General features: G+C 38.0%; 1 protein-coding gene and 2 long non-coding RNA genes across 9 annotated transcripts; 2 read left to right on the top strand and 1 right to left on the bottom strand.

Moving 5' to 3' along the window:
* The first annotated feature begins 4,219 nt into the window (after positions 1-4,219).
* GATAd lies at positions 4,220-148,591 on the top strand. 5 transcript variants are annotated; one of them, XR_011032019.1, is made up of 8 exons: positions 4,221-5,053; positions 63,814-63,957; positions 100,561-101,473; positions 113,613-113,740; positions 113,805-113,969; positions 114,073-114,262; positions 140,744-140,874; positions 147,998-148,584. XR_011032019.1 is itself a non-coding variant. In XM_068286839.1 (8 exons), exons 1-8 carry the CDS (start codon positions 4,376-4,378, stop codon positions 148,166-148,168), a joined length of 2,565 nt encoding a protein of 854 aa, XP_068142940.1. In that variant the 5' UTR covers positions 4,226-4,375; the 3' UTR covers positions 148,169-148,555. The 5 variants fall into 5 exon arrangements, 2 of the variants coding, with proteins under 2 accessions (XP_068142940.1, XP_068143016.1); XM_068286839.1 differs by having other exon boundaries at positions 4,226-5,053; positions 114,028-114,262; positions 147,998-148,555; XR_011032024.1 differs by lacking the exon at positions 140,744-140,874 and having other exon boundaries at positions 4,220-5,053; positions 114,028-114,262; positions 147,998-148,591.
* Positions 148,592-225,964: 77,373 nt separating this feature from the next.
* Positions 225,965-284,303, top strand: LOC137571905 (uncharacterized). Of its 2 annotated transcripts, none has more exons than XR_011031502.1 (3): positions 225,965-226,089; positions 230,844-230,974; positions 284,232-284,303. It is a non-coding gene; the product is annotated as an uncharacterized lncRNA (long non-coding RNA). The 2 variants fall into 2 exon arrangements; XR_011031501.1 differs by lacking the exon at positions 284,232-284,303 and adding an exon at positions 264,404-264,673.
* Positions 236,848-238,010, bottom strand: LOC137572050 (uncharacterized). Of its 2 annotated transcripts, none has more exons than XR_011031532.1 (3): positions 237,781-238,010; positions 237,087-237,255; positions 236,848-236,975 (listed from the first exon to the last, which is right to left on the bottom strand). It is a non-coding gene; the product is annotated as an uncharacterized lncRNA (long non-coding RNA). The 2 variants fall into 2 exon arrangements; XR_011031527.1 differs by having other exon boundaries at positions 237,831-238,004.
* Positions 284,304-288,358: the final 4,055 nt, after the last annotated feature.

Below are 288,358 nucleotides of genomic sequence, written 5' to 3' on the forward strand. Positions count from 1 at the left end.
GACCGACTCTACCATCGTGTTGGCTTGGCTCAATAAACCCCCGTGCAGTTTGTCCACCTTCGTGGCCAATCGGGTATCCAGGATCTCCGAAAGCACCAGTAGCCAAAGCTGGTCACATGTGCGCTCCGAGGACAACCCCGCTGATCTGGCGAGCCGTGGAGTCTCCGCGGCCGAGCTATCGGCCAGCAGCCTCTGGTGGCATGGGCCGGACTGGCTCCAGCGAGCCCCCGAGTATTGGCCAACTCCCCATAACGAACTCCCAGACACCCAGCTGGAGCAACGGGTCCAGTGCCACACCACCGCGACCACCCTACTCGAGGACGTCAGCGAACGTTTCTCGAATTATGGTAGGGCACTACGAGTCATCGCGTACATCCTACGCTTCGCCACCAGGAGGATTTCGACGCCTTCCACGGTTCTCCTCACCAATGACGAACTTCTTTCCGCCGAGCGCGGATTCGGACCTCTCAGCGGCGGGAATACCTCGCGGAGATACGGGCCCTGGGTGAAGGGCGACCCCTGCCATCATCCAGCACTCTACTCAATCTGAACCCATTTCTCGACCAGCATGGGTTACTCCGCTCCTGCGGACGACTCCGGGCCGCTGAGTCCCTCCGATATGATGAACGTCACCCTATTCTCCTCCCCTATAGTACTCATTTCACTCGCCTGCTTGTCGAATTCGCCCACCGCATCACGTTGCATGGCGGCAATCAACTGATGGTGCGGTAATTGCGCACCAAATTCTGGATCCAACGGATAAAGAACATGGTAAAGTCCCACATCAAGGGGTGCAAAGTCTGCATCGTTCATCGTCGACGACTACAGACCCAGATGATGGGTGATCTCCCTCGAGAACGCATCACGTACTCCAGGCCCTTCACCCACACGGGCATTGACTTCGCAGGGCCGTTCGAGATCAAAAATTACACCGGGCGTGCGTGTCTCATAACTAAGGGTTATGTCTGCGTCTTTGTGTGTTTCAGCACGAAGGCAATCCATCTCGAGGCTACCTCCGACCTCACCACTGAAAAATTTCTTGCAGCCTTCTCTCGGTTTGTCGCACGGAGACAATGCCCACAGCGCATTTACTCCGACAACGGCAAAACCTTCGTAGGGGCCTCAAAGGCGCTCGAAAAAGACTTCCTGAACGCCACCAAGCTTGAAATAATGAAGGCATTTCCCCAGCACATTTTATCCTGGCAGTTCATTCCGCCAAGCGCGCCCCATATGGGAGGACTGTGGGAAGCAGGGGTCAAAAGTTTTAAGACCCTGTTTTACAAGTCCTCGTCCACTGTCAAATACACCTTCGAGGAACTTTCCACTCTCCTGTGTAGGATCGAAGCGTGCCTAAACTCCAGGCCAATCTCTCCCATGAGCGAGGACCCAGAGGATCTGCTGGCCCTAAGCCCGGGACATTTCCTGATTGGAGGACCACTCTTATCCATTGCGGAACCGGAAATTCTGGTCGAGCCTATGTCGCTTATCAACCGATGGCAGCGACTAAAGGCAATCCAGCAGGCTTTCTGCCGCCGCTGAAAGAGTGAGTACCTCAAGGAGCTTCACAAACGGAACAAGTGGAAATCACCGACTCGCAGCATCCAGACCGGCGACCTCGTGATCGTGTCCGAAGATCATCTCCCCTCCAACGAGTGGCGCTTAGGGCGAATTGAGCGCACTCTGCCCGGGGCTGACGGTCTCGTCCGAGTGGCTGATGTCACCACCGCGCGTGGGTCTATCCGAAGACCCATAGCGAAGCTCATTCTGTTGCAAGACAGCAGGAGTCCTGAGTCTAAAACCTTATCGTGACTCCCAATCCCTCTATGTTTCCTCCGAATGTCCTCGTCTCCGTGCATGTTTCTCGTTCCCGTGCATAGACTAATCCACTCCCCCATACGTAATTTCTTTCGTTACAGTTCGTTCAGCTCGCACCTTCATAGCGACATGGCCCCCACGCGTCTGCCGCACCACCGCAGCAAACGAGCTCCACAGGGCACGAAGGTGTACCGATGCCGGGTCTGTCGGGGGGTTCATGCACTCCGGCAGTGTCAGCGCTTCCTGAACCTCCGAGGGGAAAAGCGGCTTCGGGCGGTGCTCATCAATAAGTATTGTCCCAATTGCTTGGCACACGAGCATTCATCCGACGCGTGTCGGACTCGCCATGCCGACGATGCGGGGAAAGGCACCATACCCTGCTCCACATGGCCGACCAACCGCCGAGACAACGTGCCTCCGCCGAGCGAAAACTTCGGTTAAATAAACTTATGCTTTATTAAATATTCACAGAGAGCCCGACACACACGAAAATGGTTCGGGTTGAAAAAATTGACAAATCGTAAAAGCAAAAGAACGGGTGTTCGGGTGAAAAGCTCGATTCAGAATAAATGGCGGTGCCCATTGGAAAAAACAAGTCACTCCTCCTGGTGTGACCGTAGATGCCGAGGATCAAAAAACCCTCCTCACCGCTCACTGCTCTTCGCCGCTCACTGCTGTTCACCCGGTGGCGTGAACATAGGTCACCTGTCAATTAATTGGACCTAAATAGTAGGTTTCGGCTTATTAGTTAATCAACACTATCCGACTTATATACGTATGTTCATAGGTACATGGTCATAGGACTACAAAAAAAAACAATGAGGTGTCACAGGACACCCGGGTAGAGCGAAGCTCTCTAGGAATTCGTCGAGTAAACGATGAACTACAGTCATATACAATAGCAGAAATGAATGAACATGAACAGCAAATGAAAGCAATAGTATTTTTCTGATAAAATATAATATATTTCAGCTCATCGCAGTATTACAAAGCTTTACAGTGGCTTTTTTGATTAACATATTTTTATTAAACTTGCACATGACCAAAACATGAAAGCAATAATATTTATCTTCGTTTAAATTTTGACTCGTTGGAGTATTCAATTTTTTTCTAACAGGGACAGTTTTTTACAAAGATATTTTCCCGAATATTTTTGTTGAACCTAATTGTTCCCATACTCTATCACGGAAATGATTGGTTTATGGGAAGTGAAATATGAAATGTATGTTTGTGATTGGATGTGGGTTAAAAAACGTGAAAAAACAGCATCTATGGTTGTGTTATATCTTGTTGTAGATTCTGCAGGATTACTGCTCATTGTTAAATTTAAAACAAAATTTTTCAAAATCATAATTTTTAAATTCTGAAAATTTCAATTTCCTGAAAACTTCGTTCACAATGTAGAAAAATTCAAAACTTTGCACTTCCAATAAAAGTGTTCCTTGTCAACTTTCCCACGTAAATCAATTAAAATTTGGAAGATTTGAATTTTTCCCAATTTTTCTTTTGAAAATTTTAAAAATTCCAAATTTTATATGAGAATCAATACAATTGAATTAGTGATTAGCGATTAGTGATTGTCAACTTACAGATTTTGAAAAATCAAAATTTTGAAAAATTCTAATTTTAAAATTCTGAAAGATCAAATTTTGCGCCCAGTCCAGTTTTTAAATTCCAATTTTAGTCTGATTTTGCAATTGAAATTTATCAAATCTGTCATTATCAGCTCTTATATTTTTTAAAATCCAAATTTGTCAACATCATAATTTTGAAATTTTGAAAATTTGAATTCCCGCCACTTCATTCTGGAAATTCACAAAAATTTAAAACTTTGCAATTGAATACGATGAAATCGGTCCTTATTCACTTTCAAATTAGAAAACACAGAAATTTTTAAAATCAGAAATTTGTTATTTTTGAAAATTTGAATTTACGAGAAGTGGAACCTATGAAAAAACAAACAGGAAAAGTTCTAATTCGGGAAATACATAATACAAAACTTATCGAATAACTTAAAAACGGGATCTTTCGTATTCGACTCAAGTTTTGTATAATTTATCGATAATCGATCAAGATATTGAACAATCGATTGACATCAGCTGAGAAAAGTGCAAGTAAATTATATATGTAAATAAGCTAAAGTAATGTTTAATTTTATGTTATTTTTATTTTTATGGTAAGCGTTTGTGTGGTCGGACAAATTTCAATATACTTACGTTATTCAACGACAATCTCAACTATTCTCCACAGATAGATTGTGCGGGAAACGGACCAACACCCAAAATAAATGGTCGTTAGTGAAAATCGGATATTACTCATAATTGACGATTTGTGGCATTTCCACCCCTAGCTGATAGTCATGATTGTGCGAGCTATTAGTTCCGATTCAGGGCATAGAAAAACTAATTTGTTTTGAGATGAACGTGGATTGTTGCAATGTAAAAGTGACAAATAGTGTTTACATTCTTTTTATAATTTATTTGAAAATTATTTTTTAGTCCCTTGCAATACTACAGTTTACGAGAATTTCGATTGCTGACGTAAAAATAACAATTTAATAATGTATTATGTACCACATAAGTTTCGTCAAGTTTGTCGATTGTGTCTGACATTGGTCAGTGAATGCGATATCGCAGAGCTACAGATATACGATTTTACACCAACACAGGCTGAGTCCAATGAAAATGAGATTGCCCCTACGACCACCAATGCAAATAACATTCAAGCTGAATGTTCCTGTAAAATTCTCAACTTGACGGAAGGCGAAGGACCATGTCGATGCGTTAACTCGTCCGTAGTAACAGCACCTCTAAAGGATATTAAAATGGGTGTGAGCAAGTCCACTTACAGGTCACCATGCACATCGAATGTCCCTTCTACTAGCACTACTACATCAACAGTTACTCAGTGCATTGATGAAATCAATAAAGAATCCTCGCAGCTTCAGTCATATCAAAATAAAGACACTTCGACGCTTTTAACGTCGGAGACAGCGGCATCCGTATTTAAATTGCATTCGCCTTTGCCTTTGCATCAAACAGTAGAAAGTGAAAAGGCTGTTATTCCAAAAGCAAGCGCAATTCCAATCTTACATCAGTCTATTATTGATGATAAACATTTAATTGGGGAAAAAAAAATTAGAGATAATGGTGCGCTTATAGGAAAGAGACTAAACCAATTGCAAGATGATTCATCGTCGCATATTATAATTCAGATATTCAACTGCCTCTCTATTAAGGTAAGCCCAAGTAGTATTCAATTCACACAAGTGTGATAGCAACATAGAACTAAATACAAATGTATGTACATATGTCTACTTCAATTACTGACATATGTATACATATGTAAGTATGTATGTAATTACATTTGTACAAATATATTCTTGCGTCAATGATTTGTGAATATATTTGTATGATGTACATATGTATGTAAGTATGAATGTATATCTGTGTTGTTACGCCATAAACAAAAATAGTCGGAAAAAATTTGACTTGTGGACTGGTATTTTCACAATCGAAATTTACAATCAATCATTACAGAATGCATAAATAGTGAAATAAATAGACTATTATGTTTCTATTGGCACATATGTAAGAATATCCATACGTACATATGTACATACATATCTAAATTTTAATGAATCTAAATTCATATTATTTACATACATACGGATAAAGATCCGTACATATACACATACACACATATGTATGTATGTACATACATATGTTTGCACAAACACTTTAAAGTACTGCTTCACAAAAGAATTCATACATATGTATGTATGTACATTACAAATGTATGTAAATATGTACATACAATCATATACAATGTTCTATGAAAATGAATTTATTAGAATATTTTAAAGTAAATACATACATAAATTAAAAACGAAATATTAGAGAGTTAAGTCTTCTCGCCGACTTTCATATACAAATATTTAATATTTATAATAAATACATACTACGTAGATAAGGTACGTTTCACATTTATAACGCCACCAATAAATTGTCATTGTTGGTCTAACGGTACAATTCTCGTAGTTGCAATATTCTATCGTACTTTTTTCTTTACGAGAATTCTATTTTACGCGCGTTTCATAATTATAACGCCACTTTCAATTAATGCGTTTTTTTACTATAAATGTTAGCAATTAGTGATAATTTTATTTCAAAATACTTTAAATTTGTTTGACATTTTTTTGCAATAACATTGAATATTCTGCGTGGCATACTTAATACTAAATTTTTAATTGTCTCTGGGTCGATTTCCAGTCAAGCCTCCTCTATCGCATTTTTCAGTTCTTGAACTGTGTTGAACTAGCGATTTTCCTTGTAGACCTTACGGAGTAAGATGCCCCACAAATTCTCAATTGGATTGAGGTCTGGTGATCTCCATGGACAGGACATAAGAGCGATTTCCTTTGAGGTAAACCACGACTTCGTCTCTTTGCTGACGTGGATTGCTGCATTGTCTTGTTGGAAAATCCATCCTCTATCCTCATTTTCATTCAAAAATAAGACGAGACTGTTTTCCAACACTTGGATGTAATCTCCACTCTTCATTCGTGAAGATACGAATTGGAGATTCAGGCATCCAACTGAGGAAAAAGCTCCCCAAACCATCACGCTTCCTCCTCCAAAATTTCGCTTAGGGAAAACTTGTTTCTCTTTTCTCAGGTCATGCCAATCAGAGAGCTACAACAAGCCACCGACACTTAAGGTGCACCGGGTAAATGTAGGGTGTTTTTGACACCCGTGTGTTTTTAACCACCGCACAAATGTGTACAATCGCTAGCCTCACGAAAATACTTGAGTGTTTGTGCACACAAGCTGCAAAAGTGAGTAGGTATTTTTTTCGCATATGTATGTGTGTACAGCATGTGCCGGCGCTTGAGCCTCGAAAAAAAAATGAGTCAAAAGACATATACAAAAATTGAGTCATAGAATGTGTAGAGTGATTTGGGTGTTGGGTTTTTTTCTTGCAAGCCTTCGCTTGATTTTTTCTTTTTTTTCGCAAATAAGAAAATTTAACACAAAATAATGTTTAACTTAAGAAATAATACTTCACTTATTAACTTATAAAAAAAAATTAAAACAAATTAAAATATAAAACTTAATGTTTTTGCTTAAGTGCATTGGTCATTTTTTCAACACAGAACTTTTTTATTTCTATAATATGCTCATGTTCAAAGATTGCTGCAGGTGGATATAAAAAAAGGCTGCTTTGTGCCAAGTACCTATATTTTCTTTCCAAATCGAATTCGTATTACTTAAAATTTTTTCTTGAAGAACCGATATTGAAGAAAAGTCTTCATAGTTTGGTTCGCATAGTTTCTTCACTTTGGCAATCGAGGGCAAAACATAACATAAAGAGGGAGAGCTGCACGTTTGTAATTCTTTAAAAATTCTCTCAAAATCTTCAAGAAGTACTAATATCACTTTTAAAGTCGATATGTTCACGACTATAAGTTTTTGACCCCTCTCAGTCTCACTTAATATTTGATTAACTGTTGTCCAGTTATCCACTATAGAATTAAGCATAGTATAATTGGAATTCCAACGAGTTGCGCATGAGTTTTTTAATGTTGTGGTTAGTCTATGCTGCAAACTTGCTTTTTTAAAATATTTAACAATTTTTTTACACGCTTGTAATATTTCTTGTAGCTCATTTGCTTCGTCAAAGGACTTTTCTAGTACATTTGAAAATAGATGACTGCTACAATTCAATCTAATATTCGTCTCCAATGCTTTCTTTATATTGGATCCCCGATCTGTCACAAATTTAATATTGGATATGTTTTCGACGTCAAATTGTTCAAAAATGGATTCAATTTTCTTTAAAATATTTTCACCTGTCGATTTTTCAATATCCATCGATTTTAAGCCTAAAATTATGTCGTTCATTTTAAAGTCTTTTAAATAATGGAGAGTGACACCTAAGAAATTTCTGTTGACGTATTGATCCGTCCACATATCAATGGTTGCGGATACTGCATCGTTAACCACCGCTTCTTTAATTTCGTTGGAGATTATCCCCTCTTCTCCTCAGCATCTTTTTCCGCATTTCGGCTCAATGTTGTTGCTTCAGGCAGTAAGTCGTCTATATCAACATTTGGTCCATATGTGGCACCAATTTTGACAAAAAACTCCACCAGGCTGCGAAATCCAGTCCCGTTCACTGCGGAAAACGGCCGACAATCCTGAACAACCCACTCACTGCACTTCCTTGTAGCTGCATTTTTGTCCAAGTTAGAAACTTTTTTTGCTTCCGTTGGCTGTCGTAGAGACACACAGCATTTGTGGCGTGACAAATTTGAAGTTTGGTTGCAAACAAATTTCAGCACTTTTCAATAAACCCAGCCTTCAAGAACAGTTTGGTCCTCTTGAAAAATGTCATACAATATTGTCAAAATTACACTTTTGCCTTTATGTTTTGCAGCTACGGTGTATATACCACGATCTATTTTATTTTTAATGTCTTCAGGTGTCATTGCTGCAAAGTTTACGCTAGCATAATTAAAGAAGCACTGAACTCGAACACTAAGACGCAATCTAATGAAGGAAAAAACGAACGACAATTACGCATACATATACACACAAGCACCATGGTGTGTGCAAAATACTCGGGTGATATACATGTATTTTGTCCACTTGCGTTATTGCATGTTGTCTTTTTCACACTTTGGTTTTTTTCGCTTTAAGTGTGAGTGCAACCGGCACGCGTTGCCGAAAAACACTTGGTTGCCATGCAAAAAGAAAACGGTGTATTGTTGTGAGCGACAGATGGTATATGTGGTAGATGTGGCACTCAAATCATTTTGTATAAGTGTGTGTTCATGATTTGCTGAGCCGGTGATGAGTGGCACCGGCACACAAATTTCATTGAGTGTGAGTGAGGTGGCAAAAATTGACACACTTGCAGTTCTCTGATGCCAATATCTCCGAAAACAATCAGGACCATCCAAATTCCACTTCTTTTCATTTGAAAAGATGACCTGCAATTTTTATCCTTGCAATAAAACCATTGGGTTATTATTTTGACTTACGGATGACCACTGTGACGCCCAAAATCCATCCGAGCAAGTTTGTGTTCAGCTTTTAAAGATGATCATCAGCTTCTTTTTTAAAAAGTTGGACCTACCTAGTGTCCGCCAAACGGTAGTACGACTAACATTTTTATCGACTTCTCCTTGCAAGTCGCGCAAACTCTTACACGTATTGCTAGCTTTATTGATAATTTTTCGCTCATCTCGGCTAGAAAGTATTTTCTTTCTTCCTGAGCGTTTTTTATATTAAGAGGCATCAGGATTTTGGATAAGTCGGCTCCTGCCCAGCCTGCGCGCTATTTCTCTGCCACTGCATCCTTCATCCTTATAAGCCAATATTTGACCCTTTTCACGGTCGGTAAAATTTTTTACACGCGGCATGTTAACTTACAATTTAAATATAATCACTTTCACAAAAAGAATACTAATCTTATCACTTGCACTCCTGAAACCTCATTAATTGAAAGTGGCGTTATAATTATGAAACGCGCCTAAATTAGAATTCTCGTAAACAAAAAAAAAAAACGTTTGGTCCCACTAATCCCAAAGTTCGTATATGTTATTGTTGTGTCCCAACAAGTATTTCGGTAAAACATTGCAACAACGAAAATTGTACCGTTATTATAATGTGAACCGTACCTTATGTACATATGTAAAGTTACATTACATCAACGCTCTCGAAGAAAATGGACGTGTTTTTTTTAAGCTCCCACGTTTTTAACTGATTTTATAATTTTTATACCCTTGCAAAAAGAGTATATTAATTTTGGTCAGAATTGTGCAACGCATAGAACGAAGCATCTCCGACCATACAAAGTATAAATATTCTTGATCAGCACGACGAGACGAGTTCAAAAGTCATGTCCGTCCGTCCGTCCGTTCGTCTGGATCAACGCAAACTCCTCCTAGACCGTAAGAGCTACAGAGCACGTAGGCTTGTATATACTGCAGGGGTTGTATATCTCCGATTCAGCCGGATAGGACCACTATATCATATAGCTCCCATACAAACCGCAAAGTCACGAACAGTGACTTTTCTCAATAACTTCGTTATTTTCTGTGCTATTATCGTGAAACTAATATTAGAGAGTTTATTACGCTTATAAACGACTGTGCCAAATTTGATTTCTGGACCCCAGAGTGAGTTATATATTTTAATACCAAAACCTTCGCAACCAATGCAAACTCCAATTCCGCAGACGATGTCTGTAGTGTCCGTTTTGTCTGGGCAAGAATCTTCACCCATGGATTTTGCCAACAGGGATTCTAGTAATATTAATGTCGGAGTGTTATTGCAACTGATGCTACAATTAATGCGGTAGCTGATGCAATACCTGCAATGCTGAATCCATTGGTGGGAATGCCACCTAAAAAACACATTTCACCATCTATTCCTCTTTCTTCTTCATCTATTCCCACTTTTTCCTTATCTATTCCTTCTTCTACTCTATGAAAAAACTAACAACTTCCTTCTCCGTGGGCTATCAGAATGTCAGAGGCCTTAATACTAAACTTACTAAACTCTTTGTAGATAGTCTGTCTCTTGATTTTGATCTAATTGTCTTTACTGAGACTTGGTTAAAACCTGACGTTTTTGACACCTCAGTTTTACCCTCCAAATTCAATATTTTTAGACGTGATCGTACTGGAGTTCTTATTGCTGTAGATTCCGCCCTATCATCGGGTCTGATAACAATACCTGTCTCAAGTAGTATCGAATTTATATGCGTTAAGGTATCTTTTATTAGTTTTTCCATTTTTGATACCTGTTATTACATTCCGCCCCAATCGGAATGGCCAACCTACTTGCTACACTTAGATTCTATTAAATTAAAACTTGAACTACTTTCTAACAGAGACTTATTAATTGTCCTTGGGGACTTTAACCTGCCCACTATGACTTGGTCAACACTTAATGGTAGCAAAACGTTGCTGCCCTCTGGGTGTCACGATTTTATTGATGGTCTGCTTGAGCTTTCGTTGGCCCAGCTGAATTCGATTTCTAATACGTCTGGCAGATTTCTGGATCTGATTTTTACTTCTGATCCTAGTTTTTGTGAAGTATCTAGAACTAGTCCAATGGTTTTACCAGAGGATAGTTATCATCCAACTTTAGAGTTATCTATTGAGTTTTCCAGCCGCGAGCCCATCTCCGAGTGTGATCCTACGGTACGCACCCGATGTTTTCGGAAGACTGACTTTGCCGCATTAAACAATGCCTTTCTTAATACCGATTGGACTAATTTATACACTTGTACGGATATGAATTCCGCCACTTCTTTATTTTATACCACTGTTGAGACAAGTTAACATTTCTGTTCCATCTAGAAGGACTCGCAATTTCACACCGCTTATACAACTAACTTTTCTTTGCATGAACGTTTTCCTATACTATCTAGTGACTACAACAGACTTTGGCACGTTATCGGTTCCGAAACATCGCTTCCGGGTATAAAAACTGCGATTTTGTCCTTCCTTGCTCGTAAATAGTTGTAATCATCTTTATTTTAACCTATCCTGTTTTCTTTTTATATGTAACCTATCATCTTATTACATTTATTTTATATTTCTTTAGTTTAATTTATGTTTATATATGTAATACGCCTATGCCCTTAGGTCGGAGTGGGTAGAGGTTGTGACATTACCTTTACTTAGGGTTATTCGTAACAGGCCCGGGCCTGGTGTCATATGGGCCACTTGTTCGTACTGAGCGTTGTACGACTACGTCTATATATAATGAAAGTTCTGTTTACATGCTGCTTTGAAAGCCGCGATCAGCCAAATCATCCTTTTTTAAAATTATATGAACAAGGGCGTCTTAAAACTTAAAATACCAAATTTGTGGGTTTTAGCTCTTATGGTCTCGGAGATCTAGCAGTGCAGTAGATGAATATCCATTTTTATACCCTTGCAAAAAGGGTATATTAATTTTGGTCAGAAGTGTGCAACGCATAGAACGAAGCATCTCCGACCATACATTAAAAACATCAAAGAAGCTGACATCACCTTTGCCGAAGTTTATATGCACTTGCAGTCCTTGGCAATAATATATTTACATTTTGAAATTTCTTTTCCTGCAACTCAATTCATTAATATATAAACAAAACAATTGTACTACAATTTGTTCTTCTTTTTCCTTCATTCCCTAAGCAAAGCAACGCACGCATACACATACAGTTCATGTAGCGTTGCGTATGTGTGTGTATGCATGTGCTCTGTTGATGACGTATGACGTCGTAGAGAGCAAGCAGCGCTGCCGGCAGAGCTGGAAGCGGAGCAGAGATTACGATATGATTATGGTATAGTAGTCCGATCCTAAAAATTCTCTTACTTGATCTCTCCATAATAAAAAGCACAGAAAAAAAATTTCAGCCCGATATCTCTTAAGGTGGCTGAGTAAAACGCATACACACGGACTCAGCTTCTCATGCTGATCAAGAATATATATACTTTATGGGGTCATAAACGTCTCCTTCTGTGCGTTACGAACATCTGACCAATTTTATAATACCCTCTGCAAGGGTATAATAATTAAAGGTTTGATGGAATTATTAATTTAGGTGACACTTTTAGTTTTTTTTAATAAATTGCGTAGTTTCCGGGTATTTTTGATATTTGATATTGTTGTCGGGTGTACATTTTAGGCATTAGGCATTTTAGCCCGCTATTTTAAATTTAATTTTGTTTTCTTAAAACAATAAAAATTTTGAATTTCTAAAAAATCTAATTTTTATGTCATTTTCTATGTCTCAAATAAAATACTTCATAAAAATAAGTACGAAGACAAAAAAATTTAGAAAAATAAAAACTCTTAGTAGCCCACAAATATGATTAAAAGAAACAATAACAAAAATTCATTTTTTAAGACCATAAAAATATCGGAAGAAAAAAAAATCTTTTTAGAAAAAAATGTGCATATGTATTTCGTTTTCGGCGAAATTCTAGCCGATTTCATCTAATCTAATTTTGTTTAGTACTTAATATTATGGCCTTTTACTTAAATAACCTTGTTTAGGCGACGGTGAATTGAGCCTACCAATTTCTCCAGAGTGGATTTGCTAATTTTTTCCCACTCAGAGACCACAGCTTACTTGAGGTTCGCTTTCCAATCAAATTGACGTCCATTTTTGTAAAACATAAACTTTATGTAAGAAATAAACTCTTTTGTAGAATTTGCCGTGTATGTTGGAGCATTGTCCTGTTGAATAATCATGTCATCGGAATACAAACTTTCCGAAAAATCAGTCAGCTCTATATCAAGAAGTTAAATATACATTTCCGGATTTGTTTTTGTCGGAATAAAGCATATTTGAGACTTTCCGGTATATCCAAAGGCAGTCCATACTATTGAAGACCCTCCTCCAAAGTTGCGTTTGTGGCGGATTTGTCGTGTCAGTCGTTTATCTCGCCAATTCATCCGTCTAGCCGTCAGCGCTACCACCAGCCTACTACCTCATTTCTCGAATCATCAGAGCATACGCATACACACACAGATGCAATCGTGGCATGCATGTAAAAAGGGAAGTTCTGGGGCACCCAGTTTTTTTTCGAAGCAATTTGAATTCCGGGCGGAATTCCGTCTCTTGTTCAGTTGCAAAAAAAGTAAATAAAAAGTTCACAAATCTGTCAGTATTAGGTTCAAATAATTAGATAATACTTATACCCCTGCAAAGGGCATTTTATAATTTGTCAGATGTTTGTAACGCAGAGGAGGCATTTCCGACGTAAAGTACATAAGTAATATAAATTCTAATTTATATTTGATTTATTACAAGACACAGTTTTGTGCGCTTGGAGTCGGAATTATAACTAACTAAACATTATTTAATAAACTACCCAAGAACCCTAAGCATTGGCCATTGGAATGCTGACACTGCGCCTCGTGCCGCTAGCAGCGGTCAACGTCTTGCGGGCCGGCTCATATTACCCAGACCGTGGGATCGCTGACCCAGCGATCGTGGCCACTGCCAAATGCAGTATTAGCTATATTCCTTTGTCCATGCTAACTCCTCCCTCGCTTAAGTGGAGGCCGTCCCCGGACTTCTGTAGGTCAAGAGACTTTTGAAGAGTTGTTACTAATCAGCAACTATGTTTCTGTTATTAAAATCTAAAATTATGTTATCCCGCTCTACCGGGTAAAGGCTGATTTTCTTACAGACAGATTCTGGGTGAGAATAAATTTTGAAAAACCTTAATACTACCTACATCTAATAAATCTGACACACTAATATTTGTGAGATTTTTGTTGGTCATTTCATTGACATCCAAGTCATCGAGGATTATTGGGTTCAACAAATTCGCTTTTGCCAAAGTGGTTGTTAGAATTAAATTTTCGAGGTCTGAAATGACCATTCTGTTCTTTGTTAGGATGGTTTCATAAAACTGTTCGTTATTGACATTTTCTGTTTTACTTATTTGGTTTATGGGGTTCGTTATTGCATTCAGTTTTTCCTGTAATTTGTTGTTGATCTTGACTTGCTTATTTTCTGACTCTATTAATTGCTCTTGTTTAAACTTGATCTGTTCCCAGTCGTCAAAATCAGTATAAAGTCCGTTTTGTAATTTCTGATATTATAAAATAGTCTTATTACTCTAGTAGTTGTAGAATGTGCAAACCCAATTTTAGAAAAACAATTTTTAGAGGTTCATTTAAAATTTTTTTTTTTAAATTGTCCTTATGGACCTCCCTCCCCTTTATAAGAACTTAAGTTCCTAGGTCAGTCTCTACAATTCCTTCCTTGTACAAAGGAGTAAGTTTGTTACCAAGCCGTTTGTTTGACTTTACCAAGACTTTGTCACCCCGTTGGTACTATTTGTCTATTCTAGTTCTGTTTTCCTGTTCCATTTGTTTGTTCTGAGCGTCTTTTATCTTTTTGGCAATTTGCAATCCCTCTTCTACCGTAGTTTCATGAACTGCTTCAATTGGATTTTTGTTCAACACTGAATGGATTGACCTGTTATATTTTACTGTTGCTAGTAGTATAACATATTTAGTGTCGCTAGCCTCATGTAACGTGCTGTGGAATCTTTTCACTTGGCCATTAGATGTACTGTGTAGGGGTGGGGCGTTGACGATTTGTATTTCAAACTCATTTAATAGGAGGGACCTTATTGTTTCAGAGTTTATCGACCTTTCATTATCGCAATATATTGTCTTAACATTAGCAAAGTAATTGACTAACTGTAGAATGGCTGGCTTTTCGTCAACTATGGCTCTCCATGCTATAGGTTGGACTATCGCAAATTTAGAAAATTTATCTATGCAAGTCAGAAAGAATCTTTTATCTGTGGAAAAAACGTCGATGTGTAAGAATTCTCCTGCGTAAGCTGGTACTGGTGTGGTACCCAACTTATGTTTTTTTTTGAGCAGAGCAGATCTTGCAATTGGCTGCAATTTCTGTGGTCAATTTTCCCATGTTCGGGAAAAAATTGTCTTGCAAAATTTGTTTTATGTTTTCCTGGGCTGCACGGTGCGCCCTGTTATGTTCGGTCACTACAATTTCTTTTTGTTCCGACTTGTCTGGTACATCTGTAAAGTTGTGTTTGCAGTACCAGAATTTTGTTGCCGGATACAGTTCAACCAATTTGTGCTGAATGAGAGCAAGAGTTGCCAGTTCGCAATGTATTGCGTTTACCACTTCAGCATTTATTACATCTTGCAGTGTCTGTAAGAGTGAATCAGGGTTTGATGTGCCTGGACTTACTCTGGAAGAGAACGAATTTCCTTACCGAAGAGAACTATGCTTCTTCAATCACGATCTGGTTTCGAAAACAATTTAATGGCTTTTCGGATACATCAATTGTGTAGGACAGAGACTCTTCAGGTTTCTGGATTCTGAATCTGGTGCTACGAAATTTTCCTTTCCTGGCTTATAAATTATTTTTGCGCCATGTCCATTAATGTATGCTTTCCAGCGTATGAGTTTCGCGTTCGAATTTTTGTCTGATACGGCGAAGGTTAATGGCTGATGGTCGGTAAATATTATTATTATTATTATATACGGTTTACTTATAATGTAAAATTAAAAGTAAACTTAGCTTAGTGGCTACATTTTATATAAAATGGTTATATTGAGGAAAAAAGGAAAATTACAAATAAGTATGTATATATTTAGAATGTGAGGTAATATGTACATATATGTATAGTTAAATATTTAGATGAGCTCGTAAATGTTAGATGATTTTAAAAATTGAACGACTTTGGATAGGTTTTCTAAGGTTGGGTTAAATATGGCTGAGAGTGGGTTAAAGGATGGGAAAAGGTATTTTCTAAGGTTTGAGATGTTCGGACAATCTAGCAGGATGTGGTTAACAAAAGAAACAGAGTTGCAATGTTGGCATAAGGCGGTGGTGGTGGGGTTGAGGAGGTAGGAATGGGTGAGGTTTGTGTGTCCAAGGCGAAGCCTAGTAATTCTAACGAGATCTCGCCGAGACAATTGGCTGTAGGTAGCGTAGTTGGTTATATTGGTTTTTGTTGTGTTATTGGATTTGTAAAAGTTGTTTGTTTTTGAAAATAGTTTTAGTTTAGTGAGATTATTTACTTTTTTAATTTGTTTCAATAAGTCTGAGACATTATAGTTTTCTGTAAATATAAGGGGGAGAGCGTTGGCGGTTTTGCCCGCCTCATCGGCTTTCTCATTTCCCAAAATCTGGCAGTGACCGGGGATCCAGATTATTTTTAGTTTATTTGGGTGGCTTAAAAGAGTCTGTCTAATTTGGAAGGGATAGAAAGATAGATTGTAGGGGTTAGGTATAGCTTGGATAGATGAAAGTGAATCAGTACAGATGGCAGTTTGATGTGACAGGACTTTGGCTAAGTTGGTTGCGAAGAAGATTGCTATAATTTCAGCGGAAAAAATACTGCTATGATTTTGTAAAAGGTATTGTTTTGTAGAGTGGTTGTTGACAACGCTGAACGATGTGTAGCTATCATTTTTGGAACCGTCAGTGTAAATGAATCTATAATTGGGACATTTCAGTTGGATTTCTTTAAATAATTTACGGTATGTTTCGGGAGTTGTGGAAGACTTGGGTAATGCATGAAGGGTGCAGTCTATGTACTGGTCGATATTTGCCCAGAGAGGAAACTTTTCCCGTACAGGTTGTAGAGGTGTAGTAGGGAAATGCAGAGATTTGTTTAAAATTATAGCTCTTTGTAGCGCTGAGCATATCCTTGGTGGAGGTTTTTTTGATTTATTAATTTTATTAATATGAGTGGCAAGTTGAGAGGAGTGAGATTGAAGGATGGGTTTGATAAGTTTGAAGTCACTAAAAGTTTTTCTGTTCTCAAAGGGACATACAGTGGCGAGCACATGTGGATACATGTTTTGATACTGTGACTTTGAGTGGCTGTAAAATTTGAAAATTTGGGATCGATTAATGCATTTATGTGGGTTTTACAGCCACTCAAAGTCACAGTATCAAAACATGTATCCACATGTGCTCGCCACTGTATGTTTGACTCAAATAAAAGGTTTTGCGTTGGAGTTGTTCTGAATGCTCCCAGGGCCATTCGAATGGCTGAGTGGTATAATGATTTTAATTTATTTGTGTCGGATTGGGGAGTATTACCGTATATTCAATAGTCTATTTTGGACATTATTATGAGGTTAATGACATTTAGAACGGAGAGGGGGCTGCAACGATATCTGCTATTGGACAGGCATTTAATAATGTTTAGCTTTTTTGAGAGGGAGGAAATTAGGTATGATATGTGGTCGGACCATTTGTATCTGTTGTTGAAGACTATTCCGAGAATCTTTAGGGATTGGACATTGGAGATGTTAGCGAGGGATGTGTGTAGAGAAGATTGGCAGATTGAATATTTTTGCATTTGGGTATGCTGAGTTTAGCTCCAGAGTAGTCACACCATTTGAGGATGTCGTTGAAAAGGGGGTCAAGAGAAAAGCTGCTTAGTTTGTTGAGTTTTTTAACTATCAGATAGTCGTCTACATAGGCACAGAAGTCCACTTTTTTATGAGCAAGAATTGTTCTGTTTAGTTTATTATAAGCGATGAGGAAAACGATAACTGAGAAAGGAGAGCCTTGGGGTATGCCATTGTGTTGGGGGCGGACTGAAGACGCAACGCTGTATGAACTGTGTGTGTAAGCGTGCCGTGCTTTGCTTAGGGAATGATGGAAGAAGAAGAAAAATTGCAGTAAAAAGAGTAATAATGTTTTGTTAGTGTATTGATGAATTGAGTTGCAGGGAAAGAAATTTCAAAAAGTAAAAATGTTATTGCCAAAGTTCAAATGTCATGAAAGTTCAAATGCTCAGTTCCGTCAAAACAGTATATGCACCTGGCCGTGACGGAATACCAGGCTGCGTATTGAGGTTTTGTGCAGAGGCAAATACTTAAGGGGTTATACATATACCTTCTTTGTCGAAGAAAAAGAGGAAAGTTTGGACTTTTTTTTTAGGTATGTTGCAATTATTTCATTAGACGAATGTTTTTTTTTTTTTTGATAGTACACTTTATTAACAATGTTTGTGCAAAATTTCGTGGAAAAATTTTGAATAGTCTTTAAGGCGTGGCTTGATCTCTAAGAAGCCTTTTTTTGGAAGAGCCTTGCGGTGATAATTCCACAGGTCGAACAAGTCAATTGAAACCATAAAAGTAAACAGATTTCATTAGTTTTGTGTATTTCCTTGTGATTGAACGATCGTTTTAAAAAAATTTTTTTGTTCATACGAGAATGTTTTATGCTAAAAATTAACTTTTCGGTCGCTATAAATTTCACTAAAAAATTAATTTCGACAACAAAATTTTGTGCGTGAAAAGCACAGAAAAATTTCATTACGAACATTTAAAATAAAATTTGAAGAAAATCGGTTCAGTAGTTTTCCGCCAATCCAACCACCGCAAAAAAAAAAAAATCAAGATATTTGCGTTTATAGTTTAAAGTTTCTAGGTTCTTTTTTTCTACTGCTCCAATCTCTATGGGAAAATGTTCTCAAGGAGTTGTTCTTTAAGATAAAGCAATAAAAAAATTTAGTTTTTCGAAAAAAAAAGTAATAGAAGAAAGGTTGTGCTAATTTAAAATAAAAAAAGTTAAATTTTATGGGTTGTACCTATTATTTTCATCATTATTATTTTTATACCCTTGCAAAAAGGGTATATTAATTTTGGTCAGAAGTGTGCATTGTTTTTCAATTCAATACATTTGGAAAAGTGGCTGTGACTTCCCAGCCAATTCATATTTTTTGAATGTCAAACTCTACACAAATCATGTGCAAAAAATACGAAGTTTGTTCGGGTTTTTTTATTCGCCTTGAATCGTATTTTACAAACGATGAATTCTGGTCAGCGTTCTTGCTACAACAATCAAGGTTGTCGGATCACTGCGGGGACACTGCTAGAATTAACTTCCAATCACTCTCCGGTGCTATTAATACTATTAACTAGACTACTAGCACTTCATCGCCTATGTAGGCTAACAAACAACAAAACAAATCTTGACCATGCTGAGAACATGTGTATCTGTGGGTCAATTCGGCAAGCTTCAGCAAGAGTATCTACCTTGCCTGCCTCTATCCGGGTCAACGAGCAGATATGCATACATTTACGCTTAACAGAGGAAGCTGCCCAGCTCTAATGCTAATCCGCATGCCGAAAACGTTTTTTATTTTAGCGTTCACTTTGCACAAGCACAATGAAGCAAAGATGTCACAACTAAAACTGAAAACGGAAACTATGTCTGGAGTATAAAGTGCTCCTATACAAATCCGTTCTGAAGCCCATCTGGACTTAAGGAGCCGTACTTTGGGGTAATGAGTAATGAAATCGCTCAACAAGGCAACAAGCCATAATGAAAAGGGCTGAGGGAGGCGAGCTTTCACCTCACAATGCTCTTTCGAACATGCCAACTGCTTTCATCACAGAAACAACTTACCACTTTACCTTCCAATCGGGTCTTAGTTTTCGCTCTTAGATTTAAGCTAGTTAGTTCGCCACTAAAGTGAAATAAAGAAGCGAAAAGCAATTTGATATTGTGCGCGCTCTTCATATTTCGTGAGAAATTTTGAAGGACGAAATTCTTTTAGCTGCTCCTAAGTTCAAGAAGGAAGTTCTGGTTAGATTACGACCAATCCAATCTTCCAAAAGACAACACACAAAAAGGTGAGCAGGTTGTCCGTATATATTTTTTGCCTTTGAAATAATCTTATTCTGGAAGATTGACCTCGAGCCGGCTAAATTTTAATATACACTAACGAAAGGCACGCCGTCACTTTGGAACTTTTTCTATATGGTACAGTATACCGTGAATAAAATAACAGGTCGTGAATTTAGTTTGTTAAGGGCGAGGCTCTTACACTAATTTGTCATAGCGCCTAAGGGTATGCACAAAATGTGGTCTGCGGTATTGTAGGTTTTGCCAACTTTTTCCGCTTCATTTAGTTGCAATTCCCAACTAGTTTTAGCGTTGAAAACTGTATTATTAGTAGGTGTTGATTGATTGAATGTCTTTTATTGTATCAATTTGGTTCTCTTAGCTAAAGGCTTGCTAGCTGTCGGCGCAGCGGCAGAGCAGCCGTTTTATATAAACATTATATATATATATAGAGTGTGAGTTATGCATATTGAAGCCATACGTCCCAATCAGTTTTATCAACCGATATGTAGGATCGTATGTATTCATTAAAAGTTCTATGACTTCTTTCTATTGTTCCAACCGTCTGGTGGTGGTGTGCTGTAGATGTAATATTTTAAATATCTAAATATTTGCACAAATTGTCTATAATTGAATTCTTGTATTTTGTTCCCATGTCCGTAATGAACGTCTTCATTGGACCGTACTTCAGGATAAAAGATTCAAATATTGCTTTAGCGACAGTATTAGCATTTTTATTCGGAACAGGTATGGCAACTAAATATTTGGTTAAATCACATATTAAAGTGACTGCATACTCGTTTCCATTTTCTGATTTTGGTAGTGGACCAATCGTGTCCACTATCACTCTTTCGAAAACATTTATGGGTGTTTCTGTTATTGTTAGTGGGGTCTTACTATGTTTCGTTATTTTAGCTTTCTGGCATTTTTGACATTTTCGTATGTACTCAGTGATATCACGAGTCATATTCTTCCAAAAATAATGTCTTTTGATTTTTGCTAAAGTTTCTGAAATGCCAGTATGACCTCCTTGTATGGGATCGTCATGGAAGTTAGACAAAATAGTTTCTTTATCTTTTTGTTTATCTATTAGGGTCACCGGGTTGAGTAGCGCTACTCTTAATGTTTTTATTATTTTATTGCCCATTAATTTGAAATTATCTATTGAAGTATTTTCAAAGATATTTTCCCACGGTACCACTTTTTGTTTGATTTTATTTATACCGGCAGTTCAAGCCTTTGGAAAAATGGACCTATGTCTAGGATTCCATTGGTATATAAATCGCTAACATCATATCTTGCAGTAATTTTTCTGCCATGTTTAAGTAAACATAACATATCTTTTACATGCAATGTCACTACTCTGCGTACTTCGTCATTGTTTATGACTTCATATACGCTGGGCTTAAAAGCTGTTTTTAAAGATTGCGTAGGCAATTCTTGTTCTTTATTTTCCGCGCGGATTTTCCTTCTATTCTGATATCTTGTAGTGACTTTATTGATATTGCCAGTTATATTTTGTAGGTCTTTGATGGTTATTCTTGATAACGAATCAGCTACATAGTTGTCTTTTCCCTTTACGTATTCAACTGTGAAATCATATTCTTCTAATTCGAGCCACATTCGTGTCAGTTTAGAACTGGGATCGATCATTGAGAAGAGGTATGTTAAAGGTCTATGGTCTGTTTTTATTAAGAAATGTTTTCCATATACAGTTGTGTTCAAAATAATAGCAGCGCATATAAGCTCTGACTTTAAGATTGAAAAAAAAACATCATATTGACTACAGACCAAAATTTTTTTTCAATTTAGTATTTATGTTTAATTTCAAACAAAATTAGTGTGTTTTTTTATCAAAAAACTTATTTCATTTATAATTTTAAGTAAAAAATGATAAAAATGCCGAAATTGTCCTGTTCAAAATAATAGCAGAAAAATCGAAAATGTTAAATGGGTCAACTAAATTTTGTTTATAACTTCAGATATTAAATTAACTATGTTACATATGAACTAATACTTAGTTGTGAACCCCTTATTAGCTATAACAGCTTCACATCTCCGCGGCATGGAGTCAATTGAGTCCTGGCAGCGCTTTAAAGGAATCTGAGCCCCTGCATTTTGAACAACTTGCCAAAGTTGCACTTTATTGGACGGTTTCGACTTGGCCACACTTCGTTTAACGTCCCCCCCACAAGTTTTCATTCGGGTTGAGATCTGGGGACTGTGCTGGCCATGGCATTACGTCAATCTTTTCCGTTGCAAACCACTGTTTGGCAAGTTTGCTGGAATGCTTTGGATCATTGTCCAAATTGTCCATCATTGTCCATTATCCATTTTAGTGGCATTTCCCAAGAGGAATAAGGAAGCATAACGTTTTGTAGTATATCCACGTATACTTTTGCATCCATAATCCCATTAATCATGTGGATAGGGCCTACTCCGCCATATGAAAAACAGGCCCATATTAATATTTTTAATCCACCATGTTTTACTGTCTTTAGAGTGTGGTTAGGCTGATATTGTTTGTTTGGGAGACAACGGACATATTGTCTGGATCCAGTTCCACCGAACAACACAATTTTACTCTCGTCGGTCCAGAGTATGTTGCGCCACTTTGTTAAGGGCCATTTTAGGTGCTCTTTAGCAAACTGTATTCGACCTTTGATATGTTTTGAACATAGCTCGCAAATGACAGTTGATCGTTTTTTCTCATATGCTCTGCTTCGTATCATAACCGAAAAGATTCTCCAGAAACGATCTCTCTCTGAGCGGCACTTTTTGTTTTGTTTTAAATTGTTTTTTGTCAAGCGCTTTGCATTGACTCATTCTTGTGACGCTCTCAAATGAGCGTCGCGTAAAGATTAATACGATTTTTGGTCACACAAAGAGTCTCAACAAAAGACAGTTTGACTAAAAAACTCAACAGAAATGATCTTTGCCTATCGTGTGCATGTAAATACATACATACATATACATAAATGTAAATAAGAACGCATCAATCGCGTGTGTTTACCCATACATACGCAAAAGACAATTTTCTTCATTTAACTCAAGCAATCGATCAGTGTTTGACTTGAGCGAAATGAAAACAGAAATGACTGTCTCGATCAGAGCGCGAGCGAGCTAAGTCAGTCGCGACAACAACAGTTTCTGTCTCAGTCTTTATTATTGTGTCAGTCAAAGACACTTATTTGCAGACAATGGAAAAGTGTCAACAGTTATTTGCGAGCTATGCTTTTAACAAATTAACAACTTTTAGTGGAATATTTTTAATATTGAAATGAAGCGTTGCTATTATTTTGAACAACACAATTTCTGTCAATTTACGCAAAAGTATCGATAAAAAGATAAAGAAAAGCAATTCTAACAGGATTTTTTCGTTGTTCTCTTTCCCACACCCTATTCTACAAAAAATATGCATCAGTGTTTGATCTTAATGAATGAATATTCCTAAAATATAGACATATTTGTAAGAAAACGCGCTGCTATTATTTTGAACACAGCTGTATATATGGTCTAAAGTGTAATATTGCCCAGTGTATTGCAGCTAATTCCTGCTCAGTAGTACACTTTCGCCTTTAGTGAAAGATCTAGATGCATAAGCAATGGGAAGTTGGAGTCCATCATGGTTTTGAGTTAAAACCGCTCCACATGCATGTTTGCTTGCATCCGTAATTATTTATTAAAATCGGGGTATTGTAACAATGTTGGTTCCATTAGTTTACTTTTTTAATATTGGAATGCGTCTTGGCATTCAACTGACCATTCAAAGGGAACATTCTTTTTACATAATCTTGTTGTGTGTCGGGAATATTCGGCGAAGTTTTTAATGAATCGTCTATAATAATTGCAAAAGGCTATAAAACGTCTAGCGCTATCCGCATTGTGCGGGACTGGGTAATTCATGATGACGTCATATTTCTTGTCATCAGGAAGTATTCCTTTATCTGTGCATCTATGACCAAGAAAAGTCACCTCATGCATAAAAAATGAACATTTTTCTGGATGTAGCTTTAGGTTGTATGCCCTGCATTTGTCAAAAACATGTGTTAAGTTTTTAAGCATGTATTTTTCGGAACAACCTATAAAAATTAAGTCATCCATGTAAAGGAATGCTTGTGAAGGTTCTAATCCAGAGAATGCAATGGTCATCATCCTCTGAAATGAGTTAGGCGCTATTTTTAATCCGAAAGGTAATCGCTTGAAACGAACACTTCGTGTTTGCGTGGATTACAGAAAGCTGAATAATATGGTATTGGTTGATTGTTTTCCTGTGCCGATTATAGAGGAGGTGTTGGAAAAGCTACAACCGGCGAAATGGTTTACCATAATGGATCTGGAAAATGGATTTTTTCATGTCCCTATTGAGGAGCAAAGCAAGCCGTATACAGCATTTGTCACAAAAGAGGGGTTGTTCGAGTTCAATCAAGCGCGTTTTGGTTTTAAAAACTCTCCAGCGGCGTTTATAAGGTTCGTTAATCATATTTTTCAAGAACTGATTAACTCTGGTGTAATGCAGCTCTACATGGACGACATAATTGTGTATGCCGAGACGCCCGACGTTTGTATGCAAAGGACAAAGATGGTACTCGAAACGGCAGCCCAATTTGGCTTAAAGATGAAATGGAAGAAGAGCAGTTTCATGCAGCCAAGTATAAGGCAAGGAGAAAACAGCAGCCGTCAGTCGATTTGCTACGCCGAAGGACGTAAAATCAGTTCAAGCTTTTCTGGGACTTACGGGTTTTTTTCGAAAATTTATCCCTGGGTACGCACAAGTCGCACGTCCACTGACGAACTTACTCCTTGAGTAGGAGGAAGCTGTTTTTAATATTGGAGAAGCAGAGCAGCAATCGCTGCAAACACTAAAGAATTTACTGGTAATGAAGCCGGTGTTGCACATCTACTCAAGGGAAGCGTTAACCGAACTCCATACGGATGCGTCCAAAGACGGATTTGGAGCAGTTTTGCTGCAGCATTTTGATGGCCATCTTCATCCAGTTTATTATTGGACCAGAAAAAGCACAGAAGCAGAGTCCAAACGTCATAGCTATTACCTGGAGGTCAAAGCAGCCTATCTCGCTCTCAAGAAGTTTCGACACTATCTCTTAGGTTTGAAATTTGATCTTGTCACTGACTGTGCAGCGTTTAAGCAGACAACTACTAAGAGCGATGTACCAAGAGAAGTCTCGCAATGGATTTTGTATATGGAAGACTTCACTTTTAAAGCAGTTCACCGGCCGGGTGATAAGATGAGACACGTGGACTTCCTCAGCCGTTTTCCGCTCAGAAGCATGGTCGTAACAACGGAATTGACTACTCGCATAAGAAAGGCCCAGCTAGAAGACAACTTCATCAAGGCAGTATTGGAAATTTTAAAACAACATCCATATCAAGATTTCAAGCTGAAAGGAGGTCTCCTTTATAAAGTCGTAAAGGGCAATGATTTGTTGGCTATTCCAAAACTGATGGAACGAGACGTCATCCAAGGTGGGGCATTTCTCGACAGCAAAGACGATGCACTCGATCCAACAGCAATATTGGATCCCACATCTTGAAAGGAAAGTAGCTAGAGTGATTGCTAATTGTATAAGCTGTATTATTTTCAGTAAAAAGTTGGGCAAACAAGAGGGCTATCTTCAGTGCATAGAGAAAGGGGATACGCCACTGCATACGCTTCACATAGATCATTTGGGTCCGATGGACGCGACGGCGAAGCAATACAAATATATTCTGACGGCTGTGGATGCTTTTTCTAAATTTGTATGGCTTTTCCCTACTAAGTCAACCGGCTATGAAGAAGTTATTAAAGAGATCACAGACTGGTCTGCTGTGTTCGGTTTCTCAAGGCGTATAATCAGCGACAGAGGAGTGGCGTTTACATCCAATGCCTTTGCTGAGTTTCTTAATGAAAACAAAGTGGACCACGTGTGGACAACAACAGGTGTAGCCAGAGGTAATGGCCAAGTCGAAAGAGTAAACCGTTCGATCTTGAGTATCAATGCAAAGCTGTCGGCTCATGATTCCGCAAAATGGTACAAGTTTGTGCACCAATTCCAGAAAGCTATTAATTCCCACGTGCATGCATCGTTGAAGTCATCACCGTTTGAAGTAATGTTTGGGACCAAAATGCACAACAACGCGGATGGAAGATTAAATGAAGAGCTCATTTCGCAGTTTAACATCGAGCGCGAAGAGTTGCGTCGTCGAACAAAAGAAAACATTGAAAACGCCCAACAAGCTTATAAAAAGAATTTTGATAAAAGACGTCGGCCTGAGCACGGCTATAGAGTGAGAGGTATGGTAGCGGTCACGAGGACACAGTTCGTCGCAGGACGTAAGCTGGCGAGCGAGTATCTAGGCCCCTATGAAGTCACCGAGGTAAAACGAAATTGCCGTATGACGTGAGAAAAGCGGCAAACGTCGAAGGACCAAATATCACATCAACAAGTTGTGATAATATGAACTTATGGCGTTTTGTTTCCGAAAATGACGAGATATTATCATCTGGGACAGATAAGGATGAACAGGAGGGCCGAATGTAAGAGATAGAGATACCAGATAGCTGGCAATGCACCATACTACACTGTTTGCTGGGTAGTCTGGCTCGGGAGCAAGTGTTGGTTGGGTAATCGGCTCACAGTTGGCAGTCTCTCTCGTTGGTCGTTAGCCGAAGTACGAAGTTGTCTCAAAGTTGTGTAAAAAGTCGACTTAAAACTATTAAATGCATCATATATATTGACTCTGTATTTACATGAACCTATTAAATAACCATTATAATAAACATTAAATTAATCCAAACCTTACATATATGTATTCTTAACACAAAGAAATATTGTTAATAAAATAAGTTTAAATAACGAAATCACATCCTTAAATAATATTGAAATAAATAACTAGAATATTACAATTCTACAAACAGGGGGCTCAACAGCGATTTCTGGCCCAAGACAATTAGTGAAAATTGTGTGTGTGTGTGTGTGTGTGTGTGTAAAGTTCGCAAATGAACAGAAAATTGTTAAAATTGCATGCATTAACGTGTAATACATATACAAAGTCAAGGTTGTTGGCGAACGAATTTCAAAAGACGCAAGTTCAAAAACTAGTGGAAGTTGGCGTGACTGTACGAGAGTGGACGGTGAGACGGTGAGCGGTCGGACGACGCAAGAAGAGCGTCACCCAGAATATTGGCGCCGTTTAGGCAAAAAGTCGGCGGCTGAAGTGGAAGCAGACAGACGGAGAGAGCAGACAGCGGACACGAAATTGATGATAATTAGTGTTCACTGTGGAAGCAGACAGACGGAGATAATTAGTGGTCACTGTGGAAGCAGACAGACGGAGAGAGGAGACAGCGGACACGAAGTTGATGATAACCAGTGTTCACTGTGGAAGCAGACAGACGGAGAGAGTAGACAGCGGACACGAAGTTGATGATAATTAGTGGTCATTGTGGAAGCAGACAGACGGAATGAGCAGACAGCGGACACGAAGTTGATGATAATTAGTGGTCACTGTGGAAGCAGACAGACGGAGAGAGCAGACAGCGGACACGAAGCTGATGGTAATTAGTGGTCACTGTGGAAGCAGACAGACGGAGAGAGCAGACAGAGGGCACGAAGTTGGTGATAACCACTGTTCACAGTGGAAGCAGACAGAAAGGTAATCGCTTGAAACGAAGCGAGCCGTTGTTCGTTGAAAATGACGTTATATCTCTTGAACTTTTTTCGAGTTCAATTTGGTGGAATCCTGACATAAGGTCAAGACACGAAAAATATTTTGCTCGCCCTAGTTGATCTAAAATGTCATCAATTCTAGGGAGTGGAAATTTATCGGACAATAATTTTTTGTTTATTTGACGATAGTCAATCACTAATCGCCATTTTTTTGAATCTGAAGTCGGAGATGATTTTTTGGGGACAAGTAATAATGGGCTATTATATTCAGATACAGAAGGTTCGACTATTCCGTCGGTTATCAATTTTCCGACTTGCTTCTGTATCTCGTTCACCTGACTGTGTGGGCTTCGATAATTTTCGACATATACTGGTTCATCATCCTTTAATCTCAGTTTCTGTTTGTAGAAATTATTTGTAGTGATTGGTTCTGTTTCCAATCCGAATATATCGCTGTATTTGGTGCATAAGCTTGAGAGCTGTGACTTAAATTGTGAAGGAAAGTTCTTTGATAGTTGAGATAATACACACTTTTCTCTAGTTTCATTATTAGTTTTGTCTACCTCGTAGTTCGTATGCCAAGTTATTTGTATTGACTACTTGATCTCTATTTGTAGTATTAAGTAGTCTTATGAATGCATTTTTTGTTGTTGCTATTGTACTAGCTATGTAAATACCATCATTAATTTCCTGGTTTAGAATCAATACACTGTCTTCTTGGGAATTTAATTGAATTTTTCTAATAACTTGGTATCTTGCTGGTAACAGTATTGAGTTGTTGCCAGAACTGTATGTTATTGGTACATAAATTTGATATTTAAGGTTATCGGGTCTGATTATAAACCAATCTTCAGACGGCTTGAAGTCTAATTGACAGTTGTATTTCTTTATGAAGTCGATTCCTAAAATGCCATCGCATGGAATAGCGAAATGTAAATCCACGATATGAAAGTCGTGTTGGATTATATATTTAGTTGTCTGTATCTCAATAGAGGTTAAACCTTTTGATTTTGTTACCTCCTGACTTATTCCTTTTATATCTATTATATAGTTAATGTTTATGTCATGATAGACATCAGAATTTTCTTTGACCTATGAAATGTCTGCACCTGTGTCTACTATAAAAACTAGTTCTTTTCCTGTGGTAGCAAAAGTGACAAATATATTCTGACTGAGATTAATTGCATGAACAATTACATTTTCTACTGTTGGGCACTTAAAGGGGCTTGAGAGTTTCCCGATGCATTTTGGGCTATTCTCACGTTGTTATTGTTATTGTGGCCTCGATTTGAGTTACCACGTCCTCGGTTATTTCCTCTGTATTGACCTCTTCCATTATTATTATAGTTGGTACCATTGTAGTTGTTGTGATTATTATTACGACCACGATAGTTACCCCTGGAATTTGCACGTCCGCGGTTTCCACCACGCTGAGGATAATTTCCATAATAAAGGACAGTATTTGGTTGTCCAGTTGCTTCCGTGCAACTGTTTACGAATTTGGATATGGCATCATTCATGGTGTTGAAGGTGCCAGCCTGCATGACAAGTTTTACCTTATCAATTGCGCAATTCTTCGTCATTGCCTTAACTGCAAACTGTGTAGAATAACTTCTGGCTAACGCAAGGGGTAGTCCGTCCGTTATGTACGCACTTTCTAGAGCTTTTGTCATCTGCTCAACCTCTGAAGTATATTGGTTAGCAGTTTTGTTGCGTTGCTGTAGATTCATCAGCATAGCTGATAATACTTCTACAGTTTCGCCTTTGACATTGCTTCTTAGTCCGGAGATGACTTCTGATATAGTTGTCTCATTTCCGACTAGGTTTCTGGCGACACCTTTTAGCTTTGTTTTTATTATTGAAATAGCTAATTGTTCGTGTTCGCCTTTTATTGATTCGATAATTTCCAATGCATCGAGAAAACTTGTTAAGTTTTCTGCTTTACCATCAAATACTGGTATAAGCTTTGATGCAGTGTTGATAAAATCAGTATTTGACTGGGCCATTGTAATCAATTTCTTTTAAACTACACTCGAGCTAGTGTCTGAATCTGTAGAATCGTACAAATCAGACATTAATATAGCGGGGATAGTGAGATTATCTATTTCTTCTTCTTACAAATCCTTTTGGTCGATATTAATAACTTCTTTTGATTCTGGTTCTTCACCAGTTTCAATTGTTACTGAGGTATTGAGAATATTAGGTATTGATATATCGAGGTCGAATTTTTCTCTAATAGTTGTCAAATTGGATCTTAGTCTGATCAAAAACTTTGATACGTGAGACCAATGATCTTGAGTAAGTTTATCTTTGTGTTCATAAATTAGTATCCGGGCATCATTGAAGCATTTAACTAATATTTCCACGTGTTTTCTAACTGTGGTTGAATAGGGATTCCGGAGGAGAAGAATAACCCAATCTTCATTCGTTGAATTCAAAATATGAACTGATTTTATTAACAAAAGTATGGAGTTTATATAGGGAATCTTAGGCTCTAGGAGATAACAATTGTTCTTAAAATATCTTATTCTAATGAGACTCAAATCCCACGTTATCGGGGGTTGAAAATTATTATTATCTTGGGCACGGCTTCGGCCACATGACCTCCTGCCGTTGTGATATTTTGGGTTAGTTTAGAACTACAAGTGTTTTTCCACAATGTGCGTGGCTGATTGTAATTCTAGTCATATGCTAGATTACTTGTTTGTGACAAAAGTACAGTTTTATTATAATTTCTTTAGTGCATCTGATTTGGTGAAGCCGCTTCAGATGAACACGATGTTTATTCTTAAACATTCTGCAAAGGGCCGCCAAATGTGACGTTTTATTTTTATTGAGTTGTCTTAAACAAATTATTATTATTAACATTATTATTAGTAAGATAATTGTTGGTAAAGAAGCATGACGAGCTACATGAGAGAAGTTAACCCTAGCAAATCAATGTTATCCTTCTTATAAACTGACTTCCTATTATTTTGTATGATTTTCCAAATTGGTTTACTAATATCGCCCGATGCCTAACAATTTTTGTTTCGGGATATCTACCCACTCCTGATGTGTATTACTGTGCTGACTTCTAGCCTTTTTATATGGTGGATACTTTAAAGACCAACTACTTTTACCTCTCGGCTTAAACCAATGTGGCCTTTGCTGGTATTTGAATTTTAAGTGGTTATTCGGATTAAATGTTGTCCCTTTTTGTAATAGAGCCTCGGACAATTTGTTACCTGATTTTATTTTGACACTATTTCTTAGATAATCATTATTTAATTTAACCATTGCCATCTGAGTGTTCTCATTTTGTACTGGCTCTGGGATATATACTTTTTCTTCCCCAGATTTTACTTTACCTCCGAACTGAGGTCCTGCCGGGGGCCATAAACTTATTTCTTTTACCTCAGCTTTTATCTTACCTCTAAGGTGACGTCCTGCCGGGGCCCGAAAGGTTATTTCTTGTTTTGTTTTGAGTTTGTTTGGACTTGTGTTGTATTTATTTTCACATTTACCTTTTTTCTTCTCCCAACGCTTTTTAAAACCTGTAACATCTATTGTTGGTGCCACTACAGATATATTCATTTTTGATTTGGTGCATCCTGAGACGATCCAACCAAATTTAGTATTTTGACCTAGTAGACCATTTATCTTTCTAACTCCCCCTTTTAAAATTTGGGTATATACGTCTACCCCTATTATCATGTCAACCCTACCAGGTTTATTAAAGGTAGGATCAGCAAGTACGTAGGAATGCCATTTTGACATATCCACGTTTGCTATTTTTAACGGAAGAGCTTTTATTAACTTTGGCAAAACAATTGCCTCAACCTTAAGAAGTTTATTCCGTGGATTCCGCGTCTTCACATCTATTTTTACTTTATATTTTGATTTTTTTGCTTTTACTAAGGACACGCCACTTATTTTTGTATATTGTTTAATTTTACGTAACTTTAATATTTGAGCGGCTTCTTCAGATAATATAGTACTCTGACAACCACTATCAATCAAAGCTCTTAATGTTTGAAACCCTCCATTTATTTTCTTAATTTGTATTAGGGCTGTGGCCAACAATTTTTGTTGTGCCGTTACACAGGTATTAACGCTCTCCTGATTTTCTTCATAATGGAGTAACGTATGGTGTCCTCTGCTGCAAAATGAGCAGACCATTTCATTATTGCATCTCTTGTTGCTTGAATGCTTCAAGCATCGTGTGCACAATTGTACTTTTTTTGCTATTTCCAGCCTTTCTATAGGTGTTAGCGCTTTAAACTTATAGCACTGAAGTGCGTTATGCCAGGGGCCTTTGCAGATCGGACAACTGTCTTTAAACCCCACAGCCGACGTTTTTTCTAATGGTTTTTTCTCTTCCTTTCTCACGGCACTTAGCGAGCAATATCTTTGCTCCAAGAATTCCATGACATCCGATAGCAATTGTATCTGCCTTGTTTTTCTAATCTGACTCTCGTACAACTGTAGAGTCTCTCTGTCAAATTTCCGAAGTACGTGTTGAGCGAGTATTACGTCAACTTCATCGGACAAATTTGCTTTGATTTTAATTAAGTGTATTGATTCATTTATTATGTCAATCACTTCTTTTACACTATTTGCGGATTCATTGTTGATCATCGGTAAATCAACGATCCGATTTAATTGTTCGGAAAATACCCTCCGATTATTTTCATACCGCTTGGTTAAAAGTTCCCAAGCGGCACTATAATTGTCAGCTGAACCTGACAATAGATGAGCTACCATGCTCCTTGCTTCGCCCTTTAACGCGGATTTTAAATAATTAAACTTGAGAGCAATACTTAAATCGTCTCTTTTTTCAATTAATTCTGTAAATAACTCCACAAACAGGTCCCATTCTCTAGCCTCTCCAGCAAATGTGGGTACCTGAATCTTGGGCAACACCGGTAATTCGCCCCTCACGGTAACATTCTCACTCTTACAATTTTCTTTATTGTTCAATTTCATTTCTAGCATTGACAATGAATTTCGGACATCAAATTGTAAATCATCCATAATATTCTTTAATTTTGCATCACTTGTTATTACTTGACATGCCTGTACTTTCTCCCACAAATAGTTAATTTTATTAATATATAATGTTACCGCCGTCATTACAAATTTAAATATTAACCGTCAACCCGAAAATACTGGGTTATGGCAGCCCTGAAAATACCAGAGTATGGCAGCCCTGAAAAACACGAGCGGGACCGACCAAGAGTTTGGCGTCAGTCTGTGATGGCACCAGGGGAAGAAAGCGACAAACTTTTTTTAAAGCGTTAAAAGATTTATTAAAAGCGTTAGAAAGCCTTCTTCGTTTAAAATGTCAAATTACATCACACATGTTGTAAAATCGCGCTAAATAAACTAAATGCTATATAAACTGTTACTTAAGTTTGTTTTAATACAAACCAAACCCCGTGCGTCACATTTCTTTAAAAAAGTTTATTGAGGTTAAAAAGTTTCCGCGTGCCCGAATTTCACCATATGTATCAAGTGCAAATACATAAAGACACACATACACATGTATATTAGAGCGTAACTACACATAAAGTGTTCAAAGCCATGCATGTGTAAAAAATCTTTAAGTAGTACATGCACAAATTGCAGGGGATAAATTCATAGCACAATATAATCGGAAACCAATAGACTAAAACAAATCCAAAGCATCATGAATAAAGATCAAGACATTTGTAGTGCCTGTAACAAGAGTCGCCTAAACAGTAGTACCCAACATTGGGTTCAATGCGACAATTGCCAGAAATGGTACCACTTTCAATGTGCTGGAGTCAATAGCTCAATAGCTGAGGCTGAATGGATTTGCAACAGCTGCCAACAAGCGTTGGACAACGTGGCATCGACAAGCACTGGTCGTGACCCGTCAACAGGATCGCCCAATATACCATATGCCAACAAAGCCACCGAACAGCAATGCCCCGAACCTCACGCGGCAAATGCGTCTTATCTCGGCAAAGTAAACTTAGTCGAGCAAACTCAATCGCCAAGCTCAAATTATTTGATGTTGGCAATGCTGGAGGAAAGGCGGGAAGCCGAGAAAAGATACATCGAGCAAAAATACAACTTGCTTGCACAGCAGCAAGGAACGCAGGTATCGTGTTTCCAATTAAATGGACCTACTGCTTCTCAGCTAGCCGCTAGGCAAGTTTTACCCGCAGATCTACCCATCTTTAACGGAAATCCAGAGGACTGGCCAATCTTTATTAGCATGTATGAGAACAGCTGCCGTATAGCGGGATTTTCAAACGCCGAGAACATGCTACGACTTCAGAAGAGCCTCAAAGGTAAAGCCTACGAACTAGTTCGTGATAAGCTACTGCTGCCAATACTGGTTCCTGATGTCATTAATACGCTCAAGACATTCTTTGGACGCCCGGAGCAAATACTCGATCGATTGATCGACAAAATAAGAAAAATAAACGTACACAAGGATAAATTAGAATCCATCGTTGATTTCGCAATGGCGGTGAGAAACGCATGTGCAACTATGGAAGCGTGCAATTTAACCTCACATTTAAATAACCCGATGCTTCTTCGAGAACTTATCGACAAACTACCAACCCAGCAAAAGTTAAACTGGGCTATGCATCCACGTAACGAATCCATCCCGGTTATAAAATCATTTAGCGATTGGTTGTACAAAATAGCTGAGGCCGCAGCCACTGTCATGCCTGGCCAAAACACTAAGGCCAATAATGTCAACACACACTCGCAAGCACATCAACAACCACAGGAAGGACCAAATAATCGAGAGAATGGGTGGCAACAAAACTGTAAGCCGAAGCTACAATGCGTGATGTGTGCTTCCACGGATCACCAGGTTGCTCTATGTCAAAGCTTCAAGCGACTGTCCGTTGACGATAGACAACGAATAATAAACGAAGCCAAGGTATGCTACAGGTGCCTCAAAAGTCACCGCCGTAAATGCTTCTCTAATCGTGACTGCGGAATTGATAATTGCAACTCAAAACATCACCCGCTTCTTCACAAAGGCACAGGCAGAACCGAAGTTGTTACTGCTCACCATAAAGACAATGTAGTGGAAGGACAATTTTTCCGCGTTGTACCCATCAAACTGTATGGAGCCAATGTAACTTTTAACACGTTCGCATTTTTAGATGAGGGCTCATCAGTCACTCTCATCGATGAAACCATTTTGGACAAGCTGAAGATCTCTTCAACGCCAGAGCCAATTTGCCTGCAATGGACCGGTGAAGAAACCAGAAACGAAGAGGACTCCGTTAAGACCCACCTACAAATCTCGGAAGCGGGAACTGACAAAAAGCTATGGCTCTACAACGTCCACTCAGTAAAGAAATTAGGATTGCCGAAACAAACCATCAATGTTGAAGAATTATCCAAGCAATATCCTTATTTGCGTGGCTTGCCGCTAAAGTCGTACCAAAACGGTACACCACTAATTTTAATCGGCAGCAACAATTGGAATCTAGCAATACCCCGCAAAATACGCGAGGGCAGACGAAACGAACCCATTGCTTCAAAGTGCACATTAGGATGGTGCATCCAAGGATCAACAAACTCAAGCAAACACGTAACAATGCATCATTGCGAGTGCAATTGGAGTGAAATAGATAAAGCCATAAAGGAAAGTTTCACAATGGAACCAATCGTATCTAGAGAAATGCAATCTAAAAACGACAAAAGGGCCAAAGGCATTCTCGAAGATACCTGCAAAATGATCAATGGTCGATACGAAGTCGGCCTACTCTGGAAAGACGACACAGTCATTTTACCCGAAAGCTATACCGCAGCGCTGAAACGCCTCGAATGCCTACGGGCCAAAATTAAAAGAATGCCGGAACTGTTTGATAAAATTCAATCACAAATTGACAATCTATTACAAAAAGGATATGCATTTGAGCTCAGACCAGAAGAAATATCCGATCGAAAGGAACGCGTCTGGTATCTCCCAATATTTATTGCTTTAAATCCGAATAAGCCAAACAAAATACGACTAGTTTGGGATGCCGCCGCCAAAAGTCATGGAAAATCACTGAACGATTTTATGCTTACTGGGCCTGATTATCTAAATCCATTGACTTCTGTCTTAATGGCTTTCAGAGTAGGACGGATCGCCGTGTGCGCAGATATAGCCGAGATGTTTCATCAAATAAACATTCAGGAAAGCGACATGCACGTCCAGCGGTTCTTATGGCTCAATAAAAACGAGAACACTCCAAGGATCTTCGTTATGCGCGCGATGACATTCGGAATTAATTGCGCCCCTTGTATTGCCCACTATGTACGCGATAAAAATGCAGAGAATTTCCAAATCAAAAATCCACGAGCGTACGAATCCATTACAAAGGCCCACTACGTGGACGACCTCATCGACAGTTTCAAAGATGAACTTGAAGCCATAACAGTTACATCATCAGTTAGAGACATACATGCCGATGGTGGATTCCAAATAAGAAATTGGTGCTCAAACTCTGCATCTGTTCTCCAAAATCTAGGAGAACAGCAAATAAATCAACACCCCAAAGAATTAGAAAACCCTGAAAAGGTCCTCGGTATGTATTGGGACCCAAATAATGACGTTTTTAAGTTTATCTTCAGATTTTCGAGATTAAAACGAGATGTCCTAACCCACGAAATAGCGCCAACGAAACGTGAGGTCCTACAAGTACTGATGTCTATATTTGATCCCCTCGGTCTATTATCGTGTTACACCGTAGGCCTTAAAATGCTACTTCAAAAGGTCTGGCGCACAGGAATAGGATGGGACGAAGATTTACCCAAACAACTCCTCGAACAGTGGCGACAATGGAAAGGTGTCCTACTACACGCCAGCAATTTAGAATTTCCACGTCACTACTCTGCTCTGCTGTTAAACGAAAGCCAGGTAGACCTTCATACCTTCGTAGACGCAAGCGAACATGCCTACGCTGCAGTAACCTATCTTCGCATTAAGCAAGGTCAAAACATAAGTACAGTGTTGGTAGCAGCCAAATGTAAAGTAGCTCCACTCAAACCTGTATCTATACCTCGAATGGAACTTTTGGCAGCCGTCATGGGCGTAGGCCTAACAATGCGTATACTCAGCACTCGAGGCCTAAGAATCGATTCCTGCACATATTGGTCCGATTCTAAAATGGTCCTTAACTGGTTAACCATGGACCCAAGGAGACTCCAGTCATTCGTCATGCATAGAGTGGGCGAGATAATCGACAAAACCAACCCAAACCAATGGCGCTGGGTCAGCACAAAGGATAACGTTGCAGACTTAGCCACAAAATTTTTTAAAGTACCAGATGCATCTCGTTGGATTAAAGGTCCCGATTTTCTAGGACTGTCTATCGACGAGTGGCCAGATCAAAGAGGAATATCTGAGAATGTCTCACAGGAAATCGAATTGCGTAAAAATGTATTCACCATAGTAAAGCTTAACCATTTCGATTTTGCAGTAGAATACTTTTCTGACTGGAAGCGTCTATATAGAGCAGTGGCCAACGTCATGCTGTACACCCGAAGGTTACGCGCTAAGTGTTCGGGAAAGCCTCTACCACAAACCCTAAGCCCCGAAAATATACACGCAGCAAAATCTCTTTTATGCAGACAGGCCCAATTAGCTACGTACTCAAATGAAATCAATTCGCTCAAAGACAAATCTGTAGTGGACAAGTCAAGCTCATTAATAGCTTTAAATGTTTACCTGGACTCAGAAGACATCATCCGCGTGAAGGGCAGGTCAGACAGCATAACTTCTGACGGTGACGCCATCGTAATCCCAAGACACAGCAGAATTGCCTTTTTAATCGCAAAGGATTATCACGAAAAATCTCACCATATATTTCATGAGAGTACTATTAACCTTATTAGAAGCGTATATTATATACCACGCCTAAGAGTCCTATATAAAATCGTCCGAAATGCATGCCAACACTGCAAAATATCCACAGCGAAGCCTCAAGTGCCACAAATGGCACCTATACCGATCGCCAGACTAGCTTGTTTTGAACGACCATTCACATATACAGGAGTCGACTATTTCGGCCCCATACTAGTCAACGTTGGAAGACACAAAGAAAAGCGCTGGGGAGTCCTATTTACGTGCCTAACACTAAGGGCAGTTCATCTAGAGGTCGCCTACAAACTCGATGTGAGCTCATGTATAATGTGCCTAAAAAACTTCATGGCACTACGTGGCACACCGAGAGAAATCTTCTCCGACAACGGAACCAATTTCAAAGCTACGGAAAAACTAGTTAAGGAGGAACTTGTGAAGATTGACTTCGATCAGATCGCCGTTCACTATGAAGCTATAAAATGGCGTTTTAACCCACCAGCCGCACCCCACATGGGAGGAGCGTGGGAACGTTTGGTCCGGACTGTAAAATCCGTCCTAAAGGCCATTTGCCCCTCTAGCAACTTTAATGACGAAACACTTCGAAGTGCCCTAATGGAAGCCGAATTTATAATTAATTCCAGGCCTCTAACGTTTGTTTCTTTAGATACAGGTGACGATGAAGCGCTTACACCCAACCACTTGCTTCTGGGATCAAAAGCGGGCTACAAACCAGTATCAGGAAATGTCGCCGACCTAAGGTTACGATGGCATCAAACGCAATCGTTTGCTGATCGCTTCTGGAAAAGATGGGTGAAGGAGTACACACCAACATTAACTCGACGCAGCAAATGGTTTACTAAGCGTCCACCAGTCGATATCGGAGATGTAGTTATTGTCGTGGACGATAATCTGCCGAGGAACCTGTGGCCAAAAGGCCGCATAACCAATGTCGTAACCGCCAAAGATGGCCAGGTTCGCAGAGCAACCATATGCACACCAAACGGCATCATGATACGCCCCGTTTCCAAAATTGCTGTTCTAGACGTCGGATTAAAGGAAAGTGAACATCCTGAGGTCGTTCACGGGGGGGGGAATGTTACCGCCGTCATTACAAATTTAAATATTAACCGTCAACCCGAAAATACTGGGTTATGGCAGCCCTGAAAATACCAGAGTATGGCAGCCCTGAAAAACACGAGCGGGACCGACCAAGAGTTTGGCGTCAGTCTGTGATGGCACCAGGGGAAGAAAGCGACAAACTTTTTTAAAGCGTTAAAAGATTTATTAAAAGCGTTAGAAAGCCTTCTTCGTTTAAAATGTCAAATTACATCACACATGTTGTAAAATCGCGCTAAATAAACTAAATGCTATATAAACTGTTACTTAAGTTTGTTTTAATACAAACCAAACCCCGTGCGTCACATATAATGTCCATGTCCCATTGCCTGTTGACTTCAACTCTACTACCTCCAAATATTCCTGGAGCTGTCGGACTCTATCCATACATATCTCCTGGTTAAGCTTAGGGTTTTCATTACTGGAGGTCGCATTCCCGCGCGACTCTCCTATGCTATCATCAACTATCTCTGACATGTTTGCCTCCGCTTCAACGCACACCGACTTACTAGTGCCTGGTTTTTCTGACTCTCCTATGGCTATAATTTTGGCAACTATCGTTAATGCTTCTTCATGTATTTTATTTCTGAAATAATCATGATCTAAATTTGGAGCAGTCTCAATCAATTTTTTGTTATTAGGTATCCATTGATTCCTTATCTCTTTTACTTCCTCTACAACTTTGCTAGTTATGCTTCTAGGATCTAGTGCTTCCAACTGCCTTAACCTGGTATGTAACCCTGCCTGCTTCTCTAACACTTTTGCAGCCTTATTAGTGAACATTTTTGTTTTATAGGATATCGATTTAATTTATAATGATAATATTAAAATATGTAGGTTGATGTAAGTACTTATGACTATTTTAATTTATATCTTATCTGATGATCCTGTTCGCTGCTGCTTGTCCGCCAATGGGTAGAGTTCGCCGTTTTATTTTTACTGTTTCGTCGCTCAGCTGCTGTTGTCCAGGGCCTATGGGCTCAGGCGGTACCGGTGCCGGATTTCGCACCAGATTTTCTTATACTGGCACTTTTCCAGCCTCTTCTTTGCAACTATCTTGTTGCTCTGCTGCTGTTGGTAGTTGCCGACTAGCAACTACATATAGTGTACATATGTATATAACTATACACTAGTTAACTTTTTTTTTTTTTCGATATTAGGGCTTCGAATACGCCACACACGAACTTTATATTGTTCTTTTTTTTTTACCGCCGCCGAAATTATTGCAGTTGCTCGACTAGCCAAACTGCCTTTATATACTCGGTCGCACGCACTTTTTATTTATTAAGCAATAATATTTTGCTTTTATTTTATACTCTGTCTCTTACCACTGGTGGGGGAAAACAAGAGTTATTTATTTTGCTACCTTTAGCTGGTCTAAGCATTTACACTTGCATTAGATCTCAAACTCTTAAGGAGCTGATTGAACCTCTGAGTCTCATACCACTGGTGGGGGAAAACTACAGAGTTCTTTCTTATTTTGCTACCTTTAGCTGGTCTTAGCATTTATACTTGCATAAGATCTCAAACTCTTAAGGAGCTGATTCATTCTCTGAGTCTCTTACCACTGGTGGGGGAAAACTACAGAGTTCCTTTTTCTCGAAGGACCAAAATGAATAGGGATTCCGGAGGAGAAGAATAACCCAATCTTCATTCGTTGAATTCAAAATATGAACTGATTTAATTAACAAAAGTATGGAGTTCATATAGGGAATCTTAGGCTCTAGGAGATAACAATTGTTCTTAAAATATCTTATTCTAATGAGACTCAAATCCCACGTTATCGGGGGTTGAAAATTATTATTATCTTGGGCACGGCTTCGGCCACATGACCTCCTGCCGTTGTGATATTTTGGGTTAGTTTAGAACTACAAGTGTTTTTCCACAATGTGCGTGGCTGATTGTAATTCTAGTCATATGCTAGATTACTTGTTTGTGACAAAAGTACAGTTTTATTATAATTTCTTTAGTGCATCTGATTTGGTGAAGCCGCTTCAGATGAACACGATGTTTATTCTTAAACAGTGGTCTTCGGTCTATTTTGTGTTAGTGACCTATGCGATTTGTCGAATTCTGCTTTAATGTTTGATAATTCCTTGGATAATTCATTCCATTCCATTATATTATGGATGTGAATTATTTCTTGGATACCATCATAACAATTACTCTACCTAAAATTGTATGTTCATCTATTCTTGATCTAACCTGCACACCCGGAATTGTTGTTAATACTATTGCTTTTTGGGTTCCAGTGCAGTGAAACAGTGGTGAGTGATAACAGTTAAATGTCTCTATATAAAGTATTTCTAACTCGTATACACTAACAGAGGTTGTAGATACTAACTGCTGAACTCTTCTACTGAAATATGGGTCCCTTTCATATGTTTTTATTGTCTGGACGTTGACGCGTACAATGCGAAGTACGTTCAAGTGGCCCATACGACACCAGGACATAGCCTGTTTCGCGCGAGCCCAAGCAGAGCGCTGTCCAACTCCCGCCCGACCGACCGTGGGGCGCAGCCGCATATCGGACGGCACGATCCCGTGGACAAATACAAATAAAACGGACAAACAATTAAAAATATGATTAACTACAGCTAATTACGAGCTAAATGTGCTAAAATAGAAGTTTTCACAAGGGAAAGAGAGGCTTCTGATCTGATTACGGGATACAGAAGATTGTAATCAGAACATAGGACTCGAAAAGGTTCATGCAAAGAATAGTTAGAACTACAGTGTTTTAAGGATAGAGGAATAAAATTTCTAGTAGGTCTACGGGGTACAGATAGGTTTAACTGGTTCAATAGCTCAGGAGAGTCTATTTCACCTATTAAAAGTTTATGAATAAAGATAGCACCAAGCATTACTCTACGATTAATTAAAGAAGGAAGATTGATTAAAAGAAGCCTACTGGAGTATGATGGCAAATTGACATTGCGATCCCAATTTAGACCGCGAAGAGCAAAAAGCAGAAATTGCTTTTGAACAGATTCAATTTTACTTTGGTGCATCTCATATTGAGGTGACCATATGCAAGATCCGTACTCTAAGATAGGACGGATTAAAGATGTATACAGAATTTTGGTTGTGTACGGATCGTCAAACTCTTTTGACCATCGTTTCACAAACCCAAGAACATTCATAGCTTTAAGTTAAGATAATAAGTTGCTAAGTATGGAGTGCATCTATAAAAAGACATAACTTTACATTTAGAGCCGTTAAGGTTTAATAGGTTTGTTTCACACCAACTCTGAAGATCATTAAGATCCGATTGAAGTAGGCTAGAAGATGATATGTCTTTAAAACTGAGGTAAAGCTTGACATCATCCGCGTACATAAGCACCCGAGAATGTGACACTACCAATGGAAGATCATTTATAAAAAGAGTGAATAGCAATGGACCCAAATGACTACCCTGAGGTACTGACTGACTTAAAGAGGACCTTTTGTGTACGCTTAGAAAGATATTGAAGAATCCAATCTAGCAAAAGGCTGGGGATGCCAAGTGCGTTTAATTTATATAGAAGCAGAGTATGATTAACGGAGTCAAAGGCCTTGCTGAAGTCAGTATAAATGACGTCAGTTTGCACGGCAGTCTTGAACCCTTTGATTGAGTGAGATGTAAATTCTAATAGGTTAGTAGTTGTCGATCTACGTTTTTTAAACCCATGTTGGGATGACGAAATGATTGAACTACAGAAATGCTGCAATTGAGATGTTATTATTTTCTCAAATGCTTTGGGTATGGCAGACAATTTAGAAATACCCCTATAATTGGAGGCTTCGGACTTCTTCCCCTTTTTATGAAGAGGAATAATATATGATTCCTTCCAGATAGGCGGGAAGGCGGAAGATGTGACGGACAGTGTAAACAACTTAAGTATTGGCTTACATAGGGCCTCCGCGCAAAACCTTAATACGCAGCCTGGTATTCCATCAGGGCCAGGTGCATATATTGGTTTGACGGAACTGAGCACGCTAAGAACCGAACTTTCATCAAACACAGGGTCTAAAATGCAATTAGACGATTGCAAGTGATGAGGATAAGGAGGATTTGCTTGATAAATCGAAGAGCAATAAGTTGTTTTGAAAAAATCAGCAAACATGTCGGCAATTGCCTGATCATTGTCAGCTTTATTGTTTTTGAAAGACAAGTAAGACGGGTGCACCGATGTCTTACGTTTAACATTTACAAATTTATAAAATTGCTTAGGATCGCGAGAAAACCTGAGTTTACATTGCTGAAGATAATCCTTATAGCACTGTGAATTCAGCACCATAAAATTTGATCGAGCAACTACATATAGGGAAAAATCCGATGCTTTACCGGATTTTTTAAATCTTTTATAACATCTCGATTTTACGTTCTTCAAGTTACATAACTTACGTGAGAACCAAGCAGGTCTATCAGACCATCCTATAGTCACACGCGGGACACAAACATCAAAGAACGACTCAAGAGTTTTATAGAAGACAGAAATGGCCGAGTCCATATCCGTGCAAGTATACAGATATGTCCAATCATTAGTTAACAAAAGTTTTTTAAGTTTAGTAAAGTTTGTCTTTCGAAAACATCGGGTTGGAGGCATCGAGTTATTATGTCGAGACATAACACCAAAAGGAAGGTCAATGGTTATATCCAGAGTTGGATGAAAGTTGTCTTCGGGGATAACTAAGGGATCAGTCCTGGAAATATCGCAGTTGGAAGAATCCAACACAAATACCAGATCTAGTGATCTGTTACGACTATTCCGGACAGGATTTATTTGAGTTAGGGACAACTCAAGCAGACCATCTATGAAACAATGTGACAAGGAGGGCAACAGTAATAAAGAATCAAATGAGAGGGTCCAGGCAATCTCAGGTAAATTAAAATCTCCCAGAACAACGAGCAAGTCTTTGTCAGAGAGATATGAGGATATAAGTTGAATAGCTTCCAAATGGTGAGTGTATACTGCCAAGTCGGACTGTGGTGGAATATACGAACAAGTAATATAGGCAGAAAAAGAATTAAACGAAATTTTAACACAAACAAATTCAATCTCCTGATTGGAGGACTGGACAATTTGAGACGAGAACGCCGAGTCAACAGCGATCAAAACGCCACCACCATTACGGATAGTCCGATCATGTCTATATATTAAATATTTTGAGGGGAAAATTGAAGCATCAGCAATATCAGGCTTCAGCCAAGTCTCAGTAAAGGCAAGAATATGAAAGTCAAAGGCTATACTATCTACATAGAGTCTAGACAGTTTAGACTTTAGTCCCCGTACATTCTGATAGGCCAGAGTTAGGGACGAAATTAGTTTTTTGACTCGCCAACAGGTGCAGACGAGCCGGAAGGAACGTTATTCACAGAGGCAGGTAGCAAACTAATCGGAGGCCGATTCTTCTTTTTTATTGTATACTCTTTTACAACAAGCTGTTCCGGCCAAAAATCTTTATGACATATTTGGCCAAAAAGATCTGGGGAGACACCTATTTTAAAGGACGAAATGTCCCGAGTATATGAGAAACGGAACTTTTCCACCGCAATGTTTGGTGCTTGAACTTTGCCCTGGATAAAGGCTATGACTTCTTCAGAAGTAGTATTGGGATCAAGCCTCGAAATAAAAATTTGCTTTTTGGGTGGAACTACAACAAGGGAAATAGGAATACTAGGCACAGATGTAGCGGCTACAGCAGACGCGGCAGCAGCTGAAGCAGCCAGCACTTTACTAGCTCCTCTTGTAACTACTTTATTGGCAATATTCCTGGAAACGGATGTTTGCCCGGACGGTTCGGAAACTACAACAGATATCGTGCTAGTAGGTGGGATACTGTCTCCAGGGGAAATGGGAAGAGAATCCACACCTGCTAAAGACGGACTCCTAAACGACATCAGCTGCTGTACATTTGGTGACATAGGGTCAATGTCGAAAGCCGGAACTGGTAGAGACGAAAGTGCCGACGGACTGAGGGACGCGCCCTGAAACCTGGCCCTCTTGCGCGTCGGAGATTCAATCAAAAGTTTAGAACTTCTGAATTGAACCTCCATCGCCAAAAGCTCCTCTTGGAGCTAATGAACGCCAGCTGACAGGGTTTTAAACGCTTCCCCAGTCCGTTTCATAAAACTTCGCATCTCGAGCTCCAAACCACGACACGAATCACAGCCCCATTTAAGGCCGCCACCCTGTGCAATACTGTCCCGCACCTTGACTGTGTAACCAGCACATTTAAAGTGCATTACATTGTCACACAGCCAACAGTAAAGAAAGTCTTCACTGGTCTTGCTGGGATTATTGCAATTATATTTGCAACAGACAGACATTATTAAATAATTGATTTATACAAAAACAAATTATAAATCAATATGTAAATAAAAAGAAAACTGTATATGTATGTATGTAAAGAGAGACGTATACAAACCAAGGCAAAAGCTAACTGCAATATGCAAATTAGAAAGAGAAAACAAAAAGAGAGAATATTTGTACTTATCTGTATTAAAACACACAACAACAAAAACTTGTCACAAGCGCGAAGATAACGGCCGCGAGCGCGATCAAAAGAGAAAACAAAAGAATAGAGAGCACCAACACCACACAAACAAAAGCAAACTATGAACTGTAAATTGAGAGCGCGGGTGGCAGCAAAAGATAGAACGAAATCAAAAACTAAGCAGCGCAACAACAAAATTATATTTGCGTTTGTTAAAGTTTTGATTATAAATTTATATAAATGTTTGTAAATTTAACGCAAACTTCGCGATGAGTATAGCGATTTATTAAGAATTAGTAAGGCAATGAATTTAAATTGAATATTATAAATTAGCTTCACGAAAGAATGAAAAACAAAAATTAAGCGAGAGCGCAAAAAAAAAAACACGACCGACTTCGATGAGTGACAATATGATATATGGCTCTTTGGGTATCCATACTTGATATGCATATATATATACTTATATTGTTTTACTTTTTTATACCCTTGCAAAAAGGGTATATTAATATTGGTCAGAAGTGTGCAACGCATAGAACGAAGCATCTCCGACCATACAAAGTATATATATTCTTGATCAGCACGACGAGACGAGTTCAAATAGCCATGTCCGTCCGCCCGTCCGTCCGTCCGTTCGTCCGTCTGGATCAACGCAAACTCCTCCTAGACCGTAAGAGCTACAGAGCACGTAGGCTTGTATATACTGCAGGGGTTGTATATCTCGGATTCAGTCGGATCGGACCACTATATCATATAGTTCCCATACAAACCCCAAAGTCACGAACAGTGAAACTTAATATTAGAGTTTATTACACCTATAAACTACTGTGCCAAATTTGATCAAGATCAGGTGACTATATCATATAGCTCCCATAGGAACAACTGGTCGAAAACAGTGACTTTTGTAAATAACTTCGTTACTTTTAACGCGATTGCTTTTAAATTAAACATTTCTTAATTTAATATATATGTTAATGACTGTGCCGAATTTGATAAAGATCGGGTGACTATATCATATAGCTCCCATAGGAACGATCGGTGGAAAAAAGTGACTTTGATCAATATCTTCGTTATTTCCTATGATTGTAGGCCTTTCTTTCTCAAGCTTAAGCCTTTTTAGATAAAACGTTCTTCCACATTGATGGCTAATAGGTAAGGATAGAGTTACCAAAAAAGTTGCAAGGGTATACAAACTTTGACGCGGTCGAAGTTAGCCCCGGCCCTCTGGTTTTTTCTTTTTTTATTTCATTTCCTCGTCGTTACTTATTTAATAACATTTAATTATGTTTTGTATCGTTTGTTGTTTGTGCGCTTTTTTTTTTTTAAAATCTTGTCCAAGTCGTTTGCTCGGCTCATATATTTTTTTCTCAAATATTTATTGTGCACTTTGTACAGTTTATAAAAGCAATTGGCACACATTATAATAACGATTATTAGAAGCATTATTCCAATATTCCAAGCAATTCCAAGCATATTCCAATTCAATGTTATTTGGTTCAACTTTATTTCTCACGTTAGCAGTGGAATCCACTGATTTAACGTCTAATAGACCCATTATGGTTTTGTTAAAATTATATTTAGAATTATGATTATTATCTATTTCCTCACTAAATTTACTTATCGAGTTACTTCTCATCTATTTTATGCCGCTTACTCTTTTTTTTTTACATATTTCCTACGAATAGTTTCGTATAGCTTTACGGGCTACACTTCTAAACGAGCGGAAAAGGTTCCACAGGCTTTTACAAAATTATTGTTTATATTTAATTAAAATATGTATGGATTATCCTCTGCGTCAGCTGGTCGTCGCCGGTTGGCTGCACTGACGCTGCTTCGCAGGCGAATGTGGCGGTTTGCCCCTCTCGCTGTTGATCTGCTGCTGTTGTCCTGGGCCTATGAGCTCAGCGGGGCCGGTGCCGGTCTTCGCACAGGTCTTCGGCTTCATGCATGCGGAATTGCATGCCGCAGAGTTGAGAGGTCCGGGGCAGTCGGTCGGGCAGACAGGAATATTCGGTTTTGTTAAGGTTTTTTGTTTTACTTGTGAGTTGTGACTTGTGGTACTCTATTTTGGAGGGTCTCTTTTAAAAATTCAAGCTCATTATAAAGTTTTTGCGCCGTCGTCCATGCGGGCGGTGTTGATTGAGCAAATAGCAGCCACTTTATGTGTGCTATTCTTTTGTTAATTTTGTTTTTCTGACCTCCACGTACCATCACGCACACTCTACTCACTCAGACGTTTTTTTGTATATCCTCTTAGTATAGTTGCCACAATCCTCCCGATACGCTGCTCCTTGTGACTCTAGTCACGGTCGCCATGTAATTTCAGTAGGTGTTGATTGATTGAATGCTTTTATTGTATCAATTTGGTTCTCTTAGCTAAAGGCTTGCTAGCTGTCGGCGCAGCGGCAGAGCAGCCGTTTTATATAAACATTATATATAAGTAAAGTAACAATATGTAAGACGGGCAGAGAGTGTGAGTTATGCATGCACATATGTATGTATATTAGTGGTCAGTATGGGAAACATGCTGACCTGGCTCTAAGCGATGAATGCAATGAGTGCATATCATATTACGTTTGCACTTGAAATGTGTGCAATAACTTGGCACGCTGTCGCTGAGTGACACAGACAATGCCCTATGCATATTCGGCTAGCAAAGTGTTGCCGCGCAATATTTATGTTGAGTAATAAGAACTCGTATGTGCATACACTATACTACAAAACATTGTATGGCTATTGCGATTCTGGAGTCCTTTGATAGAACTTGGTGGTTCTTGAAATAGCTATATAGACAACCAGCTCACCTTTTTGTGTGTTGCATTTAAAATAATCTTATTTTGAAAGATTTACCTCAAGCCGGCTAAATTGTAAGGTTTGAAAAAAAAAAAAAAAATGTTAAATTTTATACAAATTTATATTTATATATTCATCCAATCCATTCACACCTCTGCATGATTCCATAATAAAGTTAAGACAAATATATTTAAACATTCTCAGTTTCCGAACAAGAGGAGACACATTTACATACATGTATCCACACATATCCATATACACATTGTTGTTGAATTGGCCGTGGTTTTTATTATTTTTTATTTTTTAGAGAGCTTTATTGTTTTATTCTTTTAGGCACGTTTTTCTTCGCCATCGTTTTTATATCGAGTGTGACCATCTCCTTTCTCACAACAAAATGATAATTGACGTATATACTAGATTCAAGAACAGAAATGGTATTTTTCGGTAATATAGCTTAAATACAAATCAAATGGTATTTTCTGCGACATATTTCCGCCCCCTAGTGTTGAACCAAGTATTCAGCACGATCCTTTATGTCGCGGGATTCCAGTCCTAATCTGCATAGGTTTCTTACTGGTCGACGATAACTGTTTTTCGTTGTTTTTATGTCTGCTACTCTCTCTATCCCATATTTTTCTGGGTGTGTTTTGACTACTATTCCAATTGGCCATTCACTTCTTGGTGTCATGTATTTCACTACGACGAGTTCAACCTCTTTCAGGTTGTCGCAATTCTTTTCCCATTTCGATCTTTGAGCTAAACTTGGAATATATTCCTTAATGAATCGTCTCCAGAAGGCTTTCACTAACATTTGCGTGATCCTCCATGTCTTCTCACTGGATCCGTTAATTTTGCATGCATCCACTTTGTTGTATGATTATATCATTGGGGCATAATCCTAAGCCGTCATCTGGATTATCCGATTCGAGAATATATGGTCGACTATTTACCAAATGCTCCGCTTCACAAAAAAGAGTTTGCAGCACTTCGTCAGTGAGATTACTTTCGACGGATAGTACGGCCTCTAGTGTTCTTTTAAAGCTTCCAATTAGCCTTTCCCAGCAGACAACAAAATTTGCTGAGTTCGCTGGTATAAATTTCGATTCCCTTTTGTGTTAGGTCTCTGCGCGCCGCTTGCATATCTATTTACTCTAGAGCTTCTGTTAGTTCTCTTGAAGCGCCTCTAAGATTAGTACCATTATCGGACCATAGTGTTTTAATTTCACCTCGCCTTGCCATCATTCGACGTATTGCCAAATGCACGAGTCTGTGACTACAGACTGTGACTAGAGAGTGTGCGATTTCCACATGTATTGGTTTAGATATTAAGCATGTAAAGAGAACGCCATATCGCTTTCGCAGACATTTATTGTATCTGCCGCTGGAGCCCCGACCATCCTTCGTATGGAACGGGCCGAAATAATCCATGCCAACGGATGTAAAGGGTTTTTGTAATGTGGAGAACCTTTCCTTGGGTAATAGACCCATTTTCGCTTTAACCGGTTTGGCTTTGCGTCGTCTACACCATATAAATTCGTTGATAATTCTTTTGATCTTGGTATTCATCTTCGGCATCCAGTTCTGCGACGTTAATTTATTTACGACGACTTGTATTCCGGTATGCTGAACTTCGTTGTGAAAATGTTGTACCATCAACTTTGTGAATACTTGATCTCCTTGACTCCTTCTGCACGCATGATTCGTCATCTTCACTCATAGAAGGACAATATTTAGTGAGGCGTAAACCCCCTGTGATCTTGCCAGTTTTAGCATAGATTATGTCATTGTGAAAAAGTTCCTCTTGGACCATTTTGATAGATACCAATTATACTCCTGAACAACGATATCTCCCCGACGGAGTTCCATTATATAACGTTTTGTGAACTTCGAGATTCTATTTTCCAGAATTTTAAATGGGTGGTCTTATTGGTGAACCAGCATCATAAGCCCTGGTTCGGTTAGTGCCTTTAATTTTGGCTGTGGCCACATCTTTTTATCCAATCCAAGAAAGGCTGGACCTTGTTACCATCTGTCTGTGGCAACTTTAATGGGAGAATCTCTTTTTATGATATCAGCAATGTTTTCCATGGTTGGAACCCAATTCCATTCTGCCCTCTTGGACTTTTCGCATATTTCGCTTATTCTGTTGGCTACGAAAACTTGCAGCCTATCGTTACTGTTTATCCATGAAATCACTGTTTGGGAGTCTGTCCAGAAAAACCTTTCGTCAAATTTTAGATGCATTTAGTTTTCAATAGTTGCTAGTCTACATCCCATCACAGCTGCCAATGTTTCAAGTTTTGAAATCGTAACATGTTTCAAAGGTGAGACTCGAGCCCGAGATGCTTTAACAATGAACTCATATTTTGTTGCGGCTTCTGCACCCTTGTAACTTACTCGAATATATGCTGCTGCAGCGTATGCTTTGCTGCTAGCGTCGCAAAAAACGTGTAGTTCGACTTTCGTAGCAATAGATAAATGTTGGGAGTAACATCTTGGTATACTAACATCATGTAGTCTTTTCAGATCGTTTAACCACTTATGCCACTTTTTGACAGGGTCGCCTTTAATGACATCATCCCATCCAATGCCAATTTCCATATACTACGCATCAAGATCCGACCTTTTATTGTTACTGGAGTCACCAGTTTTGTAGGCATCCTTGTTGTCCTCGCTTATGCTGTGCATTGTAGTTGTTGAGAAAATAAACATGTTTCTTTGTGCGTCCCAAATCATGCCGAGAACCTTTTTCGCCCAATCGAATCCGTGTTTACGGACCACGTAGATCTTCGGGTATTCCCTGTAAGACATCATGATTATTACAAATAATTACTGCATGAATTATCTCAACAGCTTCGCGAACTGTTGCTTTTGTATCCAGATAGTCGTCGACGTAATGGTTTTCAATGATGGCTTGAGCTGCTTCTGGTGCCTCACTTTTATGTATCGCCGAATTGTGTTTTTTTACAAATTGTGCTATTAATTGTGAGGTGGTTGCTCCGAATATCATTGACGTCATCTGGTAGACTGTTAGTGGTATTTGGGTATACATATTTCTCCATAAAAAGCATTGTGAGACTGCATCTTCTTTGTCAATTTTTACCCAGGTAAACCAGTTGAAAATTTCTTTAATATCTGCAGCAAAGGGTATTGTGTTTAATGTAAATCTTATAAACACGTCTATGATTGATGAAAGCCAACCCGGACCAGTTCGTTCAAGGAAGTGCCATTACAACGGTTTCTTCGGATTAATTACTGCAAAATGTGACAGGAACCACAGTTTTGGGGATTTAACCAAATTGACATTAGTGACTATTTTGGAATAACCATTCTTCAATTTTGGTATGCTCGCGCTAGTTCACGGTTTCTGTTCAGCTTTCTTTCTAAACATTTTAGTCTTTGTTTTGCCATTTGGCGAATATCGGGGATTTCCACCATGTCGCTTTTGCAGGGTAAGTTTACCTGATATTGTCCATTTGCTCTTATAATAGATGAGGATATCTTGCTAATAGCCAATTTTTCTTCTGTCGATTTAGTTTTGTCCGTTGCTGGAGTACAGACACCAAATCCTTCTATGCTAAATTGTTTTTTAAGCATATCGCCCAAATGTTCATCCTCGATGTGGTAGCATACAAAGTCCGTTTCTCTTTTGCTTTAATCGGACCGTGTATGACCCATCCGAGTTTGGTTTTTGCCATAATCGGACCCTTTGGTTTGAGTTGTAGGGAGTGTTGCGTGTCGTTGTCCAATGAGGAGATGAGGCTGAAGATTCCGAATCGAGTTCAATTTTGCCATTTTTGTATATGGAAATTCTTTCTGTATAGCTTCGTAATCGATTCGTTGAGTTGGTAAATTCAAATCCTTGATAAGATGTACATTTTGAAGCTTCTGAATTTTGCTATCGCCAGGTATTAGCAATATCTGCGATTTCTGAAGTCCATCCAAAGAAATACGGTTCAATATCCAACATGTTGTGGTGCTCCCATCTTCGAGAAAAGTCGGAATTTCTTTTTCACCTGTTGCACCACGTAGTATAACTGGTAACATTTTAAGAATTGCTGCTTCTTGGACTGGACTTCTTGAATGCATCCGCTAATAGTAAGCGATGATGATATCGTTCACAGTTGTCGATCTTGCATTGCTCACGATTATTGCATAGTCCCTTATGAAATTTTAGACATGTGAATCAGGCGTTACTTGTGCTTGCGTAATCCCATCGTTTCTTCACTTCTGCCTTTCTTCTACATTTATCTAAGGAATGCTTCTCCTCATCACAAATAAAATACTTGCTGGTTGAGCGAGTTTGTGTACCCTTTTGTGATTGAATTTGTTATCCGAATTTCATTTGTGCTTCATTTTCTACGTTATTGATAGTAATTATCTTCTTATAGAAACATATATCATGATACTGCGTCCACTAAGTAAATATATCAAAATTACATTCTGCAGCTCTTAATTTTCGATTTTGGTTCGCGTTTTCGAAGAATATTTTCATTTAGCCGCTCAATTAGGGTTGCAAGCAACTTTTGTGTATGTTGTTGTCGCCGTTGGAGATCGATAGAGATTCATTTATCGGGTGGTCTCCATCAGACATTACAAATTTTTGTAAGGAGGTAGACGAACGAATTAGTGCTACACTAGTTTTCAAAGTATGTTTTTTGCTTACCAAAGCTTCCGCGCATGCATTCAGAACTTTAATCTCTAATGACAGCTGTTGTATTTTATATTCATGCTCTTCGATGACGTCTGGGCTTTGCTTAGCTGTCTTTACACCAAGCATCAGTATTTCCTTTTTTTGAGATTTCGTCTTGAAGTTCTACATCGATGGTTTCTATTCTCCTTAGTACTTCCAACTGGTTCATGTTTTCGAACTGGTTCTCGGACTGAGTTGATGCTTGTATGACGTTCCCGCTTGATTTGCCAGAAGTTTCGTACTAAATGGCGTCATAAATTTTTGATTGCATCTCGGTACAGTCTATCCCTTCTTGCAACGAAAGTTCTAGGAATTGGCCTACTCGCTGCAAAGCGTTTGCGCCCAGCTCTTTTAAAATGCAGTCGATGTGTTTCAACTTCTTTTTGTATTTTCGTAGTTCGCGCTTCACGAAATTATCTCTAACAAATTTTGTATACATGGCGAAATGAACGTCGCGCATTTCTTGCGACTTCAACGGCTCCAATTTCTTTTCTACAACTTTCGGCCAACTCCACATTGTTATTAAATTTTGTGGACTGTATAATGCGCGTTAATGATCCGGCTCGAAGGACCAATTTTATGTTGTGGAATTGGCCGTGGTTTTTATTATTTTTTATTTTTTTAGAGATATTTTCTTCGCCATCGTTTTTATACAGAGTCTGTCCATCTCTTTTTTTTACATCAAAAAATGATAATTGACTTATATACTAGATTCAAGAACAGAAATGATATTTTTCGGTAATATAGCTTAAATACAAATAAAATGGAATTTTCTGCGACAACCGTTATAGTTAGAGGCTTCGTTTTTTTCCAAATAGATGGAAAAGAGGAAGATTCGACAGATAATAAAAACAATTTTAAAATGGGTTTACATAATGCGTTTGCCCAGAAGTCCAGGTAGACAATCTGGCCACGGAGAATAAACAGGTTTAACTAGTTAAAGTTCGCTAAGAAGAGAACTTTCATCAATCACTGGATTGAAAATGCAATTGTCTAGGTTCTTTTTTTTCTACTGCTCCAATCTCTATGGGAAAATGTTCTCAAGGAGTTGTTCTTTAAGATAAAGCAATAAAAAAATTTCGTTTTTTTGTAAATAAAAAAGGTATGTGGCCAATTAAGTTGTTTACACTGTCCGCCACATCTTCGGATTTCCCGTCTATCTGAAAGGAATCATGTATTATTCCTTTTCGTAAAAAGGGGAAAAATTTGCCTTTGTACTCCAGTAGGCTTCTATTAATCAATCTTCTTTAATTAATCGTAGAGTATTGCTTGGTTAAATAGACTCTCCTGGCCTATTGAACCAGTTAAACCTATCTGTACCCTGTAGACCTGCTTTTTATTTTATTCCTCTTTAAAAGACTGTATTTCTAACTATTCCTTGGATGAACCTATGTTCTGATTAGAATCTTCTGTCTCCCGTAATCAGATCAGAAGTCTTACTTTCTTTTTTAAAAACCTCTATTCTGTCACACTTAGCTCGTAATTAGCTGTAGTTCATAATATTTTAACTGTTTGTCCGTTTTATTTGTAGTTCTCTGTGTTTTAGAATAAACATCGTATTCATCTGAAATGGCATCACCAAATCAGATGCACCAAAGAAATATACAAAAAAAAAAAAAAGTACAAGAAATAAAAGTCATAAAGATTCATATGACAATTATTGCTTACAACCAAACAAAACATGCACTCTGTGAAAAACACTTAAGATTATAACAACGGCGCGGTATCAAGTAACCGTCTAATAAAGCTTAACACTGGGAAGTTATCCAAAAAATATGGCAGCAGATCCCAGTTCGGCTTTGCTGGCTTCGTTGCGTCGCAGGAGCCATTTATGGTCTATTTAATATGATTTGACAACTTTGAAGTTAAAGTTTAAGGGCGCTGCTATTTTTGTGAACACAGCTGTACATAATTTTGCCATTTGAAAGGGAGCTGTGCGATATAGTGGTCCGATGTTGTGGACTGAAGTATGGATACGATGCTTGCCGGGAGGTCTAGAATGAGATGCGTTCATTTATGAGGCGGACTAGAGATAGTTTTGACACTTTGAGGGCTGGTTTTAATAAACTCCAAGCGGAGTTAACTGCAGTGGAGACTCAGTTCAGAAGCTTATCGTCTACGAATGAGTCTCCAAAACGTAAAAGGACCAGTCCTTGGGGTGTATCTCTACCGACCGATCTCATGCACCATCCACACCAACTCCACAACAATTGATATCGTTTAAGAGCCCGGTGGTTAATCCAGTCAGTGAGGTATTACCGGTATCAATAGTAATAATCTCTCAAAAACGGTACCAATCGAAGTGTAGTGAATTGTCTAGGCAATTACCCATTCCAATGGAAAATGACGAAAATTCCAATAGTATCGAGAGCCCAATGATCAAGTTAAGAAGCGATAATTAAATTTTCCGTATTTCGTTAAAACTCTATGTAGATAGTCTTTCTTTTGATCATAACATATTAACTTTTAGAGAGAATGGATAAAATCTGGCATTGCTGATGCATCTGTTTTTATTACAAAATTTTCTGTATTCACACATGTTCGAATTTATCAAAATTTGATTTTGCTAAGATGCCAACCCTTTGACAATTAATGAGTATTAATGAGATACCTCTAAATTTGTGCTTTTGTGAGACTGACTTTGCCAGCCTTAATGAAAACATTGTTACACTGAGATATGAACTCAGATATTCACTTCGTTTATGATACTCTTAATTCACTCATTGATATTTGTTTTCCTACCATGGTAGACAGGAACGGCTTAACAACCCTCTCTGGTTTTTTAAAGAGTTATATTATTTAAAAAATGTAAAGACTCAATATTAAAAAAAAAAATTTTTTAAATCGCAGTTCATAGATAGCTATAATATTACAATCTGTTTGTCTATTTTTTGAACCCTTGCAGAGGGTGTTATAAAATTGGTCAGTTGTTTGTAACGCAAAAAAGTTCTTGATCAGCATGAGAAGCTGAGTCGATATACCCATATCCGTTTGTCCGTTCGTCGGTGCGTATGCGTTTTACTCAGCCGTCTTAAAAGCTATCGGGTTGAATTTTTATACCCTTGCAAAAAGGGTATATTAATTTTGGTCAGAAGTGTGCAACGCATAGAACGAACCATCTCCGACCATACAAAGTATATATATTCTTGATCAGCACGACGAGACGAGTTCAAAAGTCATGTCCGTCCGTCCGTCCGTTCGTCTGGATCAACGCAAACTCCTCCTAGACCGTAACAGCTACAGAGCTGAAATTTTGCACGTAGGCTTGTATATACTGCATTCAGCCGGATCGGACCACTATATCATATAGCTCCCATACAAACCCCAAAGTCGCGAACAGTGACTTTTCTCAATAACTTCGTTATTTTCTGAGCTATTGTCGTGAAACTTAATATTAGAGAGTTTACTACGCCTATAAGCGACTATGCCAAATTTGATCAAGATCAGGTGACTATATCATATAGCTCCCATAGGAACAACTGGTCGAAAACAGTGACTTTTGTAAATAACTTCGTTACTTTAACGCGATTGTTTTCAAATTAAACATTTTTTAGTTTGATATATCTGTTAATGACTGTGCCAAATTTGATCAAGATCGGGCGACTATATCATATAGCTCCCATAGGAACGATCGGTGGAAAACAGTGACTATTATCAATATCTTCGTTATTTCCTATGATTGTAGGCCATTATTTCGCAAACATAAGCCTTTTTAGATAAAACGTTCTTCCACATTGATGGCTAATAGGTAAGGAAAGAGTTACCAAAAAAGTTGCAAGGGTATACAAACTTTGACGCGGTCGAAGTTAGCCCCGGCCCTCTGGTTTTCTGTGTTTTAAATTCCCTGCAGCAGATCAAGTATGAAAATCTAGGATCGGACCACTATATCATATAGTTCTATACGAAAAGGAGGTGAAGCAGTTGGATTATGAAATTTACAAATGTGATAGTATTGAATATAAAACATCAGATCCCAAAATTTGAATCTGATCGCATAAACAGAACACAAGTTACAGTCAATACATATGAATCGGCTCTGCTCCCAGTTCTGCTGCCTACTAAGTCATTCGTCATCAACAGTGCGCATGCATACACACACAGACGCAACGCTACATAAACTGTATGTGTATGCGTGACGTGCTTTGCTTAGAGACTGAGGGAAGAGGAAGAAAAATTGTAATGTTTTGTTTGTGTTTTGTTGAATTGAGTTGCCAAGGACTGCAAGGATATCCATACTTCGGCATAGCCCAATTTAGCTTCTTTGATATTAATAAATGATCTTCCATTGGTAGTGTCACATTCTCGTGTGCTTATGTGCGTGGATGCTTTATGCTTTACCTCTGTATTAAAAACATTAATATTATATTAATAAATGATCTTCCATTGGTAGTGTCACATTCTCGTGTGCTTATGTGCGTATCTGTATTAAAAACATATCGTCTTCTTCCCTGATTCAATCCGATCTTCTTGATCAGGATCAACAGCCGAGTCGATCTAGCTTTGTCCGTCTGTCCGTATGAACACCTAGATCTATAAGAGCTAGAGCCACAAAATTTGATATGTATACTCGTTAATTGTATAGAGTTAATTGGAAATTTGCCACGCCCTCTTACGACTCCAGAATTTAGATAAAGCTGTTTTCCTTAAAAAGTATAACAGCTAGAGATATTAAATTTGGTTTATATACTCGTATAGTTAGCACGCAGAAACAAATTGTTAAAACTTTTTGCCACGTTCCCGGAATTTACACAAAACTTATTTTTTTTTAAATGCTTCTTAATGACAGCTACCGACGTTAAATTTGGTATGTAAACTAGCTTAATAGACGCGCAGATATTAACCTTTTAAAAATTTTGACACGCCCACTTCCGCCCCCGAAAATGAAATAAAACTGTGAAAACTGTAGTTTTCTCGAAAACTAACAAAGCTAAAGTCACCAAATTTAAAATGTAGATTTTTTTAGTAAGCGCGCAGGATTTGTACACTTAAATGTTTTGCCACGCCCATTTCCGTCTCCTTAATTTAGAAAAAATCGATTGCCTGCTGCAATTTTTTGACTATCACAACCAAATTCGGCAGACCAATTAATCTTTTATATTATTATACCATAAATTAACTTTTAATCCTCATATTTCCACTACTGTAAAACTATGAATGTTCTTAGCTTTATAAAACGATGGTGAAAAGAGTTTGACGATCCGTACACAATCGAAAGCCTGTATACTTCATTAATCTGTCCTATCATAGAGGGCGGATCATGCATATGGTCACCCCAATATGAGACGCACGGAAGTAAAATTGAATCAGTTTCAAATCCATTTCTCTTCTAAAGCTGTGTATCCACACTCAAATTTGTATGACAAACGTGTTGTGTTTGAAGCAAATTTTGAACGTGGATAGTGTTGTTTCCAGTAATTTTCGTGTTTGAAGTGCGTGTTTAACGAAAATAGAACTGGTTTTATCTTCGACGTGTTTGACGTAACTGATTTGTTTGTCATACAAATTTGAGTGTGGATACACAGCTTTAGAAGAGAAATGGATTTAAAACTGATTCAATTTTACTTCCGTGCGTCAGCTTAAATTGGAATCGGAATGCCAATTTGCCATCGTACTCCAGTAGGCTTCTTTTAATCAATCTTCTTGCACCAATTAATCGTAGAGTAATGCTTGGTGCTATCATCATACACAAACTTATAATAGGTTAAATAACTTATTTAGACTAAACATCGTGTTCATCTGAAATGGAAAAAAAAAGTACAACAAATAAAAGTCATAAAGATTCATATGACAATTATTGCTTAAAACCAAACAAAACATGCACTCTGTGGAAAACACTTAAGATTATAACAACGGCGCGGTATCAAGTAACCGACGCTGAGCACAAAATATAAACAATTTTCAACCCCCGGAAAACGTGGGTCATTAGAATAAGTATTTTTAAGAACAATTGTCGCCTCCTAGAGTCTAAGAGTTCATTTATATACAAGATCCGGCCTGACATAAGTCATCGGCCTAAAGTCTGCATGGGCAGCAAACCTGTAACTATTTCTGCTTGCCATGCAATCGCTTCGCCGCTGACAACGCTCCACGCGCTGACGTCGTGACGTTTGAACTTGATCCATGCAGCATAATTGCTGACACAGCGATTATAGGTCAGGGCTAGCTTAGCATAGGAACATTTTGTACTTTTGGTCTTCCAGTCTTTTACGAACAATAAACAGAATCGGTCGATCCAAAATAATTATCATATACTTAGTGACATCGCACAAGTAAAGAACATTATTAACTTTCGCCCAACTTGTTCTAAAAAAAAATACTCAAACACCCTGAGCAAGAAATCAACATCGTCATTACGGCTTTTGAGTTTGCAAGGAAAAAACAAAAAAAAAAAATTTCAGCCCGATAAAACGCATACACACGGACGCACAGACGGACATGGCTATATCGACTCAGCTTCTGTGCGTTACAAACATCTGATCAATTTTATAATACCCTCTGCAAGGGTATAAAAAAAAATCAACAAGTTATAAAAAAATATCAAAGAAGTTAAATTCGGCTATGCCGAAGTTTATATACCCTTGCAGTCCTTGACAATAATAATTTCACATGTTCAAAATTTCTTTTCTGCAACTCAATTCATTAATATACAAACAAAACAATTTTACTCTTCATACTATGTACAATTTGTTCTTCTTCTTCCCTCATTCCCTAAGCAAAGCAACGCACGCATACACATACAGTTTATGTAGCGTTGCGTCTGTGTGTGTATGCATGTGCTCTGTTGATTTGATGATGACGTAGTAGGCAGCAAGCAGAGCTGCCGGCAGCGATTGAACCGATTTATATAGACTGTAACTTGTGTTCTATTTATCCGATCAGGGTCAAATTTTGGGATCTGAGATTTTATATCAAATTCTATTATATTGGTGAATTTCATGGGGATACTCCAATTTTTGCAAAAATTTTTGTTCCAGAGCTATATGATATAGTAGTCCGATCCCAAAGATTTTCATACTTTATCTCACCCGGGTAAAAAAAAGCTCCCAAAAAAAAATTTCATCCCGATAGCTCTTAAGATGGCTGAGTAAAACGCGTACGCACCGACGGACAGACGGACAGACGGACAGACGGACAGACGGACAGACGGACATGGCTATATCGACTTAGCTTCTCATGCTGATCAAGAATATATATACTTTATGGGGTCGGAAACGTCTCCTTCTGTGCGTTACAAACATCTGACCAATTTTATAATACCCTCTGCAAGGGTATAATAACTATTACAAAAAAATCAGAAACAAAAAATCAACAAGTTATAAAAATAAAAATAAATATATATAATAAAAATAAATTTTTAAAAAATCTACAACAAAAAACCAACGAGTTATAAAAAATACCTATGTAAAACGAAAGCAGCAACAAAAATCTGCAACACAAAATCAACAAGTTATATAAAATAACTAAAACAAAAATACAGAAAAATCATCAGCAAAAAAATCAAGAAGTTATAAAGAACAACTAAGCTAGAAGAGACTAGCAGAAGGGCGAGACGAAGAGAAGACAACACACAGCAGCGAATTATTCTATTTAAAATATTTTTACACATATTTAAAAGAAGACATGTACATAAGTAGAGTGCTTGTTTAAAAATAAAAATACAAATTCAAAGAAGTGAAAATTATTGAAAGTGCCTGTATCTTTGTAACACGAAATAAAAAAAAGAAGATTAAAAATATCTTATGAGCGAAAGTGACAGTAAAGAATACGATAGTGAGTTAGAAGATTTAGTAAAATATTTAAAAGACAAATTAGTACCAACAAAAGTAACAAACAAAATGCCTTTAAATGAGGAAAATATGAAAGCACTATTAGAGTTTGCAGTCAGCAGGTATTCGAAAAACAAATTCAGGATATTAGAAATGAATTCAAGAACCTAACAACGTCCGTACCAGTAGTAGAAGTCTTCAAGGATGCCGATGTAGTTCCGGGCACCGAGTGTAATGAGGCTTTAGATGTTGTGAAATCGATACCCGATTTCGAGGGAAAATTGAAACATATGTCTCGTGGCGGAAATCTGCGCATACAGCGTATAAAATTTTTGAGAGTCATGATGGAAGTTCAAAACATTATCAGGCACTGGGCATTCTGAGAAATAAAATTAAAGGCTCGGCTGATATGGTACTGTCTTCCTATGACACACCTTTGCTTCATCTTCTGGTTTAGGTGCTGTCACAAAAAAAAAAAACCAATTACGATGATATCAAGAATCTTAAAAGACAACGAATTGAATTTCGCGACAAATGAACGTGAGCTACTTGCGATAGTGTGGGCCTTAAAAACCCTTCGAAACTATCTGTACGGCGTAAAGAGTTTAAATATATTTACTGACCATCAGCCACTTACATTTGCCGTTTCCGATAAGAACACAAACGCGAAAATCAAAAGGTGGAAAGTGTACATTGATGAGCATAAAGCACAAATTTTTCTTAAACCGGGAAAAGAACACAACAGAGCTCACAGAGCGCCAGAATCAGAAATCTTTATTCTTAACAGGGTTTGGATACTATAACTTCTACTATTAGGACCAATGACAACCGGAAAGATAACAAACTACTCGAAGTCAGAATACATCCCAATACTGGACGGGAAAGCTATTATTTGGAAAGATTATGAAATCCTCAGACACTCAACTAATCTTTCAATATACTCGGAAATTACCGATGAGACAACGGCATTAATGGTTCACTTCCCTTTATCTCATATGAGATTACTTCTTGAGTCCGATGTACATCATATAAGAAACATTGGAAACAGTTAACATTCATCAAAGACAAACTAGGAGCATTAATATACTAGGAACAACTCTAAAGATAATAGCAGGAACACCAGACTTTAATGATTTCGAAGAACTTAAATTCCAGCAAAAAGTATTAGCTAATTCAATAAACAGGCAGGCTTCAATAAATTCAAAAGTCCAGGAGAAAATAAATAAATTAACAGTCAGTAAATGACATCATTAAATTTGCAAAAGAGAAACAGATTGAGACGGGCGAACTTTACCTAACTTTGCTCAATAGAAATAGAATTATGATTTCGGAACTTGAGACTCTAATGTTGTCAATTACACTTGCAAAGATACAAATAGTGAACTCGGTAATTTTTGATACAGACGATTTAACGAAAATTGTAAATGAGCATTCTGAAGGGCTAACTATAACTGATTTAATTAAAATATCTTATGTCAACGTAATATTAGATAATAATTTTTTACATACCCCAATCCTAGTTTAGTTTGTAAAAAAATAAGCATGTTTCCAGTTCAACGCAACGGATCAATATTACACTTCAAAGAAAATAATAACGCCGCAGATTGCGGTAATAAAACAATACCAATCATAAATTGCAACGATACGCTTACCTCCACATTTGCAAGCAACTAAATTCGACAACCTGTGCCCAGCAGCTACACTTAGGAGGCATAGCACACTGTCACACCCGTCCCAGTAACTTACAACCGCTGGAGATAATCGATGACGGGATTATCAACCATAAATGAGGACACGGCCGTAATCCAAACAGAGAACGGCACCAACACAACAATCCACTGAACTTACTTGTTGACGTTCGATGAGAATATACAAATAAATGGGTCTCTCTACAGAAACATTAAAAATATCGTCAAAAGACACCCAGTCTCAGCAACGTCAACCACACTAACTATTACTGTTCATAAGAAAATTCTGAGCATGCCATACCTTCAAAGATTGAACTTTGAAAACCTTCATCATATTGGCAGCATCGAGAGGAACATGAAATTATGGCATATAATAATGACCACCTTATTTGTCACCATCCTAGCCGCTATATTCGTCTGTTATAAAACCTTCCAAAAATGGAGAAACAAACGAAAGCATGGATCGCTACGTATTGTCATTGACACCCTGACGAAAACCGGGGACGGCTTTCGAACTAGCGAGGGAGGAGTTAACACATACTGACCGCCAGCGTATGGTGTTTAAAATATAGAATCATTGAAGTACAAGAGACCGTAAACACGAATATTAAAACAACATTTTTTGTACCCTTGCAAAAAGGGTGTATAATTTTTGGTCATAAGTGTTTAACTAATAAATGGAAGCATTTTAGATGATCAGTGACTTTTGTTAACAGCTTTGTTACTTTTAACGCGATTGCTTTCAAATTAAACATTCGCCAGTTTTTCATATCTGGTAATGACTGTGCTTAATCTAATCAAGATCGGAAAACTTTATCATATAGCTCCCATAGAAACGATCGGTGAAAACCATTGACTTTGACCAATCACTTTATTGCACAAAGGGTATATTAATTTTGGTCAGAAGTGTGCAACGCTTAGAAGCAAGCATCGCCGACCATTTAAAGTATATATATTCTTGATCAGCATAACTAGACGATTTCAAATAGCCATGTCCGCCTGTCCGTCCGTCTGGATCAACGCAATTTCCTCCTAGACCGTTCGATCTACAGAGCTGAAATTTTGCATGTAGGCTCGTATATACTGCACAGTCCGTCTGGATCAACGCTAATTTGGTCACAAGTGTGCAACGCTTAAAAGCAAGCATCGCCGAACATATAAATTAAACATATTCTTGATCAGCACGACGAGACGAGTTCAAATAGCCATGTCCGTCAGTCTGGATCACCGCAAACTCCTACGTAAGAGCTACAGAGCTGAAATTTTGCATGTAGGCTTGTATAAAGTGCACAGGTTGGATTCAGCCGGATCGGACCACTATATCATATAGCTCCCATACAAACGACAAAGTCACGAACAGTAACTTTTCTCAATAACTTCGTTATTTTCTGAGCTATTGTTGAAATTTTTCTGAGCTATTATTGAAATTGAAATTTAGTATTAGTGAGTTTAGTACATCTTTGAACGACTGTGCCGTATTTGATCAAGATCGGGAGACTATATCATATAGCTCACATAGGAACAATCAGACGAGAACAGTGACTTTGATCCGTAACTTCGTTATTTACTATGCTAATGTAGGCCGTTCTTTCACAAGCAATCTACATTTTATATAAAACTTTTTTTTTTCTCGTTGACAACTATAGGTAAGGAAAGAGTAACAAAAAACTTGCAAGGGTATACACACTTTGACGCGTGTCTCATATAGACTCTTAAAAAAGAAAACCGCGACCAATATCATTTAATTTATTAATTTTTATTTTTTACATTCTTTATAGTAAATTAATGTTTTATTTATTATATTTTTAGCCATTTCCTAGCGATGGATTTCCCAATGTTATTTGTACTGAATGCAGGACGAAACTTGAGTCGTTTTGGAAATTCCGGAACATGGCCCATAATTCACACAAGGCTTTGCAAGAATTTTTGGCTATGTCTCAATCTTCAAAACTGGTTAGTGAAACTAATTTATATTGTAGAACTACTAATTATGTACTATATAGTGTCATCACAGATTTGTCAAGTTTGACAAATTTTGAGACAAAACAGCAAAAAACTACATTCATTTTCCTATGGAGTTTCTTCAATTTTTGTTTTAAAAATTTGTTTTTTTTTTGAAGGGGTTCTCACAGAAAAAAGTAAAATGTAAATTTTATTTTATTTGTATACCCTTGCAGAGGGTATTATAAAATTGATCAGATGTTTGTAATGCACAGAAGGAGACGTTTCCGACCCCATAAAGTATATATATTCTTGATCAGCATGAGAAGCTGAGTCGATATAGCCATGTCCGTCTGTCCGTCCGTCTGTGCGTACGCGTTTTACTCAGCCGTCTTAAGAGCTATCGGGCTGAAACTTTTTTCGTGGGTTTTTATTACCCGGCAAAAATAAAGTATGAAAACCATAAGGATCGGACCACTATATCATATAGCTCTAGAAGAACTAGAAGAAACATTTGCATAAAAATCGAGTATGCTATGAAATTTACATATATGAGAGTAAAATTGTTTTGTTTGTATATTGATGAATTGAGTTGAAAAAAACAAATTTTGAACATGTAAAATTATTATTACCAAGGACTGCAAGGGTATACAAACTTCGGCATAGCCGATGTTAGCTTCTTTGATTTTTTTTTTTTGTAATTGATTAAGAATTCAATTTTTAAAAGCTTCTTAAAATCACAAGTCACTAGCTATCCTATATGTTTGTTAAAATCGAGTCCAACGGAAAGTTACGCAAAAACCTACAATTGAAGCGCGTTGAGGAATAAAAAACAAACATATTTGGCTTTTTGTTAGTATTTGTTTAAATTACGTGATTTAAGCAAAAAAATATGTTAATAAAAGCAGCGAGTAATTGTAAATTGTGTTAGGAGTCCAACATAGTATTGCTGATTATAACTGTGGTACAAGTTCAAATCTTCAAAAGCAGTTCAATATGAATTTTCCCTTTATTTATATAAAGCGAAATAGGTACTTTTGGGTAAAAAATATGTTTTTTTATACCCTTGCAGAGGGTATTATAAAATTGGTCAGATGTTTGTAACGCACAGAAGGAGACGTTTCCGACCCCATAAAGTATATACATATATTCTTGATCAGCATGAGAAGCTAAGTCGATATAGCCATGTCCGTCTGTCCGTCTGACCGTCTGTCCGTCTGTCCGTCGGTGCGTACGCGTTTTACTCAGCCATCTTAAGAGCTATCGGGATGAAATTATATCATATAACTCAGGAACAAAAATTTTTGCAAAAATTGGAGTATCCCCATGAAATTTACCAATATAATAGAATTTGATATAAAATCTCAGATCCCAAAATTTGACCCTGATCGGATAAATAGAACACAAGTTACAGTCTATATAAATCGGTTCAATCGCTGCCGGCAGCTCTGCTTGCTGCCTACTACGTCATCATCAAATCAACAGAGCACATGCATACACACACAGACGCAACGCTACATAAACTGTATGTGTATGCGTGCGTTGCTTTGCTTAGGGAATGAGGGAAGAAGAAGAACAAATTGTACATAGTATGAAGAGTAAAATTGTTTTGTTTGTATATTAATGAATTGAGTTGCAGAAAAGAAATTTTGAACATGTGAAATTATTATTGTCAAGGACTGCAAGGGTATATAAACTTCGGCATAGCCGAATTTAACTTCTTTGATATTTTTACTTGGAATATGCACTCAGTTTTAGATATATTATTTACTAATACAATTAAATACCACTCTTTATGGACCCCAATAAACGACAAATAAATTTCATATGTAATATGTGTTTAAATTTGTGTGAAAAGAAATTAGATTTCGTTTGCCAGGACTAGAACAAATATTTAAAGCCATTCATCCTGTGGTATTATACCCTTGCAGAAGGTATTATAAAATTGGTCAGATGTTTGTAACGCACAGAAAATAGCAGTGGCCTTAAGCTTTTACTTCGAAGTTGATAAATCATATTAAAAAGATCATAATTGCACCAATATTTTTTGAATTCATCTATAATTATATATAATAAAATTACTACCATTTTGGACCATGTAACGATCCTTTGTCGTCCCTTGGGATATTTCTAATATCTCATGGGCTAGGTTCGGCACAACAAAATTTATTTTGTGCCCTGGTAAAATTAAAACTCGTTTGTTGGGTTAATGGTTTTAAATCACGCGTTTATTTACAATATTTTTGGACTCGGCTGGGTATGACTAATTTCTCTGGGAAAGTCCCGACTTGGGCCGTGCTGATTGTGGTTTGGATCCTTTGCTGCTCGCTCCAGTCCTTCTCTTGTTCCTTGGGTCTCCGCTGGTTATTATTTCAGACTCGTGATATCGATAATTTGTCTTGTATTTCCTTGATCAGAATGTGTCTGGAACGTTGATTTGCCTTAGGATAGATCCTATGGCCTTTATTTCACGTTTCCTCACGTATCCTGATCTTCTAGGGATGTTATTTCCACCTCGATGCCTTCAGCTGTGTTTGTAAGATGGTCTTTGTGTGCTCGTTGCTTCTAGGACAAATCCCGTGGCCGCTTACTATGAAATAGGATCTTTTCCAGCAATTGGTATTCGTCAGGATGTATAGATCCTAAAATTTCGGCAGTAGGATATATCCTCGTGCCTTTCAATGTGCTGTAAATCGTCCCTGAGCCGTTTGACTTCTCTTCTTATATTGCTTGGGCACGGTGTTTTAGTCCTATTCTAAAGACTTGCTGGTTCTCTGATAACTTAAGAGGTTACTCGTAAGGCCTTCTCAGTTATTGTATTTCTCCTTGATCCTTTGTACAGGATTTGTTTAACTTGCTTGAGCCTTTAAGGTTATTCGTAAGGCCTTAAAACTCCCTTGTTGATCACGACTTGTTGACCTGATGCCCTCCTTGATGGGTGTTGCCTTTATATAGGCAGCTCCCATGGCCTCAGGAATTAATTGGCGTAGTACCGCTATACAGCTGGTACTTTTCCATCGGCCCTTTGCACCCACACATTTCTTGTTGCTATGCGTGGTGAAAGTCCCGCAAATCCCTGGCGCATATGTGTCCATTTTCTATGTGGCTGCGCGCCCACTCGTTTCCTTGTCCTTGTCTTTCTCCCTTGCCTGCATAACATTTCGTCGCTATGCTGACTTCTATCACTTTCTTGTATCGGCGTTGCTTTCCTATTGGCCGCCCATCTTTCGCTGCTTTCCTTTCTCTGGTGGCGCTACCGTCGCCCGTCGCTCCCCTTGATCCACTTGTCATACCCAACTTCGCCCAAATTCCCCCCACATTAGAACTAGATATAAATATATTTTCCATATTTAACTTAATTTATTATTTCATGCTAATTAGCCTGTTTATTTAATAACTATTGGTGGCTGATATTATTTGTATCGCAATCTAATGCGCGTATCTTATCCATTGGATAGAGGGCTTCCCCATTGCTCATCCCTCCCCCTTCGGCTTACATATTCTCCTTACAAATCCACAAGCCATTATCGTTTCTCGCATCTATGCTTTCCCCCCTACTCCCCGATTCACAAGCATACCCCTCACTTGGTTTCGCTTTGGCACCATGCGCTCCCCGCACCCGTCTCCCGGGCTTGCTTGGCCCTCACTTTTGCTCTCTTCCGTTCGCATGATTTCAGCTGCTCGCGATCTAACTGCTTTCAATCTTGCATGCGTGACGTAGGCAGAGAGTACCTGCATTGGCCACCGGTACCCTCTCTCGCGGCTGTACACACATAGTATACGTGTAGTGTGGGTGTATGCTCATCCAGCGTATTGTTCCCACCATCACACGCATGGCATTCTATTGCGTGTACTTCTCTTATCTATTGGCTTTTCTAAATAGGCCAATGCCCTCTTTCGATTGCAATTATGCCCTCAAGCCTCGTTTCATTTGCTCTTATACAGCCGAATCTCTCGTATTATGCTTCCCACGCATCTTCCCGCTTGTACGAAATCGCCAGCGGTTGCGCGTGATTTGATCGGCCATGTTTGATTTACTCTTATACAGCCGAACTTATTGTGTTATGTTTTCCACGCATCTTCCCGCTTGTACAAAATTGCCAGCGGTTGCGTGTGGTTCGATCGGCCATGTTTGATCGTATATCATTTTGCCTTGATTCGGTTCGATCGACCAAAAGCTAGGCTTGGTCGTATACCGTAAATTTGGTTTGTGTCTCGGCTGCGTTTTGTATCTGGCAGATCGTTGCAACGTTGGATTGTATTGCTGCTTGTTTGTTGTGTGGAACATTATTATTGTCTATAATGTTCCTCACAACCATTTTGCAATAAACAAAACGCCTTCACTTTCAGAAATGAGCAAAATAGTAAAGAAAAGGGCATTTTGAGCTGTTCATAAAAATAGCAGTGACAACTAAGAATTAAAATCTGTCGTTTCCAAATTATTTAAAACTTCAAATTCAGGTCACCTTTGTTTCTTAGAACTTAATACTTTGTTGTGAACCACTTATTGCCAATATTCGCTTGGCACTTGCGCCGCACCGAATCCTACAAAGCTGAACTGGTATCTGCTGCCATGTTTCTTGGATAACTTCACAGAGTTGAGTTGTATTGGGCGGTTTTTGTTTTGTGACACTTCTCTGAATGTTACCCCATAAATTTTCAATGGGTTACCAATCCTGCGCCTGAGCTGGCCCTGGTATTACATTATTCTGTCGAATTAAAAACAACTATTTCGAGATTGCTCCTATGTTTTGGGTCATAAGACCGGTGATATGTCCATATTATGGACATATTCCATATGATATAGGACAGCATAACCTTCTTCACGATGTTCATGTAGACATTTCGATCCGTACTCCCATCAATCTTAAGAATAGGACTAAGTCCAATATTTGAGAAACAAGTCCACATCATTCCCTATAGTCTAACCGCTGTTTGCGTGTGGTTTGGGTGGTATACTCTGTATATTCTGGGCGACGTACACTGTTTGGAACCTGCACCACCAAACAAGACTACTTTGCGGTCATCTGCCCGAGAATATTACCCACTTTGCAATTGGAAGATTCATATGGAGTTTTATCAAAATACAAATGTGCTTTAACTCAACAGTAGTGGGAGTTTCCTTGGACTTCGCCCGTTTATCTATTGTTCTATGAGTCTGCGCCGACAAGTGACGTCCATTACTGCCAAGATTAGATCATGTTTGACTAAATTAGAAGATGCAAACGGATTGAATCTGCAGTATCGAACAATGTGTCAGTCATCTAAAACCGTTTCGGCCCCTTTTTTACGTCTATCGGGATTTTTTGGACATCTAAGGCAACAGAGACTATCTATGCAGAACATCCAGCTAAACCTTGAATTTTCTTTGTAGGTTTTACCTTGTTTTTCAAGATTTTCGATCCAACACACCTTCTCGGTAGAGTAATACGTTCCTCTTCCGACTAACACAAAAATTTTACCATTAGTTGACGCAAATAATAGTACACTATAATTATCTAATTAATTACACTTACTACTAACAGATTTGGAAACTTATTATTTACTTTTTTCGCAACTAAACGAAACACTGCTATTTTTGTGAGCAGCCAAATTTGTGGGGATAAGCACAAAAATGTGACAAACGACCCAAAAATTAGTAAAATTAACGGAACTTTTTCGGTTTTCATTTGTCTACATACCATTAAACAAAACCAAAGTCAGACAACTTAATCTTTAAAAAGGAATATGTGAAAAATGTTTGAATCTTTGTTAGCATCTATTTTCGTGATCACAGCTGTATATTCTTGATCAGCATGAGAAGCTGAGTCGATATAGGCACGTCCGTCTGTGCAAATCAATCACGCCGCCATCTTAACAGCTATAAAGATGAAACTTGGTATTTGAGCTAATTATAGTTCCGAACAGATAAAGTATGAAAGTTGTCAGGATCGGACTACTATATCATATAGCTCTAGAAGAAACATTTTCCTGAAAATTGAAGTATCCCTATGAAATCTACTATGGTGATAGTATTGTATATAAAAACTCAGATTCCAAAATTTGAATCTGATCGGATAAATAGAATTCAAGTTGCAGTCAATATAAATCGGTTCAAACGCTGCCGGCAGCGCTGCTTGCTGCCTACTACGTTTAGGTCATCAACCGAGCACTTGCATACACACACAGACGCAACGCTGTATGAACTGTATGTGTATGCGTGCTGTGCTTTGCTTAAGAAATGATAAAAGAAGAAAAAATTGTAGTAAAAAGAGTAATAAGGTTTTGTTTGTGTATTGATGAATCGAGTTGCAGGGAAAGAAATTTCAAAATGTAAAAATATTCTTGCCAAGAACTGCAAGGGTATATAAACTTCGGCATAGCTGAAGTTAGCTACTTTGATTTTTTTTTTTGTTGTAATAATATGCATTTAAAAACTAATTTACAAATACCAGCAACCAGCAAATTTGGAATAGACTTTACCGCTTTTGGTAGTTTTCTGCTTCGTACCACTCTTTGTGGATGCATAAATGAGACATTAAAGTCGCGCAAAGGATTTTTGTGCTGTTATTGGACCTATTCTCTATTATTCGAAAGGTCGTTTGCATCTGCCATCAAAAAAACTGAACTTAAAAATATTCAAATTGGTCCTATATGTTTTGGTGCAATAAAAAAAAACAAAATTTTGTTCTATCCAATAGTCAAAATCTTAGACTGGACACTGGTAGGCATTTTTTTATAGCTCTACCTAAAGTTGAGATTTGAGTTTATTTTTGAGAGTTGCTCAGAATTTTAAGGCACACCCTAAATTTGTAATAAATTAAATAAACTTACACATAGTAAAAACCCGACTTTTTCCGTTTCATAAACAGTTTTATCAATAACGTTTTTCTTTCAAAAGTTATATACACTCAAAGTCAAGCAACAATTTGCAATAAACAGAAGGAAATTCATTCTGTGCCCAACACTGGTTTTCAACAACGTTTTTGTCGCCAGTGTTGAAAAAATTTGAAAAAGCAAGTATGCAAAAATGTGTATTGATGTTTTATCTATAAAGCGGCAAACATTTCGATTTCATTAACTTTTAAAAATTGTCTTATGTGCTCGAAAAAGGGCTCGGCGCCCCTATGTGCACTGTAACCTGTAACTACAGTATTCATGTTTCAGTCGCAATTGAGTTCAAAAACAATTTATTGACAGCAAGGTGTAGCTGTACCTCTGGCTATATGTATATATGGCTCCGTATATGAGCAACTAGATTTTGAAACCTATAACAGAGTCAACTAACATTTTTGTAAATTTTTCAAATTTTTTTTTTTGCATCAGCGTAATTATCTCTACCTTGAAGAAAAGAATCGTCCTCGCTGTCCTCGAGGTTGATGACCTCGGACATAGAAAAAAAGACAAATGCTCGACGACTTAGGTATACCATATACCAGTAAAACAAATATATCAAATTCATAATAACAAATGCGATTACGTATTTTTAAAAAATTCTGTTTACATGCTTTTTACAAGCATAGTATCTTGCTCACTACGAACACCCTTGCGACCCTATAGCTAACGGAAAAACCCCGGCCTTTTGGAACAATGTTTTTATGTACCTATGCATAACTATTTTTATACCATTGAAAAAAGGGTATATTAATTTTGGTCAGAAGTGTGCAACGCATAGAACGAACCATCTCCGACCATACAAAGTATATACAGTGGCGAGCACATGTGGATACATGTTTTGATACTGTGACTTTGAGTGGTTGTAAAACCCACATAAATGCATTAATTGATCCCAAATTTTCAACAAAAATTCTTTAATAATATATAAAACGAAAAACAAGAGCTTGGCACGTAGGCTTGTATATTCTGCAGGGGTTGTATATCTCGGATTCATACGGATCGGACCACTATATCATATAGCTCTCATACAAACCCCAAAGTCACGAACGGTGACTTTTCTCAATAACTTCGTTATTTTCTGTGCTATTTTCGTGAAATATAATATTAGAGAGTTTATTACGGCTATAAACTACTGTGCCAAATTTGATCAAGATCGGATGACTATATCATATATCTCCCATAGGAACGATCGGTCGAAAACAGTGACTTTTGTAAATAACTTCGTTACTTTTAACGCGATTGCTTTCAAATTAAACATTTGTTAGTTGTTTAATATATCTGTTAATGACTGTGCCAAATTTGATAGAGATCGGGTGACTATATCACATAGCTCCCATAGGAACAATCGGTGGAAAACAGTGACTTTGATCAATATCTTCGTTATTTCCTATGACTGTAGGCCATTTTTTGGCAAACATAAGCCTTTTTAGATAAAACGTTCTTCCACATTGATTGCTAATAGGTAAGGAAAGAGTTACCAAAAAAGTTGCAAGGGTATACAAACTTTGACTCGGTCGAAGTTAGCCCCGGCCCTCTGGTTATGGTTATTTTTAGTCCGATTTCGATCAAATTTCGTATTTTGCTGGATAATAGTATCAAATTCAAGTGTGCCAAATTTGATTGTACGAGGTAGAAAATTACCGGAAATAATCGAATTTTTTCAAATTACGGGGCGGAAAGGGGTGTGGCAAAATCTTTACACATACAAAATGTGCGCATTTACTAAACACTAAACAAATATTCATACCAAATATGTAGTCTCTAGCTATTATAGTCGTTAAGAATTTGTTTCAATAGCGGTGGCGGAGGGGGGTGTGTCACTATGCGCAGTACGTTCAAGTCGCCCCTACGACACCAGTACAAAGCCTGTTACGCGCGAGCCCACGCAGATAACTGGCCACCTCCCACTCGACCGACCGAGGGGTGCAGTCATATAACGCACGGCTCGAATCGCGTGGACAAATAAACACTAGAAAAAACAGACAAACAAATAATAGGCACTATAGCTATCTTTTAACTAAATAGGAAATAGAAGGTTATAATCAGAGCAGATGACTCTAAAAGGTTCATGCATGGCATAGTTAGAAGAACAACGACTAAGGGTTAAAGGTATAATAGGATGTCCACTCCGTCTACATGGTACCGACAGATTTACCTGAGCTAATAACTCAGGCGAGTCAATATTACCAATTAGGAGCTTGTGCATAAAAATGACACCAAGCATAATTCTACGGTTAGTTAGGGACGGAAGGTTAATCAAGAGAAGTCTACTAGAATACGAAGGCAAATTGACAGCTCAAGCCACGAAGAGCAATTAGCAAGAACTGCTTTTGAACGGATTCAAGTCTAATCTGGTGCGACTCAAATTGAGGTTACCAAATGCAATATCCTTACTCTAAAATAGGACGGACATACATATAGGGGTCATCAAATTCTTTTAACCATCTTTTAATGAAACCCAAAACACTCATGGCCTTTGCGACAGTGGTGGAAATATGGATGTTAAAATTTAACTTGTGGTCCATAAGTACGCCCAAATCATTCATATAATGTAGACGTTCTAAAGGATTATTGTTTAGAAAATAAGTGACCAGTTGAAGAGAGTTACGAAAATAAGTCAGTACCTTGCATTTGCTAGTGTTAAGATTTAATAAATTAAACTGGCACCAGGATTGAAAGTTTTTAAGTTCAGCTTGTAGCCGACTAAATGAATTTGTATCTTTATAAGTAAGACAAAGCTTGACATCGTCAGCATACAAAGGCACACGCGAATGAACAATGACTGATTGAAGATCGTTAATGAATAATGTGAACAGCAGAGGAATCAGATGACTACCTTGATGTACACCAGAGGTCACAGGAATGGAATTGGAAAAAGAAGACTTAAAAGGTACCTTCGGTTTTCTATTTGTTATATATTCTCAAACCCAAGAAAGAAAAGTAATAAAGTATGATTAACAGAATCAAATGCTTTACTGAAGTCAGTGTATATGACATCAGTTTGTTTAGCATTTTTGAACCCCTTGATAATTATAGAGGTTAATTCTAAAAGGTTAGTGGTTGAAGACCTACGTTTCACAAACCCATGTTGGGATGGCGAAATAATAGAGCTGCAAAAATGTTGCAATTGAGATGTTAAATTTTCTCAAAAGCTTTCGGAATAGCGGACAATTTTGAGATACCCCTGTAGCTTCGGACTTTTTGCCATTTTTATGCAGAGGAATGATATACGACATATACAGGAAGACCATCTGGCCCCGGAGAATAATTAGGTTTAACCAGTTTAAGTTCGCTAAGAAGAGAACTTTCATCAATCACTGGATTGAAAATGCAATTAGCCTTTTTTAAATGATAAGAATACGGACTTGCTTGATATTCCGTTGTTTTGAAAAATTCGCAAACATATCGGCAATTGCCTGATCAGTGCTCGCTTTTTTATTTTGAAAAGACAAAAAAGATGGGTGCACAGAGGTCTTACGTTTAGAATTAACAAAATTATAAAATTGTCGAGAGTCAGGAGAAAACTGATGCTTACAGGGCTGAAGATAATTCTTATACCGCGTGTTTTTTTACGCTTTTGGTTTTTAACGTTGGCAACACTGACATACCGCATGATGTTCATGACAGCTCTGAAAGTGAAAAATGCTCAGTTTAGTTTCATCATGGAAAGACTTACGCCCGAACAACGTTTACAAATCATTGAAATTTATTATCAAAATTCGTGTTCTGTGAAAAATGTGTTTCGCAAATTACGTCCATATTATGGTCGACACAACCGACCAACCGAGCAAGCCATAAAGGCAATTGTGGACAAATTTCGCACACATTTTACTTTATTGGACATTCAATCGTTTACGGAGAGTGCGCACAGAAGAGAATATTGCAGCTGTAGCGGCCAGTGTCAATGAAGATCGTGAATTGTCCATTCGTCGGCGAAATTCCCTTAGACATGCTGGAAAAAGTGGTGCAAAATTGGTCCTTCCGTGTTGATCACTTGAAACGCAGTCGCGGCCAACATTTACATGAATAATCTGCATAGGTTTCTTACTGGTCGACGATAACTGTTTTTCGTTGTTTTTATGTCTGCTACTCTCTCTATTCCATATTTTTCTGGGTGTGTTTTGACTACTATTCCAATTGGCCATTCACCTCTTGGTGTCATGTATTTCACTACGACGAGTTCAACCTCTTTCAGGTTGTCGCAATTCTTTTCCCATTTCGATCTTTGAGCTAAACTTGGAATATATTCCTTAATGAATCGTCTCCAGAAGGCTTTCACTAACATTTGCGTGATCCTCCATGTCTTCTTCTCACTGGATCCGTTAATTTTGCATGCATCCACTTTATTGTATGATTATATCATTGGGGCATAATCCTAAGCCGTCATCTGGATTATCCGATTCGAGAATATATGGTCGACTATTTACCAAATGCTCCGCTTCACAAAAAAGAGTTTGCAGCACTTCGTCAGTGAGATTACTTTCGACGGATAGTACGGCCTCTAGTGTTCTTTTAAAGCATCCAATTAGCCTTTCCCAGCAGCCCACAAAATTTGCTGAGTTCGCTGGTATAAATTTCGATTCCCTTTTGTGTTAGTTCTCCGCGCGCTGCTTGAATATCTATTTCCTCTAGAGCTTCTGTTAGTTCTCTTGAAGCGCCTCTAAGATTAGTACCATAATCGGACCATAGTGTTTTAATTTCGCTTCGCCTTGCCATCATTCGACGGATTGCCAAATGCACGAGTCTGTAACTACAGACTGTGATTAGAGAGTGTGCGATTTCCATATGTATTGGTTTAGATATTAAGCATGTAAAGAGAACGCCATATCGCTTTCGCAGGCATTTATTGTATCTGCCGCTGGAGCCCCGACCATCCTTCGTATGGAACGGGCCGAAATAATCCATGCCAACGGATGTAAAGGGTTTTTGTAATGTAGAGAACCTCTCCTTGGGTAATAGACCCATTTTCGCTTTAACCGGTTTGGCTTTGCGTCGTCTACACCATATAAATTCGTTGATAATTCTTTTGATCTTGGTATTCATCTTCGGCATCCAGTTCTGCGACGTTAATTTATTTACGACGACTTGTATTCCGGTATGCTGAACTTCGTTGTGAAAATGTTGTACCATCAACTTTGTGAATACTTGATCTCCTTGACTCCTTCTGCACGCATGATTCGTCATCTTCACTCATAGAAGGACAATATTTAGTGAGGCGTAAACCCCCTGTGATCTTGCCAGTTTTAGCATAGATTATGTCATTGTGAAAAAGTCCCTCTTGGACCATTTTGATAGATACCAATTATACTCCTGAACAACGATATCGCCCCGACGGAGTTCCATTTTATAACGTTTTGTGAACTTCGAGATTCTATTTCCCAGAATTTTAAATGGGTCTTATTGGTGAACCAGCATCATAAGCCCTGGTACGGTTGGTGCCTTTAATTTTGGCTGTGGCCACATCTTTTTATCCAATCCAAGAAAGGCTGGACCTTGTTACCATCTGTCTGTGGCAACTTTAATGGGAGAATCTCTTTTTATGATATCAGCAATGTTTTCCATGGTAGGAACCCAATTCCATTCTGCCCTCTTGGACTTTTCGCATATTTCGCTTATTCTGTTGGCTACGAAAACTTGCAGCCTATCGTTACTGTTTATCCATGAAATCACTGTTTGGGAGTCTGTCTACAAAAACCTGTCATCAAATTTTAGATGCATTTAGTTTTCAATAGTTGCCAGTCTACATCCCATCACAGCTGCCAATGTTTCAAGTTTTGAAATCGTAACATGTTTCAAAGGTGAGACTCGAGCCCGAGATGCTTTAACAATGAACTCATATTTTGTTGCGGCTTCTGCACCCTTGTAACTTACTCGAATATATGCTGCTGCAGCGTATGCTTTGCTGCTAGCGTCGCAAAAAACGTGTAGTTCGACTTTCGTAGCAATAGATAAATGTTGGGAGTAACATCTTGGTATACTAACATCATGTAGTCTTTTCAGATCGTTAAACCACTTATGCCACTTTTTGACAGGGTCGCCTTTAATGACATCATCCCATCCAATGCCAATTTCCATATACTACGCATCAAGATCCGACCTTTTATTGTTACTGGAGTCACCAGTTTTGTAGGCATCCTTGTTGTCCTCGCTTATGCTGTGCATTGTAGTTGTTGAGAAAATAAACATGTCTCTTTGTGCGTCCCAAATCATGCCGAGAACCTTTTTCGCCCAATCGAATCCGTGTTTACGGACCACGTAGATCTTCGGGTATTCCCTGTAAGACATCATGATTATTACAAATAATTACTGCATGAATTATCTCAACAGCTTCGCGAACTGTTGCTTTTGAATCCAGATAGTCGTCGACGTAATGGTTTTCAATGATGGCTTGAGCTGCTTCTGGTGCCTCACTTTTATGTATCGCCGAATTGTGTTTTTTTACAAATTGTGCTATTAATTGTGAGGTGGTTGCTCCGAATATCATTGACGTCATCTGGTAGACTGTTAGTGGTATTTGGGTATACATATTTCTCCATAAAAAGCATATCGCCCAAATGTTCATCCTCGATGTGGTAGCATACAAAGTCTGTTTCTCTTTTGCTTTAATCGGACCGTGTATGACCCTTCCGAGTTTGGTTTTTGCCATAATCGGACCCTTTGGTTTGAGTTGTAGGGAGTGTTGCGTGTCGTTGTTTAATGAGGAGATGAGGCTGAAGATTCCGAATCGAGTTCAATTTTGCCATTTTTGTATATGGAAATTCTTTCTGTATAGCTTCGTAATCGATTCGTTGAGTTGGTAAATTCAAATCCTTGATAAGATGTACATTTTGAAGCTTCTGAATTTTGCTATCGCCAGGTATTAGCAATATCTGCGATTTCTGAAGTCCATCCAAAGAAATACGGTTCAATATCCAACATGTTGTGGTGCTCCCATCGTCGAGAAAAGTCGGAATTTCTTTTTCACCTGTTGCACCACGTAGTATAACTGGTAACATTTTAAGAATTGCTGCTTCTTGGACTGGACTTCTTGAATGCATCCGCTAATAGTAAGCGATGATGATATCGTTCACAGTTGTCGATCTTGCATTGCTCACGATTATTGCATAGTCCCTTATGAAATTTTAGACATGTGAATCAGGCGTTACTTGTGCTTGCGTAATCCCATCGTTTCTTCACTTCTGCCTTTCTTCTACATTTATCTAAGGAATGCTTCTCCTCATCACAAATAAAATACTTGCTGGTTGAGCGAGTTTGTGTACCCTTTTGTGATTGAATTTGTTATCCGAATTTCATTTGTGCTTCATTTTCTACGTTATTGATAGTAATTATCTTCTTATAGAAACATATATCATGATACTGCGTCCACTAAGTAAATATATCAAAATTACATTCTGCAGCTCTTAATTTTCGATTTTGGTTCGCGTTTTCGAAGAATATTTTCATTTAGCCGCTCAATTAGGGTTGCAAGCAACTTTTGTGTATGTTGTTGTCGCCGTTGGAGATCGATAGAGATTCATTTATCGGGTGGTCTCCATCAGACATTACAAATTTTTGTAAGGAGGTAGACGAACGAATTAGTGCTACACTAGTTTTCAAAGTATGTTTTTTGCTTACCAAAGCTTCCGCGCATGCATTCAGAACTTTAATCTCTAATGACAGCTGTTGTATTTTATATTCATGCTCTTCGATGACGTCTGGGCTTTGCTTAGCTGTCTTTACACCAAGCATCAGTATTTCCTTTTTTGAGATTTCGTCTTGAAGTTCTACATCGATGGTTTCTATTCTCCTTAGTACTTCCAACTGGTTCATGTTTTCGAACTGGTTCTCGGACTGAGTTGATGCTTGTATGACGTTCCCGCTTGATTTGCCAGAAGTTTCGTACTAAATGGCGTCATAAATTTTTGATTGCATCTCGGTACAGTCTATCCCTTCTTGCAACGAAAGTTCTAGGAATTGGCCTACTCGCTGCAAAGCGTTTGCGCCCAGCTCTTTTAAAATGCAGTCGATGTGTTTCAACTTCTTTTTGTATTTTCGTAGTTCGCGCTTCACGAAATTATCTCTAACAAATTTTGTATACATGGCGAAATGAACGTCGCGCATTTCTTGCGACTTCAACGGCTCCAATTTCTTTTCTACAACTTTCGGCCAACTCCACATTGTTATTAAATTTTGTGGACTGTATAATGCGCGTTTTATTATTTTTTATTTTTTTAGAGATATTTTCTTCGCCATCGTTTTTATACAGAGTCTGTCCATCTCTTTTTTTTTACATCAAAAAATGATAATTGACTTATATACTAGATTCAAGAACAGAAATGATATTTTTCGGTAATATAGCTTAAATACAAATAAAATGGAATTTTCTGCGACAACCGTTATAGTTAGAGGCTTCGTTTTTTTCCAAATAGATGGAAAAGAGGAAGATTCGACAGATAATAAAAACAATTTTAAAATGGGTTTACATAATGCGTTTGCCCAGAAGTCCAGGTAGACAATCTGGCCACGGAGAATAAACAGGTTTAACTAGTTAAAGTTCGCTAAGAGAACTTTCATCAATCACTGGATTGAAAATGCAATTGTCTAGGTTCTTTTTTTTCTACTGCTCCAATCTCTATAGGAAAATGTTCTCAAGGAGTTGTTCTTTAAGATAAAGCAATAAAAAAATTTCGTTTTTTTGTAAATAAAAAAGGTATGTGACCAATTAAGTTGTTTACACTGTCCGCCACATCTTCGGATTTTCCGTCTATCTGAAAGGAATCATGTATTATTCCTTTTCGTAAAAAGGGGAAAAATTTGCCTTTGTACTCCAGTAGGCTTCTATTAATCAATCTTCTTTAATTAATCGTAGAGTATTGCTTGGTTAAATAGACTCTCCTGGCCTATTGAACCAGTTAAACCTATCTGTACCCTGTAGACCTGCTTTTTATTTTATTCCTCTTTAAAAGACTGTATTTCTAACTATTCCTTGGATGAACCTATGTTCTGATTAGAATCTTCTGCCTCCCGTAATCAGATCAGAAGTCTTACTTTCTTTTTTAAAAACCTCTATTCTGTCACACTTAGCTCGTAATTAGCTGTAGTTCATAATATTTTAACTGTTTGTCCGTTTTATTTGTAGTTCTCTGTGTTTTAGAATAAACATCGTATTCATCTGAAATGGCATCACCAAATCAGATGCACCAAAGAAATATACAAAAAAAAAAAAAAGTACAAGAAATAAAAGTCATAAAGATTCATATGACAATTATTGCTTACAACCAAACAAAACATGCACTCTGTGAAAAACACTTAAGATTATAACAACGGCGCGGTATCAAGTAACCGTCTAATAAAGCTTAACACTGGGAAGTTATCCAAAAAATATGGCAGCAGATCCCAGTTCGGCTTTGCTGGCTTCGTTGCGTCGCAGGAGCCATTTATGGTCTATTTAATATGATTTGACAACTTTGAAGTTAAAGTTTAAGGGCGCTGCTATTTTTGTGAACACAGCTGTACATAATTTTGCCATTTGAAAGGGAGCTGTGCGATATAGTGGTCCGATGTTGTGGACTGAAGTATGGATACGATGCTTGCCGGGAGGTCTAGAATGAGATGCGTTCATTTATGAGGCGGACTAGAGATAGTTTTGACACTTTGAGGGCTGGTTTTAATAAACTCCAAGCGGAGTTAACTGCAGTGGAGACTCAGTTCAGAAGCTTATCGTCTACGAATGAGTCTCCAAAACGTAAAAGGACCAGTCCTTGGGGTGTATCTCTACCGACCGATCTCATGCACCATCGACACCAACTCCACAACAATTGATATCGTTTAAGAGCCCGGTGGTTAATCCAGTCAGTGAGGTATTACCGGTATCAATAGTAATAATCTCTCAAAAACGGTACCAATCGAAGTGTAGTGAATTGTCTAGGCAATTACCCATTCCAATGGAAAATGACGAAAATTCCAATAGTATCGAGAGCCCAATGATCAAGTTAAGAAGCGATAATTAAATTTTCCGTATTTCGTTAAAACTCTATGTAGATAGTCTTTCTTTTGATCATAACATATTAACTTTTAGAGAGAATGGATAAAATCTGGCATTGCTGATGCATCTTTTTTTATTACAAAATTTTCTGTATTCAGACATGTTCGAATTTATCAAAATTTGATTTTGCTAAGATGCCAACCCTTTGACAATTAATGAGTATTAATGAGATACCTCTAAATTTGTGCTTTTGTGAGACTGACTTTGCCAGCCTTAATGAAAACATTGTTACACTGAGATATGAACTCAGATATTCACTTCGTTTATGATACTCTTAATTCACTCATTGATATTTGTTTTCCTACCATGGTAGACAGGAACGGCTTAACAACCCTCTCTGGTTTTTTAAAGAGTTATATTATTTAAAAAATGTAAAGACTCAATATTAAAAAAAAAAATTTTTTTAAATCGCAGTTCATAGATAGCTATAATATTACAATCTGTTTGTCTATTTTTTGAACCCTTGCAGAGGGTGTTATAAAATTGGTCAGATGTTTGTAACGCAAAAAAGTTCTTGATCAGCATGAGAAGCTGAGTCGATATACCCATATCCGTCTGTCCGTTCGTCGGTGCGTATGCGTTTTACTCAGCCGTCTTAAAAGCTATCGGGTTGAATTTTTATACCCTTGCAAAAAGGGTATATTAATTTTGGTCAGAAGTGTGCAACGCATAGAACGAACCATCTCCGACCATACAAAGTATATAAAATAAGTATTCTGTAAGTTACTCAATATGTAAATTCAGTTTTACTTTATTGAATTATCTTTTGAGGTTTACAATTATGTTTTCCCTCCTTAACGTGAGTTTCTAAACTAACTTAACCATTCCCCAAGTTCTGCATAGCAGGCCTTAGCCGTTGGCTCCACCTCTCGCGACGTTGGTGCTGGCTCAGCACATTACGCATCCGCTTGGTATCGCGTTACATTGGGGACCCTCATGATGAACGTTTTGTTAGCAGGGGCTCTCACTATTCTGATATTTTGCTGGTGCAACAACGCTGACCTTGCAACTAGTGCAATGAGAAAGGGTGCACTTGTCGATACCCTCTACTTTTGGACATTGTCTTGGGGATATGCTTGGTCGTGTGTTAACTGGCCCCCCTTTAAGTTGAGGGCCGTCCTCGGTCTTCTTGAAACTGCCCACGGCCAACCGAAGAATTCCCGGCTCCTTATTGCGGCGCAACCAGCCCAGGCAGATCAGCACTCCGCCAAACAACAGCGCTCCAACCCCTGCGGCAAACATGGCCAAAGGTTTTTTATTGATCGTTATGGCCACTTCGCTGATGTGAGCGGTGTTCTCGTCGTTCAGCCGGCGCAAGTAGGCTAGGCTGAGTACATCGTTGTGACCGGTGATATTTATTAGCGGAGCTGCGGCAACACCCGGAGAACGTTTGGGAATGCCATTTCGGTTGATCATTTTGGTGTCGTTGATCGATGCCGCTCTTTCGAATGTGATTAGGAACGTGCCGTTGATCTTTTGCGGGGCGGCCCCATCCACTATTACCTCGGCTGCTCTGTTGTTGACGATGACGAAACCCTCTTCTACCTCATCTATGGGGGGAAGGTGGCTTGGGCGTGTCTTACAATGGGCTATGCTCCCCTCATGCAGCTGGTGGGCGCAAGTACTAGCCCCGGCTTCCTTGCAGAAAGTGTGCGAAGTCGTTACTTGGCAGCTATCCATCGGAACTATACGGCCGCTGCAATCCGCGATGATATTGGTGCCCTCTAGATCCAGTACAACTCCTCTGTGTTCGACGGGGACTATGGTTATTTTCTTACAACTACTTTTAACTTCAGGATATGCTATGATAAAATGGATAATGCTAGTATTTAACGCAACTTTAATGGTGCCAATTTCAAGGATTTCCCTAACGCTGATGTTAGTGGCTCGACTGTTCAATATTTCATCCACATCGGAGGAATCTAAAATCACGGGGTTAATCAAATTTACCCTTGCCAAGGTTATCGAGAGTATGACGTTTTCAATTTCGAGGCCAACGATTCTATTTCTTGCCAACAGTGTTTCAAACAAATGCGCTGTATCAACCGCCTCCTTACGGACGTTCTCTATTAATTTATTTACTCGATCGGTCAGTTCATTTAGTTGGGCCGTGGTGCGATGGTTTATGGCCCTCTGCTGGTTGCTGGCATGGATCAATTCTGCTTCGATTAACCTTGATTGTTCCATGTCATCATGATCCGGCGTGCCGGATATTATTTTCAGCGCTGACCCCAAAAAGTTCAGGCTCCTGGCAGTTCTATGGTGGACATTTAACACGGACAGCAGGGTTTCCAGGTGACCCCAATCGGACTGCAACAGCATTCGCATGTGCGAAAGTGGGAAGAGCTCGGACAACTTTTTAGTTTCGTCAATGATTTCATAATATTTGGTTACGTTAATTGTATGTCTTAAATATTTGAAGCTGTCCCATATAATTACCTCACCCTCTACTATTGGAATATAGTCTGCGTGAGAGTAATCATTTATACGGGCCCTCGCAGCAGTAAACACTAACATTACCCCCCAGATGGGCCTGTAAAGAAAGGAAAAGATAAAAATAAACGAATGGGATCTTAACTATTTTTTGGCTTATCTAATGTTGTCCTTATGGACACTCCTCCCCCTTATTAAGACCGTCGTCCCGAGGTCCGCTTCAATAGTTTCCTCCGTGTATAGTGGCGTCAGTTTATTTCCTAGTCTTCGATTGTTCTTTACCCACACTTTCTCTCCTACATCGAAAACTCTATTGCGCCTACCAGGGTTAACGCGGTTGATTAAATTGTCCTGCGCATCTTGCACCTTGTGCGCAATTTCTAGGTGTAAGTCAGGGTCTAAGGGTAACGCGACGTCTACGGGCCTCTTTTTTGTTACCGAATGTACTGATCTGTCCCTTGTGGCGCGTAAAATAAGCTCGACCGTGTCGCTTATTTGATGTTCAATTTTCAGGCATCTGGCTATTTCCAGCAGCGTGCTATGAAAGCGTTCTACCTGCCCATTAGATGTGCTGTGAAGTGGGGGAGCATTTACTACGTTCACCCCGAAACTGTTCGCTAACAACGATGTAATTGTTTGGGAATTAAAGGCGGCCTCATTATCACAATAAACCGTTTTTGCTCGTTGGAAGATGTTCATTATTTGTAACAGGGGTGTTTTAACGTCCTCGATAGTTCGAGATGCGATTGGCTGCACTATTGCGAACTTTGACAACTTGTCAACGCAAGTGAGAAAATATTTTTTGTCGGTTGAAAAGATGTCTATATGTAAATCTTCGCCCACTTGTGCTGGAATTGGCGTCACACCCAGTTCTTGCCGTATGGGGTGTCGGACGTACTTGGCCCTGGTGCACGTTTTACAATTCGCGACAATTTCATTGGCGAGTTTTGTCATTTTGGGAAAAAAATAGTCTTGTAGAACTTGCCTAACGTTTTCCTGTGCTGCCCTGTGTGCGCGATTATGTTCTGCCGTCATTATTTCCCTTCTCTCATTCGTGTTAAAAATGTCTGTAACGAGATTCTTGCAATGCCAAAACTTCGTTGCCGGGAAATGTCTGACGAGATCGTTCTGAATTGCAGCCAAAGTGTGTAGGTCGCAATGTATTGCGTTAACTACGTCAGGATTTATTATTTGCTTTAATTCATGAAGCAACTCTGCTGCGTCAGCGAAACGTAGCTTGTGTCGACGCTTTTCGCCAAATAGGACAAAGGTTTGTTTGGTTGGGGACTCTGCTTCTTCCAGAATCAACTGGTTTCTAAAACAATTTAGGGGCTTGTCTGTCGTCTCGATCGTGTACGTGAGCGACAGTTCGCTATGGACCGTGGCGGCGTCCGACGGCTCTTCTGCTTCTATTGCATTTACGACTTGCCTGGACAACGCGTCCGCCACATGGTTTTCTTTCCCTGGCTTGTAAAATATCTTGGCATTGTGTTCGTCAATGAACGCTTTCCATCTTTTGATCTTTGCGTTAGGGTTTCTATCTGAAACTGCAAAGGTCAGAGGCTGGTGGTCGGTGTAGATGTTAATATCCTTAGTGCCATAAAGATATTGCCTTAGTTTTACTAATGCCCACTTTATTGCTAGGAGTTCTCGTTCGTTTGTGGCGTAATTCATCTCGGGGTCTTTTAATGCCCTAGAAATCATTGTGATAGGTTTACCACCTTGTGACAGGACCGCGCCGATGCCGTCCGCTGACGCATCGGTTGTCAAGTCGAACGGTTTTTTAAAGTCCGGGTATACTAGCATGACGTCTTCAGAGGCTAGGATTCTTCGTAATTTTTCAAAGGCGGCACGTTGCACAGTGTCGAATTTGACTTGTATCTTCTTCGACATGTGTTTGCTTACCGTGCCGTTTTCTCCTTTTAAGATGTTAGTCAGTGGCTTTGCTATGTCGGCAAAACCCCGAATAAAGCACCTGTAATAACTTGCGAGGCCCAAGAACGAGCGAAGCGAGAAGAGATTTTCAGGTTCTGGGAAATGTTCTATGGCCTTGACCTTTTCAGGATCAGTCTTAGTCCCGCCTCTTGACACGATGAAACCCAAGAATTCCACACTTTCTTTAAAAAAGTTAGTCTTTTCCTTGGCGATCTTCATATTAGCCTCGTTAAGTTTTTTTAAGACCCAGTCGATGTGTTTGACGTGGTCGACTTCGTTTTCTGAGAATATTATTACGTCGTCTACGTAGACATAACAGCACTTGCCGATTTGGTCTCGTAGGACGTCATCGATTGCTCTTTGGAAAATGCTGCCAGCATTTTTTAGACCAAAAGGCAATCGGCAAAACTCATACTTTCCGTTATTTACCGAAAAGGCAGTTTTCTCGCGGTCGTTCTCCGCTAGGTAAATTTGATGATAGCCTGACTTTAGGTCAAGAGTCGTAAAGTACTTGGCCTTTCCCAAATTAGCCAGGATCATGGGGATGCTGGGCATTGGGTATTTATCATCAATGGTCTTTTCATTCAGTTTCCTGAAATCAATGACCATTCGTTTTTTCTTGTTCCCCCCCTCGTCGTAACCTTTTTTGTCCACTATCCACGTGGGGCTGTTATACGGTGATTTCGAGGGTCTTATTATCCCATCTCTTAACAACTCTTTTATTTCGTTGTTTACAAAATCAGTCACCCCCATCGGGTGATTATACAATCTTGTGAAAATGGGTGTTTCGTCAGAGGTGCGTATGGTGGCAACCACTGAAGTATTAAAAGGCAAAGTTTCGCCGTTCGTGGAGAACGCTTTCGAGTTTTTGAGCATTATTTTCCTAAAATTCTCCTTCACTGCTTCGGGCACCACTATTTCACTCACGTTAGTGAAGTTGACGTCGCGGCACACATGTCTTTTGAGTTGTTCCACGTGTGGACCAACTTTTATCGTTCCTGCTGAGAAATCGATTTTCGCTTTGACTTCCTTTAGGAAGTCATGGCCCATGATGGCATCAAAGCTTTCTAATATAGGGAATAAGAAAAAGGTCCCTGGTTTACCGAAAATTTGCAACTGACATTTCCGATCTACTGTGCTAACTCCGTGCACGGAGCTAACTTGAAAGGGGGAGTCAGCCGCCACTATTCCAACTAGCTCCTTTAGGGGCTTAACATAGTTTTTGGCTGCTCCACAATCTATCAAGATTCTTATTGTTTTCCCCGCCAGCTGTCTCTCGATGAACAGCAGGTGGGACCGTTCCCTAAAAAATTGACTGAGTCTGCCTCACTTTCATTTTCGTACTCATCTTCTAATTCTTTAACCTCTGGGCCTGCCTTGTTCTCATACTGCTCTGCTGACGGCAATTCCTGCACTAGGTTATTGATTCTTTGCCGCTTTTGTCCAGAGACTCTGTCAGAGGCGTACCGGTTTTTCTGATTTGCTGCTGACGTTCCCGCCCGCACGCCGCCCGAATTGTTATGATAAGTGGGCTGTTTGTATCTGGACAACGAAGGGTCGACATCCATAGGCTCCGGTTGCTGAGACTGTGACCCGTTATGATTCCTGGGTTGCCCCTGCCAATTTTTGTTGTGTTTGGCTGAGCCCTGACTTTTGGTATAGTGTGGGTTGGCCACACTCGCATCGTGGCCGTCTTTATTTCGTGGCCTGTCATACTGTTTGTTTTGTGAAAGCTTTGGGCCATCAGCCCTTAGTGCCTTCTCTTCAACTGATCGAGCATAATTTGCGGCGAAAATGCTTCTTTCTATGCTTGACTCCGCCTCTCTGGCCAACGCCAAGGCTGAGGGCAAGTCTTTGGGCCTGGCTGGAAAGACAACCGCTTTCAAAGGCCTTCTTAGCCCATTTATGAACGTGTGGAGAGCATCGTCTCTAAATTGTTCATTAAGTACCGCGGCTGCTGCCGCGTCGTGCGTCATGATGGTTTTGTTTGTTATAAGAGTTAAACGCTTTTCGACTTCGTCGTAAAACTGCATCAAGGACATTTCGCCCTGCCTACAGATGCTTAGCTCTTGCTGCAACACACGGACCGGAGTTTTGTCAGCGTACGTGAAATCTAGGCGAGCTATAATAGCGTGAAAATTTAATACTGTGTTGTATGAGAACAAATGGCTTTTGGCGGTGCCCTTAATTTTATTTTTTATAATTGACACGGCTTGAAAATGTCGCGAGCTACCGTCGTATGGTGCGAATAGCTCATAGGCATCCGTAGCGGCTTGTCGCCATGCTACATATTCCCCTTGGGCACCTGTGAAATCCGGGAGGGATTTTACTATATCTAAGGGCTCGTCGCAGGTGACGTCTGGCATAATTTTGATTCTTTCAAAGGTTTTAATTTCGGGAGCCACCGCTTTGAGACTGTTTATTTCCCCCCATAAGTACGGAGATCTGTTCTTCAAATTTACCCGCTAACGCGTTCATCAACGCATGTACCTGGCCTTCGTCCATCGTGGGCGCTTCTATTTCTACCCTCTTTTCCGCACCTTCTACTACCTCGCGGATTTCTGCGTCCGAGTCACTTTCCTTCTCCTGTCTATATTTTGTCCAGCTCATTCGGCGTGCCGAACTTATGATATAGGGGCAGCTGAAATTAGCTCACTTGGCAAGAAAGAAGACAATACGAGAGTTGGGTTTGAATGTTCTTAAGGAGTAAATGGGCCGATTTATTTTGTGAATTGGGCAAGGGCGGTACTGTGATTGACCCGTGTTGGTTCTTTGGATTGTAAAAACATATAAAAAATTTTGATTGAACAGTCGACTCACCAGTACATTTTGCTAATTATGTAAATTTTCCTTGTGTTGATTACCGGTATCAATAGTAATAATCTCTCAAAAACGGTACCAATCGAAGTGTAGTGAATTGTCTAGGCAATTACCCATTCCAATGGAAAATGACGAAAATTCCAATAGTATCGAGAGCCCAATGATCAAGTTAAGAAGCGATAATTAAATTTTCCGTATTTCGTTAAAACTCTATGTAGATAGTCTTTCTTTTGATCATAACATATTAACTTTTAGAGAGAATGGATAAAATCTGGCATTGCTGATGCATCTTTTTTTATTACAAAATTTTCTGTATTCAGACATGTTCGAATTTATCAAAATTTGATTTTGCTAAGATGCCAACCCTTTGACAATTAATGAGTATTAATGAGATACCTCTAAATTTGTGCTTTTGTGAGACTGACTTTGCCAGCCTTAATGAAAACATTGTTACACTGAGATATGAACTCAGATATTCACTTCGTTTATGATACTCTTAATTCACTCATTGATATTTGTTTTCCTACCATGGTAGACAGGAACGGCTTAACAACCCTCTCTGGTTTTTTAAAGAGTTATATTATTTAAAAAATGTAAAGACTCAATATTAAAAAAAAATTTTTTTAAATCGCAGTTCATAGATAGCTATAATATTACAATCTGTTTGTCTATTTTTTGAACCCTTGCAGAGGGTGTTATAAAATTGGTCAGATGTTTGTAACGCAAAAAAGTTCTTGATCAGCATGAGAAGCTGAGTCGATATACCCATATCCGTCTGTCCGTTCGTCGGTGCGTATGCGTTTTACTCAGCCGTCTTAAAAGCTATCGGGTTGAATTTTTATACCCTTGCAAAAAGGGTATATTAATTTTGGTCAGAAGTGTGCAACGCATAGAACGAACCATCTCCGACCATACAAAGTATATAAAATAAGTATTCTGTAAGTTACTCAATATGTAAATTCAGTTTTACTTTATTGAATTATCTTTTGAGGTTTACAATTATGTTTTCCCTCCTTAACGTGAGTTTCTAAACTAACTTAACCATTCCCCAAGTTCTGCATAGCAGGCCTTAGCCGTTGGCTCCACCTCTCGCGACGTTGGTGCTGGCTCAGCACATTACGCATCCGCTTGGTATCGCGTTACATTGGGGACCCTCATGATGAACGTTTTGTTAGCAGGGGCTCTCACTATTCTGATATTTTGCTGGTGCAACAACGCTGACCTTGCAACTAGTGCAATGAGAAAGGGTGCACTTGTCGATACCCTCTACTTTTGGACATTGTCTTGGGGATATGCTTGGTCGTGTGTTAACTTATATATTCTTGATCAGCACGACGAGACGAGTTCAAAAGTCATGTCCGTCCGTCCGTCCGTTCGTCTGGATCAACGCAAACTCCTCCTAGACCGTAACAGCTACAGAGCTGAAATTTTGCACGTAGGCTTGTATATACTGCATTCAGCCGGATCGGACTTTTCTCAATAACTTCGTTATTTTCTGTGCTATTATAGTGAAACTTAATATTAGAGAGTTTATTACGCCTATAAACTACTGTGCCAAATTTGATCAAGATCGGATGACTATATCATATAGCTCCCATAGGAACGCTCGGTCGAAAACAGTGACTTTTGTAAATACCTGCGTTACTTTTAACGCGATTGCTTTCAAATTAAACATTTCTTAATTTAATATATCTGTTAATGACTGTGCCGAATTTGATAAAGATCGGGTGACTATATCATATAGCTCCCATAGAAACGATCGGTGGAAAACAGTGACTATTATCAATATCTTCGTTATTTCCTATGATTGTAGGCCATTATTTCGCAAACATAAGCCTTTTTAGATAAAACGTTCTTCCACATTGATGGTTGCAAGGGTATACAAACTTTGACGCGGTCGAAGTTAGCCCCGGCCCTCTGGTTTTCTGTGCTTTATATTCCCTGGAGCAGATCAAGTATGAAAATCTAGGATTGGACCACTATATCATATAGTTCTATACGAAAAGGAGGTGAAGCAGTTGGATTATGAAATTTACAAATGTGATAGTATTGAATATAAAACATCAGATCCCAAAATTTTAATCTGATCGCATAAACAGAACACAAGTTACAGTCAATATGAATCGGCTCTGCTCCCAGTTCTGCTGCCTACAAAGTCATTCGTCATCAACAGTGCGCATGCATACACACACAGACGCAACGCTACATAAACTGTATGTGTATGCGTGACGTGCTTTGCTTAGAGACTGAGGGAAGAGGAAGAAAAATTGTAATGTTTTGTTTGTGTTTTGTTGAATTGAGTTGCCAAGGACTGCAAGGATATCCATACTTCGGCATAGCCGAATTTAGCTTCTTTGTTATTAATAAATGATCTTTCATTGGTAGTGTCACATTCTCGTGTGCTTATGTGCGTGGATGCTTTATGCTTTACCTCTGTATTAAAAACATTAATATTATTGTTGCTCGTTCGACTAGTTAATCTAGCTCCGCCAGTGCCTTTGAAATAAATTTAATCCATTTAATCCTCAAGTTAGGTCAGCGTAAGCTTTTTAATTCTGCAAGTAATTTCAGGTTATTTTACAAATTTCTTATAACTAATAATTATACAATCTCATTCCACTTACTCTAGTCTTGGCCTCTTGGCTACGAAAAAACAACTGAACACGCGGTTCTTATGTATGTACTTAGATCAATGCAGCTGCGTATTTTCGCGCTTATGTGTCTACTTATGTATAATAAAGTACCGCAAGAGTAGAATGAGAGAGAGAGAGTTTTAAAGTTTTTAAAGAGCGTCATTCTGTTTGTTCGGACAGAGTTCCGTTTTGTGTTACAGTGGTACGAAGTTTATTCGCAGGCCCGAATTTCGGCAACATTCCCCTCCGAGCAAGCGAGCCACTGGAGCTTGCTTCATTTTTCCCGACATCGAGGACTGCTAACTTTACTGCTGGTCTGGAGAGGACACCTAGTTGTGTCTGTACCTTCGCCTGCCGGACTTGACCATCTTCTGCGGTGTTCACTTCGACCACTCGACATTTTGTCCAGGTATTACGACGCTGATTTTCGTCCACTATAAGTACAATATCGCCTACACCAATTCGCTTTACTTTTTTATGCCACTTGGACCTTCGTGTTATGTTTGGTAGCATCTCTTTGACCCAGCGTTTTCAAAATAGGTTGGCGAACATCTCACTCTGGCGGAGCGACCATTTATAGTCGATTTGTTCCGGATCGCAAATCGGTTTTTCTCCATTTGATGAGCCAAGCAACAGATGATTTGGCGTTAGAGCTTCTTGGTCTTCGTCGTCCAGGGACACGTATGTCAGGGGCCTGGAGTTGACCGTCATTTCCACCTCTGCCATTGCGGTAAGAAGACCTTCATCTGAGAATTTTTGATTTGGTGTTATACGGTATAACACGGTTTTAACGGAACGCACTAAGCGCTCCCAGGCTCCTCCCATGTGAGGAGCTGACGGTGGGTTGAAGTACCACGATATTTCCTGCTGCGACAATTCTCGGTGCATTTTTGCATCTTCCAGTTGAAGTTTGTCTCTAAGAAAGGCATCGGTCCCTCGAAAATTAGTCCCGTTATCGCTATATATTTCCTTTGGTATGCCTCGGCGCGATATATGGCGTCTTAAGCCCACTAGGCATGAGTTTGTGGTTAGACTATGCACGATCTCAATGCTTATTGCTCGCATTGTGAGGCAGGTTATCAGCATGCCCCACCTTTTCAATGACTTTCTTCCATCGATAACTGTTAGTGGCCCAAAATAATCAACTCCTACATACGTAAAAGTTGGCTTGAATGCACCCAGTCTAGCCCTCGGTAGGGGCGCCATTAAGGGTGCCATGGGTCGAGCACTACTCAGCTTACATTGTTGGCAATTTCGACGAATCCCTTTAAGGAGAGGTCTTAGTTTTGGAATAAAATATTTTTGCCTCACCTCATTTACTGTTGTCTCATGATTCATGTGATAATATTTTTCATGGTAGTGCCGGACTATCAGCTTTGTAACCCAGTGTTGGGTGGGTAGAGCGATTCGTCCTTCAGGGATGCCAGCGAAGCGACTGGCTCTATCGCGTACACACAATACCCCATGGTCATTTAGAAATAGTTGTAACCTCCATAGTGGACTGCTCCGGCAAACGTGGAGGCCGTTTTCGATGGCTGTGTACTCTTCGTTGTAACATTCTTGTTGTATGTTCCGGTAAAGAAACATTCTGGCTTCATTAATTTGGGATGCCGGTCGGTTTGTATTCTCATTTGATATACGTATTTTCTTGATCAATTTCCTCTTATAGGCAAGCCAACATGCAATTGCCCTTGTCAATCGATTCCATTTTGAAAAGTACTCGTAATTGATTCTTACTGATTCCCTTCGCATGTGAAGGAAACGAGGACGCAGTTCCTCAGTGGCTGTCCTTTCATTGGTAGTTTCCGTCGTAGGTTGTTGTGTCGCAAAGTGCAGCGAGTACCCGTTTGGAGTTCGAACACCACTTGCGCATATGGAAGCCCCCGCTTGCGTGGACTTCTCTAACTTCCTTCGCTAATGTAATGGCTTCTTCTTCTGAATGGCATGAATCGATGTAGTCGTCTACATAGTGACTTGACTGAATAGCTTTAGCTGCCGCAGGAAACTCGTCCGCGTGTTTCTTAGCGTTCAAGTCGCGCACATAGTGCGCTATACAGGGTGAGCACGTGGCTCCAAATGTCAACACATTTAATTGGAAAGTTTCTACGACTCCGGTTGTCTGATTTTGCCATAGGAATCGTTGTGCTTTAGCGTCTTCTTCTCGTACTGCTATTCGATGGAACATTTCGGCGATGTCACCGCTCACGCCGATTGCTCTCATCCTAAAGTTGTACATAATCTGCAGCAAGGGCACGAGCAAATCGGGCCCCTTTAGAAGAAAGTCATTTAGGGCTACTCCTGATGATTGAGCTGCCGCGTCCCACACCAATCTGACCCTGTCAGGTTTATGTGGATTTCGTACAGTAAAAATGGGTAAGTACCATGCGTTTTCGGGTTTCTCCCTGATTTCTTCCTCTGGCAACTTTCTGGCATAGCCTTTGGCTATCAAGTTTTGTATTTGATTATGTAGCTCATTCGCAAAAGGAGGGTGCTGCCATTTTCTCTTGCATGCATAAGAGTCGTCGTTTTGCTACCGGCAGGCTATTTGGAAATACACGGGGGCCATCTTTCCAATGCAATCCCGTGGTGTACGTCCGCGAGCTGTAACTAACAGTGTCCTCCAGAATCTGTAGAGATCGCTCTTCATCAGGGGACTTGGTAAATATCGGCGGTGATTTTTCCTCCGTTAGCAAATGTTTTTTAACCATCTCATGCAAATCCAGATCGCATTGACAGCGATGCAGGTTGAGTCCTCCCCCAGATCGTCCCGATCCGCCATATATAGTCCATCCTAGTCTCGTTTTTGCAGCTATTGGTTGCTGCCATTTTCCTTCGCGCACCTTTAGCGAAGCTATGAGATTCGGATTATTACTGCCGATTATCATTTGAGGCATTGCGTTAATGAAGCTCGGGATAGGCAGGTTTTTTAAATGCGGATATCTCTGTTTTATCCTATCTGCTATCATCGTCTCGGCTGAAAGACCAATGGAATTAACCGTACAGACTTCATTTACTTTAAACAATTTATTGCCCAGTCCTTGTTTTGAGATTTTCAAGTTCAGCTGCTTGGATTCCGGCTCCTGCCGACTAACATCGCCGGTCCATCTAATGCATAGTGGATTGGCGAAACCTTTCACTTCGAGCGCATCAGCCAATTTTTCTTCTACAAGTGTTAGAGTCGATCCGTCATCCACAAATGCGTAGATATCGACGGATTTCGAATTGGAGTGCAAAGTGACTGGAACGATTCGAACATAACATTCTGGCTGGTCGGTTAGTGACCCACGATGATTGTGCAGCACGCTTTCCGTAACATCCTTGTGAAGGAGACGGTGATGTTTTGCTTTGCAGCCATTTATGTCGCAAGCTACGCGACTCCAGCAGGGTCCCTTGTGGTTTTTGAGACACTGAGCACATAGGTGATGGTTATTTATCGCGTTCCATCTGGCTTCGACTGACATCCGCAACAACTTTTCGCAAGACACTGGTTTGTGGTGTCCTTTGCATATCGCACAGACTGTGTTTTTAGGGCTATCTGTAGGCGCTGCGGTATGTGTATGCATCACTCCTCTGTTGATTCTCTTCTTGTCGCTTTCTAGTAATATGTTGGGCGTAGATACGCGACTCGCCGCTTCCGCCAATTCAAACAACCAATCCGCTAGGTGCTGTATGTTCGGGTAGGGTATGGATTTTGAATGTAGAGCCCAGTTAAGCATCATATCAGGTCCCGTCTTCTCGATAAGCTCTTGTAATAACGTAGGGTTGTTCAGGTGCGCATCTAGCTTGCTTGCCCTAATGGTAGCGCACATATTTTTCACCGCAAATGCAAACTCGATCAGCGGTTCTAGCTTGCCCTTTGGAGGAGGCAAATTTCGCACATTCTCCATCAACAGTTTTATTATGTGTTCCGGGCGTCCAAAGTACATTCTCAAAGTACTTATAACGCTCGGCAGCATTTCTGGGAACAGTAGGCTGTCTCGCACGGCTTCAAGGGCCCTACCTTTCAGACATCTCTGCAGACGCATAGCGTTTTCCTCGTTGCTGTATCCACCGATCCGGGTGCTAGTTTCATAGGTGCTTATGAAAAGTGGCCATTCTCTTGGATCTCCTTTGAAAACTGGTAATTCACTCGGCATTGATTGTCGAGCAGCTACTTGTTGTGGTGTTATGCCGTTGGTTTTGCACGGCATGCTCTGCGCTCTGGTACTCGTCGCCTGTGGAGTATTGGTTGCACTATCATTCGTCATCATTATGTATCGATGTATTCCAGCAGCATGTTGTGGATGATCCTTCGCTTCTCCGTTTGACTGTACTCTCGGGTTGAGTAGGTCGTACTTACGGCGCAGATATTCCCTTTCGAGGCACATTTCGTCCTCTAATTGTTGCAAAAGTATTTGCTGATCTTCCGGCATTGCTTCATCTTCCACGTGTTGATCTTTGTTGCCTGGGTGGTTAACCTTGAAATGGGATTCAGTTTCGAGGTTATGTTCACCTTCATCACACACGTGGCGACATGTCTCGCACATCCAGGAACTCGAGGTGGCACTGCTCTTCGATCCGCAGCAGGTGCAGTGGAATTGAGATGCACACCTGGAGCATGTGAGCATTTCCTGGTTGGCCGGCTCCTGGCACAGACCACAGTTTCCAGTCGTTGCCATGTCTATATGTACCTAATTTTACGCGTGGTAAAATTAAAATTTGTTCTTTCCTTGGGATTTGTATTAGTCCCTCCTCTTTAGGTCTCCGTAGCTCTACTACACCTTAGGAATTAAAGAATTTGCTCAGAATTCTTTACGAAAGAGTGAATTTAATTTCACGTAGAAATTAAAAGAATTTCACCACTAAAAATTAAAAAGAATTGTTGCTCGTTAGACTAGTTAATCTAGCTCCGCCAGTGCCTTTGAAATAAATTTAATCCATTTAATCCTCAAGTTAGGTCAGCGTAAGCTTTTTAATTCTGCAAGTAATTTCAGGTTATTTTACAAATTTCTTATAACTAATAATTATACAATCTCATTCCACTTACTCTAGTCTTGGCCTCTTGGCTACGAAAAAACAACTGAACACGCGCTTCTTATGTATGTACTTAGATCAATGCAGCTGCGTATTTTCGCGCTTATGTGTCTACTTATGTATAATAAAGTACCGCAAGAGTAGAATGAGAGAGAGAGAGTTTTAAAGTTTTTAAAGAGCGTCATTCTGTTTGTTCGGACAGAGTTCTCGTGTGCTTATGTGCGTGGATGCTTTATGCTTTACCTCTGTATTAAAATTATATCTTCTTCTTCCCTGATTCAATCCGATCTTCTTGATCAGGATCAACAGCCGAGTCGATCTAGCTTTGTCCGTCTGTCCGTATGAACACCTAGATCTATAAGAGCTAGAGCCACAAAATTTGATATGTATACTCGTTAATTGTATAGAGTTAATTGGAAATTTGCCACGCCCTCTTACGACTCCAGAATTTAGATAAAGCTGTTTTCCTTAAAAAGTATAACAGCTAGAGATATTAAATTTGGTTTATATACTCGTATAGTTAGCACGCAGAAACAAATTGTTAAAACTTTTTGCCACGTTCCCGGAATTTACACAAAACTTATTTTTTTTTAAATGCTTCTTAATGACAGCTACCGACGTTAAATTTGGTATGTAAACTAGCTTAATAGACGCGCAGATATTAACCTTTTAAAAATTTTGACACGCCCACTTCCGCCCCCGAAAATGAAATAAAACTGTGAAAACTGTAGTTTTCTCGAAAACTAACAAAGCTAAAGTCACCAAATTTAAAATGTAGATTTTTTTAGTAAGCGCGCAGGATTTGTACACTTAAATATTTTGCCACGCCCATTTCCGTCTCCTTAATTTAGAAAAAATCGATTGCCTGCTGCAATTTTTTGACTATCACAACCAAATTCGGCAGACCAATTAATCTTTTATATTATTATACCATAAATTAACTTTTAATCCTCATATTTCCACTACTGTAAAACTATGAATGTTCTTAGCTTTATAAAACGATGGTGAAAAGAGTTTGACGATCCGTACACAATCGAAAGCCTGTATACTTCATTAATCCGTCCTATCATAGAGGGCGGATCATGCATATGGTCACCCCAATATGAGACGCACGGAAGTAAAATTGAATCAGTTTCAAATCCATTTCTCTTCTAAAGCTGTGTATCCACACTCAAATTTGTATGACAAACGTGTTGTGTTTGAATCAAATTTTGAACGTGGATAGTGTTGTTTCCAGTAATTTTCGTGTTTGAAGTGCGTGTTTAACGAAAATAGAACTGGTTTTATCTTCGACGTGTTTGACGTAACTGATTTGTTTGTCATACAAATTTGAGTGTGGATACACAGCTTTAGAAGAGAAATGGATTTAAAACTGATTCAATTTTACTTCCGTGCGTCAGCTTAAATTGGAATCGGAATGCCAATTTGCCATCGTACTCCAGTAGGCTTCTTTTAATCAATCTTCTTGCACCAATTAATCGTAGAGTAATGCTTGGTGCTATCATCATACACAAACTTATAATAGGTTAAATAACTTATTTAGACTAAACATCGTGTTCATCTGAAATGGAAAAAAAAGTACAACAAATAAAAGTCATAAAGATTCATATGACAATTATTGCTTAAAACCAAACAAAACATGCACTCTGTGGAAAACACTTAAGATTATAACAACGGCGCGGTATCAAGTAACCGACGTCATTAGAATAAGTATTTTTAAGAACAATTGTCGCCTCCTAGAGTCTAAGAGTTCATTTATATACAAGCTAACACATCCGGCCTGACATAAGTCATCGGCCTAAATTCTGCATGGGCAGCAAACCTGCAACTATATTTCTGCTTGCCATGCAATCGCTTCACCGCTGACAATGCTCCACGCGCGGACGTCGTGACGTTTGAACTTGATCCATGCAACATAATTGCTGACACAGCGATTATAGGTCAGGGCTAGCTTAGCGTAAGAACATTTTGTACTTTTGGTCTTCCAGTCTTTTACGAACAATAAACAGAATCGGTCGATCCAAAATAATTATCATATACTTAGTGACATCGCACAAGTAAAGAACATTATTAACTTTCGCCCAACTTGTTCTAAAAAAAAATACTCAAACACCCTGAGGAAGAAATCAACATCGTCATTACGGCTTTTGAGTTTGCAAGGAAAAAAAAAAAAAAAAATTTCAGCCCGATAAAACGCATACACACGGACGCACAGACGGACATGGCTATATCGACTCAGCTTCTGTGCGTTACAAACATCTGATCAATTTTATAATACCCTCTGCAAGGGTATAAAAAAAATCAACAAGTTATAAAAAATAACTATTACAAAAAAATCAGAAACAAAAAATCAACAAGTTATAAAAATAAAAATAAATATATATAATAAAAATAAATTTTAAAAAATCTACAACAAAAAACCAACGAGTTATAAAAAATACCTATGTAAAACGAAAGCAGCAACAAAAATCTGCAACACAAAATCAACAAGTTATATAAAATAACTAAAACAAAAATACAGAAAAATCATCAGCAAAAAAATCAAGAAGTTATAAAGAACAACTAAGCTAGAAGAGACTAGCAGAAGGGCGAGACGAAGAGAAGACAACACACAGCAGCGAATTATTCTATTTAAAATATTTTTACACATATTTAAAAGAAGACATGTACATAAGTAGAGTGCTTGTTTAAAAATAAAAATACAAATACGTTTTATCTAAAAAGGCTTATGTTTGCGAAAGAATGGCCTACAATCATAGGAAATAACGAAGACATTGACCAAAGTCACAGTTTTCCACCGATCGTTCCTATGGGAGCTATATGATATAGTCACCCGATCTTTATCAAATTCGGCACAGTCATTAACAGATATATTTAATTAAGAAATGTTTAACTTGAAAGCAATCGCGTTAAAAGAAACGAAGTTATTTACAAAAGTCACTGTTTTCGACCGATCGTTCCTATGGGAGCTATATGATATAGTCACCCGATCTTTATCAAATTCGGCACAGTCATTAACAGATATACTAAACTAACAAATGTTTAATTTGAAAGCAATCGCGGTAAAAGTAACGAAGTTATTTACAAAAGTCACTGTTTTCGACCGATCGTTCCTATGGGAGCTATATGATATAGTCATCCGATCTTGATCAAATTTGGCACAGTAGTTTATAGGCGTAATAAACTCTCTAATATTAAGTTTCACGATAATAACATAGAAAATAACGAAGTTATTGAGAAAAGTCACTGTTCGTGACTTTGGGGTTTGTATGGGAGCTATATGATATAGTGGTCCGATCCGGCTGAATCCGAGATATACAACGCCTGCAGTATATACAAGCCTAGGTGCAAAATTTCAGCTTTGTAGCTCTTACGGTCTAGGAGGAGTTTGCGTTGACCCAGACGGACGGATGGACGGACGGACATGGCTATTTGAACTCGTCTCGTCGTGCTGATCAAGAATATATACTTTGTATGGTCGGAGATGCTTCGTTCTATTCGTTGCACACTTCTGACCAAAATTAATATACCCTTTTTGCAAGGGTATAAAAATATTAACTTACACAACACTTTTGTAAATAAAATCAGTTTTGAATTCAACGAATAAATATTAGGTTATTTTCCTTCTCTCTGGAATCCCTGTTCACTCTGCTTGGGCTCGCGCGAAAAAGGCTGTCCTGGTGTCGTATGGGCCACTTGGACGTACTTCGAATTGTACGCTTTAACGTCCAGACAACGTGCCAATCAATTTAGAGTACGCAAACTGAGCTGCTCTGTGTACTTAATGGACTGTATAGTAAACATGCAGACAATGATAAGTCCTCTCAAGATTCCAGTGTTTGAGCAGTTAGAGGTTATTATGGAAAACTGCACACCAGATCTTAAAAGATTTTTCCGTCCCCACAGGATAAGAAATCTGGACGATCTGATGCAGTTAGCAGTAGAACACGAAATGCCGGCATGCCGGAAGGAATGTTGTTAGATATCGGGAAACGAGCGCGGTTTCAGCATCTGGGGCGCGAGCAAGGACCATCCAACAGGCTCCTCACCAGTCAGCAATTATTAAATCAGCAGGTACACAATTGAAGCCCACAATTTATTCGGGAACCTCGAGCAGCTTTATAAGCAGGCAGATGTTGGAAACCTTAAAGGGCAATGTAAAATGAAAAGACACTCAAAAGCAGGTGTACATGACAGACCGGAAGGCGCGAGAAATAACAGGACAATGGACAGGATACGTGAGACTCGGCAACAAGGGAAAAAATACACCATTTCTTGTCATGCCGGACGGAATGGATAATGGACACCAAATATTGAACGGACAGATTCCAATAGTCAAACGAATACAAAGCAGGCTAGTAGAAAGAATATTCATCATGTTGACCCAGAGAGACGAGCAGCAGGAAGTTATGGACCAGAAGTTGAAGGTATTGCGTCCACTGTACCGGGTTCTTGGCCGAGAATTGATGCCAAACGCATTTGCATACCAAGATGACACTGTGGTAGTGAGATAAACTGTTGTAAACCATATAAAACACTTGCGAGAAGTGTTCAGAAGGTTATTTGCTATGCTAAGATTGTAGGCCGTTTGGTCGCAAACATTCGACTTTTTAGATAATTACAGTAATATTAATTGATTGATCTTCTAATTCAAATTGTGCTTTATAGGAGGGTTTCTTTAAAATGGTTGGTACATCTCTTAAAAGGTCATAATTAATGGTTGAGTGAACAATAGGCGGATGAAAATACCATTCAAGAATGGACAATACCATTCTTATAAAAGCTAGAAGATCTGTCTGCAAAAGCAATAGAACTGCATGTTGCTTGATTATTATTGATATTGAGCATTTTGTATATACATTTTTTTTTTTTTTTTTGCAGGATACAAATTGTCTGGATAATAAACTTGATGCAATATTGAAATCCTCATCTGAAGCGATAGCAGCTCGGGCTTTAACTGAGTTAAGTAAATGCTCCAAATCCAAATATAAAGACACAATTCCCATAGAAGGATTTTTAAATTCTAATGTTGGGGACAAAAGGGCTAATAATATTTACGAAGTACGACCGTACTTATTTAATTCAAACTTAAAAGAGACTTCAACCTCCAACGTTACAGAAGAAGCTGAGTTTAAAAAAAATGCAATTATACCTGGATCACATTGTGAACTTATTAGACCTTGTGAATTAGCAAAAATGTCGAAGGTACAAGACGAATCGGAAGTTGAGCAATATAGAAATTTGCAGCAGCAACTAGAGACTGCCGCTGTACTTATGGATATAAGCAAAAAAATTGTAATTTCACCTCCATGCTCCAATCCCCAATCCCCATGTCTTACTACTGTTAAAGATTCAAGTATTAAGAGTTCTGTGATAAAAAAGAAACGTCCAAAAAATGATAATGAACTTCATGGCCTTGTCGAAATTGACCTCTCTATAAAAAAACACAAGGAATATTTTAAACAGCGGAATCCAATTCCAGTACTCAGACTTGGGCAAAATACAATAATCGATAATCAGATAAACAGTTTGAATCGGAGCCCCGATGTTAACAATTACAGTATTACCATAACCGACGTGTTACCAGCCAACTGCAAATTAAAATCAATGTCGAACAAATCAGAAAATGTTCTTTTTTGTCATACAGACTCGGGAGATAGTTATGATTCAAACAAATTGGAGATGGATATTGCACCTACTAAAAATGATAGGCAATCACCTGACAGCTTGAGTTCAGACCATGCGACCGATGCTGCTACTACTCAACTGTGGCAAGCACTTGCACGCTCGGCAGGTAATTAAAAATTATACAGGGGTGGTCAAAAGTATTTACACAATTAACTTTATTCTGAAACTTTTATTCACAAAGTTATTTTGTTGTTGTTGTAAGTAAATCACAACAAGACAACATTCTAATCTTTGCTCTCAGAGCGTATTTCAATATTCAACTCTCGTGTTTTTACCATTTTAATAGTTCGTTCTCAAATTATCAATCTTAATATTTTAATTGGAGCTTTTTTTAGTACCAAAGAAAGCAAAACTAACTTTTTTTAGAAACTGAAGTCACAGAATAAGAGTACATTTTCATTATACATTCTTTGTGTAAATACTTTTGACCACCCCTGTAAATTTGAACAGCTTGTAAATATAAAAGAAACACTTAAGTGTTTGTATTCGTCTAAAAATAAGTTTATTTACTTAGTAAAGATTAAAAAAAAAATATTCTCAAACAAGCAATAGTAGTAATTTAACTGCCGCCGTGTACAGACGTGTTTATTTTTAATTAGATTGATTAATTAGATTGCTCTAATAGCAATAAATACTAAGTTGCAACAACAAAGTGCGTAATTTTTACAAATGCCATGTAAAAAGTCGACGTGAGCGTCGACTCTCGGTCCAACGCAACAACGCGTACTTTTCGGTGGTGTCGCCGATCCCACTGAATGCTAACATAAGCAATAACACCGAAAGTGCCAGCCACTCAGCAATCAACAGCAACTTACCGTGGAGATAGCAGTGTGCTTCTCCAGCAATATCGATAACTGGGTCACCGATTGCATCGACCAGCACCGTCAGCTCGTTGACAGCAACTACTGCAACGTCTGCCGAAGTATTGACCTGCCTCAAGCCGTCAACGATAAGTCGCCCAAAGTCAGCCACAATAGTAAACTCAACGACTTCTGTCCAAACTGGAATGGATAGATATATTAAAATAACTAAGCGGAAGCTAAGCCCTCAAAAAGAAAAAAAAGTGGCAATACGCCGAAAATAACCAAACCAAATGAACGAGTAGCACTCCTTAGCGGGAATCGTTTTAAAATTCTTGCCGATCAGCAAGATGATCAAGCCGGCGCTGTAGATATAGTTAAATCGGCTAGACCACCCCCTTTATACATCCGTGAAGCCAACTGCAGCGCCCTGATTTCGAAGCTAGTAGAAACAGTAGGAGCAAACAACTTTGTTGTAACCCCTCTCAATATTAAAGAAATTAAATGTCAAACCCAAACTGAGGACAATTTCCGCATCATCGAAAAGTACCTCCGTAATGCTAACATCAACTTCTATACCTACCAACTAAAAAGCAGTAAAGGGCTCCAGGTTGTGTTGAAGGGGATTAAGCAATCGGTCCCTACTCAAGACGCGTTTGCTCGAAAAAGGGTTTGCGGTCAAATCCGTTGTCAACATCATCAACAGGAACAAAGTCGCTCGGCCTCTCTGTAAAATCGAGCTCCAAGCAGATGCAAAGCGGTCGAAGCCAAATGAAGTGCACCCAATCTACAACCTACAGGTCCTATTACACAGAAGAATCACCGTAGAAAAACTGCCAGGAATACAACCACACTTCTAACAACTGCAATCTCAGGTCAGTGTGTGTTGGCTGTGGCGAACATCATAAAGATGGCATTTGCACCAAGGACAGAAACAATGTCGCACTAAGACTATGCAGTAACTGTGGAGGGAACCACACGGCCAATTACAGAGGATGCTCTGTCTTCAAGGATCTTAAATCTCACGTAAACGGGCGCAAACCCCCAGCTGGACCAAACATCACCGTCAACGCCTCTAAAACTACACCGGAGGTATTCTTCGCCAAGGCTGTTAGATCATCTAACATGCCTGCTACATACAGTTCTAGTGTATCCTTCGCTAGTGTGCTCCGAACTGGACAGACGGAGCCCGCAAAAGAGACCCCGTCACTCCACCATCTACAGAATCCGCAACCTAGCGCACCAGAGCTTGGCCAGCAAACTCCAAGTGGTTTGGAGGCCCTATTGATCTCACTCAATCAAAACATGACCACTTTTATGACGTTCATGCAAAACTCTATAAAACACTCGTTCATCAACAGATTTGAAACACAGCACCTACAAGCAACTGCTATAACCGTCCAAACCAGCTGCGGCAACACTACATTGGTTGTCCTGTACTGCCCACCACGCTTCTCAATCTCTGAAAAGGAATTCACCGATTTCTTTAACACACTCGGAGATCGCTTCATTGCAGCAGGGGACTATAACGCCAAACATACGCACTGGGGATCTCGCCTGGTAAATCCTAAAGGCAAGCAGTTGTACAACACAATAGTCAACCCTCTCAATAAGATAGATTGCGTCTCACCGGGTAGGCCTACTTATTGGCCCACAGATCCACAGAAAGTGCCTGACTTGATTGATTTCGCAGTAACCAAGAGGATTCCACGTAATCGGATCACTGCGGATACACTGCTAGATTTAACTTCCGATCACTCTCCAGTGCTATTCACACTAGTAACAAGACCTCAAGTACTTGATCGCTAATATAGGCTTACACACAACAAAACAAGTTGGCTTAAATTTAAAATGTACATGAGTGCCCACATTGACTGTTCGCCGAAACTGGATGCTGCAGAGGACATTGACATGTTCGTCTCTGCACTTGAGTCGATGATGGGAGCTGCAGCAAGAGTGTCTACTCAACATGCCCTCACTTATAGAACAATCAGTAACGGAAAAACGACGTCTAAGAAGAGAATGGCAGATTACTCGATCACCAGCAGCAAAACTTCGCCTAAGGCATGCTAATCGCAACCTCTCCAAGGCGTTAAGACAAGAGGAAAGCTGGGCTCAAAGAAAATACATAGAAAAGCTCAGCCCAACCAGCACTAAACATGCTCTGTGGAAAGCCCACCCAACTTTAAGCGCTCCTATAGAGACAATTTCACCGATAAGGAGTCCAACCGGTGGATGGGCCCGCAGTGACGAAGAGAGGGCATCCGTATTTGCCACACATCTTAAAATGGTTTTCCAGCCAAATCCAATATCAAACTCATCTGTACTTCCCCCTTCGAGCACATTAACGGATAGTGAGTACTCGGAACTCCAATCGGATGAGATCACTGCAGTTATTAAAAACCACATAAAGCCGAACAAAGCCCCAGGCCATGACCTAATCACACCGAAAATGATCCTATAACTCCCCATCATCGGCATACAATACTTCTGCAAACTGTTTAACGCTATAATAAGAATTGGCTAGTTCCCAAGAGCATGGAAAAGGTCCACTATCATCATGATTCCTAAAGTGGGAAAGGACAAAACCCAGCCATCATCCTATAGGCCAATTAGTTTGCTACCATGTCTTTCGAAGCTTTTTGAAAAGGTCCTGCAGATCCGACTAAACTCATTTCTGGCATCGGAGAACACAATCCCTTCACACCAGTTCGGCTTCCGCGAAAAACATGGTACAATGGAACAAGTCAATCGCAAAACATCCGAAATACGAACAGCATTCGAACTAAAAGAATACTGTGCGGCTGTCTTTCTCGACGTTGCCCAGGCTTTCGATAGAGTTTGACTGGAGGGTCTGATGTTCAAAATCCGGGAAAAACTGACAGTACACCCACAAACTCATGGAATCCGGTGTGTACCGCAAGGCAGTGTACTCGGCCCATTGCTCTACCTACTGTACACTGCAGACTTACCAACGAGTTTAAGACTTACAACGTCCACTTTTGCCGATGACACGGCAATCCTCAGCAGATCCAAATGCCCAATACAAGCCTCTGCAAAATTAGAGGAACACCTCAAGGTGGTAGAGGAATGGCTAGCAACCTGGCGTATCCGGGTCAACGAGCAGAAATGCAAACATGTTACATTTACGCTTAACAGAAGAAACTGTCCAGCTCTAATGCTAAACAACGTACCAGTTCCTCAAGCCGTGGATGTCACTTACCTTGGCATCCACCTAGACAGAAGACTAGCTTGGCGCAAGCATATCGAAGCAAAAAAGTCACAGCTTAAACTGAAAGCGAGTAGCTTACATTGGATCATCAATGCTCAGTCCCCTCTACGTCTGGAGTATAAAGTCCTCCTATACAACTCCGTACTGAAACCCATCTGGACTTACGGTGCCGTACTATGGGGAAATGCAAGTACCAGCAATGTCGATATTATACAAAGAGCGCAGTCGAAAATTTTAAGATCAATCACGGGGGCCCCGTGGTATATACGGAACGACAACATTCAAAATGATCTAAATATACCTAGCGTAAAATCTGAAAAAGGTAGTCAACAACTAAAGTATTCTGCGAAACTGGATGCACACCCAAATGTTCTTGCCAATTCCCTTACGCGAACTAATAATAGAACTCGTCTTAAAAGAAATGACAGACCAACCCAATAACAAGTGATTCGGGCCGCCTGCAATATCCCCAGAATTTATCTTAAGTACTAGGCTAAGAAAAATATCTCAAACTTGTTACGCTCTAATTTAAGAGTAGATTCAACAAATATATATAAAACGTTAAAAAAAAGCATGGTTTTTTCGGACTGAACGTTTAGTCTGTTCGCATTCATTTTCTATGTCCGCAATTATATGCATCTTATTTTGGGGTTTTCATTTTGCTACTTTCATTTTGTGCCACAAATGCTCAATTGGGTTTAAATCTGCTGAATTTCTTGGCCAAATCAAGCATAAAATTCCTACGTCATGCAAATAATTATATGTGCATCATATTTTTTGCAAATAAAAAGTCGTATATATAAAAAATTTAAAATTATAGTTAAATTCATAGTAAATAATTATATGTGCATTCTTTCACTTTGGTCTCTTAAAAGTAATTAACGTTGGTAATTTTGAAGTATTAATTATGTTAATAATCAATACTTTTTCCTTTATTATTTAAGAATAAGTTGAGACGATTTGGCATAGAATTGACCAACGACTGTATAACAGATGCGTCAATATTAGCCCATTCCTGTTCTATAGCCAATTTAAGGTGTCGTACAGTCGCTAACTGTCTTCCATTTTTGAAAACGCGAGCCGACAGAATGCCCCAAAAGTTTCTCCATAGGATTAAGGTCCGGACTCAATGGGACCCACTTCACAAAATGTCATTAATAACAAAAATACATGAATTTTTCTTTCTTCAAAAAAGTGCTTGGTGACCTGCGTGTGGATTAAAGCATTGTCTTGCTGATAAGTCCAATTATCGCCATAAAGATTTCTAGCGAAGTCTACCAAAACACCGTCTAGAAGTTCTACATACATATTGGCATTCATTCGAGTAGATATGAAGCACATAGGCGTCTTTCCTAAATAGCAGAACGCGGCCCATACCATCAAGGTGCCGCCGCCAAAACCTAGCTTGTAACAAGATAGTCGTTCTTGGCGCGTATCTCTCCAATATTTTTTGCAATTGTCTGGGCCATCTAAATTAAATTTATTTCGTCGCTAAAGATGATGTTGTGCCATTTCTTATCCCAGAATCGGTATCTATTGGCAAATTCTAAACGAGCCTTAATATGCCGCTCCAGAAGCTTTGGTTTAGGGACCATTGAGGTATGTTTAACGAAACGATTTTCGTTTAGAATCTGAACGATTTTAGTCCTTGTTATTTGAAGATCCAAGTGATCCCTTATTTGACCGCTGCTCATCGTATCCTCGACTGCAAGACGTCGAATCTGCCGTTTGCATCGATCGTCAATGTTGGTCTTGCGTCCGCTGCGTCGAGTAGCACCATATTTCGATGGGTTTTTCAGGAAGCTACTTATGCAGTTTCTATGCCTGTTAAGTCTGCTTGCTATCTCAAAGATCTTGGAGCCGCTTTCATGCATGCCGAGGATAATTCCCTGCTCGTAATCGGACAAACTTGTACCACGAGGCATTTTAGCCTGACAACAATATATATTATGTACTAATTAAGGTTTTTTATTTATAAATTTAAATTAATAATATACTTACAATAGAGATTTAAGCAAATTTTCAGAAATAAGTCTTCAACAGCAACACTTTACGTACGAATGATCAGCCACAAGTGTTTTGCGCATATAATTATTTACTACGCAGAACCCGATGAACCAAATCATTTTGCAGTAATGGTACCACGAAAGAGATTAGAATGACAAAATTTTATACGCATGGCAAGCACAAAGAATACCATGATAATTGTGCATTCGTCAAACTTTCAAAAACTAACTTATAACAGTAAAACAAGACAAAAGAAATAATGCACATATAATTATTTGTATGACGTATGTCCTCAGAACATTTTGTTAGCTAAAAAAGTGTAAATTTTTTGCAAATGTTTTCGTAATCATTCCATGTTTCGAAAAAGTGACAGCATCAGAACAAAACATTACTAACAGATTTGGTTCGGTGGAATGTCGCAGAGTCGTCTTTAGAAATTGCATCCACCCTGAACGATAAATAATTCTTTAGTGCCTCGACCAAAAACTCCTTTAACACTTGCCCATATTTTTTCCATTCATTCTTCCATTTATATAGCTCTGAGGAAACTTGACCGTTTTCACAATACAAGTTTGCTTCTACCTTTCTTCAGAAAATGGCAATGGCCATAAAACTCTCGCCATTGCTCCAGAGTCCAATCCTTATGGTCTTTAGTCCATTTAAGACGCGTTTTCTTTATTTTTGTGGTAAGCATCGCGCAAACCAGCTTCTTGCAATTTGCGACGCACGGTTTCGACACTTAATTTTTCTCCATATTGTGTCTCCAGCTCTGACCTGATAGTAACAGCATTCTTTTTATAGGTGCACTTCACACTTAGAAACTTATTATTATTATCTTAACGACAACACTCCCTTAGACCGGTTAGATATTGTCAGTTCACTACAGTTGCAAACTTAATGAAGTAAGTCGTCTCGCCGACTTAGGTATACCATACACCAGTAAAGCAAATATTTAAATTTTATTAAACAAATGCATTTTCACATGCTTTTTACAAGCATATCTTAGGCTGATGTCAGAGTGGACGCGATAGGCGATGGGATAATATTGAGCGACAATGAGCGAGAAAGCTCTGCATTCAAATTTATATGTAATCGTTGAATGCATGTCAGAGTGCAAGCGAAGCAAGAAGAGAGCCAAAGCGACAAGTTGAAGCGAGTTGCGAGAAAGCGATTCTGAATCGCTTTCTCGCTTTATCGCTTCATCCAACTGTTGTTATACGTGTGTTTTCGTTGCGTTCTGAGCTTAAAAATAGTTGGTTTTTGGTTGAAGTCTATGGACATGCGAAAAAAAATGCTTTGCAGAATGGAAATTCAAAAGATCGTACTTTCTCATTTTGGAGACGGAAATAATTCCGAAAACAATTAAAAAAATCAAACATTTTTGTTGCAAAAAAAAAAAATATATATATAATTACATAGTTACCTCAAAGTTAGAATAAGTTTCTCACATGGCGTTATGGGATTAACAACAAAATTTGTCCAACACTTTTCCAGTTTTGAATGAATCTTCGTCAAAATATAATCGAATGTATTGATCGACATTCGAGTATAATTGAAAAATTTGTCAGGATACTGCCTTAAATTTTTATACAAACTATTAAACTCTCCTTTTAAACGGTTTCTATTCAGTGGATGGATCCCGGTGGTTTTTTTCATTACAACATTTATAACTGCTGCTGACGCAAAAAATTCTTCGTCTAAATCCATGACGACGATGATTGCAACTGAGACTAAAATTAGAACCCTCGCTAGGTTTCTCGCTATGCGGAAAGCTTTCACTCTGCCATGTCATCGCTTTGCAGATCGCTGCGATAATTATCGCTTGTAGCATCGCATCGCTTATCGCGGCCACTCTGACATCAGCCTTAGTATCTCGCTCACTCCAACATACGAGCACCCTAGCGCCCCCACCAGCGAACGGCCAACTCCGGCCTTATGGAAAAACGTTTATATGCATAACTCTACTATGTTTTGTCCGACTTCGATCAAATTTGGTGTTTTGCTGGATATTAGTATCAAATTCATATCAAAGTGTGCCAAATTTGATTGCATCAGGTAGAAAAATACGGGAGATAATCGAGTTTTTCCAATTACCGACGGACGGACAGACGGACAAGGCTAGATCGACTCGGCTGTTGATCCTGATCAAGAATATATATACTTTATGGGGTCGGAGAAGCTTCCTTCTGCCTGTTACATACATTTTGGCGACTTTAATATACCATTTCACCCTATGGGTGTATGGTATAAAAAGAGCACCATTGCTTAAGGTTCAAGAAACATGTACAAGAGATAATATAGTTTATTAATATAATATAGTTTATTAATATAATATAGTTTATTAATATAATATAGTTTACTACGGTCGAATGGGAGCATCCTATTTTTTCACCGATTTGCCTATCAGTCACCATCGAGTCAATACGGATTTTTTTCTTGTGTCAACTGCTTATTATATCCTTGCAAAGGATATTATAAAATTGGTCAGCTGTTTGTAACGCACGGAAGGAGACGTCTCCAACCCCATAAAGTATATATATTCTTGATCATATTCTTAAAAAGCTGAGTCGATATGGCCAGTCCGTCTGTTCGTCTATACGTCCGTCGGTGCGTATGTGTTTTACTCAGCCATCTTATAACCCGGATAAGATAAAGTATTGTCGGGATTGGACCAGTATATCATAAGTTATAGAAGTTTTCTTCGAAGAAATTAGAGTATACCTATGAAATTTACTAAGAAGACAGTTTTCTTCAGACTTAAATAATGGGGATGGGGATGGGGAAGGTAGAAGAAATGGAAATGATATTTGAAATGTCCTGCCTGTGCAGTGATGAATTGAGTTACAGAAAAAGAGTAAGGAACATTATGACTTGACTTGAAATCCATGGCTGCGGGGGTCATCTCGCGAGGCCACTTCAATTGTCTTCGCCTCCGTTCCCAACGACAGCTCATGGGCCGCATCTGTTATAGCATCCAGACCAAGGACTCGCTTTACCTTACCGGACTTCAGTGTTCGTGTTCGCGTCTTTTGTGTCGCTTTTTGAGGTACGATCCCTTCAACATTGTCGACCTGGCGAACAAGCAGCAGATTATCCCTTCCTCCCTACCTGGCACATTGGGATTCTGAAACAGCAAGAGTTGAAGTGCCTGGTCTTTCGGTACGGATCGAGAGAGTAGCAACTTTGCTTTCGGTTCGGACAGGATGCTAGGGCACTGCCTTTGAGATCCATTCGACGGTATGGTCGTGATTAAATGAGAATGGACTTAGCAGCTACAACTCCACCTCCACCTCCACCTCGCTTGGACAATGAGGGCGTGGTCGTTTGCTCACCGCTGCCCCCCTTTTTCGATGTTCTTTCTTAATCACTAAGCTCAAACACGCACGTCCCATTTTTTCCTCCCCTACTGTGTGGAATGATTATTCCGATTATATCTCTAACCCATAAAAAAAACCAGAGGGCCGGGGTTAACTTCGACCGCGTCAAAGTTTATATACCCTTGCAACTTTTTTGGTAACTCTTTCCTTACCTATTAGCCATCAATGTGGAAGAACGTTTTATATAAAAAGGCTTATGTTTGCGAAAGAATGGCCTACAATCATAGGAAATAACGAAGATATTGATCAAAGTCACCGATCTTTATCAAATTCGACACAGTCATTAACAGATATATTAAATTAAGAAACGTTTAATTTAAAAACAATCACGTTAAAAGTAACGAAGTTATTTACAAAAGTCACTGTTTTCGCCCGATCGTTCCTATGGGAGCTATATGATATAGTCACCCGATCTTGATCAAACTTGGCACAGTCATTAACAGATATATTAAACTAACAAGTGTTTAATTTGAAAGCAATCGCGTTAAAAGTAACGAAGTTATTTACAAAAGTCACTGTTTTCGACCGATCGTTCCTATGGGAGCTATATGATATAGTCACCCGATTTTGATCAAATTTGGCACAGTAGTTTATAGGCGTAATAATCTCTCTAATATAAAGTTTCACGATAATAACATAGAAAATAACGAAGTTGTTGAGAAAAGTCACTGTTCGTGACTTTGGGGTTTGTATGGGAGCTATATGATATAGTGGTCCGATCCGGCTGAATCCGAGATATACAACGCCTGCAGTATATACAAGCCTAGGTGCAATTTCAGCTCTGTAGTTCTTACGGTCTAAGAGAAGTTTGCGTTGATCCAGACGGACGGACGGACGGGCAGGGCTATTTGAACTCGTCTCGTCGTGCTGATCAAGAATATATATACTTTGTATGGTCGGAGATGCTTCGTTCTATGCGTTGCACACTTCTGACCAAAATTAATATACCCTTTTTGCAAGGATATAAAAATTATGAGGCCGGTATTGGCCGGTAAAAATTTTATTTTTGTGATATTATATTGTTCGTCCACCATGTGAATTGTCCAACATTAGCTGCCCTGAGCTGCCCATTCTAACAATGTTGCTTTTTTTAGAAACCATGTCGGTCTGCAAGCGGCAACTTTTTATAGTATGGCATGAGGAAAAATGCGCTTTAAATAAGTATTCCGTACTTGACCACATTTTTTCTAATGTTTTCAAGAAATCAGACTGTAGTGAGCAGGACTACCATTCAATTATGGATAAACTAAAAATTTTCCACAAAAGATTGTCTGAAAAGTGGAAGAAAAGCAACAGAGATAAGAATCAATTGGAGAACAACAACGCAGCCTGGCTTAACGATGATTTGGTTCTTCTGAGTCCTGAAAAAAAATTGGCTCCAGGGCGAAAACCAAAAGATATTGAAAATTGTGCCTACGCGCTTAAGTAGCTTTCAAGTTTACCACAAATTGCAACTTACCATGATCGATGGCAAAGTTTTTAGCGTGATTGCCGAAACATCATCGCAAACATGTGGTATTTGTAAAGCAACGCCCAAGGCTATGAACGACTTAAATGCAATTAACAACTTGGCAAGAAATGAGGACTTGCTGAAGTTTGGATTATCGACTTTTCATTGTTGGATTCGCTGCTTTGAATGTATGCTACATATCGGCTATCGTCTACCAATTAAAAAGTGGCAAGTTCGTGCCTCGGACAAGAGCATAGTCGATAAACAAAAGGCAGTCATCCAAGAAACCATAACCTGATAAAAAGACTTGGTGTTATTTTGCGTTCCATGTCTTCAGGTTGTGCAATAAATGCCGATAGCTTTAGAAAATATACGATAGAAACTGCGAAGATATTTGTGCAAGAATATTCTTGATTTTACATGCCCAACTCATTGCACAAAATATTAATTCACGGAGCCGAAATTATCGAATGTGTACCACTTTCGATTGGCATGATGTCCGAAGAAGCTTTGGAAGCAAGTAACAAAAATTTACGAAATTTTCGGCTCAAGCATACACGAAAAAACTCGCGTGTAAATACAATGGAGGATTTAATGAATTCATTATTAGTTGCTTCAGACCCGCTTATAACAAGTTTGTGCAAAAACAAACGAAATAAATCTAGTAAAGAAATAGTGTTTGATAAGGAAGTTCGAAGTCTGCTATTAAATTACTCTTCAGATTCAAAAAATTCCGATTCGGAATCGGATAACTAATATTATTAATAATAATAATAGTTAAAATAATAGTTAATAATAGTTAATAATAGTTTATAAAAGTTAAAATAATAATTAATAATAGTTAAAAATGCAGACAATAAAAATGTTAAAAACATGTAAATCAAAAAAAAAAAGCATAACCAAAATTTTTAAGTTGCAAAAAGTTATTAAATATTGAGCCTTAAAGGGTCCAAATAATATAAACATTACCATTATTGCAAAATAGTTTTTATTTTTTGAGTAATTAATTTCGTTACGCTAGATCAGGCAAATCGCCCACTGTGCTGCGGTCGATACACGGAAAGCCGTTATAAAATCCATTTTATTCGCATTCGCAAATATCATATCGACATAAAAAGTAGACATAAACCATGCTTGAAGCTGACTCCACACTGCAGTGTGTCAAAACTTTTTTTATATATAAGATAATAATTTAGGTTAGGAAATACTAAAACAAAATCCAGTCAAAAGCTTTCGAATAATACAATCTTGAATTGAAAATGTTGACAATATTTTTTCCCTTACACAACTGTAACCGACGTTCTGATCTTTTTGATACAAACTTAATATTGTTAAAAATAAGAATAATACAATATGTTTAAAAATAATTTATTTTTCAGCCAAAAATAATGAACAAATTCCGGCTACACAAATTATTCGAACCATGATGAGTCAACAATTTTTTTCACCAGTGTCGTCCACGGTATCATTTGCAAACGTACCTGATGAACCTATAGCACTATTAAAGGTAAGGGATTAAATCCATTTTAAGTATTTGTGTATAAGCATAAGCATCCGAATATTTGGAACAGGACCTATCAGATGCTCAATACAGTAAACCTAAAGCTTGTAGAAGAAAACAGAGCTTCCCTACAAAAACAGATTGCTGCGAAACGACAACTGCCAAGGTTGCAGATGGGTGTCAACAAAAAGAATGCACATCTAAAATCATGTTAGATACACTTAAAGATAAAAAGGTAGGTTATACGTTTTTGACACCGGTCAACCTATCTTATTTAAATATCCGGATTATAGAACTTTAAAAGTAACCTCTTCAATACTTTATCTGGTCCTCAAAAGGACATGTCTTGTTCTAATTGTGGGACTCTTACTACAACAATATGGAGACGAAGTGTTAGAGGCGAAATGGTATGCAATGCTTGTGGTCTTTATTTCAAGCTTCATGGTGTAAATAGACCACATTCAATGAGACGTGATACAATACATACCAGGCGGCGGCGACCCAAAGAATGCGAGAGAAATAAAAAAAGTAAGTTTTTACACGATAAAATGACACTAACAATAATTTGATGAATTTTACAATAATATAAATATTAATGAAGCTAACTTCGGTTTAGCCCTTTCTATTTCGCTATACCCGTAATTTCTTTTTCTTCGCCATTTCCGATCCGCTTTGCGATCTTCCAAGTGTTAATACATGTGTCAGATATCACACAGTTTGTGTGTAGAAGCATCCATCGCCCACCTTTATTTTACCAATACTTCTCCAATTCGGTTGGGCATACTCTTAATCAAAGCGTGGCAGGTCTTTATCAAAATCTTCGACGCAGTCTTACAATTATCGATTGTTAGTACATTTTTTTTTGCCGCCTGATTCTATAGCTTACCCCACAAGTCATCAATAAGATTTAGATCAGGAGACTGACTTCGCCAACCGAAAACCACTCGAAAACTCGTAAAATCTGATCCATTCTTTTCCTTGTTCATTCTTTTTCTTGCTATGCCGTCGAAAGCCAAATTAATGTTCTTGAATTAGCTTGCCTTCGTCTAGTAGGGGTAATATTCTAGCTAGAAGTATTTTTTCAAATACTTTAAAGAGAATTGCTAACAAACTAATTGGAGGGTACTAGGCGAGGTCATACTTCGGGTTTCATTTTAATATCTGCGCAGTTTAATTTTGTTAAAAAGTGACAAAAATTGAAGAATCTGGTAAACATTCTGACAAGTAGTTCGATTATTCTACTTAATGTTGACTGCATCGACGCCTGGCTTTAACCTTAGGCGTGATTCGGCTGATGGCATTTGATACGGGTCCTCAAGAAAGGACAAAGTGGCATCCATATCTATGGCGCTACATGTGCTGAAAGGGGTGAAGGTTTTCGACAGATCCGTCCTCCTCAGGTGCCTCTTCTATGATTCTGAACCAAATGCCGTTTAATCCTCTGTTGGTCCTTTTCTCACTGTTGCCGTCTTCAAGTATTTGGTGGCTTGCCAGAGATGAGCTCAAGATTTCGCTAGTGTTCTTCTTCTTGGTTTAAGACCCTATTAAGTCCATTGTTCATCTCTCGCAAGATGTTTTTGATTTCGTGAAACAAGCCAATCATGTCCCTGTATCTTGCTGGGCGTTGAGAGCTTCTTTATGGTGAAGTGTAGGCACAAGCGGTTTCGTAGTTGTTACATGATAACTTCTCCACGGTATCGGTGTTGGGTTAAGTGATCCCGTGAAGCATCATTGGTCACGTTAAATATGTTGATGCAAGATAGAAGGGGAAGTTTTCCTTATGGTTATTTATTCTCGAAATCACTACCAGCTAGATATTGATCCCAGGCTGCTCAGGCTTTGCAAAAACATCTGTATGGAATATATGTATGTCTAGGAGGCACATAACAGGAGGCCATGTTAATATTGCCGATAAAGGTGGCAATGTGTACTAATGAGAGATGTGTTTTCGGTGCCTGGACTTGATTGGAATGCAATACTCTTGCATTACCGCTTGGGTGATTGGCTCAAAGAAGATTGTATCGTATATTAATATTGTTTCACTTTGTACCTCTAGTCAACTTTTGCATAGACCGTTAGCATTCCAGATTATTTTAAGACCTATTCGCATAATGATGCTAAGATTGTTTGCATAATTATTGTCATTTAAATGATTGGCTCAAGGTAAGTAACGTTCTGGCCACCCTGATGTGATGATGATAAAGCGGAGTTGTCTGTACTTGCCGAGGCGGCTTTATTTACAATTCCAGCATTTAATCCAAAAGAAGCCGGCAGCAAGTCCAAAAAGTGTGGTCGATCTTTTGTGGATCGCACTTTTTTTGAGTTCCATTTTCAGTGATGCTTTGCTCTGCCAAGATAGGCGACCCACATTATTGATGCTGGGGCGATTGTCAACATCCATGCCGAGCTATGACCCACAAAAGTTTTACGTCATACGGTACAGTTTTTTAAACTGTTTTCCCTTTTTATACGATTGAAAATATTAATAAAGTGTGCAGCGCATAGAAGGAAACATCTCACACCAAATAAACTACAAATATTCTTGATTAGTTTGGGTTGGCAAATTTCTACTAGACCGTTATAAATACAGGTATGAAACAAACATAGGCCAGCATATAGTGCACAGTTTGTATTTCTCGGGTTCAGCCGTATAACTTGGTTATTTTCTGAGCTATTGGATATGATACGCCTGTTACGCGTGAGCCCTAGCAGATATGTAGCTGCCAACCTTCCACCCGACCCACCGTGGGGTTCAACCGTATAACCCATGGCATGAGTCGCGTGGACAAATACACATTTGAAAAAACACAAACAAATCATAACACTATGGGTTTCAATGAAATAAATAGAAGATGATAGATGTTTTAAGTATAGTAATGGTAAACTCGGAACAGAAGGCTCTAAAAGGTTCATTTGAGGCACAGCTAGTAGAACAAAGAATAAGGGTTAACGTTATAATAGAATGTATTCTCCGTCTACATGGTACCAACAGATTAAGTTGAGCTAATAACTTAGGCGAGTCAATATCGCCATGTAGACGTAGCCTTTGCGACTGTGGTGGAAATATGGGTGTTAAAATTTAACTTATGGTACATAAGAACGCCCAAATCATTCATATTATTTAGAAGTTCATGAGGACTATTGTTTAAAAAATAAGTGACTAGTTGAGATACGATTAAAAGGCATTACCTTACATTTGGTAGTGTTAAGATTTAATAGATATAAGCACTATATTGAGGTACATCCGATGTCACAAAAATAGAAATGGAATAAGAAGACTTAAAAAGTACCTTCTGTTTTCTATTTGTTAAATATTCGAAAACAGTGACTTTTGTCAATAACTTCGTTACTTTTAACGCGATGGCTTCAAAATTAAACATTCATCAGTTTTATATATCTGTTAATTGCTGTGCCGAATGAATTCGATCAAGATCGGGTGAATATATCTTATATATTCTATTTGAGCCTTCTATAGCTCACATAGGAACAATCGGTGGAAAACAGTGACTCTGATTAGTAACTTCGTTTTTTCCTATGTAAGCCGTTTCGCAAACATTAGACTTTAAAGAAACCCTTTAACATCTTTTTCCCACTTTGAAAACCATAGGTAAGGAAAGAGTAATATAAAACTTTGACGCGGTCGAAGTTAGCCCCCGCCCTCTGTTTTTATATAGTATAGTAGTAGCATGAACTGGAAAGCGATCTGCAGGAACATGGATGCGCAGTTTACGTGCCCGCCTTGCAAAAGATTCAAAGCTAAAGCAGGTGAAGAGGCAACAACCACAAATAAATGCTGGGGAATGCATCGATTTGGTACAACAAGTTCCCGAGGTGGATGTGCAAAAACTTCGTTATTGCGATGCAGACACGTGATAGTCTGCCTTCTTTGGACAGCGTCAGGTTAAGTTGCTGGAAGAAGGAGATCGCAGAAATAACGAGAGAGTAACAACCCCAGAAGAGCACCAAATGTGCGAAAATATCCAACTCTTAAAAAGAAGTCCCTGGTGGATATAGAGTGGTACAACTGTGGGCAGCGAGGTCACTATAAAAGGGACTGCCCAAAGTTTTAAGAAAAGTCAAAGGTAAATCGGCAATCACAACATCGATCGTACACAGTTCTAGCTGCGGCACAGGCAAGAAATCTAGATGCTTTGAGGTGGTGTTGCACATGAAGAAGATGTTGTATTGGCCGACAACCACGACAACATAAAGGCAGTTGGCAGAGGTGATATGCTTGTACAGACCGGTTTTTGTGACCACTTACCAGGGTTGGAGACGAATTTAATGTCGGTTAATCGAGCAGTCGATAGGCGATGCACTGTGATTTTGGACAAAGAATATGCGACGGTTCGCCAAAACGGCGAGATAGTACTAACTGCAGAAAGAAAAGGAAAGCTCTTCGAGTTTAAGGAGACAGGCAATCGATGCTTTGCAGTGAGACAGATAAGTGCAGAAGGTTGACACTACAGGTATGGTCATTTAAATTATTCAAGTTTAATGAATATTGTTAAACGCAGGATCGTCAGTGGCATGGAAAATGTGGATTTCTCAGAGAAGATGCCATGTGTGACTTGCATGAAAAGCAAGATTCATACTCAACCTTTTCTGTCGGCGTCTGACCATAAAGCTCAGCATCTTTTGGAATACATACATACCAATGTATGTGAGCCTTTTCCGAAATGTTCTCTTGGCGGCTCTTCAAATTTTTTGACATTAATAGACGACATGCCGAGACGAATATTTACTTATTGTCTAAAATGAAAGGACGAAGTATTTGTGAAATTCGTCGAATTCAAGGAGATGGCTGAACGAAAAACTGGTAAAAAATTGAAGACAATAAGAAATGACAACTGCCGAGAATTCATCAACAGGCGTTTTGATGCGTATTCCATATATCCCTCAACAGAAAGGAGTGGCTGAACGAGCAAACCGCTTATCGAGATGGCAAGATGTTTTCTTTTACACGCGGATATGGAGGAGTTTTTCTGGGCAGAGACAATAATGACAGCGTGTTACATTCGAAACAGATCACCAACAGTTAGTTAGTATGACGCCTTATGAGGCATGAACAGGAAGGAAACCCAATGTGCCGGTATGTGTATGACGTCCTACGAAAATGTATAATCGTGTAAACAAGTTGCATGTAAAGGAACTGGATTTGCCACAGACATTCGAAGAAGCGATGAAAGGTACGCAATCTTTATTCTGGAAGTCTGATATGGATAAAGAATATGAGGTTCTGTTGGCAAATAAGACATGGACACTGGTAGATTAACCCAAAAAGCGATTGGTTCAAAAAGGGTGTATGCTATCAAGCGGAATGGCGATGGAAGCGTGGAGCGGTATAAGTCTCGGCTGGTGGCTAAAGAGGTGCTCACAGACATACGGCGTCGATTATTTATTTATTTACGTCAACTAACACAGCAAACGATGAAAAATCTTAAGGTAAAGACGGATAGTGATTAAATGAAGAAGGTAGCTTAGCTTTATACACACCTAAGCACCCCCGACCCGGTGGAGGTGTTTTATTTGCACAAGGTGCCAGCTATGCCCCGATCTACAGCCAATGTGGTCAGTGATGAGTTGCAGCCAATCCAAGTCCAGAATATTTTCATTGGTTTCGCTGTAGATGATTAAAAAGTATAGCGCGAAGAGGATTGACATAAAGATGAGAAGAAATTAGGTGAGAAAGGTTGTTAAAAGATAGGCAAAGAACACGAAAAGGTTCGTGAAGAGAGTAGTTAGTCAGACATCTACTAAGTTGAATAGGAAAAAAGTTTCTGGTCCGACGTGAGGGAACACAAAAATATAGCGTATCTAGTAAATTGGTAGAAATGACTTCGCCGTTGACTAGTTTATGGAGAAAAAGAATGCCAAAAACAAGCCTACGGTTATAAAGTGAAGGAAGATTAATAAGAAGTCTGTGAGAATAAGAAGGTAGGTATTCTATGGCGATATAGTAGGGCGAACAAACGAAGTGTATAAAACCTTAGTTACATAGGGATCATCAAATTCTTTGGCCCAACGTTTAATCAAGACTAGAAGGCTGCATGCTCTATTGACAATTGGAGAAATATGAACATCAAATAAAAGTTTTCGGTCAAACATAACGGCTAAGTCTTTGAATGATGGTACACAATATAACAGAACAGACTTTTTAAAGAGCTAGGAACGGAGACAAACGACTGACAGTCAAAAAAGAACACTTAGAGGCATTAAGGTGTAATTTATTATTATTATATGACTGCCTTGCGGTACACCTGACGTAACTCGAACAGTTTTAGATATCGAGGAACGAAAAGACACCTTTTGGGTTCTGCCTTTACCAAGGCAATAGTTTTGGGAAAAACTATTAAGTTTCGCGAGAAGCATAGAATGATCAACCGTATCGAAAGCCTTACTAAAGTCAGTATAAGTAACATCAGTTTAACACTTTTTACGGAAGCCATGGTGTACAAGGGTAGTCAATTCTAAAAGGTTGGTAAGCGACGAACGACCTTTCATGAAGCCATGCTGACAAGGAGAAATAGTGGATCTGGATAGGTGTTAAAGGGAAGACGTAATAATTTTCTCAAACAGTTTAGCTATTGCTATTGAAACATCCGATTTGCCACCCTTTTTTAAAAGTGGAATAATAAAAGACTAAAAGATAAAGGCTTAGATGGGGAAATCGAACACATTTTAAGGATGCAACTAGGTATATTATTAGGCCCGGAAACGAAGGAAGACGTTATAGATGACAAGCTAGAAATAATACAGTCTTCAGTAATACTAGGAAAAAACATACAATTTAAATGCAGGATTGAAAAGGGATAGAGTGTAGGATCCGAAACAGTAGTAGAATAAGTCGACTGAAAGAATTTAGCAAACAGATCTGCAATATCTGAATCATTATTAGCAGTCTGGTGATTAAGTCTGAAGGTGGAAGATAGTACATTAGGGCGTCTATTGGAATTGACAAAATTGTAAAATCTTCTGGGGTTCTTATAAAATTTAACCTTACAGCGAACGAGATAATTGTTGTATCAACAATAATTTGCATAGTCAAGTCGCAAACCAGTTTTTTTTAAGATTAGACAGCCTACGTGTGAACCAGACTGGCGCGCTGGAGACGGTAGAGACATTCACATAAGGAACGCATTTATCAATTAGAGAATTAAGAGCAGAGTAGAAAAACTTCACTGCACAATCTATATCGCAGAACTCAAATAAAAATGACCAGTCAAAAGAGAAAATAAGGCTGTTAAGAAGATTGAAATTTGTTATACAAAAACATCTACCACGAGAATTTGAGATGCTATTAAATGAATTAGTAACGGAATTGTAAGAAATAGTAACTTCAATGGTATGGTGATAAGGATCTTCAGGTTTCACCAGTGGCTGTGTTTGTGATACAGCACTAACAGTGGGATCAGAGACAAAAACAAGATCAAGGATTCTTTTAGAAGAGTTAAGGAAAGAATTCAACTGATATAGTGCACATTCAATTAGGCTATCAAGAAAAACATGTTGAGATGAAGGATAGATCATCAACAAGCCAAGAAATATTAGGCAAGTTAAAATCACCTAAAACTATAAGAAAATCACGATCTTTAAGACGACTAAAAATAGTTCGTAAAGCATCAGCATGGTGCACGTAGATCATGATATCAGAAGAAGAATATACATATGAACAAGAGATATATAGGCTAAAGTTAGAACATGTAACTTCGACGCAAATAAACGCAACACCTAAGGAGAGATAAATCGGCACAACACTTGAACACAGATTCGAGTCCACCGAAACGACGACCAACACGATCAAGCGTATAAGAAATAAAGTTATTCGAAAGAATTTCAATATCCAAAACAGAGGAGTTTAGACAAGTTTCAGAGAAAGCTAATATGTCAGCCGAATAAGTTTGGCTATCACAGAACAGGTTCGAGAGCTTGGTAAGAAGTCCTCTTACATTTTGATAATAAATGCATTAGTTTTTTGAAGCAGAAGATAAATTAGGAAGGTGGACAGGCAACGGACGGGAGCGCTTATTGGTCGCAAACTCGTGTACAACAAGGCCCACTGGCCAAAAATTAGGGTCAACCATAGCTGAGAAGTACTCATTTGGTACTGTAATTTTAAAAGAGGAGATTTCGCGAGGCCTAGAAACCTTAAACTTTTGAATTAAAACCTTAGCAAGTCATATATTACCAATGTAAACTGCCACAGACGACGCAGAAGTATCTGGAGCAAGCCTAGAGATAAATAATTGTTTGCGATGAGGAGCATTGGGATCCGCAAGTGATTGAGAGCCAGCATGATCCTGTGATTGATCAGAGTTCCCATGAGGGATAGATTGAGGTACACCAGGGCTTGTAATGAGTACTTCAATCTGAAAAGAAGAGCATAAGAAGATGGTGTAGGCGAAAGTAAAATTGGAGACGAAGTAATAGAGAGAGCTGGCAACTGCTTACGAGGCAACTCAAGGGTACATTTCTTGGGCAATTTCTCAGAAGGTGGAACAAACTTGAATTGCGACAATAAATGTACGCTTTCTTGTTTAAAGAAGATCCCTGTACATACGGCAAAAATCAAGCTGCTGGCTGGCACAAGATGGGCAAGTCCAGCGCATTAAGCCAAGCTAAGGCTTAGACACAGACAAACCAGAAAATTTGTCGTAGTCGCGGCCGTTAAGGCCAGCACATTTTAAGTGAATAAGATTATCGCAGAGCCAACAAGATATTGCTCTATACTGATCATAAAATTGATCAGAATGCGTGCAAGTGCAAGAATCACAGGGCAAAAAAAAATATATGTGTATAAGAATATATAGAAAAATTTAAATACACAGCACAAAGATAATTATCGATAAAAAATCAATAATTACAAATAAAACAAAGAGACAGCTACAGTGCACAGCACAACAAAGAGTGCAAGACCAGTTATAAGCCGAGCTTTGAGAGGGGGCCTTACCAAAGTGCTTACGCGGGAGAGAAGCTGAGCACAAGCACAAAGCAGAGAGAACAACAAAGCCAGACAGGATTGACATAAAGATGAGGAGAAATTAGGTGAGAAAGGTTGTTAAAAGATAGGCAAAGAACACGAAAAGGTTCGTTTACTAGTAAATTTACTAGATACGCTATATTTTTGTGTTCTACCAATTGGTAGAAATGACTTCGCCGTTGACTAGTTTATGGAGAAAGAGAATGCCAAAAAAGAAGCCTACGGTTATAATGTGAAGGAAGATTAATAAGAAGAAGTCTGTCAGAATAAGAAGGTAGGCGAAGACTCGGGTCCCAATTTAGACCGCGTAGCGCAAACTTAAGGAATTGCTTCTGTACCGATTCAATACTACGCTAGCGAACATTATATTGAGGGTTCCACACTGGCGAGAAATATTCTATTAGTTAGGGATCATCAAATTTTTTGGCCCAACGTTTAATGAAGCCAAGAAGGCTGCATGCTCTATTGACAATTGAAGATATATGAACATTAAATGAAAGTTTTGCGTCAAACATAACGCCTAAGTCTTTGAATGATGGTACACAATCTAATAGAACAGATTTAATAGAGTAATGAGCTAAGAACGGAGACAAACGATTGAAAGTCATAAAAGAGCACTTAGAGGCATTAAGGTGTAATTTATTAACGTGATTGCAAGTACTGTTGGATAGAAGGATCATTATTGGAATAACAAATCTTGACGTCATCCGCAAACATGAAAACGCGTGAATGAGCCAAAGCCAAAGGCAAATCATTTATAAACAATGTAAATAATAGTGGTCCCAGATGACTGCCTTGGGGTACACCTGACGTAACTCGAACAGTTTTAGATATCGAGGAACTAAAAGACACCTTTTGGGTTCTGCCAATAAGACACAACTTTAACCAAGCCAATAGTTTTGGGGAAAACCCATGATGTTAAGTTTCGCGAGAAGCATAGAATGATCAACCGTATCGAAAGCCTTACTAAAGTCAGTATAAATAACATCAGTTTGACACTTTTTACGGAAGCCATGGTGTACAAGGGTAGTCAATTCTAAAAGGTTGGTAAGCGACGAACGACTTTTCATGAAGCCATGCTGACAAGGAGAAATAGTGAAACTGGATAGATGTTGAAGGGAAGACTTAATAATTTCCTCAAACAGCTTAGGTATTGCCGAAAGTTTGGCAATGCCACGGTAGTTAGAAACATCCGATTTGCCACCTTTTTAAAAAGTGGAATATTAAAGGCTCCTTCCAAATATCAGGAAAGCTACAAGTCTCACTCGATATAAAGGATAACCGATTAAAAGGCTTAGATAGGGAAATCCAACACATTTTAAGGATGCAACTAGGTATATTATAAGGCCCGGGAATGAAGGAAGACGTTAAACATGACAAGCTAGAAATAATACAGTCTTCAGTAATACTAGGAAAAAACATACAATTTAAATGCGGGATTGAAAAGGGATAGGGTGTAGGATCCGAAACAGTAATAGAATAAGTCGGAATTGACAAAGTTGTAAAATCTTTTGGGGTTCTTATATAATTCAACCTTACAGCGAACGATATAATTATTGTAGCATTGAGTATTTAAAAGACAAAATTGAGATTTGGCTATACAATAATTTGCATAGTCAAGTCGCGAACCAGTTTTTTTTAAATCTTTTAAAACATCTCGATTTAATGTTACGGAGTTTAGACAGCCTACGTGTGAACCAAACTGGCGCGCTGGAGAATTTATCAATTAGAGAATTAAGAGCAGAGTAGAAAAACTTCACTGCACAATCTATATCGCAGCACTCAAATCGAAATGACCAATCAAAAGAGAAAACCAGAGGGCCGGTGCTAACTTCGACCGCGTCAAAGTTTGTATACCCTTGCAACTTTTTTGGTAACTTTTTCCTTACCTATTAGCCATCAATGTGGAAGAACGTTTTATCTAAAAAAGGCTTATGTTTGCGAAAGAACGGCCTACAATCATAGGAAATAACGAAGATATTGATCAAAGTAACTGTTTTCCACCGATCGTTCCTATGGGAGCTATATGATATAGTCAACCGATCTTTATCAAATTCGACACAGTTATTAACAGATATATTAAATTAAGAAATGTTTAATTTGAAAACAATCACGTTAAAAGTAACGAAGTTATTTACAAAAGTCACTGTTTTCGACCGATCTTTCCTATGGGAGTTATATGATATAGTCACCCGAATTTGATCAAATTCGGCACAGTCATTAACAGATATATTAAATTAAGAAATGTTTAATTTGAAAACAATCATGTTAAAAGTAACGAAGTTATTTACAAAAGTCACTGTTTTCGACCGATCGTTCCTATGGGAGCTATATGATATAGTCACCCGATCTTGATCAAATTTGGCGCAGTAGTTTGTAGGCGTAATAAACTCTCTAATATTAAGTTTCACGATAATAGCGCAGAAAATAACGTTATTGAGAAAAGTCACTGTTCGTGACTTTGGGGTTTGTATGGGAGCTATATGATAAAGTGGTCCGATCCGGCTGAATCCGAGATATACAACGCAGCATATACAAGCCTAGGTGCAAAATTTCAGCTCTGTAGCTCTTACGGTCTAGGAGGAGTTTGCGTTGATCCAGACGGACGGACGGACGAACGGATTTGAACTCGTCTCGTCGTGCTGATCAAGAATATATATACTTTGTATGGTCGGAGATGCTTCGTTTCCGTTAAAATCCGTTGCACACTTCTGACCAAAATTAATATACCCTTTTTGCAAGGGTATACAAATAGATTATCATCAACAAGCCAAGAAATATTCGGCAAAATCACTATCTTTTAGTCGACTAATATACGAATATATGAACTAGAGATATATAGGCTAAAGTTAGAACATGTAACTTCGACGCAAATACACTCAACACCTAAGGTGAGATAAATCGGCATAACCTTTGAACACAGATTCGAGTTGACAGCAATGAGTACTCCACCACCACGACGACCAACACGATCAAGCCTATAAAAATAAAGTTATTCGAAGGAATTTCATTATCCAAAACAGAGGAGTTTAGCCAAGTTTCAGAGAAACCCAATATGTCAGCCGAAAAGGTTTGGCTGTCACAGAACAGGTTCGAGGTTGGTAAGAAGTCCTCTTACATTTTGATAATGAATGCTGAATAGGGATTCCGGAGAAGAAGATTAACCCAATTTTTCTTCGTTGAATTGAAAATATGAACTGATTTTATTAACAAAAGTATGGAGTTTATATAGGGAATCTTTGGTTCTAGGAGGTAACAATTGTTCTTAAAAAAGACTTAAACGAGACTCAAACCCACGTTTTCGGGGGTTGAAAATTATTATTATTTTGGGCACGGCTTTGGCCACTTGACATCCTGCCGTTGTGATCTTTTTGGGTTAGTTTAAAATTACAAGTGTTTTTCTACAATGTGTGGGGCTGATTGTAGTTCTAGTCATATGCTATATTAGTTGTTTGTGACAAGAGTACAGTTGTGTTATATTTTCTTTAGTGCATTGTAACGTTCCTTTTTCGTCCTTCGGGATGTTTTAAATCTTTTAGGGCGAGGTTCGGCACAACAAATTTTATTTTGTACCCAAGTAAAATTATAACTCAAGGATTTATAGGTATAACGTGTGTTGCTATTTATTTCGTATACTTTTGGGTTTGGTTGAATATATACATATATATGTATTTTCTTTACTGGTTGGGTTGTTGATTACACTGGATACGTGGTTATTTGTTTTATGTTTCCGATTTGTTGATGCTCGTGGAGTTCATAAGATTACTCGTAAGGCTTTATAAACTTGATGACTTGCTTGTACTGGTAATTTGCTAGGCGCCAAATATTCTTAAGGTTACTCGTAAGGCCAAAAGAGATTTGTGCCTTCGCTTCTTGTTGATCAGGACTTGATAGCTTGATCTTGACTCGACGACTTCATGATTTCCTGATTTGCTGCTCGCCTTATATAGGCATCCTGGGGCCTCTAGATTCACTTGGTGTAATACCGCTACAGCCGGTAACTTTCCATCGGCCCATCGTTTTCATCCACTCTGTTGCCATGCGTGGTGAAAGTCCCGTACAAGTCCTTTGCGCAGCCGCATCCACTTTCTGGACTGCTGTGCGCCCATTGATTTCTTGTCCTTGTTTCTCTGCTCTGCCCATATAGCACCTTTGTTGCTATGCGGGCTTCTATCTTTCTCTCTCCAATTCTTGATTTCTCTTCGCTAGTCGCATGTCCTCTCTGGTTGCTAGGCGACGACGCTTTCTCCCATGTCCTTCTCTATTTCCCTCGTTCTCTCAACTCTTGGGCAATTGTTGCTCTTGATTGAAGATTGACAATTGAATAATATATTGATTTTTGTTTGTCTTGTATTAACTAATTCAAGTCCAAATTAGTAAAATTCGTTCTTCTACATCATCAATATATAACTCGCCTCATAGACAGGACTTCCCCAAGACTCACTTCCCCCCTTCTTCGGCTTGCACATACCCCCCTTTGCCCATCGAACTCGATCGACGATATGTATTTGTTTGACTTGGTATGCACAAAGCCCCCACTACCATGCATAGCCATCACTTTAGGTTTTCGATTCTTTGCTCTTTGGCCTCTCCCGAGACACGCTCCGTCGTCCAGCATCATAGAGCGCGTTCGCATTGTCCACCGGTACCCGCGCTCAATCTGCACATGCATAGTGTACGTGTGATGTGCCTGTATTCCTGGATTGCATATACCATGCATAATTTACTCTTAATTCCTCGTATGGGCCCAAGCCCTTCTATGATTGGAGCATAGCAGCCCTTGCGTGTATGCTCTCCAGCCGTTCGGTTCGTTCGCTCTCTGCCTCCCATGCATCTTCCCGCTGTGACGAAATTCGCTGTTGGGCGTATGTGGTTCGATCGAACGTGTTGTGTCGTATCGTAATGTTGCGTGTTTTAATTGTAGCAACATATTGCCAAAGATCACTCTTCGCAACATGTTGCAGGGCACCATGAATCCTTGGTTTTGCATCTGTGTTGCTTCTTGTTAATTACTTGTTTGTTGTGTGGAACATTATTGTCACAATTATGTTCCTCACAGCATCTGATTTGGTGAAGCCGCTTCAGATGAAAACAACCATAGCAGAGAAGTACTCATTTGGTACTGTAATTTTAAAAGAGAAGATTTCGCGAGGCCTAGAAAACTTAAACTTTTGAATTAAAACCTTAGCAGGGCATATATTACCAAGCTGTAAGCTGCCACAGACGACTCAGAAGTATCTGGAGCAAGCCTAGAGATAAATAATTGTTTGCGATGAGGCACTACAGTTAGTGGAAGCGGAGGAGCAATGGGATCCGCAAGTGATTGAGAGCCAGCATGATCCTGTGATTGATCCCGTGAGGAATAGATTGAGGTACACCAGGGCTTGTAATGGGTACTTTAATCTGAAAAAAGAGGATAAAGAGGGACAAAAAGATGGTGTAGGCGAAAGTAAAATGGGAGACGAAGTAATAGAGAGAGCTGGCGACTGCTTAAGAGGCAACTCAAGGGTACATTGTTGGGCGATTTCTCACAAGGTGGAAGAAACTTGAATTGCGACAATAAATGTACGCTAGAGTTAGAGTCACACTCGTTAGACAGCTGTTTGGCCAGTTTGTTTAAAGAAAGAGACTTTAAACGAAGATCCCTATACATATGTCTAAAATCAAGCTGCTGGCTGGCACAAGATGGGCAAGTCCAGCGCATTAAGCCAAGCTCAGGCTTAGACACAGACAAACCAGAAAATTTGTCGTAGTCGCGGCCATTGAGGCCAGCACATTTTAAGTGAATAAGATTATCGCAGAGCCAACAAGATATTGCTCTATACTGATGATCAAAACGATCAGAATGCTTGCAAGTAGGTAGACAACAAGCCATTGAAAAGCCAAAAGAAACACAAGGCAAAAAAAAATATATGTAGGTATATGTAAGTATAGTATATTGAGAGCGGGCCTTACAAAAGTGGTTACGCGGGAGAGAAGCTGAGCACAAGCACAAAGCAGAAAAAACAACAAAGCTGTTTAAACTGATTAATTTGGCGAATTATGGAAATAAAACACAAGGGTGTTAAGCGTACAACACCAGCGAAAGCGTAAACAAACTAAGCACAATTGAGAGAAACCAATAAGCTTTATACCGAAACCTTCTCACCAATGTGTCGTTACGAAACGAAACGGCTAGTTTTGGCTATAGCAGCGGAGCTAAACCTATATCTGCATCAATTGGTTGATCTTACCTTAACAGTGACCTAAACGAAGTTGTCTATATGGGGCAGGCTCAGGGATTTGTGGACAAGGCAAATTCAAAGCAGGTGTTGATATGGATTAAAATAAGCAGGAAGGGAGTGGAATGCCAAGTTGAATGCAGCGCTTTGTGATCTTGGATTTACTTCTTGCAAGAAGGAGCCGTGCCTTTATCAGCAGGATATAAAAGGTAGACTTTTGTATAGTACTAATATATGTAGATGATATACTTATAGCTTGCCAAGAATTGGACGACATGTTCGCAATTAAGGAAAAGATTGCGAATAAATTCGAATATGTCGATAAGGGTCCGTTACGAAAGTTTTTGGGAATTCAAGTAGACCAAATTGATGATACAGGCAGTATCGTGATGAATCAGGCTTAGTACATAAAGGGCATGCTTCAAAGACAATATGAAAGTGTATCAAGCTGTTGCTACTCCATTGGACACCGGTTTTCAAGTGGCGTGCAGAGACGAGAAATACTACATACAGGATGTGACATTGTATCAGTCGGCAATCGGAGAGTTGATGTGGCTGGCATTAACATCAAGACCTGATATCTACCAATCAGTTATCAAATTAGCGCAGAGGAATAAGGAACCTCACAGCGAACATGTTGCAGCAGTTAAGCATGTTATGAGGAATTTGGCGGCAACGAAAGATCTTAAGTTGCTCTACCGATTGTGTGGACATGCGCTTACACAGGGTATGTGTTTTTCTGGGCAGGTAGCCCGATTTCCTGCAAGTCAGAACAATGCTGGGTGGCATTAAGCAGGACAGAGGCGGAGTACATGGCTATGTCTTCAGCGGCGAAAGAGGCTTTGCATTTGAGGCGATTGTTGATCGAGATTGAGTGCTCAATCTCTAGGCAAAAATCCTGTGTTTCATGCAAGATCGAAACACATTGACATCAGACATCATTTCGTTTGAGAAGTTGTTGCAAGTGGCGAGATTGATCTGGACTATATATCAACTAAGGACATGGTAGCTGATATAAGGTGCGCGCAATAATTAAGTGGGACAAAGACTTATCACATCATTTTCTCCAAAATATGCTGTTTTTCGTTTTCTCTTTTCCTTCTATATTTTAGTTGTATTATTCTTCAGCGATGACCAAAAAATTGTGAAAAAGTATCACAGGGTTTTCTAGTTACATTAATTTTTAGAAGCCAACGTTGAGTTTTGCGAACGAAATAAGTAAATTGCTGTCATTTCTAGTTAGATAAGCACATGAAATCGGTACTTTGAATAACAAATTTGTTTAAAACTTTTAAAATTAACAAAAAAGAACTGATGTTTAGGTTTTATTATATTTGTTGCTATTCGTAACTATTTTTTTTTATTGAAAAAAAGCCTAGATTCGCACTCTTTTCCGATGGAGAGCGTGGAAGATTTGTAACAATGTGTGATGTTAAGATCTTAATAGCAAAATTGCAGAACATTTTGGCAAAAATAAAAACACAGTGAAAAATGACAAAAAAAACGAGGAATATTATGCAAGAAACTCCCGTTCTGATAGCCCAATATTCAGTGACAACTGAATATAAAATCTAGCGATCAAATAAAACATCAGCGCATCCCAAATAGGTAGTAAACTTTCTCTATCGATATCTACAAGACGTGTGCATAAATCCTGCAGTGATCATATAATCCTTTATATGAAAAAAAACTCACGAATCCGGAGCTTCTGCCTAGGCATAATGCTGCTCGTTTACAGTTTGACAACAAATATAAAGTTTGTACTCTCAGTTTTAACTGTGTGGATAAATATTGTTTTTATTATCCAAAAATGATTAATTTAGATAAACCCGAGGGGCAGCGCTACTAAATTCGCGATTTCCGCGCCACAAAACAAGTCCATGTGTCCAGAAATTTGTATATGATTATAAGGACGGAATTTCCTTTTATTGAAAGGACTCTAAACTGTTTTATAACGCATAAAATAAATGCACAAAACTATGTTGAGTCCAAGATCATTTTTGTGCAATTTGGACAGGATACATACATTTTCTAGCGTGATAATGCACCCAATCATACAACAAAACTCACAAGATCTTGTTTAAAAGTCTCTCTAATGCTTATTTTAGACTGGTCAACAAGCAGACTAGACCCAAATCCGATAAAAAATCTATTAGGCATCTTGATTCAACGGCTTTATGCCCACGGAAAGCAATTTGCAAATTTACAGGGCCTATAAGAAGCCATTTTTTCAGGATTGGACAAATTTAACATCCAAATGCTGCAAAACACGCTTTATTAAATGGCAACTCCTTAATTGGAATTGGTAAAAAACAGAGGAGAGGGCTATTCAATCGTTTAAAAATGTTTCAGTTGGTTCTTATTTTTAATTTTAAAATTAGGACACAAATTAAAAATTTGTCCCAGTTACTTATTTCGTTTGAAAATATTTTGTTTGATTTTTTTCTAATTTTGCCATAAGCTTTTTTCCATTTTAATGGGCTGAAATATATTTATAAATTTAAGAAGTTTATAGATAAATTTATTTTATTTGAATATCCTAATCGGTTTAGTTGGTTTAGATAGTAAGGTAGTGTCCCATTCACTTATTGCGCGCACCTTATTAACGAAAAATTTGTCTAACAAGGGGAACTTCAGGTATGCGAATCACCGATTTGGATGCATTTTGGATATGTTGTAGAATACCCCGTAATTTAAAGCTGTGTGAAATTGTCGAGAAGACTTTTGGCCGAAACATATAATAGTTGAGGAATATACTGTAAAAAAGAAAAATCGGCAACCGATTCGCTTGCTAACAACAACAACTAATACTATTCCTGCCACATCAGCATCGGCTGGTGTGTCAAAAAACTAGCTTCGTCCCTTAACCTGGGTTACCAGAACGTTAGAGAACTGAAATCTAAACTTCCTAAATCTCTATGTGGATAGTCTTTCTTTTGAGCATAACATTCTAGCTTTTACAGAGACGTGGCTAAAACCTGATATTGCTGATGCATCGGTTTTTTCCACAAACTTTTCTATATTCAGACGTGACCGGATTTCTCGCATAGGTGGTGGCGTTCTGATAGCTGTTGATGCTGCTTTATCATCTGAAATGATTCAATTTTCTAGTACCCAGGAGATTGAGTTTGTCGGTGTTAAAGTAAATTTTAAATCTTTTAATGCTTTCATTACTTGTTCCTAGATTCCACCATTGTCAGACTTGGTGGTATATTTAAATCATTTAGAGGCAATTCAATTTGTCTCCTCTTTAGTTTCCAGTCAAGACTTGCTCATAGTTGTAGGTGATTTTAATTTACTTGCTTTAGCGTGATCACTAACAGATGAATCTACCACGTTGCTGCCCTCTTTGTCACATGACTGCATTGATGGCCTTCTAGGCTTATCTTTAGCCCAAGTCAATCCTGTCTTAAATTCTAATGGAAAATCGTTAGATCTTATTTTTGTATTGGATTCTTCTTATTGTAATGTTTCTAGGATTGAACCATTTGTTCTTCCCGAAGAAAAATTTCATCCTACATTAAATTAAAATATCAAAGAAGTTTATATACCCTTGCAGTCCTTGACAATAATAATTTCACATGTTCAAAATTTGTTTTCTGCAACTCAATTCATTAATATACAAACAAAACAATTTTACTCTTCATACTATGTACAATTTGTTCTTCTTCTTCCCTCATTCCCTAAGCAAAGCAACGCACGCATACACATACAGTTTATGTAGCGTTGCGTCTGTGTGTGTATGCATGTGCTCTGTTGATTTGATGATGACGTAGTAGGCAGCAAGCAGAGCTGCCGGCAGCGATTGAACCGATTTATATAGACTGTAACTTGTGTTCTATTTATCCGATCAGGGTCAAATTTTGGGATCTGAGATTTTATATCAAATTCTATTATATTGGTAAATTTCATGGGGATACTCCAATTTTTGCAAAAATTTTTGTTCCAGAGTTATATGATATAGTAGTCCGATCCCAAAGATTTTCATACTTTATCTCACCCGGGTAAAAAAAAGCTCCCAAAAAAAATTTCATCCCGATAGCTCTTAAGATGGCTGAGTAAAACGCGTACGCACCGACGGACAGACGGACATGGCTATATCGACTTAGCTTCTCATGCTGATCAAGAATATATATACTTTATGGGGTCGGAAACGTCTCCTTCTGTGCGTTACAAACATCTGACCAATTTTATAATACCCTCTGCAAGGGTATAAAAATTGCCAGCATTACTACCGATTGGTCTTATCTGTACAATTGTAGATATATGAACTCAGCTGTTCGTTTTTTCTATGATACTCTGAATTCACTCTTTGATATTTGTGTGCCTCTTGGTAAACTGGAGCGGCTTAACAAACCTCCCTGGTTCTCTCGTGAGTTATCCAATTTGAAAAATGTGAAAACACGATATTATAAGAAGTTTCAAAAAACACGTCGTTCATCAGATTATGCTCTGTATACAGTCGCTCTTTCAAAATTCATGATGCTTAATACACAATGCTATAAGAATTATCTTCAGCGGTGTAAGCGTCAGTTTTCTTCTGACCCTAAACAATTTTATAATTTTGTTAATTCTAACGTAAGACCTCTGTGCACCCATCTTTTTTGTCTTTTCAAAATAAAAAAGCGAGCACTGATCAGGCAATTGCCGATATGTTTGCGAGTTTTTTCAAAACAACCTAGTCCTCAACGGAATATCGAGCAAGTCCGTATCCTTATCATTTAGACAAAGCTAATTGCATTTTCAATCCAGTGATTGATGAAAGTTCTCTTCGTAGCGAACTTAAACTAGTTAAACCTAATTATTCTCCGGGGCCAGATGGTTTACCTAGATGTGTACTCAGATTTTGTGCAAACGCATTATGTAAACCCATTTTAAAATTGTTTTTATTGTCTGTCGAATCTTCCTCTTTTCCATCTATTTGGAAAGAGTCGTATATCTTTCCTCTGCATAAAAATGGCAAAAAGTCCGAAGCCTCTAACTACAGGGGTATCTCAAAATTGTCCGCTATTCCGAAAGCTTTTGAGAAAATTATAACTATTTCGCCATCCCAACATGTGTTTGTGAAACGTAGGTCTACAACCACTAACCTTTTAGAATTTACATCAATAATTATCAAGGGGTTCAAAAATGGTAAACAAACTGATGTAATATATACTGACTTTAGCAAAGCCTTTGATTCCGTTAATCATACCCTATTACTTTCTAAGCTGAGCGACATTGGGTTTCCACCCCTTTTCCTTTCTCGGGTTCGAGAATATTTAACAAATAGAAAACAGAAGTACTTTTTAAGTGTTCTTTTTCCGCTTTTATTCCTGTGACTTCTGGTGTACCTCAAGGTAGTCACCTTGTCCCTCTGCTCTTCACACTATTTATTAACGATCTTCAATTCGTTATTTTCTGAGCTATTGCCGTCATTTAATATTTGTGAGCTTAATATACCTCCAAATGACTGTGCCAAATTTGACAAAGACTATATCAGAGAGTTCTCATAGAAATGTATTTTTCTTTGAAAATTATTTATTTTGAATTAGGCTTTACGATTAAAAGCGAGTTGAAATTTTTTGAATTAATTGAACTCCGTCTTTAATTTTATACGTAGATTTGTTTTCTTTGGAATAATGATTAAAAATTCGTCACTTTTTTGTTCGGTTCACGTCCCATTTTGCCTACAAATTTAATTGATCTTGCTCTCTTCACGAATTCACACAGTCAAGCGACACATAGAAAACTACTTTTTAAATTTTCATTCCGGTAATAAAGTCAGGGAATGAGCAAAGCAAACTAAATCGAAAAAAACTACTCATCGATTGAATGCGAGCAAAATTATTATATAAAGCAGAAGCAAACTAAAGCTTATGGCGAAAAAGATAATTTTTAAACCATTGAGTATTAAGCACCATGAATTTTGATCGAGTGACTGTATACAGAGTGTAATCGGATGAACGACGAGTGAAGGTTTTTTTTTTAACTTTTGCAAGGGTATACCAACTTAGACGCAGTCGAGGCTACGCCCGGCCCGCTGGCTTATTATAAAATTGGTCAGATGTTTGTAACGTACAGAAGGTGACGTTTTCGACCTTATAAAGTATATATTTATAAGAAGGCTTGAGAGGCTAATCGATATAGCCATGTCCGTCTACCCGTCGGTGTGTATGCGTTTTACTCAGCTTAGTTTTGGTTGTCAAATATCAGATCCCAAAATTTCAATCAGATCGGATAAATCGGATAAGTTCTAGACTATATCAAGTTCTGACTATATCATACAGCTCCAATAGAAACGATTTGTCAAAAACAGTGACTTTTATGAATAACTTTGTTACTTTTGACGCGATTTCTTATAAATTAAACATTTGTCAATTTTACATATCTGTGAATGGCTGTGCCAACATAGGACTGTGCTCCCATAGCAACGATCGGTGGAAAACAGTGACTTTGAACAATAATTTCGTTATTTGCTGTGCTGAGATTGGCCGTTCTTTCGCAAGGCCGTAAGACTTTTTAGATGAATCGTTTTTCCATCGTTTTATGACATTATTTTCTCCTTTATATGCAGTTTTTCGTTTTCTGTTCTCCTTCTATATTTTAGTTGTATTGTTCTTCAGCGATGACCAAAAAATTGTGAAAAAGTATCAAAGGGTTTTCTAGTTAAATTAATTTTTAGAAGCCAACGTTGAGTTTTGCGAACGAAATAAGTAAATGGGACAGATTGCTTTGCTGCCATTTCTGGTTAGATAATCACATGAAATCGGTACTTTGAATAACAAATTTGTTTAAATCTTTTAAAATTAACAAAGAAGAATTGATTTTTGGGTTTTATTATTTTTGTTGTTATTTGTAACTTTTGTTTATTAAAAAAACGCCTAGAATCGCACTCTTTTCCAATGGAGAGCGTGGAAGATTTGTAACAATGTGTGATGAGATCTTAATTAGCAAAATTGCGAAACATTTTGGCAAAAATATAAAGTGAAAAATGACGAAAAGACCGGGGAAATTATGAAAGAAACCCCCGTTCTGACCCCAATATTCAGTGACAACTGAATAAAAAATCTAGCGATCAAATAAAACATCAGCGCATCCCAAATAGGTAGTCATTTCTCTCTATCGATATCTAAAAGACGTGTGCATAAATCCTGCAGTGATCATATAATCCTTTATATGGAAAAAACTCACGAAACCGGAGTTTCCGCCTAGGCATAAAGCTGATTGTTTACGGTTTGCCAACAAATACAAAGTCCATACTCTCTGTTTGAGCTGTGTGGAAAATTTTTGTTTTTAGTAACCAAAAATTACTAATTTAGATAAACCCGAGGGTTAGCCGCTATTAAATTCGCGATTTTCGCTCCCCAAAACAAGTCCATGTGTCCAGAAATTTGTATATGATTATATGGACGGAATTCCCGTTTATTGAAATGACTCTAAACTGTGTTATAACGCATAAAACAAATGCACAAAACTATGTTGACTTGTCCAAGATCATTTTTTTGCAATTTGGACAGGATACATACATATTCTATTTATTTATTTATTTACGTCAACTAACACAGCAGTCGACGAAAAAGCTTAAGCTAAAGACAGATAGTAATTAAATGAAGAAGGTAGCTTAGCTTTATACACAACTAAACATCCCCGACCCGGTGGAGGTGTTTTATTTGCACAAGGTGCCAGCTATGCCCCGATTCACAGCCAATGTGGTCAGTGATGAGTTGCAGCCAATCCAAGTCCAGAATATTTTCATTGGTTTCGCTGTAGATGATTAAAAAGTATAGCGCGAAGATGAGGAGAAATTAGGTGAGAAAGGTTGTTAAAAGATAGGCAAAGAACACGAAAAGGTTCGTTTAATAGTAAATTTACTAGATACGCTATATTTTTGTGTTCTACCAATTGGTAGAAATGACTTCGCCGTTGACTAGTTTATGGAGAAAGAGAATGCCAAAAACGAGCCTACGGTTATAAAGTGAAGGAAGATTAATACGAAGAAGTCTGTCAGAATAAGAAGGTAGGCGAAGACTCGGGTCCCAATTTAGACCGCGTAGCGCAAACTTAAGGAATTGCTTCTGTACCGATTCAATACTACGCTAGCGAACATTATATTGAGGGTTCCACACTGGCGAGAAATATTCTAGAGTAGGGCGAACTAACGAAGTGTATAAAACCTTTGTTACATAGGGATCATCAAATTTTTTGGCCCAACGTTTAATGAAGCCAAGAAGGCTGCATGCTCTATTCACAATTGAAGAAATATGAACATCAAATAAAAGTTTTCGGTCAAACATAACGCCTAAGTCTTTGAATGATGGTACACAATCTAACAGAACAGACTTAATAGAGTAATGAGCTAGGAGCGGAGACAAACGACTGAAAGTCATAAAAGAACACTTAGAGGCATTAAGGTGTAATTTATTAAGGATCATTATAGGAATAACAAATCTTGACGTCATCCGCAAACATGAGCTCGCGTGAATGAGCCAAGGCCAAAGGCAAATCATTTATAAACAATGTAAATAATAGTGGGCCCAGATGACTGCCTTGGGGTACACCTGACGTAACTCGAACAGTTTTAGATATCGAGGAACGAAAAGACATCTTTTGGGTTCTGACAATAAGATACGACTTTAACCAAGCCAATAGTTTTGGGGAAAACCCCATGATGTTAAGTTTCGCGAGAAGCATAGAATGATCAATCGTATCGAAAGCCTTACTAAAGTCAGTTTAAGTAACATCAGTTTAACACTTTTTACGGAAGCCATGGTGTACAAGGGTAGTCAATTCTAAAAGGTTCGTCAGCGACGAACGACCTTTCATGAAGCCATGCTGACAAGGAGACATAGTGGATCTGGATAGGTGTTAAAGGGAAGACGTAATAATTTTCTCAAACAGTTTGGCAATGCCACGGTAGTTAGAAACATCCGATTTGACACCCTTTTTTAAAAAGTGGAATAATAAAAGACTCCTATCCAAAAATCACGATCTTTAAGACGATTAAAAATAGTTTGTAAAGCATCAGCATGGTGCACGTAGATCATGATATCAGAAGAAGAATATATGAACAAGAGATATATAGGCTAAAGTTAGAACATGTAACTTCGACGCAAATAAACTCAACACCTAAGGAGAGATAAATCGGCACAACACTTGAACATAGATTCGAGTCCACCGCCACGACGACCAACACGATCAAGCCTATAAGAATTAAAGTTATTCGAAAGGATTTCATTATCCAAAACAGAGGAGTTAAGCCAAGTTTCAGAGAAAGCTAATATGTCAGCCGAAAAGGTTTGGCTATCACAGAACAGGTTCGAGAGCTTGGTAAGAAGTCCTCTTACATTTTGATAATAAATGCATTAGTTTTTTAAAGCAGAAGATATATCAGGAAGGAGGACGGGCAAAGGACGGGAGCGCTTATTGGGCGCAAACTCGTGTACAACAAGGCCCACTGGCCAAAAATTAGGTTCAACCATAGCTGAGAAGTACTCATTTGGAACTGTAATTTTAAAAGAGAAGATTTCGCGAGGCCTAGAAAACTTAAACTTTTGAATTAAAACCTTAGCAGGGCATATATTACCAATGTAAGCTGCCACAGACGACTCAGAAGTATCTGGAGCAAGCCTAGAGATAAATAATTGTTTGCGATGAGTCACTACAGTTAGTTAGCGGAGGAGCATTGGGATCCGCAAGTGATTGAGAGCCAGCATGATCCTGTGATTGATCAGAGTTCCCGTGAGGCACAGATTGAGGTACACCAGGGCTTGTAATGGGTACTTCAATCTGAAAAGAAGAGCATAAAGAGGGACAAGAAGATGGTGTAGGCGTAAAATTGGAGACGAAGTAATACAGAGAGCTGGCGACTGCTTACGAGGCAACTCAAGGGTTTATTTTTGGACAATTTCTCACAAGGTGGAAGAAACTTGAATTGCGACAATAAATGTACGCTAGAGTCACACTCGTTAGACAGCTGTTTGGCCAGTTTGTTTAAAGAGAGAAACTTTAAACGAAGATCCCTATACATACGGCTAAAATCAAGCTCCTGGCTGGCACAAGATGGGCAAGTCCAGCGCATTAAGCCAAGCTCAGGCTTAGACACAGACAAACCAGAAAATTTGTCATAGGCGCGGCCATTGAGGCCAGCACGTTTTAAGTGAATAAGATTATCGCAGAGCCATCAAGATATTGCTCCATACTGATCATCAAAACGTTCAGAATGCGTGCTAGTAGGTAGACAACAAGCCATTGAAAAGCCAAAAGAAACACAGGGCAAAAAAAAATATGTGTATATAAGAATACACGACCGTCACGTCAGAGAGCAGAAGCTTATTATGATAATGCACCAAATCATACAACAAAACTCACAGGATCTTGTTTAAAAGTCTCTCTAATGCTTGTTTTAGACTGGTCAACAAGCAGACTAGACCCAAATCCGATAAAAAATCTATCAGGCATCTTGATTCAACGGCTTTATGCCCACGGAAAGCAATTTGCAAATTTACAGGGCCTATAAGAAGCCATTTTTCAGGATTGGACAAATTTAACATCCAAATGCTGCAAAACACGCTTAATTAAATGGCAGCTCGTAAATTGGAATTGGTAAAAACAGAGTAGAGGGCTATTCAATCATTTAAAAATGTTTCAGTTGGTTTTTATTTTTAATTTTAAAATTAGGACACAAATTAACAATTTACTTATTTCGTTTGAAAATATTTTGTTTGATTTTTTCTAATTTTGCCCTTTTTACCATATTAATGGGCTGAAATATATTTATAAATTTGAGAAGTATAAAGATAAATTTATTTTATTTGAATATCCTAATCGGTTTAGTTGGTATAGATTAGAGGTGGGCATGGCCCGAAATTTTGGACCCAACCCGACCCAGCCCATAGGCCGAAGCAGGAAATTTTACCCGCACCCGAGAGCCAAATAAATTTTGCAACCCGAAAAAAAAACCCCCGCCCAAAAAATGTTTAATAAAAAATAATTTTTTTTTTTTTAATTCTGCGAAACTTGCATTAAATGTATTTATTAAGTAGTAGTACCTAGAAATGAAAAAAATTTTATGCTTTATCCAAATCAGCAATTACATTCATTAAATATATTTACTAAGTAATAGTATGCGCTTTTTGTTTAATATTTTGCCCGAAAAAACTCTCTCGCTTGTCGCAGAGCCCACTTGTAACAATTTCAAGTTAGTTGCCAGCTTTTTTCTTATTCTTTTTTCCTCCGCTTTTTTTTCTTAGTGATCACTGATCACGATTGTGATAGATGATGATGATAATGGTAATTGAAAAAACACGAAGTTAAAAAAAAGAAAATATTTAAATATTTCACAATTGCGTTTTCATATTGGGTTGAGGAACCTAATCCAAAACCCGCCCGCACCCAACCCGAAATTAAATTTTTCAGCCCATACCACCCACGGGTACCCACGATTACCCGATAAAAGCCCAGCCCATGCACACCTCTAGTTTAGATAGTAAAGTAGTGTCCCATTTACTTATTGCGCGCACCTTAGGTAAGCAAAAAATAATAGAAAACTTGAAAGGGTATACAAACTTTGTCGCGGTTGAAGTAGCCCCCCGGCCCTGTAGTAATGTGTGTTCCATTTATTTGGAATGAACGACAGAAATCAGATAAAAATCGAATGAATGGCATTTCCGAGTTTTCCTATCTTCCGAGTGGTTCACAAATATTAAACAGTCGAAAATAGGCTGGGACATTCATGAGTTCACCCCCTACAAATAAGCGTTCGAACCAAAAATAATTTTTAAAGGTTTTTAATTTTTCTTAACTTTATATTTTTGTTGTCATTATTAGGAAATAAACAATTACCCTGTTCTTCTTTATTGGACCTTGAAATGGAACATACCAATTTATCTATTGAAAGTAACAAACCAAAATCTTTGACAGCCCAGGAGTCTCTTAGTATATCGGATATAGTATTTACTGTAAGTATTTCTTTTAATACTATACTAATTTTTGTTTGTGACCATTGAAGTAAAGTTATGGTTTATAGTCATCAAGGCGTGTTCACGAATGCTTCAATCATGTCTGAACACGATGTGAACTCTATTATAGAGAATGAATCTAATATAAAGCAATTATGGCAAAATTGTCAATGTTATGTAATTAAAAAACCAAAAAAAAAAAAAACCAAAACCGGTTTTTGTGCTTAAGCTTTTGCGAATATAAAAATAATAATACGAGTGCCAAATTAATTAAATCCACGTTGATCAATTAACTTAAATCAATTTAACTCGAATTTCCTCAAAAGGGGCGGTATGTTGATAACATAGTTTTCAATATAAGTTGATTATTTAAATGAGACTAACTCTAAATGAGAAAATATAGACCTGCGAAGCGATGCTGTTGTATTCGTTCGTAATGGCAGTTCGTAATGGCCGTTCGTGATGGCCGTTCGTTACCAACGATCGTGAGAGCTTATTTGTTTGCACCTTTTCTCGTCAACGTTTTCAAAGACTTTAAAGTTATCGACAACACCAGGGATGGGCGATGACGTCGCTCACTCATGGCTGAATCATTATATATATAAATTGTCAGGTGACAGAACTTTATTCGAACTTAAATACCACGACCGAACATTGCAGAGAACTGATCCGAGGATGGAAACCAAAGCCAAAAATACGTTTATAATCGCTCATAAAAACGCACTCGCACTTGCATTCACCTATTATCTTTTTAATTACACAATTATTCTGTAGCGATTTCAGAACAAGCTTCTACGCAGAATTGTTGAACCGCCTCCTCCGTAACTCAGTCATCCACAGAGACCTTAACATCCCGTCAGTTAACTGCAAGATTCGGAGTCATGGCATTCCAGGTTAGAAACTCAGACCAAACGTCTGAAAAGAAGTCACCAACTTGACCTGCCATTTGGACCAGAGCACTGTGGTTACGCCCATAGGCCAAAAATTAATTATAAAATATTTTGACAACATGTAGCCATAACGTCAATGTTTAAGGAAATAAAAATGAAAAGTTTAGCTGCTGATACTTGCTGATTTGGGTATAATCTTAAGAAACTAAATCAGTCTCACTATTTTTCAAGAACAAACATGTGATGTGGCTGTAGCTTTCGTCATGTGTGTTTGTATATTATAGTTATCAAATATTATTTTTTATAATTTTGTCCTCTTTTCACCAAATACCGAAAAAATCCAAGGCATAAATAATTTGCTGTAACTTAACATAATAAGCAAAAGCCACGAAGTCAATACGGTTGACCTTAAGAATTGCATTCATCACAAAAGAATTAAAAGTTGGTATTGTTGTACAATACCAATCTGAATGGCAAAAAACTAAAGAATTTATTGTCCTGAAGCCTACTGTAAATTTAATAATAATATAAATTTTATAAAAAGTTCTATTGAGTCATCGAAAAGGACAAAACGTCGCCGAATGGCCCATCTAGTTCTCAGTCAAAACTTTATGCAAGTGCAATAAATATTATAATTTTTAAAATATATTGAATATTGAAAAAATCTTGTCGCTTGTCGTGGACATTGTATTGTCCACACACTATTACTTGGTCATTAGATCAATTATCAATTATATAGAATCAGAATTATTTATGTGAAACGATATCCAATTCGCGGATGTCGGAAGATTTATTTTTATCGGCAGGGTACGGTAGGTAGTGCGTGTAGCTCGTTCAAGCGTCACCTGAAGAAGAAAGAGCTTACTTCCAGTGTGGCCTTAGGACACTTTCCGATATTTTTCACATACTCACTTAATACTAACAATCGATACTTAAAAATACTGACATCGATATCTGTGTACATATTTAACAGAATAATTAACCGGCATCTTACAATTAAGAAGTTTCCCACAACGTATTGCTAAGCTATGACACAATTCTTCAATTTAAAACATTGAGATATTCAACAAATATTTTATTTGAAAGCAATCGCGTCAAAAGTTACAAAGTTATTTACAAACAGTAATTTTTTTCGACGGATCGCTCCTATGGGAGCTATATGTTATAGTCACTCGATCTCGATAAACTTACCAATATTAAATTCACGACAATAGCTCAAAAAATAACGAACTTATTGAGAAAAGTCACGATCAGTGAGGAGATTGCGTTTATCCAGACGGACGGACGGACATGGCTATATGAAATCGTCTCGTCGTGCTGATCAAGAATATAAATACTTTATATGGCTGGAGATGCTTTCTTCTATGCGTTGCGCACTTCTGACCAAAATTAATATACCCTTACCCAAAATTAATATACCACCTATACGGAGGTGGAACATCTGGATTAAAACCATCCGAAAATCTGGAAAACATGCGACGCACAGTGGAGCCCTTTGGCATTTTACATTGCAATTATCATAGCTTCTAAACCCATAAGGCGATTTTAAAACCAGAGGGCCGGGGCTAACTTCGACCGCGTCAAAGTTTGTATACCCTTGCAACTTTTTTGGTAACTCTTTCCTTACCTATTAGCCATCAATGTGAAAGAACGTTTTATCAAAAAAGGCTTATGTTTGCGAAAGAATTGCCTACAATCATAGGAAATAACGAAGATATTGATCAAAGTCACTGTTTTCCACCGATCGTTATTATGGAAGCTATATGATATGTATAGTCACCCGATCTTTATCAAATTCGGCACAGTCATTAACAGATATATTAAATTAAGAAATGTTTAATTAGAAAGCAATCGCGTTAAAAGTAACGAAGTTATTTACAAAAGTCACTGTTTTCGACCGATCGTTCCTATGGTTTGTATGGGAGCTATATGATATAGTGGTCCGATCCGGCTGAATCCGAGATACAAACCCTGCAGTATATACAAGCCTACGTGCAAAATTTCAGCTCTGTAGCTCTAACGGTCTAGGAGGAGTTTGCGTTGATCCAGACGGACGGACGGACATGGCTATTTGAATATATATACTTTGTATGGTCGGAGATGCTTCGTTCTATGCGTTGCACACTTCTGACCAAAATTAATATACCCTTTTTGCAAGGGTATAAAAAGGAGACTCGAACCAGGAAAAATAACTTTTTGTTGGAGTTATCGATGTTGCTAGGGTGCGACCACCCCACTATTACACTCGCGAGCGCGAGAAAAGCCGGGAAGAGCTACTGGCGCCCCTCACCCCCTGATCAGACGACCACCGGCGGCCCTAGTAGGTTTTAGGCGGAATCGCGACCGGGTGACAGGTGATTTAGGACAACCGTGAGTAGGCCTGCGTAGCCAACACCGTTCTCTTTAACTTTGCAGAGTAAACACGTCCCGAAAACGAGTAAAAAACCGGGTTACTATGCAGCGACGAAACCAGCGTCGTTCCTCTTTGGTAAATATATGCGTTTTTTTGTCCGTCTGTCCGTACGACCGTCTGTCCGTCTGTCCGTTCGTGCGTATCCGTTTTACTCAGCCATTGTGTGCCTTTTATTACCTGGAGCAGATCAAGTATGCAAATTGTCAGGATCGGACCACTATATCATATAGCTCTAGAACAAACATTTTCAAAAAAATTTCATAAAAATTGGAGCATCCCCATGAAATTTGCTAATATGATAGTTTTAGATATAAAACATGATATCCAAAATTTCAATCCGATCGGATAAATAGAGCACAAGATACAGTCAATATAAATCGGTTCAATCGCTGCTGGCAACGCTGCTTGCTGCCTACTACGTCATCATCAAATCAACAGAGCACATGCATACACACACAGACGCAACGCTACAAAAACTGTAAGAAGAATAAATTTAATGAAGAGTAAATTTGTTTTGTTTGTATATTGATGAATTGAGTTGCAGAAAACAAATTTTGAACATGTAAAATTATTATTGTCAAGGACTGCAAGGGTATATAAAATTCGGCATAGCCGAATTTAACTTCTTTGATATTTTTAAAATTGTTTTTATTGTCCGTCGAATTTTCCTCTTTTCCATCTATTCGGAAGGAGTTGTATATCATTTCTCTGCAAAAAGTCCGAAGTCTCTAACCATATGGGTATTTCAAAATTGTCCGTTATTCCGAAAGCTTTTGATAAAATTATAACATCACAACTGCAACATTTTTGCAGCTCTATTATTTCGCCATCTTAACATGTGTTTGTGAAACGTAGATCTACAAATACTAACCTTTAAGAAATCACCTCTCTGACTATCAATGAATTCAACAATGCCAAACAAACTTGTGTCATATACGAGGCTGTTAATCATATCCTATTACTTATTAACTGAACGACATCGGGTTTCCACCTCTCTTTCTTTCTTGGGTTTGAAAGTATCTAACAAATAGAATACAGAGGGTATTCTTTCAGTCTTCTTATTCCAATTCCATTGTGTTCCCTTCCATTCCTTGTGAAATCGGGTGTACCTGAATGTAGTGCTTATGTAGGCTGTCGATGTCAAGCTTTGTCTTACTATATTTTTAATTAAACTAAAAATATTAATAAATTCATTAAGTCCTGGTGCTAGTTTAATCTATTAAATCTTAACACTATTAAATGTAAGGTAATGACCTTTCATAGTTACTCTCCTCACCTAATATGAAAGATTTGGGCGTACTCATGGACCATAAGTTAACTTTTAACACTTATATTTCCACCCCTGTACACTGGTCCAGATGTCGAAATTTTTGGCATAAACTACAATTTTAATGCTATAGTATTGAAATGCTATGTCTAAAAAAAATGAAAAATCGTAAAAACCGTTGGGTTCTTATACCCAGCACAGGTAAAGCCGTGACGTATTAATATGAATGATGTAGATTTAGACAACATGGCAAAGAACATCATATTTGATGTTTCGTCTTTCCAAATGCCCTCTATCGTCTGGCAAATTGCACGGAAGAGACGCAAGACACCAAGCCCCGACATTCGACAAGCCAAAAAAGTAATACATTCGGATGACATCCCTAGTACTTCAAGGGCCGCAGCTGATAAAAGAAATAGGTTTGCGGAATCTCAAGATGACCATGACATTGCTGTTTCCCACGCAGACAGTGTTGACACTGACACCATTCAATCAGAAAGCTGCAACAAGTAGTATTACAAGTCCTACCAGAAAGCTCTTTCACTCTGAAAAACAATAAGTGCCCCTATTCGATTTATAAAATTACTTGGTTACTTTAGTAAACTAGAAAATTTCGTATTTTACTGTTACAAGTTGAAGTAAGATCAATCATTCAGGGTCTGCATAAAGAACCTGCACTGTGATACTGATACAGACCAATTAAAAGAGAAACTTACAAACAGAAACCACAAAGTACTCAATATTCAGAAATTTTTGGTCATATGACACCTGACTGCCCTGAAGGACCCAATTCACTCAAAACCTGTGCTCTTTGCAATGAGAACCAATCGGCTCACTACAAAGGATGCTCTATTCATCGAAAGTTCCCTTATCGTAACAGGAATAACAAAAGATCCCCAATCAAACCGAAACCCCCTTTAGCATACGAAATATAACATATGCCCTGGCAACAAATGGCCTACCACCCAGCAGTCCGAGCAACTGGTGAAAAACTATGCTACATAATCAGCAAAAGCAGCAAATGCAGCTGAGTGCCTTAAGTGCTCTGGTAAAAGAGCAATCCCACAAGATTACAGTCCTGGCAGATACCATTTCAAAATTTTATTAAATATAATGTCTTTTAGAATATGTATTTGGAACGCAAATGGCCTTCGTAACAAGGCCCTAGAATTAACTGTTTTCTTTAAACTTCGAGATGTTCATATGTATAATGCTAATATCAGAGCATTACAATGCTTCTTCATAATGTTCATGTAGACATTTCGATCCGTACTCTCATTAATCTTAACAATAGGACTTAGTCCAATATTTGAGAAACAAGTCCACATCATTCCCTATAGTCTAACCGCTGTTTTGCGTGTGGTTTGGGTGGTATACTCTGTATATTCTGGGCGACGTACACTGTTTGGAACCTGCACCACCAAACAAAACTACTTTGCGGTCATCTGCCCGAGAATATTACCCACTTTGCAAATGGAAGATTCATATGCAGTTTTATCAAAATACAAATGTGCTTTAACTCAACAGTGGGAGTTTCCTTAGACTTCGCCCGTTTATCTATTGTTCTATGAGTCTACGTCACAAGTGACATCCATTACTGCCAAGATTAGATCATGTTTGAATAAATTAGAAGATGCAAACGGATTGAATCTGCAGTATCGAACAATGTGTCAGTCATCTAAAACCGTTTCGGCCCCTTTTTTACGTCTATCGGGATTTTTTGGAAATCTAAGGCAACAGAGACTATCTATGCAGAACATCTAACTAAACTTTGAATTTTCTTTGTAGGTTTTACCTTGTTTTCCAAGATTTTCGAGAAGGCGTGTTGGCTTCTCGGTAGAGTAATACGTTCCTCTTCCGACTAACACAGTTGACGCAAATAATAGTACACTATAATTATGTAATTAATTACACTTACTAATGACAGATTTGGAAACTTTTTATTTGCTTTTTTAGCAACTAAACGAAACTCTGCTATTTTTGTGAACAGCCAAAGTGGGGATAAGCACAAAAATGTGAAAAACGACCCAAAAATTAGTCAAATTAACGGAACTTTTTCAGTTTTCATTTGTCTACATACCATTAAACAAAACCAAAGTCAGAAAACTGAATCTTTAAAAAAGTTGCAAGGGTATACAAACTTTGACTCGGTCGAAGTTAGCCCCGGCCCTCTGGTTTTGATATACAATATTAATTTAATTTAAATAATTTAGGAATGATTGACCAGTTGTGACGAATTTGTAGTTGTTTTTTCCTTTTTTATTATAGTGTTTTCAGCGCTGACATTTTGTGAGGGGAGTTTGGCTGTAATGCCTTCCTAGTAACTGTCTCTAAGGTGTTTAAAATATATGACTAACTTGGAATTAAATAATATTTTATATTGAATAAATATTTTTTTGTGTTCATTGAGTTTTCTTTTGTAACCCATAATGGCTTCTAAGCAACTCTTATTACTTATAGTTATAACATCTCACAAATCTTTCTGATAAAATGTTTAAGTGTTTCTAAAATAAAAGTAAATGAATAATGATGTTTGCTTTTTTGTTTTTGTAGAATTACAAGAATAAAATATCTGAGTCCAAGGCGACACCTGCACTAAAGGAAGCCTTTTTAAGACGCAAGAAAACAGAATTACTGCCGGAGTTAAACAACGCTTGTGAAAGTGAGGAATTGTCGCTACCACTTAATCTTGTGTCCAATGAAAACAGCGCTAAGATGACGTAAAATGCCAAATCAGAAAATCCCAATCACTGTAAAAGAAATACTTAAACGCACATTTTTTCTTTATGAGGTCTAATACAATTACAAATGGTATAGGTATATTTATATGAATTGCAGCTAAACATACTGCATAAAATACTATTAATTTGAATTTTTAGAAACTTACATATTATTTTTAAAAACTAATACCAAAATAATATTTAGTGTATAAAAGAGTATTCACTAGTTATTCTCATCCCAGATGTATGTTTATCAGCTTAAGCAAGGACATTAATACTTAAAGCTTTTCACAAATAGACAGAATATTAAAGTTTATTACAATTTTGCTTCAGTATTTAAAATTTGAATGTCAAACATAGCATCAAATATATTTATCTATATATAAGTTATCTATGCATTAAAAATTTCAATACTTTTTTATCAGTTATAAATAATACCATTATATAATAAATCAATACAATAGTATTTAAAATATCTAAATGTAAAAAAAATCTCTTGCCTATATATGAAATTCATGTGATAATAAAATAATCTCCACAACAACTCAAATAGTTTGACTATTTTAATAAAAGTAATGTTCACACCTTGCATACTTAATTTTCAAACAAATATGAAAAAATGAACTTTAATGTACAAGTAAGAACATTTAAATATCATAACTAAATGCTGTTTTCAAACCAACTTAAATACTTTAAATATATTAAGAAGTTTAAGTTAGGCCTAAAAAAAAAATTTATTTTTCGAATTTAATACTCTCTTTTGACAATTACAATAAATTTGTTATCTAAATAGTTATGTGATTATGTGAATTGTAGGGGGGCATATGTCCTTTTCAACCTTTTATATAGCCGCGATGCATGTATTGACAATTACAACAAGTACGAACAATTTAAAAAAAAAATTGGCAACTTTAAAAATACACAAAAAATTGGCGTTTTTTTTTTTTTACTTTGGTGGAATATAACAAACAAGCATCAATAAGTATCAACGCAGGACTACATACACTGCATGGATTAAATATTTACCTTTTAGTTTTACAGTGGCGGCCACGAATATATGACTTTTTATACCCTTGCAGAGGGTATTATAAAATGGGTCAGATGTTTGTAACGCACAGAAGGACACGTTTCCGACCCCATAAAGTATATATATTCTTGAATAGCATGAGAAGTTAAGTCGATATAGCCATGTCGGTCTGTCCGTCTGTTCGTCCGTGCGTATGCGTTTTACTCAGCCATCTTAAGAGCCATCGGGCTGAAATTTTTGTGTGCTTTTTATTGTCTGAAGCAGATCAAGTATGAAAATTGTCAGGATCGAACCACTATATCTTAAAACTCTAGAACAAACATTTTCAAAAAAATTTCATAAAAATTTGAGTATCCCCATGAAATTTGCTAATGTGATTAATATTGGGTATCAAAAAATGAGATCCCAAAATTTCAATCGGATAAATAGAACACAAGTTACAGTCAATATAAATCGGTTCAATCGCTGCCGGCAGCGCTGCTTGCTGCCTACTACGTCATCATCAAATCAACAGAGCACATGCATACACGCACAGACGCAACGCTACAAGAACTGTATGTGTATGCGTGCGTTGCTTTGCTCAGGGAATGAGGGAATAAGAGAAGAACAAATTGTAGTATAAAGAGTAAAATTGTTTTCTTTGTATATTGATGAATTGAGTTGCAGAAAACAAATTTTGAACATGTAAAATTATTATTGTCAAGGACTGCAAGGGTATATAAACTTCGGCATAGCCGAATTTAACTTCTTTGATATTTTTATTTTGATTTTTACATTTATTCTTATTGGTTAACCCAAAGTATTATTTGTTACATTTTAGTATATGTCCATAGTCTATTTTTTCAATAGGTTTTTCGTATTTCACAGGTACTGCAATAATTTTTTTACAATTTTACATTATTACTCTAGGTATACTGACAATATAAGGAAGAGCATCAGATGGCAAATGCAATGTTAACTTCGGTAAATTCTATTAGCTCTTCGATATTTAAAAATGCTAGACTTTCTTCCACAACTGACTGAATTATCGAGATTTCTGCAGGGGATAAAGTTAAGGAATTTACTATATTGGCCTTTTTGCAAAAAGGGTATATTAATTTTGGTCAGAAGTGTGCAACGCATAGAACGAAGCATCTCCGACCGTACAAAGTATATATATTCTTGATCAGCACGACGAGACGAGTTCAAATAGCCATGTCCGTCCGCCCGTCCGTCCGTCCGTTCGTCCGTCTGGATCAACGCAAACTCCTCCTAGACCGTAAGAGCTACAGAGCACGTAGGCTTGTATATACTGCAGGGGTTGTATATCTCGGATTCAGTCGGATCGGACCACTATATCATATAGTTCCCATACAAACCCCAAAGTCACGAACAGTGAAACTTAATATTAGAGTTTATTACACCTATAAACTACTGTGCCAAATTTGATCAAGATCGGGCGACTATATCATATAGCTCCCATAGGAAAGATCGGTCGAAAACAGTGACTTTTGTAAATAACTTCGTTACTTTTAACGCGTTTGCTTTTAAATTAAACATTTGTTAGTTTAATATATCTGTAAATGACTGTGCCGAATTTGATCAAGATCGGGCGACTATATCATATAGCTCCCATAGGAACGATCGGTGGAAAACAGTGACTATTATCAATATCTTCGTTATTTCCTATGATTGTATGCCATTCTTTCGCAAACAAGCCTTTTTTGATAAAACGTTCTTCCACATTGATGGTTAATAGGTAAGGAAAGAGTTACCAAAAAAGTTGCAAGGGTATACAAACTTTGACGCGGTCAAAGTTAGCCCCGGCCCTCTGGTTTTCTTTTTACTTTTCCGCCTTCGAAAGTGTATGTAAAGATAAACTTTTAAATTAACACAATCCACTCGATCCTCAACGTTCTTTTTACGCTCTCAAGTGCACTTCGTGTTGACTTAAAACGATCATATGCCGAAGAAAAGTGACCGCACGAACAGTGACTTTTCTCAATAACTTCGTTATTTTCTGAGCTATTGCCGTCATTTAATATTTGTGAGCTTAATATACCTCCAAATGACTGTGCCAAATTTGACAAAGACTATATCATAGAAATGTATTTTTCTTTGAAAATTATTTATTTTGAATTAGGCTTTACGATTAAAAGCGAGTTGAAATTTTTTGAATTAATTGAACGCCGTCTTTAATTTTATACGTAGATTTGTTTTCTTTGGAATAATGATTAAAAATTCGTCACTTTTTTGTTCGGTTCACGTCCCATTTTGCCTACAAATTTAATTGATCTTGCTCTCTTCACGAATTCACACAGTCAAGCGACACATAGAAAACTACTTTTTAAATTTTCATTCCGGTAATAAAGTCAGGGAATGAGCAAAGCAAACTAAATCGAAAAAAACTACTCATCGATTGAATGCGAGCAAAATTATTATATAAAGCAGAAGCAAACTAAAGCTTATGGCGAAAAAGATAATTTTTAAACCATTGAGTATTAAGCACCATGAATTTTGATCGAGTGACTGTATACAGAGTGTAATCGGATGAACGACGTTTTTTTTTTAAACTTATAATATCGAGTCTTCACATTTTTCAAATTGGATAACTCTCGAAAGAGAACCAGGGAGGTCTGCCGTCTACAAAGAGGCACACAAATATCATAAAGTGAATTAAGAGTATCATAAACGAAGCGAACAGCTGAGTGCATGTCTCTACAATTATACAGATAAAACCTATTAGTTGTAACAATGTTTTCATTAAGGCTGGCAAAGTTAGGCTTACGAAAGCACCAAATTAAAGGTACCTCATTAGAATCAAGTAATGGTGATAGAGAGGGCAGATCGATTTTTAAATTTAATGTAGGATGAAATTTGTCTTCACGAAAGAAATAATGGTTCAGTCCTAGAAATATCACAATTGGAGAAATCTAGCACAAATATAAGATCTAAAGATTTTCCAGTAGAATTTAAAATAGTAATAATTTCAAATTCGATCACGTCTGAATACAGAAAATTTTGTGGTTAGATGTCAGTCCTCTAACGATCTGGCAGCCCAGGTTAAGGAAGGAATCTAGTTTTTTGATCGGTTACCGATTTTGTTTTTCTTACAGTATATTTCTGCACTATTATATGCTTCGGCCAAAAATTCGTGGTATGCCAACGATAGGTCGCGGTCCCCACGCTTGAGCTGCAGCAGCAACATTGGGCAAGTTACTCACTGCAGCTTGGGCCGTTGAAACTATTGGAACTATCGGCAATTTTTAAGAGATTATTCCCAGGTGATACCGGTAATACCTTACTAATTGCGTTGACCACCGGGCTCTTAAACTATAACAATTGCTATATACCATTTTATAAAATATTCTATTTAATTTAAAAAAGGAAATAAATAATATTTTAAAGTTAACGAAATATGTGCATAAAAACATACTGACCAGTTATGACACAAGGGTTAATGTACAAAGTAAGCCGTCACAACTAAAGAATAAAAATTTCGAGTGCTAAGCACAAAAGCAAATGCACGTGTCACTGAATGGCGGGTAGGCAACAGGCGAGAACGCAATCAAACAAAAATAGGAAACACAAACAAGAGTTAGTTACGAGCTTAAAATGTAAGACACAAAGGCAAAAGAGATAAGAGAAGATAAAAAAAAAAATTTTATAGGCGAAAAAAAAACACAGGTTCGTTCTCTGCAACGAGTGAAGGTTTTTTTTTTAACTTTTGCAAGGGTATACCAACTTAGACGCAGTCGAGGCTACGCCCGGCCCGCTGGCTTATTATAAAATTGGTCAGATGTTTGTAACGTACAGAAGGTGACGTTTTCGACCTTATAAAGTATATATTTATAAGAAGGCTTGAGAGGCTAATCGATATAGCCATGTCCGTCTACCCGTCGGTGTGTATGCGTTTTACTCAGCTTAGTTTTGGTTGTCAAATATCAGATCCCAAAATTTCAATCAGATCGGATAAATCGGATAAGTTCTAGACTATATCAAGTTCTGACTATATCATACAGCTCCAATAGAAACGATTTGTCAAAAACAGTGACTTTTATGAATAACTTTGTTACTTTTGTCGCGATTTCTTATAAATTAAACATTTGTCAATTTTACATATCTGTGAATGGCTGTGCCAACATAGGACTGTGCTCCCATAGCAACGATCGGTGGAAAACAGTGACTTTGAACAATAATTTCGTTATTTGCTGTGCTGAGATTGGCCGTTCTTTCGCAAGGCCGTAAGACTTTTTAGATGAATCGTTTTTCCACTTTAACGGCTATAAGGTGCGCGCAATAAGTAATTGGGACAAAGACTTATGACATTATTTTCTCCTTTATATGCAGTTTTTCGTTTTCTGTTCTCCTTCTATATTTTAGTTGTATTGTTCTTTAGCGATGACCAAAAAATTGTGAAAAAGTATCACAGGATTTTTTAGTTAAATTAATTTTTAGAAGCCAACGTTGAGTTTTGCGAACGAAATAAGTAAATGGGACAGATTGTTTTGCTGCCATTTCTGGTTAGATAATCACATGAAATCAGTACTTTGAATAACAAATTTGTTTAAATCTTTTAAAATTAACAAAGAAGAATTGATTTTTGGGTTTTATTATATTTGTTGTTATTTGTAACTTTTGTTTATTAAAAAAACGCCTAGAATCGCACTCTTTTCCAATAGAGAGCGTGGAAGATTTGTAACAATGTGTGATATGGAGATCTTAATTAGCAAAATTGCGAAACATTTTGGCAAAAATATAAACCGAAACATTTTGGCAAAAATATAGACCGGGAAAATTATGAAAGAAACCCCCGTTCTGACCCCAATATTCAGTGACAACTGAATAAAAAATCTAGCGATCAAATAAAACATCAGCGCATCCCAAATAGGTAGTCATTTCTCTCTATCGATATCTAAAAGACGTGTGCATAAATCCTGCAGTGATCATATAATCCTTTATATGGAAAAAACTCACGAAACCGGAGTTTCCGCCTAGGCATAAAGCTGATTGTTTACGGTTTGCCAACAAATACAAAGTCCATACTCTCTGTTTGAGCTGTGTGGAAAATTTTTGTTTTTAGTAACCAAAAATTACTAATTTAGATAAACCCGAGGGTTAGCCGCTATTAAATTCGCGATTTTCGCTCCCCAAAACAAGTCCATGTGTCCAGAAATTTGTATATGATTATATGGACGGAATTCCCGTTTATTGAAATGACTCTAAACTGTGTTATAACGCATAAAACAAATGCACAAAACTATGTTGACTTGTCCAAGATCATTTTTGTGCAACTTGGACAGGATACATACATATTCTATTTATTTATTTATTTACGTCAACTAACACAGCAGTCGACGAAAAAGCTTAAGCTAAAGACAGATAGTAATTAAATGAAGAAGGTAGCTTAGCTTTATGCACAACTAAACATCCCCGACCCGGTGGAGGTGTTTTATTTGCACAAGGTGCCAGCTATGCCCCGATTCACAGCCAATGTGGTCAGTGATGAGTTGCAGCCAATCCAAGTCCAGAACATTTTCATTGGTTTCGCTGTAGATGATTAAAAAGTATAGCGCGAAGATGAGGAGAAATTAGGTGAGAAAGGTTGTTAAAAGATAGGCAAAGAACATGAAAAGGTTCGTTTAATAGTAAATTTACTAGATACGCTATATTTTTGTGTTCTACCAATTGGTAGAAATGACTTCGCCGTTGACTAGTTTATGGAGAAAGAGAATGCCAAAAACGAGCCTACGGTTATAAAGTGAAGGAAGATTAATACGAAGAAGTCTGTCAGAATAAGAAGGTAGGCGAAGACTCGGGTCCCAATTTAGACCGCGTAGCGCAAACTTAAGGAATTGCTTCTCTAAAACCTTTGTTACATAGGGATCATCAAATTTTTTGGCCCAACGTTTAATGAAGCCAAGAAGGCTGCATGCTCTATTCACAATTGAAGAAATATGAACATCAAATAAAAGTTTTCGGTCAAACATAACGCCTAAGTCTTTGAATGATGGTACACAATCTAACAGAACAGACTTAATAGAGTAATGAGCTAGGAGCGGAGACAAACGATTGAAAGTCATAAAAGAACACTTAGAGGCATTAAGGTGTAATTTATTAAGGATCATTATAGGAATAACAAATCTTGACGTCATCCGCAAACATGAGCTCGCGTGAATGAGCCAAGGCCAAAGGCAAATCATTTATAAACAATGTAAATAATAGTGGGCCCAGATGACTGCCTTGGGGTACACCTGACGTAACTCGAACAGTTTTAGATATCGAGGAACGAAAAGACATCTTTTGGGTTCTGACAATAAGATACGACTTTAACCAAGCCAATAGTTTTGGGGAAAATCCCATGATGTTAAGTTTCGCGAGAAGCATAGAATGATCAATCGTATCGAAAGCCTTACTAAAGTCAGTACAAGTAACATCAGTTTAACACTTTTTACGGAAGCCATGGTGTACAAGGGTAGTCAATTCTAAAAGGTTGGTAAGCGACGAACGACCTTTCATGAAGCCATGCTGACAAGGAGAAATAGTGGATCTGGATAGATGTTGAAGGGAAGACGTAATAATTTTCTCAAACAGCTTAGGTATTGCCGAAAGTTTGGCAATGCCACGGTAGTTAGAAACATCCGATTTGCCATCCTTTTTAAAAAGTGGAATAATAAAAGACTCCTTCCAAATATCAGGAAAGCTACAAGTCTCACTCGATATAAAGAATAACCGAGATAAAGGCTTAGATAAGGAAATCCAACACATTTTAAGGATGCAACTAGGTATATTATTAGGCCCGGGAACGAAGGAAGACGTTATAGATGACAAGCTAGAGATTGAAAAGGAATTGAAAAGGCATAGGGTGTAGGATCCGAAACAGTAGTAGAATAAGTCGACTGAAAGAATTTAGCAAACAGATCTGCAATATCTGAATCATTATTAGCAGTCTGGTGATTAAGTCTGAAGGTGGAAGGTAGTACATTAGAGCGTCTTTTGGAATTGACAAAGTTGTAAAATCTTTTGGGGTTCTTATAAAATTCAACCTTACAGCGAACGAGCTAATTATTGTATCAACAATAATTTACATAGTCAAGTCGCGAACCAGTTTTTTTAAAGATTAGACAGCCTACGTGTGAACCAGACTGGCGAGCTGGAGACGGTAGAGACATTCACATAAGGAACGCATTTATCAATTAGAGAATTAAGAGCAGAGTAGAAAAACTTCACTGCACAATCTATATCGCAGAACTCAAATAGAAATGACCAATCACAAGACAAAAACAAGATCAAGGATTCTTTTAGAAGAGTTAAGGAAAAAATTCAACTGATATAGTGCACATTCAAGCAGGCTATCAAGAAAAACATGTTGAGATGAAGGATAGATTATCATCAACAAGCCAAGAAATATTAGGCAAGCTAAAATCACCTAAAACTATAAGAAAATCACGATCTTGAAGACGACTAAAAATAGTTCGTAAAGCATCAGCATGGTGCACGTAGATCATGATATCAGAAGAAGAATATACATATGAACAAGAGATATATAGGCTAAAGTTAGAACATGTAACTTGAACACAGATTCGAGTCCACCGCCACGACGACCAACACGATCAAGCCTATAAGAAATAAAGTTATTCGAAAGAATTTCAATATCCAAAACAGAGGAGTTAAGCCAAGTTTCAGAGAAAGCTAATATGTCAGCCGAAAAAGTTTGGCTATCACAGAACAGGTTCGAGAGCTTGGTAAGAAGTCCTCTTACATTTTGATAATGAATGCATTAGTTTTTTGAAGCAGAAGATAAATTAGGAAGGAGGACAGGCAACGGACGGGAGCGCTTATTGGGCGCAAACTCGTGTACAACAAGGCCCACTGGCCAAAAATTTGGGTCAACCATAGCTGAGAAGTACTCATTTGGTACTGTAATTTTGAAAGAGGAGATTTCGCGAGGCCTAGAAACCTTAAACTTTTGAATTAAAACCTTAGCAGGGCATATATTACCTATGTAAGCTGCCACACACGACTCAGAAGTATCTGGAGCAAGCCTAGAAATAAATAATTGTTTGCGATGAGGCACTACAGTTAGTTAGCGGAGGAGCATTGGGATCCGCAAGTGATTGAGAGCCAGCATGATCCTGTGATTGATCAGAGTTCCCGTGAGGGATAGATTAAGGTACACCAGAGCTTGTAATGGGTACTTCAATCTAAAAAAGAAGAGCATAAGAAGATGGTGTAGGCGAAAGTAAAATTGGAGACGAAGTAATAGAGAGAGCTGGCGACTGCTTACGAGGCAACTCAAGAGTACATTTCTTGAGCAATTTCTCAGAAGGTGGAACAAACTTGAATTGCGACAATAAATGTACGCTTTCTTGTTTAAAGAAGATCCCTATACATACGGCAAAAATCAAGCTGCTGGCTGGCACAAGATGGGCAAGTCCAGCGCATTAAGCCAAGCTCAGGCTTAGACACAGACAAACCAGAAAATTTGTCGTAGGCGCGGCCATTGAGGCCAGCACATTTTAAGTGAATAAGATTATCGCAGAGCCAACAATATATTGCTCTATACTGATCATCAAAACGATCAGAATGCTTGCAAGTGCAAGAAACACAGGGCAAAAAAAATATATGTATATAAGAATATATAGAAAAATTTAAATACACAGCACAAAGATAATTATCGATAAATATCAATAATTACAAATAAAACAAAGAGACAGCTACAGTGCACAGCACAACAGAGAGTGCAAGACCAGTTATAAGCCGAGCTTTGAGAGGGGGCCTTACCAAAGTGCTTACGCGGGAGAGAAGCTGAGCACAAGCACAAAGCAGAGAGAACAACAAAGCCAGACAGGATTGACATAAAGATGAGGAGAAATTAGGTGAGAAAGGTTGTTAAAAGATAGGCAAAGAACACGAAAAGGTTCGTTTACTAGTAAATTTACTAGATACGCTATATTTTTGTGTTCTGCCAATTGGTAGAAATGACTTCGCCGTTGCCTAGTTTATGGAGAAAGAGAATGCCAAAAACGAGCCTACGGTTATAAAGTGAAGGAAGATTAATAAGAATCTATTCCTCTATTCACAATTGAAGAAATATGAACATCAAATAAAAGTTTTCGGTCAAACATAACGCCTAAGTCTTTGAATGATGGTACACAATCTAACAGAACAGACTTAATAGAGTAATGAGCTAGGAGCGGAGACAAACGACTGAAAGTCATAAAAGAACACTTAGAGGCATTAAGGTGTAATTTATTAAGGATCATTATAGGAATAACAAATCTTGACGTCATCCGCAAACATGAGCTCGCGTGAATGAGCCAAGGCTAAAGGCAAATCATTTATAAACAATGTAAATAATAGTGGGCCCAGATGACTGCCTTGGGGTACACCTGACGTAACTCGAACAGTTTTAGATATCGAGGAACGAAAAGACATCTTTTGGGTTCTGACAATAAGATACGACTTTAACCAAGCCAATAGTTTTGGGGAAAACCCCATGATGTTAAGTTTCGCGAGAAGCATACAATGATCAATCGTATCGAAAGCCTTACTAAAGTCAGTTTAAGTAACATCAGTTTAACACTTTTTACGGAAGCCATGGTGTACAAGGGTAGTCAATTCTAAATGGTTGGTAAGTGACGAACGACCTTTCATGAAGCCATGCTGACAAGGAGAAATAGTGGATCTGGATAGGTGTTAAAGGGGAGACGTAATAATTTTCTCAAACAGTTTGGCAATGCCACGGTAGTTAGAAACATCCGATTTGCCACCCTTTTTAAAAAGTGGAATAATAAAAGGCTCCTTCCAAATATCAGGAAAGCTACAAGTCTCACTCGATATAAAGAATAACCGATATAAAGGCTTAGATAGGGAAATCGAACACATTTTAAGGATGCAACCAGGTATATTATTAGGCCCGGGAACGAAGGAAGACGTTATAGATGACAAGCTAGAGATAATACAGTCTGCAGTAATACTAGGAAAAAACATACAATATAAATGTGGAGTTGAAAAGGGATAGGGTGTAGAATCCGAAACAGTAGTAGAATAAGTCGACTGAAAGAATTTAGCAAACAGATCTGCAATATCTGAATCATTATTAGCAGTCTGGTGATTAAGTCTGAAGGTGGAAGGTAGTACATTAGGGCGTCTTTTGAAATTGACAAAGTTGTAAAATCTTTTGGGGTTCTTATAAAATTTAACCTTACAGCGAACGAGATAATTGTTGTAATAATTTGCATAGTCAAGGCGCGAACCAGTTTTTTTAAAGATTAGACAGCCTTCGTGTGAACCAGACTGGCGCGCTGGAGACGGTAGAGACATTCACATAAGGAACGCATTTATCAATTAGAGAATTAAGAGCAGAGTAGAAAAACTTCACTGCACAATCTATATCGCAGAACTCAAATAGAAATGACCAATCAAAAGAGAAAATAAGGCTGTTAAGAAGATTGAAATTTGTTATACAAAAACATCTACCACGAGAATTTGAGATGCTATTAAATGAATTAGTAACGAAACTGTAAGAAACAGTAACTTCAATGGTATGGTGATAAGGATCTTCAGGTTTCACCAGTGGCTGTGTTTGTGATACAGCACTAACAGTGGGATCAGAGACAAAAACAAGATCAAGGATTCTTTTAGAAGAGTTAAGGAAAGAATTCAACTGATATAGTGCACATTCAAGTAGGCTATTAAGAAAAACATGTTGAGATGAAGGATAGATTATCATCAACAAGCCAAGAAATATTAGGCAAGTTAAAATCACCTAAAACTATAAGAAAATCACGATTTTTAAGACGACTAAAAATAGTTCGTAAAGCATCAGCATGGTGCACGTAGATCATGATATCAGAAGAAGAATATATGAACAAAAGATATATAGGCTAAAATTAGAACATGTAACTTCGACGCAAATAAACTAATTTTAAAAGAGGTGATTTTGCGAGGCCTAGAAACCTAAAACTTTTGAATTAAAACCTTAGCAGGGCATATATTACCAATGTAAGCTGCCACAGACGACTCAGAAGTATCTGGAGCAAGCCTCGAGATAAATAATATTGTTTGCGATGAGGCACAGTTAGTGGAGGCGGAGGAGCATTGGGATTTTTTTTTTTTTAGCGGACGTTGACGATACTATGCGCAGTACGTTCAAGTGGCCTCTACGACACCAGGACATAGCCTGTTACGCGCGAGCCCAAGCAGATAACTGTCCACCTGATCGACCGAGGGGTGCAGCCGTATAACGCACGTGGACAAATACACAATAGAATAAACAGACCACCAAATAATACTATAGCTATCTATTAACTATATGGGATAGGATAGATGTTTTAAGCATATTAATAGAAAACTCTGAGCCGATTACAGGGAATAGAAGGTTGTAATCAGAGCAGAGGACCCTAAAAGGTTCATGCATAGCATAATTAGAAGAGCAACGACTAAGGGATAAAGGTATCAAAGGATGTCTACTCCGTCTACATGGTACCGACAGATTCACCTGAGCTAATAACTCAGGCGAGTCGATATCACCAATTAGGAGCTTGTGCATAAAAATGACACCAAGCATAATTCTACGGTTAGTTAGGGACGGAAGGTTAATCAAGAGAAGTCTACTAGAATACGAAGGCAAATTGACATTGCGATCCCAGCTTAAGCCACGAAGAGCATATAGCAAGAACTGCTTTTGAACGGATTCAAGTCTAATCTGGTGCTACTCATATTGAGGTGACCAAATGCAAGATCCATGCTCTAAAATAGGACGGACAAGCGAAGTAAAAAGAACTTTAGTTGTATAGGGGTCATCAAATTCTTTTGACCCTCTTTAAATGAAACCCAGGACACTCATGGCCTTTGCGACCGTGGTGGAAATGTGGGTGTTAAAATTTAACTTATGGTCCATAAGTACGCCCAAATCATTTATATTATTTAAACGTTCTAAAGGGCTATTGTTTAGAAAATAAGTGACCAGTTGGGGAGAGTTACGGAAAAAAGTCATTACCTTACATTTGGTAGTGTTAAGATTTAGTAGATTAAACTGGCACCAGGATTGAAAGTTTTTAAGATCAGCTTGTAGCCGACTAAATGAATCTGTATCTTTATGAGTAAGACACAGTTTGACATCGTCAGCATACATAAGCACGCGCGAATAAACAATGACTGATGGAAGATCGTTAATAAATAGCGTGAAGAGCAGAGGGCCAAGATGACTACCTTGAGGTACACCAGAAGTCACAGGAATGAAAGCGGAAAAAGAAGACCTAAAAAGTACTTCTGTTTTCTATTTGTTAAATATTCTCGAACCCGAGAAAGGAAAAGGGGTGGAAACCCAATGTCGCTCAGCTTAGAAAGTAATAGGGTATGATTAACGGAATCAAAGGCTTTGCTAAAGTCAGTATATATTACATCAGTTTGTTTACCATTTTTGAACCCCTTGATAATTATTGATGTAAATTCTAAAAGTTTGGTGGTTGTAGATCTACGTTTCACAAACCCATGTTGGGATGGCGAAATAGTTATAATTTTCTCAAAAGCTTTTGGAATAGCGGACAATTTTGAGATACCCCTGTAGTTAGAGGCTTCGGACTTTTTGCCATTTTTATGCAGAGGAATGATATACGACTCCTTCCAAATATGTGGAAAAGAGGAAGATTCGACAGACAATAAAAACAATTTTAAAATGGGTTTACAAAATGCGTTTGCACAGAACCTGAGTACACATCCAGGAAGACCATCTGGCCCCGGAGAATAATTAGGTTTAACTAGTTTAAGTTCGCTAAGAAGAGAACTTTCATCAATCACTGGATTGAAAATGCAAGTAGCTTTTTCTAAATGATAAGGATACGGACTTGCTCGATATTCCGTTGAGGAATAGGTTGTTTTGAAAAAATTCGCAAACATATCGGCAATTGCCTGATCAGTGCTCGCTTTTTTATTTTGAAAAGACAAAAAAGATGGGTGCACAGAGGTCTTACGTTTAGAATTAACAAAGTTATAAAATTGTTTAGGGTCAGAAGAAAACTGAAGCTTACACCGCTGAAGATAATTCTTATAGCATTGTGTATTAAGCATCATGAACTTTGAACGAGCGACTGTATACAGAGCATAATCTGATGAACGATGTGTTTTTTGAAACTTCTTATAATATCGTGTCTTCACATTTTTCAAATCGGATAACTCACGAGAGAACCAGGGAGGTTTGTTAAGCCGCTCCAGTTTACCAAGAGGCACACAAATATCAAAGAGTGAATTCAGAGTATCATAGAAAAAACGAACAGCTGAGTTCATATCTCTACAATTTTACAGATAAGACCAATCGGTAGTAGCAATGTTTTCATTAAGGCTGGCAAAGTCAGTCTTACGAAAGCACCTAGTTAGAGGTAACTCATTTGAACCAAGTAATGGTGAAAGCAGGGGCAAATCAATTTTTAAATTTAATGTAGGATGAAATTTGTCTTCTGGACGAACAAATGGTTCGATCCTAGGAACCTCACAATAAGAAGAATCCAATACAAAAATAAGATCTAACGATTTTCCATTAGAATTTAAGACAGGATTGACTTGGGATAAAGATAAGCCTAGAAGGCCATCAATGCAGTCATATGACAAAGAGGGCAGCAACGTGGTAGATTCATCTGTTAGTGATCACGCTAAAGCGGGTAAATTAAAATCACCATAACTATGAGCACGTCTTGACTGGAAACTAAAGAGGAGACAAATTGAATCGCCTCTACATGATTTAAATATACCACCAAGTCTGACAATGGTGGAATATAGGAACAAGTAATGAAAGCATTAAAAGATTTAAAATTTACTTTAACACCGACAAACTCAATCTACTGGGTACTAGAAAATTGAATCATTTCAGATGATAAAGCAGCATCAACAGCTATCAGAACGCCACCACCTATGCGAGAAATCCGGTCACGTCTGAATATAGAAAAGTTTGTGGAAAAAACCGATGCATCAGCAATATCAGGTTTTAGCCACGTCTCTGTAAAAGCTAGAATGTTATGTTCAAAAGAAAGACTATCTACATAGAGATTAGAAAGTTTAGATTTCAGTCCTCTAACGTTCTGGTAACCCAGGTTAAGGGACGAAGCTAGTTTTTTGACACAACAGCAGATGCTGATGTAGCAGGAATAGTATTAGTTGTTTTTGTTGGCAGGCGAATCGGTTTCCGATTTTTCTTTTTACAGTATATTCCTTAACTATTATATGTTTTGGCCAAAAATCTTCTCGACATATAGTGTCGAAGATATTGGCAGAAACACTAATTTTAAAGGACGAAATGTCCCGAGAATAAGAAAATTTAAACTTCTCCACCGCAATATTCGAGACGTTAACTTTCTTCCGAATATAGGCTATTACATCATCAGATGTGACAACAGGGTCTAGCCGAAAAACAAATATATGTTTCTTTGGTGGTATGCCAACGAGAGGCCCCGGTCCCGAAGCGTCAGCCGCAGCAGTAACGTTGGACAAGTCACCCACTGCAGCAGTCAACTTGTTTACAGGGCCCTCGATACTTTTAGAACTATCGGCAATTTCCATTGGAATGGGTAATTGCCCGGACACATCGGACACTACAATAGTCATTGTTTTTAAGAGATCATTCCCAGGTGATACCGGTAATTCCTTACTAATAGCATTCACAACTGGGCTCTTAAACGAAATCAATTGCTGTACATTAGGAGTGGACGGTGCATGAGACCGGTCGGGGACGATAAGAGACGCTGGCGGATCTACAGATACAGAAACACCCCAAGGACTGGTCCTTTTACGTTTCGGAGACTCATTCATAAGCGATAAACTTCTGAACTGAGTCTCCACCGCAGTAAACTCCGCTTGGAGTTTATTAAAACCTGCCCTTAAAGTATCAAAACTATCTCTAGTCCGCCTCATGAAAGAGCGCATCTCATTCTCGACCTCCCGGCAAGCATCACATACATATTTTAAGCCACCACCTTTAGCAATAGACTCCTTGATTCTGCCTGTGTAACCTGCACACTTAACGTGAACCGCATTGTCACACAACCAACAAAGAATATAATCATGGGAGTCAACCGCATTAGTGGCAACTATGCAATTATCTTTTGAGCAGACAACCATTTTATCAAAAAGTTTAATTTAATTAAAAAAAGGAAATACAAAAAATAAAAAATAAAAATTCTAAAGGTAAAAAATCAATGTATAGGAATATACTGACCAGTTCTGACACAAGGGTTAATGTGCAGAGTAAGCCTTCACAACTAAAGAATAAAAAGAGATGAAAGCACACAAACAAAAACACGTGTCACAGAGTCGCGGGTAGGCAAAAGACGAGAGCGCAAATCAATCAAGAATAGGAAAGAGCGGGAGAGCGCGTCAAATTGAACACATGCAACAACAATTTGTACGCAAGAGCGCGGGAGTTAGTTAAAACGGTAAAGCAAAAGAGATAAACAAAACAACAACACCGCTAATGCAAGTATTGTTGTAAGTTTTGATTTTATTTAGATTTAAACAAAAGCGACAGTAAGAATTTGCGAAATGAAAATAAAATTCGGATGTTGAAATTAATATTAATTAAACCGATAATGAATTCAAAAGTTATGTAAAAGTATTTAATCGCGAGGAAAAAATAAAAGTTGATAAGCGCAAAAAAAACACGTCCGTCCTCTGCAACGAGGGAAAGTTTTAGGGATCCGCAAGTGATTGAGAGCCAGCATGATCCTGTGATTGATCAGAGTTCCCGTGAGGCACAGATTGAGGTACACCAGGGCTTGTAATGGGTACTTCAATCTGAAAAGAAGAGCATAAAAAGGGACAAGAAGATGGTGTAGGCGAAAGTAAAATTGGAGACGAAGTAATAGAGAGAGCTGGCGACTGCTTACGAGGCAACTCAAGGGTACATTTCTTGGGCAATTTCTCAGAAGGTGGAACAAACTTGAATTGCGACAATAAATGTACGCTTTCTTGTTTAAAGAAGATCCCTATACATACGGCTAAAATCAAGCTGCTGGCTGGCACAAGATGGGCAAGTCCAGCGCATTAAGCCAAGCTCAGGCTTAGACACAGACAAACCAGAAAATTTGTCGTAGGCGCGGCCATTGAGGCCAGCACATTTTAAGTGAATAAGATTATCGCAGAGCCAACAATATATTGCTCTATACTGATCATCAAAACGATCAGAATGCTTGCAAGTGCAAGAAACACAGGGCAAAAAAAATATATGTATATAAGAATATATAGAAAAATTTAAATACACAGCACAAAGATAATTATCGATAAATATCAATAATTACAAATAAAACAAAGAGACAGCTACAGTGCACAGCACAACAGAGAGTGCAAGACCAGTTATAAGCCGAGCTTTGAGAGGGGGCCTTACCAAAGTGCTTACGCGGGAGAGAAGCTGAGCACAAGCACAAAGCAGAGAGAACAACAAAGCCAGACAGGATTGACATAAAGATGAGGAGAAATTAGGTGAGAAAGGTTGTTAAAAGATAGGCAAAGAACACGAAAAGGTTCGTTTACTAGTAAATTTACTAGATACGCTATACTTTTGTGTTCTGCCAATTGGTAGAAATGACTTCGCCGTTGCCTAGTTTATGGAGAAAGAGAATGCCAAAAACGAGCCTACGGTTATAAAGTGAAGGAAGATTAATAAGAATCTATCCCTCTATTCACAATTGAAGAAATATGAACATCAAATAAAAGTTTTCGGTCAAACATAACGCCTAAGTCTTTGAATGATGGTACACAATCTAACAGAACAGACTTAATAGAGTAATGAGCTAGGAGCGGAGACAAACGACTGAAAGTCATAAAAGAACACTTAGAGGCATTAAGGTGTAATTTATTAAGGATCATTATAGGAATAACAAATCTTGACGTCATCCGCAAACATGAGCTCGCGTGAATGAGCCAAGGCTAAAGGCAAATCATTTATAAACAATGTAAATAATAGTGGGCCCAGATGACTGCCTTGGGGTACACCTGACGTAACTCGAACAGTTTTAGATATCGAGGAACGAAAAGACATCTTTTGGGTTCTGACAATAAGATACGACTTTAACCAAGCCAATAGTTTTGGGGAAAACCCCATGATGTTAAGTTTCGCGAGAAGCATAGAATGATCAATCGTATCGAAAGCCTTACTAAAGTCAGTTTAAGTAACATCAGTTTAACACTTTTTACGGAAGCCATGGTGTACAAGGGTAGTCAATTCTAAATGGTTGGTAAGTGACGAACGACCTTTCATGAAGCCATGCTGACAAGGAGAAATAGTGGATCTGGATAGGTGTTAAAGGGGAGACGTAATAATTTTCTCAAACAGTTTGGCAATGCCACGGTAGTTAGAAACATCCGATTTGCCACCCTTTTTAAAAAGTGGAATAATAAAAGGCTCCTTCCAAATATCAGGAAAGCTACAAGTCTCACTCGATATAAAGAATAACCGATATAAAGGCTTAGATAGGGAAATCGAACACATTTTAAGGATGCAACCAGGTATATTATTAGGCCCGGGAACGAAGGAAGACGTTATAGATGACAAGCTAGAGATAATACAGTCTGCAGTAATACTAGGAAAAAACATACAATATAAATGTGGAGTTGAAAAGGGATAGGGTGTAGAATCCGAAACAGTAGTAGAATAAGTCGACTGAAAGAATTTAGCAAACAGATCTGCAATATCTGAATCATTATTAGCAGTCTGGTGATTAAGTCTGAAGGTGGAAGGTAGTACATTAGGGCGTCTTTTGAAATTGACAAAGTTGTAAAATCTTTTGGGGTTCTTATAAAATTTAACCTTACAGCGAACGAGATAATTGTTGTATCAACAATAATTTGCATAGTCAAGGCGCGAACCAGTTTTTTTAAAGATTAGACAGCCTTCGTGTGAACCAGACTGGCGCGCTGGAGACGGTAGAGACATTCACATAAGGAACGCATTTATCAATTAGAGAATTAAGAGCAGAGTAGAAAAACTTCACTGCACAATCTATATCGCAGAACTCAAATAAAAATGACCAATCAAAAGAGAAAATAAGGCTGTTAAGAAGATTGAAATTTGTTATACAAAAACATCTACCACGAGAATTTGAGATGCTATTAAATGAATTAGTAACGAAACTGTAAGAAACAGTAACTTCAATGGTATGGTGATAAGGATCTTCAGGTTTCACCAGTGGCTGTGTTTGTGATACAGCACTAACAGTGGGATCAGAGACAAAAACAAGATCAAGGATTCTTTTAGAAGAGTTAAGGAAAGAATTCAACTGATATAGTGCACATTCAAGTAGGCTATTAAGAAAAACATGTTGAGATGAAGGATAGATTATCATCAACAAGCCAAGAAATATTAGGCAAGTTAAAATCACCTAAAACTATAAGAAAATCACGATCTTTAAGACGACTAAAAATAGTTCGTAAAGCATCAGCATGGTGCACGTAGATCATGATATCAGAAGAAGAATATATGAACAAAAGATATATAGGCTAAAATTAGAACATGTAACTTCGACGCAAATAAACTAATTTTAAAAGAGGTGATTTTGCGAGGCCTAGAAACCTAAAACTTTTGAATTAAAACCTTAGCAGGGCATATATTACCAATGTAAGCTGCCACAGACGACTCAGAAGTATCTGGAGCAAGCCTCGAGATAAATAATATTGTTTGCGATGAGGCACTACAGTTAGTTAGCGGAGGAGCATTGGGATTCGCAAGTGATTGAGAGCCAGCATGATCCTGTGATTGATCAGAGTTCCCGTGAGGGATAGATTAAGGTACACCAGAGCTTGTAATGGGTACTTCAATCTGAAAAGAAGAGCATAAAGAGAAGAGATAAATAGAGAGAGCTGGCGACTGCTTACGAGGCAACTCAAGGGTACATTTCTTGGGCAATTTCTCAGAAGGTGAAACAAACTTGAATTGCGACAATAAATGTACGCTTTCTTGTTTAAAGAAGATCCCTATACATACGGCTAAAATCAAGCTGCTGGCTGGCACAAGATGGGCAAGTCCAGCGCATTAAGCCAAGCTCAGGCTTAGACACAGACAAACCAGAAAATTTGTCATAGGCGCGGCAATTGAGGCCAGCACATTTTAAGTGAATAAGATTATCGCAGAGCCAAGATATTGCTCTATACTGATCATCAAAACGATCAGAATGCGTGCAAATAGGTAGACAACAAGCCATTGAAAAGCCAAAAGAAACACAGGGCAAAAAAAATATGTGTATATAAGAATACACGACCGTCACGTCAGAGAGCAGAAGCTTATTATGATAATGCACCCAATCATACAACAAAACTCACAGGATCTTGTTTAAAAGTCTCTCTAATGCTTGTTTTAGACTGGTCAACAAGCAGACTAGACCCAAATCCGATAAAAAATCTATCAGGCATCTTGATTCAACGGCTTTATGCCCACGGAAAGCAATTTGCAAATTTACAGGGCCTATAAGAAGCCATTTTTCAGGATTGGACAAATTTAACATCCAAATGCTGCAAAACACGCTTAATTAAATGGCAGCTCGTAAATTGGAATTGGTAAAAACAGAGGAGAGGGCTATTCAATCATTTTAAAATGTTTCAGTTGGTTTTTATTTTTAATTTTAAAATTAGGACACAAATTAAAAATTTGTCCCAGTTACTTATTTCGTTTGAAAATATTTTGTTTGATTTTTTTCTAATTTTGCCATAAGCTTTTTTCCATTTTAATGGGCTGAAATATATTTATAAATTTAAGAAGTTTATAGATAAATTTATTTTATTTGAATATCCTAATCGGTTTAGTTGGTTTAGATAGTAAGGTAGTGTCCCATTCACTTATTGCGCGCACCTTATTAACGAAAAATTTGTCTAACAAGGGGAACTTCAGGTATGCGAATCACCGATTTGGATGCATTTTGGATATGTTGTAGAATACCCCGTAATTTAAAGCTGTGTGAAATTGTCGAGAAGACTTTTGGCCGAAACATATAATAGTTGAGGAATATACTGTAAAAAAGAAAAATCGGCAACCGATTCGCTTGCTAACAACAACAACTAATACTATTCCTGCCACATCAGCATCGGCTGGTGTGTCAAAAAACTAGCTTCGTCCCTTAACCTGGGTTACCAGAACGTTAGAGAACTGAAATCTAAACTTCCTAAATCTCTATGTGGATAGTCTTTCTTTTGAGCATAACATTCTAGCTTTTACAGAGACGTGGCTAAAACCTGATATTGCTGATGCATCGGTTTTTTCCACAAACTTTTCTATTTTCAGACGTGACCGGATTTCTCGCATAGGTGGTGGCGTTCTGATAGCTGTTGATGCTGCTTTATCATCTGAAATGATTCAATTTTCTAGTACCCAGGAGATTGAGTTTGTCGGTGTTAAAGTAAATTTTAAATCTTTTAATGCTTTCATTACTTGTTCCTATATTCCACCATTGTCAGACTTGGTGGTATATTTAAATCATGTAGAGGCAATTCAATTTGTCTCCTCTTTAGTTTCCAGTCAAGACTTGCTCATAGTTGTAGGTGATTTTAATTTACCCGCTTTAGCGTGATTACTAACAGATGAATCTACCACGTTGCTGCCCTCTTTGTTACATGACTGCATTGATGGCCTTCTAGGCTTATCTTTATCCCAAGTCAATCCTGTCTTAAATTCTAATGGAAAATCGTTAGATCTTATTTTTGTATTGGATTCTTCTTATTGTAATGTTTCTAGGATTAAACCATTTGTTCTTCCCGAAGAAAAATTTCATCCTACATTAAATTAAAAAATTGCCAGCCTTACTACCGATTGGTCTTATCTGTACAATTGTAGATATATGAACTCAGCTGTTCGTTTTTTCTATGATACTCTGAATTCACTCTTTGATATTAGTGTGCCTCTTGGTAAACTGGAGCGGCTTAACAAACCTCCCTGTGAAGACACGATATTATAAGAAGTTTCAAAAAACACGTCGTTCATCAGATTATGCTCTGTATACAGTCGCTCTTTCAAAATTCATGATGCTTAATACACAATGCTATAAGAATTATCTTCAGCGGTGTAAGCGTCAGTTTTCTTCTGACCCTAAACAATTTTATAATTTTGTTAATTCTAACGTAAGACCTCTGTGCACCCATCTTTTTTGTCTTTTCAAAAAAAAATATCAAAGAAGTTAAATTCGGCTATGCCGAAGTTTATATACCCTTGCAGTCCTTGACAATAATAATTTCACATGTTCAAAATTTGTTTTCTGCAACTCAATTCATTAATATACAAACAAAACAATTTTACTCTTCATACTATGTACAATTTGTTCTTCTTCTTCCCTCATTCCCTAAGCAAAGCAACGCACGCATACACATACAGTTTATGTAGCGTTGCGTCTGTGTGTGTATGCATGTGCTCTGTTGATTTGATGATGACGTAGTAGGCAGCAAGCAGAGCTGCCGGCAGCGATTGAACCGATTTATATAGACTGTAACTTGTGTTCTATTTATCCGATCAGGGTCAAATTTTGGGATCTGAGATTTTATATCAAATTCTATTATATTGGTAAATTTCATGGGGATACTCCAATTTTTGCAAAAATTTTTGTTCCAGAGTTATATGATATAGTAGTCCGATCCCAAAGATTTTCATACTTTATCTCACCCGGGTAAAAAAAAAGCTCCCAAAAAAATTTCATCCCGATAGCTCTTAAGATGGCTGAGTAAAACGCGTACGCACCGACGGACAGACGGACAGACGGTCAGACGGACAGACGGACATGGCTATATCGACTTAGCTTCTCATGCTGATCAAGAATATATATACTTTATGGGGTCGGAAACGTCTCCTTCTGTGCGTTACAAACATCTGACCAATTTTATAATACCCTCTGCAAGGGTATAAAAAGCGAGCACTGATCAGGCAATTGCCGATATGTTTGCGAGTTTTTTCAAAACAACCTAGTCCTCAACGGAATATCGAGCAAGTCCGTATCCTTATCATTTAGACAAAGCTAATTACATTTTCAATCCAGTGATTGATGAAAGTTCTCTTCTTAGCGAACTTAAACTAAACCTAATTATTCTCCGGGGCCAGATGGTCTACCTAGATGTGTACTCAGATTTTGTGCAAACGCATTATGTAAACCCATTTTAAAATTGTTTTTATTGTCTGTCGAATCTTCCTCTTTTCCATCTATTTGGAAAGAGTCGTATATCTTTTCTCTGCATAAAAATGGCAAAAAGTCCGAAGCCTCTAACTACAGGGGTATCTCAAAATTGTCCGCTATTCCAAAAGCTTTTGAGAAAATTATAACTATTTCGCCATCCCAACATGGGTTTGTGAAACGTAGGTCTACAACCACTAACCTTTTAGAATTTACATCAATAATTATCAAGGGGTTCAAAAATGGTAAACAAACTGATGTAATATATACTGACTTTAGCAAAGCCTTTGATTCCGTTAATCATACCCTATTACTTTCTAAGCTGAGCGACATTGGGTTTCCACCCCTTTTCCTTTCTCGGGTTCGAGAATATTTAACAAATAGAAAACAGAAGTACTTTTTAAGTGTTCTTTTTCCGCTTTTATTCCTGTGACTTCTGGTGTACCTCAAGGTAGTCACCTTGTCCCTCTGCTCTTCACACTATTTATTAACGATCTTCAATTCGTTATTTTCTGAGCTATTGCCGTCATTTAATATTTGTGAGCTTAATATACCTCCAAATGACTGTGCCAAATTTGACAAAGACTATATCAGAGAGTTCTCATAGAAATGTATTTTTCTTTGAAAATTATTTATTTTGAATTAGGCTTTACGATTAAAAGCGAGTTGAAATTTTTTGAATTAATTGAACTCCGTCTTTAATTTTATACGTAGATTTGTTTTCTTTGGAATAATGATTAAAAATTCGTCACTTTTTTGTTCGGTTCACGTCCCATTTTGCCTACAAATTTAATTGATCTTGCTCTCTTCACGAATTCACACAGTCAAGCGACACATAGAAAACTACTTTTTAAATTTTCATTCCGGTAATAAAGTCAGGGAATGAGCAAAGCAAACTAAATCGAAAAAAACTACTCATCGATTGAATGCGAGCAAAATTATTATATAAAGCAGAAGCAAACTAAAGCTTATGGCGAAAAAGATAATTTTTAAACCATTGAGTATTAAGCACCATGAATTTTGATCGAGTGACTGTATACAGAGTGTAATCGGATGAACGACGTTTTTTTTTTAAACTTATAATATTGAGTCTTCACATTTTTCAAATTGGATAACTCTCGAAAGAGAACCAGGGAGGTCTGCCGTCTACAAAGAGGCACACAAATATCATAAAGTGAATTAAGAGTATCATAAACGAAGCGAACAGCTGAGTGCATGTCTCTACAATTATACAGATAAAACCTATTAGTTGTAACAATGTTTTCATTAAGGCTGGCAAAGTTAGGCTTACGAAAGCACCAAATTAAAGGTACCTCATTAGAATCAAGTAATGGTGATAGAGAGGGCAGATCGATTTTTAAATTTAATGTAGGATGAAATTTGTCTTCACGAAAGAAATAATGGTTCAGTCCTAGAAATATCACAATTGGAGAAATCTAGCACAAATATAAGATCTAAAGATTTTCCAGTAGAATTTAAAATAGTAATAATTTCAAATTCGATCACGTCTGAATACAGAAAATTTTGTGGTTAGATGTCAGTCCTCTATCGATCTGGCAGCCCAGGTTAAGGAAGGAATCTAGTTTTTTGATCGGTTACCGATTTTGTTTTTCTTACAGTATATTTCTGCACTATTATATGCTTCGGCCAAAAATTCGTGGTATGCCAACGATAGGTCGCGGTCCCCACGCTTGAGCTGCAGCAGCAACATTGGGCAAGTTACTCACTGCAGCTTGGGCCGTTGAAACTATTGGAACTATCGGCAATTTTTAAGAGATTATTCCCAGGTGATACCGGTAATACCTTACTAATTGCGTTGACCACCGGGCTCTTAAACTATAACAATTGCTATAAACCATTTTATAAAATATTCTATTTAATTTAAAAAAGGAAATAAATAATATTTTAAAGTTAACGAAATATGTGCATAAAAACATACTGACCAGTTATGACACAAGGGTTAATGTACAAAGTAAGCCGTCACAACTAAAGAATAAAAATTTCGAGTGCTAAGCACAAAAGCAAAAGCACGTGTCACTGAATGGCGGGTAGGCAACAGGCGAGAACGCAATCAAACAAAAATAGGAAACACAAACAAGAGTTAGTTACGAGCTTAAAATGTAAGACACAAAGGCAAAAGAGATAAGAGAAGATAAAAAAAAAAAATTTGATAGGCGAAAAAAAAAACACACGTTCGTTCTCTGCAACGAGTGAAGGTTTTTTTTTTAACTTTTGCAAGTGTATACCAACTTAGACGCAGTCGAGGCTACGCCCGGCCCGCTGGCTTATTATAAAATTGGTCAGATGTTTGTAACGTACAGAAGGTGACGTTTTCGACCTTATAAAGTATATATTTATAAGAAGGCTTGAGAGGCTAATCGATATAGCCATGTCCGTCTACCCGTCGGTGTGTATGCGTTTTACTCAGCTTAGTTTTGGTTGTCAAATATCAGATCCCAAAATTTCAATCAGATCGGATAAATCGGATAAGTTCTAGACTATATCAAGTTCTGACTATATCATACAGCTCCAATAGAAACGATTTGTCAAAAACAGTGACTTTTATGAATAACTTTGTTACTTTTGACGCGATTTCTTATAAATTAAACATTTGTCAATTTTACATATCTGTGAATGGCTGTGCCAACATAGGACTGTGCTCCCATAGCAACGATCGGTGGAAAACAGTGACTTTGAACAATAATTTCGTTATTTGCTGTGCTGAGATTGGCCGTTCTTTCGCAAGGCCGTAAGACTTTTTAGATGAATCGTTTTTCCACTTTAACGGCTATAAGGTGCGCGCAATAAGTAATTGGTACAAAGACTTATGACATTATTTTCTCCTTTATATGCAGTTTTTCGTTTTCTGTTCTCCTTCTATATTTTAGTTGTATTGTTCTTCAGCGATGACCAAAAAATTGTGAAAAAGTATCACAGGGTTTTCTAGTTAAGTTAATTTTTAGAAGCCAACGTTGAGTTTTGCGAACGAAATAAGTAAATGGGACAGATTGTTTTGCTGCCATTTCTGGTTAGATAATCACATGAAATCGGTACTTTGAATAACAAATTTGTTTAAATCTTTTAAAATTAACAAAGAAGAATTGATTTTTGGGTTTTATTATATTTGTTGTTATTTGTAACTTTTGTTGAGAGCGTGGAAGATTTGTAACAATGTGTGATATGGAGATCTTAATTAGCAAAATTGCGAAACATTTTGGCAAAAATATAAAGTGAAAAATGACGAAAAGACCGGGAAAATTATGTAAGAAACCCCCGTTCTGACCCCAATATTCAGTGACAACTGAATAAAAAATCTAGCGATCAAATAAAACATCAGCGCATCCCAAATAGGTAGTCATTTCTCTCTATCGATATCTAAAAGACGTGTGCATAAATCCTGCAGTGATCATATAATCCTTTATATGGAAAAAACTCACGAAACCGGAGCTTCTGCCTAGGCACAAAGCTGATTGTTTACGGTTTGCCAACAAATACAAAGTCCATACTCTCTGTTTGAGCTGTGTGGAAAATTTTTGTTTTTAGTAACCAAAAATTACTAATTTAGATAAACCCGAGGGTTAGCCGCTATTAAATTCGCGATTTTCGCTCCCCAAAACAAGTCCATGTGTCCAGAAATTTGTATATGATTATATGGACGGAATTCCCGTTTATTGAAATGACTCTAAACTGTGTTATAACGCATAAAACAAATGCACAAAACTATGTTGACTTGTCCAAGATCATTTTTGTGCAACTTGGACAGGATACATACATATTCTATTTATTTATTTATTTACGTCAACTAACACAGCAGTCGACGAAAAAGCTTAAGCTAAAGACAGATAGTAATTAAATGAAGAAGGTAGCTTAGCTTTATGCACAACTAAACATCCCCGACCCGGTGGAGGTGTTTTATTTGCACAAGGTGCCAGCTATGCCCCGATTCACAGCCAATGTGGTCAGTGATGAGTTGCAGCCAATCCAAGTCCAGAACATTTTCATTGGTTTCGCTGTAGATGATTAAAAAGTATAGCGCGAAGATGAGGAGAAATTAGGTGAGAAAGGTTGTTAAAAGATAGGCAAAGAACATGAAAAGGTTCGTTTAATAGTAAATTTACTAGATACGCTATATTTTTGTGTTCTACCAATTGGTAGAAATGACTTCGCCGTTGACTAGTTTATGGAGAAAGAGAATGCCAAAAACGAGCCTACGGTTATAAAGTGAAGGAAGATTAATACGAAGAAGTCTGTCAGAATAAGAAGGTAGGCGAAGACTCGGGTCCCAATTTAGACCGCGTAGCGCAAACTTAAGGAATTGCTTCTCTAAAACCTTTGTTACATAGGGATCATCAAATTTTTTGGCCCAACGTTTAATGAAGCCAAGAAGGCTGCATGCTCTATTCACAATTGAAGAAATATGAACATCAAATAAAAGTTTTCGGTCAAACATAACGCCTAAGTCTTTGAATGATGGTACACAATCTAACAGAACAGACTTAATAGAGTAATGAGCTAGGAGCGGAGACAAACGATTGAAAGTCATAAAAGAACACTTAGAGGCATTAAGGTGTAATTTATTAAGGATCATTATAGGAATAACAAATCTTGACGTCATCCGCAAACATGAGCTCGCGTGAATGAGCCAAGGCCAAAGGCAAATCATTTATAAACAATGTAAATAATAGTGGGCCCAGATGACTGCCTTGGGGTACACCTGACGTAACTCGAACAGTTTTAGATATCGAGGAACGAAAAGACATCTTTTGGGTTCTGACAATAAGATACGACTTTAACCAAGCCAATAGTTTTGGGGAAAATCCCATGATGTTAAGTTTCGCGAGAAGCATAGAATGATCAATCGTATCGAAAGCCTTACTAAAGTCAGTATAAGTAACATCAGTTTAACACTTTTTACGGAAGCCATGGTGTACAAGGGTAGTCAATTCTAAAAGGTTGGTAAGCGACGAACGACCTTTCATGAAGCCATGCTGACAAGGAGAAATAGTGGATCTGGATAGGTGTTAAAGGGAAGACGTAATAATTTTCTCAAACAGTTTGGCAATGCCACGGTAGTTAGAAACATCCGATTTGCCACCCTTTTTATACCCTTGCAGAGGGTATTATAAAATTGGTCAGATGTTTGTAACGCACAGAAGGAGACGTTTCCGACCCCATAAAGTATATATATTCTTGCTCAGCATGAGAAGCTAAGTCGATATAGCCATGTCCGTCTGTCCGTCTGACCGTCTGTCCGTCTGTTCGTCGGTGCGTACGCGTTTTACTCAGCCATCTTAAGAGCTATCGGGATGAAATTTTTTTGGGAGCTTTTTTTTACCCGGGTGAGATAAAGTATGAAAATCTTTGGAATCGGACTACTTATATCATATAACTCTGGAACAAAAATTTTTGCAAAAATTGGAGTATCCCCATGAAATTTACCAATATAATAGAATTTGATATAAAATCTCAGATCCCAAAATTTGACCCTGATCGGATAAATAGAACACAAGTTACAGTCTATATAAATCGGTTCAATCGCTGCCGGCAGCTCTGCTTGCTGCCTACTACGTCATCATCAAATCAACAGAGCACATGCATACACACACAGATTCAACGCTACATAAACTGTATGTGTATGCGTGCGTTGCTTTGCTTAGGGAATGAGGGAAGAAGAAGAACAAATTGTACATAGTATGAAGAGTAAAATTGTTTTGTTTGTATATTAATGAATTGAGTTGCAGAAAACAAATTTTGAACATGTGAAATTATTATTGTCAAGGACTGCAAGGGTATATAAACTTCGGCATAGCCGAATTTAACTTCTTTGATATTTTAAAAAGTGGAATAATAAAAGACTCCTATCCAAAAATTACGATCTTTAAGACGATTAAAAATAGTTCGTAAAGCATCAGCATGGTGCACGTAGATCATGATATCAGAAGAAGAATATATGAACAAGAGATATATAGGCTAAAGTTAGAACATGTAACTTCGACGCAAATAAACTCAACACCTAAGGAGAGATAAATCGGCACAACACTTGAACATAGATTCGAGTCCACCGCCACGACGACCAACACGATCAAGCCTATAAGAATTAAAGTTATTCGAAAGAATTTCATTATCCAAAACAGAGGAGTTAAGCCAAGTTTCAGAGAAAGCTAATATGTCAGCCGAAAAGGTTTGGCTATCACAGAACAGGTTCGAGAGCTTGGTAAGAAGTCCTCTTACATTTTGATAATAAATGCATTAGTTTTTTAAAGCAGAAGATATATTAGGAAGGTGGTCGGGCAAAGGACGGGAGCGCTTATTGGGCGCAAACTCGTGTACAACAAGGCCCACTGGCCAAAAATTAGGTTCAACCATAGCTGAGAAGTACTCATTTGGAACTGTAATTTTAAAAGAGAAGATTTCGCGAGGCCTAGAAAACTTAAACTTTTGAATTAAAACCTTAGCAGGGCATATATTACCAATGTAAGCTGCCACAGACGACTCAGAAGTATCTGGAGCAAGCCTAGAGATAAATAATTGTTTGCGATGAGGCACTACAGTTAGTGTGTATATAAGAATACACGACCGTCACGTCAGAGAGCAGAAGCTTATTATGGTAATGCACCCAATCATACAACAAAACTCACAGGATCTTGTTTAAAAGTCTCTCTAATGCTTGTTTTAGACTGGTCAACAAGCAGACTAGACCCAAATCCGATCAAAAATATATCAGGCATCTTGATTCAACGGCTTTATGCCCACGGAAAGCAATTTGCAAATTTACAGGGCCTATAAGAAGCCATATTTTAGGATTGGACAAATTTAACATCCAAATGCTGCAAAACACGCTTAATTAAATGGCAGCTCGTAAATTGGAATTGGTAAAAACAGAGGAGAGGGCTATTCAATCATTTTAAAATGTTTCAGTTGGTTTTTATTTTTAATTTTAAAATTAGGACACAAATTAACAATTTACTTATTTCGTTTGAAAATATTTTGTTTGATTTTTTCTAATTTTGCCCTTTTTTCCATTTTAATAGGCTGAAATATATTTATAAATTTGAGAAGTATAAAGATAAATTTATTTTATTTGAATATCCTAATCGGTTTAGTTGGTATAGATTAGAGGTGGGCATGGCCCGAAATTTTGGACCCAACCCGACCCAGCTCATAGGCCGAAGCAGGAAATTTTACCCGCACCCGAGAGCCAAATAAATTTTGCAACCCGAAAAAAAACCGCCCGCCCAAAAAATGTTTAATAAAAAATAATTTTTTTTTTTTTACTTCTGCGAAACTTGCATTAAATGTATTTATTAAGTAGTAGTACCTAGAAATGAAAAAAATTGTATGCTTTATCCAAATCAGCAATTACATTCATTAAATATATTTACTAAGTAATAGTATGCGCTTTTTGTTTAATATTTTGCCCGAAAAAACTCTCTCGCTTGTCGCAGAGCCCACTTGTAACAATTTCAAGTTAGTTGCCAGCTTTTTTCTTATTCTTTTTTCCTCCGCTTTTTTTTCTTAGTGATCACTGATCACGATTGTGATAGATGATGATGATAATGGTAATTGAAAAAACACGAAGTTAAAAAAAGAAAATATTTAAATATTTCACAATTGCGTTTTCATATTTCCAAATGAATTGTCGGGTTGAGGAACCTAATCCAAAACCCGCCCGCACCCAACCCGAAATTAAATTTTTCAGACCATACCACCCACGGGTACCGGCGGGTACCCACGGGTACCCGATAAAAGCACAGCCCATGCACACCTCTAGTTTAGATAGTAAAGTAGTGTCCCATTTACTTATTGCGCGCACCTTAGGTAATCAAAATATAATAGAAAACTTGAAAGGGTATACAAACTTTGTCGCGGTTGAAGTAGCCCTCCGGCCCTGTAGTAATGTGTGTTCCATTTATTTGGAATGAACGACAGAAATCAGATTAAAATCGAATGAATGGCATTTCCGAGTTTTCCTATCTTCCGAGTGGTTCACAAATATTAAACAGTCGAAAATAGGCTGGGACATTCATGAGTTCACCCCTTACAAATAAGCGTTCGAACCAAAAATAATTTTTAAAGGTTTTTAATTTTTCTTAACTTTATATTTTTGTTGTCATTATTAGGAAATAAACAATTACCCTGTTCTTCTTTATTGGACCTTGAAATGGAACATACCAATTTATCTATTGAAAGTAACAAACCAAAATCTTTGACAGCCCAGGAGTCTCTTAGTATATCGGATATAGTATTTACTGTAAGTATTTCTTTTAATACTATACTAATTTTTGTTTGTGACCATTGAAGTAAAGTTATGGTTTATAGTCATCAAGGCGTGTTCACGAATGCTTCAATCATGTCTGAACACGATGTGAGCTCTATTATAGAGAATGAATCTAATATAAAGCAATTATGGCAAAATTGTCAATGTTATGTAATTAAAAAACCAAAAAAAAAAAAAACCAAAACCGGTTTTTGTGCTTAAGCTTTTGCGAATATAAAAATAATAATACGAGTGCCAAATTAATTAAATCCACGTTCATCAATTAACTTAAATCAATTTAACTCGAATTTCCTCAAAAGGGGCGGTATGTTGATAACATAATTTTCAATATAAGTTGATTATTTAAATGAGACTAACTCTAAATGAGAAAATATAGACCTGCGAAGCGATGCTGTTGTATTCGTTCGTAATGGCAGTTCGTAATGGCCGTTCGTGATGGCCGTTCGTTACCAACGATCGTGAGAGCTTATTTGTTTGCACCTTTTCTCGTCAACGTTTTTCAAAGACTTTAAAGTTATCGACAACACCAGGGATGGGCGATGACGTCGCTCACTCATGGCTGAATCAATATATATATAAATTGTCAGGTGACAGAACTTTATTTGAACTTAAATACCACGACCGAACATTGCAGAGAACTGATCCGAGGATGGAAACCAAAGCCAAAAATACGTTTATAATCGCTCATAAAAACGCACTCGCACTTGCATTCACCTATTATCTTTTTAATTACACAATTATTCTGTAGCGATTTCTACGCAGAATTGTTGAACCGCCTCCTCCGTAACTCAGTCATCCACAGAGACCATACCATCCCTTCAGTTAACTGCAAGATTCGGAGTCATGGCATTCCAGGTTAGAAACTCAGACCAAACGTCTGAAAAGAAGTCACCAACTTGACCTGCCATTTGGACCAGAGCACTGTGGTTACGCCCATAGGCCAAAAATTAATTATAAAATATTTTGACAACATGTAGCCATAACGTCAATGTTTAAGGAAATAAAAATGAAAAGTTTAGCTGCTGATAGTTGCTGATTTGGGTATAATCTTAAGAAACTAAATCAGTCTCACTATTTTTCAAGAACAAACATGTGATGTGGCTGTAGCTTTCGTCATGTGTGTTTGTATATTATAGTTATCAAATATTATTTTTTATAATTTTGTCCTCTTTTCACCAAATACCGAAAAAATCCAAGGCATAAATAATTTGCTGTAACTTAACATAATAAGCAAAAGCCACGAAGTCAATTCGGTTGACCTTAAGAATTGCATTCATCACAAAAGAATTAAAAGTTGGTATTGTTGTACAATACCAATCTGAATGGCAAAAAACTAAAGAATTTATTGTCCTGAAGCCTACTGTAAATTTAATAATAATATAAATTTTATAAAAAGTTCTATTGAGTCATCGAAAAGGACAAAACGTCGCCGAATGGCTCATCTGGTTCTCAGTCAAAACTTTATGCAAGTGCAATAAATATTATAATTTTTAAAATATATTGAATATTGAAAAAATCTTGTCGCTTGTCGTGGACATTGTATTGTCCACACACTATTACTTGGTCATTAGATCAATTATCAATTATATAGAATCAGAATTATTTATGTGAAACGATATCCAATTCGCGGATGTCGGAAGATTTATTTTTATCGGCAGGGTACGGCAGGTAGTGCGTGTAGCTCGTTCAAGCGTCACGTGAAGAAGAAAGAGCTTACTTCCAGTGTGGCCTTAGGACACTTTCCGATATTTTTCACATGCTCACTTAATACTAACAATCGATACTTAAAAATACTGACATCGATATCTGTGTACATATTTAACAGAATAATTAACCGGCATCTTACAATTAAGAAGTTTCCCACAACGTATTGCTAAGCTATGACACAATTCTTCAATTTAAAACATTGAGATATTCAACAAATATTTTATTTGAAAGCAATCGCGTCAAAAGTTACAAAGTTATTTACAAACAGTAATTTTTTTCGACGGATCGCTCCTATGGGAGCTATATGTTATAGTCACTCGATCTCGATAAACTTACCAATATTAAATTCACGACAATAGCTCAAAAAATAACGAACTTATTGAGAAAAGTCACGATCAGTGAGGAGATTGCGTTTATCCAGACGGACGGACGGACAATGCTATATGAAATCGTCTCGTCGTGCTGATCAAGAATATAAATACTTTATATGGCTGGAGATGCTTTCTTCTATGCGTTGCGCACTTCTGACCAAAATTAATATACCCTTACCCAAAATTAATATACCACCTATACGGAGGTGGAACATCTGGATTAAAACCATCCGAAAATCTGGAGAACATGCGACGCACAGTGGAGCCCTTTGGCATTTTACATTGCAATTATCATAGCTTCTAAACCCATAAGGCGATTTTAAAACCAGAGGGCCGGGGCTAACTTCGACCGCGTCAAAGTTTGTATACCCTTGCAACTTTTTTGGTAACTCTTTCCTTACCTATTAGCCATCAATGTGAAAGAACGTTTTATCAAAAAAGGCTTATGTTTGCGAAAGAATTGCCTACAATCATAGGAAATAACGAAGATATTGATCAAAGTCACTGTTTTCCACCGATCGTTCCTATGGAAGCTATATGATATAGTCACCCGATCTTTATCAAATTCGGCACAGTCATTAACAGATATATTAAATTAAGAAATGTTTAATTAGAAAGCAATCGCGTTAAAAGTAACGAAGTTATTTACAAAAGCCACTGTTTTCTACCGATCGTTCCTATGGGAGCTATATGATATAGTCACCCGATCCTGATCAAATTTGGCACACTCATTAACAGATATATTAAACTAACAAATGTTTAATTTAAAAGCAATCGCGTTAAAAGTAACGAAGTTATTTACAAAAGTCACTGTTTTCGACCGATCGTTCCTATAGGAGTTATATGATATAGTCATCCGATCTTGATCAAATTTGGCACAGTAGTTTATAGGTGTAATAAACTCTCTAATATTAAAAGCACAGAAAATAACGAAGTTATTGAGAAAAGTCACTGTTCGTGACTTTGGGGCTTGTATTGGAGCTATATGATATAGTGGTCCGATCCGGCTGAATCCGAGATATACAACCCCTGCAGTATATACAAGCCTACGTGCAAAATTTCAGCTTTGTAGCTCTTACGGTCTAGGAGGAGTTTGCGTTGATTCAGACAGACGGACGGACGGACATGGCTATTTGAACTCGTCTCGTCGTGCTGATCAAGAATATATATACTTTGTATGGTCGGAGATGCTTCGTTCTATGCGTTGCACACTTCTGACCAAAATTAATATACCCTTTTTGCAAGGGTATATGATAAAGATATACCATAAGCTTAAAATTGAATGTTTGTCAAAAGTGCTGAGTGTTCGTGGTGCTGTAATATTCAAGGTCAAAGTCAGAAAATATTTCCAAGTCTGTTTTTCCTCTAAAAATGGAGCGAAACCCGGTTTTTTCAATCACAAATGGAATTTTTCATTGTTTTAAACGACTTTGTTACATTTTTTAATGTTTTAATTTGATTTTTTAACATAATTACAAAAAGAAAAATTTTATATTTTTTTTTTATACCCTTGCAGAGGGTATTATAAAATTGATCAGATGTTTGTAACGCACAGAAGGAGACGTTACCGACCCCATAAAGTATATATATTCTTGATCAGCATGAGAAGCTGAGTTGATATAGCCATGTCCGTCTGTCCGTCCGTCTGTGCGTACGCGGTTTACTCAGGGCGGTTTTTATTACCCGGCAAAAATAAAGTATGAAAACCATAAGGATCGGACCACTATATCATATAGCTCTAGAAGAACTACAAGAAACATTTTCATAAAAATGGAGTATGCTATGAAATTTACATATGTGATAATAGGAGAGTAAAATTGTTTTGTTTGTATATTGATGAATTGAGTTGCAGAAAACAAATTTTGAACATGTAAAATTATTATTGTCAAGGACTGCAAGGGTATATAAAATTCGGCATAGCCGAATTTAACTTCTTTGATATTTTTAAAATTGTTTTTATTGTCCGTCGAATTTTCCTCTTTTCCATCTATTCGGAAGGAGTTGTATATCATTTCTCTGCAAAAAGTCCGAAGTGTCTAACCATATTTCAAAATTGTCCGTTATTCCGAAAGCTTTTGATAAAATTATAACTTCTCAATTGCAACATTTTTGCAGCTCTATTATTTCGCCATCCCAACATGGGTTTGTGAAACGTAGATCTACAACCACCAACCTTTTAGAATTTACATCAATAATTATCAAGGGGTTCAAAAATGGTAAACAAACTGATGTAATATATACTGACTTTAGCAAAGCCTTTGATTCCGTTAATCATACCCTATTACTTTCTAAGCTGAGCGACATTGGGTTTCCACCCCTTTTCCTTTCTCGTGTTCTAGAATATTTAACAAATAGAAAACAGAAGTACTTTTTAAGTCTTCTTTTTCCGCTTCCATTCCTGACTTCTGGTGTACCTCAAGGTAGTCATCTTGGCCCTCTGCTCTTCACACTATTCATTAACGATCTTTCATCAGTCATTGTTCATTCGCGTGTGCTTATGTATGCTGACGATTTCAAGCTTTGTCTTACTTATAAAGATACAGATTCATTTAGTCGGCTACAAGCTGATCTTAAAAACTTTCAATCCTGGTGCCACTTTAATCTACTAAATCTTAACACTACCAAATGTAAGGTAATGACTTTTTTTCGTAACTCTCCTCAACTGGTCACTTATTTTCTAAACAATAGCCCTCTAGATCGTCTAAATAATATTAATGATTTGGGCGTACTTATGGACCATAAGATAAATTTTAACACCCATATTTCCACCACGGTCGCAAAGGCCATGAGTGTCCTGGGTTTCATTAAAAGATGGTCAAAAGAATTTGATGACCCCTATACAACTAAAGTTCTTTTTACTTCGCTTGTCCGTCCTATTTTAGAGCATGGATCTTGCATTTGGTCACCTCAATATGAGTAGCACCAGATTAGACTTGAATCCGTTCAAAAGCAGTTCTTGCTATATGCTCTTCGTGGCTTAAGCTGGGATCGCAATGTCAATTTGCCTTCGTATTCTAGTAGACTTCTCTTGATTAACCTTCCGTCCCTAACTAACCCTAGAATTATGCTTGGTGTCATTTTTATGCACAAGCTCCTAATTGGTGATATCGACTCGCCTGAGTTATTAGCCCAGGTAAATCTGTCGGTACCCTGTAGACGGAGTAGACATCCTTTGATACCTTTATCCCTTAGTCGTTGTTCTTCTAACTATGCTGTGCATAAACCTTTTAGGGTCCTCTGCTCTGATTACAACCTTCTATTCCCGGTAATCTGCTCAGAGTTTTCTATTAATATGCTTAAATCATCTATCCTATCCCATTTAGTTAATAGATAGCTATAGTATTATTTGGTGGTCTGTTTTTTCTATTGTGTATTTGTCCACGCGATTCGTGCCGTGCGTTATACGGCTGCACCCTTCGCTCGGTCGGGTGGGAGGTGGGCAGTTATCTGCTTGGGCTCGCGCGTAACAGGCTATGTCCTGGTGTCGTAGGGGCCACTTGAACGTACTGCGCCTAGTATCGTCAACGTCCGCTAAGAAATCTCCTTGCAGTATTTCCATCATTCGTGTTTCCGTATACGTACTTTGGGTAGTCAACTTTCAGTCCCAGCTTCCGAGAGAATCCAGCTTGTATAATCTCCTTCTTACTCTGAATATCCTCACGAGATGTTTTATCCGTTTTTGTTTCTCCTGGCCGAGGAAGTGTGTAAGCTAGCTTCAGAATAAAATCCATACACGTTAGTTCTCCTCACTCGTTGAATCGTCTAAGCCCTGAAATTCTTTTTGAGTTTTGCAAGTGTTTGTAATTTCTTTTAACACTTTTCCATCAATCATTGTCAGGAAAAAATCAAAATTAATCGCAAATGTTTTTCCACACTTGGTTTGGAAAACAGCAGGTTTCAGTTGGCTTATTTGATTTTTTATGTCGCCAACACTTGATTAATTCCGAGGACTCCTTTGCATATTTGAATAACAAAGGCCGACAATAGTGGGTCGATGACGGTCGAAGATTTCTCCAATGTTCAAAACACTCACTTCTTAGGCGCAATGGCGCTTCGTCTTCTGTGTGTATAAACTGCTTGTAGGCGCTTTGTCCAGATGATCCATCACGTCCCCATTTGTTGAGTAATGTCAAATTTCCGGGAAGAAGATCCACCTCTCCATCAGGCATACTTTCAACAAGACGCCTCACAGTGTGATCCATTAAATCCTGGAGTTTCACCTTTACAGATACCTCTGTTATAATGTTATTTGCCGGTACTGCTTCCTTCTTGGCAAATCCAATTTTTTTTGTATCCGGGAAGAACATTGACGTGATGACTTTTTAAGGAACTCCTTAAAATTTGGTACTTCTCCTTCGTCAATCCCAGGTCCATAAATAAGGAAAACGCTTCTTCCTCAGTGTACTTAGTGGCAACTAAGTTTGGTGGTGTTGGATTACTTTCCTTAATCCTATTTAGTCGAATAAGACTACTTTAAAGAAAGTTCTTCTGAAAGATGCTCCGTTGTAATGCTTTCAGTAGCTTGTAAACGTTGAATAATTTTCCACATCTTTATGCGGCCTTCATCTTCCTCGGCTAGTTGATGGTTGATCATCTTCGTGCTCCGAATCTACGAATGTCGTATACTCCTCAAGCCAAACTTCATTTTTTTCACGAAATTTGCCAGATTTCTGCTGCTTGCGATCCATTTTCGTAAAGTTACATTGTGTATATTTGACTTTTACCTTAAGCTCCGTACTAGCGTTTTCGAATGAAACGCCCATCTCCTTCAGCAATCCCATTTCAAAATCATTTAAGTTTTCACACTCGTGGAAAACTTTCAAAATTCTTTCATTGTTTAACAACATTTTTGCACAAATAAATAAAACTGTCTTGAATTATATTGACAAATACTATACAGTCCGGATTTAAGGTGTTCCCACTTATGGAGTAAAAATAAACTGTCGCAAACGAGAGGAACAATTAGCTCTTTATGTTATATTTTTTGAATTAACTAGGTAGAACGAAAATTTGGTATTATCCTTTTTATATTATTTAGGTAAAAATTTCAATATTTACATCCAATTAGGTAATAAAACCGACCAACCTACAAGTAGGACAAACTTTTCATCAACTTAAATAACATTTATCTGTCTTGTCAGTTTTCCAAAGCAGGCAATTAGCAATTTAACATTGTGGAAAGGCATATATATAAACAGATAGTATTTGCAAAACAGCATTACGCAATGATATCATTTAAATACAAAGGTGCTTCCACCTTGCAGGGAAAGAGCCCTCTCGCAGGCACTGGGTGTAGACTTCAGCGAATAATTCTGGTCTCTCTGTCATCTCAATTTTTATGGCGCAGTTTGGGATTTCGTCTGGGCCGTGTGCTTTGCCGTTTTTTTAGGCCTCTTTGCTGCCGCACGTATCTCCTCCAGCTCAATAGACTTTACGAAGAAGGGGAGAGTGCTGTTGATCCGTCGACTCACTATTTCTCCTCCAGTTTGCGGGAACAGTGCTGCAACATTGCTTCTAACCATATCCATAGGTGGTCGCTACTTCGAGGGATAAATCCGCTTAACCACGATTTTGTATGCCCAATGGATCATTTTCCGCCGTGTCGCATAGGTCAAGCAAACAGCTCCGCTTGCTCGAGTGCATTGATTTCTTGAGTGCTTTCCTTGCTGCGCAGAAAGTTTCCCTCAGTTTGGGCCAAGAGAGGTCGCCGCTCTTTCTGTCACGCTGATACCACCGCCTTGCAGCGAAACAGGATTGCCGCTCTACGGAGATCTTCTCATTCCACCACAAAACCGGCCGGTGTGGGCCTACGTAGGTCCTTCTTTTGGTGGACTCAGAGGCAGAGTGCTTGTCTTGGGGCCCACAGACCAAGTTGACAGCTGGAAGGCTGAAACACAGCTATCTACTCTGGGGACCCTTAGAGTATGCCGCACTTTTCGTGATCACTTTAAAGCTCCGCGTAAAAACTTTTCGCAGATTCGCGGAGTTGGCAGGGGCCAATATCAGGGCTTTTAATCCCAGGTTGGCCTGACCAGTGCACAGTTGATACCAGCACCACGAGCTATCCAGCTGTTAATAGAAAAACGAGGTTGGAGAAAAAACACAAGTGTGTATATATATTTAAACCAGAGGGCCGGGGCTAACTTCGACCTATGGGAGCTATATGTTATAGTCACTCGATCTCGATAAACTTACCAATATTAAATTCACGACAATAGCTCAAAAAATAACGAACTTATTGAGAAAAGTCACGATCAGTGAGGAGATTGCGTTTATCCAGACGGACGGACGGACATGGCTATATGAAATCGTCTCGTCGTGCTGATCAAGAATATAAATACTTTATATGGCTGGAGATGCTTTCTTCTATGCGTTGCGCACTTCTGACCAAAATTAATATACCCTTACCCAAAATTAATATACCACCTATACGGAGGTGGAACATCTGGATTAAAACCATCCGAAAATCTGGAAAACATGCGACGCACAGTGGAGCCCTTTGGCATTTTACATTGCAATTATCATAGCTTCTAAACCCATAAGGCGATTTTAAAACCAGAGGGCCGGGGCTAACTTCGACCGCGTCAAAGTTTGTATACCCTTGCAACTTTTTTGGTAACTCTTTCCTTACCTATTAGCCATCAATGTGAAAGAACGTTTTATCAAAAAAGGCTTATGTTTGCGAAAGAATTGCCTACAATCATAGGAAATAACGAAGATATTGATCAAAGTCACTGTTTTCCACCGATCGTTCCTATGGAAGCTATATGATATAGTCACCCGATCTTTATCAAATTCGGCACAGTCATTAACAGATATATTAAATTAAGAAATGTTTAATTAGAAAGCAATCGCGTTAAAAGTAACGAAGTTATTTACAAAAGTCACTGTTTTCGACCGATCGTTCCTATGGTTTGTATGGGAGCTATATGATATAGTGGTCCGATCCGGCTGAATCCGAGATACAAACCCTGCAGTATATACAAGCCTACGTGCAAAATTTCAGCTCTGTAGCTCTAACGGTCTAGGAGGAGTTTGCGTTGATCCAGACGGACGGACGGACATGGCTATTTGAATATATATACTTTGTATGGTCGGAGATGCTTCGTTCTATGCGTTGCACACTTCTGACCAAAATTAATATACCCTTTTTGCAAGGGTATAAAAAGGAGACTCGAACCAGGAAAAATAACTTTTTGTTGGAGTTATCGATGTTGCTAGGGTGCGACCACCCCACTATTACACTCGCGAGCGCGAGAAAAGCCGGGAAGAGCTACTGGCGCCCCTCACCCCCTGATCAGACGACCACCGGCGGCCCTAGTAGGTTTTAGGCGGAATCGCGACCGGGTGACAGGTGATTCAGGACAACCGTGAGTAGGCCTGCGTAGCCAACATCGTTCTCTTTAACTTTGCAGAGTAAACACGTCCCGAAAACGAGTAAAAAACCGGGTTACTATGCAGCGACGAAACCAGCGTCGTTGCTCTTTGGTAAATATATGCGTTTTTTTGTCCGTCTGTCCGTACGACCGTCTGTCCGTCTGTCCGTTCGTGCGTATCCGTTTTACTCAGCCATTGTGTGCCTTTTATTACCTGGAGCAGATCAAGTATGCAAATTGTCAGGATCGGACCACTATATCATATAGCTCTAGAACAAACATTTTCAAAAAAATTTCATAAAAATTGGAGTATCCCCATGAAATTTGCTAATATGATAGTTTTAGATATAAAACATGATATCCAAAAATTTCAATCCGATCGGATAAATAGAACACAAGATACAGTCAATATAAATCGGTTCAATCGCTGCTGGCAACGCTGCTTGCTGCCTACTACGTCATCATCAAATCAACAGAGCACATGCATACACACACAGACGCAACGCTACAAAAACTGTAAGAAGAATAAATTTAATGAAGAGTAAATTTGTTTTGTTTGTATATTGATGAATTGAGTTGCAGAAAACAAATTTTGAACATGTAAAATTATTATTGTCAAGGACTGCAAGGGTATATAAAATTCGGCATAGCCGAATTCAACTTCTTTGATATTTTTAAAATTGTTTTTATTGTCCGTCGAATTTTCCTCTTTTCCATCTATTCGGAAGGAGTTGTATATCATTTCTCTGCAAAAAGTCCGAAGTCTCTAACCATATGGGTATTTCAAAATTGTCCGTTATTCCGAAAGCTTTTGATAAAATTATAACATCACAACTGCAACATTTTTGCAGCTCTATTATTTTGCCATCTTAACATGTGTTTGTGAAACGTAGATCTACAAATACTAACCTTTAAGAAATCACCTCTCTGACTATCAATGGATTCAACAATGCCAAACAAACTTGTGTCATATACGAGGCTGTTAATCATATCCTATTACTTATTAACTGAACGACATCGGGTTTCCACCTCTCTTTCTTTCTTGGGTTTGAAAGTATCTAACAAATAGAATACAGAGGGTATTCTTTCAGTCTTCTTATTCCAATTCCATTGTGTTCCCTTCCATTCCTTGTGAAATCGGGTGTACCTGAATGTAGTGCTTATGTAGGCTGTCGATGTCAAGCTTTGTCTTACTATATTTTAAATAAAACTAAACATATTAATAAATTCATTAAGTCCTGGTGCTAGTTTAATCTATTAAATCTTAACACTATTAAATGTAAGGTAATGACCTTTCATCGTTACTCTCCTCACCTAATATGAAAGATTTGGGCGTACTCATGGACCATAAGTTAACTTTTAACACTTATATTTCCACCCCTGTACACTGGTCCAGATGTCGAAATTTTTGGCATAAACTACAATTTTAATGCTATAGTATTGAAATGCTATGTCTAAAAAAAATGAAAAATCGTAAAAACCGTTGGGTTCTTATACCCAACACAGGTAAAGCCGTGACGCATTAATATGAATGATGTAGATTTAGACAACATGGCAAAGAACATCATATTTGATGTGTTGGAGGAGAACCCCTGAATCTAAATTCATTAATTTAATTATTCTGAAGTTTTAACCATTGGGTTAAATAGCTAAACTATTGATATATCGCAAGCTCAAAGAGAGTTCAATCTAGCATCACTGGTGGCTCTCTTCTTGCGTTTCCCTTTACATTTTACTTTGTATTACACTCTCTCGTAGCATATAAGAATTGAAGAATTTACTGTACCAAGAGAACTCGAATGCGACGGACGCATAATAAATGGAAAAATACTAACGTCGGCTAATCTGATTGTGGCAAGGGAAGGTTTTGATTCATCGAATCCAACTAGTAGCAGATTATTAATATGGCCGAGAAATTGGCCAACATTTTGGCGACCGTGACAGGACACTAAACTTGCTGTTAAAAAAGTTTTGGTTCAATGCAACTAAGTTGGACTCGTTGTTTCATAACTTCTTAAGCTACCACAAGTTTCCGAAAAGGATTGCAAGAGGCAATCAATCATCAAACACCCGTTGAGACATCTAGGAAGAAAGGTCGACATCATTAATGCATATGATACCATGTTAAACTCTCCACATACTGCAGTATAGTCATTGGAATAAAACCGCAAGTATTCAATCAAACAATTACTGTACTCGCACATGTCCAATAAGAGAAAACCGAACAGTTATATTTTCGTCGGCTGTCATTCCACTCTTTACATATCGAACACAAACAAGCGTGAGTGCCTGCGCCAACTGTACATCAAAAAATAGTTAAGTTTGCGAACATACACATATAACTATTCAACATTCGCGTAGGTTCTGCTACTTGGAGGTGTTGCTGGCGTTTATTGAAGCATTATGGGCAAAGACGGTTTAAACACTCCCGTAAGCTCAAAGGGAACAGACAAACTAACAAATCTTAGATCCCAGCGGACTCAGTTTGAAAATCATATTCGAACTTTACATGAAAAGATCATTGCTACTAGCGACCAAGAAGATGCCGATACACTAGACTGCAGACTTCAAATACTTGAATCTCATTATAGGCAAATTACTCACATTCAAACACAAATTGAAAATTTGTACGTAATTGATAAAGAGCGCAGTAATTTAGATGAAATGTACATAAAGGTCAAGGTACATTTATTGTCTCTTTTACAAAGGAAACGTTCAACGGGACCAGTAAACACATCGGACATGAGTTTTATGAGTTCTTCAATGTCTCCTACAGTGGTTAACAGTCAACTATTGCCTAAACTGAAATTACCCAGTTTCGATGGTAAATATTCAGCGTTTAAGAGATTCAAATCGTCTTTCCTGAATCTAATTCACAACGATCACCACATACCAATAATTGATAAGTTCAATTATCTTCTCGAATGTTTATCGGGACCTGCACTGGAAGTCGTGCAGTCGTTCCAAGTCACCGAACAAAACTACAGTCAAGCTTGGTCAAGATTAGAAGCTCGCTACGACAACGACGTTCTAATCTTCCATGATTGTATATCGAGTATGTTCAATTTACCATTAGTCAAGCAACCAGAAGCAAGACTTTTGCAGAAGCTCATCGATAATGCGTCCGCTATACGCGGATCACTTCTTACACTAGGATCAACTGAGGAAATAATGAATAACATCATGATTCACATACTTCTTACGAAGGTTGATGCCGAGACCAAAGGCGTCTACGACGAAAAGCAAAGCTTCGACAAGCTTTCAACGTGGGAGGAATTTTGCACAATTCTTCATCGCCGCTGCCAGTTCCTAGAAAGTTATCAGACAGGTCAACTCGGTCAGCTCAATAGTTCACTAGGAGGAAAACGACCATCAACGTCAAAGGCATTCCTCAACATTAACTCTCAATGCTTACACTGCCATTCGACGGCACACTATGTTAGTAATTGTAAATCATTTGGAGAATTATCGCTACAACAAAGGTTCGAAACAGTCAAACGGACCAATGCATGTCTTAACTGTCTGCGAACGGGACATCGCGTCAAGGATTGTCCCTCACTCTCCCGGTGCAAGGTGTGCCGATCGGCTCATCATACGTTATTGCATCAATTCGCCCCCACCCCGATGAAAAACTTATCATCATCGATTCAATCTGTTAATCCAATAACTAATTCACAAAGCACTTCGTTATTAACGAACACTGATAAAAAAGGGATGCTTCCTACAGCATTGGTTCACATAATGGATAAGTCTGGCCAATTACATACTGTACGGGCACTTTTAGATTCATGTTCTGAACTTAATTTTATTACAGAAGAGACTGCCAAGCGGCTAAATCTGGATAGGACTCGTGTATCTCAAGAATTCAGCGGCATTACCGGAAGCAGTCAAGGCATTAAATACAATGCGTTTGCCACAATACGTTCTAGGCATTCATCATTTACGTGGTCCGCCAACTTTGCCGTCATTAAGAAAATTTGTGCTCAGCAACCACACGAGCACATCGATACATCAAATTGGATCATACCTACGGATATTAATCTAGCCGATCCGTATTTCAACGAGCCCCACAAGATACACATTTTAATAAACACGAATGGGCTGTTTGCAGCAATCCTCGATGGTCAGCAAGGCTTGGGCGAAAACATGCCATATTTAATCCACACGGAATATGGATGGATAGTTGGTGGAAATTTGGAAACCACACACGAAAGGCCTCGACAACAATGTTTATTGGTACATGTCAACCCATCACTTGATCTTCTAGTTAAAAGATTTTGGGAAATTGAAGACTGTGAGTTTGTTGGTAACCGACAAACCAAAGAAGAACAGGAATGCGAAAGCCATTTTTGTAAAAATGCAATTGTAAAATCGGATGGAAGACTTCAAGTTCGACTTCCATTTAAAGAACCCCCAGAGAAATTAGGATTCTCCTACGACAACGCAGTACGGCGTTTCAAATCCTTAGAAAATCGTCTCGACCGCGACGATCAACTAAAAAAGGCATATGTAGATTTCATCAACGAGTATGTAAAACTTGGCCACATGTCTACCAAAACTGTCGCAAGCCACAACGAACCGCATTATTACATACCTCATCATTGCGTGTTGCATCCGCAAAGCGTTACTACGAAACTTAGAGTTGTGTTTGATGCTTCGGCTAAAACATCATCGGGAAAATCATTAAATGAGCTGTTAATGATTGGCCCCACAATTCAACAAGACCTATTTATAACATTTCTATCATTTCGTCTGAACAGGTATGCACTTACAGGCGACATAGCCAAGATGTATCGCCAATTTGTCATAGATCCAAGAGACCGGAGATTTCAGCGCATTGTATGGCGACCAACAAAAACAGAAGAACTAAAAACTTACGAGCTCAACACCGTGACATATGGCATGTCAGCTGCACCCTTCTTAGCTATCAGAGGCGTTCACCATATTGCCGATTTGCACTCACATGATCATCCTATAGGAGCTAAAACATTACGCAACGACTTATACGTGGATGACTTGCTAACCGGAGCTGATAGCGTAACCGAGCTTCAACACATTAAAAATGATACAGTAGACATCTTAGCACAGGCTGGATTGCATCTTACAAAATTTAGTAGCAACTGCAAGGAAATTACGAAAACTTCAAAGGACGAAGTATTTATCGCCATGGACGATCAAGACACTACCAAAACTCTGGGAATGACGTGGATGCCCAGCAGTGACATCTTTACATTTCGATACATTTGTTACCACCAAGAACCATTTACCAAACGATCAATTCTTTCAGTAGTAGCAAGAATGTTTGCCTTGCTGGGATTCATAAGTCCGGTCATCGTTCGGTGCAAAATTCTTATGCAAGATTTGACACTCAAGGGCCTAGATTGGGATGAGCCTGTCGATGGTCGGATTAAGGAAAGATAGAAAAAAAGAACTTTTACAGGATCTTAGAGACTTATCAAATCTACAAATACCACGATATGTGAACACATCAAAAACGTATCGATGCGAAATACACGGATTCGCTGACGCATCCGAAAGAGCGTACGGATGCTGTCTTTATGTTCGATCAGATCTCCCGAGTGGAGTCAAAGTCACTTTACTCGTTGCGAAATCAAAGATAGCACCTACCAAGACACAGTCATTGCCTAAGTTAAAACTGTGCGGAGCATTGTTGCTCAGTCGGACTTGGCGCAAATTCGAAAGGACATTAAAATTATACATCGACAAGGTATACTTTTGGACCGATTCAAAAATTGTTCTGCAATGGCTGAAACTTCATGCATCAACACTAAATTGTTTTGTAGCAAATAGAGTATCAGAGTTACAACAACACACGGAAGAAATAATATGGAAGCACGTCCCTTCTAACAAGAATCCAGCAGACATTGTTTCTCGTGGTTGTCGGACATCAGAGCTGCAAGCAAGCATGTGGATAACAGGGCCAACATTCTTAAAATTGTCTAAGGCCGAATGGCCAATTCTTAGGGAACCACTTCCGCCGCCTATCGAAGTAAGAACCAAGTCAGCACTTTTTTGTAGCAGAGCAAGCAACGCTAATTCACAATCTATTCTAAACATGATCATAAATAATTCTTCATCGTATATTCGAATCGTTCGAATTGTTTCATATCTCTATCGCAGCGTGAACAAAGTGAAGCCTGATCGCACTCTAAGTTCATCATCAATAGCCGATATTCGCATTACTGAGACAGAAATGTATCAATCGTTTTGGAAAATTGTTGCACTAATACAACAAGAATGTTATTCTGATGAAATATCTTTACTAAAAAACAAACAACCTTTAACACCGTGTCTACAGCGTTTGACACCATTCATGCACACAATGACATTCGGACAAACTGCAGTATGTGTGATGAGAGTCGGAGGACGTCTCGACAACGGAGACCTTCCATTCAACGCCAAGCACCAGGCCCTACTACCTCAAAATCATCGTTTTACCAAGTTATACATCGAATTTTTACACAACAAAAATCTTCACGCTGGCCCAAAATTAATTTTATCTCTTTTACGAGAATGAATTTGGGTAATCAACGCACGAGCGTTGATTAGAAAAGTTGTGCGAAGCTGCATCCGCTGCTTTCACTTTAAACCTCGCCTCATGTCTCAACTGATGGGCAATCTTCCTGCTGATCGACTACGAGCTGAAAGACCATTCCTAGTAACAGGAGTAGATTTTTGCGGCCCATTTTTCACCATTTTTCTTACAGGATTCGCGGAAAGCCGCCGTACAAGACATATGCGGCAATTTTTGTATGTTTTGCTTCAAAGGCGATTCATATTGAATTAGTCTCCGAATTGTCAACAAATGCATTTCTGCTTTGTATACGTCGATTTATAGCGCGCCGTGGTGTACCATTGCGCATGGTGTGCGACAACGCCACAAACTTTGTTGGCGCTGCTACAAGGCTAGCTGAGTTTAAGTCAAAATTGTTTAACTCAGACGTCATAGATCACATAAAAACATATAGTTCAATTAAAGGATTTAACTTTTGCTTTATTCCCCCTAGAGCTCCACACTTTGGCGGACTCTGGGAAGCGTCAGTAAAATCAGCGAAGACACTGGCTCTGAAGAATATTTCAAACGCATCTCTTACTTTCGAGGAACTACTCACTGTGTTCTCGGATGTGGAAGCTATCCTTAATTCAAGGCCAATAGCACCCACTTCAGATGACCCCAACGATTTCAATGCTCTCACTCCTGGGCATTTGCTGATTGGAACCGAATTAACGTCAGTACCAGAATCATTACTTTACCATTCCACGGACCCTCCCGGAAAGGAACTTCGGTATCTGGATAGATGGCAGCGAGTGACCTATTTGAAACAACAATTCTGGACACTGTGGGCACGGGATTATGTTCATAACTTACAACAACGCAGCAAATGGATTTACGAAAAGGCAAATGTGGCCTTGGGACAACTAGTTATAGTACATGAAGACAACGTGCCGGCCCAACATTGGCCTTTAGCAAGAGTAGTGTCTGTAAATGCCGGACCTGATGACAAAATTCGAGTAGTCGAACTTAGGACTGCAAAAGGAATCTTCAAAAGGCCAATTCACAAGATCGCTCCGCTTCCAGAATCATTTATTTGAAAGTTGGTTCTTTCAACAGGGGGAGCATGTTGGAGGAGAACCCCTGAATCTAAATTCATTAATTTAATTATTCTGAAATTTTAACCATTGGGTTAAATAGCTAAACTATTGATATATCGCAAGCTCAAAGAGAGTTCAATCTAGCATCACTGGTGGCTCTCGTCTTGCGTTTCCCTTTACATTTTACTTTGTATTACACTCTCTCGTAGCATATAAGAATTGAAGAATTTACTGTACCAAGAGAACTCGAATGCGACGGACGCATAATAAATGGAAAAATACTAACGTCGGCTAATCTGATTGTGGCAAGGGAAGGTTTTGATTCATCGAATCCAACTAGTAGCAGATTATTAATATGGCCGAGAAATTGGCCGAGAAATTTCGTCTTTCCAAATGCCCTCTATCGTCTGGCAAATTGCACGGAAGAGACGCAAGACACCAAGCCCCGACATTCGACAAGCCAAAAAAGTAATACATTCGGATGACATCCCTAGTACTTCAAGGGCCGCAGCTGATAAAAGAAATAGGTTTGCGGAATCTCAAGATGACCATGACATTGCTGTTTCCCACGCAGACAGTGTTGACACTGACACCATTCAATCAGAAAGCTGCAACAAGTAGTATTACAAGTCCTACCAGAAAGCTCTTTCACTCTGAAAAACAATAAGTGCCCCTATTCGATTTATAAAATTACTTGGTTACTTTAGTAAACTAGAAAATTTCGTATTTTACTGTTACAAGTTGAAGTAAGATCAATCATTCAGGGTCTGCACAAAGAACCTGCACTATGATACTGATACAGACCAATTAAAAGAGAAACTTACAAACAGAAACCACAAAGTACTCAATATTCAGAAATTTTTGGTCATATGACACCTGACTGCCCTGAAGGACCCAATTCACTCAAAACCTGTGCTCTTTGCAATGAGAACCAATCGGCTCACTACAAAGGATGCTCTATTCATCGAAAGTTCCCTTATCGTAACAGGAATAACAAAAGATCCCCAATCAAACCGAAACCCCCTTTAGCATACGAAGTATAACATATGCCCTGGCAACAAATGGCCTACCACCCAGCAGTCCGAGCAACTGGTGAAAAACTATGCTACATAATCAGCAAAAGCAGCAAATGCAGCTGAGTGCCTTAAGTGCTCTGGTAAAAGAGCAATCCCACAAGATTACAGTCCTGGCAGATACCATTTCAAAATTTTATTAAATATAATGTCTTTTAGAATATGTATTTGGAACGCAAATGGCCTTCGTAACAAGGCCTTAGAATTAACTGTTTTCTTTAAACTTCGAGATGTTCATATGTATAATGCTAATATCAGAGCATTACAATGCTCACGGAGGGGGAGCTAATCACCATGGTGGCGCTTCCATTCTGATTAGATCAGACATACGACTTACACTCTTCTTGTCGTGAAGTGCAGCTTGCAAGCATTGCTGTAAACTCCAACATAGGCTCAATTCAAATTGGCGCCATCTATCTTCCCCTAAACACCAATATTTCCCAACAGGATCTTGAGGACATATTTAATAACAGATCACCTAAAACTTTAATTGGAGGTGATTGAAATGCCAGGCACTCTTTTTGGGGTTTCTTCACAATATTACGCCCGTGGTATGCAGTTATTTGATGCTATAATTAATATCAAATTCAATGTATTGGCTTCTAGGGGTCCAACTTTTTTTGAGCGGGACACCACGAGAAACCCTTCTGCTGTTGATTTCGCACTTTATCGAAACTACTATCCGTGAACTGCATGACCTCAACTCAGTAAAAAATTCGAGTTAAAGCTGTAGCATTTTAGCAATATTTTAATCTATGTTCCCTGAGTAAAGTGAATTTTCACATAGTTGTGCCAAAAAGTGAAAAAAAAATATTATACCATCGCATTATATACATTATATTGAGATTACTATTGCAAAAAGCATGACTTCACAAAAACGCACTTAACTAAAGCTTCATCACACGAAGCAATAATTAAAACTAGATACCTTCAAGATCATTTTCCATTTTGATTCACCTTAATATTTGTAGAAAGTCCCCAGATATAGCAATTTAAAGTCTGATTTTTGTTGCACAGAGAACAGAGTGAAAGTTTAAGTAAACCAATACCTCACATAAGGGCCTGGTAAATTTTCAGGGTTATGAAATGCATGTTGTCGCTATGATATCTAGACGCCCCTGACAATAGTCTATTTAAAAAAACAATTGTTTTTGGCGAACTCTTCAAAAAAAAAGAGTTTCTGCCAAAGTTTTCGATATCTGGACCAGTGTGCACTGTCGCAAAGGCCTTTGGTGTTCTCGGTTATACAACAAGAGTTCTTTTTATTTCGCTTGTCCGACGTATTTTAGAGTATGGATCTGGCATTTGTTCAGATTGGACTGGAAACCGTTCAAGAGCAGTTCTTGCTTCTCTTCGTGGCTTAAGCTGGGATTGCAATGTCAGTTTGTCTTTGTATGCTAGGAGACTTCTTTTGATTAAACTTCCCTCCTTATTTTTGTGCACAAGCTTCTAAATGCTGATATTGACCCGCCCGAGTTATTGGTTCCGGTTAATCAGTCGGTACCATGAAAACGGAGTAGACATCCTATCATACCTTTAAACCTTTGTCGTTGTTTTACTAACTATGGCTTCATTAACCTTTTGGGGTCCTCTGCTCTGATTACATCCTGCTATTCCATAGAAGGAGATTTTCCGACCCCATAAAGTATACATATTCTTGATCAGCATGATAAGCTGAGTCGATATAGCCATGTCCGTCTGTCCGTCCGTGCGTATGCGTTTTACTCAGCCACATTAAGAGATATCGTGCTGAAATGTTTTTGAGAAAAGAAGAAGAACAAATTGTAGTAAAAAGAGTAAAATTGTTTTGTTTGTATTTTGATGAATTGACTTGCAGGGAAATAAATTTCAAAATGTAAAAATATTATGTTAGCTTCTTTGATATTTTCACTGTGTATTTGTCCACGCAATTCGTGCCGTGCGTTATATGGCTGCACCCCTCGGTCGGTCTGGTGGAAGGTGGGCTGGCGCGTAACTGGTTTTGCCCTGGTGTCATACGGGCCAATTGAACGTAATGCGCATAGTACCGTCAACATCCGAGAGGAATGTTGTTCATCTAAAGAGGCGTGCATGAAGAAATATATAAAACAACTGCGATTTGTCCCAAACAACTATGATAGCATACAACTAGAATTACAGCCAGCCACACACGTTGTAGCAAAACACTTATAATTTGAAAAGCCTAGAAAATAACACCATCAGTTAATGCATTAAAAAAAATAAAACCAACTGAAAATGGTATTAAAAGGAAGATTTCTATGTCTTAATTTCTGATTGAATGCTTTTAAATGTTTTCCGTTTCAAAAATGTTTATTTCTGCTTCTGATGGAATACCTCTTTTTTGTATCAAATTCATTGCAAACATTAGGTCATTAATTTAATTAAATTCTGCGAATCAGCCAAAATATAAAATATAAAATAAATGATTACTAATGATTTTACTAAAACAAAGAAATATTTTTTTAACGTCGTCACAACAAAGCACTGACAGAAACGATAATACGCAGTCACGTTAATTGCGTAAATTTCAGCACAATGTTTACTTTATCTTTTAAAGTGGGAACAACATTTTTTCCTCATCAGTAGTAGCAATGTTTCAAAGTCAGTCCTGCGAAAGCGCAGAGTTATTATTCAACAGTTATTGACAAAAGTCACTGTTTTCGACCGATTGTTCCTATGGAAGCTATATGATATAGTCACCCGATCTTGGTCAAATTTGGCAGAGTCGTTTATAAGTATAATAAGCTTACTAATATTATTTCACGACAATAGCACTGAAAATAATGAAGTTATTAAGAAAAGTCACTGTTCGTGACTTTGCCGTTTGTATGGGAGCTATATGATATAGTGGTCGGCTCCGGCTGAATCCGAAATATACAACCCCTGCAGTATTTAGCTCTATAGCTCTTAAGGTCTAGGAGGAGTTTGCGTTGATCCAGACGGACGGACTGACGGACGGACGGACGGACAGACGGACGGACGGACATGGCTATAGGAACTCGTCTATTTATTTTTACAAAAAGGAAACGTTATATTCTTTAAAAATAAATATACTTTTCAGCGACAAAAGTGTTTTTTAGTAGAACAAATTAAATTTTAAATTTAGCTAAATTCACTTTCGTTCATCTGCTTGAGACGCTTGCACAAAACTTATTGATACTTGCAATAAGGCAACACAACACAGCCAAAACAATAAATAATAAGATTAGATAATTGTTTTTGACTTGTCCAAATATCTCGAATCCATCTAAAAGCGCATAGCCGGTTGCAAGGTCAATATTTGGAAAATTCATTTTAATTGATGGATCAGAAAAAACAATTTTAACAGAAATGGGAACAGAAAACATGATTTCAATACTAATACAACTTTGCAAAAATTAAAATTTTAAAGTTAATTCAATGGCTCACAGTAGAAACAGTAGTAGTACATCAGATCATACATATCCCTTCATAAGGACGGTTTACTTAGCATACTTCACATACTGCTTTAATACCACACCATGTTCATTATAATGTTGACTGATGATGTTGACTATGAATGAACCATAAGCAAATGCGTATAGTTATATTTTATGCTGCTCTTTGCCCTTTGATTTAATTGAATTTGGTAGAAATAAACATTCTCAAAATAGTTCCAGAAATGAAATCTCTTTGATTTCCGTGACACCAATATTTCATTTGGTGGATTTCAAGAACAAACATTCTTGTATATCTTTTAAAGAAGAAAAGCATCCCCAAAGCATAATGTTGCCACCTCAGTGTCTAACGGTCTTTAAAGTGTGGTTTGGATCATAAACAATGATTTTTGGCTTTGTTTCATCCGACCACAGCATATTTTTCCAATTGGCCCGAAGCATATTTAGGGTTTCAAAATATGTTTTATGCTTCTTGCTCAAGCATCATGATGACCTGTTAAATTTTTTACGTTGTCACGCGTTTTCGATGTCGACTTTCATGCGTATATTCAAAATTAAGAGCGAAAACCTCTTTTTGAAGAACTCTTAAATTCGGCGATCGATCTCAATATTTTTATACCCTTGCATTTATTACAAAATGGGTCATATGTTTGTAACGCACAGAAGGACACGTTTCCGACGCCACAAAGTATATATGTATATTCTTGGTCCATGTCCGTCTGTCCGTCCGTGCGTATGCGTTTTACTCAGCCATCTTAAGAGCTGTGTGGTTTTTATTATCTGGAGCACATCAAGTATGAGAATTATCAGGATCGGACTACTATCTACTATATAGGTCCAGAAGAAACATTTTCATAAAAATTGGAGTATCGCTATGAAATTTACATATGTGATAATATTGGACATAAAACCCCAGATCCCAACCCCAGATTTGAATCTGATCGAATAAATATAACACAAGTTACAGTCAATATAATAATCTCTGCTCTGCAGGCAGCGCTGCTTGCTGTCTACTACGAGCCCCGACCACTATTAATTCGTACGGCAAGCTTTTTTACCCAAATGCAATGTTTAACTGACGATATTTTCAATACTGTAGAAGATAGCACATGCAAACCACTTTTTTCTGAAAGATCCTTTTATTCTCTATCATATAACATAAAATGTTTGAGGTACTTCAATAACAACAACAACAACAATAATTTCATTAAATGCTCTGCTGAACTTGTAAAAAAAAATTGACCAGTATTAATTCGTACGGTGCATTAGCTTAGCTTAGAATTGAAAGAAGATCAAAATAAAAACAAACAGTGTAACATAATCACTACCTAGTCATAATCTGGAAACAGTTATACCATGTGGAATGTGTGAAATGTTTTACCGCTTCATATTATTCAAAGTTTAGCAATAATGGTACGTGGTAAGCCGATTTCCAAAGAAATTAACAGTTTAGCTGTAGATTTTTATAAATCTGGGAAGTCATTTTGTGAATTAGCCAAACAATTAAATCTGGCTAAATCGTCCGTTCAAGGAATAATAAAAATCTTTATGAAAAATGGCAGTATTGACAATAAAGTCGCAAATAGAGGCCGAAAATCAGTTATATCAGATCGTGATAAAAGAGCCCTAGCCACAATTGTGAAAGCTGATCGTCGCCAAAATTTAAGAAATTTGGCATTAAAGTGGTGTGAGAAAATCGGGAAAAGCGTTAAGCGTGAGTGGACTCGCCTGCAGTTGCGTAATATTGGATACAAGTTCTATAAAGTATGTATAGGGATTATCTATGCTACAAACTTAATATCTTAAATTACTCTTAGGCCAAGGAAAAACCATTGCTTACGCTTCGCCAAAAGAAGAAGCGTTTGCAATGGTGTCGGGAACGGATGAGTTGGACTCAAAGGCAATGGAATTCCATCATATTTAGCGATGAAGCTAAATTTGATGTGAGTGTCGGTGATGCGCGAAGAAGAGTCATTCGCAACAAAAGTGAAGCATACCATAAAGACTGCCTTAAAAGGACAGTTAAGTTCCCAGCGAGCGTAATGGTCTGGGGTTGTATGTCTGCCAAAGGCGTAGGCCAATTGCACTTTATTGATGGGATGGTCAACGCAGAAAAATACATCACCATATTAGAAGAAAGTCTGCTGCCATCAATACCAAAACTGGGTGACTGTGATGAATACACCTTTCAACAGGATGGAGCATCATCTCATACTGCCAAAAAAACAAAAGCATGGTTGCAGAATAAGGAAATTGGGGTTTTAGATTGGCCATCAAATAGTCCGGACCTAAGCCCAATCGAAAATATATGGGGAATAATGAAAATAAATCAAAAAAATGAGCCGCAAAGAACCCTCTCTGACTTAAAAACAAAATTGCAGGAGATGTGGGACTCTATATCAACCGAACAATGCCAGAATTTATTAAAATCTATGCCAAAGCGTTGTAAATGTGTTGTAAAGGCAAAAGGCGATGTTACCCAATATTAATTCTTAAAAAATCATATTGTATATACTTATTTCAAGCACCGTACGAATTAATACTGGTCAATTTTTTTTATCAGTTCAGCAGAGCATTTAATGAAATTATTGTTGTTGTTGTTGTTATTGAAGTACCTCAAACATTTTATGTTATATAATAGAGAATAAAAGGATCTTTCAGAAAAAAGTGGTTTGCATGTGCTATCTTCTACAGTATTGAAAATATCGTCAGTTAAACATTGCATTTGGGTAAAAAAGCTTGCCGTACGAATTAATAGTGGTCGGGGCTCGTACGTCATACGTCATCAACAGAGGACATGCATACACACACAGACGCAACAAGAACTGTATGTGTATGCGTGCGTTGCTTTGCTTAGGGAATGATGGAAGAAGAATAGCATATTGTAGTATGAGGAGTAAAATTGTTTTGTTTGTATATTGATGAATTGAGTTGCAGAAAACAAATTTTGAACATGTAAAATTATTATTGCCAAGGACCGCAAGGGTATATAAACTTCGGCATAGCCGATGTTAGCTTCTTTGATATTTCTAATTTCCATTTCTTCCTCTAAGGAGTGTGTGAACTTTAAATACCTTTAGTGTAGAATATTATATTAAAATTAAAAATTCATTTGACTGAAAAATATCCGGATCGTTTCTATTCTTTTTCCAACCAATTCAAATGATAGTTTTACTATATGACATGTAGAAAAACATGTAAACATTCTACAATTAGTTCGTTGCAGCCCCGAAATCTGCGTTATGCGGCAGGTGGTGCTAGCTTTCAGAGTTTTAATATTAATTCTTTAGACCATGATATTAATGGTAATGATATTAAAAAAAGATCGCGTCCTTTTTTCTCCCTCCCCGCAAATTTCGGGATTTGGCCTTCCCTCTGTCTAAAAGTTCGACGACGATTCTTTGGCCCAACGTTTTATGAAGCCAAGAAGACTGTATGCTCTATTAACAATTGAAGATATATGAAAATTGAACCAAAAATTACACCTAAGTCTTGAAACGATGATACGCAATCTAGCAGATCAGACTTTATAAATTTTTCTATAGTAAAATCGAACTCTTCTCAATCTAATCTTATTGTAGTAAGTTTTGAAAATAGATATTTTTGAGGGTTGATGGTTGGTCCTTAAAACAATTTTTTCCATCATTACGATGATTGCAAGGCAGAACTATTTCAGACGCAAACGTAAATCAACAGCGATTACAACACCGCCATTACCGGTGGTCCGGAGAAGCATTAGCAAAATCTGGCTTCAGCCAAGTTTCAGTAAAAGCAAAAATATGAGAATCTAGAAAGCGTAGCCTTTAGTCCATTCTGATAGGCCAGAGATATGGACAAAATAGTTTTTTGACTCGCCAACAGATGCTGACGAGTAGGAGGGAACTTTTATAGGACATGATGAAGAAAAAAGCACTAAAGAGTACGATAATTGAGTACGATTATGACAGTTGTGAATATAAAACACGAGATCCCGAAATTTCAATTAGATCGGATAAATAAAACACAGGTTACAGTTAATATAAATTGACAGTGTTGCAGCTATCCTACTACGTCATTGCTTGGATTCCACAGAGCAGCTGAGCACACGCATACACACACAGACGCAACGCTACATAAACTGTATGTGTTTTAATCGCAGCATGCAGCATGGGGAGGAAAAAGAAATGAAAATGATATTTGGAATGTTTTGTTTGTGCAGTGCTGAATTGAGTTACAGAAAAAGAGTTTTGAACATGTAAAAATATGATGGACAAGATCTGCAAGGGTATATAAACTATATCACTAATGTCATAAATTGAATAATGGTAATTTGAAATTCCGTCTTCTTTGCAGTTAATGCATCAGTTTAAGTTTTTGTATAGTGTTAGTTCCTCTGGGTAAAGGTGATTTACGGCTGTGTTCACGAAAATAGCAGTGCCCTTAAGCTTTGACTTTAAAGTTGTTAAACCATATTAAAAAGACCAAACTGCACCAACATTTTTAAATTCATAATATATATTTATATAGAATAAAATTACTACCATTTTGGACTGAACAAAAAGGCTCCATTTTAAGAAATGAGCAAAATATTAAAGAAAAGGGCATTTTGAGCTGTTCATAAAAATAGCAGTGACAACTAAGAATTAAAATCTGTCGTTTCCAAATGATTTAAAACTTCAAATTCAGGTCACCTTTGGTTCTTAGAACTTAATACTTTGTTGTGAACCACTTATTGGCAATATTCGCTTGGCACCTGCGCCGCACCGAATCCTGCAAAGCTGAACTGGTATCTGCTGCCATGTTTCTTGGATAACTTCACAAAGTTGAGTTGTATTGGACGGTTTTTGTTTTGTGACACTTCTCTGAATGTTACCCCATACATTTTCAATGGGTTACCAATCCTGCGCCTGAGCTGGCCCTGGTATTACATTATTCTGTCGAATTAAAAACAACTATTTCGAGATTGCTCCTATGTTTTGGGTCATAAGACCGGTGATATGTTCATATTACGGACATATTCCATATGATATAGGATAGCATAACCTTCTTCATAATGTTCATGTAGACATTTCGATCCGTACTCTCATTAATCTTAACAATAGGACTTAGTCCAATATTTGAGAAACAAGTCCACATCATTCCCTATAGTCTAACCGCTGTTTTGCGTGTGGTTTGGGTGGTATACTCTGTATATTCTGGGCGAAGTACACTGTTTGGACCCTGCACCACCAAACAAGACTACTTTGCGGTCATCTGCCCGAGAATATTACCCACTTTGCAAATGGAAGATTCATATGCAGTTTTATCAAAATACAAATGTGCTTTAACTCAACAGTGGCAGTTTCCTTAGACTTCGCCCGTTTATCTATTGTTCTATGAGTCTACGTCACAAGTGGCATCCATTACTGCCAAGATTAGATCATGTTTGAATAAATTAGAAGATGCAAACGGATTGAATCTGCAGTATCGAACAATGTGTCAGTCATCTAAAACCGTTTCGGCCCCTTTTTTACGTCTATCGGGATTTTTTGGAAATCTAAGGCAACAGAGACTATCTATGCAGAACATCTAACTAAACTTTGAATTTTCTTTGTAGGTTTTACCTTGTTTTCCAAGATTTTTGAGAAGGCGTGTTGGCTTCTCGGTAGAGTAATACGTTCCTCTTCCGACTAACACAAAAATTTTACCATTAGTTGACGCAAATAATAGTACACTATAATTATGTAATTAATTACACTTACTAATGACAGATTTGGAAACTTTTTATTTGCTTTTTTAGCAACTAAACGAAACTCTGCTATTTTTGTGAACAGCCAAAGTGGGGATAAGCACAAAAATGTGAAAAACGACCCAAAAATTAGTCAAATTAACGGAACTTTTTCAGTTTTCATTTGTCTACATACCATTAAACAAAACCAAAGTCAGAAAACTGAATCTTTAAAAAGGAATATGTGAAAAAAGTTTGAATTTTTGTTAATGTGTACTGCACTGCTATTTTCGTGAGCACAGCTGTATATACGGAAAGCTGCAGTTAAGGCAGATTTGCTGGCTTTTGCAGGAGTTGGTGTAATGGCCAAGTCTGCCGCACTTACGACAACGAGAGAAGTATGGACGAATTTTTGTTTTTGCAAAGAGGGTAAAAAACTTGAAACTTAATATTAGAGAGTTTATTACGCCTATAAATTACTGTGCCAAATTTGATCAAGATCGGATGACTATGTCATATAGCTCCCATAGGAACGATCGGTCGAAAATAGTGACTTTTGTAAATAACTTCGTTACTTTTAACGCGATTGCTTTCAAGTTAAACATTTCTTAATTTAATATATCTGTTAATGACTGTGCCGAATTTGATAAAGATCGGGTGACTATATCATATAGCTTCCATAGGAACGATCGGTGGAAAACAGTGACTTTGATCAATATTTATTTATTTATTTATTTATTTATTTATTTATTTACGTCAACTAACACAGCAGTCGACGAAAAAGCTTAAGCTAAAGACAGATAGTAATTAAATGAAGAAGGTAGCTTAGCCTTATACACAACTAAACATCCCCGACCCGGTGGAGGTGTTTTATTTGCACAAGGTGCCAGCTATGCCCCGATTCACAGTCAATGTGGCCAGGGATGAGTTGCAGCCAATCCAACTCCAGAATATTTTATTTATTTATTTATTTATTTTTATTTATTTATTTATTTACGTCAACTAACACAGCAGTCGACGAAAAAGCTTAAGCTAAAGACAGATAGTAATTAAATGAAGAAGGTAGCTTAGCTTTATATACAACTAAACATCCCCAGCCCGGTGAAGGTGTTTTATTTGCACAAGGTGCCAGCTATGCCCCGATTCACAGCCAATGTGGCCAGGGATGAGTTGCAGCCAATCCAAGTCCAGAATATTTTCATTGGTTTCGCTGTAGATGATTAAAAAGTATAGCGCGAAGAGAAGTGACAGAAAGATGAGGAGAGATAAGGTGAGAAAGGTTGTTAAAAGATTGGCAAAGAACACGAAGAGGTTCGTGAAGAGAGTAGTTAGTCAGACATCTACTAAGGTGAATAGGAAAAAAGTTTCTGGTCCAACGTGAGGGAACACAAAAAATACAGCGTATCTAGTAAATTCGTAGAAATGACTTCGCCGTTGACTAGTTTATGGAGAAAGAGAATGCCAAAAACAAGCCTACGGTTATAAAGTGAAGGAAGATTAATAAGAAGAAGTCTGTCAGAATAAGAAGGTAGGCGAAGACCCGGGTCCCAATTTAGACCGCGTAGCCCAAACTTAAGGAATTGCTTCTGTACCGATTCAATACTACGCTGGTGAACATCATATTGCGGGTTCCACACTGGCGAGCAATATTCTAGAGTAGGGCGAACTAACGAAGTGTATAAAACCTTTGTTACATAGGGATCATCAAATTCTTTGGCCCAACGTTTAATGAAGCCGAGAAGGCTGCTAGCTCTGTTGACAATTGAAGAAATATGAACATTAAATGAAAGTTTAGGGTCAAACATAACGCCTAAGTCTTTGAATGATGGAACACAATCTAACAGAACAGACTTAATAGAGTAATGAGCTAGGAGCGGAGACAAACGACTGAAAGTCATAAAAGAACATTTAGAGGCATTAAGGTGTAATTTATTAACGTGGCACCAATCACAGAACGCATCGAGATCTGATTGCAAGTACTGTTGGAAAGAAGGATCATTATAGGAATAACAAATCTTGACGTCATCCGCAAACATAAGCACGCGTGAATGAGCCAAGGCCAAAGGCAAATCATTTATAAACAATGTAAATAATAGTGGGCCCAGATGACTGCCTTGGGGTACACCTGACGTAACTCGAACAGTTTTAGATATCGAGGAACGAAAAGACACCTTTTGGGTTCTGCCAATAAGATACGACTTTAACCAACCCAATAATTTTGGTGAAAAACCCATGATGTTAAGTTTCGCGAGAAGCAAAGAATGATCAACCGTATCAAAAGCCTTACTGAAGTCAGTATAAATAACATCAGTTTGACACTTTTTACGGAAGCCATGGTGTACTAGGGTAGTCAATTCTAAAAGGTTGGTAAGCGACGAACGACCTTTCATGAAACCATGCTGGCAAGGAGAAATAGTGGATCTGGATAGATGTTGAAGGGAAGACGTAATAATTTTCTCAAACAGTTTAGGTATTGCCGAAAGTTTGGCAATGCCACGGTAGTTGGAAACATCCGATTTGCAACCCTTTTTAAAAAGCGGAATAATAAATGACTCCTTCCAAATATCAGGAAATCTACAAGTCTCACTCGATATAAAGAATAACCGAGCTAAAGGCTTAGATAGGGAAATCGAACACATTTTAAGGATGCAACTAGGTATATCATCAGGCCCGGGAACGAAGGAAGACTTCATAGATGACAAGCTAGAGAGAATACAGTCTTCAGTAATACTGGGAAAAAACATACAATTTAAATGTGGGATTGAAAAGGGATAGGGTGTGGGATCCGAAGCAGTAGTAGAATATGTCGACTGAAAAAATTTAGCAAACAGATCTGCAATATCTAAATCATTATTAGCAGACTGATCGTTAAGTCTGAAGGTGGAAGGTAGGACATTAGAGCGTCTTTTGGAATTGACAAAGTTGTAAAATCTTTTGGGGTTATTATAAAATTCAGCCTTACAGCGAACGAGATAATTGTTGTAGCATTGAGTATTTAAAAGACAAAATTGAGATTTAGCTATACAATAATTTGCATAGTCAAGTCGCGAACCAGTTTTTTTAAATCTTTTAAAATATCTCGATTTAATGTTGCGAAGATTAGAGAGCCTACGTGTGAACCAGACTGGCGAGCTGGAGACGGTAGAGACATTCACATAAGGAACGCATTTATCAATTAGAGAATTAAGAGCAGAATAGAAAAACTTCACTGCACAATCTATATCGCAGCACTCAAATAGAAACGACCAATCAAAAGAGAAAATAAGGCTGTTAAGAAGATTGAAATTTGTTTTACGAAAACATCTACGACGAGAATTTGAAATGTTTTTAAATAAATTAGTAACGGAATTGTAAGAAATAGTAACTTCAATGGTAGGATGATAAGGGTCTTCAGGTTTCACTAGTGGCTGTGTTTGCGATACAGCACTAACAGTGGGATCAGAGACAAATATCAAAGAAGTTAAATTCGGCTATGCCGAAGTTTATATACCCTTGCAGTCCTTGACAATAATAATTTCACATGTTCAAAATTTGTTTTCTGCAACTCAATTCATTAATATACAAACAAAACAATTTTACTCTTCATACTATGTACAATTTGTTCTTCTTCTTCCCTCATTCCCTAAGCAAAGCAACGCACGCATACACATACAGTTTATGTAGCGTTGCGTCTGTGTGTGTATGCATGTGCTCTGTTGATTTGATGATGACGTAGTAGGCAGCAAGCAGAGCTGCCGGCAGCGATTGAACCGATTTATATAGACTGTAACTTGTGTTCTATTTATCCGATCAGGGTCAAATTTTGGGATCTGAGATTTTATATCAAATTCTATTATATTGGTGAATTTCATGGGGATACTCCAATTTTTGCAAAAATTTTTGTTCCAGAGCTATATGATATAGTAGTCCGATCCCAAAGATTTTCATACTTTATCTCACCCGGGTAAAAAAAAGCTCCCAAAAAAAATTTCATCCCGATAGCTCTTAAGATGGCTGAGTAAAACGCGTACGCACCGACGGACAGACGGACAGACGGACAGACGGACATGGCTATATCGACTTAGCTTCTCATGCTGATCAAGAATATATATACTTTATGGGGTCGGAAACGTCTCCTTCTGTGCGTTACAAACATCTGACCAATTTTATAATACCCTCTGCAAGGGTATAAAAACAAGATCAAGGATTCTTTTAGAACAGTTAAGGAAAGAATTCAACTGATATAGTGGACATTCAAGTAGGCTATCAAGAAAAACATGTTGAGATGAAGGAATTAAGAAAGATAGATTATCATCAACAAGCCAAGAAATATTAGGCAAGTTAAAATCACCTAAAACTATAAGAACATCACGATCTTTAAGACGACCAAAAATAGTTCGTAAAGCATCAGCATGGTGCACGTAGATCATGATATCAGAAGCTGGAGGAATATATGAACAAGAGATATATAGGCTAAAGTTAGAACATGTAACTTCGACGCAAATAAACTCAACACCTAAGGGGAGATCAATCGGCACCACACTTGAAGACAGATTCGAGTTTACAGCAATGAGTACTCCACCGCCACGACGACCAACACGATCAAGCCTATAAGAAATAAAATTATTAGAAAGAATTTCATTATCTAAAACAGAGGAGTTAAGCCAAGTTTCAGAGAAAGCTAATATGTCAGCCGAAAAGGTTTGGCTATCACAGAAAAGGTTCGACAGCTTGGTAAGAAGTCCTCTTACATTTTGATAATGAATGCAAAGACTAGACGTTATTAGTTTTTTGAAGCAGAAGATAAAGTAGGAAGGTGGACAGGCAACGGACGAGAGCGCTTATTGGGCGCAAACTCGTGTACAACTAGGCCCTCTGGCCAAAAATTAGGGTCAACCATAGCTGAGAAGTACTCATTTGGTACTGTAATTTTAAAAGAGGAGATTTCGCGAGGCCTAGAAAACTTAAACTTTTGAATTAAAACCTTAGCAGGGCAAATATTACCAATGTAAGCTGCCACAGACGACTCAGAAGTATCTGGAGCAAGCCTAGAAATAAATAATTGTTTGCGATGAGGCACTACAGTTAGTGGAGGCGGAGGAGCATTGGGATCCGCAAGTGATTGAGAGCCGGCATGATCCTGTGATTGATCAGAGTTCCCGTGAGGGATAGATTGAGGTACACCAGGGCTTGTAATGGGTACTTCAATCTGAAAAGAAGAGCATAAAGAGGGACAAGAAGATGGTGTAGGCGAAAGTAAAATCGGAGAGGAAGTAATAGAGAGAGCTGGCGACTGCTTACGAGGCAACTCAAGGGTACATTTCTTGTGCAATTTCTCAGAAGGTGGAACAAATTTGAATTGCGACAATAATTGAACGCTAGAGTCACACTCGTTTGACAGCTGTTTGGCCAGTTTGTTTAAAGAAAGAAACCTTAAACGAAGATCCCTATACATACGGCTAAAATCAAGCTGCTGGCTAGCACAAGATGGGCAAGTCCAGCGCATTAAGCCAAGCTCAGGCTTAGAAACAGACAAACCAGAAAATTTGTCGTAGTCGCGGCCATTGAGGCCAGCACATTTTAAGTGAATAAGATTATCGCAGAGCCAACAAGATATTGCTCTGTACTGATCATCAAAACGATCAGAATGTTTGCAATTAGGTAGACAACAAGCCATTGAAAAGCCGAAAGAAAGGCAAAAAAATTATATATATATAAGAATATATAGAAAAATTAAATTCACAGCACAAAGATAATTATTGATAAAATAATCAATAATTACAAATAAAACAAAGAGACAGCTAGAGTGCACAGCACAACAGAGAGTGCAAGAACAGTTATAAGCCGAGCTTTGAGAGGCGGCCTTACAAAAGTGATTACGCGGGAGAGAAGCTAAGCACAAGCACAAAGCAGAGAGAACAACAAAGCCACTAGCACTGATGGTATGATGGGGGCGATGAGGGGAGCAACTGCAGAAGCAATGACGAAAGAAAAAAAAAAAAATATGTAAATGCACCAAACACTAATCACGAAAAAGAAAAAAACTGTTTTAACTGATTAATTTGGCGAATTATGGAAATAAAACACAAGGGAGTCAAGCGAACAACACCAGCGGAAGTGTAAACAAACTAAGCACAATTAAAAATTGAGAAAAAACAATAAATATTAATAAAAACTCAGGAGCTATGCAAAAACACGACCGTCACGTCAGAGAGCAGAAAGCTTAATTGAGCTTCGTCATTTCCTATGATTGTATGCCATTCTTTTCGCAAACAAGCCTTTTTTGATAAAACGTTCTTCCACATTGATGGCTAATAGGTAAGGAAAGAGTTATCAAAAAAGTTGCAAGGGTATACAAACTTTGACTCGGTCGAAGTTAGCCCCGGCCCTCTGGTTTTGATATACAATATTAATTTAATTTAAACAATTTAGGAATGATTGACCAGTTGTGACGAATTTGTAGTGGTTTTTTCCTTTTTTATTATAGTGTTTTCAGCGCTGACATTTTGTGAGGGGAGTTTGGCTGTAATGCCTTCCTAGTAACTGTCTCTAAGGTGTTTAAAATATATGACTAACTTGGAATTAAATAATATTTTATATTGAATAAATATTTTTTTGTGTTCATTGAGTTTTCTTTTGTAACCCAAATCAAATTTAGGGCATGGTAATAAAATTAAAAAGCCATAATGGCTTCTAAGCAACTCTTATTACTTATAGTTATAACATCTCACAAATCTTTCTGATAAAATGTTTAAGTGTTTCTAAAATAAAAGTAAATGAATAATGATGTTTGCTTTTTTGTTTTTGTAGAATTACTAGAATAAAATATCTGAGTCCAAGGCGACACCTGCACTAAAGGAAGCCTTTTTAAGACGCAAGAAAACAGAATTACTGCCGGAGTTAAACAACGCTTGTGAAAGTGAGGAATTGTCGCTACCACTTAATCTTGTGTCCAATGAAAACAGCGCTAAGATGACGTAAAATGCCAAATCAGAAAATCCCAATCACTGTAAAAGAAATACTTAAACGCACATTTTTTCTTTATGAGGTCTAATACAATTACAAATGGTATAGGTATATTTATATGAATTGCAGCTAAACATACTGCATAAAATACTATTAATTTGAATTTTTAGAAACTTACATATTATTTTTAAAAACTAATACCAAAATAATATTTAGTGTATAAAAGAGTATTCACTAGTTATTCTCATCCCAGATGTATGTTTATCAGCTTAAGCAAGGACATTAATACTTAAAGCTTTTCACAAATAGACAGAATATTAAAGTTTATTACAATTTTGCTTCAGTATTTAAAATTTGAATGTCAAACATAGCATCAAATATATTTATCTATATATAAGTTATCTATGCATTAAAAATTTCAATACTTTTTTATCAGTTATAAATAATACCATTATATAATAAATCAATACAATAGTATTTAAAATATCTAAATGTAAAAAAAATCTCTTGCCTATATATGAAATTCATGTGATAATAAAATAATCTCCACAACAACTCAAACAGTTTGACTATTTTAATAAAAGTAATGTTCACACCTTGCATACTTAATTTTCAAACAAATATGAAAAAATGAACTTTAATGTACAAGTAAGAACATTTAAATATCATAACTAAATGCTGTTTTCAAACCAACTTAAATACTTTAAATATATTAAGAAGTTTAAGTTAGGCCTAAAAAAAAATTTATTTTTCGAATTTAATACTCTCTTTTGACAATTACAATAAATTTGTTATCGAAGTAGTTATGTGATTATGTGAATTGTAGGGGGGCATATGTCCTTTTCAACCTTTTATATAGCCGCGATGCATGTATTGACAATTACAACAAGTACGAACAATTTAAAAAAAAATTGGCAACTTTAAAAATACACAAAAAATTGGCGTTTTTTTTTTTTACTTTGGTGGAATATAACAAACAAGCATCAATAAGTATCAACGCAGGACTACATACACTGCATGGATTAAATATTTACCTTTTAGTTTTACAGTGGCGGCCACGAATATATGACTTTTTATACCCTTGCAGAGGGTATTATAAAATGGGTCAGATGTTTGTAACGCACAGAAGGACACGTTTCCGACCCCATAAAGTATATATATTCTTGAATAGCATGAGAAGTTAAGTCGATATAGCCATGTCGGTCTGTCCGTCTGTTCGTCCGTGCGTATGCGTTTTACTCAGCCATCTTAAGAGCCATCGGGCTGAAATTTTTGTGTGCTTTTTATTGTCTGAAGCAGATCAAGTATGAAAATTGTCAGGATCGAACCACTATATCTTAAAACTCTAGAACAAACATTTTCAAAAAAATTTCATAAAAATTTGAGTATCCCCATGAAATTTGCTAATGTGATAATATTGGGTATCAAAAAATGAGATCCCAAAATTTCAATCGGATAAATAGAACACAAGTTACAGTCAATATAAATCGGTTCAATCGCTGCCGGCAGCGCTGCTTGCTGCCTACTACGTCATCATCAAATCAACAGAGCACATGCATACACGCACAGACGCAACGCTACAAGAACTGTATGTGTATGCGTGCGTTGCTTTGCTCAGGGAATGAGGGAATAAGAGAAGAACAAATTGTAGTATAAAGAGTAAAATTGTTTTCTTTGTATATTGATGAATTGAGTTGCAGAAAACAAATTTTGAACATGTAAAATTATTATTGTCAAGGACTGCAAGGGTATATAAACTTCGGCATAGCCGAATTTAACTTCTTTGATATTTTTATTTTGATTTTTACATTTATTCTTATTGGTTAACCCAAAGTATTATTTGTTACATTTTAGTATATGTCCATAGTCTATTTTTTCAATAGGTTTTTCGTATTTCACAGGTACTGCAATAATTTTTTTACAATTTTACATTATTACTCTAGGTATACTGACAATATAAGGAAGAGCATCAGATGGCAAATGCAATGTTAACTTCGGTAAATTCTATTAGCTCTTCGATATTTAAAAATGCTAGACTTTCTTCCACAACTGACTGAATTATCGAGATTTCTGCAGGGGATAAAGTTAAGGAATTTACTATATTGGCCTTCTTGCAAGAAGGGTATATTAATTTTGGTCAGAAGTGTGCAACGCATAGAACGAAGCATCTCCGACCGTACAAAGTATATATATTCTTGATCAGCACGACGAGACGAGTTCAAATAGCCATGTCCGTCCGCCCGTCCGTCCGTCCGTTCGTCCGTCTGGATCAACGCAAACTCCTCCTAGACCGTAAGAGCTACAGAGCACGTAGGCTTGTATATACTGCAGGGGTTGTATATCTCGGATTCAGTCGGATCGGACCACTATATCATATAGTTCCCATACAAACCCCAAAGTCACGAACAGTGAAACTTAATATTAGAGTTTATTACACCTATAAACTACTGTGCCAAATTTGATCAAGATCGGGCGACTATATCATATAGCTCCCATAGGAACGATCGGTCGAAAACAGTGACTTTTGTAAATAACTTCGTTACTTTTAACGCGATTGCTTTTAAATTAAACATTTGTTAGTTTAATATATCTGTAAATGACTGTGCCGAATTTGATCAAGATCGGGCGACTATATCATATAGCTCCCATAGGAACGATCGGTGGAAAACAGTGACTATTATCAATATCTTCGTTATTTCCTATGATTGTATGCCATTCTTTCGCAAACAAACCTTTTTTGATAAAACGTTCTTCCACATTGATGGTTAATAGGTAAGGAAAGAGTTACCAAAAAAGTTGCAAGGGTATACAAACTTTGACGCGGTCAAAGTTAGCCCCGGCCCTCTGGTTTTCTTTTTACTTTTCCGCCTTCGAAAGTGTATGTAAAGATAAACTTTTAAATTAACACAATCCACTCGATCCTCAACGTTCTTTTTACGCTCTCAAGTGCACTTCGTGTTGACTTAAAACGATCATATGCCGAAGAATAGTGACCGCACGAACAGTGACTTTTCTCAATAACTTCGTTATTTTCTGAGCTATTGCCGTCATTTAATATTTGTGAGCTTAATATACCTCCAAATGACTGTGCCAAATTTGACAAAGACTATGTCAGAGAGTTCTCATAGAAATGTATTTTTCTTTGAAAATTATTTATTTTGAATTAGGCTTTACGATTAAAAGCGAGTTGAAATTTTTTGAATTAATCGAACTCCGTCTTTAATTTTATACGTAGATTTGTTTTCTTTGGAATAATGATTAAAAATTCGTCACTTTTTTGTTCGGTTCACGTCCCATTTTGCCTACAAATTTAATTGATCTATCTCTCTTCACGAATTCACACAGTCAAGCGACACATAGAAAACTACTTTTTAAATTTTCATTCCGGTAATAAAGTCAGGGAATGAGCAAAGCAAACTAAATCGAAAAAAACAACTCATCGATTGAATGCGAGCAAAATTATTATATAAAGCAGAAGCAAACTAAAGCTTATGTCGAAAAAGATAATTTTTAAACCATTGAGTATTAAGCACCATGAATTTTTATCGAGTGACTGTATACAGAGTGTAATCGGATGAACGACGTTTTTTTTTTAAACTTATAATATCGAGTCTTCACATTTTTCAAATTGGATAACTCTCGAAAGAGAACCAGGGAGGTCTGCCGTCTACAAAGAGGCACACAAATATCATAATGTGAATTAAGAGTATCATAAACGAAGCGAACAGCTTCGAACATGTCTCTACAATTATACAGATAAAACCTATTAGTTGTAACAATGTTTTCATTAAGGCTGGCAAAGTTAGGCTTACGAAAGCACCAAATTAAAGGTACCTCATTAGAATCAAGTAATGGTGATAGAGACGGCAGATCGATTTTTAAATTTAATGTAGGATGAAATTTGTCTTCACGAAAGAAATAATGGTTCGGTCCTAGAAGTATCACAATTGGAGAAATCTAGCACAAATATAAGATCTAAAGATTTTCCAGTAGAATTTAAAATAGTAATAATTTCAAATTCGATCACGTCTAAATACAGAAAATTTTGTGGTTAGATGTCAGTCCTCTAACGATCTGGCAGCCCAGGTTAAGGAAGGAATCTAGTTTTTTGATCGGTTACCGATTTTGTTTTTCTTACAGTATATTTCTGCACTATTATATGCTTCGGCCAAAAATTCGTGGTATGCCAACGATAGGTCGCGGTCCCCACGCTTGAGCTGCAGCAGCAACATTGGGCAAGTTACTCACTGCAGCTTGGGCCGTTGAAACTATTGGAACTATCGGCAATATTTAAGAGATTATTCCCAGGTGATACCGGTAATACCTTACTAATTGCGTTGACCACCGGGCTCTTAAACTATAACAATTGCTATAAACCATTTTATAAAATATTCTATTTAATTTAAAAAAGGAAATAATATTTTAAAGTTAACGAAATATGTGCATAAAAACATACTGACCAGTTCTGACACAAGGGTTAATGTACAAAGTAAGCCGTCACAACTAAAGAATAAAAATTTCGAGTGCTAAGCACAAAAGCAAAAGCACGTGTCACTGAATGGCGGGTAGGCAACAGGCGAGAACGCAATCAAACAAAAATAGGAAACAGAAACAAGAGTTAGTTACGAGCTTAAAATGTAAGACACAAAGGCAAAAGAGATAAGAGAAGATAAAAAAAAAAAAATTTGATAGGCGAAAAAAAAAACACACGTTCGTTCTCTGCAACGAGTGAAGGTTTTTTTTTTAACTTTTGCAAGGGTATACCAACTTAGACGCAGTCGAGGCTACGCCCGGCCCGCTGGCTTATTATAAAATTGGTCAGATGTTTGTAACGTACAGAAGGTGACGTTTTCGACCTTATAAAGTATATATTTATAAGAAGGCTTGAGAGGCTAATCGATATAGCCATGTCCGTCTACCCGTCGGTGTGTATGCGTTTTACTCTGCTTAGTTTTGGTTGTCAAACATCAGATACCAAAATTTCAATCAGATCGGATAAATCGGATAAGTTCTAGACTATATCAAGTTCTGACTATATCATACAGCTCCAATAGAAACGATTTGTCAAAAACAGTGACTTTTATGAATAACTTTGTTACTTTTGACGCGATTTCTTATAAATTAAACATTTGTCAATTTTACATATCTGTGAATGGCTGTGCCAACATAGGACTGTGCTCCCATAGCAACAATCGGTGGAAAACAGTGACTTTGAACAATAATTTCGTTATTTGCTGTGATTGGCCGTTCTTTCGCAAGGCCGTAAGACTTTTTAGATGAATCGTTTTTCCACTTTAACGGCTATAAGGTGCGCGCAATAAGTAATTGGGACAAAGACTTATGACATTATTTTCTCCTTTATATGCAGTTTTTCGTTTTCTGTTCTCCTTCTATATTTTAGTTGTATTGTTCTTCAGCGATGACCAAAAAATTGTGAAAAAGTATCACAGGATTTTTTAGTTAAATTAATTTTTAGAAGCCAACGTTGAGTTTTGCGAACGAAATAAGTAAATGGGACAGATTGTTTTGCTGCCATTTCTGGTTTAATAATCACATGAAATCAGTACTTTGAATAACAAATTTGTTTAAATCTTTTAAAATTAACAAAGAAGAATTGATTTTTGGGTTTTATTATATTTGTTGTTATTTGTAACTTTTGTTTATTAAAAAAACGCCTAGAATCGCACTCTTTTCCAATAGAGAGCGTGGAAGATTTGTAACAATGTGTGATATGGAGATCTTAATTAGCAAAATTGCGAAACATTTTGGCAAAAATATAAACCGAAACATTTTGGCAAAAATATAGACCGGGAAAATTATGAAAGAAACCCCCGTTCTGACCCCAATATTCAGTGACAACTGAATAAAAAATCTAGCGATCAAATAAAACATCAGCGCATCCCAAATAGGTAGTCATTTCTCTCTATCGATATCTAAAAGACGTGTGCATAAATCCTGCAGTGATCATATAATCCTTTATATGGAAAAAACTCACGAAACCGGAGCTTCTGCCTAGGCACAAAGCTGATTGTTTACGGTTTGCCAACAAATACAAAGTCCATACTCTCTGTTTGAGCTGTGTGGAAAATTTTTGTTTTTAGTAACCAAAAATTACTAATTTAGATAAACCCGAGGGTTAGCCGCTATTAAATTCGCGATTTTCGCTCCCCAAAACAAGTCCATGTGTCCAGAAATTTGTATATGATTATATGGACGGAATTCCCGTTTATTAAAATGACTCTAAACTGTGTTATAACGCATAAAACAAATGCACAAAACTATGTTGACTTGTCCAAGATCATTTTTGTGCAACTTGGACAGGATACATACATATTCTATTTATTTATTTATTTACGTCAACTAACACAGCAGTCGACGAAAAAGCTTAAGCTAAAGACAGATAGTAATTAAATGAAGAAGGTAGCTTAGCTTTATACACAAATAAACATCCCCGACCCGGTGGAGAAGTTTTATTTGCACAAGGTTCCAGCTATGCCCCGATTCACAGCCAATGTGGTCAGTGATGAGTTGCAGCCAATCCAAGTCCAGAATATTTTCATTGGTTTCGCTGTAGATGATTAAAAAGTATAGCGCGAAGAGGATTGACATAAAGATGAGAAGAAATTAGGTGAGAAAGGTTGTTAAAAGATAGGCAAAGAACACGAAAAGGTTCGTTTACTAGTAAATTTACTAGATTCGCTATATTTTTGTGTTCTGCCAATTGGTAGAAATGACTTCGCCGTTGACTAGTTTATGGAGAAAGAGAATGCCAAAAACGAGCCTTCGGTTATAAAGTGAAGGAAGATTAATAAGAAGAAGTCTGTCAGAATAAGAAGGTAGGCGAGGACTCGGGTCCCAATTTAGACCGCGTAGCGCAAACTTAAGGAATTGCTTCTGTACCAATTTAATACTACGCTAGCGAACATTATATTGAGGGTTCCACACTGGCGAGCAATATTCTAGAGTAGGGCGAACTAACGAAGTGTATAAAACCTTAGTTACATAGGGATCATCAAATTTTTTGGCCCAACGTTTAATGAAGCTAAGAAGGCTGCATGCTCTATTCACAATTGAAGAAATATGAACATCAAATAAAAGTTTTCGGTCAAACATAACGCCTAAGTCTTTGAATGATGGTACACAATCTAACAGAACAGACTTAATAGAGTAATGAGCTAGGAGCGGAGACAAACGACTGAAAGTCATAAAAGAGCACTTAGAGGCATTAAGGTGTAATTTATTAAGGATCATTATAGGAATAACAAATCGACTGAAAGTCATAAAAGAACACTTAGAGGCATTAAGGTGTAATTTATTAAGGATCATTATAGGAATAACAAATCTTGACGTCATCCGCAAACATGAGCTCGCGTGAATGAGCCAAGGCCAAAGGCAAATCATTTATAAACAATGTAAATAATAGTGGGCCCAGATGACTGCCTTGGGGTACACCTGACGTAACTCGAACAGTTTTAGATATCGAGGAACGAAAAGACACCTTTTGGGTTCTGACAATAAGATACGACTTTAACCAAGCCAATAGTTTTGGGGCAAACCCCATGATGTTAAGTTTCGCGAGAAGCATAGAATGATCAATCGTATCGAAAGCCTTACTAAAGTCAGTACAAGTAACATCAGTTTAACACTTTTTACGGAAGCCATGGTGTACAAGGGTAGTCAATTCTAAAAGGTTGGTAAGCGACGAACGACCTTTCATGAAGCCATGCTGACAAGGAGAAATAGTGGATCTGGATAGATGTTGAAGGGAAGACGTAATAATTTTCTCAAACAGCTTAGGTATTGCCGAAAGTTTGGCAATGCCACGGTAGTTAGAAACATCCGATTTGCCATCCTTTTTAAAAAGTGGAATAATAAAAGACTCCTTCCAAATATCAGGAAAGCTACAAGTCTCACTCGATATAAAGAATAACCGAGATAAAGGCTTAGATAAGGAAATCCAACACATTTTAAGGATGCAACTAGGTATATTATTAGGCCCGGGAACGAAGGAAGACGTTATAGATGACAAGCTAGAGATTGAAAAGGAATTGAAAAGGCATAGGGTGTAGGATCCGAAACAGTAGTAGAATAAGTCGACTGAAAGAATTTAGCAAACAGATCTGCAATATCTGAATCATTATTAGCAGTCTGGTGATTAAGTCTGAAGGTGGAAGGTAGTACATTAGAGCGTCTTTTGGAATTGACAAAGTTGTAAAATCTTTTGGGGTTCTTATAAAATTCAACCTTACAGCGAACGAGCTAATTATTGTATCAACAATAATTTACATAGTCAAGTCGCGAACCAGTTTTTTTAAAGATTAGACAGCCTACGTGTGAACCAGACTGGCGAGCTGGAGACGGTAGAGACATTCACATAAGGAACGCATTTATCAATTAGAGAATTAAGAGCAGAGTAGAAAAACTTCACTGCACAATCTATATCGCAGAACTCAAATAGAAATGACCAATCACAAGACAAAAACAAGATCAAGGATTCTTTTAGAAGAGTTAAGGAAAAAATTCAACTGATATAGTGCACATTCAAGCAGGCTATCAAGAAAAACATGTTGAGATGAAGGATAGATTATCATCAACAAGCCAAGAAATATTAGGCAAGCTAAAATCACCTAAAACTATAAGAAAATCACGATCTTGAAGACGACTAAAAATAGTTCGTAAAGCATCAGCATGGTGCACGTAGATCATGATATCAGAAGAAGAATATACATATGAACAAGAGATATATAGGCTAAAGTTAGAACATGTAACTTGAACACAGATTCGAGTCCCCCCGCCACGACGACCAACACGATCAAGCCTATAAGAAATAAAGTTATTCGAAAGAATTTCAATATCCAAAACAGAGGAGTTAAGCCAAGTTTCAGAGAAAGCTAATATGTCAGCCGAAAAAGTTTGGCTATCACAGAACAGGTTCGAGAGCTTGGTAAGAAGTCCTCTTACATTTTGATAATGAATGCATTAGTTTTTTGAAGCAGAAGATAAATTAGGAAGGAGGACAGGCAACGGACGGGAGCGCTTATTGGGCGCAAACTCGTGTACAACAAGGCCCACTGGCCAAAAATTAGGGTCAACCATAGCTGAGAAGTACTCATTTGGTACTGTAATTTTGAAAGAGGAGATTTCGCGAGGCCTAGAAACCTTAAACTTTTGAATTAAAACCTTAGCAGGGCATATATTACCTATGTAAGCTGCCACAGACGACTCAGAAGTATCTGGAGCAAGCCTAGAGATAAATAATTGTTTGCGATGAGGCACTACAGTTAGTTAGCGGAGGAGCATTGGGATCCGCAAGTGATTGAGAGCCAGCATGATCCTGTGATTGATCAGAGTTCCCTTGAGGGATAGATTGAGGTACACCAGGGCTTGTAATGGGTACTTCAATCTGAAAAGAAGAGCATAAAGAGAAGAGATAAATAGAGAGAGCTGGCGACTGCTTACGAGGCAACTCAAGGGTACATTTCTTGGGCAATTTCTCAGAAGGTGAAACAAACTTGAATTGCGACAATAAATGTACGCTTTCTTGTTTAAAGAAGATCCCTATACATACGGCTAAAATCAAGCTGCTGGCTGGCACAAGATGGGCAAGTCCAGCGCATTAAGCCAAGCTCAGGCTTAGACACAGACAAACCAGAAAATTTGTCATAGGCGCGGCAATTGAGGCCAGCACATTTTAAGTGAATAAGATTATCGCAGAGCCAAGATATTGCTCTATACTGATCATCAAAACGATCAGAATGCGTGCAAGTAGGTAGACAACAAGCCATTGAAAAGCCAAAAGAAACACAGGGCAAAAAAAATATGTGTATATAAGAATACACGACCGTCACGTCAGAGAGCAGAAGCTTATTATGATAATGCACCCAATCATACAACAAAACTCACAGGATCTTGTTTAAAAGTCTCTCTAATGCTTGTTTTAGACTGGTCAACAAGCAGACTAGACCCAAATCCGATAAAAAATCTATCAGGCATCTTGATTCAACGGCTTTATGCCCACGGAAAGCAATTTGCAAATTTACAGGGCCTATAAGAAGCCATATTTTAGGATTGGACAAATTTAACATCCAAATGCTGCAAAACACGCTTAATTAAATGGCAGCTCGTAAATTGGAATTGGTAAAAACAAAGGAGAGGGCTATTCAATCATTTAAAAATGTTTCAGTTGGTTTTTATTTTTAACTTTAAAATTAGGACACAAATTAACAATTTACTTATTTCGTTTGAAAATATTTTGTTTGATTTTTTCTAATTTTGCCCTTTTTTCCATTTTAATGGGCTGAAATATATTTATAAATTTGAGAAGTAGCACCCGCACCCGAGAGCCAAACAAATTTTGCAACCCGAACCCAACCCGCCCGCCCAAAAAATTTTTAATAATAATAATTTTTTTTTTTTACTTCTGCGAAACAGTACTTACATTAAATGTATTTATTAAGTAGTAGTACCTAGAAGTGAAAAAAATTATATGCTTTATCCAAATCAGCACTTACATACATTAAATATATTTACTAAGTAATAGTATGCATGAAAAAAAATTGGGCTTTCTTCAAAGCAGCACTAAAATGACATAATTTTATACAAAAAAAAAACTTATCGAGATTGGCACTCGACAATTTTGTGCGCCTTTTGTTTAATATTTGGCGCGATGACGAAAAAACTCTCTCGCTTGTCGCAGAGCCCACTTGTAACAATTTCAAGTTAGTTGCCAGCTTTTTATACCCTTGCAAAAAGGGTATATTAATTTTGGTCAGAAGTGTGCAACGCATAGAACGAAGCATCTCCGACCATACACAGTATATATATTCTTGATCAGCACGACGAGACGAGTTCAACTAGCCATGTCCGTCCGTCCGTCCGTCCGTCCGTCCGTCCGTCCGTCCGTCTGGATCAACGCAAACTCCTCCTAGACCGTAAGAGCTACAGAGCTGAAATTTTGCACGTAGGCTTGTATATACTGCAGGCGTTGTATATCTCGGATTCAGCCGGATCGGACCACTATATCATATAGCTCCCATACAAACCCCAAAGTCACGAACAGTGACTATCTCAATAACTTCGTTATTTTCTGAGCTATTGTCGTGAAACTTAATATTAGAGAGTTTACTACACCCATAAGCGACTATGCCAAATTTGATCAAGATCAGGTGACTATATCATATAGCTCCCATAGGAACGATTGGTCGAAAACAGTGACTTTTGTAAATAACTTCGTTACTTTTAACGCGATTGCTTTTAAATTAAACATTTCTTAATTTAATATATATGTTAATGACTGTGCCGAATTTGATAAAGATCGGGTGACTATATCATATAGCTCCCATAGGAACGATCGGTGGAAAACAGTGACTTTGATCAATATCTTTCATTATTTCCTATGATTGTAGGCCTTTCTTTCTCAAGCTTAATCCTTTTTAGATAAAACGTTCTTACACATTGATGGCTAATAGGTAAGGATAAACTTACCAAAAAAGTTGCAAGGGTATACAAACTTTGACGCGGTCGAAGTTAGCCCCGGCCCTCTGGTTTCTTATTCTTTTTTCCTCCCCCTTTTTTTTTTAGTGATCACTGATCACTGATGTAATAGATGGTAATGATAATGGTAATTGAAAAAACACGAAGTTAAAAAAAGAAAATATTTAAATATTTCACAATTGCGTTTTCATATTTCCAAATGAATTGTCGGGTTGAGGAACCTAATCCATAACCGGCCGCACCCAACCCGAAATTAGATTTTTCATCCCATACCACCCACGGGTACCGGCGGGTACCCACGGGTACCCGATAAAAGCCCAGCCCATGCCCACCTTGTTTAGATAGTAAAGTAGTGTCCCATTTACTTATTGCGCGCACCTTAGGTAATGAAAAAATAATAGAAAACTTGAAAGGGTATACAAACTTTGACGCGGTCGAAGTAGCCCCCCGGCCCTGTAGAATTGTGTGTTCCATTTATTTGGAATGAACGACAGATATTAGATAAAAATCGAATGAATGACAAGTTTTCTGAAACATTTCCGAGTTTTCCTATCTTCCGAGTGGTTCACAAATATTAAACAGTCGAAAATAGGCTAGGGCATTCATGCGTTCACCCCTTACAAATAAGCGTTCGAACCAAAAATAATTTTTAAAGGTTTTTAATTTTTCTTAACTTTATATTTTTGTTGTCATTATTAGGAAATAAACAATTACCCTGTTCTTCTTTATTGGACCTTGAAATGGAACATACCAATTTATCTATTGAAAGTAACAAACCAAAATCTTTGACAGCCCAGGAGTCTCTTAGTATATCGGATATAGTATTTACTGTAAGTATTTCTTTTAATACTATACTAATTTTTGTTTGTGACCATTGAAGTAAAGTTATGGTTTATGGTCATCAAGGCGTGTTCACGAATGCTTCAATCATGTCTGAACACGATGTGAACTCTATTATAGAGAATGAATCTAATATAAAGCAATTATGGCAAAATTGTCAAAGTTATGTAATTAAAAAACAAAAAAAAAAAAAAAAAAACCAAAACCGGTTTTTGTGCTTAAGCTTTTGCGAATATAAAAATAATAATACGAGTGCCAAATTAATTAAATCCACATTCATCAATTAACTTAAATCAATTTAACTCGAATTTCCTCAAAAGGGGCGGTATGTTGATAACATAATTTTCAATATAAGTTGATTATTTAAATGAGACTAAATGAGAAAATATAGACCTGCGAAGCGATGCTGTTGTATTCGTTCGTAATGGCAGTTCGTAATGGCCGTTCGTGATGGCCGTTCGTTACCAACGATCGTGAGAGCTTATTTGTTTGCACCTTTTCTCGTCAACGTTTTTCAAAGACTTTAAAGTTATCGACAACACCAGGGATGGGCGATGACGTCGCTCACTCATGGCTGAATCAATATATATATAAATTGTCAGGTGACAGAACTTTATTCGAACTTAAATACCACGACCGAACATTGCAGAGAACTGATCCGAGGATGGAAACCAAAGCCAAAAATACGTTTATAATCGCTCATAAAAACGCACTCGCACTTGCATTCACCTATTATCTTTTTAATTACACAATTATTCTGTAGCGATTTCAGAACAAGCTTCTACGCAGAATTGTTGAACCGCCTCCTCCGTAACTCAGTCATCCACAGAGACCATACCATCCCTTCAGTTAACTGCAAGATTCGGAGTCATGGCATTCCAGGTTAGAAACTCAGACCAAACGTCTGAAAAGAAGTCACCAACTTGACCTGCCATTTGGACCAGAGCACTGTGGTTACGCCCATAGGCCAAAAATTAATTATAAAATATTTTGACAACATGTAGCCATAACGTCAATGTTTAAGGAAATAAAAATGAAAAGTTTAGCTGCTGATAGTTGCTGATTTGGGTATAATCTTAAGAAACTAAATCAGTCTCACTATTTTTCAAGAACAAACATGTGATGTGGCTGTAGCTTTCGTCATGTGTGTTTGTATATTATAGTTATCAAATATTATTTTTTATAATTTTGTCCTCTTTTCACCAAATACCGAAAAAATCCAAGGCATAAATAATTTGCTGTAACTTAACATAATAAGCAAAAGCCACGAAGTCAATTCGGTTGACCTTAAGAATTGCATTCATCACAAAAGAATTAAAAGTTGGTATTGTTGTACAATACCAATCTGAATGGCAAAAAACTAAAGAATTTATTGTCCTGAAGCCTACTGTAAATTTAATAATAATATAAATTTTATAAAAAGTTCTATTGAGTCATCGAAAAGGACAAAACGTCGCCGAATGGCTCATCTGGTTCTCAGTCAAAACTTTATGCAAGTGCAATAAATATTATAATTTTTAAAATATATTGAATATTGAAAAAATCTTGTCGCTTGTCGTGGACATTGTATTGTCCACACACTATTACTTGGTCATTAGATCAATTATCAATTATATAGAATCAGAATTATTTATGTGAAACGATATCCAATTCGCGGATGTCGGAAGATTTATTTTTATCGGCAGGGTACGGCAGATAGTGCGTGTAGCTCCTTCAAGCGTCACCTGAAGAAGAAAGAGCTTACTTCCAGTGTGGCGTTAGGACACTTTCCGATATTTTTCACATACTCACTTAATACTAACAATCGATACTTAAAAATACTGACATCGATATCTGTGTACACATTTAACAGAATAATTAACCGGCATCTTACAATTAAGAAGTTTCTCACAACGTATTCCTAAGCTATGACACAATTCTTCAATTTACAACATTGAGATATCCAACAAATATTTTATTTGAAAACAATCGCGTCAAACGTTACAAAGTTATTTACAAATAGTAATTTTTTTCGACCGATCGCTCCTATGGGAGCTATATGTTATAGTCACTTGATCTCGATAAACTTACCAATATTAAATTCACGACAATTAAATTCACTTCGAACACGTGTAGCGACACCTAAAATACTGGTTCGCTCTCTCTAGACCGCGTTCCTAATAAACGTTTAATATATTTAAGTATATTTGGCTGCCCTATAATTTCTAAGTAGCGACGTGATCTTCAGCATCACACAACGTGCCTTGGAATCGGTTCCGGTCTACAAGCAAATTTCGTCATCCGAAGTCAAACTTGCCACCAATTTTCTTTGGCAGGTTTATGACACAGAGACGCTACCACTTGTGCGCGCTGCCAAAAAGGCGACTAGAATTTTACCGAGAGACGTATTTTGAATATTTTACGTGGCGCTTGCCACGATTCGCAAGAATCAACCCCCATTTATGGTTCCCTCAAATCGAACCCTTATTTCGCTTGCACAACATTGACGACGACGCACAGTTGGGCCTCTGCTCGGATAGCGTTGCAAAAATACGTTTTTTCATAATCGCGTTTGGCAAAAATGATATATGCAATCGATAGGAAATACTTCAGAGATTATGAATCCGACAAATTTTTGAATTCGGTTGAGATTCATGGGTGCTATAGGCGCCCAAAGTTGAGACATTTTTAGTGAAAAGGAAAAAATGATAATTTAAAAAAAAATCGCAACTTTAAAACTGAATATTGGGCGATTTCAACAATCGATCTTGGATTTAATAGCATGTTTCATAAATTTTAATAATTACTTAAATAGTTATTGAATTAGAATTTTTAAATAGTTATTGAATTTTTCTAATTTTGCCCTTTTTTCCATTTTAATGGGCTGAAATATATTTATAAATTTGAGAAGTAGCACCCGCACCCGAGAGCCAAACAAATTTTGCAACCCGAACCCAACCCGCCCGCCCAAAAAATTTTTAATAATAATAATTTTTTTTTTTTATTACTGCGAAACAGTACTTACATTAAATGTATTTATTAAGTAGTAGTACCTAGAAGTGAAAAAAATTATATGCTTTATCCAAATCAGCACTTACATACATTAAATATATTTACTAAGTAATAGTATGCATGAAAAAAATTGGGCTTTCTTCAAAGCAGCACTAAAATGACATAATTTTATACAAAAAAAAAACTTATCGAGATTGGCACTCGACAATTTTGTGCGCCTTTTGTTTAATATTTGGCGCGATGACGAAAAAACTCTCTCGCTTGTCGCAGAGCCCACTTGTAACAATTTCAAGTTAGTTGCCAGCTTTTTATACCCTTGCAAAAAGGGTATATTAATTTTGGTCAGAAGTGTGCAACGCATAGAACGAAGCATCTCCGACCATACAAAGTATATATATTCTTGATCAGCACGACGAGACGAGTTCAACTAGCCATGTCCGTCCGTCCGTCCGTCCGTCCGTCCGTCTGGATCAACGCAAACTCCTCCTAGACCGTAAGAGCTACAGAGCTGAAATTTTGCACGTAGGCTTGTATATACTGCAGGCGTTGTATATCTCGGATTCAGCCGGATCGGACCACTATATCATATAGCTCCCATACAAACCCCAAAGTCACGAACAGTGACTATCTCAATAACTTCGTTATTGTCTGAGCTATTGTCGTGAAACTTAATATTAGAGAGTTTACTACACCCATAAGCGACTATGCCAAATTTGATCAAGATCAGGTGACTATATCATATAGCTCCCGTAGGAACGATTGGTCGAAAACAGTGACTTTTGTAAATAACTTCGTTACTTTTAACGCGATTGCTTTTAAATTAAACATTTCTTAATTTAATATATATGTTAATGACTGTGCCGAATTTGATAAAGATCGGGTGACTATATCATATAGCTCCCATAGGAACGATCGGTGGAAAACAGTGACTTTGATCAATATCTTTCATTATTTCCTATGATTGTAGGCCTTTCTTTCTCAAGCTTAATCCTTTTTAGATAAAACGTTCTTACACATTGATGGCTAATAGGTAAGGATAAACTTACCAAAAAAGTTGCAAGGGTATACAAACTTTGACGCGGTCGAAGTTAGCCCCGGCCCTCTGGTTTCTTATTCTTTTTTCCTCCGCTTTTTTTTTTTAGTGATCACTGATCACTGATGTAATAGATGGTAATGATAATGGTAATTGAAAAAACACGAAGTTAAAAAAAGAAAATATTTAAATATTTCACAATTGCGTTTTCATATTTCCAAATGAATTGTCGGGTTGAGGAACCTAATCCATAACCGGCCGCACCCAACCCGAAATTAGATTTTTCATCCCATACCACCCACGGGTACCCGCGGGTACCCACGGGTACCCGATAAAAGCCCAGCCCATGCCCACCTTGTTTAGATAGTAAAGTAGTGTCCCATTTACTTATTGCGCGCACCTTAGGTAATGAAAAAATAATAGAAAACTTGAAAGGGTATACAAACTTTGACGCGGTCGAAGTAGCCCCCGGCCCTGTAGAATTGTGTGTTCCATTTATTTGGAATGAACGACAGATATTAGATAAAAATCGAATGAATGACAAGTTTTCTGAAACATTTCCGAGTTTTCCTATCTTCCGAGTGGTTCACAAATATTAAACAGTCGAAAATAGGCTAGGGCATTCATGCGTTCACCCCTTACAAATAAGCGTTCGAACCAAAAATAATTTTTAAAGGTTTTTAATTTTTCTTAACTTTATATTTTTGTTGTCATTATTAGGAAATAAACAATTACCCTGTTCTTCTTTATTGGACCTTGAAATGGAACATACCAATTTATCTATTGAAAGTAACAAACCAAAATCTTTGACAGCCCAGGAGTCTCTTAGTATATCGGATATAGTATTTACTGTAAGTATTTCTTTTAATACTATACTAATTTTTGTTTGTGACCATTGAAGTAAAGTTATGGTTTATGGTCATCAAGGCGTGTTCACGAATGCTTCAATCATGTCTGAACACGATGTGAACTCTATTATAGAGAATGAATCTAATATAAAGCAATTATGGCAAAATTGTCAAAGTTATGTAATTAAAAAAAAAAAAAAAAAAAAAAACCAAAACCGGTTTTTGTGCTTAAGCTTTTGCGAATATAAAAATAATAATACGAGTGCCAAATTAATTAAATCCACATTCATCAATTAACTTAAATCAATTTAACTCGAATTTCCTCAAAAGGGGCGGTATGTTGATAACATAATTTTCAATATAAGTTGATTATTTAAATGAGACTAAATGAGAAAATATAGACCTGCGAAGCGATGCTGTTGTATTCGTTCGTAATGGCAGTTCGTAATGGCCGTTCGTGATGGCCGTTCGTTACCAACGATCGTGAGAGCTTATTTGTTTGCACCTTTTCTCGTCAACGTTTTTCAAAGACTTTAAAGTTATCGACAACACCAGGGATGGGCGATGACGTCGCTCACTCATGGCTGAATCAATATATATATAAATTGTCAGGTGACAGAACTTTATTCGAACTTAAATACCACGACCGAACATTGCAGAGAACTGATCCGAGGATGGAAACCAAAGCCAAAAATACGTTTATAATCGCTCATAAAAACGCACTCGCACTTGCATTCACCTATTATCTTTTTAATTACACAATTATTCTGTAGCGATTTCAGAACAAGCTTCTACGCAGAATTGTTGAACCGCCTCCTCCGTAACTCAGTCATCCACAGAGACCATACCATCCCTTCAGTTAACTGCAAGATTCGGAGTCATGGCATTCCAGGTTAGAAACTCAGACCAAACGTCTGAAAAGAAGTCACCAACTTGACCTGCCATTTGGACCAGAGCAATGTGGTTACGCCCATAGGCCAAAAATTAATTATAAAATATTTTGACAACATGTAGCCATAACGTCAATGTTTAAGGAAATAAAAATGAAAAGTTTAGCTGCTGATAGTTGCTGATTTGGGTATAATCTTAAGAAACTAAATCAGTCTCACTATTTTTCAAGAACAAACATGTGATGTGGCTGTAGCTTTCGTCATGTGTGTTTGTATATTATAGTTATCAAATATTATTTTTTATAATTTTGTCCTCTTTTCACCAAATACCGAAAAAATCCAAGGCATAAATAATTTGCTGTAACTTAACATAATAAGCAAAAGCCACGAAGTCAATTCGGTTGACCTTAAGAATTGCATTCATCACAAAAGAATTAAAAGTTGGTATTGTTGTACAATACCAATCTGAATGGCAAAAAACTAAAGAATTTATTGTCCTGAAGCCTACTGTAAATTTAATAATAATATAAATTTTATAAAAAGTTCTATTGAGTCATCGAAAAGGACAAAACGTCGCCGAATGGCCCATCTAGTTCTCAGTCAAAACTTTATGCAAGTGCAATAAATATTATAATTTTTAAAATATATTGAATATTGAAAAAATCTTGTCGCTTGTCGTGGACATTGTATTGTCCACACACTATTACTTGGTCATTAGATCAATTATCAATTATATAGAATCAGAATTATTTATGTGAAACGATATCCAATTCGCGGATGTCGGAAGATTTATTTTTATCGGCAGGGTACGGCAGATAGTGCGTGTAGCTCCTTCAAGCGTCACCTGAAGAAGAAAGAGCTTACTTCCAGTGTGGCCTTAGGACACTTTCCGATATTTTTCACATACTCACTTAATACTAACAATCGATACTTAAAAATACTGACATCGATATCTGTGTACACATTTAACAGAATAATTAACCGGCATCTTACAATTAAGAAGTTTCTCACAACGTATTGCTAAGCTATGACACAATTTCTTCAATTCTTCAATTTACAACATTGAGATATCCAACAAATATTTTATTTGAAAACAATCGCGTCAAACGTTACAAAGTTATTTACAAATAGTAATTTTTTTCGACCGATCGCTCCTATGGGAGCTATATGTTATAGTCACTTGATCTCGATAAACTTACCAATATTAAATTCACGACAATTAAATTCACTTCGAACACGTGTAGCGACACCTAAAATACTGGTTCGCTCTCTCTAGACCGCGTTCCTAATAAACGTTTAATATATTTAAGTATATTTGGCTGCCTTATAATTTCTAAGTAGCGACGTGATCTTCAGCATCACACAACGTGCCTTGGAATCGGTTCCGGTCTACAAGCAAATTTCGTCATCCGAAGTCAAACTTGCCACCAATTTTCTTTGGCAGGTTTATGACACAGAGACGCTACCACTTGTGCGCGCTGCCAAAAAGGCGACTAGAATTTTACCGAGAGACGTATTTTGAATATTTTACGTGGCGCTTGCCACGATTCGCAAGAATCAACCCCCATTTATGGTTCCCTCAAATCGAACCCTTATTTCGCTTGCACAACATTGACGACGACGCACAGTTGGGCCTCTGCTCGGATAGCGTTGCAAAAATACGTTTTTTCATAATCGCGTTTGGCAAAAATGATATATGCAATCGATAGGAAATACTTCAGAGATTATGAATCCGACAAATTTTTGAATTCGGTTGAGATTCATGGGTGCTATAGGCGCCCAAAGTTGAGACATTTTTAGTGAAAAGGAAAAAATGATAATTTAAAAAAAAATCGCAACTTTAAAACTGAATATTGGGCGATTTCAACAATCGATCTTGGATTTAATAGCATGTTTCATAAATTTTAATAATTACTTAAATAGTTATTGAATTAGAAGCGTTTAAAAAATGTACTAAATATTGGCATTTTTTGAACTTTGATGGAATAAAACTAGCAAGACTCAACTAGTATCACTACCGGACTATATACACTAGGTAGGTGAAATATTTACCTATCAGATGTATATGGTCCCAATATGCGGAGACCTGCGACAGCGATGCGTAAGCCATAAAACTAAGGCAACCTCGCCTAAAAAATGCGCTGCAGGTATAAGGAAGAAGAAGAGCGCATGCGTATTGGCCTGTAGCTTCTTTGTACTTAAATGATAACATTGCGTAATGCTGTTTTGCAAATACTACCTGTTTACATATATGCCTTTCTACAATGATAAATTGTTAATTACCTGCTTTGGAAAAAATGACAAGACAGGTAAATGTTATTTAAGTTGATGAAAAGTTTGTCCTATTTGTGGGTTGGTCGTTTTTATTTCCGTTTACCTAATTGGATGTAAATATTAAGTTGTTTACCTAATTAATACAAAAAGGGTAATACCGATTTTTCGTTCTACCTGCAAAGGAGTCCTCGGAATTAATCAAATCAACTGTTGGCGACATAAAAAATCAAATAAGCCATCTGAAACCTGCTGTTTTCCAAACCAAGAGTGGAAAAACACTTACGGTTAACTTTGAGTTTTTCCTGACAATGATTGATGGAAAAGTGTTAAAAGAAATTACAAACAATTCCTCAACGTTAAAGTGTCCAATTTGCCAAAAAACTCAAAAAGAATTTCAGAACTTAGACGATTCAACAAGTGAGGAGAACTGGTACGAATATGGAATTTCTCCGTTGCATTGCAGAATAAAGTGTATGTATTTTATTCTGAAGCTAGCTTACACACTTCCTCGGCCAGGAGAAACAAAAACGGATAAAACATCTCGTGAGGATATTCAGAGCAGGAAGGAGATTATACAAGCTGAATTCTCTCGCAAGCTGGGACTGAAAGTTGACTGCCCAAAGTACGGATACGGAAATACGAATGATGGAAATACTTCAAGGAGATTTTTTGAAAATGATGAAGTGACATCTTTTATAACAGGTGTCAGTCAAGAGATCATTAAAAGGCTGGCTGCTATCTTGAATGTTATAAATTGCAAGGAAATGGTAAATGGTGAAAAATTTTCCGAATGTTTCAAAGACTGCTCAACTTTTGACTGAACTGTATCCGCAAAAAATACTTACCCCAACGGTACATAGGATTTTGGCTCACGGAAAGGATTTAATGTTTACCAATTGGAGAGCTATCCGAAGAAGCACAGGAATGTAAAAATAAGGACTACAAAAGGTTCAGATACACTAATACATTAAAAACTTCTCGTGTTAGACAAAATGAAGACCTTTTTAACATGCTAGCTGCCTCTTCGGACAAACTTTTTGCATCACTGAGACATGTGCGATCATGAAAAGATTTGGAAAATAGCAACTATAGTCCCGAAATGTTGAGTTTATTAGATGCTGATGTAAATATTGAAAATTATTTTGAAGAAAATCAGCCATCAATAGCAAATTTTCAATATTAACCTAAAAAAAAAATTTAAAAAAATTTTTTTTTCTTTTTGTAATTATGTTAAAAAATCAAATTAAAACATTAAAAAATGTTACCTAGTCATCTAAAACAATGAAAAATTCCATTTGTGATTAAAATAAACCGGGTTTCGATCCATTTTTAAAGGAAAAACATGCTTGGAAATATTTTCTGACTTTGACCTTGAATATTTCAGCACCACGAACACCCAGCACTTTTGACAAACATTCATTTTGAAACTTAAGGTATTCTTTATCATATGCTTTTTAACTTTTTAACTTTTAAACTTATGGTATTCTTTATCATATGCTTTTTTTAAAATCGCTTTATTGGTTTAGACGCTATGATTTTTGCAATGCTAAATGCCAGAAGGCCCCACTGTGCGACGCCGACAAATTCGAACTGATCACTGTGCACCTAGACGAGGAAATAATCAATGCTGTAGCAGATTTGATTTTGCGACCACCGGCGACAGACAAATATCTCGCCATCAAGTATCGTCTTCTTGAAAAATTCGCCGAATCTTTCGAATCCAAATTACGACGTCTACTTCACGGAGGTGCAACATCTGGATTAAAACCATCCGAAAATCTGGCAAACATGCGACGCACAGTGGAGCTCTTTGGCATTTTACATTGCAATAATCATAGCTTCTAAACCAATAAAGCGATTTTAAAAAAAGCATATGATAAAGAATACCATAAGTTTAAAAATGAATGTTTGTCAAAAGTGCTGAGTGTTCGTGGTGCTGTAATATTCAAGGTCAAAGTCAGAAAATATTTCCAAGCATGTTTTTCCTCTAAAAATAGAGCGAAACCCGGTTTTTTCAATCACAAATGGAATTTTTCATTGTTTTAAACGATTATGTTACATTTTTTAATGTTTTAATTTGATTTTTTAACATAATTACAAAAAGAAAAATTTATAAATTTTTTTTTTTTATTGATTTTGAAAATTTGCTATTGTTGGGTGATTTTCTTAAAAATAATTTTCAATATTTACATCAATATCTAATAAACTCAACATTTCGGGACTATAGTTGCTATTTTCCAAATCTTTTCATGATCGCACATGTCTCAGTGATGCAAAAAGTTTGTCCGAAGAGGCAGCTAGCATGTTAAATGGGTCTTCATTTTGTCTAACACGAGAAGTTTTTAATGTATTAGTATATCTGAACCTTTTGTACTACTTGTTTTTACATTCCTGTGCTTCTTCGGATAGCTCTCCAATTGGTAAACACTAATGTTCTATTAAATCCTTTTCGTGAGCCTAAATCCTATGTACCGTTGGGGTAAGTCTTTTTTGCGGATACAATTCAGTCAAAAGTTGAGTAGTCGTTGAAGTATATTGGAAAAATTTTTCACCATTTACCATTTCCTTGCAATTTATAACATATAAGATTGTTATCATGTCTTGTTGTCTGTAGACAACCTTTTAATGATCTCTTGACTGACAGCTGTTATAAAAGATGTCATTTCATCATTTTCAAAAAATTCTTTTCACTCGTTGCGGAGGAAGGACGTGTTTTTTTTTGCGCTTATCAACTTTTATTTTTTCCTCGCGATTAAATACTTTTACATAACTTTTGAATTCATTATTGGTCCTTCGAGCCGGATATCCTTCCGCTCCTCCAGCTTGCATCGGCGGAATTCCTGATAAGTACAAAATTTCATTATTCATTTCATTTACATACTACTAAAAGTGTGAGGTTTTCCCGCTTCTCCATAGCGACCTACACACTTTTACATATTGTATGTACATACCTGACCTGTTCCAAGGTTTCATGGTAGTTCCTAATCCTTAGCGTGATTGTCCAACGTTCTCATTTTACATTCCACGATTATCCATTTTCATTTATGTTTTTTTTTCCTCGCACTTGTCCAAATCCACCTTTTTTACATATGCATTCACATGTACATGTAATTTCCACAGCTGTTTGCCAAATCCGCGTAAAAGTTTAAAAAACAAAAAAAAAAAATTATTAAAGTGTTATAAAAAATAGGGAAAAATAAAAATCAAAGTGTTCACCGCGTTTTCTTATGTGTTGGAATAATAATCTTTAATGCCAAACTTATTTCCACACGCGCGTATCTACGTACATACATACATCGTCACCTGTTGATGTACGCGCATATGTACATACATATCCATATACATACAATCCCTTCGCACATTTACCACGACACAAAAGGCAAAAAAAATATTCTTTTTTTTAAATAGCACTTCACGTATGCACCGCGATTTCTTGCGCGTTCGAATTAGGTGCGAAATTAATTTCCTCACGCGCGTCTTTGGATACCGGTGCACTTGCTTACATACGTACATACATACATATGTATATGCTTACATAGTCATACATTGCACATACATATGTACATATCCACAACGCATAATACATTTCGGTGTCGCGCATTGATTTAACACAACCCCACATCCAATTAAATTACAATTACTTACGTTTTTTTTGTTGTTGTGAACAACGCGTGTGCATACATATCTATACTCACCTGTGTACTTATGCATGTACGTACACACATAGATCAAAGCATCTGTCCATATGCATTGATCGGTTGTTTTATTTGCGCACAACACTCGCTTGTTTTTCCGCACAACACTTGTTCTTGGTTTTTCCGCACAACCACAAAAAAAAAATTATTCACATACATAATTAAACAACAAAATCAAAAAACCAAATATATAAACAGCGGCCGACAGCTGTTTTCGGAGTAGTGGTGACACGTGAGTCGAGTCGTGATATCGATAGGCGGCTCAAGCGCGCCAAATTTAAATCACATTATTTCCGATTCTCTTTTTTTCGCCTAATTATATATCCGCCCATATTTATAAAACAATACATATATATTTTTCCAGCATTATCGTGCCCACATTTATATATCCGTCCATATTTATAAATCATTTATATAATTTTTCCGGCCAACTTTTTGCGCTCACATATATATATCCGTCCATATTTATAAATTATATATATAATTTTTTTCGGCCAGTATTTTGCGCTCATATATATATCCGCCCATATTTATAAATAAATACATATATATTTTTTCCAGCACTATCGGGCCCATATTTATATATCCGTCCATATTTATAAATTATATATATAATTTTTTCGGCCAGTATTTTGCGCTCATATATATATCCGCCCATATTTATAAATAAACACATATAAATTTTTTCCAGCACTATCGGGCCCATATTTATATATCCGTTCATATTTAAAAACTATATATATATTTTTTCCGGCCAGTATTTTGCGCTCAATATATATCCGCCCATATTTATAAATAAACACATATAAATTTTTTCCAGCACTATCGGGCCCATATTTATATATCCGTTCAGCTTTAAAAACTATATATATATTTTTTCCGGCCAGCCTTTTGCGCTCATATATATATCCGCCCATATTTCTAAATAAATACATATATATATATTTTTTCCAGCACTATCGGGCCCATATTTATATCTCCGTCCATATTTATAAATTATATATACAATTTTTTCCGGCCATTATTCTGCGCACACATATATATCCAGATCCAGATTTATATAAAAACGTATTTTCCTTTTATCCTATACATCTTTGTTTATATATTTCATCCGTGTTTTGTTTTATACGTACTCCCATCGGTAATTTTCAATCCGCATTCGTGCGTTCGTATATTATTCCGCATCTATCCCCATTAAAGAGGCTTCGTTTCCGAGCCACACGCGAGAAAATTCTCCCGCAATCCTGCGGTGCACAGTGAGGAAGTTCTTGCGTCCCCATACAGTCCACTTCTCACTTCCAAAACAAAAAAAAGGGACGCGCACAAACGCGGTGTTCGTCGGTAAGCTCGTCCCCTGAGTATGTCCACGGAGCCGTCCAAGACTGCGCCGAAGTCCAACAGTCTTTCGTCTCCCTCTGCAACTCCGGAGAAGGTTCGGCCTCCGACAACTCCGGTGACCGTGAAGCGTACGGATATTTCGCGCAAGTTCTCGTCAGTTCGCAGCCGCAGCGAATCCCCAAGGTCCCGTCCGTCTTCGTCCAGCTTACCTGAGGGTCGCAGATTCTCGGTTAAAGACTCGAGGGAACACCAAGGTCGTTCCAAGCTTTCAACTCAGACCCAGATTCCGCACGTTGTTGTGACGCACTGTTCTGACGCTCCCGTCACCCGATCCGTATCACAACAGCGTAGAGAACACTCCAGAATGTCCCTTTCCGATTTCGTTATAGCGTGCGACGCATTGACTCTGTTTGAAGCTCGCGAGAGTGAAGCTCTAACTTCTGAAGTGCCCTTGTTTTCCATTAAAATGCACTTAGAGCAGCTCAAATCCCTTTGGTCAACTGTCGAGATGGAATACTCCCGTTGTCACAAGGCCTTGACAATCCAAGCCGACGAGGAAAGCTTGGCAAACATAAGCCACATCAAGGCGAAGCACGAATCCGCTTACGCGGCATATGTGCGATGCGGGACGTTGTTCGGAGAACGCATCGAACAGCTCTCGGTACAGATGACGACTCTTAGGCGTCAGCCAACCGCTCCGTCGGGGCCACCGGGGCATAGAGTTCCTCCGTGTGAGGTAGAGACATTTGATGGCGACAGCCTAGCATGGCCCACATTCCGCGATTTGTTCGCCGCCATTTATATCGCCAATCCGTATTTGTCACAAGTGGAGAAGCTCTATCACTTGAACGCCAAGACGCGAGGGGAAGCGAGAACCATCGTGGCTAAGTCCCCCCTGACGAATGAGGGTTTCCAGGCCGCGTGGGAGAACCTCACCGCACGGTACGAAAACAGCCGTCTGCTGGTCATGACTCAAGCCAGACAACTCCTTCAGATTCCCGCGGTGGCACAAGAGTCGGGCAAATCCTTGCGAGAGCTGCAGACCGCGTTTCAAGGGTGTCTTACCGCACTTGAGCGTTCGGGTGTTAGTACTGAGAATTGGGATGTCCTACTTATCGCCATCTGCACTAGTAAATTGCCGAAGGCCACAATCCTCCTGTGGGAGCAATCAGTGCCCAATAAGACTGTCGTCTCAACGTGGTCCGATTTGAACCAATTTCTTACCGATCGGTATCGGGTCCTGGATGCCACCGACGAACATAAGTCGGCCCCAAGTGTCCAAGCCATCCCCATTGGCCCCCGCAAATCCTCTGCAACGATGAAAGTCCAAGCGTTTCCAGCGAAAGCTCAGCTCAAATCGGCGTCTTGCAAGCTGTGCCATCGGGAAAATCACCCAATACGGCTCTGCCCTAGTTTCCTTGATATGCCTGTTCAGAGGCGGCTGGAAACCATTAGACAGCAGGGACTTTGTCTGAACTGTTTTGCCCGCGGTCATCAAGTGAAGGGCTGCTCCAGTGCGCATAATTGCCATACCTGCAAGGAACGTCATCATACGCTGTTGCATCCTAGTGATGTGTCCGTGCCCTCGCCATCCGCTGCGCAAGTCCCACCATCCAGCGTCACAGAGCGCCCGTCCGCGAGCGACCAGCTCACAAATGCTCAAAGTTATTTTGCATCTACCCCAGGCAGAGGCCTTTTAGGCACTGCGATTGTCACTCTGCACCATCGTGGTGTGGATCATCATATTCGGGCGTTGATCGACTCGGGAGCCGATTCAACTTTTCTCTCCGAACGCGTCTTCAGCATGGTCCAGCCCCCCTTCTACCCAGTAGACGCCGCGGTTACTGGCATGGGCCAGAGTGATGGAGGCTGCGCCGACAAGGTGTGTCTGCTAATGCTGTCTCCCCCGTGTGACAGATTGAACAAGATTGAGGTCTCCGCCCTGGTCGTATCCAAATTGTCAGGGGCCATTCCAACAGCTCCATTCCTTAATACGGTTCCGACGCAGTGCCTCGATCGCCCCCTGGCTGACCCGTACTACAACAAGCCCGCGCCTATTGACATGATCATCGGTGTAGACCTGTTTCCCCACATCCTCGGAGAACGGATCAAAAAGGATATTGGTGATTTTGTCGGGCTAGAAACCATCTTTGGATGGGTTCTGTGTGGGGCTATCACTCCTGACCCCCCCGGTGTCTAGATCCGTTTTCGCGGCACAGACGCGAGTTAGTCCCGAAGCAAAGCTTGATGTACTCCTCACCAAGTTTTGGGAGGTGGAAGACCTTCCCGCAAAGCCGGAAAAGGAGGATGACGCATTCTGCGAGCGGAACTTCCAGGAGACCACCCAAAGGGGAAAGGACGGCCGATATGTTGTGTCCCTACCGTTCAAAGGTCCGAATAGCGTTGACTTGGGCCACTCAAGACCGATCGCGCTGGCTCAATTCCTGCGGAATGAGGCACGCCTTCTCAAGGATCCGGCTCGAAGGACCAATGTTCGTGGGGGGGCGGAAGGATCCAAATGAAATACAAGGAGTTGGCGGGTGCCAATTTCTTCAGTTTGTGGTGAGCGAGTGGTGAATTAAAACGCACGAGAAACTTCGGTTAACTAAATGTAGGTTTTATTATTTATATAATATTCACAGGTAAACCGGCACACACGGAAATGGTTCGGGTTGAAAGTGATTAACAAATCGTAAAAAAAATGCAAGAGAACGGGTGTTCGGGTGAAAGGCTCGATTCTTAGTGATGGCGGTGCCCATTGGAAAAAATCAAGTCACTCCTCCTGGTGTGACCGTAGACGCCGAGGATCAAAAAACCCTCCTCACTCCTCACCGCTCACTGCTCTTCGCCGCTCACTGCTGTTCACCCGGTGGCGTGAACATATTAATATTAATTTCAACATCCGAATTTTATTTTCATTTCGCAAATTCTTACTGTTGCTTTTGTTTAAATCTAAATAAAATCAAAACTTACAACAATACTTGCATTAGCGGTGTTGTTGTTTTGTTTATCTCTTTTGCTTTTGTGTCTTTACCGTTCTAACTAACTCTCGCGCTCTTGCGTACAAATTGTTGTTGCATGTGTTCAATTTGACGCGCTCTTCCGCTCTTTCCTATTCTTGATTGATTTGCGCTCTCGTCTTTTGCCTACCCGAACTCTGTGATACGTGTTTTTGTTTGTGTGCTTTCATCTCTTTTTATTCTTTAGTTGTGAAGGCTTACTCTGCACATTATCCCTTGTGTCAGAACTGGTCAGTACATTCTTATACACTGATTTTTTACCTTTAAAATTTTTATTTTTTATTTTTTGTATTTTCTTTTGTAATTAAATTAAACTTTTTGAAAAAATGGTTGTCTGCTCAAAAAATAATTGCATAGTTGCCACTAATGCGGTTGACTCCCATTCTTTGTTGGTTGTGTGACAATGCGGTTCACGCTAAGTGTGCAGGTTACACAGGCAGAATCAAGGAGTCTATTGCTAAAGGTGGTGGCTTAAAATATGGATGTGATGCTTGCCGGGAGGTCGAGAATGAGATGCACTCTTTCATGAGGCGGACTAGAGATAGTTTTGATGCTTTAAGGGCAGGTTTTAATAAACTCCAAGCGGAGTTTACTGCGGTGGAGACTCAGTTCAGAAGTTTATCGCTTATGAATGAGTCTCCGAAACGTAAAAGGACCAGTCCTTGGGGTGTTTCTGTATCTGTAGATCCGCCAGCGTCTCTTATCGTCCCCGACCGGTCTCATGCACCGTCCACTCCTAATGTACAGCAATTGATTTCGTTAAAGAGCCCGGTTGTGAATGCTATTAGTAAGGAATTGCCGGTATCACCTGGGAATGATCTCATAAAAACGATGACTATTGTAGTGTCCGATTTGTCCGGGCAATTACCCATTCCAATGGAAATTGCCGATAGTTCTAAAAGTATCGAGGGCCCCGTAAACAAGTTGACTGCTGCAGTGGGTGACTTGTCCAACGTTACTGCTGCGGCTGACGCTTCGGGACCGGGGCCTCTCGTTGGCATACCACCAAAGAAACATATATTTGTTTCTAGGCTAGACCCTGTTGTCACATCTAATGATGCAATATATTCGGAAGAAAGATAACGTCTCGAATATTGCGGTGGAGAAGTTTAAATTTTCTTATTCTCGGGACATTTCGTCCTTTGAAATTAGTGTTTCTGCCAATATCTTTGACACTATATGTCTAGAAGATTTTTTGCCAAAACATATAATAGTTAAGGAATATTGTTATAATGAAAAACAGAATGCGTGTGGTTGGTTGTGCAGTTCATTCGCGACTGACTTCTATTTGTCTCTCATCGAGTCATTGTTCTCTTTAACGCATCTCGAGAGAGAGCATACAAAGTTACATATATATATTCATGTGTGTGATCATGCATGCATTGAGTTGAGAGAGAATTATTTCAACACCCTTCCTCAATGCAAGTATGTCCACAAATTTATCTTATACTTAACAAATTCGTAAACTCTACATGCTTCTTCTTTGCAAGATTCTTGGTTAGGATATCAGCTATCATTTCATTAGTAGACTTATACTTTAAAATAATCTGACCATCATTAACTACTTGTCTAACAAAATGATATCTAATGTCCACGTGCTTCGTCCTTGAATGGTGTACCGGGTTCTTAGCCAATTGCTGCGCGCTGAGGTTATCGCCATACAAAACGGTAGATGTATCTTCCTCTCCGCAACCAATCTCGATGGTTAATCGACGCAATACAATGGCTTCTTTGCACGCTGTTGATAACGCCATGTATTCTGCTTCGGTGCTGCTAAGAGCAACACTCCGCTGCTTCTCCGATTTCCATGATATCGGTCCGCCAGCCAGAAAATATACATATCCTGTATAAGACTTGCGATCAATCCTATCGCCTGCCCAATCTGCGTCCACGAAACCAGTAAACGCCGCATCCGACTGCTTGTAATTAATCTTGAAGCCAACTGTCGAAGCCAAATATCTTAAAACATGCTTTATGGCTGCAAGGTGTTCATTATGGGGGGTCCTTGTTACGTTGAGCCAACTTCGATACTGAGTGGAGAATATCTGGTCTAGTAGTCAACGCAAGCCACATTAGCTCGCCTATCATTGACTGATAAAGAGTTGCATCAACCCTTTTACACTCCATTTTATCGCAGGCTACCTGATACCCTGCTTCTAACGGTGTTGCGGCTCTTCTGCACTGAGCATAGCCATATCGTTCCAGTAGATCCTTGATGTACTGTGAATGACCCAATGATATTTCGCCAAGCTCGGCATCACGGTGAACCTCCATGCCAAGGAACAAACGCACAGGTCCCTTGTCAACACATTCAAACGCTGCCATAATAGCTGACTTAATCCTGTCAAGATCCGATTTCTCCTGGCATCCTATGAGAAGATCGTCTACATAGACAAGGATTAGAGATAGGTTACTTTTTGCTTGCTGTTTGTATAGACATGGTTCATTAGCTCGCAAAACACTATCGAGTTTGGAGTTCCACTCCCGTCCCGACTGTTTGAGTCCATATAACGCCTTTTTTAACAGAAGTACCTTGCTTTTGTCTTCAGTTGCGTATCCTTCGGGCTGCCTCATGTATACGGTATCGCCCAAATCACTGTTTAAGTAAGCCGTGCATACATCCATCTGGTGTAGATACAATTTTAACTGCGCTGCTAGGGCCAAGATGAATCGAACACTCTCCAAGCGACATACAGGCGAGTATGTTTCATTGTAGTTCACTCCATAGCGCTGTGAACATCCTTTTGCTACTAGTCTCGCCTTAAAACGCTCGACTTCTCCCTTTGCATCACGCTTTACACTGTAGACCCACTTGCAGCCAACAGGTTTATACCCTTCCGGTAGCGTACTAAGCTGCCAAGTGTGATTTTGACATCAAGGAGTCATACTCCTTTTGCATAGCCTCACGCCAATACGAAGCAAACGGACTACTAACCGCCTCATCATAGGTCTCTGGTATGATCACCTCACTTGTAATCAATGCGCTTAAAATGTTGAACTGCTTCTTTGGTCTACCAGGCCTTCCAGTTCGAATCAGCTTCGGCCTACCGGGTCCAACCCGTTGTTTAACCACAGGTTCTGCCACTTCTTGTTCAACTGCCATGTCGAAATCTTCGCTACTGCTGCCCTTCTCGGTGACCTCTGCATCAGACTCGTCTGTACTACTCAAGTGATCTGCTGCATCAACAAATACTGCATCCTGATCATCCGTATATGGAAAATCAAACTTGACGATATCACCATTCGAATCGCCATTGCCGAAACGTCTCGCTTCTCAACAACTTGCCTGGTTTCGGCGTCGTACAACCGATACCCTTTCGCATTTCGAGAATAACCAACCATTCGGTATTCTTTGCCCTTTGGATCAAACTTGCCCTTATGATGTCCTTTGTCCAGTGCCACTGCAATAGACCCAAAAACTTTTAAATGACTTATTGATGGTTTCTTACCATTCCATGCTTCCATTGGAGTCATGTTAACCAGGGCTCGAGTTGGTGACCTATTCCGCAGATAAGCAGCTGTATAAACTGCCTCAGCCCAAAGAGATTGATGTAGACCAGACTGGATGAGCAAGCATCTTGACATCTCCACAAGAGTTCTGTTAACTCTCTCTGCTACACCGTTCTGCTGCGGCGTGTATGGTACCGTGAGCTGCCGCAATATTCCATTGCCCTTGAGAAACTCGTCAAACGATTTATTGACGTACTCGCGACCATTGTCGCTCCGAATGCACTTTAGCTTCTTTCCAGTTTGCCGCTCTGCCATGTTTTTAAACTCGACAAACTTTCCAAACACTTCATCCTTTCCCTTCAGGAAATATACAAATATGCGACGAGACCTGTCATCGATAAATGTCAAGAAGTATCTGCGGCCTCCAAGGCTTTTTGTATCAAACGGACCGCAAACATCTGAATGCACCAGCTCCAAGATTTCCTTAGCTCTGTTCTTGGTCGAATCTGGAAATGGCTGTACTGTGATCTTGCTTACCATGCAGATCTTGCAGGGTTCCAACGACGTTGAGTCAAACGTTCCCATGCCACAGCCCAAATCCTTTCGTGCAATTTCAGCTAAACTGCCATAGTTGAGATGTCCGTACCTTTTATGCCACAAATCTTCGTAAGTCTGTTCAATGGCATAGCATTCGCTCGGCGCTGTTCCAAAAATATACAAACGGCCAACTTTGTCCGCTTTCAAAATGCATTCGCCCTTTTGGATCACTCGTGCATACTTTAGTCCAAATTTAACGATGCTTCCATGTTCAACTGCTTTGCTCACCGACACGAAATTACCTCTCATTTTGGGTACATACAATACATTCTTTAATGTAAGTATACGTGAAACCATATTCAGCTTTACCTCGCCCTTTCCTTCAGCCTGAAGAAAGTTATTATCAGCCAAAACAATTTTTTCCGAATGTTTCTCAAATTTTGAAAACAAATTTCTGTTACAACACATATGGCTGGTGGCGCCACTGTCCAGACACCAGTTCGATCGTTCCCAACATTTCGCGTCCAACGCGTTCAGCAAACCTAACGATGACTGTACTGCCTTATTCGGGTTCGATGCAACCTTCCGACCGTTTACACTGGGACAATTTGCTTTAAAATGGCCTTTGCCGCCACACGCAAAACAGTTCCAAACTTTTTGCTTTTTCTTCCAATTGTCTCTCTGCATCGATTGCTTTTCCACCACTGTAAATGCTTTTGCGCTCTCGATCGGGTTTTCGCTCTCTCTTTTGCGTTCTCCTTGAATATACCACGTTTTTGAATTTTGAATATACCACGTTTTTACCGTTATCCGCCCAAAATTGTAAAAATTACCCCATTTGCATACTTTTAGGCTTTATTTTTAAAAAATTTTAAGCCTTTTTTAGTAAACAGCATGTATAAAATAATTAAAGGATGTCTACACAATTTATTTTTTTTTCAAGCAACGCTTCAAATCTTCAGACTTAAAGCTGAAAATGCCCCAATAACCAATAACTGCGCATTTTAGAATGGAAAATTTCTTATTATATTTAAGTATAAAAACACAAAATAGTATAATATACTTAATCCATTTGAAGAAGAGACAATATTCTTTAATAAAGAAGCAGTATTGCTCTCTTTGGCTTTTTTAGCTGAGATTAAAGCTGCATGCAAAAGAAGGTTTGTATTATTTCCTTCCTTGTCGGCAAGTTCTACCGCCCTTTTCAGCCGTGATCCTGCATCATTAAACGGCAGTCGTGGTCGTCCCATTCGGTTGGATAAGTCTTGCTCTTGGTCGACACTCATAATTTTGGCAAGCCAACTTATTTTTAAAAGTACCAATTGTACGATGACATTTTTTAAAATTTTTCGTTACATATAGGTGAAAACTCCTTATTTTCCTTGATATTTCGGCTTTCATTTCATTTGCTTCATTATTTCGTCGTAATTGGGCAATAATCCAGTCAATAACTGCTTTTTCATTTCGCTTGTTTTCAATCCATACTTCAAGAAGTGCAGCACGGCTAACCTTAAAATTGGCTTAAAATGCAAAATATCGAGAGAATGGTTAAACCTTAGGGTAAACATTTGCATAATTACTTTTTGGCACAAATTGGCAGAAATTATTTTTTTACTCCCAAATAGACGAAGACTTTCACTAGATTTATTCTAAAATATGACATTACAAACACAGTTCACAACTACAACATTGATAGCATATTTTAAAAACATTTATAAATAATAAATTTTTCATACCTTGACCTTTATTTTCCACTTTGTCGCCAAAAATTTGGATAGAAGGTGTGGCTGCAGCAAAAGTTCAAAATTAAGTGATTATTTTCGTCAATTTTGACAAAACAAACAGTTGATCAAACATGTGACTTTGAAGGGCTGCCAATAATGCAGGGTTGCACATAAAATTTTTTTAAATTTTGTTTTGGTGTACCCAATGTATGCTCTTTTCAAATATCAAGTCAAATTTTTTATTTGGCATTACAAAATTTTCCTACTTTATGCCAAAAAAGGGAAATCTGGCCCAATGTGCATTGTCAGACATGGTGGTTAAATCATTTAGAGGCAATTCAGTTTGTCTCCTCTTTAGTTTCCAGTCAAGACATGCTCATAGTTGTAGGTGATTTTAATTTACCCGCTTTAGCGTGGTCACTAACAGATGAATCTACCACGTTGCTGCCCTCTTTGTCACATGACTGCATTGATGGCCTTCTAGGCTTATCTTTATCCCAAGTCAATCCTGTCTTAAATTCTAATGGAAAATCGTTAGATCTTATTTTTGTATTGGATTCTTCTTATTGTGAGGTTTCTAGGATCGAACCATTTGTTCTTCCCGAAGACAAATTTCATCCTACATTTAATTTAAAAATTGATTTGCCCTTGCTTTCACCATTACTTGGTTCAAATGAGTTACCTCTAACTAGGTGCTTTCGTAAGACTGACTTTGCCAGCCTTAATGAAAACATTGCTACTACCGATTGGTCTTATCTGTACAATTGTAGAGATATGAACTCAGCTGTTCGTTTTTTCTATGATACTCTGAATTCACTCTTTGATATTTGTGTGCCTCTTGGTAAACTGGAGCGGCTTAACAAACCTCCCTGGTTCTCTCGTGAGTTATCCAATTTGAAAAATGTGAAGACACGATATTATAAGAAGTTTCAAAAAACACATCGTTCATCAGATTATGCTCTGTATACAGTCGCTCGTTCAAAGTTCATGATGCTTAATACACAACGCTATAAGAATTATCTGCAGCGGTGTAAGCTTCAGTTTTCTTCTGACCCTAAACAATTTTATAATTTTGTTAATTCGAAACGTAAGACCTCTGTGCACCCATCTTGTTTGTCTTTTCAAAATAAAAAAGCGAGCACTGATCAGGCAATTGCCGATATGTTTGCGAATTTTTTCAAAACAACCTATTCCTCAACGGAATATCGAGCAAGTCCGTATCCTTATCATTTAGAAAAAGCTACTTGCATTTTCAATCAATTCAATCCAGAGATTGATGGAAGTTCTCTTCTAAGTGAACTTTATCTAGTTAAACCTGTTTATTCTCCGGGGCCAGATAGTCTACCTGGATGTGTACTCAGGTTCTGTGCAAACGCATTATGTAAACCCATTTTAAAATTGTTTCTATTGTCTGTCGAATCTACCTCTTTTCCACATATTTGGAAGGAGTCGTATATCATTCCTCTGCATAAAAATGGCAAAAAGTCCGAAGCCTTTAACTATAGGGCTATCTCAAAATTGTCCGCTATTCCGAAAGCTTTTGAGAAAATTATAACTTCTCAATTGCAACATTTTTGCAGCTCTATTATTTCGCCATCCCAACATGGGTTTGTGAAACGTAGATCTACAACCACCAACCTTTTAGAATTTACATCAATAATTATCAAGGGGTTCAAAAATGGTAAACAAACTGATGTAATATATACTGACTTTAGCAAAGCCTTTGATTCCGTTAATCATACCCTATTACTTTCTAAGCTGAGCGACATTGGGTTTCCACCCCTTTTCCTTTCTCGGGTTCTAGAATATTTAACAAATAGAAAACAGAAGTACTTTTTAAGTGTTCTTTTTCCGCTTCCATTCCTGTGACTTCTGGTGTACCTCAAGGTAGTCATCTTGGCCCTCTGCTCTTCACACTATTCATTAACGATCTTTCATCAGTCATTGTTCATTCGCGTGTGCTTATGTATGCTGACGATTTCAAGCTTTGTCTTACTTATAAAGATACAGATTCATTAAGTCGGCTACAAGCTGATCTTAAAAACTTTCAATCCTGGTGCCACTTTAATCTACTAAATCTTAACACTACCAAATGTAAGGTAATGACTTTTTTTCGTAACTCTCCTCAACTGGTCACTTATTTTCTAAACAATAGCCCTCTAGAACGTCTAAATAATATGAATGATTTGGGCGTACTTATGGACCATAAGTTAAACTTTAACACCCATATTTCCACCACGGTCGCAAAGGCCATGAGTTTCCTGGGTTTCATTAAAATATGGTCAATCGAATTTGATGACCCCTATACAACTAAAGTTCTTTTTACTTCGCTTGTCCGTCCTATTTTAGAGCATGGATCTTGCATTTGGTCACCTCAATATGAGTAGCACCAGATTAGACTTGAATCCGTTCAAAAGCAGTTCTTGCTATATGCTCTTCGTGGCTTAAGCTGGGATCGCAATGTCAATTTGCCTTCGTATTCTAGTAGACTTCTCTTGATTAACCTTCCGTCCCTAACTAACCGTAGAATTATGCTTGGTGTCATTTTTATGCACAAGCTCCTAATTGGTGATATCGACTCGCCTGAGTTATTAGCCCAGGTAAATCTGTCGGTACCCTGTAGACGGAGTAGACATCCTTTGATACCTTTATCCCTTAGTCGTTGTTCTTCTAACTATGCTGTGCATAAACCTTTTAGGGTCCTCTGCTCTGATTACAACCTTCTATTCCCGGTAATCTGCTCAGAGTTTTCTATTAATTTGCTTAAATCATCTATCCTATCCCATATAGTTAATAGATAGCTATAGTATTATTTGGTGGTCTGTTTTTTCTATTGTGTATTTGTCCACGCGATTCGTGCCGTGCGTTATACGGCTGCACCCTTCGCTTGGTCGGGTGGGAGGTGGGCAGTTATCTGCTTGGGCTCGCGCGTAACAGGCTATGTCCTGGTGTCGTAGGGGCCACTTGAACGTACTGCGCCTAGTATCGTCAACGTCCGCTAAGAAATCTCCTTGCAGTATTTCCATCATTCGTGTTTCCGTATACGTACTTTGGGTAGCCAGCTTTCAGTCCCAGCTTCCGAGAGAATTCAGCTTGTATAATCTCCTTCTTGCTCTGAATATCCTCACGAGATGTTTTATCCGTTTTTGTTTCTCCTGGCCGAGGAAGTGTGTAAGCTAGCTTCAGAATAAAATCCATACACGTTAGTTCTCCTCACTCGTTGAATCGTCTAAGCCCTGAAATTCGTTTTGAGTTTTGCAAGTGTTTGTAATTTCTTTTAACACTTTTCTATCAATCATTGTCAGGAAAAAATCAAAATTAATCGCAAATGTTTTTCCACACTTGGTTTGGAAAACAGCAGGTTTCAGTTGGCTTATTTGATTTTTTATGTCGCCAACACTTGATTAATTCCGAGGACTCCTTTGCATATTTGAATAACAAAGGCCGACAATAGTGGGTCGATGACGGTCGAAGATTTCTCCAATGTTCAAAACACTCACTTCTTAGGCGCAAAGGCGCTTCGTCTTCTGTGTGTATAAACTGCTTGTAGGCGCTTTGTCCAGATGATCCATCACGTCCCCATTTGTTGAGTAATGTCAAATTTCCGGGAAGAAGATCCAACTCTCCATCAGGCATACTTTCAACAAGACGCCTCACAGTGTGATCCATTAAATCCTGGAGTTTCACCTTTACAGATACCTCTGTTATAATGTTATTTGCCGGTACTGCTTCCTTCTTGGCAAATCCATTTTTTTTGTATCCGGGAAGAACATTGACGTGATGACTTTTTAAGGAACTCCTTAAAATTTGGTACTTCTCCTTCGTCAATCCCAGGTCCATAAATAAGGAAAACGCTTCTTCCTCAGTGTACTTAGTGGCAACTAAGTTTGGTGGGGTTGGATTACTTTCCTTAATCCTAATTAGTCGAATAAGACTACTTTAAAGAAAGTTCTTCTGAAAGATGCTCCGTTGTAATGCTTTCAGTAGCTTGTAAACGTTGAATAATTTTCCACATCTTTATGCGGCCTTCATCTTCCTCGGCTAGTTGATGGTTGATCATCTTCGTGCTCCGAATCTACGAATGTCGTATACTCCTCAAGCCAAACTTCATTTTTTTTCACGAAATTTGCCAGATTTCTGCTGCTTGCGATCCATTTTCGTAAAGTTACATTGTGTATATTTGACTTTTACCTTAAGCTCCGTACTAGCGTTTTCGAATGAAACGCCCATCTCCTTCAGCAATCCCATTTCAAAATCATTTAAGTTTTCACACTCGTGGAAAACTTTCAAAATTCTTTCATTGTTTAACAACATTTTTGCACAAATAAATAAAACTGTCTTGAATTATATTGACAAATACTATACAGTCCGGATTTAAGGTGTTCCCACTTATGGAGTAAAAATAAACTGTCGCAAACGAGAGGAACAATTAGCTCTTTATGTTATATTTTTTGAATTAACTAGGTAGAACGAAAAATTGGTATTACCCTCTTTATATTATTTAGGTAAAAATTTCAATATTTACATCCAATTAGGTAATAAAAGCGACCAACCTACAAGTAGGACAAACTTTTCATCAACTTAAATAAGATTTATCTGTCTTGCACTGGGTGTAGACTTCAGCGAATAATTCTGGTCTCTCTGTCATCCCAATTTTTATGGCGCAGTTTGGGATTTCGTCTGGACCGTCTGCTTTGCCGTTTTTAGCCTCTTTGCTGCCGCACATATCTCCTAAAGCTCAATAGACTCTACGGCGAAGGGGAGAGTGCTGTTGATCCGTCGACTCTTTATTACTTCTCCAGTTTGCGTAAACAGTGCTGCAACATTGCCTTTAAGCATTTCCGGATCCATAGGTGGTCGCTGCTTCGAGGGATAAATCCGCTTAACCACGATTTTGTATGCCCTGCCCAATGGACCATTTTCCGCCGTGTCGCATAGGTCAAGCAAACAGCTCCGCTTGCTCGCTGCGCAGAAAGTTTCCCTCAGTTTGGGCCAAGAGGGGTCGCCGCTCTTGCTGGCACGCTGATACCACCGCCTTGCAGCGAAACAGGATTGCCGCTCTACGGAGATCTTCTCATTCCACCACAAAACCGGCCGGTGTGGGCATACGTAGGTCCTTATTTTGCTCATGCGTCGCATGCCGAGAGGACTGTAATTGCCAAGCAATCCGCTATATTTTCAGCCTTTTCCATTTGAAGTGTTGCCTCGTTTACAGATGTTTTAAAAGGGCGCTCTCTCATGCTGCTGACTCCGTACGCCTTCTCTGGAGCCGAGAACGGTCAGAATGGCCTCGTGTTCGCTGGCGGTGTAAAAATTGCCGGCTTCCCTGGTTGCGTTTCGGCACAGAGAGCTACTGACGAACGGCAGGTCTATCACCGAGCCCGCGCGGTTGAAGTTATTTCTACCGCCACTGTTTAGCAGTTTCAGTTGTGCGAAAGCCTCCAGGACCTCTTTTTCTTCTGTTACCTAGTGGTTTCCCCATCCAGATCCAGGACATCTACTCTCACCATATCCGACTGGGCTCGGTCCTCCACCTAGTCAGGCTAGGGCTGAATCAATGGCCTGCCTCAATTCGCCTACCTTTTCTGCACCAGCTGGTTTCAGTTCTAACTGCTATCAGCTTCTCGTTCTGGCTGCTGGTGGACTCAGAGGCAGAGTGCTTGTCTTGGGGCCCACAGACCGAGTTGACAGCTGGAAGGCTGAAACACAGCTATCTACTCTGGGGACCCTTAGAGTATGCCGCACTTTTCGTGATCTCTTTAAAGCTCCGCGTAAAAACTTTTCGCAGATTCGCGGAGTTGGCAGGGGCCAATATCAGGGCTTTTAATCCCAGGTTGGCCTGACCAGTGCACAGTTGGTACCACCACCACGAGCTATCCAGCTGTGTGTGTATATATTTAAACCAGAGGGCCGGGGCTAACTTCGACCGCGTCAAAGTTTGTATACCCTTGCAACTTTTTTGGTAACTCTTTCCTTACCTATTAGCCATCAATGTGGAAGAACGTTTCATCTAAAAAGGCTTATGTTTGCGAAAGAATGGCCTACAATCATGGGAAATAACGAAGAGTTATTACTCAACAGTTATTGACAAAAGTCACAAATTTGGCACAGTCATTAACAGATATATTAAACTAAGAAATTTTTAATTTTAAAGCAATCGCGCTAAAAGTAACGCAGTTATTTACAAAAGTCACTGTTTCGACCGATCGTTCCTATGGGAGCTATATGATATAGTGGTCCGATCCGGCTGAATCCGAGATATACAAACCCTGCAGTATACTGTAGCTCTAACGGTCTGGGAGGAGTTTGCGTTGATCCAGACAGACGGACGGACGGATGGACATGGCTATTTGAACTCTTCTCGTCGTGCTGATCAAGAATATATATATTCTTTGTATGGTCGGAGGTCCTTCGTTCTATGCGTTGCACACTTCTGACCAAAATTAATATACCCTTTTTGCAAGGGTATAAAAAGGAGACTCGAACCAGGAAAAATAACTTTTTGTTGGAGTTATCGATGTTGCTAGGGTGCGACCACCCCACTATTACACTCGCGAGCGCGAGAAATGGCGGGAAGAGCTACTGGCGCCCCTCACCCCCTGATCAGACGACCACCGGCGGCCCTAGTAGGTTTTAGGCGGAATCGCGACCGGGTGACAGGTGATTCAGGACAACCGTGAGTAGGCCTGCGTAGCCAACACCGTTCTCTTTAACTTTGCAGAGTAAACAAGTCCCGAAAACGAGTAAAAAACCGGGTTACTATGCAGCGACGAAACCAGCGTCGTTCCTCTTTGGTAAATATATGAGTTTTTTTGTCCGTCTGACCATACGACCGTCTGTCCGTCTGTCCGTTCGTGCGTATACTCAGCCATTGTGTGCCTTTTATTACCTGGAGCAGATCAAGTATGCAAATTGTCAGGATCGGACCTGCTTGCTGCTTGCTGCCTACTACGTCATCATCAAATCAACAGAGCACATGCATACACACACAGACGCAACGCTACAAAAACTGTAAGAAGAATAAATTTAATGAAGAGTAAATTTGTTTTGTTTGTATATTGATGAATTGAGTTGCAGAAAACAAATTTTGAACATGTAAAATTATTATTGTCAAGGACTGCAAGGGTATATAAAATTCGGCATAGCCGAATTTAACTTCTTTGATATTTTTAAAATTGTTTTTTTTGTCCGTCGAATTTTCCTCTTTTCCATCTATTCGGAAGGAGTTGTATATTATTTCTCTGCAAAAAGTCCGAAGTCTCTAACCATATGGGTATTTCAAAATTGTCCGTTATTCCGAAAGCTTTTGATAAAATTATAACATCACAACTGCAACATTTTTGCAGCTCTATTATTTCGCCATCTTAACATGTGCTTGTGAAACGTAGATCTACAAATACTAACCTTTAAGAAATCACCTCTCTGACTATCAATGGATTCAACAATGCCAAACAAACTTGTGTCATATACGAGGCTGTTAATCATATCCTATTACTTATTAACTGAACGACATCGGGTTTCCACCTCTCTTTCTTTCTTGGGTTTGAAAGTATCTAACAAATAGAATACAGAGTTTATTCTTTCAGTCTTCTTATTCCAATTCCATTGTGTTCCCTTCCATTCCTTGTGAAATCGGGTGTACCTGAATGTAGTGCTTATGTAGGCTGTCGATGTCAAGCTTTGTCTTACTATATTTTAAATAAAACTAAACATATTAATAAATTCATTAAGTCCTGGTGCTAGTTTAATCTATTAAATCTTAACACTATTAAATGTAAGGTAATGACCTTTCATCGTTACTCATGGGCATAAGTTAACTTTTAACACTTATATTTCCACCCCTGTACACTGGTTTAGATGTCGAAATTTTTGGCATAAACTACAATTTTAATGCTATAGTATTAAAATGCTATGTCTAAAAAAAATGAAAAATCGTAAAAACCGTTGGGTTCTTATACCCAGCACAGGTAAAGCCGTGACGAATTAATATGAATGATGTAGATTTAGACAACATGGCAAAGAACATCATATTTGATGTATCGTCTTTCCAAATGCCCTCTAACGTCTGGCAAATTGCACGGAAGAGACGCAAGACACCAAGCCCCGACATTCGACAAGCCAAAAAAGTAATACATTCGGATGACATCCCTAGTACTTCAAGGGCCGCAGCTGATAAAAGAAATAGGTTTGCGGAATCTCAAGATGACCATGACATTGCTGCTTCCCACGCAGACAGTGTTGACACTGACACCATTCAATCAGAAAGCTGCAACAAGTAGTATTACAAGTCCTACCAGAAAGCTCTTTCACTCTGAAAAACAATAAGTGCCCCTATTCGATTTATAAAATTACTTGGTTACTTTAGTAAACTAGAAAATTTCGTATTTTACTGTTACAAGTTGAAGTAAGATCAATCATTCAGGGTCTGCATAAAGAACCTGCACTGTGATACTGATATAGACCAATTAAAAGAGAAACTTACAAACAGAAACCACAAAGTACTCAATATTCAGAAATTTTTGGTCATATGACACCTGACTGCCCTGAAGGACCCAATTCACTCAAAACCTGTGCTCTTTGCAATGAGAACCAATCGGCTCACTACAAAGGATGCTCTATTCATCGAAAGTTCCCTTATCGTAACAGGAATAACAAAAGATCCCCAATCAAACCGAAACCCCCTTTAGCATACGAAGTATAACATATGCCCTGGCAACAAATGGCCTACCACCTAGTGAACCGCCCAGCAGTCCGAGCAACTGGTGAAAAACTATGCTACATAATCAGCAAAAGCAGCAAATGCAGCTGAGTGCCTTAAGTGCTCTGGTAAAAGAGCAATCCCACAAGATTACAGTCCTGGCAGATACCATTTCAAAATTTTATTAAATATAATGTCTTTTAGAATATGTATTTGGAACGCAAATGGCCTTCGTAACAAGGCCCTAGAATTAATCTTTAAACTTCGAGATGTTCATATGTATAATGCTAATATCAGAGCATTACAATGCTCACGGAGGGGGAGCTAATCACCATGGTGGCGCTTCCATTCTGATTAGATCAGACATACGACTTACACTCTTCTTGTCGTGAAGTGCAGCTTGCAAGCATTGCTGTAAACTCCAACATAGGCTCAATTCAAATTGGCGCCATCTATCTTCCCCTAAACACCAATATTTCCCAACAGGATCTTGAGGACATATTTAATAACAGATCACCTAAAACCTTAATTGGAGGTGATTGAAATGAATTTTTGGGGTTTCTTCACAATATTACGCCCGTGGTATGCAGTTATTTGATGCTATAATTAATATCAAATTCAATGTATTGGCTTCTAGGGGTCCAACTTTTTTGAGCGGGACACCACGAGAAACCCTTCTGCTGTTGATTTCGCACTTTATCGAAACTACTATCCGTGAACTGCATGACCTCAACTCAGTAAAAAATTCGAGTTAAAGCTGTAGCATTTTAGCAATATTTTAATCTATGTTCCCTGAGTAAAGTGAATTTTCACATAGTTGTGCCAAAAAGGAAAAAAAAATATTATACCATCGCATTATATACATTATATTGAGATTACTATTGCAAAAAGCATGACTTCACAAAAACGCACTTAACTAAAGCTTCATCACACGAAGCAATAATTAAAACTAGATACCTTCAAGATCATTTTCCATTTTGATTCACCTTAATATTTGTAGAAAGTCCCCAGATATAGCAATTTAAAGTCTGATTTTTGTTGCACAGAGAACAGAGTGAAAGTTTAAGTAAACCAATACCTCACATAAGGGCCTGGTAAATTTTCAGGGTTATGAAATGCATGTTGTCGCTATGATATCTAGACGCCCCTGACAATAGTCTATTTAAAAAAACAATTGTTTTTGGCGAACTCTTCAAAAAAAAAGAGTTTCTGCCAAAGTTTTCGATATCTGGACCAGTGTGCACTGTCGCAAAGGCCTTTGGTGTTCTCGGTTATACAACAAGAGTTCTTTTTATTTCGCTTGTCCGACGTATTTTAGAGTATGGATCTGGCATTTGTTCAGATTGGACTGGAAACCGTTCAAGAGCAGTTCTTGCTTTTCTTCGTGGCTTAAGCTGGGATTGCAATGTCAATTTGTCTTTGTATGCTAGTAGACTTCTTTTGATTAAACTTCCCTCCTTATTTTTGTGCACAAGCTTCTAAATGCTGATATTGACCCGCCCTAGTTATTGGTTCAGGTTAGTCTGTCGGTACCATGAAGACGGAGTAGACATCCTATCATACCTTTAAACCTTAGTCGTTGTTTTACTAACTATGGCTTCATTAACCTTTTAGGGTCCTCTGCTCTGATGACATCCTGCTATTTCATGTAATCTTCTCATAGACTACTTTACTTAACACATCTATCCCCTCCTATTTAGTTCATAGTAGATAGTTATAATATTATGATATATTTGTATGGTTTTTTTTATACCCTTGCAGAGGGTATTAAAAAAATTGGTCAGATGTTTGTAACGCACAGAAGGAGATGTTCCGACCCCATAAAGTATATATATTTTTGATCAGCATGCGGTCTGTCCGTCCGTGCGTATGCGGTTTACTCAGCCACCTTAAGAGATATCGGGCTGAAATTCAACGCACGCATACACATACAGTTCATGTAGCGTTGCGTCTGTGTCTATATACATGTGCTCTTTTTATGACGTATCACGTAGTTTTATATCTAATATTATCACATATGTAAATTTCATAGCGATACTCCAATTTTTATGAAAATGTTTGTTCTGGAGCTATATGATTTAGTGGTCGGATCCGGCTGAATCCGAAATATACAACCCCTGCAGTACTTAGCTCTGTAGCTCTTTCGGTCTAGAAGGAGTTTGCGTTGATCCAGACGGACGGACTGACGGACGGGCGGACGGAAAGACGGACGGACGGACATGGCTATAGGAACTCGTCTATTTATTTTTACAAAAAGAAACCGTTACATTCTTTAAAAATAAATATACTTTTCAGCGACAAAAGTGTTTTTTAGTAGAACAAATTAAATTTTAAATTTAGCTAAATTCACTTTCGTTCATCTGCTTGAGACGCTTGCACAAAACTTATTGAAACTTGCAATAAGGCAACACAACACATCAAAACAATAAATAATAAGATTAGATAATTGTTTTTGACTTGTCCAAATATCTCGAATCCATCTAAAAGCGCATAGCCGGTTGCAAGGTCAATATTTGGAAAATTCATTTAAATTGATGGATCAGAAAAAACAATTTTAACAGATATGGGAACAGAAAACATGATTTCAATACTAATACAACTTTGCAAAAACTAAAATTTTAAAGTTAATTCAATGGCTCACAGTAGAAACAGTAGTAGTACATCAGATCATACATATCCCTTCATAAGGACGGTTTACTTAGCATACTTCACATACTGCTTTAATACCACACCATGTTCATTATAATGTTGACTGATGATGTTGACTATGAATGAACCATAAGCAAATGCGTATAGTTATATTTTATGCTGCTCTTTGCCCTTTGATTTAATTGAATTTGGTAGAAATAAACATTCTCAAAATAGTTCCAGAAATGAAATCTCTTTGATTTCCGTGACACCAATATTTCATTTGGTGGATTTCAAGAACAAACATTCTTGTATATCTTTTAAAGAAGAAAAGCATCCCCAAAGCATAATGTTGTCACCTCAGTGTCTAACGGTCTTTAAAGTGTGGTTTGGATCATAAACAATGATTTTTGGCTTTGTTTCATCCGACCACAGCATATTTTTCCAATTGGCCCGAAGCATATTTAGGGTTTCAAAATATGTTTTATGCTTCTTGCTCAAGCATCATGATGACCTGTTAAATTTTTTACGTTGTCACGCGTTTTCGATGTCGACTTTCATGCGTATATTCAAAATTAAGAGCGAAAACCTCTTTTTTGAAGAACTCTTAAATTCGGCGATCGATCTCAATATTTTTATACCCTTGCATTTATTACAAAATGGGTCAGATGTTTGTAACGCACAGAAGGACACGTTTCCGACGCCATAAAGTATATATGTATATTCTTGGTCCATGTCCGTCTGTCCGTCCGTGCGTATGCGTTTTACTCAGCCATCTTAAGAGCTGTGTGGTTTTTATTATCTGGAGCACATCAAGTATGAGAATTATCAGGATCGGACTACTATCTACTATATAGGTCCAGAAGAAACATTTTCATAAAAATTGGAGTATCGCTATGAAATTTACATATGTGATAATATTGGACATAAAACCCCAGATCCCAACTCCAGATTTGAATCTGATCGAATAAATATAACACAAGTTACAGTCAATATAATAATCTCTGCTCTGCAGGCAGCGCTGCTTGCTGTCTACTACGTCATACGTCATCAACAGAGGACATGCATACACACACAGACGCAACAAGAACTGTATGTGTATGCGTGCGTTGCTTTGCTTAGGGAATGATGGAAGAAGAATAGCATATTGTAGTATGAGGAGTAAAATTGTTTTGTTTGTATATTGATGAATTGAGTTGCAGAAAACAAATTTTGAACATGTAAAATTATTATTGCCAAGGACAGCAAGGGTATATAAACTTCGGCATAGCCGATGTTAGCTTCTTTGATATTTCTAATTTCCATTTCTTCCTCTAAGGAGTGTGTGAACTTTAAATACCTTTAGTGTAGAATATTATATTAAAATTAAAAATTCATTTGACTGAAAAATATCCGGATCGTTTCTATTCTTTTTCCAACCAATTCAAATGATAGTTTTACTATATGACATGTAGAAAAACATGTAAACATTCTACAATTAGTTCGTTGCAGCCCCGAAATCTGCGTTATGCGGCAGGTGGTGCTAGCTTCAGAGTTTTAATATTAATTCTTTAGACCATGATATTAATGGTAATGATATTAAAAAAAGATCGCGTCCTTTTTTCTCCCTCCCCGCAAATTTCGGGATTTGGCCTTCCCTCTGTCTAAAAGTTCGACGACGATTCTTTGGCCCAACGTTTTATGAAGCCAAGAAGACTGTATGCTCTATTAACAATTGAAGATATATGAAAATTGAACCAAAAATTACACCTAAGTCTTGAAACGATGATACGCAATCTAGCAGATCAGACTTTATAAATTTTTATATAGTAAAATCGAACTCTTCTCAATCTAATCTTATTGTAGTAAGTTTTGAAAATAGATATTTTTGAGGGTTCATGGTTGGTCCTTAAAACAATTTTTTCCATCATTACGATGATTGCAAGACAGAACTATTTCAGACGCAAACGTAAATCAACAGCGATTACAACACCGCCATTACCGGTGGTCCGGAGAAGCATTAGCAAAATCTTGCTTCAGCCAAGTTTCAGTAAAAGCAAAAATATGAGAATCTAGAAAGCGTAGCCTTTAGTCCATTTTGATAGGCCAGAGATATGGACAAAATAGTTTTTTGACTCGCCAACAGATGCTGACGAGTAGGAGGGAACTTTTATAGGACATGATGAAGAAAAAAGCACTAAAGAGTACGATATTTGAGTACGATTATGATTTTGAATATAAAACACCAGATCCCGAAATTTCAATTAGATCGGATAAATAAAACACAGGTTACAGTCAATATAAATTGACAGTGTTGCAGCTATCCTACTACGTCATTGCTTGGATTCCACAGAGCAGCTGAGCACACGCATACACACACAGACGCAACGCTACATAAACTGTATGTGTTTTAATCGCAGCATGCAGCATGGGGAGGAAAAAGAAATGAAAATGATATTTGGAATGTTTTGTTTGTGCAGTGCTGAATTGAGTTACAGAAAAAGAGTTTTGAACATGTAAAAATATGATGGACAAGATCTGCAAGGGTATATAAACTATATCACTAATGTCATAAATTGAATAATGGTAATTTGAAATTCCGTCTTCTTTGCAGTTAATGCATCAGTTTAAGTTTTTGTATAGTGTTAGTTCCTCTGGGTAAAGGTGATTTACGGCTGTGTTCACGAAAATAGCAGTGCCCTTAAGCTTTGACTTTAAAGTTGTTAAACCATATTAAAAAGACCATAACTGCACCAACATTTTTAGATTCATAATATATATTTATATAGAATAAAATTACTACCATTTTGGACTGAACAAAAAGACTCCATTTTAAGAAATGAGCAAAATATTAAAGAAAAGGGCATTTTGAGCTGTTCATAAAAATAGCAGTGACAACTAAGAATTAAAATCTGTCGATCACCTTTGGTTCTTAGAACTTAATACTTTGTTGTGAACCACTTATTGGCAATATTCGCTTGGCACCTGCGCCGCACCGAATCCTGCAAAGCTGAACTGGTATCTGCTGCCATGTTTCTTGGATAACTTCACAAAGTTGAGTTGTATTGGACGGTTTTTGTTTTGTGACACTACCAATCCTGCGCCTGAGCTGGCACTGGTATTACATTATTCTGTCGAATTAAAAACAACTATTTCGAGATTGCTCCTATGTTTTGGGTCATAAGACCGGTGATATGTCCATATTATGGACATATTCCATATGATATAAGACAGCATAACCTTCTTCATAATGTTCATGTAGACATTTCGATCCGTACTCTCATTAATCTTAACAATAGGACTTAGTCCAATATTTGAGAAACAAGTCCACATCATTCCCTATAGTCTAACCGCTGTTTGCGTGTGGTTTGGGTGGTATACTCTGTATATTCTGGGCGACGTACACTGTTTGGAACCTGCACCACCAAACAAGACTACTTTGCGGTCATCTGCCCGAGAATATTACCCACTTTGCAAATGGAAGATTCATATGCAGTTTTATCAAAATACAAATGTGCTTTAACTCAACAGTGGGAGTTTCCTTAGACTTCGCCCGTTTATCTATTGTTCTATGAGTCTACGTCACAAGTGACATCCATTACTGCCAAGATTAGATCATGTTTGAATAAATTAGAAGATGCAAACGGATTGAATCTGCAGTATCGAACAATGTGTCAGTCATCTAAAACCGTTTCGGCCCCTTTTTTACGTCTATCGGGATTTTTTGGAAATCTAAGGCAACAGAGACTATCTATGCAGAACATCTAACTAAACTTTGAATTTTCTTTGTAGGTTTTACCTTGTTTTCCAAGATTTTCGAGAAGGCGTCTTGGCTTCTCGGTAGAGTAATACGTTCCTCTTCCGACTAACACAAAAATTTTACCATTAGTTGACGCAAATAATAGTACACTATAATTATGTAATTAATTACACTTACTAATGACAGATTTGGAAACTTTTTATTTGCTTTTTTAGCAACTAAACGAAACTCTGCTATTTTTGTGAACAGCCAAAGTGGGGATAAGCACAAAAATGTAAAAAACGACCCTAAAATTAGTCAAATTAACGAAACTTTTTCAGTTTTCATTTGTCTACATACCATTAAACAAAACCAAAGTCAGAAAACTGAATCTTTAAAAAGGAATATGTGAAAAAAGTTTGAATTTTTGTTAACGTGTACTGCACTGCTATTTTCGTGAGCACAGCTGTATATACGGATAGCTGCAGTTAAGGCAGATTTGCTGGCTTTTGCAGGAGTTGGTGTAATGGCCAAGTCTGCCGCACTTACGACAACGAGAGAAGTATGGAAGAATTTTTGTTTTTGCAAAGAGGGTAAAAAACTTGAAACTTAATATTAGAGAGTTTATTACGCCTATAAACTACTGTGCCAAATTTGATCAAGATCGGATGACTATGTCATATAGCTCCCATAGGAACGATCGGTCGAAAATAGTGACTTTTGTAAATAACTTCGTTACTTTTAACGCGATTGCTTTCAAGTTAAACATTTCTTAATTTAATATATCTGTTAATGACTGTGCCGAATTCGATAAAGATCGGGTGACTATATCATATAGCTTCCATAGGAACGATCGGTGGAAAACAGTGACTTTGATCAATATCTTCGTCATTTCCTATGATTGTATGCCATTCTTTCGCAAACAAGCCTTTTTTGATAAAACGTTCTTCCACATTGATGGCTAATAGGTAAGGAAAGAGTTATCAAAAAAGTTGCAAGGGTATACAAACTTTGACTCGGTCGAAGTTAGCCCCGGCCCTCTGGTTTTGATATACAATATTAATATAATTTAAATAATTTAGGAATGATTGACCAGTTGTGACGAATTTGTAGTTGTTTTTTCCTTTTTTATTATAGTGTTTTCAGCGCTGACATTTTGTGAGGGGAGTTTGGCTGTAATGCCTTCCTAGTAACTGTCTCTAAGGTGTTTAAAATATATGACTAACTTGGAATTAAATAATATTTTATATTGAATAAATATTTTTTTGTGTTCATTGAGTTTTCTTTTGTAACCCAAATCAAATTTAGGGCATGGTAATAAAATTAAAAAGCCATAATGGCTTCTAAGCAACTCTTATTACTTATAGTTATAACATCTCACAAATCTTTCTGATAAAATGTTTAAGTGTTTCTAAAATAATAGTAAATGAATAATGATGTTTGCTTTTTTGTTTTTGTAGAATTACAAGAATGAAATATCTGAGTCCAAGGCGACACCTGCACTAAAGGAAGCCTTTTTAAGACGCAAGAAAACAGAATTACTGCCGGAGTTAAACAACGCTTGTGAAAGTGAGGAATTGTCGCTACCACTTAATCTTGTGTCCAATGAAAACAGCGCTAAGATGACGTAAAATGCCAAATCAGAAAATCCCAATCACTGTAAAAGAAATACTTAAACGCACATTTTTTCTTTATGAGGTCTAATACAATTACAAATGGTATAGGTATATTTATATGTATTGTATATGTATACTGCATAAAATACTATAAATTTGAATTTTTAGAAACTTACATATTATTTTTAAAAACTACCAAAATAATATTTAGTGTATAAAAGAGTATTCACTAGTTATTGTCATCCCAGATGTATGTTTATCAGCTTAAGCAAGGACATTAATACTTAAAGCTTTTCACAAATAGACAGAATATTAAAGTTTATTACAATTTTGCTTCAGTATTTAAAATGAATGTCAAACATAGCATCAAATATATTTATCTATATATAAGTTATCTATGCATTAAAAATTTCAATACTTTTTTATCAGTTATAAATAATACCATTATATAATAAATCAATACAATAGTATTTAAAATATCTAAATGTAAAAAAAATCTCTTGCCTATATATGAAATTCATGTGATAATAAAAATATCAAACAAGCTAACATCGGCTGTGCCGAAGTTTGTATACCCTTGCATTCCTTGGTAATAATAATTTTACATGTTTAAAATTTGTTTTCTGCAACTCAATTCATAAATATACAAACAAAACAATTTTACTCTCTATTTTACAATTTGTTCTTCTTCTTCCCTCATTCCCAAAGCAAAGCAACGCACGCATACACATACACTTTATGTAGCGTTGCGTCTGTGTGTGTATGCATGTACTCTGTTGATTTGATGATGACGTAGTAGGCAGCAAGCAGCGCTGCCGGCAGAGCTGGGAGCAGAGCCGATTATTATATTGACTGTAACTTAGGTTATATTTATCCGATCACATTCAAATTTTGGGATCTGGGGTTTGTAACGCACAGAAGGACACGTTTCCGACCCCATAAAGTATAAATATTCTTGAACAGCGTGAGAAGCTGAGTCGATATAGCCATGTCGGTCTGTCCGTCTGTTCTTCCGTGCGTATGCGTTTTACTCAGACATCTTAAAAACCATCGGGCTGAAATTTTGTTTGTGTGCTTTTTATTGTCTGGAGCAGATCAAGTATGAAAATTGTCAGGATCGAACCACTATATCATATAGCTCTAGAACAAACATTTTCAAAAAAAGTTCATAAAAATTGGAGTATCCCCATGAAATTTGCTACTGTGATAGTATTGGGTATTAAAAAATGAGGTCCCCAAATTTCAATCGGATAAATAGAACACAAGTTACAGTCATATAAATCGGTTCAATCGCTGCCGGCAGCGCTGCTTGCTGCCTACTACGTCATCATCAAATCAACAGAGCACATGCATACACGCACAGACGTATGTGTATGTGTATGCGTGCGTTGCTTTGCTCAGGGAATGAGGGAATAAGAGAAGAAGAACAAATTGTAGTATGAGTTGCAGAAAACAAATTTTGAACATGTAAAATTATTATTGTCAAGGACTGCAAGGGTATATAAACTTCTGCATAGCCGAATATAACTCCTTTGATATTTTTATTCAGATTTTTACATTTATTCTTATTGGTTAACCAAAAATATTGTTTGTTACATTTTAGTAAATGTCCATGGTCTATTTTTTCAATAGGTTTTTCGTATTTCACAGGTACAGGTAAGGAAGAGCATCAGATGGCAAATGCAATGTTAACTTCGGTATATTCTATTAGCTCTTCGATATTTACAAATGCTAGACTTTCTTCTCTGCAATGATGAAGTACGAAAAGTAGTGACCTTTCGCATAACACACGATTTATGTTTCCTCAAACATGGAAAGAAATTAATAGCAAGAATTGAGATTGGAGATCTGTACACCAATGGAAATCTAGACTTAGGTCAGTTTTTTCAAAGGCTTGAAAAACAAGCCGGTATACCCGAAATCAAACAACTCAAATTGGCACCGAGTGAAAAGATCTTTGAAACATTTTCAATAGAATCTTTTAAAGAAATGGTAAGCAGTTGCCAGTAGCATACGCGTCCCGTTCGTTCACTAAAGGTGAAAGAAATAAAAGTACTACTGAGTAAGAACTAGCTGCGATACACTGGGCTATTACACATTTTCCCCCATATATGTATATATGGCAGACACTTCAGAGTCAAAGCAGACCATAGACCCCTAACGTATTTTTTTTCTATGATAAATCCGACTTCAAAATTAACAAGAATGAGACTTGATCTAGAGGAATATGAATTCACAGTAGAATATCTTAAGGGAAAAGATAATTTTGTTGCGGATGCATTATCCTGCATTACAATACAGGATCTAAAAAACACAAAAGCAAATGTCCTGAAAGTCACTACCAGGCAGCAAAGTAGACAAAATAATCTCTGGCCAGATGTTAAAAATCAAAATACAATTAGGCGCGTACCTAATGATGCTTCTAAGCCCAAAATACATGAAGTACATTGCAATGATGAAGTACGAAAAGTAGTGACCTTGCGCATAACACACGATTTATGTTTCCTCAAACATGGAAAGAAATTTATAGCAAGAATTGATATTGGAGATCTGTACACCAATGAAAATCTAGACTTAGGTCAGTTTTTTCAAAGGCTTGAAAAACAAGCCGGTATACTCGAAATCAAACAACTCAAATTTGCACCGAGTGAAAAGATCTTTGATCCATTTTCAATAGAATCTTTTATAGAAATGGGCAATAAAATATTGAAAACATTAAGAGTAGCGCTACTCCAACCGGTGACCATTATAGAAAAATATAAAGATAAAGAAGCAATATTGTCTACATACCATGATGATCCAATACAGGGTGGCCATACAGACATTACAAAAACTTTGGCCAAAGTAAAAAGATGTTATTATTGGAAAAACATGACACGTCATGTAAAAGACTACATTAATAAATGTGAAAAATGCGTAAAGTCAAAAACGATAAAGCACATAAAAACACCCTTAGTTATTACAGAAACCCCCATACATGCTTTTGATAGGGTAATAGTAGACACCATTGGTCCACTACCAAAATCCGAAAATGGTAACGAATATGCAGTCACTCTAATATGTGACATGACGAAATACTTAGTTGCCATACCAGTTCCCAATAAAAGCGCTACAACAATCTCGAAAGCTATTTTTGAATCCTTCATTCTAAAGTACGGTCCAATGAAGACGTTCATTACGGACATGGGGACAGAATACAAGAGTTCAATAATAAATGACTTGTGCAAATATTTAAAAATAGACACTACTGCACACCACCACCAGACCTTGGGTATCGTTTAAAGAAGTCATGAACATTCAATGATACATTCGATCATATATATCAGTGGATGAAACTGATTGGGACATAAGGTTACAATATTTTCTGTACTGTTTTAACACAACCCCATCAGTAACACACAAATACTGTCCCTATGCTCTTTTATTTGGTAAACAAAATAATTTATCAATCCATATTTTTAGCATAAATAGAATTTAACCATAATATAAAGTAGATGATTATGCTAAAGAAGTTATGTTAGGATTAGAACTAGCATACAGTAGAGCTAGAATAATGTTAGAAAAACGTAAGGAAAACCAGAAAAATTTTTATGACAATAAGTCAGCAGATTTTAAAATAGAATAGAAGCTGGTCATAAGCTTGACTCAGCCTATCTAGGACCATTGGAAGTTGTAAAAACATCTCTCAGAGTTTTCTATTAATATGCTTAAAACATCTATCCTATCCCATATAGTTAATAGATAGCTATAGTATTATTTGTTTGTCTGTTTTTTCTATTGTGTATTTGTCCACGCGATTCGTGCCGTGCGTTATACGGCTGCACCCCTCGGTCGGTCGGGTGGGAGGTGGGCAGTTATCTGCTTGGGCTCGCACGTAACAGGCTATGTCCTGGTGTCGTAGGGGCCACTTGAACGTACTGCGCATAGTATCGTCAACGTCCGCTAAATATCTAAAAACAACAACATAAAAATTAGGAACAATAAAAATAAGATACAAACAGTACATAAGAATAGGTTAAAAATTTACGAAAATAATTTAAAACCAGAGGGCCGGGGCTAACTTCGACCGCGTCAAAGTTTGTATACCCTTGCAACTTTTTTCGTAACTTTTTCCTTACCTATTAGCCATTAATGTGGAAGAACGTTTTATCTGAAAAGGCTTATGTTTGCGAAAGAATGGCCTACAATCATAGGAAATAACGAAGATATTGATCATAGTCATTGTTTTCCACTGATCGTTCATATGGGAGCTATATGATATAGTCGCCCGATCTTTATCAAATTCGGCAGAGTCATTAACAGATATATCAAACTAACAAATGTTTAATTTGAAAGCAATCGCGTTAAAAGTAACGAAGTTATTAACAAAAGTCACTGTTTTCGACCGATCGTTCCTATGGGAGCTATATGATATAGTCACTCGATCTTGATCAAATTTGGCACAGTAGTTTATAGGCGTAATAATTTCTCTAATATTAGGTTTCACGATAATAGCACAGAAAATAACGAAGTTATTGAGAAAAGTCACAGATCGTGACTTTGGGGTTTGTATGGGAGCTATATGATATAGTGGTCCGATCCGGCTGAATCCGAGATATACAACCCCTGCAGTATATACAAGCCTACTAGCCTACGGTCTAGGAGTAGCGTTGATCCAGACGGACGGACGGACGGACGGACATGGCTATTTGAACTCGTCTCGTCGTGCTGATCAAGAATATATATACTTTGTATGGTCGGAGATGCTTCGTTCTATGCGTTGCACACTTCTGACCAAAATTAATATACCCTTTTTGCAAGGGTATAAAAAAAACGAAAAGAAATACAGTGGCGGACACGAATGTAAGACTTTTTTTGTTTTTTTTTTTCTCGGCTTCTAAATGACTTAATCGAATAATTTTTTCTGTAATTTGTTGGTTATTGTGTTCAGATTACGAACCTTAAGAATGCTCAACTTGTAACACTTTGTTGCAAATATAAACAATAAAATATGTACGCAATAAAACATAAATGTGCACTTGAATATGTTTATGTGTATACATTAATATATTCACATAAACATACTCACATAAATATACAGCTAAATATGTTCATATATGTATGTACATTTATATATGCACATACATACATGTATGCACCACGCACTTTGATGAAAGCGCTCTACATAATATATATGTATGTACTTTTGTAGTTGTCGCCTAAGTCGAAGCATAAGAATATATGTGGGGTTGGGTTGGTAACGCCGAATGGCCAGACCACCTCAAAACAGCTGTTAAACGACGGTGTGGCAAGCGATCCATATGAGACGAAGTGGCAAGCGACCTACAAAAAAGGACGATGTGGCAATGCTGCTACGAGACGAGGAGGAAGAACTTTTGAAGACGAGCCAACGACGAGAAGACGTGTATTAAAGAAGTATTAAAGACGAAAAAGAAGTAAAGAAGTTTATTAAAAGAAGTAAAGAAGTGTTAAAGACGAAAGACGTGTAGAATTCTAAAGACAAAACAATTACCATTCAATTCATTTTTTATAGTTTACTAAAACCTAATTATAATCTAAAATAAAACCTATTATCATATTACTAAATATAAATCGAACGGGACTACTAGGAAAACGTGACTAATATAAAACAATAAATGCTGTAAAAAATAACCCAATTTTTTTCCCCCATCGTAACCAAATCAAAAATAATTTAACTGCCGCCGTGTACAGACGTGTTTTTTAATGCACTCCGCAAAAATTAAGTGTAAAAAAAGACCACGTTTACAAAAATTTGTGTAGGGCTCTCAGTCGCCCCAGAGACGCCTATTTACAATCATATTGCTATTAGATTGCTCTAATAGCAATAAATACTAAGTTGCAACAACAAAGTGCGTAATTTTTACAAAAGCCATGTCCACCAATTCGGGCCCAAGCTCTCTCGATCCCCAACAGCAACAGCTACAAGAACTAATTGTACAACAACAACGTGAGCGTCTACTCTCGGTCCAACGCAACAACGCGTACTTTTCGGTGGTGTCGCCGGCCCCACTGAATGCTAACGTAAGCAATAACACCGAAAGTGCCAGCCACTCAGCAATCAAAAGCAACTTACCGTGGAGAGAGCAGTGTGCTTCTCCATCAATAACGATAACTGGGGCACCGATTGCACCGACCAGCACCGTCAGCTCGTTGACAGCAACTACTGCAGCGTCTGCCGAAGTATTGACCTGCCTCAAGCCGTCAACGACAAGTCGCCCTGAGTCAGCCACAATAGTAAACCCAACGACTTCTGTCCAAACTGGAATGGATAGATATATTAAAATAACTAAGCGGAAGCTAAGCCCGCAAAAAGAAAAAAAGTGGCAACACGCCGAAAATAACCAAACCAAATGAACGAGTAGCACCCCTTAGCGGGAATCGTTTTAAAATTCTTGCCGATCAGCAAGATGATCAAGCCGGCGCTGTAGATAAAGTTAAATCGGCTAGACCACCCCCTTATACATCCGTGGAGCCAACTGCAGCGCCATCATTTCGAACTTAGTAGAAACAGTAGGGGCAAATAACTTTGTTGTAACCCCCATCAATAGGGGTAACATAAAAGAAAGTAAATGTCAAACCCAAACTGAGGACAATTTCCGCATCATCGAAAAGTACCTCCGTAATGCTAACATCAACTTCTATACCTACCAACTAAAAAGCAGTAAAGGGCTCCAGGTTGTGTTGAAGGGGATTGAGCCATCGGTCCCTACTCAAGAAATAGCAGACGCGTTGGTCGAAAAAGGGTTTGCGGTCAAATCCGTTGTCAACATCATCAACAGGAACAAAGTCGCACAGCCGCTCTTTAAAATCGAGCTCCAACCAGATGCAAAGCGGTCGAAGCCAAATGAAGTGCACCCAATCTACAACCTACAGCTCCTATTGCACAGAAGAATCACCGTAGAGGAGCCCCATAAGAGACACCAACCACCGCAGTGTAAAAACTGCCAGGAATACAACCACACCTCTAACAACTGCAATCTCAGGTCAGTGTGTGTTGGCTGTGGCGAACATCATAAAGATGGCATTTGCACCAAGGACAGAAACAATGTCGCACTAAGACTACGCAGTAACTGTGGAGGGAACCACACGGCCAACTACAGAGGATGTCCTGTCTTCAAGGATCTTAAATCTCACCTAAACGGGCGCAAAACCCCAGCTCGACCAAAAATCACCGTCAACGCCTCTAAGACTACACCCGAGGTATTCTTCGCCAAGGCTGTTAGATCATCTAACATGCCTGCTACATACAGTCCTAGTGTATCCTTCGCTAGTGTGCTCCGAACTGGACAGACGGAGCCCTCAAAAGAGACCCCGTCACTCCACCATCTACAGAATCCGCGGAATCAAAACCTGCTTATCCAGAAGCTTATCGAGAATAAATAATGGCTTCACTACGTCTATGTCTTTGGAATGCTAACGGCATCTCCAAGCACAAAAATGAACTGCAACTATTCCTAGACTCAAGTGAAATCGACGTTTTGCTGATTTCGAAAACACATTTAACATCAAAAAATAATTTTCAAATACCAAAATATACCTTCTATGCAACAAACCATCCAGACGGAAAAGCTCATGGCGGGACTGGTATCCTAATCAAAAACCGTAAAAAACACTCGTTCCTCAACAGATTTGAAACACAGCACCTACAAGCAACTGCTATAACCGTCCAAACCAGCTGCGGCAACACTACATTGGTTGCCCTGTACTGCCCACCCCGCTTCTCAATCTCTGAAAAGGAATTTACCGATTTCTTTAACACACTCGGAGATCGCTTCATTGCAGCAGGGGACTATAACGCCAAACATACGCACTGGGGATCTCGCCTGGTAAATCCTAAAGGCAAGCAGTTGTACAACACAATAGTCAACCCTCTCAATAAGATGGATTGTGTCTCACCGGGTAGGCCTACTTATTGGCCCACAGATCCACAGAAAGTGCCTGACTTGATTGATTTCGCAGTAACCAAGAGGATTCCACGTAATCAGATCACTGCGGATAAACTGCTAGATCTAACTTCCGATCACTCTCCAGTACTATTCACACTATTAACAAGACCTCAAGTACTTGATCGCCCATATAGGCTTACAAACAACAAAACAAATTGGCTTAAATTTAAAATGTACATGAGTGCCCACATTGACTGTTCGCCGAAACTGAATGCTGCAGAGGACATTGATATGTGCGTCTCTGCACTTGAGTCTATGATGGCAGCTGCAGCAAAAGTATCTATTCCACCTGCCTCTTCTTACACTAAACCTGTTGACAGGCCTACGAACCGGCGGATAGAACAATTAGTAACGGAAAAACGATGTCTAAGAAGAGAATGGCAGATTACTCGCTCACCAGCAGCAAAACTTCGCCTAAGGCATGCTAATCGCAACCTCTCCAAGGCGTTAAGATGGGCTCAAAAAAATACATAGAAAAGCTCAGCCCAACCAGCACTAAACATCCTCTGTGGAAAGCCCACCCAACTTTAAGCGCTCCTGCAGAGACAATTTCACCGATAAGGAGTCCAACCGGTGGATGGGCCCGCAGTGACGAAGAGTCGAAGGATGCTTATCCGTATTTGCCACACATCTTAAAATGGTTTTCCAGCCAAATCCAACATCAAACTCATCTGTACTTCCCCCTTCGAGCACATTAACGGATAGTGAGTACTCGGAACTCCAATCGGACAAGATCACTGCAGTTATTAAAAACCACATAAAGCCAAAAAAAGCCCCTGGCCATGACCTAATCACACCGAAAATGATCCTGGAACTCCCTATCATTGCCATACAATACATCTGCAAACTGTTCAACGCTATAATAAGAATTGGCTACTTCCCAAGAACATGGAAAAGGTCCACTATCATCATGATTCCTAAAGTGGGAAAGGACAAAACCCAGCCATCATCCTATAGGCCAATTAGTTTGCTGCCATGTCTTTCGAAGCTTTTTGAAAAGGTCCTGCAGATCCGACTAAACTCATTTCTGGCATCGGAGAACACAATCCCTTCACACCAGTTCGGCTTTCGCGAAAAACATGGTACAATTGAACAAGTCAATCGCATAACATCCGAAATACGAACAGCATTCGAACTAAAAGAATACTTTGCGGCTGTCTTTCTCGACGTTGCCCAGGCTTTCGATAGAGTTTGGCTGGAGGGTCTGATGTTCAAAATCCGGCAAAAACTGCCACAGTACACCCACAAACTCATGGAATCTTACCTTTACAATAGGAAATTCGCTGTAAGATGTAATGGCTCCGTCTCTGCTGATTTTGAAATCAAAGCTGGTGTACCGCAAGGCAGTGTACTCGGCCCATTGCTCTACCTACTGTACACTGCAGACTTACCAACGAGTTTAGGACTTACAACGTCCACTTTTGCCGATGACACGGCAATCCTCATCAGATCCAAATGCCCAATACTAGCCTCTGCAAAATTAGAGGAACACCTCAAGGTGGTAGAGGAATGGCTAGCCACCTGGCGTATCCGGGTCAACGAGCAGAAATGCAAACATGTTACATTTACGCTTAACAGAAGAAACTGTCCAGCTCTAATGCTAAACAACGTACCAGTTCCTCAAGCCGAGGATGTCACTTACCTTGGCATCCACCTAGACAGAAGACTAACTTGGCGCAAGCACATCGAAGCAAAAAAGTCACAGCTTAAACTGAAAGCAAGTAGCCTACATTGGATCATCAATGCTCGGTCCCCTCTACGTCTGGAATATAAAGTCCTCCTATACAACTCCGTACTGAAACCCATCTGGACTTACGGAGCCGTACTATGGGGAAATGCAAGTACCAGCAATGTCGATATTATACAAAGAGCGCAGTCGAAGATTTTAAGATCAATCACGGGGGCTCCGTGGTACATACGGAACGACAACATTCAAAATGATCTAAATATACCTACCTAAAATCTGAAATAGGTAGTCAACAACTGAAGTATTCTGCGAAACTGGATGCACATCCTAATGTTCTTGCCAATTCCCTTACGCGAACTAATAATAGAACTCGTCTTAAAAGAAATGACAGACCAACCCAATAACAAGTGATTCGGGCCGCCTGCAATATCCCCAGGATTTATCTTAAGTACTAGATTAAGAAAAATATCTCAAACTTGTTGTTAGGCTCTAATTTAAGAGTAGATTCAACAAATATATATTAAACGTTATAAAAAAAAAAAAAAAAATCATAACCAAATGCCGTGTTTAAAAAATTTCATTAATGCTAAAATTGTTAGTGCCAGTAAAGCAAGCATTACTGCTTTGCATAAATATGTATATGAGCGAGAGGGAGACAGAAATAATCGGCAACGGTTAGGTGAATTTTCTGTATTCAGCTTCTATGAGAATGACGCGCAATACGAAAGCAAGAAAATATACGTTGAACAGAACTTGTCAGAACGTGATCTCGTTTCTATATGTAACATACTCGGTATAGGGCACGAAGTAGAGAATTTGCAGTCACATATATTCCACGAACTTCGCAGTTTGTTTTGTGAAAACGAAGAGCGCAACGACGAAAGCAGCGACGAATTTGACGATCAAGAGGGTAACGAAAGTGCAGCTCACAGTAGTGTGTACAATGATGCAGAAGAACACGTTGAACAGAAAGAGAAATAGAATTCACAAAGATGTAAGAGAAACAGTGGAGACGAAAAACGTTATAGTGACATTTCTATGCGTTTTGGTATGAATTTTCGTGACATAGAGGACACAATTAGAACATTCGATGGAACAAATTCAATTGGAATTGAGGAATGGCTTTCAGAATTCGAAGATCAGGCTCTTTTGATGGACTTGCAGAAATTAGTTTTTGCAAAAAAGTCGCTAAGAGGCAATGCCAAGCTATTTGTTTTCAGTAAAAAAGGTATTAATTCTTGGTCAATACTCAAAAATGCACTATTAAGCGAGTTTAGGCAGACCGTATCGAGCAATGAATTACATAAACATCTGAGCGAAAGAAAGCGAAACAAAAGTCAAAATATGCAAGAATATTTTTATAAAATGAAAGACATTGCATCGCGCGGTAGAATCGAAGATCAAGCTCTAATTCAATATATAATCGACGGGATAGACGAACGTGAAACTAATAAATCGGTTTTATACGGTGCAAATGACTTAAAGAATTTTAAATCAAAACTAAGAAGCTATGAAACAATGTGTGAAAAATCCAAAGCAGTCGACCGCAGTGTTTTTGTTAAAAAGATGCCAAGTAACGTAATATCCAAAAATAAAGAAGTCAGCTGTTATAGTTGTGGACATAAAGGCCATATAGCAAGTGATTGCAGCAATAAAGACAAAGGTCGACAAATGTTTTAAGTGTAACCAATTTGGGCATATTGCCAGTAAATGCAGTCAAGTTAAACAAAACGATGAACAAAAAGTGAATGCGCATACTCTACAATGTCAAAGTAAAATTACGAGTAAAACAGTGTTAATATAAATTGTTCGTCCTTATTTGATACAGGCAGCAAATTCAATGTTATGCGCGAAGACTTATTCAAAGAACTAAGTGAGCAAAAACTTTTGTCGTGCAGTGTAAGTCTTATTGGAGTTGGCGGTGATCGTAATCAATTAAAATCGATAATGATGACTATGTTCTTGACTTTTATGTTGTTCGGATGAAGTGTATGGATATTAAAATAATTTAATGCCGAAACCCCATTTTTTTCGCGTCCACGCAGACTACCGTTTCAAGATGCCAAAATAGTCGACGAACAAATAGAAGAGTGGATAAACAACGATATAATTGAAGAATCTAATTCAGAGTTTACAAGTGCTGTAGTCCTTGTCAAAAAGCGTGACGGCTCACCGAGACTTTGTATTGATTTTAGACGCATCAATAAGGTAGTTGTAAAAGATCGTTTTCCCCTGCCTCTTATTGAAGACCAACTTGATAGACTCCAAGATGCAAAGGTATTCAGTACAATAGATCTGAAAACGGATTTTTTCACGTACCAGTGGCCGAATCAAGTAAGAAGTACACATCGTTTGTGACTTAGAATGGCCAATTTCAATTTAAGAAAGTACCTGTTGGGCTCTCCAATACGCCTGGTGTGTTTCAACGGCACATTAACGCAATAATTCGACCCCTTACTCGCCGAGGATTTGCACTTTCCTACATAGACGACGTAATAATTCCAGCAAAAGATGAAAAAGAACTTTTTACTGTTTTTAAAACTGTTTTAAATTTAAAAGAAGTCATTACTACCTGCAAAGATTATGGACTGGAACTCAACATTAAGAAGTGTCATATTTTGAAAAGACGAATCCAATTCTTAGGACATACAATTGAAAATCAGATGTTGTATCCAACAACCGAAAAGATTGAAGCTGTTTCTAAATTCAAAATTCCTCAGACACCTAAGCAATTGCAAAGTTTTTTGGGTTTAAGTGGGTATTTCAGAAAATTTATACTTAACTACGCAATCATTGCAAAGCCATTAACAGACTTGTTGATATCCAATAACAAATTCTATCTAGGTGCAGCAGAAGAGCATGCTATCAATTTATTAAAGAAGAAGTTGACCGAAAATCCAGTTTTAAAGATATATAACCAGAAGTACGAAACCGAAGTTCATACAGATGCTTCAATAGATGGATTTGGTGCTGTCCTATTGGAAAAATCAGATAAAGACGACGAATTACACCCTGTTTATTTTATGAGTAAGAAGATGCACAGCGCAAGTATTCGAGTTATGAGTTGGAAGTTCTAGCAGTCATTGAGGCCTTGAACAAGTTTAGAGTTTACCTTTTAGGAATCAATTTTCGTTTGATAACTGACTGCAATGCTTTTACGAAGACACTTGATAAGCAAAGTTTGTGCACAAGAGTTGCACGTTGGGTCTTTTTTCTACAAGAGTATAATTTCAAAGTTGAACATCGTCCTGGAACACGTATGAAGCATGTAGACGCCCTGAGTAGATATCCAATATTAACAATAACTGAAGATAGTATGAGTATCGGGTTGAAGCAACTACTTACCGATAAAAAGCAGCCGTATGACAACTATTTTTTAAAGTTAGATATTTTGTACAAGCTTGTAAATGACGGCGAATTAATTGTAGTACCAAACAGTATGCAAAAACAAATAATTAGCCGAGCACATGACAGAGGTCACTTCGCAATCAAAAAAACTAAGGAGTTGATTTGCAAGGATTATTATATACTAAACATCGAGGATAAAATCGAAAAATACATCAGCTGCTGTTTACCGTGTATCATGAGTAATCGCAAAAGAGGTAAGCAGGAAGGACTGCTACATCCACTGCAAAAATAAGACGTCCCGTTGCACACATATCTTGTAGATTTTTTGGGTCCACTTGACTCGACGCATAAAAATCATAAGCATATCCTAGCCGTAATTGACTCATTCACTAAATTCTGTTGGCTTTATCCGACGAAGTCAACAACTGCAATCGAAGTTATGTCAAAGCTGTCTGCAGAGAGTTCAATTTTCGGTAATCCTTCAACAATTATTTCGGATAGAGGTGCTGCATTCACCGCAGATATCTTTATTCAGTATGGCCGAGATGAAAATTAAATTGGTGAAAACGACACTGACAACTACCCCGAGTAAACGGACAAGTTGAGAGGTTGAATGCAACTATAATTTCAGTACTATCTAAGCTCAGCATCGACGATCCAACGAAATGGTACAAACACGTATCCAGAGTCCAACAAGTAATTAATTCCACATATGCTAGAAGTATTAATTCCACACCTTTCGAGCTGCTAATAGGAGTAAAGATGCGAACCAAACACGGCGATCAGCTAATAAAACTTATTAATGATGAAACCATAGCTACATATAACAACGACCGCAACGAAGTGCGATGCAAAGCCGAGACACAGATCCTGAAGATGCAAAACGAGAATAAAAAATCATACAATTTGAGACGTAAACCAGCCAAGCATTACGACGTTGGTGATCTAGTCGCCATAAAGCGAACACAATTTGGCGCCGGCCTAAAATTGAAGTCAAAGTTTTTGGGCCCATACCAAATTGTTAAAGTAAAGCAAAACAATGCATATGATGTACTAAAGATGGGAAGTTCAGAAGGTCCGAAGAATACGTCAACGTGTGCTGAATATATGAAGCCATGGTCAACAGACTATGATGATGATGACGACGGCGCATTCGGGCCGAATGCTTAATCAAACGACGATGTGGCAATGCTGCTACGAGACGAGGAGGAAGAACTTTTGAAGACGAGCCAACGACGAGAAGACGTTTATTAAAGAAGTATTAAAGACGAAAAAGAAGTAAAGAAGTTTATTAAAAGAAGTAAAGATGTGTTAAAGACGAAAGACGAGTAAAAACCTAAAGACGAAACAATTACCATTCAATTCATTTTTTATAGTTTACTAAAACCTAATTATAATCTAAATTAAACCTATAAAACCTATCGAAAGCCATTTCCAATAAAGTTTTTTCTTTCTAATTCAACGGAATCGCTCCGCGAATTTATTTAATCTTTCTTTCTAAATATCCGGATTGCGTATTCGACGGGATCGCGATGCGAACTTGTTTTCCGAGTGAAATTATTCCCTTCTAATATCGAAGAGTACTAACGATAGTTGAGTGAAGGCACCAGTCCTTTAACAGGGCAGTGGTCAAACAGCCGCTACAGAGCCGCAGACAGCATCAACTTCAAGTTCTGCAAATAGAAGCATAGAAGCAGTATTCATACGAGGCTTAGATGTAACTATCGATAGACTATTGGCGGCCAGAATGCAAAATTATATTGAACAACTAAATTCATCTCAACTAGTAAGCCCAGGATATAGAGATCTAACCCTAAATATTTTGCGATCCCATTGACCATTCCGCTCTACATTGGTAGGCAATTTCGCAATGCATTTGGCAGAGTATTCTTATAGGCGTGATCTGGGTACACTAGAATACCAGTTATTTTCTGTGAGTCATAAAAATAGACAGACAGACTTAGCTTGGCTTAGCAACCTCTTTATTTAAAACATGCATTGCAATCGATTGACTCCGTGGATAATCAAAAAGCTAAAATCTCTATTGGCCTCGGCCATCAGCACCTTCGTCCTATCATGACCAAGAAAGTAAATTACATGAATAGACCGAATAACAATCCTCCACAACCATTTCCTTTAAATAGAGTAAATCAGTCCACTGCAAATTTTCCAAACAATTCACAGCCAGTTCCACATTGGAGATGAAATACAAAAAAAAAAAACATATATCGGTAATCCTTTTCAGGAGGAGCCTCAAATTAATATATCCGAACGTCAGTCCGAATATCAGGGCCAAGAGGATTACTTCCAAGTAGTTCCATACACCCAATTTTCGGAGTATCAACAACAACAAGAATATTTCACCTCTCATGGTGATGCGTCCGATCTAATTCCATTAAGTCCACAAATCGAGGGTACTATCAATTTTTAAGGATGCATTGTTCCTCTTTGCCGTACTTTGCAGTGCGGGACAAAGACGGAACAATATACATTTTTTTAAGAGATACCGGTTCGAATAAAAATTACATCCAACCAGAAATAGCCAGAAATATTAAATAAAATGAGCACAAATTTCTATGCGAAATCTTTAAGTCGCACCCCAATCACGGAACATGTCCACTTGGGTGTTTTCAACGAACCTAATAAACCTATAACTTCCTTTTTATTATCCAACCAGAAATCATTTCATGGAATCCAAAGCAACGACACATTAAATGAACTCATTGCAATTAAAGATGTGGGACAAGATTCATTATAAGTCAACAACTCTCATGTTGTTAAGGGGTAACAAATGCAAGCCCAGCACGTTCACACGATCAACTCAGATTAACTCACGGGTCAACGAAATTCAAAATGAAAAGCACTCCAAGAGAAGTATAAATCGTTATTTGCAATCCCAAACATGAAGTTGACTTACGCTACTAACGTCCAAGGAGAAAGTCGAACGATGTCAGTCACTCCAGTCTATACAAAACATTACCCGTACCCAGTTTCTCTGAGAAGAGCAGTAGAAGAACAAATCCAGGAGTTACTACAAGATGGTATAATACGACAGTCACCGCCGCCCCGGAAAGTTGGGAAATGATTGCTCAGTCGGGCAACAACAAATATGTCTCTGTGCTCCACTTAAAGAGTGGATTCTACCAGATTCCCCTAAAAAAATCGGATATTGAAAAAACATCATTCGCTGTAAACGGAGGGAAATATGAATTTACTAGACTTCCCTTCGGTTTGAAAAATTCCCCATCTATATTTCAAAGAGTTCTTGACGATATCTTAAGATCACAGAATCGTGGTCGACAAAATAAATGAACAATTAAAAAACAATAATGAGCAAGAAATAATTATTAACTTGGTAGAAAAATCTTAAAATCTTATTTAAAATAATTAAATAACCAACACCAAAGTAACCAAAAATAAACCCGAAACAAACGAAAAATCTAAAGAAATAGAAATAACAAAATATAAGTTAAGCTTACTAAGAAAAGGGATTTACCAACATTATCTATGCAATAGATTGGGCTAACGCCAATATAGTAAATTCCTTAATTTTATCCCCTGCTTAAATCACGATAATTGAATCAATTGTGGAATACAAATGCTAGACTTTATTTGTAAATATCGAAGAGCTAATAGAATTTACCGAAGTTAACATTGCATCAGATGACAAAGCTTTTCTTTATATTTTTAGTATACCTAGAGTAATCAAGTAAAATTGTAAAAAAAATTATCGCACGACCTATAAAATACGAAAAAACCATTGAAAAAATAGACTATGGACATATACTAAAATGTAACAAACAATATTTTGGGTTAATAAGAATAAATGTAAAAATCAGAATAAAAAGATATTGTGTAATCTGGAAGATATATTTGACCTTAGAAATAGTAAATGTATAGTAGCGTACTTTCACAGAAAAAAGGCTAACTGCAAAGATACAAACAACCAACATGTGAATACAATTGGTATCAGATAAACAACACCAAGGCGAGTCTTTATCCTTGAAAATGATTAAGGAACTACACCTAAACAACACAGACAACTTACAGAAGATCCAGACAAATAATGCCATCATATCATCATCATACTAGATTATCTTAGCACTCCGAGGAAACAATAAACAATGCAATCGTAGATCAGCAGAAAATAATCCAACAACTAAGGTGCCGCTTGCACCCATACAGTATGTGGTAGCGAATGGGGACGCCCGCATTTTAGAAGGGACGAGTTAAAACTAAGCATACTATAAACCTATTAGCATTCCACTACTATACCATGCCGTCATTCCACACTCATCATAACTTTGCGATAGCAAAAAGTCAAAGCTTATCATAGAGGGCACCGCCTCAAATGTCATCCGATAACCATGAGACGCATGATAGCCATATGGATCGCCAGACTAAACAATCCTAAGGAATGGTGTCGAGCTCGGTACATCAGACGTCAAACCGCCCAAAACAATACAGCGATAAACGAACCCCACTCAAGTGTTGAACCCTTCGACTCAGCAAGCGTCGCTGTCAACAACGACACCCAGTAGCAGAGGCTTCCTCCAAACATAATCTATCTGTCTCAAATCAGTCTTAAGCCTGAGTTCAAATCATAAGTTAGTTGTCAGAATCTTCCAGTAATTTGAAGAATATTGTGAATGTAAAAAGTAATAAAGAAATTTTGAATAAAACTTTATTTTCTTTCTAACGTGAATAAAGGAAGTGTTTAATTGGCGCCCGAGCAGGGACCCTGTGAATAAAAACTTTGAGTGAAGTGACTAGTACCAGTGCCAAGTGCTAACCAAAATAACGCAAAATACACCTTACGGGTAAGTAAAAAACCGCTATACCTAAACTTCGCTAAGGTCAGACAGGGGAAAATAACTATCGCTGCAAAAGCTCTTCTAGTATCCGTTCGGGGGAAAATTGGTATAACAATGTCCGGAGCGCTAGTACCTCAGCATTGGAAAAGCGAGTGCCCCAACCAACCAGCCAATCAAAAACACCGAAATGAAACTTATATTACTACATGGTAAGTTGAAAATAAGAAAATCACAAAAGAACCAGATAAGCAATAATTATGAAGTCCATAATAGTGAAATAAGAGAATTACAAAAGAACCAAAAACGAACGAAATAATACCTATTAAGTCCATAATAACGAAATCTTGACATAATATCAATTAATATTTAGAACCAAAAAACACGTTTTAAAATATTTACCTTTACTAACAACCATTCTGTGAATCGAAAGCCATTTCCATTAAAGTTTTTTCTTTCTAATTCAACGGAATCGCTCCGCGAATTTGTTTATTCTTTCTTTCTAAATATCCCGATTGCGTATTCGACGGGATCGCGCTGCGAACTTGTTTTCCGAGTGAAATTATTCCCTTCTAATATCGAAGAGGACTAACGATAGTTGGGTGAAGGCACCAGTCCTTTATCAGGGCAGTGGTCAAACAGCCGCTACAGAGCCGCAGACAGCATCAACTTCAAGTTCTTCAAATAGAAGCAGTACATCAAGTTACATCAACTATTGATAGACTATTGGCGGCCAGAATGCAAAATTATATTGAACAACTAAATTCATCTCAACCAGTAAGCCCAGGATATAGAGATCTAACCCTAAATATTTTCCGATCCTATTGACCATTCCGCTCTACATTGGTAGGCAATTTCGCAATGCATTTGGCAGAGTCTTCTGATGGGCGTGATCTGGGTACATTAGAATACCAGTTATTTTCTGTGAGTCAGAAAAATAGACAGACAGACTTAGCTTGGCGCAACCTCTTCATTTAAAACATGCATTGCTATCGATTGACTCCGTGGATAATCAAAATGCTAAAATCTTTATTGCCCTCGGCCATCACCACCTTCGTCCTACCATAGCGCCTAAACCAGTGCAGAACCATGTATATACTGGCGGGTGCCAGTTCTTCCCCCTTGGCTACACAATAACACCAATTGGTACAACCCCAGACAGATGCAGAAAACGATCATTACTCAGATTAACAATTACCCAGCATTCTTTAATGCCCCACCAAGACTTTTCGCACCAAAACCCCAACCAAAACCCCAACCAAAACCTTCACCAATGGAGGTGGACGCCTCTATCATGAAAGTAAATTACATGAATAGACCGAATGACAATCCTCCACAACCATTTCTTTTGAAAAGAGTCAATCAGTCCACTGCAAATTTTCCAAACAATTCACAGCCAGTTCCACATTGGAGATGAAATACAAAAAAAAAAAAAAAACATATGTCGGTAATCCTTTTCAGGAGGAGCCTCAAATTAATATATCCGAACGTCAGTCCGAATATCAGGCCCAAGAGGATTACTTCCAAGTAGTTCCATACACCCAATTTTCGGAGTATCAACAACAACAAGAATATTTCACCTCTCATGGTGATGCGTCCGATCTAATTCCATTAAGTCCACAAATCGAGGGTACTATCAATTTTTAAGGATGCATTGTTCCTCTTTGCCGTACTTTGCAGTGCGGGACAAAGACGGAACAATATACATTTTTTTAAGAGATACCGATTCGAATAAAAATTACATCCAACCAGAAATAGCCAGAAATATTAAACCAAATGAGCACAAATTTCTATGCGAACACTTGGGTGTTTTCAACGAACCTAATAAACCTATAACTTCCTTTTTATTATCCAACCAGAAATCATTTCATGGAGTCCAAAGCAACGACACATTAAATGAACTCAATGCAATTAAAGATGTGGGACAAGATTCATTATAAGTCAACAACTCTCATGTTGTTAAGGGGAAACAAATGCAAGCCCAGCAAGTTCACACGATCAACTCAGATTAACTCACGAGTCAACAAAATTCAAAATGAAAAGCACTCCAAGAGAAGTATAAATCGTTATTTGCAAGCCCAAACATGAAGTTGACTTACGCTACTAACGTCCAAGGAGAAAAACATTTTTTGAAAATTAAGGCGTTAATTTGAATTTCAGTAAGGGTTGGGTAAGTGTGTCGATAAAAATGATCAGCTGAGCTTAGAAGTTCGATAGTTCTACTAGTGAAACCCTAGCGAATAGGTATCATGCGCGATCGCATGCATTGGTCACACTCTTTTCTGACGAACTTCCGCCCTGGCTAGACGCCTTAACCACGCCGCTCCTCAAGAAAAGATATATAAATTTAAATCTGAAATTTTCTGGGCCATCAAGCCTATTGATTAACTTTATACTAATTTGGAGCATCAAGGACAACTATTATTATAGAGTTTTGTGAATCTTATTATCGTAAGTTATATTTTTGTGGATATTCGAATCATTGTAAATTTCTAACAAGTTCGTTTGAAAATTAGCCATAATTGATTTGTATTTTGGAAACCTGGAAAAAGGAATCACAATTGGAATTCTGTAAATTTGCAAAAGATATTTTTCTGTTGAGACACCGCTCAAAAGCTGCACACCGTGAAGGGCACAGAGACTTTTCGAGGAAGTTGACTAGCTTGGAATATCCGCCCAAATCGGATAAAATATAACCTAATATTTTATTCCTAAGCATCATCTAGCGGACGACGAAGGTCTTCGACGGACCGGACGAATGGGTAAGTCCCAAGTTCTAAACCATAAATCATGATCGATCTGGTATTTTCCTGTTTGTTTTATGCCAAAAAGAAAGAGAGTTCATTGTCAATTAATCTGCAAATAAGAAAAACCATCTCGAGTACAGTAAAGTTAAAAAAGTATTGGATGTATTGAAAAGAAAAGGAAATTGTCAATCATTGTGTTAAACTTAAATCGCTGTCGATAATCGCCTTTGACTGTGTGAGCAGAGTCGCCATTTATATTTGAAATCATAATTTAAATTGAATATTTACAAATTTCAATTGTCATTTTTATTTTGAATATCGATAATTTTATATATATCCACCTTACAATTAAGATTCAACAAAACAAAACATATTATTCCCAATTTGGCTTTTGGATGTCGAAATGATCCAATTAATTAATTTGAGTATCGTTTATTATAATAATCATCATTTTAGTTTAGTTAAATCGGATTATGTTTCCGACTTATCGAAGTATTTTAGTATTCCGTAACCCTCGTGAATAAATATCGTTTATAATGTTTGAGTAGAGAGTGTGTAATCTTCCTTATGGCGAAATGTGAGCGGTGAGCTTAATCTGGGATTTCCAGAATCTTGCGATGGGAAAATCATTGGTTGGGTGGGTTAAGACGCGAAGCTACAATAACATCTTAGTAGCTTCCCTATTCGTGCGATACTAATATCCCTTTTTTTTCTATCTCTTAGTTCATTTCTTTCAATTGAGTAATTGTGTAATATTAGTGCAACAGGGACATTGTTTTATTTTATGTAATACGGGTGTGTTGAGAACATGTTGGTCCAAAGAACCCCCCCCCCAAAGACTGTTTGCTAGCTGACAGCCAGAAGTCCCAACCGGATCCAAACTTCTTAATACATTAAGCCCGTATGTGTTGGCTTCGGCCTGATTTGTGGTGCTCTTGCCCATCGTAACATCTGATGTACAGGGACTGCAAGAGAGAGGCCACCAATTTAGGCCGAACCCGACCTCCTCTTTGATCAAGAAAGATTTTTTTTTTGACTAAGAGGGGATGTACATGATCTGGAATTATTTCCGGTTGTGTACATTACATAATTTTGGCGCCCAACGTAGAGGCCTTATTAGACTTGTTACAGTATTTCGGTTTCTCTATAGGATTCAGGCTGAGCTGAGTTGTTCAAGAATTTCAGGTTCCTTTTTTTTTCCTTCTCCTACTTCTTATTCTATCTCTTAATGAAATCCCTAGTCTTTTTATCTATTCCTTTGCTATCAAATTTTTATTTTCTTTTAATTTTGATTTCTTTTTGTATTCATGGATGGTTGTTTGAGTAACTTATTTATTAGGAATGCAGATATTTGGAGAATCCGAGTTCTGACCAGTGATGAGGAGCTTTAACATGAATTTGTGAATATATTTAGAAATATATACAAACTCTACAATATAATGACAGACGTATATTATAGGCTGTGTTTTTTATTGGAATTCGTCAATTTGATTGTTTCGAATTTACGACCAGTAAGGCATATTAAGCTTGTGATGTCGTAGTTTATTGATTTTGTCCATTTCTTTTAAAAACAATAGAACAAATATTTCAGCATATACCATTGAATTGACTGCTTAATCATCTGGAACTGCAGATATTTGGCGAGGTCCGAATTCTGACCGATGAAACAAAGCTAGTTCAGTTTAGGAGTTTGTTGAGATCGATCTTTTCGTTTTGGATTTGATATAGATGATTAGGTCTAGGATGACAAGATTTTTCTATCCCTTCACAAAAATTTCTTGAGATTGAACTATCGGTTAGTTCATTTCTCCCTCGATATTAGTACAGCACCTATAATTTTGCTCACCCTCACTTTCAAAACAAGGAAGATAATAATTATATGTTTAAATATATTAAAACAAATTAAATAAACTATCTAAATTAATTTTTTTGTGGAAAAATAATCAAAATGCCAGTAATTCGAAGTAACGAAGAATTGAGTGTGCTACCAGAAGCAGAATGCACAATTTGTTCGAAAGTAATTTTTGAAACAGAAGAGCTTAGGATTACTAAATGTAATCATATTTTTCACCAAGAGTGTATAGAAAGTTATATACAAGAACATCAGGAATGTCATTGCTGTAAGAAAGTATGCCACCAGAAAGATTTAGTCCAGTTCATAATGTCTGAGCAAGCGGAGGGTCACATAGATAATAGAAACAAGAAGACCCATAATACTAGAGCTCACTCACAGACAAATAATGTAGCATCTCCGGCTTGTCCATTAAAATCAGGAGCTAGGGGAAGATAACCAAAAGCTTCAACGGCACGTAAACAGGAGAACGCGAATCAACACAACCAGCGTTCAGCTCGGTCGCAGCAACAATCAACTTCAGGCAGAGCAGCTGAGGTAAATGTGGATGCAATTTTTGAGAGAATGGAATATTTAATTGATCAGAGACTAGGAAATTTGAATTTAAACAATTCAGTTGGACAATCTAGTAACCACGATTAGCATCGAACTGCGACGCCAATATCGAATTCAACATCTCACCATTACATTAATCCTGGAAAAGCTGCCCAACTAGTACAAAGTTGGGGTATTAAATTTGATGCGTCTCCTAAAGGTCCTACAGTTTCAGAATTTCTTTACAGAATAAAAGCGTTAACTGTAGATAACTTTCAGAGTGATTTTACACCGGTGTGCAGAAATTTGCACCTATTATTAACCGGAAGAACCAAGGAATGGTATTGGCGCTATCGAAAAGACCATGACGAAGTTATTTGGGAAGAATTCTGTCTGGATTTGAAACAGGAATATGACGATTTTAAGGATGATGATTTGATTCTTGAAGAAATCCGCAGCCGAAAACAGAGGATTGGTGAAGCATTTGATGTTTACTACGAAGACGTAATGATTTTGGTATCGAGATTGACAATACCTATGGAGGAAAAACGACTCGTTCATCAGCTACAAAGAAACCTTATTTCTGAAGTACGAGAAGCGTTATTATACGTTCCCATAGAATCGGTATCTAAACTTCGCCAATTGGTGCACCGCCGAGAGCAATTTCTCCGTGAAGAATCAGGAAAACGCATCACAAAATATACAAATGTTAGAAAGAATATCGCTTTACTTGAAGAGACAGATGAAGAGCCCGAGGAGGAAGATATTCAACCTGAGCTAAATGCAATTCACGTCAAGGAAAAGAAATACATTTGTTGGAATTGTGACATCGAAGGACACAGATGGGACATGT

Source organism: Drosophila tropicalis, unplaced genomic scaffold, assembly GCF_018151085.1.
Source record: "Drosophila tropicalis isolate 14030-0801.00 unplaced genomic scaffold, ASM1815108v1 contig_1002, whole genome shotgun sequence".
NCBI lineage: Eukaryota > Metazoa > Arthropoda > Insecta > Diptera > Drosophilidae > Drosophila > Drosophila tropicalis.

Excerpts from the sequence above, each read along its gene's own strand:
- GATAd (XM_068286839.1), top strand. The coding sequence starts at position 4,376 with ATGTATTATGTACCACATAAGTTTCGTCAAGTTTGTCGATTGTGTCTG. Across the intron at positions 63,958-100,560 it reads TGTCTCAATCTTCAAAACTG|GATACAAATTGTCTGGATAA; the intron begins GTTAGTGAAACT and ends TTTTTTTTGCAG. Across the intron at positions 114,263-140,743 it reads ATGCGAGAGAAATAAAAAAA|GAAATAAACAATTACCCTGT; the intron begins GTAAGTTTTTAC and ends TGTCATTATTAG.